At 42.2% G+C, this 288358-nt stretch overlaps 4 protein-coding genes and 2 pseudogenes across 10 annotated transcripts in view; 3 read left to right on the forward strand and 3 right to left on the reverse strand.

Moving 5' to 3' along the window:
* Positions 1-7238: 7238 nt before the first annotated feature.
* On the forward strand, positions 7239-78518 carry LARS1 (leucyl-tRNA synthetase 1). 2 transcript variants are annotated; one of them, XM_032336289.1, is made up of 32 exons: positions 7239-7417; positions 17784-17902; positions 20782-20869; positions 21232-21312; positions 23089-23226; positions 24033-24194; positions 24736-24848; positions 25873-25936; positions 28160-28227; positions 28326-28551; positions 31766-31853; positions 31932-32008; positions 34636-34689; positions 35460-35600; positions 37649-37726; positions 41373-41458; positions 41558-41623; positions 41726-41808; positions 42229-42367; positions 42912-43124; positions 45035-45092; positions 47247-47310; positions 57751-57934; positions 58979-59069; positions 60425-60565; positions 61577-61717; positions 61972-62082; positions 64751-64861; positions 68107-68211; positions 69717-69812; positions 73074-73206; positions 78127-78518. In XM_032336289.1, exons 1-32 carry the CDS (start codon positions 7412-7414, stop codon positions 78330-78332), a joined length of 3531 nt encoding a protein of 1176 aa, XP_032192180.1. In that variant the 5' UTR covers positions 7239-7411; the 3' UTR covers positions 78333-78518. The 2 variants fall into 2 exon arrangements, with proteins under 2 accessions (XP_032192180.1, XP_032192181.1); XM_032336290.1 differs by lacking the exons at positions 7239-7417; positions 20782-20869 and having other exon boundaries at positions 17795-17902.
* Positions 78519-87152: 8634 nt separating this feature from the next.
* Positions 87153-106942, forward strand: PLAC8L1 (PLAC8 like 1). Its single transcript, XM_032336298.1, has 4 exons — positions 87153-87351; positions 92020-92156; positions 105352-105488; positions 106693-106942. The coding sequence occupies exons 1-4, from the start codon at positions 87230-87232 to the stop codon at positions 106831-106833; spliced, it is 537 nt and encodes a 178-aa protein (XP_032192189.1). The 5' UTR covers positions 87153-87229; the 3' UTR covers positions 106834-106942.
* Positions 106943-108779: 1837 nt separating this feature from the next.
* Positions 108780-231687, reverse strand: SH3RF2 (SH3 domain containing ring finger 2). Of its 6 annotated transcripts, none has more exons than XR_004284017.1 (11): positions 231468-231680; positions 229834-230318; positions 177595-177864; positions 173902-173997; positions 167164-167487; positions 139726-139817; positions 138282-138452; positions 131322-131575; positions 127708-128066; positions 123597-124465; positions 108780-112406 (listed from the first exon to the last, which is right to left on the reverse strand). XR_004284017.1 is itself a non-coding variant. In XM_032336291.1 (11 exons), exons 2-10 carry the CDS (start codon positions 230209-230211, stop codon positions 124190-124192), a joined length of 2220 nt encoding a protein of 739 aa, XP_032192182.1. In that variant the 5' UTR covers positions 230212-230318; positions 231468-231681; the 3' UTR covers positions 108780-112406; positions 124157-124189. The 6 variants fall into 6 exon arrangements, 5 of the variants coding, with proteins under 5 accessions (XP_032192182.1, XP_032192186.1, XP_032192185.1 ...); XM_032336291.1 differs by having other exon boundaries at positions 124157-124465; positions 231468-231681; XM_032336295.1 differs by lacking the exon at positions 108780-112406 and having other exon boundaries at positions 124122-124465; positions 127708-127832; positions 131340-131575; positions 231468-231687.
* Positions 177872-179126, reverse strand: LOC116586399 (annotated as a pseudogene).
* A 9456-nt stretch (positions 231688-241143) lies between the features above and the next one.
* LOC116587216 lies at positions 241144-242223 on the reverse strand (annotated as a pseudogene).
* A 39513-nt stretch (positions 242224-281736) lies between these two features.
* Positions 281737-288358, forward strand: part of GRXCR2 (glutaredoxin and cysteine rich domain containing 2) — a 13656-nt gene continuing 7034 nt past the window's right edge. The window contains exons 1-2 of the mRNA XM_032336296.1: positions 281737-282072; positions 288315-288358. The exon at positions 288315-288358 is cut by the window's right edge and continues 184 nt beyond it. Of these exons, the coding sequence (XP_032192187.1) occupies positions 281737-282072; positions 288315-288358 (380 nt within the window). The remainder of the gene's footprint in view (positions 282073-288314) is intronic.

A 288358-nucleotide genomic window follows, 5' to 3' on the forward strand; every position in this document is an offset into this window, starting at 1 on the left:
ACACCTCACTTCCTTCCTCTGGTTATTTTCTATCACATAATTCTGTTTTATCTTCCTCGGAGCATTTTTCATAGTCTGAAATTTTTCATTTATTTATTTTCTCTACCTCATCCTAACTAAAATATAAATTTTCATTAAGTCAAGAATTTTGTCCTCCTTTTTCCTTAGCACTGAAAACAAACCTGATAGGTAATAAATGCTCAGTAAATATTTTTAAAATTTTTAAAAGATTTTATTTATTTATTTGACAGACAGAGACCACAAGTAGGCAGAGAGGCAGGAAGGGAAGCAGGCTCCCCACTGAGCAGAGAGCCCAATTTGGGGCTCGATCCCAGGGGATCCCAGGACCCTGGGATCTTGACCTGAGCTGAAAGCAGAGGCTTTAACCCACTGAGCCACCCACGCCCCCCTTGTTTAAAGATTTTTAAAATGTATTTGTTGGAAAGAGAGCATGCACAAGTGTGGGGAGCAGCAGGCAGAGGAAGAAGCAGGCTCCCTGCTGAGCAAGGACCCAATGTGGGACTCTATCTTAGGACCGTGGGATCATGACCTGACCCAAAGGCAGATGCCTAACCAACTGAGCCAGCCAGGTGTCCCAATCCTCAGTAAATATTAATAAATGACTAATACAACATTATAGCAATATTACCAAATAAGTACTATCCTAAAGGGGTCCAAGTGATTGGCCCAGGGTCACACAACAAGTTTAGGACAGAGGTGATAGAAGGGGTTCATGATTCAAAGCCAGGCAATCTAACACTAGAGCCTGCATTCTCAGATGCTATATGGAAGAATGTCTAGAAAGAGATACTGACTTCTGGCCACTAAGATGTTGAGAGCTTGACAAAAAAAAAAAAAAAAAAAAAAAAGCAGGCCTATGGTTGTGCCCCCAATTTACATAGTTCAGAGCAGTCCCATTTCATTGATACTGTAAAAATAGGGATCTTAAATGTCATAAATGTGCAAAACAAATTTTCAAAACATAGTCCTTCATGGGCACCTGGGTGGCTTAGTCGGCTAACCATCTGACTCTTGATTTCCACTTGGGTCATGATCTCCTATTCCTGAGATGATGCCCTGCATCAGGCTACTGATGGGCATAGAGTCTGCTTGAGATTCTCTCCCTCTGTCTCCATCTGCCCCTCACCCCCAACTCACTCATGTGCTCTCTTGCTCTCCTCAAAAAAAAAAAGTATATATATATAAATATATGTGGTCCTCAAAATTGGAATCTCATTAATTAATAATTGTTTGTATTTAGCTGTTCCTTTGCTTTTTCTTCTCCTTTTCTTTCTTCCTTTCCTCCTTCCTTCCTTTCATTCCTTAAGGAGCCCTAGGACTGCTCCACAATGATGATGGTAATGGTGGTGACAATTTGAGTAGGTAGGCTATTTAGGAACAACAAGCACTGTTTTGATGACTCAGGTGTCACGTTTCCCATACAAGCCCATGACACAGCTGGCAATGCTTTGTGGAATGTTGACAAGATGGCAGGCTGAAGCTTGTGGTTCCGGAGTCTGGAGTGGTATAGCACGAGGGAGTGATTGCTAATTCCTGAGAATTACAGGTATCACCACTTCAGGAGAAATCTAGGCAACAGAAGTTTCTAAAACTTTTAGTACCTATGAAGTGCAACTTCTCTAATTCGGGTACATTTGTCTTAATATCTAAGTCTCCCTAATTAACACGGCTACTTGTTCTTAGCTCATGTCAGTCAGATTTAGAATTTCCCTTTATTATTTCCTTTTGAGCTGCTATAACAAAATACCACAGGCTGGGTGTCTTATAAACAATAGAAGTTTATTTCTCATAGTTTCAGAAACTAGGTGTGAGATCAGGGTGCCAGCATGTCTGGTGAATGCCCTCTTCTGGGTCCTACATTTTTGTTTGTTTACTCACAAAGTGGAAGTAGGTGTTGAGCTTGTGGGCTCTCTTTTTGTTTGTTTTATTTTGTTCAGGTTCTTCTTTTTTTTTTTTTTTTAAGATTTTATTTATTTCTTTTAGACAAAGAGTGGAGAGAGGGGCAGAGAAAGAGGGAGAAGAAATCTCAAACAGATCCCATGACGAGCTTGGAGCCTGATGTGGGGCTTGATCCTAAGACCCTGAGACCATGACCTGAGCTGAAACCATGAGTCGGATGCTCAAGCAACAGAGCTACCCAGGCGCCCCTGGATTATCTTTTATAAGAGCACTAATCCCATTCATAAGGGCTCCATCCTCCCAAACTAAGCACTTCCCAAAGGCTCTACCTCTTAATACCTTCAGACTGGGCATTGGGATTTCAACATATAAAGTTTGAAGCAACCATTCAGACCCAGCACTGATCAAACTGGCTTCCAGTATTCTCCACTTCTCTTTCTTCCTTCCTTCCTTCTCTTTAGCTTAAAATCCTTGAACATTCACTTGCTATGAACCAGGCACTGGACTAATCAGTTTGCTTGGTATAGCTCATTTTATTCTCACAGCCAGCTCAAGAGGTAGGTATTATCATTATTCACATTTTACACATGAGGTTCCAGAGTCCCAGGGTTGAAGGAGCAGAGAGCTAGCATGAGACAGAGCCTCAATTTAGACCCAGGCATCTTAGTCCAAAGCCTTTGACCACAACCACCACACACTCTTCTTCTGCTGCCCATTCACTGTCAAAGGCTGCACACAGAGCAACTCCAGGATCAGCTAATCCCAGAAGTCCTAGACGGATTCTTCATTCTTCTCTTCATACTCATTGCTTTTATCATTACAAAAAAAAAAAGTCCATTCACCATTCAGAAAGTATAAAAATTAAGATAGAATACTAGTATAGAGGTTAAAAAAAGCTTTTTTTTTTTGAAAACCAATTTTTTTTAAAGATTTTTATTTGACAGAGAGAGTGAGATCACAAGTAGGCAGAGAGGCAGGCGGAGAGGGAGGGGAAGCAGGCTCCCTGCCGAGCAGATAGCCTGATGCGGGGCTCGATCCCAGGACCCTGAGATCATGACCTGAGCCGAAGGCAGAGGCTTAACCCTCTGAGCCACCCAGGCGCCCCTTGAAAACCATTTTTAACCAAAAAAAAAAAAAAAAAAAGAAAGATTTGAAAAATCATTTTAAAATTAAAATGTGTCTAATAGGCTAAGGAAGTAACTGTATTCATTGAATGCTGCACACCTGTAGAAGTATTAAAAGAAGTGCCCAGGGGTGCCTGGGTGGCTCAGTTGGTTAGGCGACTGCCTTTGGCTCGGGTCATGATCCCAGGGTCCTGGGATCAAACCCCATGTCGGGCTCCTTGATTGGCGGGGTGCCTGCTTCTCCCTCTCCCTCTGCCTGCTGCTCTGCCTGCTTGTGTTCTCTCTCACTCTCTGTCAAATAAATTAAAAAAAAAAAAAAAAAAAAAAAAAAAAGAAGTGCCCATAATTCCTTCCTCTGACTCTGTAATCTCAAGATAGGGAAGTCAGGTAAATATGCATGAAAAACAAACACAAAGAGACTCAGAGACAAGCTAAAGGTAATTATAGTTTTATGGATCTAAATTAAGATGTGGTGATTCAGTTGAATTTACTAGAGTGACTGGTGGGGTGAGTTTGGACAAAAAAGAAATCTAAAAGAAAAGCAAGAGGAAGCGAGTTCTGTTGTGGAGTTTTGAATAATGAGCAGATTGGTCTGACAGTTGGAGAAGGTGTATCATACAACTCTATAGTGATAAGTAGCTCAGTTAGGTTAGAGAAGAGATTAATATAGAGAACAAGTAAGCTTTTCTGTTTTTAATCAGACTAATGTGTATAGACCAATTTTCCTAAAATAATAATAAAATAGCTGACATCTTAAAGTTCTTACTATATGCCAGGTGTATACATATATATGTATATATGGTTTATTTACATATTATTATATGTATACATATTATATACATATTATTTCTGTAATCCTCATAGTGATCCTATGAGGTACTTATTTTTATGACCCTTGTTTAACAAAGTGGTTAATTGAATCACCTGAGGTCACCCAGCTAATAAAATGATGAACCTGGTCTGATTCAGAGCCTGAATTCTTTCCCACTATGCTACCTTTCTAAGTTTATTTATCTAGAAAGGGTATTCCATATGGCATAGCAAAGAATTGACAGTTCTCAATTAAAAAGCTGTATTACTAAGGTGTAAGAAATTCTTTCTCTAAATATCTTGAATCTATTTACCTTTCTCTACTTTGACTGCCATCACCATAATCTAAAATGTCTTCACCTCTTAGCTGGACAATTGCAGAAGCCTCCTTCTTCCACTTTTGCTTTCTTTCAATCCTTCTTCAGAATGAACTCTATAATACACGGGATCATGTCCCTTCCTTGCTTAAAACACTTCCATGGGCCTGCATCTCTCCGTTTGCTTCAATGTTTGCCTGTTCCGCTAGACTGCAATCGCTGTGAAGAAGGTGACTGCACCTGTCTTGTTCAAGTGTTGTCTTTCCAGGGGTGTCTGGCTGGTGCAGTTGGAGGAGCAAGCGACTCCTAATCTCAGGATAGTGGGTTCAAGCCCCATGCTGGGTGTAGAGATTACTTAATAAACTTTAAAAAAAGTAGTGCATCTCCAGCCCCTAGCATAGTGCCTTGTACATAGTAGAAGCTACATTTTTGTTGAATGAATGGAATCCAAATGACCCTTAAAAAAAAAAAAAAGAATATTATTCATTTACATAGGAAATGGGTTATTAGGGGATAGGAGATGGGGCATTTATTTTTTTTTTAAGATTATTTATTTATTTATTTGACAGAGAGAGATCACAAGTAGGCAGAAAGGCAAGCAGAGAGAGAGAGAGGAGGAAGCAGGCTCCCTGCCAAGCAGAGAACCCGATGCAGGACTCGATCCTAGGACCCTGAGATCATAACCTGAGCTGAAGGCAGAGGCTTAACCCACTGAGCCACCCAGGTTCCCCATGGGAATGGGACATTTAAATAAGGGATAGATTTTTCATAGTTTTTAATCGTGTAATGCCTGTTTATTTTCTTTGACGTCTCATGCCCTTTAGCCTGTAGGCTCCATAAGGACAGGAACCATGTCTGTCTTGTTCCCTACTGTATCCTAGCTCTACGTCAGGTTCACAGGAGGTAACCAATGAATATCTGTTATATTAATAATTTCAATTACCAGTGTGAATTGAAAGCTGATGAATCAAAGATGACAGTACTGGTAAAGGCAGAATTGGAACAGGAAATATAACCATAGTTATGGGAGTTGTGGAGGATGAGGATTCTTTTATTCATTCAATAAATGTTCATAAGGGCCCTACTATGTGCCAGGCCCTGCTAGGTAGCCTGCTGTCATATAGCTTCCAGTCTAGTGATAAATAAACACGCAGTTAAGGGCTGCCTGGGTGGCTCAGTGGGTTAATCCTCTGCCTTCAGCTCAGGTCATGATCTCAGGGTCCTGGGATCAAGTCCCGCATTGGGCTCTCTACTAGGCAGGGGGCCTGCTTCCTCCTCTCTCTCTCTTTCTCTCTCTCTCTCCTCATGATCTCTCTCTGTCAAATAAATAAAAATCTTAAAAAAAATAAACACGCAGTTAAAATTCAATGAGGGATGCTTCAGTGGCTCAGTCGGTTGAGTGTCCAACTCTTGATTTTTGCTTAGGTCAGGAACTCAGGGTGGTGAGATCAAGCCCTGCCTCAGCCCCAAGCTCAGCAGGGTGCTTCAGATTCTCTTTCTCTCCCTCTTCCTTTGCACCCCTCTTCTTCCCCCTGCGAGGTGCATGTGCTCCCTCTCTGTCTCTCAAATAAATACTTGTTTTTAAAAAAAATTCAGTGGAGAAACTTCCCAAGGGAAGGCAGGAAGTGTGTGCTTCAGGGAACATTTAGGAGGGGAGGACATTTAACCCAGACTTGGGCTGTCAGGAAGTATATGTCTAAATTGTTAGTAGCTAAAGTAAGAAGATATGATGGAGAAAAGTGATGGAGAGTACGTGTGAGTGTAAGAGCTCAGAGGCAAAAGAGTTACTGGTAGTTTCTCCATAGCCTGTTTCCTTGTTCACATCCTTTCATGCAAAAAATTTTATTTACTTTTTTGAAAGATTTTATTTATTTATTTTAGAGAGAGAAAGAACGCACATGCAGAGCAGGGGGGAGAGGCAGAGAGAGAGGGAGAAGAAGACTCCCTGCTGAGTTTGGAGCCCTATAAGGTACTCAGTCTCAGGACCCTAACATCATGACCTGAGCCAAAGGCAGACACTTAATGGACTGAGCCACCCAAGTGTCCCTCATGCAACAAATTTTATCAAGTCCATACCATGTCCCAGGCATTAAGCTATTATTAAACTTTTGTCTCATAATTAGTTGTTGAAAAATATAAATATACATATACATATATAATTTTAAAGTAATTAAATTTATTAAAGTTTTTATTTAAAATTTTTTTTTCTTTCCATTAGTCCTTTAGGAAGACACACTTCTGCGCTTGTTGCTGCACCTGCCCCTGGTAACGGCTTGTAAATGTTTTATAAATGTTTATTGAATTAATAAATAAATGCACGTGAGAGTACCTAATCTGACCTCAGAAAGTAAAAACTTTGGATCATTGCTTGTCAATTCCTCTTCCTATGGTGGAAATGTTCTACATCTGCGCTGTCCGATGATACCCTAACTACTAGCCACACGGACTATCCAGCACTTAAAAAGTGGCTAGTGCGATTAAAGAACTCAGTTTTAAATTTTACTGGATTTTAATTTAAACATGAATAACCACATGTAAGTCGTGAATATCGTATTGGACCCCTCAGTCTTAGATGCTAGTACAGTTGAATAGTGTGAACTTGGCACTGGAACTCGGTAGGTTTCAAGCTTCCGCGCTTAAAAACAGAGATTGTTAATAAATGGTTATAAAATGTCTGGATTCCGGGCCTTTGAATGCCACCGAGAGTAGTAAATATCTGTGCACAGTGGCAAGCCATAATTAGCATCTCAGTCACCGAAGACTAATAAACCTTGCATCCTGGCATCCGGACAGACATCCAACCTAGCGCCGCAGGTGAAAAGGTTGAAGGTCGGGGAACTCAACCTTAGTCGGGGCGCGCGCTCCGCAGCCTGCAATCCCGAACAGCCTCATGGACTTTGTAGTTCAACATGCCAGTGACATCACTACCTGTGTGTCACCACAGCGTGGTCGATTACGTCAATTTCCGGTAGCCTGTTGCTCTCTGGGAATTGTAGTCAATAGATGTCTGCTGGACTTGGGGTCTAGTGGTCTAGAAACTACAATTCCCGGCGGCCTCCGAGATGCACGACGCAGTAGTTCTCAGTGAGTGGGCGATTGCCTCATCAGGTGTTAAGTGTGTGCTTCAGTGCCGTGGGAGGCCTTTCTGCCCCCCAAACGGAAGGGAAAGGTGGTAATCTCTGCTTTGACAGGATCACCGAGGTCACTGTCGTGGGCTTGCAGAGTTGGCTGGGCGGTGCCATGGCGGTGAGTTCTGGCGGGAAGAGAGTCGGCTCAGCCCGGCGGTGGAACCCGGCTGAGCTGTCGGCTTTTTCCAGAAGCTAGGGGCTCCATGTGGTAGCCGTTGTTCTGAAGGGAAAAATCCTTCTCTGAAGAACGGGAATGCCTTGACCCCATGCTACCGATGTGGTTGTTGTGCGCATGTGCCTTTTCTTCCTAGCTGTTGAGCCAGGAACTGATGTCTTCAACTTTACATCCTACTTAATTTTCTGTGTGTTGATTTCACCGAAGTGTCTGAAACCTATTTGGAGAGAGAGGAGTAGGTAACCTTGTTCCTCCTTTTAACAAAAAATTACTGAGCGCTTCCCTGTAAAAGAGTCACAGATCTCTACATTCATGGTGTTTTCATGTGTGTGTGAGAGTTACGTACTAAAATACACTGTAAAATATGTCAGGTGCCCGTAAGTGCTATAGGAAAAAAAGAAAAAAACAACAACAACAGGAAGGGGGAGACCATGGAGTGTGAGGTGGGGTAGGGTTGTAGTTTTAAAAGGGGATCAAGAAACCCTTTCAAAAAGCCTTTGCATGGCAAAAAGGAGGTAAGGGAGCAAGCCAGGCAGCTATATGGAGGAAAAGATTCGCAGGCAGAAGCAACAGTATGAGTGAAAAGCTAACGGACTGAGCCACCTAGGTTCCCGGAATATGGACAACTCTTGAGGAATTTTATAAAGGAGAGCAGAGGAGTGGGGTAATAGGTGAAGGTCAAAAGGGGACTCCCCCCCTTTTTTAAAGGTGGAAGAAATTACACAATGCTTGTATGTTTATGGGAATTACCCTGTAGAAAGGAAAAATTGATGTGCTGTTCCAGAATAGAGTAGAGGGGTTGAGATCAGATGCATCAGTGGAGGGGTTAAGCAGGACTACACTCATCGGTGTAACAGGAAAGAAGACAGATTATATGGGTACACATGCATGTGGGTAAGCAGATGTGATGAGGAAGACTGAAAATTTTCTGTTCGCCTCTGTTTTCTCATTGAATTAGGAGGCAAGATTACCAGCTCCAAGTAAGGATGGGAGATGAAATGTTGGAGGCTTGAGAGAAAGGTTTGTTTGGGACATTGCTGTCAGTAGACCTTCCTGTGATGAAAAGTTCTGTATCTGCACTAATTTGGTAGCCACTAGCCACATGGTTCTTGAGCACTTGAAATGTGGCTGGTGCAACAGAAGGACTGAATTTTAATAAAACTTTAAAATTAAAAAGTTACATGTGACTAGTGGCTACTGTATTGGACAGTATACACATTAAAGTTTGAGAAGCATTAGTCTAGAAGGAGTTAGTAAGTTGATTTCAGAAAGTAGTATTGCTGGGCACACTTGACATTAGTGGACATGAATTTAAATTGAGGCCAGTCAGCATTGTTGAATTCTTATCTCCTGTCTCTTTCAGCTGCCTGCTTGAAGGAAAAGAGCAGGTGCCTAGGAGGGTTGGAATTTTGCCGTACAAGAATGGTAAAGAGAACAGTGAAGGAGTGATTATATAGATGGATTTAAGGGATGGAAATAAGGATTTGGGGTGGGAGGGAACTAAGGATTAGTGAAAAAAGGTCATGGTCAATAGGTCCTGTTGGGCTTGAAGAATTATTGGAGTTGGAATTCTAGCAGAGTTAAGACCAATAATGTCAATAAGTAACATTTCTTATGTGTCATGCTTTGTGTTTAGCATTTTTTTGGAATTGTCTCATTGAGTCTTCACACTAATCTACTTGAGTTAGGCACTCTTATTTGCAGTTTACAAATGAAGAAACCCAGGCTTAGGTTGCTTAATGAACGGGTCCAATTTCTCATAACTAGGGCATGATGAAAGTGGATTAGAACTCAAAGAGATTGACTCACTTCTCAGTCACTATGTTACCCTGCTTTTCAGGAAAAGATGTACCTTCTGAGTCCTGGTCCAGGGCTTTTTCTTCTGTAATGTGTTGCTTGATAACTCCCCACCAGCTCCACTCCCCGATGGTGATATCCTTAGCTAATGTGGAATTTGCAGGTTTTTCTTTTTTTTTTGGTGTTAATGGGAATGGCTTTTCAGTTTGAAAGATTTTAATACACTCTTCAAGTTTTATATATGGAAACTGGCAACATTTCTGGTAGATATGATTGTTTTACTTTATTCACTTCTTTTTATTTTTTTTAAAAGATTTTATTTATTTATTTGTCAGAGAGAGAGAGCGAGAGCGAGCACAGGCAGACAGAGTGGAAGGCAGAGTCAGAGGGAGAAGCAGGCTCCCTGCGGAGCAAGGAGCCCGATGTGGGACTCGATCCCAGGATGCTGGGATCATGACCTGAGCCGAAGGCAGCTGCTCAACCAACTGAGCCACCCAGGCGTCCCTATTCACTTATTTTTAAAAGATTTTTTTTAAAGATTTTTATTTATTTATTTGACAGTGATCACAAGTAGGCAAAGAGGCAGGCAGAGAGAGGGGGAAGTAGGCTCCCCACTGAACAAAGAGCCCGACGCGGGGCTTGATCCCAGGACCCCGAGGTCATGACTCGAGCTGAAGGCAGAGGCCTAACCCCCTGAGCCACCCAGGCGCTCCGACTTCATTCACTTCTTGTGCTCTGAAAATATTCAGGTTTTGCACTGTCATGATACGCGACGGACGTTAAAGTTTGTTTTATTGGAAGAATCCAATAAGAACTCCCTTTAGAAAGAATAAGTAGGACACCTGGGTGGCTCAGTGGGTTAAGCCGCTGCCTTCAGCCCAGGTCATGATCTCAGGGTCCTGGGATCGAGTTCCGCATCGGGCTCTCTGCTCAGCAAGGAGCCTGCTTCCCTCTCTCTCTCTCTGCCTACCTCTCCATCTACTTGTGATCTCTCTCTGTCAAATAAATAAATAAAATCTTTAAAAAAAAAAAGAATAAGTAGGGGCGCCTGGGTGGCTCAGTGGGTTAAAACCTCTGCCTTCGGCTCAGGTCGTGATCCCAGGGTCCTGGGATCGAGCCCCGCATCGGGCTCTCTGCTCCGCAGGGAGCCTGCTTCCTCCTCTCTCTCTGTCTGCCTCTCTGCCTAGTTTCTCTCTGTCAAATAAATAAAATAAAATAAAAAATTATATAAAAAAAAAGAATAAGTAATAATAAAAATAACAAAATGTACTGATTGCTTATTCTGTGCCATGCTTTAGTGTTTTACATAATTTTTCAACAAAACAACCCTGTAAAATAGGTGCTGTTATTATCCCCGTTTTACTGGTGTGGAAAATAAGGCTTCAGATCTACTCAGAGGAGGAATTAGAATTCATTTGATCCCATTCTGGAGCCCATTCTCTTAATCATCATGCTATCGTGCTACCCCCAGTTGTAAGCTAATTGGAAAATTTATTTTGCAAACCCTCCCACAAAGAAAGTTTTCTCTTTGGCAGTGGAAATCTTACCAATACTGAAGTGTGTAAGACAAAGAGCATGTGATAGCATGGATAGAATATTAGTTTTTATTTTAGAATTGAGTATATAAACACCAAACTATAATTTTCTTTATATCAGAATGGTATTTATTTTTTAGAACTTTTGATAGTTTTAACTCTTCTAATTATATATCAGACTTCTAGGGGGATCTGGGATTGCGATATAATAAATGTAATAGCCAACTTAAAAAAAATACTGTTTTTAAACTTGGCATCTGTAAAGTTTAAAGAGTGAACAAAACAGAGATAATAATAGTACTAACTATTCTATATACCCATCACCCAACTTCAATAATTGGCAATTCAGGGTCATCTTGTTTCTTATATCCCTCCCTTGTATCCTGTCCCTGCATCCCTCAGGATTTCATTTTAGGCGAGTTCCAGGCATCATATGTACATGTTTGACATATTTTAGTATAAGGTTTTTACATCAATACATAGTTTAGTTTTTTTTTTTTTAAGATTTTATATATTTATTTGACAGAGATCACAAGTAGGCAGAGAGGCAGGCAGAGAGAGAGGAAGGGAAGCAGGCTCCCCGCTGAGCAGAGAGCCTGACGGAAGGCTCCATCCCAGGACCCTGGGATCATGACCTGAGCCAAAGGCAGAGGCTTTAACCCACTGAGCCACCCAGGTGCCCCTTAGTTTTTTTTAATGTAATAATAAACTTTCCTTAAAACATAACCCCAATGCCATTTTCTTTCTTTCTTTCTTTTTTTTAAAAGATTTTATTTATTTATTTGACACAGAGAGAGAGAGAGATCACACGTACACAGAGAGGCAGGCAGAGAGAGGAGGAAGCAGGCTCCCTGCTGAGCAGAGAGCCCGACACGGGGCTTGATCCCAGGACCCCAAGATCATGACCTGAGCCGAAGGCAGAGGCTTAACCCACTGAGCCACCCAGGCGCCCTCCAATGCCATTTTCATACCTAATAAAAATCACATGATGTTTAGATGTCCCTCTCTCTTTTTCTTAAAAGATTTTATTTATTTATTTGACAGACAGAGGTCACAAGTAGGCAGAGAGGTAGGCAGAGAGAGAGGAAGGGAAGCAGGCTCCCTGTTGAGTAGAGAGCCCGATGTGGAGCTTGATCCCAGGACCCTGGGACCATGACCTGCACTGAAGGCAGAGGCTTTAACCCACTGAGCCACCCAGGCGGCCCTCCAGATGTCTCTTTGTGGTATTTGTTGACATTGTGCATTTATCCTGGTCCAGCACTATGCTAAGTTCTCATGCATATTAACTGTTTTAATCCTCATACTAACACTACAAAGTAGGCATAATTTTTATTCTCATTTTATAGATAGGTAGAAAAATGGAGGTTTAGAGAGTTAAATGGATTCGTTGAGGATTGAATAGATAGTAAGTGGTGGAGCTAGAAGATGTCCAGAGTCCCAGGAGAAAGCAGAAACAGAAGTCAGAAGATGAGAGTTTTTGTCCAGCTTGATTAATTGCTGACACCACGATCTCAGAGTTTCCGATTTATTATCTTTGAAATGATAGCTGTTGGTCTGCCCACCGCTTAGGATTGTTGTTAAGATAAAAAAAGTTAATGTTCATTGAAGTTTTAAGCTGCAGGATACTATGAATATAGGAAAGAGTTGTTACCTAGTTTAGAGATTCTTTACTGGGGGTGATTTTGTTCCCCTGAGAAAGTTTGGTCTGGAGACTGTTTGGATTGTCACAAGTGGTGGGTGTGCTGCTGGCATCTAGTGGCTAGAAGCCAGGAGTGCTTCTAAGAATCTTACAGTGCACAAGACAAAAACACAAAAAATTATTTAGCTTAAGCTGTCAGTAGTGCCAATGTTTAGAAACTGATCTTGGAAAGTAACCTTTTAACTAATTATTATAACCAATTGTTTAGTTAAATAGCCACTGAAGAAAGTAAGGCTCAGATTGATCAAGGAATTTCCCAAGGTTTTACAACAAATTGGTGCTGGGGCCAAAATCAGATTTCATTACAATTGGCTTTGATGTTTTGAGGAGCAACGTTTTTTCTGAGAAGCAGAAACTGCAAAGAAGAGTTTTTGTGTATTTAGTGTGCTCAAAACAATGAAAAGAAACATGTAGTTCTTTTTTTTTTTTTTTTTTTTTTTTAAGATTTTATTTATTTCTTTGACAGAGATCACCAGCAGGCAAAGAGGAAGGCAGAGAGAGAGAGGGAAGCAGGTTCCCTGCTGAGCAGAGAGCCCAATGTGGGGCTTGATCCCAGGACCCTGAGATCATGACCTGAGCCGAAGGCAGCGGCTTTAACCCACTGAGCCACCAGGCACCCCAGAAACATGTAGTTCTAAATAAAATTTGAGAAGACTGTTGTTTTCATGTTCTTCTTTAAAGTGGGTAACATGGTCATTTTTAAGGAAAAAATATTTGTCCTGTAACTTCTTTGTCTGTGGCATTGTACTTGGTGCTGAGGTGACCATGAAAGTTCTGGAAATTGCTGTCTGCTGTCAACTGGGTAAATGTCTTAGGAATCATTTGGTTGCATGCAGTGGAAGCCAACTCAGGTTGGTTAAAGAGGAATTTAGTAAAGATAGAGTAGGATTTCTTATCATTTATGACTGTAGGGTAGAAGGTACAACTAGGCTTCGCGAGCTAGGCTGTGTTGGTATAAAGGCAAGTATGTTAAAATTATATTTATAATAGTATATGTATTTTCTAAATACATATATTAAATATGTTAAAGTTTTATTAATATATTAATATTAACATTAATCTGAAATAATAAAAATAATATTAAATGTATTAAAGTTTCTTCAACCTTAAAGTTTACTTTTTATTTCTGATTTTAAAATAAATTAAAATATTTTTGTGAGTCCCTATAGCCTAGAGAGTTTCAGGAATTTGTCTGCGGTTCTATGGGAAACCTATAGACAAAGGGTTCTGTAGGCAACCTAGGCACTTTATTTACAGGTTAAGGCAACTGTTAGGAGTTATACAGGCTGTTTTTTTTTTTTTAATTTATAATTTTAAGATTATTTATTTATTTATTTATTTTTTAAAAGATTATTTATTTATTTATTTGACAGAGAGAGATCACAAGTAGGCAGAGAGGCAGGCAGAGAGAGAGAGAGAGAGGAGGAAGCAGGCTCCCCGCTGAGCAGAGAGCCCGATGCGGGACTCGATCCCAGGACCCTGAGATCATGACCTGAGCCGAAGGCAGCGGCTTAACCCACTGAGCCACCCAGGCGCCCTTTAAGATTTTATTTTTAAGTCATCTTTATACCCAACATAGGGCTTGAACTTCTGACCCCATGGTCAAGAGTCACATGCCCTACAGGCTGAGCCAGCCCACCACCCTAGAGTTAGCAGGCTGTTGTTGTAAGGGCTGGGTGGAATCTTCTGCCCAGAAGTCCTTTGCTGGAACATAGGTCCAATCTACCCAGTAATTAATATGGAAACAGAAGAGTACATTTAGCCACCTCTAATACACTACCTTAAATAAGACTGGGCATTTGTTATTGAGGAAGAAAGAGAAGGAACAGGTATTGGGTAGGTGATCTGCTGTCTCTGCCATAGCTTCTTTTCAAATGTTAGTCTTTGTATATTATTATTTAAAACAGGTTTGCATGTATAGAAGTAGAGAGACTTGTAACTTACAGGTTACTTATTAGGAGGAGGGTTTTGTAGTAAGAAGGAGCAAAGGAGCTGAGGGTCTGAATGAAGGTGGCTAGCCACAAAAATTGAAAGGAGTGAATAGATAAAGGCCCTTACTCTTTACTGGAAAAGGAAATAACCGTATGCAACCACACTTACTTCTGTGGAAATTCTTGGGAAAGAGTCCAAATTGCTTAGTACCTTGATTCACATGTGCACCTAGTTCCTAGTATGTTATTTTTTTTATGGCCATAATGTGCAAAAGCGGACAGTGTATTATTATTCACTTCTCTTTTAAAATTTAAATATTCAACAGGTATTTGTTGAGAACCTGTTGTAAGCTAAACCTTGAGGGTTTAATGAGATACAAGTTACTGGTCCCCAGCATGACCAAGCTTTAGTTGTACTGTGAGGAAGACAGATACCAGCACCACTGTGTGATTAGTGCCAGCATAGGGAAATATTGGTAGGTAGGAACATATTAAGAAGGGCATATCATGACCTCTTGGTGACCAGTGCAGGTGATTAGCTCGGACCTGAAGGATGAGAGCATCATAAAATGATTGATGAGGCATGAGGGCAGAGAAAATACTATGAACAGAGAGGCTCAGGTGAAGGAAGGAGCTTGGCACTTTTGGGAAAATGCAGATGCCTTGATGGGCCTGCAGTGGGGGAATAAGAGAAAGGGGAGGAGGGTGCGATCTGGCAGAGATTAGACAAGAAGGACCTGGAGTGCCAGATTTTACAGAATAGACTTTATCCTGACAGCTGCAGAGAATCTCTGAAAGGGAATTGACTTGATCAGATTTGTGTTTTGATAACATTTCCACTTACAGCAATTATGATTTGGTCAGGATTTATAGAAACAAAAAATTTCCTTGTCACTTTCATTTTCCTTTGGTTACTGGAGAAACTTGTTATTATGTTCCTGATATTTTTTTTTTAAGATTTTTTTTTTTTTTTTAATTAAACTCTACACCCAATGGAGGGCTTGAACTCACAACTCCCAAGATCAAGAGTTGCGTGCGCCACTGACTGAGCCAGCCAGGTACCCCCACGACTTTGCAAGTAGGGAATTCTTTCTCATTTCCTCTCTACCTTTGTAGCCGCGTCCGTCACCTCCTTATAAACTGACTTTGCATCTTTCTGTTGCTTGTCCTTGTCCTCTATATTAAACATGCTTAAAAAATAGTAAATCATTCTTTAGTTTAAAATGTAGGGACCTGGGGCACTTGGGTGGCTCAGTTGGTTAAGTGTCTGCCTTTGGCTCAGTTCATGATTCTGGGATCCTGGGATAGAGCCCCTCTATGGGGCTCCCTGCTCAGCAGGGAGCCTGCTTCCTCCTCTCCCTCTTCTGCTCCTCATTTGGGTATGCACTCTTTCTCTCTGTCAAATAAATAAATAAAATCTTTAAGAAAAAGTCAACAGTTTAAAAAAAAATGTAGCGAACTGAAAATAGTAAAACAGCTGACAACTTCATAGTAGATTTCTACTAAATTTTAATTTTAGTACTGTTAGTTATTTTTATTACATAATAGACAAAGTATATTTAAGATTGTTACTGGAGAAATAGTGTTAAGGTTGGGGTTTTTTTTGACTGCACAGAATTCCTTTTTGCAAAGTGCTCAAATTGTGTAACCATTTAGAAAACAACCAGGAATCCACCATATCTGCGATGTGACTAGAAAGCATTTTGTTTTTTAAGTCAACGCTACATCCAGTGTGGGGCTTGAATGCATGACCCCTAGATCGAGAGTCACATGCTTTACTGACTGAGCCAGCCAGATGCCCCACTTTTTTTTAAAGTAATTAAAATATATGTATAAATATATATTTAAGTAAGCTCTCTGTCCAGTGTGGGGCTTGAACTCACAACTCTAAGATCAAGAGTTGCATGCTCTACTGATTGAGCCAGCCAGGCACCCCATTGGGAAGCATTTTTTAAATTAAAAGGAGAGAGGGAGGCCCGATTAAAGGAGACTGAGTTGTAGGTGTTAAGAGACTTGGCAAGGTCACCTGTTGAGTAGGTTGTAAAAGTATGAGTAGAGTCCAGGGGCTCCTGGCTGGCCCCGTGAGTGGAGCATGTGACTCTTATCTCAGAGTTGTAAGTTTGAACTCCATGTTGGGTGTAGAGATTTTTTAAAGAGAAAACAAAACAAAACAAAACAAAAAAAACTTAAAAAAAAAAATATGAGTAGGGGCGCCTGGGTGGCTCAGTCATTAAGCGGCTGCCTTTGGGTCAGGTCATGATCCCAGGGTCCTGGGATTGAGCCCCGCATTGGGCTCTCTGTTCTTTGGGAAGCCTGCTTCTCCCTCTCCTACTACCCCTGCTTGTGTTCCCTCTCTTGCTGCCTCTATTAAAGAGATAAATAAAACCTCTAAATAAAAGTACGAGCAGAACCCAGATATTTTCTCTTTTGAAAATGCTGCAGACTCTGGAAATGTTAGCATATAAGAAGGGGAAGAAAACCTGATTTCACTCAAAGTAACTTTATGCCAGAAAATAAAATTTTAGAAACTTAAAGTAAGTTTCAAAACAGAATTAGATTTGTGGATGGTCCATTGGTATTCGGCTTTCACACTTGCCTGTTCTGTGAATGTTCATTCCACTCCAGCTTTGGCGTACTTGGTTTTAACAGCTAATTATTTGCCCCCAGAATCAAAACTGAGAAAGAAGCTCTAACCTTCCTTTTTTTCAGAAATAGGGTGATCATGCATGTGCTTTGCTTTCAGTTTCCGTTGAAACTGGGATGATGATACCAGTGTTGCTGTGTGGATTTGATATTAGTAGAGACATGCTTGCTATTCTCTGTTTCATTTTAACTTCACATTAATAGTCTATTAACCATTTGGAGAGAAGTTCTTCATCAGTTTCCTTGAGGAGGGAAAAAAAAAACATGTAGATGACTAATCCTCCCTTAGCATCTTCCCACTGGGTCTCAGCATCCTTCTTTGGTGGGCATAATTACAGCTTGCCAGTGTGTACTGCTCCATCCTGTACCTCTCTAAGTATTTATACATTTTAACTAAATAGGAGCAGTATCTGTTTGACAACCGACTCTGTTTTAGCATCTGATTTTTTGACTCTGTTTTAGTAATCCAATTTTTAAAGTGTTTCAGAGCTTTTTATATATATCAGTAATTCATTAACTATCCCTTTGTGGTTTAAAGTGGACAGATAGTGATAACCCTAATTTTTAATCATGTTTAAAATTCAAGATACCCATGGAAAAATTGCCTCTCAGTAAACAGCTCAGTTCTGTGTGAACCCACTTTTTTTTAAAGCAAGCCTGTCAAAGTATAGAGTGAATAATTCTTTCTCTTTTGTGTCCAACAGGAAAGAAAAGGAACAGCCAAAGTAGACTTTTTGAAGAAGATTGAGAAAGAAATCCAACAGAAATGGGATACTGAGAAAGTGTTTGAAGTCAATGCATCTAATGTAGAGAACCAGACTAGGTAAGTAATACTTTGTGAAGTTCTGCACCTGTGTATCCAAAACCATTGGCTGCAGAAACCACTTCGTGGAAAGGATAAGGCAGATTGTATTTATAATGTCTGAAACAGGCTGAAGGAGGTAACTTCTACGTATGCATTTGAAATGAGGATCCACTTTCCTTTGGAATTCTTTTTTTATTTTTTATTTTTTTTAAAGATTTTATTTATTTATTTGACAGACAGAGATCACAAGCAGGCAGAGAGAGAGAGAGAGGAGGAAACAGGCTCCCCGCTGAGCAGAGAGCCCGATGTGGGGCATGATCCCAGAACCCTGGAATCATGGCCTGAGCGGAAGGCAGAGGCCTCAACCCCCTGAGCCATGCAGGTGCCCCTAGAATTCTTTTTTTAAATTCATTTTTAATTTTTTTATTTTGAAAGTGAGCATGGGGCACGTGGTTGGTGCACTTGGTTACGTGTCCAACTCTTGATTTCAGTTCAGGTCATGATCTCAGGGTTGTGAAATTGAGCTCCACATTGGTCTCCCTCAGAGTCTGCTTGAGATCCTCTCTTTCCCTCTCTTCCTGCCCCTCCTTCTGTGCTTGTGCTCTCTCTCTCTCTCTCAAATGAATGAATGAATGAATGAATGAAATATATAGGAAAAAAAAAATAAAGTGAGCTCTATGCCCATTGTGGTACTTGAACTCACAACCTGGAGATCAAGTGTCCACATGCTCTATCAGTTGAGCCAGGCAGGTGCCCCTTCCCTAGAATTCTCTTTTTTTTTTAAAGATTTTATTTATTTACTTGATAGAGATCACAAGTAGGCAGAGAGGCAGGCAAAGAGAGGGGGAAGCAGGCTCCCCGCTGAGCAGAGAGCCTGATGCGGGGCTCGATCCCAAGACCCTGAGATCATGAACTGAGCTGAAGGCAGAGGCTTAACCCACTGAACCACCCAGGCGCCCTCCCACAGAATTCTTAAAGGACTTTTTCTACATAAAGTTTTTTTTTTCTTAACTTACATTTTTTTTGTTTAGACAAAGGAGAGTGTTTTCAAGTTTTGTCTTTGATGACTGATTCTGATAGTCATTCTATTAGAGATTCATATTCTAGTGATGATTATCTCCAGAAACACAAAGTATAAATTTTGAAGGGTTTCTGTATTTGAAGGTCTTAGTTCAAAAATACTGTATTGCCTTGATGTTAAGCATCAGTTTTAATACAGTCCACAGATAATGATTATGATATTGGGAAAAACAAAAATAACTGCTGCAAAACAGGACTGTAATAAATATATGCATCTTTTATAAGATGTATCTCAATTTCAGGTATGTTGAAATGTAGAAGAATGTCTTCTTACAATGAGAAAATACATTGACAACAATTAGAGTAGTAGCTAATCTTGAAAAGTTATTGTTTAGTATGCAACGAAATTAGGAAATATGCCATTTTTAACATATTATCATTTAATATTTTTAATCTGTTAAGATTAGCAATACTTTATCCTTATGTTGTAGATGAGGAGACTGAGGTACAGGGAGGCTAAGTAACCAATTCAAGGTTGCATAGCTATGCATTGATGGGATCTGGACTACTTTTCAGAACTTTCTAATTTTAAAGTGTATCCTCCTTGCTACCCAGCACGCTCTAGTGAATTTTTTCTTTTTCTTTTCTTTTTCCTTTTTTTTTTTTAAAGGAAATTAAGAGTGTTGTTGTAATGTAAAGTCTCTGATATTATTTAAGCTATTGTTTGAAGTTTTTGTTGGTTTTAGAATTTTGGACGATTTTAGGTAAGATACATATGTATCTTTTTTTTTTTTTTTTTTTTTTTCAAAGATTTTATTTATTTATTTGACAGAGAGAAATCACAAGTAGATGGAGAGGCAGGCAGAGAGAGAGAGAGAGAGGGAAGCAGGCTCCCTGCTGAGCAGAGAGCCCGATGCGGGACTCGATCCCAGGACCCTGAGATCGTGACCTGAGCCGAAGGCAGCGGCTTAACCCACTGAGCCACCCAGGCGCCCGATACATATGTATCTTGTAATACTGAGGGTATTTTACTATTTAAAAAATTTTTTTTATTTTTAAAAGATTTTATTTATTTATTTGACACACAGAGATCACAAGTAGGCAGAGAGGCAGGCAGAGAGAAGCGGGGGGTGGGGGGGGAGCAGGCTCCCCGCTGAGCAGATAACCCGATGTGGGGCTTGATCCCAGGGCCTTGGGATCATGGTCTGAGCTGAAAGCAGAGGCTTTAACCCACTGAGCCACCGGGGCACCCCAAGAGGGTATTTTATTTTACCTGACGGACTTTGACTTGCTTTATATATATGTCTAATGAAGGCAAATCTTGTCCAGTCCTAAAACATTAAATTAATCCAGTTTCCTAAGAGTTTTAAGATTATCTTCAGTAAATTATCTTTACTCAGCATTTTGGCTTAAGTTATACCTCCATTATTTGCTGCAAGGATATTTATTTCTTTAATATCTACCTGTAAATATATTATTCTTTCTAAATTAAAAGTGAGTTTCAATTTAAGAGGGCCTTTAATTTCCAGAGTTACATATTTAATTTAATTTAATTTTTAATTATTCTTTATCTTTGAAGATTATATTTATTTATTTGAGAGAGAGAGAAAAAGAGCAAGATCAGGGGAGAGGGGCAGAAGGAGAGGGAGGTCCAGACTCCTCACTGAGCAGGGGGCCCCATGAGGGGCTCGATCCATCCCAGGATCCCAGGATCATGATCAGATTCCAGGGCAGATGCATAACCACCACGTGCCTCTTAAATAATAAAATTTAAACAAGTTGTTTGTAGTTTGCATTCCCTTCACCCCCCTCTTCACTGTAAAAGGAACTTAACATTTTTTTCTCTGTACTTTGTTTTTTACATGATTGTTTCACAGCAAGGGCAAGTACTTTGTAACCTTCCCATATCCGTATATGAATGGGCGCCTTCATTTGGGACACACATTTTCTTTATCCAAATGTGAGGTAAAGTTTCATCTGTGTTTAATATAATGGGGTAGAAGGTCTTTGATAAATACTATTTTGAAGAAAATGGCGTATGTAGAATTTATTTCCTGTTAAGAGAACTTAGAATTCCTTAATTTTAAACATAATTTTAATATTTTACTGCTATTAAATATTCTTTAATTTGCATATGTGGTGTGTAATAAGTAATTCCTAGGATGGTGAGAAGACAAGAAAGGAATAGTGGGCGGAATTTTGGAATGACTTCCTTCTAAAGAAGGAGAGGAAGAGGAAAACTAGGCTGATAATCTTTGTGAAATGTCAACATTATGTATTTGTCTAGCATTTGAATTTGTAATTTAAATTTAGTTTGCTTTCTGTAGTTTGCAGTAGGATACCAGAGACTGAAAGGAAAAACTTGTCTGTTCCCCTTTGGTTTACACTGTACTGGAATGCCTATTAAGGTAAGATTGCTTTTGGGATTGGTTTCTACTCTTTTTAGCTTAAAGCAAATGTAATGTCCAATTTAAGAGCTTGAAATAGGATTTTCAAATACTTATGTATTTTATTGCAGTGTTTTTTGAAATGAGTTGAATTTACTATTGTGAAAATTAATTTTTAGAAGATGCTTGAAGAAGTGCATAGAAGACACACATTAAGGTCTAAGTGATTGCTAAGTAATTTTGATATCTCTGTTGGTGACTTTACGTATTAATATTTCAAGTTAGATTGTAACTATTAACAAGTAAAATAGCATGATATTTTATGCACTTGTGATATATAGCATATCAGCATCAAGTCATAGTTTTTTTTAATATGTCTCAGCTTTTGGTTTTGTCATATCATATTTTCATCATGTTTACAAAAGTCTTCATTTGTCATAAATGTGTATTAAATTTTAATTCTAAATAAAGATGGGGCCAGACAATTAGAGTTGAAAGGATTTCCGAAATGCAAGAGGGTTGGGAAATGTAACTGCCATTTCTTTTGCTTCTCCATCCTTTTATTTTGAAAAATGTCACACCTGCAGAAAAGATGCAAATGTTTGGAGAATGAACACCATATACTTTTCACACGTCGTTACCAACTCTTACCATTTGCCATAACTGCTTTAGTTCACACACATAATACGTGCACGCTTTTTTCTCTGTCTATAAACTCGCTGAAAGTAGGTTGCACCCATCATGTTGTGCCACCTCCAAGTACTTTAGTGTGTATCTTTGTCTCATTGTCCCATCCAAGAAATTTAACATTCATATAATATTACTATCTTCATCTAATCTCTAGTCAGATGTTTCTAGTTGTTTCAGAATGTTCTTTCTGGCAGTTTTTTACTTTGTGTGCTGTGGATCACACGTTGGATTTTGTTATCAGTTCTTCTTGGTTTCTTTTAGTTTGTCATGACATTGATATTGTTTGAGGGTTTAGGCCAGTTATTTTGTAGAATGCCCCATCATCTGAGTTTTCCGATTGTTTCTTCATGATGAGATTTGAATGAAATATTCTGACAAGAATACTATATTGGTGAGGTATAAATCTTCTGCTGTACTATATCGAAAGGCATATTTTGGCAGTTTGTATAACCTCGGATAAGCCCCTTCATCTCTCAGTGTGCATTTTCTAACTTATTTATTTTTTAATTTTTTATAAGATTTTGTTTATTTGTCAGAGAGAGAGAGGGAGCATGAGCAGGGGGAAGGGCAGAGAGAGAGGGGGAGAAGTAGGCTCCCTGCTGAGCAGGGAGCCCCAGGCAGGACTCGATCTCAGGACCCTGGAATCATGACCTGAACTGAAGGCAGAGACGTAACCGACTGAGCTGCCCAGGCATTCCGCATGTTTTCTAACTTAATGCCTCCTGTCTACCTTGGAGGCTTGAGATAATGATAGAAGATATAAGACAGTCATCTTTAAATTGAGAAATACTATTATTCATGTTATTCAAAATGATAACACTATATCTTATATATCTTGGTGCCTCTGATGCCTAACATACGGTATACTACATTGAGTACTTTGAACACTGAATAAATACTTGCTGAATAAATGAAGTAAAAATACTAATTTATAAATTAGTGAATTTTGCCACACATAAATTATATCATTTGAGTTTTCTGTAATGAGTCACATGTGTATAGATGTGTTGTAGAAAATCTCAGTCAATTGTAGTTAGCCAGAGAAGTACCAAAAAATTGTTTCAACCTTGAATGTTGAACTTCACTCTAATGTTGTGTTTGTTATAGGCATGTGCTGATAAGCTGAAAAGAGAAATAGAGCTTTATGGTTGCCCCCCTGATTTTCCAGATGAAGAAGAAGAAGAGGAAGAAATCAATGTTAAAATAGAAGATGTAATAATTAAGGATAAAGCTAAAGGAAAAAAGGTTTGGTGGTTAATGTATTTATTTTGGTTGAAATTTCAAACTTAAATTTAATTTATATTTGTATTCCCAGTACCTGACACATAACAAGTACTCAGTGATTTTAAAAAAGTAACAAAGCCAAAAATCTTTGATGGCCTTTTCCCCCTTTTTACTTTATTTTGAAGTAATTTAGATTTAGAGAAGGATTGCAAGGTAGAGCAGAGTTCCCTTATAATCTTCACCCAGTTCCCCTCCCCTTATTTAACCATGTATAGTCCTCAGAACTGAGATATTAACATTTGAACAATACTATTCACTAAACTACAAACTTTATTTGACTTACAACAGATTTTCATTGACATCCTTATTCTGTTTGCAGGTCCAGTCCAAGCTTCCATATTGCATTTACTAGTCATGTCTCCTTTGTATGTCTCCTTAATCTCTTCCATCTTTGGTTGCCTTTTTGATACTGGTAAATGTTAGAAAAAGACAAAACTCTTTGTTAGTAGCTTATTTGTAACTAAAAAATGATACATGTGGTATTAGAAAAAGGAAATTGAGATTGGTGCTGAGATCTTATCTTTGATGATAATTCTTTATGGTTCCAGTGATTTAATTATTTCTCATATCAGAGTTTTAGTTTGGACTGTAAAATTTGTAAAAACTGTACATCTAAATTCATTAGCATTCTGACATACCAACAGCATGTTTTGGAATGTAAAAAATTGCCAAATTAAATTATTCACTTAAAATTATTGCAGTCCTAGAATTTGCTAACCAATTGTTGGTTGATCTTGATGGGGTTTGCATTTACTGGTTATTTTCAGAGTAAAGCTGCTGCTAAAGCTGGATCTTCTAAATATCAGTGGGGCATTATGAAATCCCTTGGTTTGTCTGATGAAGAGATAGTCAAATTTTCTGAAGCAGAACATTGGCTTGATTATTTCCCACCACTGGCTATTCAGGATCTGAAGAGAATGGGTTTGAAGGTATGTCCATCACCCCCATAGTTTAAGAAAATGTGAAGAATACATTGTGTTGATGATTATATGAGACTTGGACCACCTCTTAATTTAGAATAATATATTCCACCTGTATTGCTCTAATGAGTTGGTACCATTATTGTTATGGACCTTGATGTAAGCAGTGAAGTACTTTAATATTTGTTGTACTGGAATATTTGTTAATAGCAATTAGTAGAAGGGAATTCCATTCAAAGAATATGAAGAAGCCGAAGTTTAGCTTATATATTTAGGAATACATAAAGGTATTATTTAAGTGTTCTTCCTTAATTTGTTGTAATCCCTATATGCTTATTATATGACTATGTGTGTTTCAAAATTGACAAATTAAACACAAGTTAATATAATTATATATTTAATAGAACCTGAAAGTTATTTTCTTTTTAATGTTTGATATAATCATAGGTTGGAACATAAAGAGCGAAAGAGTAAATAATTGGTTCATGGGAATTCTTATTCATAGAAACTCTATAAATTTCTCAAAAATTACCTTTTATCTTTTCTCTAGGTAGATTGGCGTCGTTCCTTCATCACCACTGATGTTAATCCTTACTACGATTCATTTGTCAGGTGGCAGTTTTTAACATTAAGAGAAAGAAGCAAAATAAAATTTGGGAAGCGGTAAGTTAGTTATCTTTTGATATAATAAAGCAAGAATTCTAATTCTTGCATTGTATTTCACTGCTTGATAGATAGCCTTCTTTTTCCTGTTATACATTTTTCCTTTTTGTTCTCATGTCTCAGTTGTTTCCCTTTTTGTCTTAACAGTATTTTAATGCCTTTGAGCTGCTTACTGTTATGACAAATAAAAACAGGGAGAATGGAAGTTTTGGCTTTTTAAAAAATATAATACCCAGTGTTCATTATATCACATGCCCTCCTTAATGTTCATTACCTAGTTACCCCATCCTTACACCCCTCTCCTCTCCAACAACCCTGTTTTTTTCCTGTGATTAAGAGTCTCCTATGGTTTATCTTCCTCTCAGAGTGTTGGCTTTTACGATCTCCCTAAAGATGCTGTTCAGTATTTCCAGCCACGTTCAAAAATAATTTTATTTATGTGTTAGTTTATCCTTTTTTTCTATAAATTGTTTTAAGATCCTTCCTTGATTCTGGGAATATCTGGGTGGCTCAGTTGGTTAAGCAGCTGCCTTCAGCTCAGGTCATGATCCCAGGGTCCTGGGATCGAGTTCCACATCAGGCTTCTTGCTCAGCGGGGAGCCTGCTTCTCTCTCTGTCTCTGCCTGCCACTCTGTCTGCCTGTGCTCGCTTGCTCTCTCTCTCTGACAAATAAATAAATAAATCTTTAAAAAAAAAAGATTCTTTCTTGATTATGTGGATTAATTAAAAGCTACTTGTATTTCATAATTGAGATTATATTTCATATAATGAAATATATGTTTCATACCACAAAGCCAAGTTTAGTGCATATTTTTCAGGGGTACCTTTGTTGAAGGCAGAAAAGTTTCATTAAATAACTAGGCTGGCAACTACTCATAAAAGCATAAATAATTGATACAGACATTTGTTCAGTTAGAAGTTTTAGTTAGAAGAAGTACTGAAAGATATTAGCAACAAAGGCAAATATGTTAGGGTAAAACTTGTATATTATAATAATATTTGTCACTTATTGTTTATTTTTTAGGTATACCATTTACTCTCCAAAAGACGGACAGCCTTGCATGGATCATGACAGACAAACTGGAGAGGTAATTATTTGTGACATAGAGTAGCTATTATAATAATTCATAATATAGTCATAGAGTTAACAGAGTAGATCAGAAACCTAAAAATAAATTTTTTTTTAAAAAGATTTTATTTATTTATTTATTTGGCAGACAGAGAGAGTTCGCAAGTAGTCAGAGAGGCAGGCAGAGAGGGAGGGGGAAGCAGGCTCCCCGGTGTGCAGAGAGCCCGACACAGGGCTCAATCCTAGGCCCCTGAGATCATGACCTGAGCCGAAGGTAGAGGCTTAACCCACTGAGCCACCCAGGCGCCCCAGAAACCCAAAAATAATTTTAAAATATTCCATTGCTGAGGTGTATTCTGGTGACTGTGAAGAGGGAGGCACAATGACACTGTAGGTGTCTGCATCTTGTGTACCGCCTTGTTACTCCAAGAGCGGTGCTAATGACTAGCTGCATATGCTTGTGATACAGAAGCACATTCTTTTTTTTTTTTTTAAAGATTTTATTTATTTATTTGTCAGAGCGAGAGTGAGCACAGGCAGACAGAGTGGCAGGAAGAGTCAGAGGGAGAAGCAGGCTCCCTGCGGAGCAAGGAGCCCGATATGGGACTCGATCCCGGGACGCTGGGATCATGACCTGAGCTGAAGGCAGCTGCTTAACCAACTGAGCCACCCAGAAGCACATTCTTGAGCCTTTCCCCCAAATTGCTGTTTCAGAAGGTCTGGGGTGGAGCCCAGAAATCTGTCTCTAATATGCTCTCAGTAAGATTCACGTGCAAACTAATGTTTGCGAAGCACTGCTTGGAGAATACGCTGTTCTAAGAGAGCATGGGGCAAGGTAATGAGATATGTGGCTAACTGATGTACACAGATTCCATTTATACTTGTTCTGATCATGTGCTTACTTGCCTCTTTCCAAAGTACTTGTAGCCATGCATATCAGGTCACTCTACATTCCTGTGGAACACATTGGTAGCATTATTCCTTGTAATACTTGAGTGAAGCCAGGGTGATTTACCTAAAGCTCTAGCACAGTGAATCAGTAACAGTGACAGAATCTGACCTTAGGATTCCCTATGCTGCATCTTCCTCTATTGCCATCTCTGAATGCGTTTGTAGTCTAGTGACTACTTTTCAAAGACAGCTCTCAATTATGATGCAACTTGTCTAATAGAAGTGAGAGTTGATCAGAATTTTGAATTTGGAAAACCCAGTTTACTGACTTTGTTAAGTTTTAATGTAGTCAACACCACAGCAATATCCTAAATTCCAATAGTATGTCATAGTTTTTCAAAGCATTTTCTTGTTCATTGTCTTATGTGTTCCTCAGGACAATCCCATGTGAGTCACAGGACAGTTATTTTACAGACGAAGAAATGAAGACTCAGAGAGATTGTGACTCCCTTGGGTGAAGCCATTAGTAATAGCCTCGGTTAGGTTTTGAATGCACATCATCTGAACCTCAGGTCCAGGGTATTTCTTTGATGCCTGCCTGCTCTTTGGGATTGTTTGATTACATATTCTGACTCCTATTTTGGTAAACACCATTTTGGGTGATTACTCTAAATTTTTCCCCTGTCTTCCATTCTTAAGTGAGCTCTTAGCCAATTGTGTTTTTACTTAGTAGTGTCTGGGCTTCCTTTACGGGTTCTAAGCTGGTGTGGGGTGGGAAGGTGGTCTTTCAAGTCCCTTTTTTTCCTCAAAGATTTTTATTTATTTGAGAGAAAGAGGATGAGCTGGAGGGGATTGCGATGCAGAGTGAGAGGGAGAAGCAGAGGGATCGTGACCTGAGCTGAAGGTAGTTGCTTAACTGACTGAGCCACCTAGACACCTCTTTCAAGTTACTTCTTTCACATTAGACCTTTATTTATTTTTTATTATATTTTAAAGATTTATTTATTCATTTGAGAGAGAGAGAGCACGAGCAGGGGGGAGAGGCAGAGGGACAAGCAGACTTCCACTGAGCCGGGAGCCCTACTGATGGGACTTAATCCCAGGATCCGGAGGTTATGACCTGAGCCGAAGGCAGACGCTTAATGATCTGAATCACCCAGGCGCCCCGACATTAGACTTCTGTGTGAATATAGTTATCTCCCCACTGGCAGTTTCCGCATTGGAAGAAAGAATTATTCTAACAATGTGAGAATCCATCTAAAAAAATTGACTCAGATCTCTCATGAAGATTAGTGGGTTTAATCCAAGTCTTTTTTTCCCTCTTAAATTTTTGTTTTGTTTATTTGTTTAGGGTGTGGGACCTCAGGAATATACTTTAATCAAGTTAAAAGTGCTTGATCCGTACCCATCCAAATTAAGGTAGGTTACCAAAAGTTATTGCTCTTTTTGAAATTACAGATAAATGTGATAGAATCTACAACATTTTTTTGCATAAATATATATTTTTTTCTCCTTAGTGGCCTGAAAGGGAAAAATATTTTCTTGGTCGCTGCTACTCTCAGACCTGAGACCATGTTTGGACAGACCAACTGTTGGGTTCGACCTGACATGAAGTACATTGGGTTTGAGACGGTGAATGGTGATATATTCATCTGCACCCAAAGAGCTGCCAGGAATATGTCATACCAGGGCTTTACCAAACACAATGGGGTGGTGCCTGTTGTTAAGGAATTAATGGGAGAGGTGAGTTGGGTAGGAGATTTTTTAATTTAGTGCTTAAACTTAGAGGAGAATTACAACTGTAACACTTGAGGGAAGGACATTGAAAAAAATCTTTTAAATTAAGGTACATATACAATGCAGTGTGTAAATTCTATATTTTGTATTTTGGTGCATTTTTATATGTGCATACACTCATGCAAGCACCACCCAAATCAAGATATAGAACAGTTCTAGTAGTCTAGAAAGTGCACTCTTGGCCATCTTGAGTCAGTACTCACCCCTCTCCTGCAAAGGTAACCACTGCTCTGATTTAAGACCAAAGATTAGTTGCTGTTCTCGAACTTTTCATTCAAGTATGGCATAGACAGACTTATATAATCTGTACTCTTTTGTGTCTGGCTTCTTTTGCTTGAATTAGGTCTTTGAGATTCATACATGTTGTGTGTAGGAGTGGTTTTGTTCTTTCTTAATACAGTGGAGTATTCATTGTGTGACCATAACTCCATAGCATTTTCAAGTCTTATGTTTCAGTTCAGTAAGTACCTGGTTGAAAAACACAGACTGTCCTCCCCCAAGCAATTTAATGGCTGCAGTAGAAGATGACTACCTGCATTCCTGGTGTAGAATTGCAGCCATTTTTTTCCTGAAGAATCTTGGTTGATAGTAACTAAATCTGGATGATTATGTAGCTTTTATCTTTATGGTTTATTTACTTATCAGTACTTCAGAGTATATTTTATTCCCTTTGGTAAATGCTGATCTTAGGTGTCTTAATAAATAACATTTATTTATTTATTCTTTTTTTTTTTTTTTAAAGATTTTATTTATTTATCAGAGAGAGAGGGAGAGAGAGCGAGCACAGGCAGACAGAATGGCAGGCAGAGGCTGAGGGAGAAGCAGGCTCCCTGCCAAGCACAGAGCCCAATGTGGGACTCGATCCCAGGACGCTGGGATCATGACCTGAGCCGAAGGCAGCTGCTTAACCAATTGAGCCACCCAGGCATCCCTATTTATTTATTCTTAAAGATTTTATTTATTTATTAAAGAGAAAGATCATGAGCAGGAGAGGCAGAGGGAGAAGGAGGGAGAGAGAATCCAAGCAGACTCTGGGCTGAGCACAGCCCAATGTGGGGCTCGATCTCATAACCCTGAGATCATGACCTGAACGAAAGCCCGAGTCAGATGCTTAACCAACTGAGCCACCCAGGCAGCCTGATACATAACATTTTAAAAGAAAAAGATGAGTAGAATACTACCTTAGTTCTTTTTTGAATAGACCTTTTATTTCTTGCATATTTTGTAAACCAACTTAATTTTGGACTGAATTGTTACACATTAGCAGGACTCAAAATTCAAAAGACAAAATAGAGAGTACATCACTGGTCACTCAGTTTCCCCTTCCATAGGCAGTCACTAAAATCACTGTTTTACATATCCTTCCAGAAAGATTTCACTTAGCTACAAGCAAATGCTTATGTATATATTCTTTTTTCCTCTTATTATTTATTTATTTATTTATTAAGATTTTATTTTTTATTTGACAGCGAGAGACTCAGTGAGAGAAGGAAGACAAGCAGGGCAAGTGGGAAAGGGAGAAGCAGGCTTCCCACTGAGCAGGGAGCCCGATGTGGGGCTTGATCCCAGGACCCTGGGATCACGTCCGGAGCCGAAGGCAGATGCTTAATGACTGAGCCACCCAGGCACCCTGATTTATTTATTTTAAAAAAGATTTTACTTACTCACTTGAGATTGAGAAAGAGCGCATGGGCACAAGCAGGGGGCCTGAGTGCAGAGCCTGACTCCCGGCTCAATTCCACTACCCTAACATCATGATCTGAGTCAAAATCAAAAGACAGATGCTTAACCAATTGAGACACTCGGGGGGCGCCTGGGTGGCTCAGTGGGTTAAGCCGCTGCCTTCGGCTCAGGTCATGATCTCAGGGTCCTGGGATCGAGTCCCACATCAGGATCTCTGCTCAGCAGGGAGCCTGCTTCCTCCTCTCTCTCTCTCTCTGCCTGCCTCTCTGCCTACTTGTGATCTCTCTCTGTCAAATAAATAAATAAAATCTTTAAAAAAAAAAAAATTGAAACACTTGGGCACCCCGCCCTCTTTTTCGTATACAAAAGGCAGTATACTTCATCACATCGTTCTTCGTCTTGCTTTCTTTTTTACTTAATTATGTCTTGGTATTTGCCTTAACAGCACAGAGCTTCCTTGTATCTTCTGTTTCACAGTTGCATGGTATTCCATTGTTTGGCTCTTTCACAGTTTATTTAGCCACTCTCTATAATGGATATTGCAGTAGGTTCCTGTCTTTTTCTGTGTAAGCAGTGCTGCTGCATCTCATTAGTTACTGATGTTTGAGTTCTGTCTGACACGTTTTTTGGAATTGTGTGAATAACACAGATTTTTTTCTGTTCCTAACACAGTTTCTTTGCATGTAAACTTGAGCAGATTCTGGAGTGTGTGGTATAATTAAAAAAATAGTTTACGATTAGTTACGATTAGTTACGACTGTCATGATATTTAGCCTTCATCCATGTGACTCTAAGTAGCTGCTTTATGAATACAGCAGATGGGTGGGAACTGTGTGAAACTGAGACAGTGCATTCCTTGGCTCAACAAGCAGCTGCAAGCTCTTTGTTGCCATTCTGAGAGTATGGGCTCAGTATTGTTGAATTTTTGGATTTTTTTTTTTTTTAAAGATTAACTGGTTATATTCTTTTTGTTAAATTGGTCTTCGTAATCATTGTTTTAAATGGATATACAGTATTTTATTTTGTTGCTATCTCATTTTGTTAAATGATTTTTCTCTTTTTTAAAGTTCTAGCTGTCTCTAGGTTTGCTGTTATAGTTAACTCAACATTGGGCAGGCTCAAAGAGAAAAAGTTATTTTTTTTCTCTGAGCTAAATTCCTAGGATTGGATTGCTGGGTCCAGGTTATGTGAACATTTTGTATCTCTTCCTATGGTTCTTGTATTGTTTTCCGCAAGGAATACACTGTCACAAACAATATATTAGTGTACTAATTTCCTGACAACCTTACCACACCACATTTAGGTATCATAATTATTTATAATGATTTATAGTCTAATATGTATAAAAAGGTGTTTTGTTCTACTTCATTTATTTTTGAATACTAGCTTCTCAGGGCTTAAAAATATTAATACTATTTGAAATTTTAATGGATAAAATACATTTTTTCACCTTTATGTTGATTTTTTTGTTCCATAGGAAATTCTTGGTGCATCACTTTCTGCACCTTTAGCATCTAATAAGGTGATCTATGTTCTTCCAATGCTCACCATCAAGGAAGATAAAGGTAAAGAGTTTCTTTCTTTCTAGATGTACTTTGGAAATTGCATTCTGGTTGTACTAATTCCACACTTTCTTATGTAAGGCACTGGTGTGGTCACAAGTGTTCCTTCTGACTCCCCTGATGATTTCGCTGCCCTCAGAGATCTGAAGAAAAAGCAAGTGAGTATCTGAGTTTTATGTTATTTCTTCTTAAATCATCTAATTAAGTACCACTGAACTATGAAATTAGGCTAAAAAGTTATCATGTATCTTTGAGCTATTATCTCAGCCTTGTTTCTTGATGTTTTTGTATTTTCCTTTGTTTTAAGTATAATATTTCATAGAATCTTGTTTTAAAAGACTTTTAGAGCACTTTTAGGTTTGCAGTAAAATTGAGAGGAAGGTGTAGAGATTTCCCATTTACTCCCTGCACATGCACATGCACAGGCTCCTCCATTGTCAAAATTTCCACCAGAGAGGTACCTTCATTACCATGATGAACCTGCATTGACACATCATAATACACTGAAGTCCATAGTTTACCTTAGGGATCACTCTTGGTGGTGTATATTCTTTGGGTTTGGACAACTGTATAATAACACAGATTTATCATTATAATATCAGAGAGTATTTTCATTGCCCTAAAAATCCCATGTGCTCTTTCTTTCTGTTCATCTTTCTCTCCTGTGACCTTTGGCAATCAATGATCTTTTCAGTGTCTCCACAGTTTTTACCTATTCTGGAATGTCATATAGTTAGAATCATACAGTATGTAGCCTTCTCAAGATTGGTTTCTTTCAACTACTCATGTGCATCTGAGGTTTCTCTATGTCTTTAATCTGCATTTTCCTGATGACATGATGTGGTCTTTTCATATGCTTATTTGCCAGCTATGTATCTTCTTTTGTTGAGGTGTGTCACAGTCTTTGGCTCATTCAAAAATCAGATATCTTTTTTAAGATTTTATTTATTCCTTTGAGAGAGAGCAAATACGCACGTGGGTGTGCACGCACGAGTGGGGGTGGGAGGGGCAGAGGGTGAGGGAGAACCACATTCTCCACTGAGCAGGGAGCCTGGTGTGGGGCTCCCTCCCAGAACTCTCGAGATCATGACCTGAGCCAAGGGCAGACAGGTGCTTAACTAGCTGAGTCACCCTGGCGACCCAGATTGTTTGTTTTCTTATTATTCAGTTTTGAGAATTCTTTGTATATTTTGGATAATAGTCCTTTATCAGATGTGTCTTTTGTAAATATTTTTTCCTGATATTTGGCTTGTCTTTTAATTTCTGAACCTGTCTTTTGCAGAGCAGTTTCGATTTTAATAATGTGCAGCTTATTATTTCTTTCATGGATTGTGTCTTTGATGTATCTGAAAAGGCACTACCGTACCTGTGGTCATTTAAGTTTTCACCTACATTATCTCATAGGAATTTTATAGTTTTGGTTTTACATCTAGGTCTGTGATCCATTTTGAGTTAATTTTTATGACAGTGTAAGGTCTGTGTCTAGATTCTTTTTTTTTTTTTTTTTTTTTGCATGTGAATGTCCAGTTCTTCAGTAACATTTGTTGAAAAGACTGTCTTTGAATTATTGTGTTGCCTTTGCTCCTTTGTCAAAGATCAGTTGCTTATATTTTTGGGGTCTGTTTCTGTCCTCTCTGTGTTGGTTCCACTGAACAATTTTCTCTTCTTTTGTTAGTACCACACTGTATTCATTATTATAACTTTATAGGAAGTCTTGAAGCCAGAAGCCAACTGTGTTCTTCAGTATTGATTTGATAATTTTTGGCCTTTTGCAAATTTTGAAATGAGTTTGTTGATACTCAAAATAACTTGATGGGATTTTGGTTGAGATTGCTTTGAATCTGTAGGTAAGTTGGGAAGAATTGACATCTTGACAATACTGAATCTTCCAGTCCATGAACATGACGTGTCTGTCCATTTTTTTAAAAATGTCTGTCCAGTTTTTTTATTCTGTTCACAGAGTTTCATAGTTTTTCTTACATAGATCTTATGTATGTGTTGTTACTTTTGTACCTAAGTATTTAATTTTGGGGGGTGCTAATGTTAATGATACTATGTTTTTAATTTTGAATTCCACTTGTTCATTCTTAATACATTCTTAGTATACTTTTGTGTAATTAACTGTGTATCCTGCAACCTTACTATAATTGTTGATTAGTTCCAGGAGTTTCTTCTCTTGATTTCTTTTGGCAAGGACATTCGGAATGATACTGAAAAGAAGCAGCGAGAGGGGACATCTTTGCTTCATACTTGATCTTAGTGGAAAAGCTTTGAGTTTCTCATCATTAAGTATGATAGGAGTTGTAGATTTTTTGTAGATAGTCTTTATGAAGTTCAGAAGGTCTGCATCTGTTCCTGTTTATTAGGAGTTTTTATCATGAATGGGTATTAGATTTTGTCGAAAGCTTTTTTTGCATCTCTTGGTAGGATCATGTGATTTTTCTTCTTTAATCTGTTTTGGTGGGTTTCATAAAACTTCAAAAAAAGTTTTCTGATATTCACATTTTCATTGCATCTTAGGGTATGAACCTCATTTTCATGTGTGTGTGTATGTGTGTGAATTTTTGCTTTTGACTCACTATTTATTCATTTAAGCCATTCATTCTAACTTAAACGGTTGAGTTTTTAAAAGTCATAGGTCTGTTCTTGAGATATTTGGTAAAATTAAAAATTCTCTGTATGGAGAGAAGAACAAATAATTAGACAAAGTTTTGGTTTTGGTTCTCTCAATGATTCTGCCAGTAAAGTGCTGATCATTGTGTTAATTTGCAAAATTTTTTTGTAGGCCTTACGAACAAAGTATGGAATTAGAGATGACATGGTCTTGCCATTTGAGCCGGTGAGTACATAGAAGATTCAGAATAGTTATACCCCTCTCTTTATCAGTGAAAAAAGAGCTAACATTTTCCTTGTAACAAAATTGTATAGTTGGTGAATATAAAAATGAGAAGGAATTTGCGTAAGAGTTTACTTATTTTAATTTGATATCTGCTGTGGCAGTTGGGAGTGAGAAAAAGACCAACCATAAGCATTTTCTTAGCACCTAGCACCTGTAATTCTGGAATAAATGACTTTCTTAGCATCACCAATTTTATAATCACTTATTTTGCTAGTTTGGCCAATTTTCAAGCTTCTAAAGACAAAATTTTTGCCATATTAGTCATGAATGGCTATGTTTTCATATTAATGCCTGGAGAACAAAAACATTTTAATCACTAGCAAATAACTTTCATGAAGAATCATAAACCAGCAATAAGACCATCCTTAAATTTAGTTGTTTACATCATTTTCCTAGTTTCAGAATTTATTATTTAGATAATTATATGCCCGTGTAGGGTTGTGAGCTGGAGAAGGTATGTTCGGTAGTGCAGGAAGGACAATTTGGGGCTTGGTGCAGAGAATTTGGGTAGTTCCTGTGGAGGAGAGTAGGAGGACAAATTCACATCTGGGTGTTAGTCACTGTGATTACCTGATGTGTGGTGCTTCTGTAGTGATATATAAAATCTGAAATGACTTCATTAGACCGTAGAGGCAAAAGGATTATGCCCCATGGGGCTGTTTTTGTGTTCATTCAGTGTGAATAAGTTCCTGACATGCTGTTCTTTGCAGGTGCCAATCATTGAAATTCCAGGTTTTGGAAATCTTTCTGCTGTAACCATTTGTGATGCTTTGAAAGTTCAAAGCCAGAATGACCGAGAAAAGCTTGCAGAAGCAAAGGAGAAGTTATATCTGAAAGGGTTTTATGATGGTGTAAGTAATAATCTTTAAGTTTTGCTCTGTAATTTTTTCAGTGATTTAGAAAAAAATAGAAAAATTCAATATGGTTTCAACTATATACTGATTTGAGAGAGATTTATATGAGACTGTGTTCTTCCGTTTCCAGATTTATTTTTTAAGTATTTAATTTATTTAAAGATTTTATTTATTTAATGAGAGAGAAAAAGAGCACAGGCATGGAGAGGGGAAGAGGGAGAAGGAGAAGCACGCTTCTGAGCAGGGAGCCCAGCAGGGGGATCGATCCCATAACCCTGGGAGCATGACCTAAGCCAAAGGCAGACATTTAATGACTGAGCCACCCAGGCGTCCCTCCAGATTCCTTTTTTTTTTTTTTTTTAATTTTATTTATTTATTTGACAGACAGAGATCACAAGTAGGCAGAGAGGCAGATAGAGAGAGAAAGGAGGAGGCAGGTTCCCTGCTGCGCAGAGAGCCCAACTTGGGGCTCGATCCCAGGATCCTGGGATCATGACCTGAGCTGAAGGCAGAGGCTTTAACCCACTGAGCCACCCAGGCGCCCCGATATTAAGTAATTTACCTGAAATCAACCAGATAGGTAGCCAGTGGCAGAACTGGTACTCACACTGGTCAGCTTGGCTCTAGGTTTTGTGCCTGCTTGCTTATTTATTTATTTATTTATTTGAGAAAGAGTGAGCTTGGGTGTATGCAAACTGGGTCAGCGGAGGAACAGAGGGAGAGGGAAAGAGTGAATCTTAAGCAAGCTCCACGCACAGCACAGGGCCTGAGGCAGGGCTCAGTCTTAAAACCCTGAGATCATGACCTGAGCTGAAATCAAGAGTCAGACATTCAACTGACTTAGCCACTCAGGTGCCCCTGGGATTTGTGCTCTTAACCATTGTACCATAATGATGAATTAGTATAATTTCATAATGATGAATTAAATAGATAAAAAGCATTTTGGCATGTTAGAGGGTTGGAAAGTCAAAAAAAGAACTTGTGTCTTTTCCATTTAAGATAGAAACTATTTCAGAGAGAAACAGGAGTCACATAGCTGGAGATCAGAATGCCACCTGGAAGGGGATTGTGTGGCTTAGATCTGTGACAACAATGGGCAAGCTAATACTTAGTCCTAGAATTGAATTTCCTCACTATGTAAAAGGCCGAGTTGAAAAACAGGCCTTCCATAAGGGCCAGGTTTGTGTGTGTGTGTGTGTGTGTGTGTTTTTAAAGATTTTATTTATTTGTTTGACAGAGAGACAGTGAGAGAGGGAACACAAGAGGGAGGAGTGTGAGAGGGAGAAGCAGGCTCCCCGCTAAGCAGGATCAAGCCAATGTGGGGCTCGATCCCAGGACCATGAGACCATGACCTGAACCGAAAGCAGGAGCTTAACGACTGTGCCACCCAGGTGTCCCAAGGGCCAGGTTTATCATATGGCGAAGCAAAGGAAAATGCTCGCTGGCAGCAGGCATAGTTGGAAACAAGTCTAGTTGGGGCTGAGCTGCATGTACTCAGTTCATTTTCCCAAAGCCTTCAGGAATGAGATGAGTGAGCCTATTGAAATTAGCTCCAAATGGAAATCTGAGAAGTGGGAAAGAAGTGAGGACTCCTTCCTAATCATGTTCCTGATAGCTATCCTACTTACACCAAAAGAAAAACAAGTATATTATAAATATTAGTTATCTAAGCTATAGCAGAATAAAAACTTAAGATTATAAGTGTGATAAATTTCATACTAAAAATATCTTGGTTGTGGGGCGCCTGGGTGGCTCAGTGGGTTAAGCTGCTGCCTTCGGCTCAGGTCATGATCTCAGGGTCCTGGGATCGAGACCCGCATCGGGTTCTCTGCTCCGCGGGGAGCCTGCTTCCTCCTCTCTCTCTCTCTGCCTGCCTCTCTGCCTACTTGTGATCTCTCTGTGTCAAATGAATAAATAAAATCTTTAAAAAAAAAAAATATCTTGGTTGTGGATGGAAGTAAATTTAGTTAGGAAAAGTTTGGAGGAAACACAAAGCAAATTTTAATCATATTCTCCCCCCCCCCCCCCACTTCTCATCCTTTTAGGTAATGCTGGTGGATGGATTTAAGGGACAGAAGGTCCAAGATGTAAAGAAGACTATTCAGAAAAACATGATTGACACTGTATGTGATAGGCTATCCTCTGAAGTCTGCTTTAGGAGAAAACCTTTCAGTTAATAGACTTCATGGTGTTAATTAGTACTGAGTTCTATAATAAAGCCTGGAGCTCTATTAAAAATAAATAATTTTATGGCAGGAAATAGGAGACTTATTTAGCAATTTGTTTAACTTGAACATCCCACCTGTAATGTTGATGGCATGTAGACCTATAAAGTTGGCACATGCAAAGCACAGAGAACTTAAAGATGTTTGCTGGCAGCGGCCATTTGAAATACTGATAGTTACAGTTCTCTTTGTGTAGTGCTTTACTTTTAACTTCATCCTTTTTCTTTCCCCTCTGTCTTCATTTTTTTGAAATGTCTTTTTCTGTTTAGCTACTTAATTTTTTTTTTAAGATTTTTTATTTATTTGACAGAGAGAGATCACAAGTAGACAGAGAGGCAGGCATAGAGAGTGAGAGTAGGAAGCAGGCTCCCCGCCGAGCAGAGAGCCCGATGTGGGGCTCGATCCCAGGACCTGAGATCATGACCCAAGCTGAAGGCAGGGGCTTAACCACTGAGCCACCCAGGCACCCCTAGCTACTTAATTTTTAAATTAAATTTTGATTTCTGACAGTTGTATATGGCCTTAGTACATAGTGACAGTGGTCTGTAAAGCTTATTAAAATAAAAAATATATAAAAAATAAAAAAATTTCTCTTCTTTGAACAGGCTTACTTTCAACTGTTTCAGTTGTTTCTTTTAAAAAAAGTTCTGTCTCTCTTAAAGATCTTTAATCTTAGTGCTAGCACAGTCATTTTTTAATTTTGTTTTTCAGTTTTAGGCATTAGCCATTGACTTCCTATTGTGGAAAATCAAGATTTAACTCTTCCTTCTACCTTGTGTCTTTCTTTCTAACCTCACTATTTGTATATACTCTTCTACTCCTATCTTCCTAGCCTGGGTATATTATAACTTTCATGAGAACAGTAGTCATTGTGTGCATTTTTGAGGCATCACTGATCTACAATGAAGTGTACAATGAGAACTTTTCTTCCCCAGCTTTTGTTTTCCCCTGGCTTTAGTAGTTGTCTTTTTTTTTTTTTTTTTTTTTTTAATTTCCTTCTTTTAAAATATAATGATCAGTACTCCATCCCCAGATTCTGGCCCGTTTATTTCTTCTCATAATACTTTTACACATCAGTACGCTGTTGGTTCCATCTTAGAGAAAGTTCTTCCAGAGCTGCCTTGCCTGTTTTAGTCAGGACTAGTTGCTTACTGTCTTGGTGGACAAATGTCATCTGGGAGATTTCTCCACTATTACTAAGAATTTCCTTTTTTTTTTTTTTTTTTTTTTTTAAAGTTGGAGGTCTTCTATTCTTGATCCCATCACTGCTGCTCTATTATTTACTTTCTCATTTTGTGAAGCTCTGCTTCTAGTGGCTTTCCTGAAAAAGCATACCTGGAAGGTAAATTTTTGTGAGCTTCCATATCTGAAATAGCTTTAGTCTGTCTTCATACTTGATTGCTTGGGGACAGGACTTTAGATTGAAAATAATTTTGCTTTAAAATTTTATGGGCATTACCCCAGGTGTTCTTTTTCAGTAATGCTGCTGAGAAGTCCAGGATCATTTTGGTAATAACTGATTTTTTTTGTGAATGACCTGTTTTTTCCCTTCTCTGGAAGCTTGTAGAATCTTCTTTTTCTTCTGGGTATTCTAAAATTTCATGACTTACCTTGGTGTAAGTCAATTTTTATTCCTTTTTTGAGTGCTTGGTGGATTCCTTCAGTTTGGAGACTTTTGTGGTTTAATTTTGGGAAAATTTCTTGACCTTTTCTTTGATTGTTTCATCTCTTCCTGTTCTTTATTTTCACTTTCTGAATTATTTTTGTTCAGATATTGGTTCTCTTAGATTTTGGAAGTCCTTTTCTTTCTGGCAGAGTCCCTCAACTTTTTCTTCCTTTAAGATTTTGTTTGTTAACTGTGGGGTTTTTTTTATCTGCTATTTGTGAGCATGTAGAACATGTTTTTTCTTAGTATGGAAAATTTCAGATTTATTAAAAGTGGAGAGTAGTATGATGAATTCCTATATACTATTATCCATCTTTGAGATTACCAACTCAGGGCCAGTATAAGAGCTTATTCTTGCTATCTGGTCCTTTTTTAGAGGTTGCTGTTCCTGTTTCATGGATGTGAAATCTTAATCTCTTATTTCCCTGAGAAAAGTTGTTGATATTTACGAGTGGGTATGAAAAGGTAATCAGAAGCATTTTGCATGTGAGTAGGACTTCACTGGGGAAGATCTGGAAGGGCTGTTTGGGGAAAAAAAATAGAAGGGCTGTTTGGCTTTTGGAGAAGCTTTTGTTAGCCTTGATGTTAATTAGAGCTTCTTGTATTTGTTGGATTCCTCCCAAAAGATTCTTCCAGTTTCTGGCTTAAAAGGTCTGAGCTAACTGAACATTCTGGGAGTTGAAAAGGTTGCTAGGGGCAATACCAATTCCCAATGTACTGACTTTCCAGTTAGTTCATCTATTTCCACTGTGATACCTGTGCCTTCAACTTTGTTTTTGGTTGAGTTATTCTCTCCTCCTCTCCAGAGAAGAAACCTTCATTGTTCTGCTGGCATAGGGAAGAGTTTCAAGTCTGTATAGTGTGGGATTAGAGTGTCTGGGGCTCTAACCTCTTCTTTAAAAACTTAAGTTAGTTCCCTTATTTTCAGCCTCATATTGCCTCCACTTCCAGCACCATCTTATACCACAAATTGTTGAGTTTTTTGGAGGTTCTGCAATGCAAATTGGATTGCTTTTCACCTTCTCTAGTGCTGGCTTAGGATTTAGCTAGCTTTCCTCAACCTGCTAATGCAGTTGTTCGTCCTGGTTTTTAGTTTCCAAAAGTTGGTTGATATTATTTCTTCTTCTGTTCTTTTGTATCTGTAAATTCATGCCACTGGAAAAAAGAAAAACCCTCCTTATTGTCATTTTGCTGGAATTTTGAGAGGTAGTAGAGTTAAATGTCTGTTTTTAATTTATCATCTTTAAAAAGTCCTCGCTATTTAACAGTATGAAGAATTAAATTAAAAACACAGAAAAACTAACCATTTTATGAATAATAATGTTGGATTTATTTTTTAAAATAGGCTTAAAGTTTGAGAACATAATACGTTAAGAGGTGCTTGTATTTGGTAAATAATTAAATTCATGGTTAGTTTACTAGTGAGCATTTTTCATGACACTATAAATCTTTAGCAGCAATATTTTCCATGTTTAATTTTTGTGCATCTTTTTTTTTAAAGCAGTGGTTCCATGCATTTAATTTCTTTTTTTTTTTTTACATTTTTATTCTAACAAGGATAAAAGGCTTCCATAGGCAATCTGACCTTCAAACCATAGAATTAGAAACTCTTGAACATCTTTTACATTCTACTGAAAAGGAATAATCTAATAATCTATAGGAAAGATGATCTGTTGACAAAGATGCTCACCTTTTCAAAAGCAAATGTGTAGAAAGAAAGGCCGATAACTTCTGTTGGGACAAGGGAAGACATAATGAAAATGTGGGGTTTTGGTTATTGGTATAACATTTTTTTTTTTGAAGTTGTTTTTATTATCGCTGAGGAATAGAGATTGACTTGACATAACACCTGATATATTTTTGTTTGCTTTTGTGTAGGGAGATGCATTTATTTACATGGAACCGGAGAAACAAGTTATGTCCAGATCCGCAGATGAATGTGTCGTGGCCCTGTGTGATCAGTGGTTAGCCTCTCTCATAGCAAGAAATTTCCTCCAGTCACTTTATTTATCCTTTTGACTTTTATTATTATTATTTTTTTAATCAATCTTTCCTCTCCCAAGGTACTTGGATTATGGAGAAGAGAACTGGAAAAAACAGACCTCTCAGTGCTTGAAGGGCCTGGAAACGTAAGAAAGAAAGGGGAAAAGTGATGAGGGAAGGGAGAGGAGATGAGAAACATGGAAGACAGTGAAAGTGAAGAAAGGCACTTTATCTTTTACTCTCTCCAGATTCTGTGAGGAGACCAGGAGGAATTTTGAAGCTACCTTAGGTTGGCTACAAGAGCATGCTTGCTCGAGAACTTACGGTTTAGGTAACGCATACTTCAAATTCTTCTGTTTGAATGACTTTGCCAATTACACGGCAAATTTACACTTTTACCTTGTCTCCCTCTTTTGTATTATTTTTTCTGAATTGGAAGTGAGAGGTTTCAGTTAGAGGGTGAGGGAAACTAGAATATGGTACCCTATCATCTGCCTGGTGGTAGAAATATGACCTCTCTAACCCAAATAGCTTTATGGATTTTTTTTTTTTTTTTTTTAAGAAAGTTTCCAGTGCTTCAGCTGTTTGGTTTTTTATGTACCAGTTTATTTTGTTAATTATACAAGCAAATTTAAGACCTTCTTAAAATAAAGAGCTTTGTAAATGCTATATGTCTTAAAAATGTGGATTCTCTAGATGACATGTCTCTTGAGTTCCTCATGCATTAATTTTTTTTCTTTTTATCTTGCAGGTACCCGTCTGCCCTGGGATGAGCAGTGGCTGATTGAATCGCTCTCTGATTCCACTATTTACATGGCATTTTACACAGTTGCGCACCTACTGCAAGGGGGGAACTTGCGTGGACAGGCAGAGTCTCCGCTGGGCATCAGGTGGGTAAATGGATGAGGCAAAGTAGTGTAGTTTGTTAGCAAGAGATAGAATCTTTTGATATACGCATTGAAAATTCTTTTTTTTTTTTTAATTTAGTTTTCATCAGAATTCCTTTAGCAGAGTTTTGTTACGATGTTTTTGTTTTTTTGCTGCTGCACTGAGAAAAAGTAATAAATAGCTCCTCTGTTATCGTTACTATTCTTTATTCTTATTGAAGTCTTTTTTTAAAAAATATTTTATTTATTTATTCGACAGAGATCACAAGTAGGCAGAGAGGCAGGCAGAGAGAGAGGAGGAAGCAGGCTCCCTGCGGAGCAGAGAGCCCGATGTGGGGCTCGATCCCAGGACCCTGGGATCATGACCTGAGCCAAAGCAGAGGCTTTAACCTGCTGAGCCACCCAGGTGCCCCCTTATTGAAGTTTTTTGTCATCATTTGTTAGTGTAGGTATATTAAGAGATTCCTATTTCATGATTAAGTGAATATTTTGATTTCTTCAAAGAAATAATCTGTATATTTTGTTGTTTGTTTTATTTTTAATACAGACCGCAACAGATGACCAAGGAGGTTTGGGATTATGTTTTCTTCAAGAAGGCTCCATTTCCCAAGACTCAGATTCCAAAGGAGAAATTAGATCAGTTAAAGCAGGAATTTGAGTTCTGGTATCCTGTGGATCTCCGAGTGTCTGGCAAGGATCTTGTTCCTAATCATCTTTCATATTACCTTTATAATCATGTGGCTATGTGGCCAGAACAAAGGTGAGTGCTAAAAAGGCTGCAGACTAAACTTATGTCTTATGATGTCAAATATTTAAGAAGTTACTCCGCAAGGCATAGTTAGGTTTGCCAGTTGCCGTCTTTTTCTTCTGTTGAACATATAAATGAAGCAGAAAGCACGCTTTCTCCTCTCTGTTACATCCAGAAATCCACATATTTACCTTGGGCTGACCAAAGCACATCACATTTCAGGTACTTTGACAGTCTTTCAGTACTTTACTTGACCTGTTTTGTGACTCTTTGACCTCTTACATGCAGAAATAAAGGTGGTTCAAGACAGAGCCTAGAATGTTAGAATTGGAAGGAAACATCCCTTTAGAGCTGAGAGCTGCAAGTTTACAACATTAGTTGGTAGTGATGTTCTTTTTTTTTTTTTCCCTTTGAGAGAGAGTGTGGAGAGTGTGGGAGAGGGAGAGGAAGTGAGAGAATGTTCAGCAGGCTCCACACTCAGCACAGAGACTGACACAAGGTTCAGTCCAGTGATCCTGAGATTATGGCCTGAGCCAAAACCAGGAGTCGGATGCTTAATTGACTGAGCCACCCAGGTGCCCCTGGTAGTGGTATTTTGAGTAGAGTCTGAATCTAAGTGTCATTTTTAATCCTGTATGCTCAAAAGTAATACTTCTATCATCTTTTCCTCTTGATCCAAATATGTCTCTGTGCCTTTCATTTAGTCTCTCAAGGTAGCCGAGGAAACAGACACCTCCCTCTGTTTAAATTTTATTTCCTATCACCAGAACAATCTCATGTGACTTCCTATATTTAGAATGAGATTGCATTTTCTTTCTCAAGAATAAGAGGAAGATTTTGAAGTAGAGGAATAAAATAAATCTTATGTTACCCAATTATTTTGTTGTTACTGTTTAAAATGTATTTTTGGAGAAATTGGATATCTCAGAAGTATTTTTGGGGAACATAGTTGAGTGTTCATCCCTTTGCATCAAGTTTTTGAACATGTATTAGATTTTATAAATTATAGGTAAGTAATAATGTCAAGTGCTTGTAAGTAATAATTATCAGTAACACCCGGCACTGTTCTAATCACTTATGACAACTCATTTCATTTTCATTACAACTTTTCCAGGACCTTCTATAATATCCTCGTTTTACAGACAAGGAACTTTATTGAGGCCTAGAGAGTTCATTGTAACTCAGTGCTGAGTTCCCCAGCAATGACATAGGGAGGATGCAAACCCTACAGCCTGTCTCCAGGACTCTTGTTCTCAACCACTATCCTCGCATAATCTCATTGCTAGAATGAATGAGTGGAACTTACATAGTTCAAAAATTCAAAGAGTTCATAAAAAAAAAAAAAAAGAAAAGGGAACTTTTACCCTTGCCCCCACATCACTCTGCTTCCCATAGGTAATCCCTGCCACTGCTTTCTTATGATTTCTTCTGGATGACATGTTTATGAATAAACTAGCATCAGATTATTTATTTATTTAAGGAGTCTCTACACTCAGTGTGGGCCTTGAACTCAAAATCCAAAGACCAAGAGTCACTTGCTTTTTGGACTGAGCTATCCAGGCACCCCATGTTTATTTATTTTTTAATTATGCAGAGATACCACACTGTGGACACTTTTATCCCCCATGTGATTGTATGCTTCTAAGATTTATTTATATCCACATATCTAGCCCTTTCCTATATTTTTAAAATACCTATTACATAGTATTTCAGTGTATGCCTGTACCATAGTTTATGTAACCAGTCCTTTATTAATGGGCACTTCTTATTTTCATTTGTTTCCTATTAAGAGCAGGACTCAGTACATTTGTACATTTGTCCTAGCAAACTGTTGTAAAGCTTTCAGCATTTACCTCAACTTCTTAAGCTTAGACTCGAACCTTAAAGTTTTATTTTCTGTCTTTAAACATTTACCTCTAAAGTGACAAATGGCCCACTGCTGTGAGAGCAAATGGACATCTCCTCCTCAACTCTGAGAAGGTAAGAAAATTTAAAATTATGCCGAGAACTTTGCAGATGTAGGAAGTTGTACATTTTAAAGAAATAGAGAGTGTAAAAATCAGTGTTAATCTTCCATTTAAAATGTTTAGGACTACCAGCATAAATTAGGGAGTAAGTGGAGTAAATAGTATTAACGGAGGGCAGGAACTGGGAAAACTTATCTGTTTTAACATTTGTAGTTAGAATGGTAGAAGGTGATACAATTCGTGACTGGAGTAGACAGAGGGAGATATAAGAAATATAAAAATCCGGGCTCTCGGTGGCTCAGTGGGTTAGGCCTCTGCCTTAGGCTCAGGTCATGATCTCAGGATACTGGGATCGAGTCTCGTGTAGGGCTCTCTGCTCAGCGGGGAGCCTGCTTCCCCTGTCTCTCTGCCTGCCTCTTTGCCTACTTGTGATCTCTCTCTGTGTGTCAAATAAATAAATAAAATCTTTAAAAAAGAAAAAAAAAGAAATATAAAAACCCTGCGTTGTGACCCTAGAATAACTTTCTCATTAAGTTGAGAAAATACTTGGTGGGATTTGTTTTCTACTGTGATCAGCCACTGAATTAAAATAATAGAATTTTGGAATTTGTAGGGTTCTTAACTGTTATTTAATGCTTCTTCCAGGCAGTATAACATATCTCTCTCTATACTACTACTGCTTCTGCTGTTGTTAAAACTACTAATATATATGATTTTTTTATAGGCTATATAAGACTTTATCTCATAAATCAGTGTCTTCAAACCCCGTGACAAAGCCCTTGCTTGCCCCTGTGATGCTTTTGTGCACATTGAAAAGGGTACCCCTCCTCACATAAACTAAAAATGGCCATGTTATTTATTTCTTAGTGAGAATATTCGTAGCAAGTTGATTTTGGTACAATTAGTGCATTTTGCTACAACTGATGGAATATTAATTGAAAAAGAGTATTCTTTGCTATAAATGTCTGTCATAATGAAAATAGGTGTTGATTTAAACAAATAGCAGGTGGTATGAATTGCAAAATGAAACATTTTTAACTGGTGCCCTGATGTTGAAAGGGAATATAGAAGTTCATTTAAAATAATCTCTGTATTAGACTGAAAAACAGCTCTTTGATTAGATGTGTGTTAGATCCACAAGGACTTTTGATTATCAAATTCATTTTTTACTTTGTAAGGCGAAGTAGAACTATATATGTATTTACATGTATGTATATATGTGTATAAATATAAATTGTGTTATAATGTGATATTTTCTTTGGTCTCAAAGTTGTCATACTATACATTGTACTATTTTTATTAGAACTATATACTTCATTGTGGTGTGATAGAAGACTAGATTATAACCTCTCTTTGGTATCAGCAAAGTTCTGTTAAAAACAACAAATGCTTTTTTTTTTTCCTTTAGATTTTATTTGAGAGATCAATGCCCAGAGAGGGAGCTAGAGGGAGCAAGAGAGCACAAGCAGGGAGAAAGGCAGAGGGAGATGGGGAGCAGGCTCCCTGCTGAGCAGGGAGCCAGCCCCATGTGGGACTTAATCCCAGGTCTCTGGGATCATGACCCAACCTGAAGGCAGATACTTAACTGCCTGAGCCACCAGATACCCCAAAGACAACAAATTCTTAAATAGTAAAAATTGGCAGGCTGTGCACAGTGTGTCCTTAAATGTGGTGCCCTCAGGTAGAGCACGACTTGAAACAACCACTTGTTTTAAATGACACTAGTTGAAGTTCCCTAAAACACCTAACTCTGACATCATATGCCAGTCCATTTGTTTCTGAATGATTCTAATTGCTCTAAAGCTCTTCTTTAAGACCCCTGAAATGTTCCAGAGATACAGTGGAATCATTATACATGTATAAACAAATTCCTAAGGGGCAGTATAATCTACTGGAAAGATTAGTGCATTTAATACCAGACTGGAGACCCTGTCCTAGCTCTGTCCCTGCCTAGCTGAGTGACCCAGACAAGTCACTATGTTAACTGGATTTCAGTGTCCAGCTCTGTAAAATTAGTGCAAGATACCTTTTCCTTTTTCTCTCTAATTTTTTTTTTTTTTGGTCTTTATCTGATTGTGGCTAACCTACTTACTTTGATTTGTCTGATTTGGTTTATTTTATTTATATATATTCTTAATAATATCTGATCATTGACTTTCTATTTCAGATGTCCAAGTCCACAGGCAACTTCCTTACTTTGACCCAAGCAATCGACAAATTTTCAGCCGATGGTGAGTATACTTTTTTATTATTGCTCATATATAGGGTCTGATTCTTTCCAGATTATAGAAGGCAAATTAAAATTACTATTTCAGTTTTATTGCACCTTCCTTTTGCTTTTTCCAGTACTTTAAAATACTCATGTTTTCTTTGTGTATAAGCAACGTAAGAATTGCCAATGTGATCTGTTTAGGAACACATTCAAGCTAACATTATTAGAGTCTTTTTAAAAAAGAAACTAACTGTAATTGCTATCTGGCTTGTTTCTAATTTCTTACTACTTATAAGGTTAAAGAGTTGGTTTGTAGAGATGTTGATTATGAAGCTTTTGCAAAGTATTTCCTTCATACATGATATACATATAGGTGACTTGAATCTGGAGCATTCTTTTTTTCAAGAAATATTTTCTCCTTGGCCGTAGTACTATTCCATTTCATCATTACTTTTTCAAGGGAGGAGATGCACTGTCTGACCTGTAGGAACCCTTGATTGTTTTGGTCCTTATGGCATGTCTTTTACTGATCCTGGCTAGCACAGTTTGAGGCCATGCTGAAGGGATTGGGAAAGAACTAACCTAACTAACCTTAAAAACAGTGTTTTGACTGGAAGCTGTAAGCCAAAAAGAACTACACACAAATACTGTAATAAGTAAAACTGTTTCTTACATGAGGTGTAGGTTAGCAATTCTGAAGCTAATTTTATGTTTTTACTGGGATTGAACAAATAAATCTATTGTAGATGAGAGCTCACTGTTAAAAAGATACAGATAATAAAGGGGGAATGCTAGACTGTACCCTATGGTGTTGGATTGGAATTGGCAATTTCCAAAGGTTTTAATTTTAAAAGATTTTATTTATTTATTTGTCAGAGACAGAGGGAGAGAGAGCGAGTGAGCACAGGCAGACAGGCAGGCAGAGGCAGAGGGAGAAGCAGGCTCCCTGCCGAGCAAGGACCCTGGGATCATGACCCGAGCCGAAGGCAGCTGCTCAACCAACTGAGCCACCCAGGCGTCCCAGGTTTTAATTTTATATATAGACAGAGTGATGTAAAAATAAATATAGATATGTGTGGTTGGTTAGTATACATGCGTACATATCCCTAGCCATGTCTGCCGAGGCGGCTTATGAGCAGTGACACACTAGTAACAGGGACACACCTGGCATTTAGATCTTGGTCTCCAATAAATGGAACTCAGGTGCCTGAGAGAAGTGATTGATTGGCGGGCTGGAGTAGGAAAAATACAAGATGAGCACGAAACATCTTAAGGTGCCAGAAAATAAGGAAGTGTTTCAGTAAGGATGAGGACATTTACAAGGACACAGATTTATTTAAGACAGAAGATCGTGGCACTATCAAATCATCCTAAAGAACCCAGAAATTTTTCTGAAGGCTAGCAGAACAAACTCCACAACTAAAGACAGAGAAGAGGCTATACTGAAGAAGGTAGGAAATGCCGAGGTACGGTTTGAGAAAGAAACAGGTCGCGGCCACTGAACCGTGCAGGGGTGGGGGGGGCAGGTGTGGAGTTAGGAGCCATCGCAAAAAAGGGCATATGACAAATTAGTTCACAAGAGAGTGCATGGAGAAAACAAATCCCCGTAGCAATTGGCTTGGAAATTGAGAGGGCCTGAATTTCATGAGTTCTTGAAACCAGTGGCGCTTAAAGCCTCGAGTTTTAAAGGTCACTGTGCTTGGTTCTAGGAGAGCTTGAAGGACATTGGGGCTGCTCTTGGAGAGAAGGCTGGCAAACATGGTGTAGACATACAGCATGGAAAATGATCTGAAGAGTGCCTGGAGCACACAGTAGGGAGGTTAGTTGCTCATCTCAGAGCATGTCACGGAGAGGCTGTGTTCATCGAGAGACCCCTCTAGGAACAAAGGAATTGGCAGGCGCCATTTCCCTTCCCAACCCCTTAGCATATGCGTAGGGCCCCCTGCTGGAAGCAGCACCGTGCTAACACTTGCCATCTAACTTGCTTACACCAAGTCCCACCCCTCCATGCTCTGGTAAAACCACTCCTCCCAGTTGTGCTTGCCTCAGTCCCAGCTTGGGTGGGCTCCCTTCCCCAGAAAACCAGCTCAAACCCCTGCCCACACTGTGTTTCTCAACCCAAGAGTTTGATGTGGCCTTGGTTCTGGCAGTGACATATCTCATTTCACAAGCAGGCCCCAGCACACCTAGTTAAAATGCCACCACTTTCAGGCCAGGGACAAATTGCTCACAACAAGCAAAGAGAGCCTTTGCAAATCACTGGTCTGAAGGATAAAGTGGCCGGGAAAAAACAGCATATGTAGCACATTGGAGACCGTCCTAGGAGTGCCAGGCCCTGGGGAATGGGATACTACACAGTAGGGCACTACAGATCCTCCTCATCATAAAGCCATCACCCTCAAGAACAGGAAACATAGCTGACTTTCCTAACATAGGCACAGAGATTTAGACAACATGAGAAGACAGAGAAACTTGTCCCAAATGAAAGAATAGGACAAAGCCACGGCTGGAGATCTAAGTGAAACAGATATAAGTCACATGCATGATAGAGAATTTGAAGCAGTGGTCATAAGGATACTCACTGGACTTGAGAAGAGAGTGGAGGATCTTCCCGAGACCGTTAACACATAAGGAATAACATAACAGAGAAAAAGGGCTCAATAGACAAAATGAGAAAGGTGCTTGATGGAATGAACAGCAGGTTGGAAGAAGCAGAAAAATGAGTTAATGGCCTAGAAGACAGAGTAATGGAAAGTAATTAAACTGAACAAAAGAGAAAAAAGAATTATGCAAAATGAGAATAGACTTAGAAAATTCCATGGCTCCATCAAACGTTAATAACATTTGTATTTTATTTTAAAGATTTTATTTATTTATTTGACAGACAGAGATCACAAGAAGGCAGAGAGGCAGGCAGAGAGAGGTGGGGGAAGCAGGCTCCCTGCTGAACAGAGCCTGATGTGGGGCTTGATCCCAGGACCCTGAGATCATGACCTGAGCCGAAGGCAGCAGCTTAACCCACTGAGCCACCCAGGCGCCCAATAATATTTGTATTTGTATTTTTTTATTTTTTATTTTTTTAAAGATTTTATTTATTTATTTGACAGAGAGAGATCACAAGTAGGCAGAGAGGCAGGCAGAGAGAGAGAGGAGGAAGCAGGCTCCCTGCTGAGCAGAGAGCCCGAGGCCGGACTCGATCCCAGGACCCTGAGATCATGACCTGAGCCGAAGGTAGCAGCTTAACCCACTGAGCCACCCAGGCGCCCAATATTTGTATTTTTAAATAAGAATGGCATAGGGCTTGAACTCACAGCCCTGAGATCAAGAGTTTCATACTCTACCAGCAGAGCCAGCCAGTTGCTCTTACAAGAGACTCATTTTAGACCTAAAGACACCTGCAGATTGAAAGTGAGAGGATGGAGAAACATATGTCATGCACATGGATGTTAAAGGAAAGCCAGAGTACCAATTCTTATATCGGACAAAATAGATTTTATTATTTTTTAATAGTTTTTTTTTTTTAAAGATTCCATTTATTTATTTGACAGAGATCACAAGTAGGTGGAGAGGTGGCAGAGAGAGAGAGGAGGAAGCAGGCTCCCTGCTGAGCAGAGAGCCTGATGCCGGACTCGATCCTATTACCTGGGATCATGACCTGAGCAGAAAGCAGAGGCCTTAACCCACTGAGCCACCCAGGCGCCCCCCCGGACAAAATAGATTTTAAAACAAAAACTGTAACAAGAGTTAAGAAGGATACATATAATAATATAATAAAGGGGACAGTCCAAGAAGAATATGTAAGAATTGTAAATATTTGTGCACCCAAATACATAAAACAGCTAGTAACAAACATAAAGGAACTGATTGATAATATGCTGTAATAGAGGACTTTCACACCCACCTATATAATGGACAAATCATCTAAACAGAAATTCAACAAGGAAACAATGGCTTTGAATGACACGCTGGAACAGTTGGATTTAATAGATATATTCAGAACATTTCTGTTCTAAAGCAGCACAATACACATTCTTTTCAAGTGTACATGGAATATTCTCCAGAATAGATCACATATTACTCCACAAAGAAAGCCTCCACAAATTTAAAACTATCGAAGTTGGGGTGCCTAGGTGGCTTAGTCCTTTAAGTGTTTGCCTTTGGCTGAGGTCAGGATCCCAGAGTCCTGGGGTCAAGCCCCACATCAGGCTTCCTGCTAGGCAGGAAGCTGCTTTTCCCTCTCTCATTCCCCCTGCTCATTTCCCTCTTTCGCTGTGTCTCTCTGTCAAATAAATAAATAAATAAATCTTATTTTTAAAAAAAAGATCAGATTCATACCATGCATTTTTTCTGACCACAATGCTATGAAACTACAAGTCAATTACAAGAAAAATCTGGAAAGACCACAAATACATGGAGGTTAAATAACATTCTACTAAACAGTGATATGTGTCAACCAGGAAATAGAAGAAATAAAAAAGTACATGGAGGGGTGCCTGGGTGGCTCAGTGGGTTAAGCCTTTGCCTTTCAGCTCAGGTCATGATCTCAGGGTCCTGGGATCGAGCCCTGCATCGGGATCTCTGCTCAGGAGGAAGCTTGTTTCCATCTCTCTCTCTCTGCCTGCCTCTCTGCCTACTTGTAATCCCTTTCTCTGTCAAATAAATAAATAAAATCTTAAAAAAAAAAAAAAGTTAAAAAGTACATGAAAACAATGGTTCAGAACTTTTGGGACACAGCAAAAGTGGTTCTAAGCAGGAAATTTATAGCAATACAGGCCTACCTCAAGAAGCAAGAAAAAGGGGTGCCTAGGTGGCTCAGTGTGTTAAAGCCTCTGCCTTCAGCTCAGGTCATGATCCTGGGGTCCTGGGATCATGCCCCACATCGGGCTCTCTGCTCAGCGGTAAGCCTGCTTCCCCCTTCTCACTCTGCCTGCCTCTCTACCTACTTGTGATCTCTCTCTGTCAAATTAATAAATAAAATCTTTAAAAAAAAAAAAAGAAGAAGAAGAAGCAAGAAAAATCTGGGGCGCCTGGGTGGTTCAGCCAGTTAAAGTGGCTGCCTTCAGCTCAGATCAGATCCGAGGGCCCTGGGATCAAGCCCCATGTTGTGCTTCCTGCTCAGCAGAGAGCCTGCTTCTTCCACTCTCTCTGCCTGCTGTTCTACATACTTGTTCTCTCTCTCTGTATCTCTCTGTCAAATAAATAAATAAAATCTTAAAAAGAAAAAAGCAGTGAGAAAAATCTCCCATAACCAAATTGACCTTACACCTAAAGGAGCTAGAAAAAGAATAACAAACAAAACCTAAAACCAGCAAAAGAAAGGAAAAAATAAATATTAGAATAGAAATTAATGATATAGAAACTAAAAAAAAACCAGTAGAACAGATAATGAAATCAGGAGCTCGTTCTTTGAGAAAAAAATCAATAAAATTGATGAACCTCTGTCAGACTCACCAAAAAAAGAGAAAAGGCCCAAGTAAAATCACAAATGAAAGAGGAAAAATAAGAACAAACACCAGAAACAATTAAAATATTATGAAAAACTGTATGCCAACAAATTGGATAACCTAAAGGAAATGGATAAATTCCTACAAACATATAACCCCCCAAACTGAAACAGGAAGAAATAGAATATTTGAATAGACTGATTACCATCAAAGAAATTGAATTCAGTAATCAAAAAACTCCCAACAAGCATTAAGTCCAGAACCAGGTGTCTTCATGGGTGAATTCTACCAAATATTGATTGACTGACTGATTGATTTTATTTTTAAGTGATCTCTGTACCCAGTGTGGAGCTCAAACTCAGAATCCTGAGATCAAGAGGCATAGGCTCCATTGGCTCAGCCAGCCAGGCGCCCCTCTACCAAACATTTAAAGAAGAGTTAATACCTATTCTTCTTACACTGTTCTGAAAAATAGAGAAGGCAGAACATCTTCCAAATTTATTCTATAAGGCCAACGTTAGTCTGATACCAAAACCAGATAAAAACACCACAAAAAAGAGAACGAAAGGCCAGTATCTCTTGGTGAATATAGATGCAAAAGTCCTCAACAAAATATTAGCAAACTGATTCCAACAATATAGTAAAAAGAAAACAAAACAAAAAACATTCACCATGGTCAAGTGGGGTTTATTCCTGGGTTTTTATTTACAAATCAATCAACATGATGTATCAGTAAGAGAAAGGGTAAGAACCATATGATTGTTTCAGTAGATGCAGAAAAAGCATTTGAAAAAAAGTATAACATCCATTCATGAAAAAAACTTTGAACAAAGGTTTAGAGGGAACATACCTCCACATAATAAAGGTCTTAAATTAAAAATCCACAACTGACATCATCCTTAATGGTGAGAAGCGGTAAGCCTGCTTCCCTGTAAGGTCAGAAATTATACAAGGATGTCCACTCTCACCACTTTCATTCAATAGAGTACTGGAAGTCCTAGCCACAGCAGTCACACAACTTGTAGATGACGTGGTACTGCATATAGACAACCTGAAAGACTCCACCAAGAAACTGGTAGAACTGATACACAGAGTAAAATCTCAGGATACAAAATATATGTACAGAAGTCTGTTGTGTTTCTGTATACCAGTAATGAACCAGCAGAAAGAGAAGTTAAGAAAACAATCTCATTTACAATTGCACCCAAAATAATAAGATACCTAGGAATAAACCTAACCAAAGAAGTAGAAGACATGTACTCTGAAAACTATAAAACATGGATGAAGGAAATTGAAGATCGCAGAAGGAAATGGAAAGATATTCCATGCTCATAGATTGGAAATCTACACATTTAGTGCATTGCCTATCAAAACACCAATAGCATTTTTCACAGAGCTAGAACAAGCAATCCTAAAGTTTCCATAGAGCCACAAAAGACCCCCCAAGTAGCCAAAACAACCTTGAAAGAAGCAAAGGTGGAGGCATCACAATTGTGGACTTCAAGTTCTATTACAGAGCTTACAGAGTAATCAAAAGATCATGGTACTGGCACAAAAATAAGTATCTAGATCGATGGAAAGAATAGAAAACCCAGAAATGAATGCAACATTATATGGTCATTTAATTTTCTACAAGGCAGGGCGCCTGGGTGGCTCAGTGGGTTAAAGCCTCTGCCTTTGGCTCAGGTCATGATCTCAGGGTCCTGGGATCAAGTCCCGCATCGGGCTCTCTGCTCAGCAGGGAGCCTGCTTCCTCCTCTCTCTCTGCCTGCCTATCTGCCTACTTGTGATCTGTCAAATAAATAAATAAATAAAAATCTTAAAAAAAATTTTTTTATTTCTACAAGGCAAGAAAGACTATCCAGTGAGAAAAAGATAGCCTCTTGAACAAATGGTGTTTGGAAAATTGAATAGCAGCATGCAAAAGAATGAAACTGGACCACTTTCTTACATCAGACACAAAAATAAATTCAAAATGGACTAAAGACCTAAATGTGAGATCTTGAATCATAAAAATCTTAGAAAAGAGCATAGGCAGTAATTTCTCTGACATTGGCCATAACAAATTTTTTCTAGATAGATTCCCCAAAGCAAGAGAAACAAAAATAAACTATTGGGACTACATAAAAATAAAAATAAAAAGCTTCTGCACAAAGAAGGAAACAATCCAGAAAACTAAATGGTAACCTACAGAATGGGACAAGATATTTGCTAATCATACCTAATAAAGGGTTAATATCCAAAATACATAAAGAACCTGTAGAACTCAACACCAGGAAACAAATAATCCAATTAGAAAATGGGCAAAAAATATGAACAGACATTGCTTCAAAGAAAACATTCAGATGGCCAACAGACACATGAAGAGCTGCTCACCATCACTCATCATCAGGGAAATGCAAATCAAAACAATGAGATATCACCTACACCTGTCAGAATGGCTAAAATCGAAAACACAAGGAACAACAGGTGTTGGTGAGGATGTGGAGAAAAAGAAACCCTTGTACACTGTTGGGAATGGAAAGTGGTGCAACCACTGTGGAAAACAGTATGGAGGGTCCTCAAAAATTAAAAATCGAACTACCATATGATCCAGTAATCACATTACTGGGTATTTACCCAAAAAACATAAAAACACTAAATTTGAAGGGATATATGCACCCCTATATTTATAGCAGCATTGTTTATAATAGCCAAGATATGGTAGCAGTCCAGGTGTCCATTGATTGATGAATGGATAAAGAAGATATATGTATACACACATGCACACTGGAATATTTTTCAGCCATAAAAAGAATGAAATCTTGCCATTTGCGACCATGTGGATAAAGCTAGAGAGTATAATACTAAGTGAAGTAAGTCTGAGAAAGACAAATTACCATATGATTTTATTCATGTGGAATTTAAGAAACAAAACAGATGACTGTATGACCGGGGAGGGGGCTGTGGAAAATGAGAGGGGAAAGAAGACATAAGAGACTCTTAACGATAGAGAACAAACTGATGGTTACCAGAGGGGAGTGGGTGAGGGGATGGGCAAAATAGATGATGTGGATTAAGGAATGTACTTGTTATGATGAGCACTCAGTGATTTAAAAAAAAAAAAGAAAGTACAGGAGCTAACTGGAAGGAGCTCTCAATTATCCAAGCTAGAACAATTTAAGGAATAAATGGTAGTGTTGGATTGTAACCCAGTGAATAGGTTGAATATTTGTGAGTTCATACTGATCTAAATAATAGTTGAATAAATGAATAAGTGGGGGTGTAAGGACAGCTTTTCCTTTCAGAAGAATTCATATTAATAAATGTATGAAGATTGACTGAAATACAAAATCACCATTAGGCAGAAATCACAAATAATTGTTACAGGCGAGATCTGCCAGTGGTTGCCAAAATCAATGGGTGTATGTTTCTGGAAGAAACAAGATGTTTGTATATTCTCAGAGTATTTCTGCCAAGACTTTTTTTTAATCACAAAAGGAAAAACTGTTCACAGTTGAGAAAACTTGACAGACTACCTAAGTGACGAAAGCTTGCAACACCAGTAATAAGTCCTATCGATGTCATGCACCTCCCTGATAGTGATGTCCTGAGAGGACACACAGCATCACTTTAGTGATATTCTTGCCGGAGGTTCATAGACTCAGTCTAATCATGAGAAAACATGAGACAAACCAAGTTTGGAGAAATTCTGTTAAATAACTGACTAGTACTCCTCAAAAATGTCAAGGTCATGAAAGACAAAGACTGAGGAGATTTGAGGAGACCAAGAAGATAAAATGATTAAATGTAAGGTAGTTTTCTGGATTGGATCCTGCAACAGAAATAGGAATTAGAAGAGAAACTGGTAAAATTTGAATAAGGTCTATAGTTTAGTTAATAGTATTGTACTAATGTTAGTTTCTGGTTTTGGAAACCATGGTTATGTAAGTTGTTAACATTAGAGAAGATTGTTAAATCATTTATGTCTATTTTCTTGCTGTCTCTGGACCTTTTCTTTAAGTATAAAATTATTTCAAGTAAAAACATGAAATGTTTTGAGCTTCTTGCGTATTGTAAAGCATATTTAATCCATCCGTAACTTAATGTTACATATTCTCATCTCCCCCTACTTTAGGCGCAGATGGTAGAAAGCAATACACTCTTCTGAACTTCTCCTTTATCACTTAACAGTTCATATTTGAGATCACTCCATATTGAAATGTAAAGAGTTTTCCACACTCCTTTGCCCTAATATAGTGTCCCTTTGTAAGGGTGTCTTGTACTTTAATTAGGCTTTTTTTTTTTCAATATTTTAGAATGGAAGATTTTGGTTACAAAAGTACAATTTTATTAGAAAACTTAGCAGTACCTGCTTTTAGAAAGAAGAAATTAAATATATTTTTGTATATGTAAGGCACCAGCGTGTTCTCTCATGCATTAAAATATTTTGCTGCCTCTAAATGAGGCTGAGATGTTGATAGGGATCTGTATTTCCAGTTTATCATTTTCTTACTCTCCTTCATTCAGGACCACTTTATCTCATTAACTCATCCAGTTGCCTGGAACAAACACATTTTGATGCTAAGTATATGCAAATCAATACATAGGTGATTCCCAGATTTGAACAACTCTGTGGATCCTACTTTTGGTGGCTCTTATTTTTGTTGTTGATCCATGGCAGTCCCGTAAAGCATCTGCTATTTCTTTTTTTTTTTAAAGATTTTACTTATTTATTTGACAGAGAGAGATCACACATAGACAGAGAGAGAGGAGGAAGCAGGCTCCCCGCTGAGCAGAGAGCCCGATGCGGGACTCGATCCCAGGACCCTGAGATCATGACCTGAGCCGAAGGCAGCGGCTTAACCCACTGAGCCACCCAGGCACCCGCATCTGCTATTTCTTAATTTTGATGTAGGTTTTGCAGTATACCTGGTTGGACACATTGTTGATAGTCACTAACCACATTTTAAAATCATCACTTGATCACCCTCTTCTTCTGCTTCTGCTTCTTTGTCCTCCTCCTCTTCCTCCAGGAATGCGTTTGGCTCTGGCTGATGCTGGTGACACTGTTGAAGATGCTAACTTCGTGGAAGCCATGGCCGATGCAGGGATCCTCCGTCTGTACACCTGGGTGGAGTGGGTGAAAGAAATGCTGGCCAACTGGGACAGCCTGAGAAGTGGGCCTGCCAGCACCTTCAATGACAGAGTTTTTGCCAGGTAATCTGTTGACTCCAGCCCATGGTACTTTAGAGTTGCCTAGTCCTCCTGCATTTTTAAGTTTTCTTTTTTCCTTTCCTCCTAAAATAAATTAGATGTTAATAATAGCTGCTATTCATTACAATTCATTTTATTTGTTCTAGGTACTCTGCTAAGCATTTTGCATCCATTATCTGATTTTAGCTTCACAGCTTATATGATAAAGCTATTATTCTCCCTATTTTATAGTTAAAGAAATTGAAGCTTAGAAAAATTAAATATTTTATTAAATGCCTCAAAGCTAGTAATTCCATTTGGGGGTTATGAATTTGCTTCTTTCTCCAAAGCCCTTGCTCATAGACACTTTACCTTGCTCTCCTGCATTAGAGGACAGAATGGTTAAATGAAAAATAGATTAGGAGAAAAACAGAAATGCCAGTTTTTTTTCTTTTAAAAAACACTTATCATCATCTTTGTATCAGGAGCCATCTTAAGAACTGCTGTTAAAAAAGATGAATGGGACTTGATCCTTTACTCTAGTTCAGCAGAAGAAATCACTCATTGAACCCATCGCAAGTGTAGTTATGGGGATGGAGGGAATTTACAGGAGATGGCATGTGCATTCTGGGTTTCTTGAAGAATAGATTTTTACAGGGAGAGGAGAAAGCCATGGAAAGATATGATATTTATTTGGGGTACAGTACATGAAGGGTAGAGTAGATCAGACACTTTGGGGCCAGATTAGGCTAAATTATGAAGGGCCTTTGGTAGCAAGAGAAATTTTTTTAAATATTCAATGTCACTTGTTTAAATGCAGCAAGTAAACTTGACCACCTTTGTTAAGCCGTTTTCATGTTGCATTTTGGGCTTCCTAGTAAAGTTTCCATCCAGAAATTTTTAGGCAAGAACATTGTTAACTGTTTTGTGGTTAAGTGGTTTTGTGGTTGAGCAGTCTTAAATGTTTCAGGTGTTCCTGTTTTACTGTTGACTAGTATATGTGGCAGTTTTTTATATCTTTGTGTACTTGCATTTAAACTCAGTAACCTTTTTTTCCCTATTCTATAGTGAGATGAATGCAGGAATTATAAAAACAGATCAAAATTATGAAAAGATGATGTTTAAAGAAGCTTTGAAAACAGGGTTTTTTGAGTTTCAGGTAGGCTCTTCTTTTAGTGGCTATAAAGTACATCAGTGTGGCTATGATGTATTTCACCCTTTTCCCCTCTGCTATAATGTTAATTTATCTAGAGTGGAGACTGAAAATATTGTCAAGCAGTTTTTAAATTATTCAGTGAATTGTGGTTTTAAATAATTTTCTTTGATTCTCTGTTGTATTTATTTAATATAAATCTTTTTGTTTCATAGTTCAGCTATGAGTCAGTAAAGAGGTTAAGTCTAAAAGTCAGCCACATTTTCCAGGAAAACATTTTTATTTTTTTAATTTTCAAAGATTTTATCCATTCATTTGACAGAGAGAGAACCCAAACGGGGAGCAGAAGGAAGAGGGAGAAGCAGGCTTCCCTCCTGAGCAGGGAGCCAGACACGGGGCTCTATCCAAGGACCCTGGGATCATGACTGAGCTGAAGGCAGATGCCTAATGGACTGAGCCACCCAGGTGCCCCCAGGAGAACATTTTTAAATTGATAAAAACATAAGACGAAATTGTAATTGATTACCCCTAGTTTGAAATCAAGCACTTTCTGATGTTTTCCACAAGGTGTCAGTGTTTCCTCGAGTTTGGCAGTTCAAGGGCTTAAAAAAAAATGTAGGTTTCCTCAATCAGTTTTGTAAAATATCACATTGGGATTTATGTAACTTGGTTTTCATAGATGTGGTTAAATAAGGATAAGTGCTGAACATAGCAATTGTCCTATTTATAGCCTTTTTCGATACTTAATATCTTTCTTATAGGCTGTTGAGGGTATCATCAGCCCTTAATACACAACTTCTATGTCTGTTAGAAAATGTCTTCTTGGGGCACCTGGGTGGCTGAGTGGGTTGAGCCTCTGCTTCTGGCTCAGGTCTTGATCTCAGGGTCCTGGGATAGAGCCCCGCATGGGGCTCTCCGCTCAGCAGGGAGCCTGCTTTCCCCACCCCTCTCTGCCTGCCTCTCTGCCGGCTTGTGATCTCTCTCTGTCAAATAAATAAAATCTTAAAAAAAAAAACAATACATTTTCTTGAGAGTCATTAATATAAAACCATAATATCCTTTAACAAGGATTGATATGCATTTAATTGCAAGTTGTTAAAAATGTGGAAAAACCGGGGGCCTGGCTAGCCCAGTTGTAGAGCTTTGACTCTTGATCTTGAGGTTGTAAGTTCAAGCCCCACATTGGGTGTAGAGATTACTTAAAAAAAATGAAGTAAAACCTTTATGAGAATTCATTATGGAATTTTGAAAGACTAAAAGCTTAAAAATGCATTAAAATAGAGGCACTGGATTTTTTTTCTTTTAATTTTATTTTAAAGAAGTATGGGGAGAAAAATGGCAAATAATTTCAAATCTTGCAGGCTGCGAAAGATAAATACCGTGAACTGGCCATAGAAGGGATGCACAGAGACCTTGTGTTCCGCTTTATTGAAGTTCAGACACTTCTTTTGGCTCCATTCTGTCCACACTTGTGTGAGCACATCTGGACACTCCTGGGAAAGGTACCTATATGTGGTTGAGATGTTGTGGGCTGTTTGATATGGCCTTATTAAATAAATACAATAATAATGTTACTTAAGAGGAAAAGACTGAAAACGATATTTCAGGAGTAATGTTGGATCCGTCATCTCCTAATTATTACAACAGGTTGTACTGAAACTACTCCTGTTTAGATGGACTTATCGAGTATGCGTATTTATATACACACATGGAAATATTTTAAAACCACGGGACTGCATTTTGTTTATCACCTAATTCTTTTTAGAAAATGTTAAAATACATTTGAATATATTTTAAAAATACATTTGATTTGAATACTATATAACTAAGACTGTTTTCCAACTGTTAAAAAGGTGAAAATATTGAGAGAGATATAAACGACTGTTAGGAGCAGCTTATAAACAAAGAGGGAAGTGTATATTTGCATATATTTTTGTTTTATATAAAATTTCTGGCATATGTAGGGCTTCATATTCAGGGATATTATATTAGCATCCTTACTGTGAGGATAAATGCAATTATTTCTCCTAGGGTTGCAGATAAACAGATTGGCTGGCTTAATAATTTCTTTTCATCTTTATTAGCCAGGCTCTGTTGTATTTTTTAACACATGAACACTGTAAAAATGTGCTTGTGATGCATATACCGAATGGTTATACTTTCAATACTGGATGTATTAAATAGGGTAAAAACCTGAGTGTATATAATTTATATAATAATGATTAAATTTAGGCAAATTAGCATTACATAATTTTCTTTGAAAGTGAGCATATGTGTGTGGGTATTAATATGCTTGTACAAATGGATGCTAATTAGGAATGTAGAGTCAGACTTCACAGCTTGAATTCTAGGGAACATTAGATCAGGGGCTGTGGAAGTGTGTTATGGGTAGTCAGGTTTGAACTCTGAGCACGCAATTACAGATGGTAGTCTTGGTATGGAACTGTAATCATGAACGATAAAATAGTTGCATGGCTTTGAGCCCACTGAACTTTTTTTTCTCCCCCTTAAAGCCTGACTCCATTATGAGTGCTTCATGGCCCCTGGCAGGTCCCGTGGATGAAGTCTTGATACGTTCCTCACAGTATCTCATGGAAGTAGCACATGACCTTAGATTGCGACTCAAGAACTATATGATGCCAGCTAAGGGGAAGGTGAAGGCATTTTTTTTTTTTTTTTTAAAGGCTGTTGCTTTAAAGTGATTAGTCAGGTAACATTTACTAGTAATGAAAATTAAGACAACTGTCATTCACATGTGTCGGGCTCTTTTCATCGCTAATGCAGTTTTGTAGGATGTGTATGCTTCTTAATGTTAAAGGCAATAGTGGTTTATACCAGGAGAGGGATCTTTCATTTTTGGTGTATACAAGAGTGATAAAATGTTTTTTCCCTTTCTTTTGCCCTGTAGAAGACTGACAAGCAGCCACCTCAGAAACCTTCACATTGCACCATCTACGTGGCAAAGAACTATCCTTCTTGGCAACATACCACCCTGTCAGTGCTGCGGAATCACTTTGAGGTGATGCTCGCAGCAGCCGTTCCGCCCGCGTTGTTGCTTGCTGCCTGTGCTCTTGTTGTTTTTAGGATGTTGGCAATGTCTTAGAGAAGGACACGGGCAACTTTGTGGGATTACTCTTAAACATGGAGTGTTTTTTTGTTAGCGGTGCTGGCTCTGAAATAGTTACTGTAAAAGTTGCCGTCTTTTTTATCATTTCTGAAACTTCCATACAAAAATATAGTGGATCTAGTCCCACGTAATTAAAAGGTGTGGGACTTTCTCATATGTGGTAAAAATCATGAAGCAAGAGAACTGAGTTTGCCTTCGGGTTTGTTCTGACTTAAACACTGGGATTCATGAAGCCTTCACCTCATTATGTTTCAAAAAATTGAAGCTTGACTTTTGAGTAATTTAAAACAAAATGGTCAGTTTAATAATTACCCATAGAAATGGAGAGCTCGGTGTTTTTGGCTTTGTCAGGTAAGTAGCTGTTAAATATGATTGTTGTGTTTAAAGGAAACACAATACTTAAGCATAGTTCTAAGTTTTCCTGAAGAAAAAAATCCATCTACCTTTTTCTTTCACATTCACAATATGGAAACAAAGTATATGTTGTAGAATTTTTGTTGGGGTTTTTAAGAGTTATTGATAGACACAAATTGTTAAGGTGCACTGACAGAAGAGGAGAGAGAAAAAAACCAAAAATTATGGACAAAGCATGAAGTGATAACTGAAGGGAAAATCCTTAGCTTTGATTTTTGAGGACTTTATTGAAATTTTCTTTCAAAAGTTTTCTTAGTTAATTAAAAAATACTCAGAAAAACTTCTACATTTGGAAATTTAATTGAAAGAGAAGAGTTAGTGTTTTTGTATTCCTTGTGAGCTTATTTTTATGGAAAGCTGCCTTCTCATTTGATTGTATATAATAGAAATAGAATTTAGAGGCACTTGTGTGCTCAGTTGGTTAAGTGTCTGCCTTCGACTTAGGTTGTGATCCCAGGGTCCTGGGATTGAGCCCTGTATCAGGCTCCCTGCTCAGTGGGAGCCTGCTTCTCCCTCCCTCTGCAGCTCCCCCTTCTCATGCTCTCTCTGTCTCTCAAATAAGTAAATTTTTTAAAAAAGGAAAGAAAGAAATAGAATTTAGTCCTTAGAATTGCTTACAGATTTTGACTTAATGGCAAGTGAAAAAGTAAAAGCCGCTTTTGTGGGTAGAAAAATGATGTCATGCCTTTGTGGGTTATATATCCGTAACAGCATTTTCAGGGAAGCAGTAGGAGAACCAAATATAGAATGTATGTCCCAGATATTTAAAAATGCATCTTTTATTAAAAACTGCTGTTCTTTTAGAAGTTATAGTTTTTTTTTTAGTAATTATTTATTAGATACATGGTTTCAAAGTAATATCATCTTTTGGCATTATTTGGAATGATCAGTGTTCTTTTAAATTTTTGTTTGTTTTCATTCAAAAGAACGGAAAGAAAGTTTATGATCATGGAGGATATTCTTAAGTTGTATGTGGCACCTTTTTGGTGATATAAGGGGAAGAAGGAGTGTTTCCTATGCTCTTCTCTCTTTCATATATATTTTCAAGCAGCACATTGATAAGTGGAGAAAATATTTTCCCAGTGTACTTTAGTAAAAGTTAGAATTAAAAGTAAACGTTGACTGAAGTCTTACTATACGTTACTTTTCATTTAGATTCATTCCCAATCTTTGGCTTCGATGCCACGCTTTTATAGGGAAAAAACAAGTCACCCAAAATTCTGAGGTCATTTGCTTCATTTTTCACTCTGTCAAAGGGGACAGTTGTGTTTGCAGAAATGAATTTAAATTCAGGCAGCATATTTGGGACTCTGTGCATATTAACGATACATGATACAGGCATTTATTTGTGGCTAGATAGAAGTGATACTATTTTTAACAGGTAGATAGCCAGCCAGAGACTCTTTTCCCCACATTTGTGGTAACAGTTTATAAGGAAGAGTGTTCAAAAGCAGACATTCTATAAATCTTGTATGATAGTTACACAGTTTCCATTTTGATATGACTAGTGAGTGTTTTTACAAGTTTGGAGACAAACAAGATCTCTATAAGACTATTTTGTTTTCTTACCCGACAAGATCTAATGTTATAATCCTAGAGGTGTTCTTAGTGTAAGAAAAAATTAAATATTCAACAAGATGCCCCATTTTCTCCTTTACCATAAAGAACATTTATCTTTTAACTTTAGGGCGCCTGGGTGGCTCAGTGGGTTAAGCCGCTGCCTTCGGCTCGGGTCATGATCTCGGGGTCCTGGGATCGAGTCCCGCATCGGGCTCTCTGCTCGACAGGGAGCCTGCCTCCTCCTCTCTCTCTCTCTCTCTCTCTGCCTGCCTCTCTGCCTACTTGTGATTTCTCTCTGTCAAATAAATAAATAAAATCTTAAAAAAAAAAAAAAAAAAGATTAAAAAAAAAAAAAAGAACATTTATCTTTTAACTTTAGAGGAAATGGGAGACTCCCTTCTGTATTACACGTTCACCTTTCACTTCCCTAGAATGCACGGGGCTGCTCTCTTTTCTACTGTTTTCTATTGGACTGGTCGAGGCCACCATTCTGTGTCTGGCCGACTTCCTATGGGCACATCTACTATTGTGTGTTATCTTTAAAATATTTTTCTCCACATTCTTCCCCAATGTTTTTTTTTTTTAGGCCAACAGTGGAAAATTGCCTGATAACAAAGTCATTGCTAGTGAACTGGGCAATTTGCCAGAGTTGAAGAAATACATGAAGAAAGTGATGCCGTTTGTTGCCATGATTAAGGTAAGCTATGGACTTCGTGCAGCTATTACTCTGCGAGTAATGATTAGATAGGATAGTGGAGGGAGGGGAAAACTTTGGATATAGTCTCTTCCAGGTAATCTGCTAAAAATAGTACTTTTCGATCACTAGCTGGGAGAAATGAGTGATCATTTTGGGGGTTTATTTGTAAAATTGCTGAGTATTTGGAAATATGCATTATGGAAGAAAAACTGATTTAGAATTGTTCACTAAATGAGTCTCTTTATGTTCTACCTTCTTTTCTGTTTGGCAGGGAGGCAAATTCTTTTGGCTTACATTGGGGTGTTTTTATTAGATCCTGGTACTGGAACGAAGATACTACATTTGTATAGGTTTAGCTTAACAGGATAAACATTGTTTATCGTGGTTGGACCAGAGTTTCTCAGCAGTGGTTCTATTGATATTGTGGGCCAGGAGTTCTCTGTGGGGGGAGGCTTCCCTGTGCGTTATAGGATGTTTAGCAGTGTTTTTGTCTTCTACCCACTAGATGCCCATAGAATGTCCTCCTCACCCCCTCAAGTTGTGACAACCAAAACTTCTTCAGTCATTCTTAAATTTCTCTGGGGACATAATCTGCTCCCACCCCCACCTCTCCCATTGAGAATCATTGCATTAGACTCAGCTTTCTTCATAGAAATAACAGATTTATTTGATTTCTTAGAGAAACAGAAAGAAGGCTATATGTTGCGTAAGAGCTCAAGCTCTGGGGTCAGACAAATCTTGTTCTAAATCCTTTTTGTCTGTCACTTCTTAGTTTTTAGACCCTCGACAACTCTCTTAAATTCTCTGGGTCACGTGGTTTTTCATCTGTATGAGGAAATTAATAGAACCTACATTTTAGGAGGGCTGTGAGAAGTAAATTAAATAATATATTTAACACACTTTAATAGTTTCCATCAAAGAATAGGCTCAGTAAATATTTTTTTAAAGTGTAAATTAGTGTCTTTTAGGCTTCTAGGAACATAGTTTTATGGTTTTTTTTTTTTTAAGATTTTATTTATTTATTTGACACAGAGAGAGATAATGAGAGAAGGAACACAAGCAAGGGGATTGGGAGAGGGAGAAGCAGGCTTCCCGCTGAGCAGGGAGCCTGAAGCTGGACTCCATCCCAGCACCCTGGGATCAAGAGCTGAGCTGAAGGCAGATGCTTGACAACTCAGCCGCCTAGTCACCCCATTAGTGGTTATTTAGATTCATTCTTGAATCTTCTGGTCTACAGATGCCTGCCTGATGATGACCAAAACTTCTAGCTCCCCACTGAGCAAATTGTATTCTTAGGAAAGCTTTTTTGTTCTCCTACATCAGAATCAACTCTCTGAGCCTTATGGTCTTTGAAGTTTCATAAATAATTTAGAATCTTGGATTGACCTACACCAATCAAGTTATAACACATTTGCCGATATCCTCGTAATTCATTGCTTCCCTACTTTAGCTAGTGCCATTGATCAGAATGCCAGATCTATTGTCAATATGTGGATTCAACAAAGTATTTCATTGTGGGTTTTTTTCCCCTGAAGATCTCTCTGAAGATCAGAGAGAGAGAGAGCAAGAGCGCTCACAAGCAGCGATGAGGGGCAGAAGGAGGAGCAGGCTCCTCACTGAGCAAGGAGCCTGATGTGGGACTTGATCCTATGACCCTGGATCATGACCTGAGCCAAAGGCAGATGCTTAACCCACTGAGCCACCCAGGTGTCAAAAATATTTCATTTTTTATTGCAAAGGCAATTCAGTTTGATGATGTACTTTACAGATTCCAGTGAAACTGATTTGAAAAGTTCTGTAGTTAAATAACCAGGATTCAAGAATCGACTTTTAGAAAACTAGTGTTAGGGGGCCCCTTGGTGGCTCAGTGGGTTAAAGCCTCTGCCTTTGGCTCAGGTCATGATCCCAGGGTCCTGGGATCCAGCCCCGCATTGGACTCTCTGCTCAGCTGGGAGCCCGCTTCCTCCTCTCTTTCTGCCTGCCTCTCTGCCTACTTGTGATCTCTGTCTGTCAAATAAATAAATAAAATCTTTAAAAAAAAAAAATAAAGAAAATCAGTGTTAGAACTGGTTCACCAATAATATTTTCTTGTGTGTAATATTGGGTATGTGCTAGGCATATTAATGGTTTGAAACTTGCAAAGTGTTTTTTAAATCTGAGAATAAGAAAATGGCTCCTGGTACTTTTTCAAAGAAAAAGAAACAACTTGGACAGTAAATGAGAAGGGGGAATATTAGGAATCATGTGAGGTCACTTTCATATCAGTGCAGCACATTCTACGTAATTAACAATACTTGTACATGTGAACTTGGATCTTGAAGGTCACGTTTTGTTTGGCAAATACTTTGTTTCATGTTCAAGAAAATAAGAATAAGATGGGCGCCTGGGTGGCTCAGTGGGTTAAGCCGCTGCCTTCCGCTCAGGTCATGATCTCAGGGTCTTGGGATCGAGTCCCGCATCGGGCTCTCTGCTCAGCAGGGAGCCTGCTTCCCTCTCTCTCTCTCTCTGCCTGCCTCTCCATCTACTCGTGATTTCTCTCTGTCAAATAAATAAATAAATAAAATCTTTAAAAAAAAAAAAAAAAAAAAAAGAAAATAAGAATAAGAAATTGCTGTGAAGTGTGTAAACCTGGCGATTCACAGACTTGTACCCCTGGGGATAAAAATACATGTTTATAAAAAATAAAATATTAAAAAAAAAAAAAGAATAAGAAATTGTTTTTCATATGCCACAGGATTATCTCAGTACCCATAAGACTTAGAATTTTTTTTATTTGTAGAAATTTTTTTGTTTATTATTAATTCATTCTTTTCTGAACTAGCTTTAAAGATGTATTATTTTAGAAAATTAAAAAAAATTTTTTTTTTCTTTTTGGTTACCTGAAGAGATATTTCTGTATATTTGTTTAATTCCTTGTCAAAGTGAATTTTTTGGGTTTGCATATTAATTCATTCTAAATAAACAGTGACAAAATCATATTTCTTTTATAAATGAAAACCTTATTCTTCCAGTCTTTTCAGTGTTGCCTTAATCTTATCATACTTGAAGTGATAATTATTCTGAGCCAATAATTTCATTAACAAGCAAACACAGATAAGGGAAACCATGAGTCCAAGGCCTTTCCTTTAGCTGTTCAAATTTGAAGATTTTATCAATTGAGGGAAGAATGATTGCTTTGGAGGAAGTGGATTCTTTTCAAAATAACATTAATGTGATTTTTGTTTTTCAAAACTTTTGGCTATTAGGAAAATCTGGAGAAGATGGGACCTCGTGTTCTGGATTTGCAGTTAGAATTTGATGAGCAGGCAGTGCTGATGGAGAATATAGTCTACCTGACCAATTCCCTTGAGGTAAGACGGGCCAAAGATTTAGTTAACTATAGTAAATATAATCCAGTTCTTTCATTTTATAATAAAGCTTTTTGTAAATATCTTCTGTGTTTAGTACCTTTGCCAGATACACTTGTCAAAAATATTTTTAGAAGGAAACAGAAAGGGGGGTGGATAGAAGTTTCAGGAAGAAAAAATAGTGTGATCTTATTCCATTTATCAATCATTTTATACATAAAATACTAACTGTATGTGTCTATATTTTCCTCCCAGATTTCTCTTTTAAAAATATGAGGGGAGATCTTATATTCAAATACGTTAGACACCTCTCATGTTACGGAAGAATTGCTTCTTTTTTCTCCCTTCCCGTTTATACCTCAGATTTACAGAACTGACTTAATTAGAATCCTTTCTTCATATCTTATCATAGGTCCATGCCTGACGCTGTTTTGTTTTGTTTTAAAGTTAGTAATGTAATGAACACCCATGAATCTTCAACTCAAGAACTAAAAACATTACCGATAGCTTTGACTTATCTGGGGAGTTTCTCCTCATTCCATTTTTCTGCACCAGTCACTTCATATATAGATTCTAAAAATGCTATCTCTCAGCTTAGGGAGAAGGAAAGAGAATTTGCCCTAGGAAACTTTTAAAGGACTAAAAAAACCTGGTTCTTGTTATAATAACAAGACACTTAACTTAAAAAATGCAGGTTTAGATTTTGGATAAAGTTGTTCCATGAAATATGGTAATGGAAGAAAGTTATTTCTAAATAAGCATTTTATATCATATAATTATAAATGAGTTAAATAAATTATAGATATTGGTAGATACTTACTTTGTTTATATTTCTAAATGTTCATATATACTCCTGGAGGTCAAAAAAGTTTTCGAATTTTTTAACTGGGACAATGGGGACCCCTTATATTGAGCATCATCTTATAATCAGGCATATCCAATATGCTACATTTCTGAGTTTTTTCATTTATTAAGTGAAAGTCTTTTGTTAAAAAAAAAATTAAGCAGAAGTCCTTTATCCTCAAATGCTAAATTTCTGAACTTATTCAAGCAGAAGCCTTTTATGCTAATTCTTATTTTCTCTTATACCGATAGATGCCAGATTTCATTATAGAAAGTGGTAAACATGGCGATGTAAATAATACTGTGAGACATTTAAGATCAATGTTAATTAATTATAGATTTCATTTTATGTTTGTATTGAAAATAATAAAATTGCACAAACCATTTTCTTAAAACTTTTAATCAAAGAATTTATTTTTTGGTGGACATTTAAACGATTTAGTCTCTTGCTCTTCAAACAAGGTTTTGCTGTGGGAGCATTTGATCCTGAGTTTCAGAGTGCTCTCTCACTCCTGTCCTGTGCTTGGCTGGCTTTCTGAAGAGTGCGTAGACCATTTAGTGTTAAGTGAAGAACCTAGTTTTGCTCTTTGGGGAAATGAGGTGATGATTAATTTCAATCATATTAAGTGATACTAATGACTTTCATTTTCCCTCCTTCTGTTTAGCTAGAACACATAGAAGTCAAATTTGCCTCCGAAGCAGAAGATAAAATCAGGGAAGACTGCTGTCCTGGGAAACCACTTAATGTTTTTAGAACAGAAGTAAGTTGAAAGAATCTCACTGAATCATTGCACTTTATAGCTAGAAGAGACCTTAAATGTTATATTCAAGCCCATCATTTAAAGATGGAAGGAAGTGAGGTGCAGAGACATGAAGTCATTGCTTTGGTCTAGGCCACATAATTTGTTAGAATGAAGCTGGGTTTGAGCTCTTCCCTGGTTGGCACTCTGCTCACTTTACTTTGCTCTTAAGGCTGGCATCGGATGTTATTTGTGGGTTTAAAAAGAAAAATAATGATTGTCAAAACCTGATATTTTTAGCCTGTTTTTTCTTTTCAAATTTTAATTCCAGGGTAGTCAATTCATAGCATTGTATTAGTTTCAGGTATACAGTATAGTGATTCAACAATGCTATACATTACTCGCGGCTCATCGTGATAAATGGACTCTTAGTCCCCTTCACCTCTTTCAGCCATCCCCTCACCATGGGATCCATCAGTTTGTTGCACTGGCAACCATCAGTTTGTTCTCTACAGTTAAGAGTCTGTTTTTTGGTTTGTCTCTTTTCAATGTGTTCATTCATTTCTTAAATTCTACACATGAGCAAAAGCATATGGTATTTGTCTTTTTTTTTTAAACTGACCGACTTCACTTAGTTATACTCTTTAGATCCATCCATGTTGTTGCAAATGGCAAGATGACATTTTTTATGGCTGAGTAATATTCTGTTGTGTATATATACCACATCTTCTTTATCCATTCATCAGTTGATGGACACTTGGGCTGCTTCCGTAATTTGGCTATTGTAAATAATGCTGCAGTGAACTTAGGAGTGTGTATATCCTTTGGGTAAATATCCTGTAGTGGAATCACTGGATCATATGGTAATTTGATTTTAAACTTTTTGAGGAACTTCTGTACTGTTTTCTAGAATGGCTGCCATAGTTTGCATTCCCACCAATAGTGCACAAGGGTTCCTTTTTTGTCTATATCCTCACCAATACTTGTTTTCTTCTGTTGTTGATTTGAGCCATTCTCACAGGTGTGACATAGTTTCTTTTTGTGGTTTTTGATTTGCATTTCCCTGATGATAAGTGACGGTGAGCATCTTTTCATGTGTCTGTTGGCCGTCTGGATATTTTCTTTGGAAAAATGTCTATTCATGTCTTCCGCCCATTTTTGATCGATTATTTGTGTGTGTTTTTTTTTTTTTTTTAAGATTTTATTTATTTATTTGACAGACAGAGATCACAAGCAGGCAGAGAGGCAGGCAGAGAGAGAGAGAGGAGGAAGCAGGCTCCCCGCCGAGCAGAGAGCCCGATGTGGGACTCGATCCCAGGACCCTGAGATCATGACCTGAGCCGAAGGCAGAGGCTTAACCCTCTGAGCCACCCAGGCACCCCCGATTATTTGTGTTTTTAATTGTGCTAATTATTTCTATTGAGTCATATCAGTTCTTTATCTATTTTAGGTACTAACTCTTTATCAGATATGTCATTTGCAAGTATCGTCTCTCATTCCATAGGTTGCCTTTTAGTTTGGCTGACCGTTTCCGTCTCTGTAGAAGCTTTTTATTTTGATGTAGACCCAGTAGTTTCTTTTTGCTTTTGTTTCCCTTGCCTCAGGAGACATACCTAGAAAAATATTGTTACAGCTGATGTCAGAGAAATTACTGCTTCTACTCTTTTCAAGGATTTTTATGGTTTCAGGTCTCACATTTAGGTCCTTAATCCATTTTGAGTTTATTTTTATGTCAAAACCTGACTTTTATTAAAAAATAGAATGAAATATAAGACTTTTTTTTAAAGCAGTGAAGAGGAGCTTTCATACTTCAGATGAGTCTTGGTTTGATAATGTTATTCAAGACTTTTTGGCTCCTGGCATAAATCAGATTGATGAATCATCTTACACTTTACTAGAAATATTTTTTTCCCCTAATTTTTTTGGCCAGTATTGGTGAAGATAAGCAGGTTTTGGAGTTTTGGGAGATTCTCTTTCTTTAGTCTCAAAGAATCCGTTGCCCAATGGAGTGCAATTATAAGACTCCATAAAATGCCCTACTTTTCTTGAGAAGTGGAGGACTTATAAGTATCCTATTACTTTTGCTATATTTAATTGAAAATGCAACAAAGAGGAAAAGCCCATTTTTAAAGAATAAGGTAATCATGGTCATGAATATATGATGAATTTATCATTGTGTTATGAATACACTCATTAACATTAGAATATGGTGGCTTTTTAAAGTGCAGTCCTTTGGCTCATGGATAGGTACATGAAATAGAGTTCCCTATACAAATGTTTCTTTTCTTTTTTTTTTAAGATTAATTTATTTTAGGGAGTATGCACATATATGCATGTGCAAGTGGGGGTAGGGACAGAAGGAGAGAAGGTAAGGTCAGAGGAAGAGAAGTGGATTCTCCGCTGACCACAGAGCCTGACCTGGATCTCCATTCCACGACCCCGAGATCACAACCTGAGTTGAAATCAAGAGTCAGGTGCTTAACTGGATGAGCCACTGAAGTTCCCCACAGATATGTTTCTTTTGAACTACATATTCAAATGTTTTATTAATCTACTATGTCTTCAAGTCTTCCATAAGACTTAGTTGACTTTTTCCACTTAAAATAATGAGCAGGGTCTTTGACTATGTAGCTTATATAATGTAGGACGTAGTATGATATATAACTGAGTTTTTTTTTTTTAATTAATATATAATGTATTATTTGCTTCATGGGTACAGGTCTGTGAATCATCAGACTTACACATTTCACAGCACTCACCATAGCACATACTCTCCCCAGTGTCCATAACCCCACCACCCTCTCCCTCCCCCCCACCCCTCATATAACTGAGTTTAATCCTGCCCCTGCCTCTTACGGATTATGTGACCTTGAAGTACTTTTAAAATGTTTCTGGTTCTCAGGTTCTCATCTGTGAAAGGGGTTTTAAAGAGCTACCTTGCAGGATATAGGAATAATGTCTATAAAATGGTTAGTACAGTGCCTGGTACATAGTAGAAATTCAGTAAGTGATGGGAGTTGAAGAAGAGAAAATATAAATAATGTTGTTCTCCATCATTAGTACTGATGTATGTATTCAGAGTTGTTTTTATCTAACATTTGGTGTAAGCATGAGTTTTTGTACATTTTTTTTCTTTTATACTTGAGTATCCCTTGGTCTTGATTTTAGAATACCAGAATTAAATTTTTCATTGGGCATTAAAAATTTAGCAGAGATTTTCTCTCCCTCAGCAGTATTCAAGTTTGATTTCGTATAACAGTCGTTTTCTCTTTATTTTCCTAGCCTGGTGTGGCAGTTTCCCTAGTGAATCCCCAGCCATCCAATGGCCACTTCTCAACCAAAATTGAAATCAGGCAAGGAGATAACCGCGATTCTATCATCAGGCGTTTAATGAAAATGGACCGAGGAATCAAAGGTAAATGGTTTCCCTGAAATGCACATTTGGCAGTAGTTCGTGGATACGATGAGTTCTAAGCAGAGGGGAGAAAGAAGAGTAACTGGTCTGCTCAGGGACAGCAGTGTCATTTTGTGCAAAGAATATTGGACTCAGACTCAGGAAGCCTGTATTTTCTTTGGGACATTGTGGGTGTGTAGCTTGGTGATTTGGCCATGTCTCTTCAACTCTAAACTGATCTCTCTTTCAGTAAAATGAAGATGGTGGATTAGATATTTTTCTAAGTCTCCATCTAGCTTTCAAATTGTAACAAGCAATTCCTATCTCTTAGCAGTTTTTATACTGAAGGCACACATATACTTAATATTTTAAACTAACCTGCCTACTAGGTCTGTTCCTGGGGAAGGAAGAGAAACAGTAAAAACTCGTTGAGTGTCTGCCATGTATTAGCCATTTAATCCTTTAACTGCCCTAGAATGCAAAGGGTATTATCATCCCCCCCCTCTTTTTTTTTTTTTTTTTTAAGATTTTATTTATTTATTTGGCAGACAGAGATCACAAGTAGGCAGAGAGAGAGAGAGTGAGCAGGGGAAGCAGGCTTCCTGCTAAAGCAGAGAGCCTGAAGCAGGACTTGATCCCAGGACCCTGGGATCATGACCTGAGCTGAAAGCAGAGGCTTTAACCCACAGAGCCACCCAGGCGCCCCTTATCATTCCCTTTTACAGATGATGACACCGAGCTCAGAAAGACTAAATGACTAGGAGATTTCATTCAGGTAGTAAATCCTGGAGCTGGAGTTCAAAGTCAGGTCTTTTTGACTCCAAAGCTTGTATTCTTTCTTCTAAATGTGCTTCCAGGGGCGCCTGGGTGGCTCAGTTGTTAAACATCTACCTTCAGCTCAGGTTGTGATGCCAGGGTCCTGGGATTGAGCCCCAAATCGGGCTCCCTGCTCAGTGGGGAGCCCGCTTCTCCCTCTCCCATTCCCCCTGCTTGTATTCCCTCTCTTGCTATCTCTCTCTCTGTCAAATAAATAAAGAAAATCTTTTAAAAACAAACAAAAATAGTGCTTCCAGCTCAAATATGTAAATAATCTTAATTTCTTATCAAGATTAAGTCTAGCTCTTCCATGATTTGATTTAATATAATAATTTGTAGCTTCTTCTTCTTTTTTTTAATCACTCAGCCAGGTCTGTGGCTGAGCAGGGTGTGAAGGGAGTTAGTGTATCTCTATATTATATCTCTTCCAAATTATAAAGACAAATTAATCTTGAGATTCTCTGTTTTGCATTCTCTCTCTCTTCTTGATGGCAATCATGAGTTGATTGGGTCACATTCTATCAGTGTAGAAATTTTCTGAAAAGATTTTGAAATCTAAGACAGTGACCTAATTTATGGAACTATATTCAGGTCAGCAGTATTACATCAACAGAAGATTGAATATAGCTCTTTGGAATTCATTCTACAGGTAATTTTTGCTCTCTTGAGGTCATTCATGCATCTTCTGTTGACATTTCTTGAGAGACCCTCAGTATAGCATATTTCGGTATATATATAGGGACTCCTGTGTAAGTACTAAGGCCTTGGGAAGCTGCAAAATACTGTTTATTCATTAAGACGCTGTATCTGATGCTGTGTACAATAAGGGAGATACAGATAAAGTTAATAGCACAGAGAAAGGTGAGATTATTTCCAGCTATGGTGATCAGGAATGAAGCACAGAGAAAATGACTGTTTGGATGAAACCTTGGAAATTAGACCTGGGAGGGAGAAGGGGACGGGCATGTCAGCAGGAGGGATGCTCTTGTGTTTTTCTATGTAGCAGCAGCATATTAGGGCTAGGGATTTTTCATTTGTAAACATTTTTTTAAATTGCGGTAAAATACATATAACATGAAATTAACCATTTTAGTCCTTCTTAAGGGTACAGTACACTGGCATCAAGTACATTTACATTGTTGTACAGCCATCACAATTATTCACCATCCCACAATGAAACCCTATGCCCATTAAATAACACCTCCCCATTCTCCCTTCCTCTAGTCCTGGTAGCCCCTGCATGTTGTACTTTCTGTCTCCTTATATTTGACTATTTTAAGTACCTTGTATAAGTAGAATCATGAAATAGTGAATAAGTGGCTTATTTTGCTTAGCAAAATGTCGAGGTTCATCCACATTGTCATAGACCTACATCATATGCCATCCTTAGAACTTAGAGGCCACAGAAAGCAGAACTTGAAAACTTTGAAATATGAATGTACAGGAAGCCGTTTTGTGGCCTTCCATTTGGCTGTTTTATACTGCATGTGTTCGGTCCTGAGAAGATTTTGTAATAGGAAGAACTCTTATCTTTGAAGAACATTATGGTGGCTTTTATTTATTTATTTTAAAGATTTTATTTATTTATTTGACACAGAGAGAGATCACAAGTAGGCAGAGAGAGGGGGGGAGGCAGGCTCTCTGCCGAGCAGAGAGCCCAGTGTGGGGCTCAGTCCCAGGACCCTGAGATCATGACCTGAGTCAAAGGCAGAGACTTAACCTTCTGAACCACCCAGGCGCCCCCTATAGTGGCTTTTAAAGAAAATAGATAGTTCTGTGGACTCACTGGGTAGGATTATTATGGAGTTGTAGCATGTGAGAGGATGTTTTCCTAGATTGGAAATTGTATTTTGTAATGTTACAACTGCCTCCCTTTTAAATATGCTCAGATCCAGGACCGATGAGGTTCTTCGGAATTGTACTGAAGTGTGTTTTCTGTATCTTGTCTTTTTTCACTGAGCCTCTGGCATAATTCTTACATCCTTTGTCATACTAGCTGTGAATAATATTATCGTAAAGTACTTTAAGTTTGATGTTCATAGCCGCTGTGAATTTTCAAAAATGGATAGAAATGTTAGGATGGGATTTGAAATTGATATTCCTTCAAGTATCTGCAGAAGAGCTCTAACCTTGAGACTTCTCCAAAGCTCTCAGGATGCTTTGATATCTAAGGGGGCTGAGTATATTGAGTGTATGAGATGGGAAGAGAGTGAAATTCAATAACGTATTTCTCAAGTCTATTTGCTGCAATAGCCAGTAAGTTGTCCAATTAGTGCCAATTGCATTGAAGGTGATTATGATCTAGGTCCAGGAGGAACTGGAGTGAAACCATCATTTCTCTCCACAAAGACCACTGAGCAACTATTTGATGATAATGACTTTAAATCACTCCCAGCCTGTGCCACATATGAACTGATAACATGGAGGTGAAAGGCTGCATGTCACAGTATCAATCCCTGGGGACTTTCAGTCACTCTCATCTTTTCTCTAAGTGCCTTAATTCTTGTGTAGTTGCAGTCTTAAATTTCTACATATCCAGGGATGAGAGAGGTCTGCAGTAAGAAAAGAGTAAAATACTAAGAAAGCTCTAAGAAATATTGGCAGTAATGAGCTACATGGTGAAACATCAAAGCAAATATGTTTTGTCACTTAGATGGCTGATTGAGTATTAAGTGTTCTTTGAAATAGTTTGATTCAGAATTGCTGGGAATGATGAGAGAGGTCTGTTTCAGAGAGGAAGGGGGGGAGAGAGAGAGAGAAGGATAGAGAAGGAGAATGAGAGAGGGAGGGGTGGGGGGTGCAGCTCTGCAGTAAAGGCCTCCTGCATAAAATCTGCTGGCAGAACTTCTCACTGCTTCCGTAGCAAAATATTTAGTATCACCAGTGTGCATGTTGAAATGTAATAGCTGTTAAAATGAATTGTATTCTCTCCCCGAAATAAGACTCTTCAACAGGGTTTGCCTTCCTGGTCGTCTCAGTAATTATTCCGTAAGCTTCAATATCCCTACGCTAAACTTGCAATCTTTCGGTCTTTGTTTCCCAAAGAGAATATAATGCCTGGATAACTTGTACTCCTGGCATAGCCACCAGCTGCATTAATGTCTGCTTTTATCTCTTATCCCTCTCATGCTAAGCTTTATACTCTTAAGGCAGCATGAGGGAGTGTAGCTCACGGACCACCTAGCAATCTGCTTTAGAAAGGGCTGGGAACTAATTCAGGAAATAACTTCTATTTCTGCGGATCTGGTTAAGTATAACTAGCCATGCTACACTCAGAATGAGATTTAAACCCAGAATCAGAATTGGTAGTCATTTACGATGTTTTTCTACCATATAAAATAAAAGCATTTGATGTCAGGGTGTCTCAGAATTGCTGAAATAAATAAATATTTTTTTAGGCTCAGTTGTTGGCAGGATTGTCGGATCATAAATTTGTTCAAGGGACAAGTGCTTTCTTTGCCAGGAGCCATCTTATCAGCTTGCACAAGAGCAGATCAGGAAAATCTCAAGCAGGGCAGGGTTGGAGCTCATCCAGAAGCTCAAAACCCAGAAAGCTGCGCCCTTTCCCCCGTCCTTCTCCATCTTCTTGTCTCGCATCAGCTTGGTAATACAAACACTTTTCACCCTTGGAGCAAAACAAGGAACTGGTAATGCTATTTCTTAGAGTAGTAATTCTTTCTCTAGAAGTCTCTTTTGAAAAGAGCTACCACTCTTGCAGTTTTAATATATCCCAGGAACCAAGATAAGAAAGAGAAAGAAGTTTTAGACTTACTGATATTTTGAAAAGTGGTTAATTGAAGTGTATAAAAAATGATTTGAGAAACCATACAGGATAGTGTTCAAAAACATACTCAGTCTTTCCTCTTGGTTTATCATTCAAGGTGATGTGTTACACAGAATCATTGTCTCTGAATCTTTGATGTGGGTAGAAGCCACAGGAGGAAGATTTGCTAGATACAGCTGTGCTTTCTGAGATTGAGCCTTATTTAATAATCTCCTGAAAATATCTTTAATAAACATCCAGTGTGTTTAAAGCTTGAATTGTCAGGCTCAGGCTTGGGTTTGAGGCAGTGACTGTAATTAAATGCTCATATTGATCTTTTTTTTTTTTTTTTCTTGCTATAGACCTTTCTAAAGTGAAGCTGATGAGATTTGATGATCCACTGTTGGGGCCTCGGCGAGTTCCTGTCCTAGGAAAAGAGCACACTGGGAAGACCCCCATTTCTGAGCATGCTGTTTTCCATGTGGACCTTATGAGCAAGAAAATTCATCTCACTGAAAATGGGCTAGGGGCAGATATTGGTGATACAATTGTCTATCTGGTTCATTAAACTCATGCAGATTGGAGATACATCCTGGTTTCTGGGGATGTGACTATTCTGTGTCTACAGATTGGCTATAAGAACTGTAGGCTGGACTTTAATAGATTTCATTTCTAACCATCAAATTCTGTAATCATAGTTACACCAGGTCATCTTGGATTCCTGAACCTAATAAAAAAATTTTTTTTTTTCATTCTTGGGACTTCTGAGAGAAGTAGTTTATACCATAGTTGTTTTTTTGTTTTGTTTTGTTTGTTTTTGTTTTTTATAACCAGTGGTATTTCCCAGAAGCTTCTAATCTTTCAGATTAACACAAAAAATGTCACTGTGTTTCTTTCCCAGGTGTACTTTATACTACTTATGAAGGCTAAGGATCATTTAACAACTTTTTATATTATACCATTATGGAGTTGGTTGTATTTCTTTTTTTAAAAAGAAAAACTGAATTAGACAGCTAGTTTTACTTTTTAAAGAACAGAACTCTCATGATGATTTAAGAAAATACATGAGAATATTTTGGCATAACAAGTATTTTGTATAAACAACAAATAGGTCTTACATTTATAAGAATTCTTTTAGCCTTTTTTTTTTTTAAGATTTTTTTTTATTTATCTGACAGAGAAAGAGATAACAGGTAGGCAGAGAGGCAGACAGAGAGAGAGGGGGAAGCAGGCTCCCCGATGAGCAGAGAGCCCGATGTGGGGCTTGATTCCAGGACCCTGAGATCATGACCTGAGCCAAGGCAGAGGCTTAACCCACTAAGCCACCCAGGTGCCCCTTTTAGCTTTAATATATTCAATTAACCACCACTAATATTTTTTAGGGCTAGTATCAATAGTTTATAAGCAGTTTATAATGATTTACGCTAAATTTAGGCATTTTAAAAGAGGATCCCCCCCCCCCGAAATCTGCATTTGTCAGATTTGTCTCAAGTCCATTTATGTTTAAAGATCACGTTCACTGTATTGCAGATTTATTGTTTCACTCCTGCTGGAATGTCTTTTGATATTATCTGTACCATTATGCATCATAGGAAAAATATTAGGTATTGACTGACACTAGAGAAAAACATTTCCATTTCTTTAAGGGTTCAATATGGGCAAAGACTGGGGCATCTTGGTGGCTCAGGTTAAGATCTGACTTTTGATTTTGGCTCAGGTCATGATCTCAGGGTGGTGAGATTGAGACTGCATTGCCTCCTGTGCTCACCGGGGAGTCTGCTTGAGAGTCTCTCCCTCTGTCTCTCCCCACCACTCTAATGTGCACTTGCACTCTCTCTCAAGCAAACAAATCTCAAAAAAAAACACAAAAAACAAAAAACAATATGGACAAAGACCAATACTGATAACCGTAAGTAACCTGAGTTCTGATTTTTAGGTTAGGTCAAGAGATTTTACTGAGCTTTATTTTGTAACAGTTTGACATTACTGGCCACACTGAATGCTTTATCATAGGTTCATTGAAGTAAGTCATTTAATGTTAGAACTGAAAGATCCCTTAGAGGTCAAGTGCAAGTCATCATTTATCTGGTAAGGACTGGCATAGCATAGCCGGTAAGGGTACATGCTCTGAAGTCAGACTAGCTAGCTTAGATTTTCACTTCTTCCACTTGCTACTTAGGTGATCTTGGCCAATTACTCAACCTCCGTTTCTTTATCTGTAAAATGGAAGTAATAATGTGTCTATCTATTTTCTAGGCTTACCACGAGATGTTTAGTTGAAACATTCTAGGAAAATCATATATATAACATAGTACCTGGCAAGTGGTAGGTCTTCAGTAGGTGTTACTGATTAATAATAATAACGATAATAATAAATTAGTAAACCCAGGATATATTGGCTTAAGATTATTATAAGCTATAGTTATGTCTTCTGTGTTGGTTTCCATGGGGCCACCATTTTGTTGCTTGCCCTCTAGATTCTTCTGCTGCTCCCTCTGCCTTAGTTATTCCCTAAATCAGATAATCTTTTCTAGTGCCTAAATACAAACTCACTTATGTTTAACTTTGGTAAATTAAACTATATGTGTGTGGGAAAAAAAAAAAAAAACGAAAAACAAGGATGGAAAATAATTTTAATATTGTGGATGATTATGCCTATTTATTAGATGAGCCTATGAACCTCTCTGCTGCTTTGGATTAAATGTGAGTTGGGATTTATAGATCCTCTGTTCTTGCAGGCTCAGTTCATTGGCGTCCCTTGCTGGGCTGAATATGTTTCTTGTGTTTAAAGATACATAAATTTTGTACAAGGAAGCCTATAAGTGTAAGCCCATTGCTTCATCTGGTGCTCAGCTGAAGAAACAGCAGTTTGATGAATTGCTGAAGAAAAAACAGGCTGCGTTGGGCTTACTGCATTGATAGGAGATTGGTATCTTCCTAAGGGATTTTAATTCTTTAGTTGTGAGATACATACACACACAAAAAGTGAGTAACAAGAAATATATAAACTCAGAATATAAAAAAATATATAAAAATTAAACTAACAAAAGTATTAGCAGCAACAAAACAATTTATTAACAGAGCAAAACCTATGTAATTGCCATTCGGTCAAAGAACAGCACAATGCCAGCACCTCAGACGCCTACCTTGTGCCTCCTCCCATAAAGACAAGCTTGTGTTCCAGTCAGTATACAGTTTTCATATACTTTTTTTAAATTGACATCTTCTTAAATTTTTTTTAATTTAAATTCAATTAACATACTGTCAGATCTTTTTTTTTTTTTTAAGCTAACTTGTTCTATGATAATCTGAAAAGAATGTTTATTCTGTTGTTGTAATGTGCTGTATATGTCCTTTAGGTCATAGTTGTAGACTGAACTGTTCAAATCTGTATCCTACTGTTTTATTTTGTTTTCTTGCTTTGTTTTTGAGAAACTAAAATCTCCCAAGATCATGGATTTACTTACTCTTAGAGTTCAGACAGCTTTTTGTTTTATACAGTTTAATGCTGTTTTATTAGGTGCATATAAATTTAAATTCTGTTACCTTCCTGGTAAATTGAACTTTTTCTAGTTGGGAAGTGTTCCTCTATTTTTAGAAATGTTTTTGCCTAAAGGCTATAATACTAATACAATATCAGTTTTCTTTTGGTTAGTGTTCATGGGGAATATCTTTCTCTATCCTTTTACTTTTAACTTTCTGTAGCTTTATTTTATTTTAACATTTTGACAAATTTTAAACCTGTGGAAAAGTTAGAAGAATTGGCCAATGAGCATCCATACACCTATCACCTAGGTTTATCAATTGCTAACTTTTGCCACCTTTGTTTCCTCTCTCTACACATTTTTTAAAATAAACTTTTTATTTTGGAATACCTTTAGATTTATAGAAAAGTTGTATTTACTGTACAGAGAATTCTTGTATACCTCCTTGACGGTTTCCCCCCATGTTAACAGACTTCTTATATAGCCTTGGGTCAGTTGTTAGAACTAAACAATTAACACTGGTATTTTACTGTAACTAAATTATAGGCTTCATTTGGATTTCACCAATTTCTGCATGGTGTCATTTTACATTTAGAATATACTTTTAAAAAATTCTGAACCATTTCATAGTAAGTTGCACACACCATGACACTTCACCTTTTAATACTTTAGCATGTAATTCCTAAGATCTAGGAGATTCTCCTGTATAATCACTATACCTGTGTGTGTGTGTGTGTGTATACATATTTGGCTCAAGAAATTTAACATGATGCAGTAATATTAGGTAACAAGCTTTCCTAATAAAAATGAAGTAATAAAATTTCCCTAATAACTCATTATTTTTTTAACTCTTTAGGATCTAATCAAAGATCAAGCATTACATTTTGTGGTCATGTCTCTTGCCTTCTTCACATTAAGACAATTTCTGAGCTTTCTTTTCTTTTTTTGATATTTCCTGACAGTAACATTTTTGAAGACTCCATGGCATTTGTTAGTAGTTTGCCTCACAATCTGGATTTGTCTATTTTCTCATTATTAGATTCAGATTTAAAATTCTTGGCAAGCCTGGCTACGTGGGTGGTGTTTCCCATTATAACACATCAGGATTGAGATACTGATACATTGTTAGTGTGTTCCCATCACTGGTTAAAGTAGTATCTTCAGATTTCCCCATTGGGAAGGTACTTTTTCCCTTTTATAATTAATAAGGTAATTATTTTGAGACTTTGAATATCCTGTTTACCTATAAACTTTTATGAAATGGCAGCCTTCATTCATCATCTTTCTGCCATTTATTATTACATTGGTAGTTATAAGAAGGTGATTTCTTAATTTTGTAATTTCTTTTACATTTATTAGATCTAGTTCTGTAAAGAAGAGGTTTCCCTTTTGCTTTCAATTTTTTCTTTCATCGTTTTCAAATCACTGTGGACCGATGGGATTCTTTTTTTGTTTTTTTCATACATACTGTAATCTCAATAAATGTACTCATTTGGTCTGTTGGTTACTTCAGAATAATCAACCCAGGAGTAGTATTAACAACAGATCCTCTAAGTAAAGTTCAGGTCTTTTTGAATAAGTAAAATACACAGTTCAAAAGTCAAAACTTGATTCGTGTAGAGAATTTTTTCTTTCTTGCATAATATTCCCTTCCCTGCTCTATAACAAACATTCTCATTAGTTTCTTTCCTGTGTTTTTTTTCCCCCCAAATAAGCAAATATATATGTGTACTTTTAAAAAATTCAAGTATAGTTAACATACAATGTTACACTAGTTTTAGGGGTACAACATGTGATTGAGCAAGTCTATGTGCTCACAAGTGTAGCTACTGTCAGTCACCATACAACGCTATTACAGGCCCACTGACTGTGTTCCCTGTGCTGTACCTTTCATCCCTGTGACTGTTCCATAACCGGAAGCCTGTATCTCCTGCTCCGCTTCACCCATTTGTCCATCACGGCACCCTCTGCCTTCTGGCAACCATCAACTAGTCCTTTCTGTGTATGTACTTTAATTTCTCTTTTTCTCATACAAAAAGTAGCACGTTATATATAATTACTTTACACATTGTTTTTTAAAGTTAACATAGCTTGGATATTTTTTCACCTTAGTGTATAGAGATCTTTCCTTCTCCTCCCTTCCCCCTTCTGTCTCCTCTTTTCTCCCTGCTTTGTGTCATACTGTTGTAAAAGTGTACCACAATTTATTCAACTAGTCTCCTATGGATGGGCAGTGGGATTGTTTCTGAGCTTTTGCTATTTTATAGACTTAGTATAGGATTATGTAGTGTGTAACTTTGAGTATGTGGTTTTATATTTGTGGTGTTGTCTCTTTTTTTTTTTTTAAGATTTTATTTTAAAGTAATCTCTACACCCAACGTGGGCTTGAAGTCACAACCCTGAGATTAAGGGTCACTTGCTTCCCCGACTGAGCCAGCCAGGCACCCCTGTGGAGGTGTATCTTAACAGTAAATTTCTAGCAGTAGCCTTGTAGGTCCGAGGGTAAATGAACACGTAATTTTGTTAGCCTATAATCTGGGCAAAAATGCATTTGGGGCAGAGGGTAGAGCAGGTATAAAGGCTCTGAGCCGAGGACATGTAGCTGGGGTGCTGATGGAATTGCATAGAGGCCACCTGAAGAAGCAGAGATGAGAAGCGGCCTTGCTGAAGATGCTGTGTACTCTTGGCAGAGCTAAACTAGAGCCCTGGTCTCCATACTTCCGGTTCATTGCAACACACTTTTAAAAAAGGTTTTTTGTTTTTGGTTTGGTTTTTAAATTTTATTTATTTATTTGTCAGAGAGAGAGAGAGAACAAGCTCATAAGCAGGCAGACGCAGAGAGAGAAGCAGACTACTCCGCCACAAGCAAGGAGCCCGATGCGGGACTCGATCCCAGGACCCTGGGATCATGACCTGAGCCGAAGGCAGTGGCTTAACCAACTGAGCCACCCAGGCGTCCCATGTTTTTTTTTTTTTTTTTTTTTCTAAAAAAAAAAAAAATGCCGTGTGTGGAGCCCAACATAGGGCTTGAACCCACGACCCCGAGATCAAGACCTGGAGCTGAGATCAAGCATCAGACACCTAATGGACTGAACCACCTGGGGGCCCAGCAACCCACTTACTAAACAAAGAATGCATACACGCAAAACAGGAATGTGGAATGTGTTTGACCAAGGTGTTGTCAGGGCTCTGAGGGAGGGAGAAGTTGATAAGGAGCAGAGGGAAGAGATGAGGCAGAGCCCAGAGGATTGTTAGGACTGAAGTAACAGTTGAAGCGGAGCAGTCTACCTTCCCAACTCTTAGAAGTCAGTGTGGATCGGGCTTGGAAGTGAAAACAGGTGTGTGCTTGTTTGGGGAGATAATGCCAGGAATGGAATGCTGATCTGGGAGAAAGGAGGGGATAACTGGAAGCAGGTTAAGTAAATCAGGCCTTACAAAGATTCTCAGATTCCAGGATGAAATTTGAAGTGGATTTGTCTGCAGAGTCACTGCAGATTTTTGGTGTGGTAGTATCGGTTTGTGTCTTCTCTAGTTTGTGGTCATTGTGTCCAACTCTTTCTATCTTGAGAAAGTCATTCATTTAGTTGTTCTAATGACTACTTGGTGGAGATCAACGTGCCTGGCTCTGGTGGGGTCTCAGTGTTAGCTGGAATTCTGTTACACGGTTTCCTGTCTTTGCTGTTTTTGGACACAACTTCATCTCTCTATTGGAAAATACTCAGATGCCACCCAAGACTTGTAGGATCGATTAAGTTTTCTCCTTGCCCACTGTTAGGCTTATAGCCTGATTGGTTATAAGGTGGGAACCCCTCCTCTCACTTCCAGAAAGCAAAACAACAGGCAAGGACATGATCTGTGTTCCTAAGGGCTTAGGAGTGTGATAGGGGACTAGTTCCTGCGTTTTTACTCTGGAGGACTAAGCCGTCATTTGTTCTTCCGTCCCTCATTGTCCTTATCCGGGGGTTCAGTCTAGAGCTGTGCAGTAGTTTAGCCACTAAGCACATGGGTCTAGAGCACTTGAGAGATGGTGAGTCTGAGTTGAGGTGTGCTGTTTGAAAGTGTAGAACATACCTTCAGTTTCAAAGACTTAGTGTGACAGAGAGAATATAAAATATCTCAGTTAATAATACTCTCTTCTATTGATTACATGCTGAAATAATGCTTTGAATAAATTATGTTAAAATAATTAAAATTAACTTCATCCTTTTTTACCTTTTAAGAACATGAAATTTAAAATTGCATCCGTGGCTTGCATTTTATTTCTATTGGACAGTGGTCTAGAAACTTGATGAAATTATGATTAAACATTATTTCATGTTGTGTTGTACTAAGAGGTACATAATATGAGTTTGTCCCACTCTTAATGATACTAGATTTGGCATTTTCCAAAACTATTTTAGGAATACATTTTGATCACTTTCAGAACTTTCCATTATAAAGGGGTGTTTGTGTGTAAATATATATATATATTTTTTTTTTAAGGTATTTTTTTTGAAATCACTTCCAGAGTTTTTGTTGTAACGATATGTTAAAAAAAAAAAAACACTCAGAACTTACTATTTAAAGATAGATTTTGAGTATTTCTGGAACTCTCCAGAGCTAAGATACATTTTTTTCTTTTGCAGTGAGAAATCTGTGGAGTGATATTTTGGCACCTTGAGAACTTCCTGTTTCCATTCTTTTTTACCTAATGGTTTTAGTGCCCCTTCAAGATCCCTTCCTGAATAAATTATGTTGGATGCTATTCAATATGGTGATTTTTAAATGCTATTATTTCTTTTTCATACAGTTGTCATTCTTCTATAAAGAAGAACGTTCCTTTTTCTTCTTTCTCTTTTTCATTTTATTTTTAGGTGAAAGAGCTATGTGCCTACAGCTTAGTTCATACAATAGACGTTTGATTAGAAAAGTTAAGTACAAATGCAATTTTGAAATATGGAGTCAGCTTACATGGACAATGGTTATCTACTCCTTAAATGAACCGTATTGTAAATCATTTTTTTGCAAAGCTTAGTAATCACCTGTTCATCTCTGTTATCCTACAAACTTGAATTTTCATGTATAGCACATTGTTCAACAAGTTACTAACTCCTTATTCTGTTACATACACCGTGTTATGCACTTAGAGTTGGAATGGTAAGTGGAAGAAACATGACTGTCCTTCATGTAGGAGGCATCCTTCTGGATGAGGAGACAGACTTGCCCAGAACCCAGTGAGTGAAGGCAATTAGGAAGATGTATCTGAAGAATCTTGATTTGGAAGGCATTATAAAGGCTTTTCCTCACAAACCTGCTCAAATAAATGCTTTGAAATTCAGAACCCTCAGCAGTTACTCTCTGTGGGTCTGATGTGAAGACTATGTAGCAGAGTTGGCAGGTCCCTGCTGTTGTCTTTCTCATGTAACCCTGAATTATGATTGTAGATGTCTTCCCTCAATTCCAATCTTTTCCTCAAGTTTTTTTCCTCTCTGGACATTTCCCCAGCATTGCTGAGGTCCACAGCTGCATAAGGCATGTCCTAGAGACGTACTTTATTTATTTATTTATTTATTTATTTAAAGATTTTATTTATTTATTTGAGAGAGAAACAGTGAGAGAGAGCATGAGCGAGGAGAAGGTCAGAGAGCGAAGCAGACTCCCCATGGAGCTGGGAGCCCGATGTGGGACTCGATCCCGGGACTCCGGGATCATGACCTGAGCCGAAGGCAGTCGTCCAACCAACTGAGCCACCCAGGCGTCCCCTAGAGACGTACTTTAGAAACTCCTAATAGCCTGACATAGACACGAACAGTTAGATGTGTACACGTCTTTAAAGAAATAAGATGTCTGTCAGTTACAGTGTTGTGACCTCAGGTTCCAGAATATGAACGCAACATTCTTTAGAAGAGACGCTTCACTTTGGATTGAATCTAAGTCCAGAATCAGTCAACTTCTTGTCAAAGGGAGAAGGAGAACCTCCGAGACAGGAAAGCGCCTCGCTATGAACTGGTTTGGAAATTACTTCTCTAAATTTCCTGAGGATGCTTCCTTACTCAGCCTACACTCACCTCTGTTGCTTTCACTCATCTCTTCTGAAGATGAACATTTTCTTTCTAGTGTGAGGTAGAGAGTTGGGTGATTTTTTTCTTTTTCTTTTTGGGTAGCATATCAAATCTCTTTCTGTGTCTCTGTCTAAAAATCAGTCTCTTCTTAGGAGGAGCCAAGAGAAGAAAACTGGGCTTGGGAAGAAAGTAGTTGCTATCATTTTCCACGGGTACTTGAAAAGGGGCAACTGATTAGTTCCTTCAGGCCCTGCTTGGCCAGCGAAAAGAGAAGGGCTGGCTTGGGTGAAAGTTATTCTTAACTTTCAGCGTTGAACCTTGACCAAGTAAAACTTGACTACTGGGGGCTGCCAGTAATTTCTAGTCCTTTGAAATCAAAACTCCAGAGCTTTGGCTTCAGTTAAGTTTGAATTAATCAAGGAAGCCTGGGTGGGAGGCCGAATGAATGCTTTTTAGTATTGCAAGTTTCATCAAGGAAGAAGGTGACAGGAACAATGCCCACCGTGCCCGCCGCGCCCCCCCCCCCGCCCCCTCCCCCCCCCCCCCTCGCAGGGTGAAGCACCAGACAAGTGGGTACACAGGGTGGGGAATGTGCTTAGCAGCAGCAAGAAGAGGACCACAGAGTGAGGTCAGAAAGCGGGGAGAGTGTGCATCTCCATCTTCCAACACTGGGCCTCTTGCCTTGTGCTTTGAGTCAGCCTCCTGCTTCCCATCAGCTGAAGCCTCCCTCTGTCGCTTATCTCTTAGGGTGACTAAACTTTGTGGTTTACCTTGGCATGTCCTGAGTTGAGCCCTGGAAGTTCTCCCTCCTGGGAAAACCCTTAGTCCTGGGAAAGCTGGATGATGGGTCCCTGGGATCGAAGTTTTAGGTATTGGGGCAGCCCGTGTGACCCCTGAGAAACTTCCTGAGAGCACCTGCCTCCATTCTCTGTTTCTTGGGAAAGGGTACAGAAGGCCCCAGGGCAGTGCAGGATCATGAAGTTAGAATAACTGTAGCCTCCACCCACTGCAAGCCTCCTGTGTGCCCGGAGTGTGATCCTCATTGGTCCTCAAGACCACTGCAGAGGGAGGATATTTGCAATCCAGTTTTATGGGAGAGAGACCAGAGCTGAAGGCAGTGATGTGTTTCCCAAGGTCAGACAAGTAGAAGGCCACATTTGAATTTTAGCATGCCTGGGCCTAAAATCTGTCCTCCATTCAATGAAGAACTTGCTGAATCTGATGGCAAATGGGTGGTGTGGAGGGATGCAAGAAGTTTGAGGCTCCTCTCTGCTTTTCTTTTATGTATTTTTATTTATTTATTTAAGATTTTATTTATTTATTTATTTATTTGACAGACAGAGATCACAAGTAGGCAGAGAGGCAGGCAGAGAGAGGAAGGGAAGCAGACTCCCCGCTGAGCAGATAACCCGATGTGGGGCTCAATCCCAGGACCCTGGGATCATGACCTGAGCCGAAGGCAGAGGCTTTAACCCACTGAGCCCCCCAGGTGCCTCTACTCTCTGCTTTTATTTCTTCTCTCCACACCTGAGAAGTGTAACTTTGCTAGAGAAGGAAACACTAAGATCCCATAATTTATAACTAGATTTGAGGAGGACTCAAAGATAACAGAAGAGATATGGACATTTAGTTTTGGTCTAGTTCACCAAATAGCCTGCCAGGTGTCAGGTTGTGTGCTGGATTCTGGGGTTACGGGGTCAGGGGTGCAGGCAAGCAGCTTGTGCTCACTGACCCCAAGGAACAGAGGAAATAAGACAGGCATAAAGGTGGTTTCTTCACCAGTTTGAAATCTTCATAGCTGTCTTTGTTCGCTCTGAGCTTCCATAACACAGTGTCATAGACTGGGTGGTCTCGTGAACTGAAATTTATTTTCTCACCATTCAGGAGGCTGGAAGTACAAGATCAAGGTGCCCGCATGGTCAGGTTCTGGTGAGGGCTCTGCACCTGGCTTGCAGCCTTCTTGCTGGGTGCTTAACGTGGCCTTTTTACATGGCCGTTTTATCAGCCCAGTCTCCCACCCCTATTCCTCACTTCACTGTAATCACGTCCTCAAAGCACTGTCTCCAAATACAGTCACACTGGGGGCTGGGGCTTCAACATAGACTTGGTGGGGACACAGTTCAGTCCGTACCATGGGCCCCAACCCACAGTGTAACAAACATATGTAAGTGTACCCATACCACACGTTATATCCATACTTTTTCTGCTATACAATAAGTGAAAGGATTTTTATAATTTTGCTTTTAAAATTATTTGGCTCTCCGCAATTAGTTCATTTTATGATTGGCTCTTGTTTCTCAGCAATCATTCGTACTTGGGATTTTTTTGCAAAATGAGAATTCTAAATTGTTTTTAAATGTAGTAAAATATTTGTGAATTTGTGAATTTGACAGTTAATGAGGTTGGCATAATGCTAGACTTCAGTGTTTAGTTGAGCATTAACTAATTTTGGATTCTGTCTTATAGTTTTTGTATTTTGGAGCCAGTAATTTTTCCTAGGCCTCAGATAGTGTTGCAGGCTCTTGAAAAGCTCGTTAGCTTACCAGCCTTGTCTCTAAATGCCTAAAGGATGAAAGGGTTGGGGCTATTTATAGCTCCACTTTGCACTTCCAGACAGGTAGCTCCTGACCTTGAACTCCCAGCTGGTGTCTCCTTGGCACCGAAGACCCACTATCTTCCACCCGCCCTCTTCCCCACCAGCCTTCCTCCTACTCTGTGTTCTCCGCCATCTTTCTCATGTTGACATCCCCACCCACCCGATGGGAGACTCAGAGGCCGGTGTGGTCATTTGTGGCCCCCACATCCACCTGTGCCAGCTTTCAGGCAGGCTGGTGTCAGGATGACAGCTTCGGTATTGCTGGCGATGTGGTTAGAAATCTCGATTTCTGTACCTCTTGTCTGGAGACCTGCGCTCTTGGCTCCGGGTGAGGCTTGGGCATTTGTTTTGTTAACAAGCTAATGTGTTTGTTAAAGGCCCATCAGGTTTGGGAGGGCGTGGATGCGGGCAGTGTTAGTGGAAGGAAAGAGAGATGTGGACCTTAATAACAAGAACGATGCACCCCCATTGGATTTACTGCCCTGATTTAGAGGTTCTCAAAGGGCCCTCTGCTGTTTCCAAGATGCCCTCAGGGTGTTGCCTTAAGGGTGCTCAGGAGTGTTCCTCTCTGCCCTCCAGGCCATGTGTCACAGGTGCTGAGCCTTGGCGACTAGTCCCGTAACAGCAGCTGTTACAGGAAGAATTTCTGCTGTCTCTTGTTTATTTTGTCTCCCGTGTGAGGCAGGCTCGCTCTTTCATTCTTCACAGCCCACCAGAGACAGGTACAGACTGTTAATGAGGCTTGCTGAGAGGGAAGCAGGAAGTAGAATAATTACTACCCTGTACAGGCTCACGCTCATTCTGGGGTGGTCCCTCGACCATCCTCTCAATCTGCCCCTTCCAGAAGGCTAGGTACAGCTTACCCTTCACTGTGGGACTACCCCAGGTATCTCCATGGTAGGAGCTGGGGCAAAACCAGCTTTGGGGCCCAGAAAGAGAAGGGAGTTCTTCCACTTCGCTTTTGAAGGCTATCCCCTCGGCCCATATTTTCTTTCTTTTTCTTTTTCTTTTTTTAAAATTTTTAATGATTTTATTTATTTATTTGAGAGAGAGAGAGAGAGAGAGCATGAGAGGAGAGAGATCAGCGGGAGAAGCAGACTCCCTGCCGAGTAGGGAGTCTGATGTGGGACTTGATCCCAGGACTCCAGGATCATGACCTGAGCCGAAAGCAGTCGCTCAACCAACTGAGCCACCCAGGCGCCCCTCGGCCCGTATTTTCTACTTGAGAATGGTGACGTGGACTATCTCTTCCCTTCAGGGAAAACTAGTCCAAAGTTGTATTTGGTGGGCCCCCAGGATAATCATATAGTACTTTGACATGAGGACATCTTCTGGGGGCACCTGGGTGGTTCAGCGTGTTAAGCATCTGACTCTGGGTTTCAGCTCAGGTCATGATCTCAGGGTCCTGGGATCCAGCCCCGTCAGGTTCCACACTCAGTGAGGAGTCTGCTTGAGATTCTGTCTCTCCCTCTCCCTCTGCCCTTCTCCCACCAAAATAAGTAAATAATCTTTAAACAAACAGAAAAAGACATCTTCTGAAGTCTTGATTGTTTGTTTAAATAACTGCATGTACAATTTCTCTGGCCTCGTCCCAATTTCCATGCCCAAGCCCTATTAGTTTCTTCAATGAAGGCTCGAAACCCCTGGGTACAGCCTCACTCAAGGCACCTTGTTACATACACTCAGACACAGCAAACTAATTATTTGTCCTTCATTAAACCCAATAATCCTGTGAGGTCATCTTTTTTTAATCTTACTTCCAAACAAACAGAAACAGAGACGTTAAGCGACAGCTGAGGTCAAGCTGCCAGCAAGTGACATGCTGATGTCTGAACTGAGTCCTCTTGGTTCCAAATTTGTGGATTTAACTATTACAAAATACTAAGGAAGTAGGCTGGACCTTAAGGGTGAATGACAGGGTCTGGAATAATCATGCCATTACCAGAGAGAGGGCTAAGTCAGGGCAGAAGTTGGGCGGGGGGAGGGCAGATGGTGAGGAGGTTGGGCTACGAATTAAGAGCCACTCAGCATCTGTGTCCCTTTCTCCTTTTTATTACCCCGTTTTGGCTTAATGGTTATCTTTCTGAACCATCCCCTTTGTTTTCAAGTTAATCACTGTTTTTGACTCTCCAGGAGCCATGCGCCAGCCCAGGCTGTGGTGAAGCAGCCTGACCGGGGAGGCCCTGGCAGAACCACCATCGCAGCGATCGTCCAGACTGGGGGAGACTGGAGCACGGGCCTCTTCAGTGTCTGCCGAGACAGGAAAATCTGTATGTGTTCCCTCTTCACTCAAGCCCTTGACTATTTTCTTTCCCAAGTCATCCCTGGCTGCAGGAGCTACGTCAGGCACAAGGACAGAAATATAATGGCTTTAGAATAAGTGGACCAATCTTCTAGCGGCTCACGTGCACTCCTTGGCAGGAAAAAATCTTGCTTTTCAGGGATGTGGATGCTTTTATAGAATAAGTGGTAACTTCAAAGATTTTTTAAATGACGAACTCCACTGTTGGCAAAGATGCATGAAATGGGCTGCCCCATCTGCTGCTGGTAGGAGGAGACGTTGATATAACCTTCCTGCCGGATGGCTTAGCAATACGTATGACAAGAACCTCAAGTGTTATATAGCTTTGGCCCAGTCATTACATTTTTAGGCATTTAGTCTAAGGAGGTAAATCACGTGCAAAGATTTAGCAGTGTTAAATTCTGCAGCATTGGTTCTTGTGGCAACAATCTGGAATGACCTGAGATGTTTGATGGGGCACGCACACAATGAGTTATTATACAGCCATGAAAAGTCACATTGTAGAATAACAGTCAATGGGATGAAAGATGTTTTGGTACATTTTTAAGTTAAAGAAACTAAGCACATTAGACACCATTTTTTGGGGGGGAATATTTAAAAAAAATATCTGGAAGGATACAAATACAAATGTTTATGACATCCTCCAGATGGTAGGCTAATGAGTAATTTTATTTTCTTTTTGCTTCTCTCTTTCTAGTTTTCTAGGAGGAAGATGCACTACTCTTTTAAGAACAGAAATAATCACAAAAAGCCCCCTATGTTGACTGAAATATTTTCAGATACTATTTTAGCTCTAGAGAGGTACCAATAACACTCTCCTAGCTGTATGATTGTCCCCTGGGAATGAAGTTCAAAGCACATCGATTCCATTTTTATCTTAGGATATTCTGACTCATCTCTGGTACCATGTCAAAAGCTTTCCTGCCTTTGCCCTAGGGAGCATCTAGGCCACAAGACTTTCTTGGGGATGCGGTGTGGCTGTGGGGAGGTCACTGTTAGATATGCATTTGTCACTAACACTCAAAATCCAGCAGACCCCGGGTCTATTATTTTTGAAGAATATGGCTTTCTCTGCCCTTTGCTGGTTTTTGGAAAGATCTGGATTCATTCCTAACACCTCATAGTATTGATCAGAGACCCATCTGAGCCGTTACATGGTCCTAGTCCCTACTCAGCTGACAGTCTTGCTGAGGCTAAAGCTCTCCCACCAAGTTTTGGTGTTCTGGTCCTCTACGCTTGAGCCCCTCACTGTTTGCCTGGGCCCCATAAAGAAGAGATTGCCTCATAGAAAACCTTACCCTCCATTCCTGTCCATCTGCCCATCTGACACAGAGCTCAACAGGTTTCTTCCTGCCGCTGCTACCCATGTGGACTTCTTCTTTTTTTTTTTTTTTTAAGATTTTTTTTTTTTTTTAATTTGACAGAGATCACAAGTCAGCAGAGAGGCAGGCAGAGAGAGAGGAAGGGAAGCAGGCTCCCTGCCAAGCAGAGAGCCCGATGTGAGGCTTGATCCCAGGACCCTAGGATCACGACCCGAGCCGAAGGCAGAGGCTTTAACACACTGAGCCACCCAGGCACCCTCCCATGTAGACTTCTGATCAGATAATGACGGCAGCCATTCTCTGATTCTCTCAGCTTCTTCCTTGTTCTCTTCCAGATACTTCGACTTTGGTTGTCCCCTGTACTGAGGTCCAGAGAAGGCAGAATAGCCATGTGGAGATGTGGAGATCTAGCATCAGATTAGGAAGCAGACATTTTCCTTTCGTAGTTTGTAGTTGGGTGTTGGGGAGTCATCAGTACATTTTCAAGTATGGCAAAGCCTAGAATACAGTGTAGTGATGAGGAGAATATGTTTGTATCAGATGAGACCTTGCCTTGTATCTTAGCTTGCCTCTTACTGGCTGATTGACCTCAAACAAATTCTCTGGGTCTTCACTTTGCCCCCTCTAAAGGGAGGATAATAAAAGTGCTCACCTCAAGGGTTGTTGTTAAGATAAAACGTAATACCTAGAGACAAACCATAAGAGACTCTTTTTTTTTTTTTAAGATTTTATTTTATTTATTTGACAGACAGAGATCACAAGTAGGCAGAGAGGCAGGCAGAGAGAGAGAGAGGAAGAAGCAGGCTCTCCGCTGAGCAGAGAGTCCGACGCGGGGCTCGATCCCAGGACTCTGGGATCATGACCTGAGCTGAAGGCAGAGGCTTTAACCCACTGAGCCACCCAGGCGCCCCCATAAGAGACTCTTAATCTCACAAAATAAACTGAGGGTTGCCTGGGGTAGGGGGTTAAGGAGAGGGTGGTTGGGTTATGGACACTGGGGAGGGTATGTGCTATGGTGAGTGCTGTGAATTGTGTAAGCCTGATGATTCACAGACCTGTACCCCTGGGGCTAATAATACATTATATGTTAATTTTTAAAAAAGAATACAAAAAAAAAAACCCAAAACAAAAACGTAATACCTAGAACCCATTCTTAACACTGGCTTAGAACTTGACTGGATCAATTTTTTTGGTTGCATGCTCTACTGGATTGAATAGTCCTTTCAAAGTTCATGGCCACCTGTACGTTCTGAATGTGACCTTATTTGGAAATAGGGTTTCTGCTGTGTAGTCAAGTTTAACAAGAGGTTCTGCTACATTAGGGTAGATCCTAATCCAATGGCTGGTGTTTCTCATAAGAAACAGAAAATTTAAGTACAAACACTTAAGAAGAGAAGCCATGGGAAAACAGAAGCAGAGATTAGAATAACGCCTTCATAAGCCAAAGAATGCTAGGGATTGCCAGCATCCACCAAAAGCTTGGAGAGAGGCATGGAAGAGAATTTTCCTCAGAACTTCTGGAAGGAACGAACCCTGCTAACATCTTAAGTTCATACTTCTAGCCTCCAGAATTCTCCATTGAGAAAATGATTTCTTTTCTTTTTTTAAGCTTTTATTTAAATTCCAGTTACCAACATATATTGGAATATTAGTTTCAGGTGTACAATTTAGTGGTTTCACACGTCCATATCACAGCTGGTGCTCATCACAACGAGCATCCTCCTTAAACCCCATCACCTGTTTCACCCATTCCCCCCTCCCCTCTGGTACTTGTCAGTTTGTGAGAAAATAATTTCTATCACGTAAAGATGCCCAGTTTATGGTATTTGTTATGGCAGCTCTAGGAAACTAATACACAAATAAACATTGGATTTCATTTGGAGGCGTTGGGGTAGCTCAGAGAATCAAAAAATCAACTGAAAACTAAGCTCAGAAAGGACAAGCTGTATTTTTATACCGTATTTATTTAAAGATTTTATTTATTTATTTGACAGAGATCACAAGTAGGCAGAGAGGCAGGCAGAGAGAGAGGAGGAAGCAGGCTCCCCACTGAGCAGAGAGCCCGATACAGGGCTCAATCCCAGGACCCTGAGATCATGACCTGAGCCGAAGGCAGAGGCTCAGCCCCCTGAGCCACCCAGGGGCCCCTGGGACAAGCTGCATTATCAGAAGCTAGTTGATACTCTGATCAACTGCAAACATTTTTGTCATTTTGTTTTTCCTTCTGAGAATTGATGGAGCAGATGGAGTCCATTTTGCCAGGCTTAGGTCATTCCAAAGGACAGTCCTATCAGCATTGCCCCCAGTAGTGAAGAGATATTTTTCCCAAATTACTGTTGGGGTGCTGTTATCAGGAAATGCCTAACAAATACAGAATAATGCCCCTAGTGAATCTGAGATATATTATTGTTACTATTGTTAAGAGCCAAGAGTAGAGTCAGGAGGCATAGACGTGCTGCTGCACAGTGACTTCTACTCCATCCCAAGGGCACCGAAAAAGTTGGCTAAAGAAACAACCATCCTCACCACGCCCCTGCCTCAAATGCTGCTTCACCATTCAGCTTTGTCCCCCAGCCCCGTCAATGTGAATACCGACCGCACTTGGCTTTCTGAGATTCCCTGCTGGCCCGTTTCAGAGCCCATTCTGGGGACAAGGTGAGAAGGGAGGATGTGTGGAGAAATAGAACATTCTTTTTTTTTTTTTTTTTAAGATTTTATTTATTTATTTGACAGACAGAGATCACAAGTAGGCAGAGAGTCAGGCAGAGAGAGAGGAGGAAGCAGGCTCCGTGCTGAGCAGAGAGCCTGACGCAGGGCTCGATCCCAGGACCCTGAATGATGACCTGAGCCGAAGGCAGAGGCTTTAACACACTGAGCCACCCAGGCATCCTGAAATAGAACATTCTTTACATTTTGGCACGATCTGTGGAGAAGGGGCCATGGATACCCAGTACAAGATGATCTGGAATGTTCTGTGTCCTGGTTGTTATTCCCTGGATGGACCTCCATTTTATGACTGCTCATAGTGTCTCAAAGCTGACTGTCTCCGAAGAAAATTTAGAGGTGATGTGCTTTAAACGCTCATTCTCCACACTGTCATCAACCCGGGACACGAGTGGAGTATGAGTGCTCTGGAGCCTGGGCTGCTTTTGTTTAAAAGGGCTGCTTTATCCACAGAATTTCTGTAAAAAAAATTTTTTTTTAAGATTTTATTTATTTGAAAGACAGAGATCACAAGTAGGCAGAGAGGCAGGCAGAGAGAGAGAGGGGAAGCAGGCTCCCCGCTGAGCAGAGAGCCTGATGCGGGGCTCGATCCCAGGACCCTGAGATCATGACCTGAGCCGAAGGCAGAGGCTTTAACCCACTGAGCCACCCAGGCGCCCTATCCACAGAATTTCAATTCAAGCGGACCACTGTGTAAATAGTTGTGACAAACGGGAACAAAAAAGGAGAGCCGCTTTCCGTGACTTTTTCCACGCCAGAGTCCCATCCTGGGACAGCCTTCCATTACATGTTGAGAATTACTGCTATAATTTTTCATCCACTAAATAAAGGGTATGTCAAGAACAGCAGTGATTTTCTTTTTTTTCTTTTTTGACATTTTGCTTTGTCATTTTATTGCAATTACATTTTAAATTTATTTTTATTTATTTTAAAGATTTTATAAATATTTTAAAGATTTATAAATAAAAGTTTTTATGTATTTATTTGAGAGGGAGTGAGCGAGAGAGAGCACAAACAGTGAGGGGGCAGAGGGAGAAGCAGGCTCCCCGCTGAGCAGGAAGCCCAATGTGAGGCTCATTTCCAGAGCCCCGAGATCATGACCTGAGCCTGCCTCCCCTTCCCTCCTGGGCACTTTTATCTGCATTCACTGTGCGCTAGGGTTGGCAAATGGATATTTCTGAGTTCTTTGGAGATGGGTTTGCTGCAACTCAGGTGTGAAAATAAAGCCACAGGGAAGTAAGTGGCTGCTAAATGTTGTCCAGGGTGAGAGGCGAGATAGCCCCGCTTCGGGAATGTTTGTGATGTTGCCCCAGAGAAGGTTTATGTGGCGGGTTTAATGCACGTTGGTTTGTAACTCAATAGTTACTGAGTTCCTATGCATGTGCCACACAGGTGATGGGTGTTACAGTCGTAATAGTAAGACAGAGAGGGTTTCAGAAAGGAGATAGACATTAAGCAAATGAATCCACAAACAATAATAGCAGTTGTGGTAAGTGCCCTGAAGGAAAGAAAGAGGGTGTTATGGAAGGAAACTATAGGGGAGTGGGGTCAGAGATGGCCTCTTTGAGAAACCACCTTAAAGCTGATACGGAAAGCTGGGAGGAAACGACGCTCAAACCACCTCCTTGTGGAGGGCACCTAAGCACGTGGGGGTGAAGAGCTTGGTGGGACTAGTACTTACCAGATGCCCAAGATGTAGAATGAAGTGGGCCAGGATTCTCTCTGGTTTTCTGGAAGAGGAAGGCTTGAAAAGGCCTCTGATGGAGGTCTGTGTCCCTGAACTCTATCTTGGGTACAGTGTACCTCTCTAGAAGGAGGCACCACTGCTTCTTGCTCACCCCTGCCGTGGCCAGCAGGGTGCCTGGTCCGCAGGAGGCGCTGAAAAACATTTGCTGAACAACCCATCAGTGAATGAATTTGAACCTATATTCTCACTGGATTCTTTCTTACTTGCTTTCATTGAAAGAATCATAAGTCTTCTGAGTTGGAAGGGTTACTGGGGTCACTGGTCTGGCCCTTCACCTGCTTGTCAAAACCTGGCAAGGTTTTGACAGCTGTGGCTTTCTGAGCATTTCTAGGAAGGAGGGCTTTTCTCCTTGGGAGTCAGCTTTGTGCTTAAAAAAAGAAAAGAAGGAAAAAGAAAAAAAAGGTCCCTGGGTGGTTCAGTCAGTTAAGCGTCTGCCTTGGGCTCGGGTCATAATCCTAGGTATGGAGCCTGGCAATGGGCTCCCTGCTGTGTGGGGAGTCTCTTTCTCCCTCTCCTCTGCTGCTCTCCCTGCTTGTGCAAGCTTCCTGTCAAATAAATAAATAAAATCTTTTTAAAAAAGAGATTTTGTAAAGTTTAGCATGCACACGATGCAAAATTAAAAAGTACCTACCCCTTTGATACATTTGCTGCCTGTCCACCTAGTTTCCCCAGAGATGACAACTCTTACCTGAGTCCACATACAGACTGTATGCTTGTGAAGGTGTACAATAATTTTGAAGCAAAGGAGATTATTCTTTCTATTATAACAGTATTGTGGAGTCATCATAAAAAGGAAAAATACGGAGACTTATGAAAAAACAAAAATCAGTATCCTGTAATCCCAGCTGTTGGAGATAATCATTGTTGATATTCTATTACCTCTTCTTCCAGATTCTTTGCTGTAGGTGGATTTATGTAATTTCCACAAATAGTAGAACTATAAACACACGCTGTTCTGCACCAAATATCTTACATTACTGCATAGGTTCCATTTTATGAGTGTACCGTAATTTATTTATCCAGAAATCCATTGGAGCACCGTAATGTGGTTTCCAGACTTCTTGCCGTTCAAACTCCCACTCCCTGAATGTCTTCGTACAGACGGCACTTTGCGTGTGTGTAAGTTTACCTGTTGGACAATTGCTGAGGAATAAATCTGTTGGTTAAATAGTAGGTACCATTTTAAATCTTGATAGACGCTGCCAAGTGGATCTCCATTTGGAAGTTGTACTAACTTACAAACCCACCCACAATGTATGGGGGTGCCCCATTTCTTTCTTGACCATCTCTTACTGTTCAGTGGTTCTGCCTTTTTGTAATAATTGATTTATTTTTTTATTTTTTTATTTTTATTTTTATTTTTTTTTAAAGATTTATTTATTTATTTATTTGACAGAGAGACATCACAAGTAGGCAGAGAGGCAGGCAGAGAGAGAGAGAGGAGGAAGCAGGCTCCCCGCTGAGCAGAGAGCCCGATGCGGGACTCGATCCCAGGACCCTGAGATCATGACCTGAGCCGAAGGCAGCGGCTTAACCCACTGAGCCACCCAGGCGCCCAGTAATAATTGATTTAAACCGTGCCTCGCTGCAGTTTCTACCCCCCTTTTCTACTTCTGCTCTCTGGGGGCTTTGCACTCTGGTTCTGTGTAGGCTTTTTCTTTCTCAACTCCCCTGTGAGTGAGAGGGGTGAATAATAAATCACTTTCATGCATGATGGTGGAGCCCATCTCAGAGGATAGGCCAAGAACACTGAGGGAGTGGGTGCTCATATAACCGCCAGGCCTATGGGTGCCATGTAAGAGGAAGAGGCTGAATTTCTGGCTCAAATCCTTTTGAGCCTGAGGCCCTAAAAACAAACAAATAAAATACAATAATATATATTTGCATATATGTATATACACAAATAACACAGGTATATGTTCACCTTGTAAGAAATGAAACATTACAGAAAAGGAAATCATGAATGTTCTTTTTTATTAAATCACTTTGGAGGGTTTCCTTCCAGATCTTTTTTTCCATGTTTACGTATGGAGCCATTAGAAGTATATACTACTCTTTTGTAACTCTTTAAACAAACCATAAATAGTGTTATGCTGTATGTATCATTATGCAATTTGATTTTTTTAAGGATTTAAAAGAAAATTTATTTATTTGAGAGAGTGAGAGTAGGAGTGGGAGGGGCAGAGAAACAGGGAAAGAGAATCTCCAGCGGACTCCTTGCTGAGCATGGAACCTGATGTGGGGCTCGATCTCATGACCCTGAGATCACAACCTGAGCAGAAACCAAGAGTTGGCCACCCAACTGACTTTGCCACCCAGGTGCCCCTTAAGGTTTTATTTATTTACTTATTTGAGAAATGGGGGCAGGACCAGGGGAGGGGCTGAGGGAGAGAAGCTCCAGCAGACTCTGTGCTGAACGTGGAGCCCAATGCAGGGCTTGATCTCATGACCTGAGGTCATGATCTGAGCCAAAATCAAGAGTCAGAAACTTTACTGAGTCACCAAAGCGCCCTTGCAATCTGATTTTTTTTTTTTAAAGATTTTTTTATTTATTTGTCAGAGAGAGATACAGAGCGCAAGCACAAGTAGACAGAGTGGTAGGCTAGAGGCAGAGGGAGAAGCAGGCTCCCTGCCGAGCAAGGAGCCCGATGTGGGACTCGATCCCAGGACGCTGGGATCATGACCTGAGCCGAAGGCAGCCGCTTAACCAACTGAGCCACCCAGGCGTCCCCTGATTTTTTTTTTTTTTTTTAAACTCAAAATATGTCTTAGAGATTTGATTCTCTTGGTACTTAATCTTTCACTGCATTCTTCTTCTTCCTCATCTTTTTCTTCTTCTTTTTTTTTTTTAGATTTTATTTATTTGTCAAAGAGAGCAGAAGCGTGAGTAGCAGCAGGCAGAGGGAGAGGGAGAAGCAGGATCTCCACTAAGCAGAGAGCCTGATGAGGGGCTCGAACCCAGGACGCTGGGATTGTGCCCTGAGCTGAGACCTTTTTTTTTTTTTTAAGTTAACATATAATGTATTATTTGCTTCGGGGGTACAGGTCTGTGAATCATCAGTCTTGCACTATTCACAGCACTCACCGTAGCACGTACCCTCCCCAGTGTCCATCACTCAGCCACTCTATCCCTTACCCCCTACCTCCCAGCAGCCCTCAGTTTGTTTTCTGAGATTAAGAGCATCTTATGCTTTGTATCCTTCCCCAGTTCCATTTTATTTCATTTTTCCCTCCCTTCCCCCCAGAACTCCCCCACTCTAACTCTCAAATTCCTCATATTGGAGATATCATATGATAACTGTCTTTCTCTTATTGACTTATTTCGCTCAGCACAATACCCTCTAGTTCCATCCATGTCATTGCAAATGTGAGCTGAGATGTTTAACCAACAGAGCCACCCAGGTGCCCCTCTTTCGCTACATTCTTAATTATTCCATAGTATGATTTATACCATCATGGCTTATTTATGCTTTCATCTATTAGTGCACACTGAAGTTTTAAATTTCAAGCTACAAATAATTCTAGCGTGGACATCCCTGTACTGCTTCTTACTCTAGGGTAGATGCTCACATGCGGAATTACTAGATCCTAGTGTACTTAAAGTTTTACTAGATTCACCCAAGTTGCTTTCAAAAGAACTGTGTAGCAATTTCTCTCTGGTTTCCCCACAATGTAAATATTGAAAAACTTGGCATGCTTCTGGGGTTTCTGAAGGTCTCAATATGCATTTCCCTGATTACTAATGGCTGGCTTTTCACGGTTGCTATTGACCATTTGTGTTTCCTTTTTGGTCAATTACCTGTTCATGTCCTACCTCCATTTTCTTCTTTTGCTTAATCCTTTATATATTGATTAGTAGGAGTTAGTAACTATGCTGTAAAAATTTCTCCTAGAGACTCTTTAATACAGCATTCCATGGTCCCGCTTTTGCCCATTCCTCTTGAGGTATGAGCCAGGAGTTTTTAATCTCACTCACTCCACCATCTAGAACTGCAATATCTGATGAAAAGGAACTTTCCTAAAGTTGCATGATGTGAGAGCGTCACACAGGAATAAATACAAATTAGTGGTAGTTCCATCTTGGAACACACATTCACAACCATTGTAACGTAAATACATAAAACATGAGAACATACAGGATTGTATGTAGTAGTTAAGACTTTGGGTTCGGGGCCAGACTACCTGAGTTCAAATCTGGCCTCTTCTCCTTTCTAATAAACGTATCCCTCTGGCTGTCAGTTTATTATCCGTTAAAATGAACACAATAAGAATATCTGGATTATAGGATTGTTGTGAGAATTAAGTGAGTTGATGAATACAATATATTTTTAGCAGGGATTGGTACATGGTGAACTCTAATGTTAGCTATTACATTAATAAGAATTCAAATTTCATGTGATATGTTTTTTAAATCCTGTCCCAAGGTAACTGAATATGTGCTTTGGTGTGTTGCCTTCAGCATCTAGTAACTACATCCTAATGAAAGCTTAGATAACATGGTTATCTGATGGAAATGATTAAAAATAAAAATAACAGCATGTATTTTTTAAAAAGACATACCAGTCGTAAAGCTGAGATGCAGGAGTTCCAATGCAAAAAGCAACATTTTTACAGTATACATACTGAGGATGGTGGGCATTTTTACAGTATACATACTGAGGATGGTGGGCATTTTTACAGTATACATACTGAGGATGGTGGGCATTTCTCCTTGCCAGCGATAGTGGTGCAGCTCAGGCGATTGTGTAAACACAATTTATGATTTACTTAGCTTGTCAGCTTTATAATTATGCAGTTTTTGATTAATTTTTTATTTGCAGGCATTTGCACTATTTCATCATCCATGCCTTAAATGAGAGTTGATTGGTTGTTTTTTCCTGTGCCATGATTTTCATGTCTCCTAATTCAGGGTTGCCTGCACTAGGACCCCTATAAACTCGCAGGAAGTTGACTGGGCCATGTGTCCTCTGAGCTGTTCATCCCAGTGGTCGGTGCAGGTGGGGGGGGGGCCTTCTGATCCGGCTGGGAGTAATGATTTTTTTTTTTAAAGTGTGGGGCAAAACATCTCAGACTCATTCAAGGCTGAATTCAGAATTTGCTTTGGGGCAAGGGATGCCTACAATATGTGATTTAGTGGATTATCTCACAGCTCCTGAATGGATGGAATAGATGTTCTGGTCTTCAAAGATAGGTTGCTCCTTGTCCTCCTCCCCTCAGAGTCTTCACTCTCTGTATGCATGTGTGCTACCTCAGCCCCTCAGAGCCAGGGTGAAGTCCACAATCCTGGAACATCTTTCCGAGCTTCTAAATACAACAGCATTCCTCGCATTTCACTTTTTTGTCATTGAATCTGGGAGTGGGACTTCGCATGCCCCACTGTTTGGGGAGGGAGGGAAGGACAGGTAACAGAGACAAGCCCTTGGCAGGAACTTCTTGTGTTAGTGACACTGGTATGTGAGTGAGCCTTTTTGTCAGGTGCACTTAAAAGGTTGGGATCATAACCACTTCAAACTCACGAAAATGGCTAATGTCAGAAGGACCGACAGTAGCCAGGGCTGGTCAGGACGAGGAACAACTAGAACTCTCATCTGTTGCTTGTGGGATTGTTCAGTAGTGCAAATATTTTGAAGAACTCTTTATATCTTGTCAAGTTCAACATAAATCTACCTCATGACCTAGCAATGCCACTTCCAGGAATCCACCTATAGGGAATGAAAATATATGTCCGCATGAAGGCCTGTCCAGGAGTGTTTGCAGTACATATTCACAATAGCAGAGGATGGACTAGCCAGCGAGAGTCTGGAGAAGCGGTCTGCGCAACAGTTGTGTGTTGGATACTACTCAGCGCCAATGAAGAATGTACTACAGACTAGCATAACAGCAAAGGTGAACCTCAGGGAACATGAATAAAAGAAGGTGGATATAACAATAAAAATGGTTCCCTGTATATGAAGTCCAAGAGGAGGCAAAACTTATCAACGGGAAGAGAAATCAGAGCAGTGGTTGCCTCTGGAGTGGGGATGGCAGGGCTGGGATTGCTGGGAAGGGGCACAAGGGAACCCTGAGGGCAGTGTTCTACTTGTTACTTGGGTGAGAACGTGATTGTTACAAGTCACCCAACATAACATTTAGGGTCTGTTCATTTTCTTGTATATAAATTATGTCTGAATACCATTTATTGCATACATGCATTAAAGGTCATGGTTAGCTTTTTGGTGTTTGTTTATTTTGCTGTTTTATAGTCCTAATTATTTGTGTTCTCCGAGGTCATCCTCATTTGCGATGCTATATGATATAGCATCTTAACTGTATATAAAGAAGTCTTAATCTGCAGTCTGTTGATAGCTTTCAGTGGATCCTTGTACCCCACAAAATTGAACGCAAAATTTTGCATGTCTGTGTCTTTTTCTTTTCCCTTGAGGAGTGACTTCATAGCTATCACCATATCCTCAAAAGGGTCTGCGACCCAAAACACATTTATTTATTTATTTATTTTTAAAGATTTTATTTATTTGTCAGAGAGAATACACACAAGCAGGCAGAGAGGCAGGCAGAGAGAGAGAGAGGAGGAAGCAAGCTCCCTGCCAAGCAAGGAGCCCGATGCGGGACTCGATCCCAGGACCCCAGGATCATGACCTGAGCTGAAGGCAGTGGCTTAACGAACTGAGCCACCCAGGCATCCCCAAAACATATTTAAAACAGAACCTCTGCATTAGATGGTTCATGCAGGATGTGTAGGAAACAGTATCAGGAGTTAAAGATCAATGAATAAATAAATGACACACTGTTTCCAGTTGATGTTCAAGGAACCAAGCCTCTAATAGTTTACAGATTAAAACTGGCAGATGTCAGTGGCTCCATGAAACTAGCAAAAATGAGAGTAACCTTCTGGCCGGGGAAATAGAATACAGTCCTGATGAGAATAGCAGGCAGAATCAGCACACCATAAAAGAGCTTTCAATCACATTTACAGAGAAAGACGCCTGCTATTCACAAGTATCATATACTGGGTCTATTTTAAATATTGAAAATAGATGAACATATTAGAAGCAACAGCTAAGATTCAACTGTAAAAAATTATTTAATGCTCTTCTCTTGACAGGAAAAAACAATTACCATAGTGAACGCTAACAGAATTGTATCAGGTGCAGCTTTGCCAGTGTTTAACAAAAGACAATTTTGATGTGGCTCAGTTATGGCAATTTTCATCCACTGAGTTTTGACAATTGGTTATTCATTCTCAGTCCCTGATTGCAGGGAGACAGTGCAGCATTCAATGGATGGCATCAGGTTGTAAATGCTCTTCGAGACGTGAAGTTGTTCTGAGCACATCTAAGAACCGTGGCTTGCTTTTATGTGGTTATTGACAGGTTTCTGTGGTCTGTTTTGTCCAATGTGCCTTGAGTGTGACATCGCCAGGCATCATGGAGAGTGCCTTTGTTGGCCATTGTTACCCGGGTCCACCTTTGCACTGAGAATTGGCACCAGAGAGAGACATAAAATACGGGTAAGTATGTTTGAACCGGTATGTGAACTTGGATCTATATAAGAACCTAAATGTCTTTCAAAGCTGTGGTTTAAAAAAAAAAAAAAAAAAAAAGTCTGAGTGAGAATGCTTAAAAAACACCACACTTAGCAAAGAGTTTGGGAAAGGAAAGGGAAGAAATTTCTGACTTCATTCATATGGACTAAAATGGACAGGATGAAAGGTATCTCAAAGGGGGTACCTATGCTGATGATAGGTCAATGGGCCGCTTCTGTTTCTCTCTCTCTTACTGCATCAAGAGAAGATGACAGGTAGAATGGCACCAAATTTGGAGGATTTACTTGGGATGGTCTAAGTGAAAATGAAGTATATGGGGCATATGCAGAATTCACTTTGAGGATTCCCTGGGGATTCTTCAAAGAGCCAGTGTCACTTTCTAGGGCAGCTGAGCCTAGGTACAACGAGAGACTGAGCACAGAAAGTCATACATATCAGGATGTGGACAGTTAAAAAAGACATCTCCTTATATATTCAAATGGAATGATCCCTAAAATATATTTCAATATATTGGTTCAATATATTGAATATTGAATTGAATTGAATATATTCAAATTCAATTTGAATTCAATTGAATTGAATATATATTCAAAAATATATTTTATTCAATATATTGAATAAAAGGTAAAGGACACAGAAGTACACAACTATTCACATATAAGGACTATATATGTACTTGTGCAGACATAGAATTTATCTGGAAGTGTACATAAAAACCTGCCAACAACAGCTGCCCCCAGATAAGTTAAGTGGGTAGCTGGGGACAGCTGTGGAAGAGGGATATACTTTTTACTTCCTGTGCCGCCTTACTGCGAGAATGTTGGACCATAGGCATTTATTACCCACTCCAAGGAAAGAAATAAAGTAATTCGAAGTATTAAGTCCTAATAGGAAAAAAAAAAAAAAAAAGATGCTGACAGAGAAACCAGTGGTTTCAAGTGTGAAGTCTGTGTCAGAAGCCCTAAGTGAGGCAAGGTCTTTGAGCTGCAAGGATTGATAAGCGGTTGAGCTGCTTGGCCCTTGGGAGTCCTGGTGGAGCCGTGTTCCCGGGTGTCCCTGTAGGGTATTGACTTGGTGGAACTCGGAAGCAGCGGACGGGATAGGCTCCTGGGGGATGGCACGGAGCCTGAGTGACTGCTCCAGGACAGAGGCATGGGTCTCACCCTAGGGCACCCTGTGTGAGGACTGGCTCGCCGTGCACTGCTGTTGGCCCTTCTCCATCTGTCAGGTGGCCCGGGAGCTCAAGATGAGGGCCTCCCGACTCTATGAAATCTACACGGCTCCTTCAACCAAGGACAACCTTATCTGACAGAGCTAGAAAAGTCCTCCTCCTTACTCGCTCCCCAAGCCCCTCCTAGAAGAGAGATTGTTCTTAAGTTTTCATGGAAATAGTATGAAAATAAATGATTTCTCCGCTATTGTCTTTACTCTTGTTCGTTCTTCACACACACCTTCGATGAAGTCTCTCTGGCATTCCAGCCTCGCCATGTAAGGCGGTTCTAGAGATGAGCTTGTGCCTTCCACACCTGCCTAGAGTTGGAGAAGGGTGCATTCCCCCCATCTTCCTACCACCATCCTTTCCTGGGAAGCTTTCTTCCCTACCCCCTTTTGCCCACAGAGCCAGTAGTGGGGCAGGAAACGGTCGATCTTAGTTAGCACCTGGACTGGACACGAAGCGTCACTAAATCAGAGAGGCACGGTCCTTCCCTTGTCCTGACTCTTTCAGTCTGCACCGCACGAAGGAGGCGGTCCCGGGTGGCTGCAGGTCTTGAACACCTCTCCGACACTGGCCGATCTTGGCCCCGAGCTTGAAGCCCTAGGTGGGCAGGGGAATTGTGTCCGACCCCCGCCTGCGCCGAAGCGATACGCTGAAGTCCTAACTCCTGGCGTCTGCGAATGTGGCCTTACGTGGAAATAGGGTCTTGCTGACGTAATTAAGACAAAGTCATTAGGGTGGGCCCTAATCCAGTGTGACTGCTGTCCTCACGAAAAGGGGAGAAGAGACACAAAGATAGACACACAGAGGGAAGACAGCCGTGTGAAGACAGGTACAGAGATCGGAGAAATGCAGCCACCGAGGCAGGCCTGGGTGACCAGAAGCTGGAAGAGGCAAGGGAGGAGCCTCCGCTGGAGGTCTTAGAGGGAGCCTCGCCCTGCCCACATCTAGGTTTTGGACTGGGAGCCTCCAGAACCGGGATAGATTGAGTTTCAATTGCTATAAGCCAGCCAGTTTGCGGCACTCAGTTACCACTGTCCTGGGAAGCGGGTCCAGCCGCCGTCAGCCCCGGGAATGCAACACTCTTGATTTTGTTCAGGCAGCAGCACAGAACAGGGCTGAGGAGCCTGGGTCCTGAAGCCCGGACCACCTCTTGCATTTGCAGAGTGTGTAACTGTGGGCGAATGTTCTGATGCCTCTGTGCCTCTATTTCTTCATCTGTAAAAGGATGATGCTGACCTCAGAGAGCTGTGAGGATTCTCAGAAGTCAAGACTCTTAGCCCACTGCCTGGCAAGTAGCAAGGACTCAGTAAATAGGAGTTGTTATAACTCTTTAACTGCTACTTTATGTTCACAGCAATTTATGTTAGTTTCCCATTTATACCTGGGATGTAAAGTTCTCAAATTTTAGATTAAAATGGAATCTATTCAAATAATGTTAAGTAAATAACAGTGTGGGTGGTTGGTAGGTGTGGCAACATTGTGAAGGTGGGGAAATCCGTTTTATTGGCTACCTGTGTATGCCAGGCACTGTTCAAAGTGCTCTACGTGTTTTAAGACATCTAATCCTTTCACTCCTCAAGAAGATGCTACTTTCGCTCCTTTTTCCAGAAAAAAAAAAAAGGACCCGAGCCACAGAGTAGCTAAGTGGTTTGGCCATGGCCACATAGCTGTGAGGTGACAGGCAGTAAGGTGCTTGAGGCTATGCTCTTAACCTCTGCACTAATGAGCAAGCGGAGAAGGCTTCTGGCCAAGAGGTCTTCCTGGGCCCTCGTGGTCATCCAAGCTGGGAGTTTGCTCTCCAGAGCTGAACCCAGCCTGGGGAACGCTGAGAGGTTGTGGCGGCCATCCCCACAGATCCTTAGCCATTCCTGTCTGACAAAATGATTTCTCTCCTCCTGCCCCTCCCTGTTGGACAGTCCTGAGCAGCTGCCAGGAACCAACGTCCTTTGGGAAAATCAAGTGCTCCATGTTTCTATTTAATCTGTGATAACATGTTCCCCCTCCAAGCCGGCTACTGAAAAAAACCAGGCCCGAGGGACAACTAAACCGGTTTTATTGTTCCATGCTAACACATACATCGGGCTTCACAAGCTTCCAGCTGGGAACAGTACGCAGTTCTGACAGAGGGGACTTGGGTAATGCCTCCACTTTGGCATGATGGGCCCTTCCCTGTGTGGAGAGCAGACGGTGCTGCGGGCCCTGGTCTCTGGCGTGGGCCTCCTGTGCTGGTGGGAGCTGCAGGAGGACCTGTCCAGCAAGGCGACTCCTGTTTCCCTTGAATTCTTCTCTTTAGTCTGGCTGGTAAAAAGCAAACTCATTAGAGCCACAAACCCAAACAAAACTCTGGGCTCCAAAAAGCAGTGGTTCTACCACGGAACCATGGAACAGAAAAGAGACATATGATGTGGACAGTTCTTTGAAAGCTGATGGTGGAGAGTGGTCCCAAAGCAAGGCAGCTTAAGGCCCTGACTTCTGGTTTCCTCCACATGTCAAGTGGAGGAAAAAGGGACCCCAAAATACATGCTTTCTTCCCAGGAGAAAAGTGAACCAACACCCAATATTGACGTAAGAGACAACTCTGGTATTAAAGTTCCCTTTCCTCAGACTTGCAAAGAGCTGTCATTGGTACAAATCCGAGGGTTTCCCAACACTGAAGTCATGTTCTATGTATTTTTCTTTTCACTAGAAAATTTCTTTTGGTTTTCCAAGATGCAAAGTGTGGAACAAATTTCTGATGTCTCCCTGTGGGCAAACAACATGAACACACAAGCAACAGACATTTCAAAGTAATCCATACAGGTTGTTATAAATTATAAAACTAGAAAACACATAAAACCCCACCAAACTTCTTGCCTTTACAGTGGAATATACTAAGGAAATAAGCTGCCAGCCTTGGAACTTTCTAGTTTTTGGAACAAAGAGATGAAAACTTTCAAAGTCCTTTCGTGTTCCCTGCTCTATAAAATAATTTTTTATAAGTTTCTATATTTAATATACCTATGCTTTATTTATACAACAGTCCATAATGATTAAGATTTTACACCCTATTTTATAAACATCACTCACATACATATTACCTCATCAAGATTCTCTTTCGGTCTATTAAAAACACTGTACTTAAAAAAACAGGACCCAAGAGTCTATAGGTTCTCTGCTTGCATTTCAATGGGGGAGTGAATTTTTCTCCCCTTCCATTTTGTCTTTCTGCTTCTTCCCCTAAACGACACCTCCTCCCAGAGCCCCATGGAATAAGCAGCAGCAACAATTCCAGAGGATGAAACCCAGACTCTGTGGTTAGCAACTATCCTAGGGTATTCTAGGGTAAATCTCTGGGCTGACCTCATCCTGGCCATTCTAATTTGTCCTCACCCACTTCCCTGCTCGCCCACCACTTGCTGGCCCATGACTTGGTGGAATCTCTGTGGGGGAATCTCTGTGGTGGAACCGACAGTGCAAAGGTGGATCAGAAAACTTTAGGAAACAGGGAGAGAGGGGTGCTTTTCTCAAGCCTCTGTTCGGCTGGCAACAAACCAGATTCTTCATTTAATGTTTTAAAAAAATATTTTGGTCTATTGCCTAAAGCAGATTCTAAGTCTCCACGAAACCCTCCACTTGATAAGGCATGGAAAATTCCCGGAGACTTAAAAAACAGCAAGTGTACAAATTAGGAGTGGGGATTTCCTGATGCTGTGAACAAGAGACGAGGAAGAAAGAAAATGTGAGCAGCAGCAAAGCGGAATGAGAGGCCCTTGAACACAAGGCTGCAATGAGCTCATGTGGTCTGATGGGATCTGGGGACTCGAAGTTGTGGTCCACCCACCACCCCATTTTATACAACTTGCTTTTGTGTGGGCAGCCTGCCTGTCCCTCACCTTGCCAAGCATCATCTGTAAAAGTAAAATTCCTTCCACCTCTGACATTCAAATGACTTTTCTCTGGAAAATGAAGTCACGGAAACCTATTTATAGGTGTGCTGTACGGCCTCATGGTAGTAACAAGGAGATCCCGGAATCTGAAGGCAGCGTCTCTGAAGCCTTTGCTGCTGGGACAAAAGAGGAGCCAACCAAACCTGAACTCATCCCAGAGGAAAGGAAACAAACCTAAATCAGAGTAGTTAAGACAGAAGGGATGACAGACAATTGGCCACGCATCCCTGACCACGTGTGAGAGGCAGTGTCATCCCTGAATTCTCCTTTCTGCGGTCTCTCCATACCTCTTAGCTTCTCACTCACCACCTGGCAGATAAAGCCAATACTCTTGGCTCGTTGTTGCTTATTATCACTTTCCCCTGGGGTTAACTGAGAGGAGGCTGTGACTAAAAAGTCCCAGTGATTCACTTAATCAAGAGATGGGTGCTAGTCTGAGCCCTGCACGTCCAGCCTCACCCAGAAGAAAGCATTTTTGCAACCACCAAATATAGTCCTCACTCGGCTCATGGTCTGGCTCCTGCTTGCTCCTGCTTACAAGGCTTAAAAGACTGCAGGAAAGGCAGTTTCATGAGGAGGTTTCAGTGCAAAATTATAATCCTGAACTTTAAAACAACCAACGCATCCAAACATTGCTGTGTTCTTGTCCATTGTCTTTAATAATCAGGGCAGCGTGTGCTTTTAAAAATGAAATTCTCACTGATGTCTTAAGATGTGGAGATGATGAGAATATATTGGCTCGAAGAGTCTCAGGGAACTTCTGATTTGCATTGATCGGTACCGTGGCTCTCTCTGGTTGCCACAGATCATTTAAAATTTGTATTTGAGGGTAGGGGTGCCTGGCTGGCTCGGTTGGGAGAGCGTGTGACTCTTGATCTCGGGGTTGTGAGTTTGAGCCCCACGCTGGGTGTAAAATTTGTATTTTAGAGTTTTTAAAACCAGGCATAGAAGATCATCGAATGACTTGCCCTTTAAAATGACTTGTTTCTGAACAAAAAGAATACAATAGCCTCTCTGTAGTCTGTGGTAGCTCTCTTATTACATCATGGATTTTTCTTCTGAAATCCCTTATGTACCAAGTCCTCGTTTCTTTAATCAGTATGTCCTAACAGAAACCCTCTCGATCAGACAGTTTCAGGGGGGAAAGTTAGCATGGAATCGGATTGGAAAAGAACACAGATGTGATGGGCGGACTCAGGGTGCTTGGGTGGGAGTCAGGAGAGGGGGTGAAAGCTAGGGGCTTTGTGAAGAGGCACTGGCCTCTCTGGCTTGAATATCCAAAAGGAGAGTGTCAGGCCGCCACTGCTCCAAAGGTGAGCTGCGCAGCCTGGCCAGTCACAGAGCCAGAAGGAATGTGACGTTTGGTCTTTTCATTTGTCAGTGAGGTGCCAAGGTGTGAGAAACCGGCAAGATGAAGTTTGGCTCCGGCAAAAGGACAGAATAACAGGAGGGGTGGGAGTTTGCTGGCACCTGGAACAGCCCATGAGTCACACGCTGGTCCCTATCCTGGGTCACCACCCACAGATGCTCCAGTTGAGGACAGACGTGTTCCTTCTCCTACTGCCCTTCTGTCCCAGAGCCCGGCCTGCTGGTATGCCAGTGCCATCCCTGATGTCTGAGGACTATCACATGGTCCACAAACTCCCCACTGAGCAGTTTCCATCCAAGCAGATCATGTGTCCTCTTCTGTATCCCAGGTGTTCCTAGCTCCTTCTGGGAAGATGACCAAGGCAGGGTCTGCGAAGGTGAAAAAGATTTCAGATTCTATTCTGTGTGAGTGCACCCTGGAAAGAACTATAGTTCTTTAAAATTATCAAGTCTTTTGGACAGAAGCCTTCCTTTTCATTTCACAGAAGAGGTGTTCATCCTATTGGGAGGTACACGGCCTCTAGCTCCCTGCTCTTGGTGATGCTAACTGTGGTCTTTGGGTGAAGGTGGTTCTCTACTGGGCTTCTCTGCTCTCAAGTTGCTGTTTTCCCCTTTGTGAATCAGTGTCGTGAGAGGAAATACTCTGAGCTCTTCAAGCTTTCATCCACTGATTTTAATATCTACTGATGATTCTTGTATGAACCAAGTATGAGCCTAGTGGCTGCCAAATGGTAATTTAAAAAAATTCCATCACTCTTTCTACATTTAGTAGTTGGCACTCTAAGGAAAAGCTTTTCCTTATATTTATATAGCATGGACTCGGGGACTTCTATCTGATGCTAAAGATTATCTGTTACTGCCAAAAATGAGTGGGCTGAGTCTAATGATGGAGAAATATCAGACAAACCCCAATGGAGAGAGAGTCTACAAAATAAAAGGTCTATATTCTTCAAAATATGAAGGTCATGGAAGACAGTGAATCTTGAGGAACTGCTCCAGATTGAAAGAAATTAAAGAAAGATGGTAATTAAATGCATTATTTGGTCCTGAATGGGATCCTAGATAACACATTACATTTTTTTTTTTGTTTCCTGTGTAGGAAAAAGAGTAGACAACAGAAAACATCGGGTAATTAAATCAGACCTGTAGACTAGTTAACAGTTCTTTAAAAGTGTTACCTTCCTGGCTTTGGTCGTTGTATTGTGGTTATGTAAGAGCACATCTTGCTTGGGGGACAGGCTGAAATGTTTAGTGACAGATGGGCATTTGAGTTTCAGCTTATTCTCAAATGGTTCAGAAAAATTATATATATATATATAATTTACATTAAATATTTAGGTAATGTTAACTAATATATATTATATAAGACCATATATGAGGGGAAAAAAAAACTTGGTAAGATGTTAGTATCTAGGATATCTTGCTTTGAAGGGTATTTAGGAATTCTTTTGTACTATTTCAGCAGTATTTTTGTAAGCCTGAAATCCTTTCAAAAACAAAGTTAAAATCCATGAGTCCCCCAGAATTTCTCCAAGACCTCAAATACTCTACTTGGATGACCAAACTCAACGTGTATCCCCACTACCCCCATGTTTATAACCAGTGTTGTTCTTTCCCTGTCCGGCCTGCAGCCCCTTTTTTCTCCCCGAGGCTGAGAATGTTCAGAAGGAAGGACAGCAACAACTCGGGCTGCCCCTCACCAGGTAAGGGCAGGCGGTGTGAACACCCAGTCCAAGAGCTGGCTGCTCCCATGGCACTGTTGCTTGGCTCCGGGGCCCTCCTCAGTGCAAGTGAAATCCCAGCTGCTCACGCTGAAGGCGGGGCAGAAGGATGCCTAAAGGCTGATGAAAACTGGTCCAAGAGTGCTTAGCAAGACTTGCCTTCTAAAAGTCTCAGCCCCAGAGCCTGTCCATGAGCAAGTTCCCAAGGGAACCCAGTAAAACCGGAAGTAAGCAGAGAGGGAGCTGGCCATCTGTTGCCCAACTGCTTTTACCTGAGCCTGATTTATTTTCTCTCCGAGCACTCCTGGCTGATTTAATAGATCAGTTTTCTCTTTGGGGAAACTTCAGTGATGTTCACAGTCTCGTTCTTTGCAGGATGGCATGGGAACCCATCTTGCCAGCAATTCATGTGAAACACTGGGGTTTCCCCACACTCCCACTCTCCAAAGGCAGAGAGTCGGTCCTGAGAAGCCCTGAGTTTTCCAGCAGTCAGCTGAGTCTGGACTCAAAACTGAGCTTCCCCGAGCTCCCGGGGTCTGCAAATGCAGTGCAGCGTTTACTCATTTGCGGACGTGCTCCACTCGGCGCTATAGCAAGGAAGAGCTGTCTCCAGGTGGCTGTTTACGTTCAGCGGGCGAAGCAGGCACGGATACGACGTCTGTGATAACTGCGAAGCATTCTGCATCCCACCATGTCAGTAAGTTAGGATTTGCAATTATGCTCTCTTCCCTGTATACGACCCAACGTGGGCAGGAGTTCTCTGCTGCTGTTCATGACGTTTAGCCCTTAAAAGGGAAGCCACCGGTGTTGGATATACCCTGCTTCTCTTCCGTCTGCCGAAACTGGTGTTTGTGCTGGTCTTGGGCACGCGCCTTTGGAGCTGGGTTAATACCACTTGGGCCGAGAAAATGGCTTCTTTGATCTGCAGATCGGGCCTGGTGTCAGCAGCTGGGAGCGTGTCCCTCTGAGAGCAAAGGCAAGGTGGTTTGAGATGATGGCGTCTGGATCTCAAGGAAGTGGTGCTGGCTTGTTTGCTCTTTGAACTGCATTTATTGTGATGTAGCACTTCTGAGAGGGAGTGCAGAGGCAGGAAAGTAATAAGGAAGTGACTGCCAAGGGAAGGCTGGCTGCCACATTAATCTGGCCTTCCGGGTTGTGCTAAATGATGTAGAAAGAACTTCAAGATCAACTCACATTTCAGTAGGCACCCGGAAATCCCATCCATGATGGGAGGTGTGACTTTACCTATGGCTGGCCCACTGTAGTTGGGGGATGCAGCCCTTGTGAGTGCTGGGGCTACAGGCCAGGGGTTTTGGGATTAGGCAGGTAATAACTCTTTGTTTACTGGCTGCTCAGAAGACAAGTCTATCTGAAGTAGAAAAACCTGATGTCTGCAGGAAAGCTTTCATGTTTCCATTGTAAATGAGGTGGCGAGCAGTCAGCAGCCCAGACTGGAGTCAGACTGCCTGGGCTTATTTCCGAACTCTACCCGTTCCCAGCTGTGTGGCCCTGCGGAAGTTATTTACTTGCTCTGGGTCCGAGTTTCTTGATCCGTAAAAAGGGGATAGTAACAGTACTTTCTTTGCATGGTTGTGGTGAGACGTTTAAAGAAGTAAATATAAGACATAGGACAGTGTCTGGCACATAGAGGGGATCTGTAATTGTTGGCACAAAAGTATCATGATAAGTGGAGAGACGTCTTTAAGACTGTTTCTGTGGTCCTGCTTCTTGATTATCTCCAAGAATGGAAAACGCTACAGGTGGAGACAGATCATTAAATGGGCTTATTGTTACACTCACTGCTGCAGCTTCCTTTGCCTCAAAGACCTAAATCTCTGTTCTTTGTCTCTCTGTTCTCTGTCTCTCTCTCTTCTCTGTCTGATAATTTCACACACTAATCTGAAAATAAGGATAATAATAACTCTAGGGGCAGCTGGGTGGCTCAGATGGTCAAACGTCTGGCTTTAGCTCGGATCATGATCCTGGGGTTCTGGATTGAGCCCCTTGTTGGGCTTCCTGATCAGAGGGGGCCTCCTTCTCCCTCTCCCTCTGCCGCTCCCCCTGCTTGTCCTTACTCCATCAAATAAGTAAAATCTTAAAACAAGAGCAACACTTCAGATGGTTGCTGTGAGATGGTCTCTCTTATTCTCCCCATTATGTGGATGAGAAAATTGAGACTCAGAGAAGTGAAGTGACTTGCTCAAAGTCACATAGTGAGTCACCCCTGGGCTACAAGTGTTTCAGTTCTGTAGCCTGGACTCTTCCCTACTCTGCCAGAGGAAGCTTGGGGCTGGAGGCGGGGAGGAGAGAGGGAGGCAGGAGGCTCCCAAGCAACAGTGTTCTCAGAGGGAGTGAGTGAGCGCGTGCACATGGAAATTCAGTACGTATATCCTAATGATAATTAAGCAGATGACATACCTTGACATACCTTGACACAATTCCAAACAGACATCCTGACTGCTTTTAAAAAACGACAGATTGCTTTTTGCTTGTTGCACAGTCCTTGCTCAAAGAGCCGTGCGGGCCAGTCCCTTTGTTTTCCAGACAGGGAGTGGGGCTGGAGAAAAGGCAGTCATCTGCCTCTATGCATGTGGCATCTCCCCAGAGCTCCTCCTCCCTGGGCAAGGGCCCTTTTTGGCAGAACAAAGAGGATGAACCTATTCAATTGTTGGTTCAACACATATTTATCGTATGATCAAAAATGTTGGATAAATGAACGAATCCCCTTGACATTTGAGCTTGTTTCTGTTCGCCTGTGACACTGCCTTTCTGGTTCCTTCTCGATCTTCAGTCTCCGTGCACACGCCACCTCCTTGGAGAAACCGTTCCTGCTCACTCTCCCTAATGTGGCTCGTCCTCCTCAGCCATTCTTTGTCTGGTTGCTTTGCTTCCTTTCTAACACCTGTCATATGGAAGCCATCCTGCGTGTGTGTTGACCATTCACTCCCCTTTACGAAGGGAGGAACTGTCCTTGCGCAGTTCACTGCTGTATCCCAGGTCTATGGTACGAATGGTTTTGTCACACGCTTGGTGCTCAAGCAGTTTGTTGGGTGGAAATGAATGGATAAATGCGTGAGGTGACACTGATGTCCACCCAGGAGGAAAATATTCTGTGACTTTAAATGGGGGCAGGGTAAGAGCTAGGACGCTGGCCTGAAGCCCCTTGGTCATCAGGACGCGTCCAGCAGGAGAGGGACGCATTGGCACATGCATTTTCTGAATTACAAAGTGTGCCAAGGGCATGTAATTCTATTACCTGGCACCTAGGAGGAGGGATTTTCATTGAAATCCTGGCCAGCTGGAAGCATGTCTGTGTCAGTCCTATCTGCAAGGCAGAATGGACTTGCCGTCAGCACCGTCAGCCTTGAGAAGCTGCAAGTCCCCAAAGATGCCGCACCCGTATGCTCAGCAGCTGGGCTCCGGCACACCGACAAGCCTGCACCTCACGCCTCCAACAGGTGAGGGAGGGGACGAGGTGGGGGCAATCAGAAGAGGAAAGACTCATGGGCATTAGGATAATTGATACATTGAAAATAACGGTCATTAGTACCTCAACCGTGGGCCACTTCCCAGCTTATGTGAAAAGTGACGAGAACAAAATCTGAGACTTCTAGTCTTACAGAGCCAGCCCCACTGCTTGCGTACCATGACCTTAGATGAGTGAGGTGTCCTCTGAGCCTCAGTTGTTCGATCTAGTAACTAGGGGATCCTAACACTTAACTCATGGAATTGTTGTGAGGAATCCCTGGGAAACATGCCTGTGAGTAATCATGGTAGCTGATGCCACAGAGCGTTTTCTATGGGCCGGGCCCGGTGCTCATGACTTTACGTTTATTCCGTTTCCTCCCCACCGCACCACTCCAAGAACGACGACTACTACCTGCATCTTACAAGCCAGGGGACTAAAAGGCTGGGGAGATAAAGGACTTGCCCACAGTGGCACAGGGAAGAAACATAGAACCTGGATTTGAACTTGGGCTACCTGGCTGGTTGCGCTCTTCCCTCCCCGTAAGTTAGCGCCGTATCTGCATGGAGCACATGGCTGACGAATGGCAGCGAGTAAGTGTCTGTGCTACTCAGCGGTTCTGCAGCTCACCTGCCTTCGAGCCTCTGTCACGCCCGCAGACTTCTCCGGCAGCTATCACTTCTAGACTCCTTGCGCACACCAGCATCTGGCCTTCCTGCTCCCTTCACGTTCCCTCTGATCCTAAGAAGGGCTGAGGTGTTGTTGCCACTCTTCGGAGGAGTCAAGAAAGTCTCAGAGAGGGTAGTTGGTCCAAGGTCAGAGAGCCAAGAAGACCAGGATTTGAACCCAGGGACTTGTGATCCCAGAGCCCAGGTGCTTTCTCTCCACACGGCTAACAGCGTTTTTCCATGTTAACGTCTTTCAGGACATGTTTCTCCTCCCTGAAGCCCCCTGACAACGGAAACACTCATTGCTCTCCCCCCTTCTCATTTCTCTTCATATGACAGAGCTACATTTTTACAGTACTCTCTGGTTTTGAGTTGTGCTTCCATATGTTTATTGGTAATAACTACCATTTATTGAACTCTTTGACGTACCCACAACAATCGGAGCTGTACATGCATGATTTCACTTAATCCTGCCAAGAGCCCGATGAGGTGGAGGTTCTGATACCCATTTTACTGATGGGAAAACGTTTGGGCAGATGTTGTAACTTATCCAAGTTGGTTTCGTTATTTGCCAAAGGAAACTTAACTAGGGAGTGACAAAGCTGGGACAGAAACCCAGACGACTTGGTTCCAAAACCCTTTACCCGAGCTATTATTATTATATTGCTTCTGCACACCTTATAATGTTCTAGCGGATCGGGTACCCAGCTGGCGTAGCTATCCCCAAGTCCTTGCTGACCAGAACTTTAAAGTCTAGTCCTTTGTTGGAGGTCTCCATGACGAAGACGCCTTAGGCTCTCAGAATTGCCAACATCTAAAAAGAGCTTAAGCTTAAAAAAGGATTGAGCTCATAAATAGAATGTGCAGAACGGGATATTTGGAAACATGGTTCTGATATCTAAAATTCCCTTCCAACCGGTGCCGCCCCTTCTGAGCGACTGTTCTGCTCCTTGTCATGGAAGCTGATGCTATCTCACTAGAGCTATGACTGACATGTCCTCTTCAGGGAGTGAAGTTTTTTCCAGCTCTCTCCTTGACAGAGATGTAAAACATCTTCCCAAAGATTTGGGAGCGGGGAAGGGGAGGGTACCACCCTTTGACGGCGCTCCTGATTTGAATTCCTCCTTAGTTCTCCAGGTGGTTTTGTTGCCTCCTTACTTTCAGATGTCAACTTGCTTTTGCTTTCTTTGTGAAGGTCTGCTGAATGCCACCAGCTCTCACAGTCCTCTTGGGTGGTCCAGGGAGTCGCTGTGTTCATTGGGGAGGGCATAGGACGGCTCTGGCCTCCGGAATATATGTGACCTACAGCAGTCAAACTCTGATGTCATCCAGTCTCTCGGTCATGCTAGCACTGATTCTAATAGCATTAACTGAAGATTCACAAAATGACTTTTGCAGATGCCTTTTGCCTTTCTCCCCAGGTCTTGGCTAGCATCCTTTTTAGTCTTTAGCAGCTCTTGTCCATCCAGCAGTGACCCTATCTGCATAATTAGCTTGCATCTGTGGGTGTGTGTTTACCCCTGAAAGCTGTCGCCTTTGAACTTTGGATAAATACCGGCATGGAAGGCTGGAAGATGTTCTTGCTCTGAGTCCCCCTGTTCCCACAGAGAAGATGAAAGTGGAGGGTCATTTTGGAAATCATACACCCCATCTTCTGGGTCTCTGTTCTGTATCATTTGGAGTGAGAACAGGCAAAACCAGAAATAAATTCACGAAGAGGGAGAGATCTAGGGAATGCAAAATAATTATTGTGCTTTGAGGTCAATGATCCAGAACCACACTGCAAGCTTCGGTTCTTTTTCAAGTTGCTTGGTTGTGTCTGGCTGCCCTTGGAGCAGGGGTACATTTGCTTTTTGGATATCTCTGTAGAGAACACTCTCAGTTACCTTCCTTCCCACCACTACATCTTGATGACAGTTTTAATCTGGGTGGGCTGGCCCCTCTGAATTAAACCATCCTCTGACCCTGCCCCCACCTGCATTCCTGTGATTTCAGAAGCACATACCCAATTTGTGTATCCTCTCCAGCCTCAACCATGTTTTGTGTTAATAGTCGCAACAGAGGGACCCGGTGATTTAAGATTAAGGTCTGGGCTTAGAGTTCTGGATTCTAGTCCTTGTTGCCTTGGGCTGGTCATTTGATCTCTGAGCCTTAACTGTAATCTCTAAAACAGGATAATGCAAAACCTCTCCTCATAGGGTTGGATAGGATTAGATGGCATAATGCAAGTGAAGTTCTTGGTACATAGTAGGTGCTCAATAAATGGTGACAATTACTGCTGGATGGTGAGTCAGGGACAATTTTTTTTTTTTTTTTTAGTATTCTCCCTACGGTCTCAAACTGGTTGTGAAACCTTAAATAAGGCACTGACACATTCTGAGTCTCAGTTTCCTGATCTGTAGTCAGGGGACAAGAATAGCTTTTGCCTGCAGACTTCACAAGGTTCTTGGGAGACTTTCTAGCAGTGGCAGCCAGATCTGTTTTGGTTTCAGATTCTAAGGGGCTGCTTCTAGTTTCTGTAGTTGACTCCCCGGGGGGCAGGCAAGGCCCAGAGGAGAGCCGCCTGGAAAGCCGTGTACTCAAAAGTTTCAGGCACAGTCGCAAACCATATCTTACCTATTTGGGAGCAGCAAGGTTTCTCTAAGCAGCGGTACTGGGAAGGATATGTACAAAAATCCCTCTAAACTAGAACTTCTTAAAACCAGATATGCTCTACATCAAAACCTCAATTCCCAGCAAAGACTCAAAGCCTTAGAATCCCAGTGACAGAGGCCAGATGGGAGTTCAAATATTCAGCGGGTTTCTGTGGCCTCAGGTTGCGATAGCTGCTTTGACTGGTGTTTACTGAGCAGATCTATGAGCTGCACTGAAAATTCCATATGGTACATGTGCGGAAAACGTACAGGGGAATGGTAAGCATGGAGTTCACGATAGTGGTTATGAGGGAAGAGGGGGAGGGGAAGAAAGAATGAAATTGGATGAAGCACACAGCAGGCTTCAATGGAATGGATGATTACTTTTTAAAAAGCTAGATGATGGGGGCACCTGGGTGGCTCAGTGGGTTAAAGCCTCTGCCTTCGGCTCAGGTCATGGTCTCAGGGTCCTGGGATCGAGCCCCACATCAGGCTCTCTGCTCAGCAGGGAGCCTGCTCCCCCCCCCCCCACCGCCTGGTTCTCTGCCTACTTGTGATCTCTGTCAAATAAATTTTTTAAAAAATCTTAAAAAAAAAAAAGCAGCTAGATGGTAGGTATATGGTTATTTGTTTTATGATCATGTATATATGTATATATATATGATCTAATTTAATTTAAATAAGGGAGGAAGGCAGAAAGGAGCTCCCAGGTCCAGTAGAATTCCTAAGAAACCCCACTCTGAGAGGCCCATATGTGTTTTCTCTCTCCTGTGAACCACTGAGCCCCCCCAGTCTCTCATGGAGCCTGATCCAGAGTAGGTGAGGTATAACTGGTATTGGATGGATGGATGGACGGATGTGGAAGGCTCCTCAATGCCCCCCGCCCCCATCACCTTTGATCCCACCTTGGCTGCATTCTGTTTGTGGAAGTGACGGTCAGCAGGCAGAAAGCATTCCAGAGAACATTTTGTTTCTGCTCTGGTCTAGGACACAACACTATGGCCTGGCAAACAGATGGCTTGATCATTTAACATTGTTCTATTTCAAGCAATATGTCCTTGCAAGATTTATTCGCAGGGACACCGAGCTGCTGCTGCAAGGATCTTCGGAGTTAACTCTTCTAGTCTGCCTGCCCAACACTCTCCCCGAGTGACTGTCATTCATGGTCACCTGAGAGGTTGCTGGAAGTGCTCACACTCCCTATGCTCGGCCCAGGGCAGACCTGGGGTCTTTACCGTCCAGACGCAAACAAGAGGAGCACCCGTGGGAGCAGCTGCTGGCCCCAGCTTAGCCGAGCTCGCTCAGCACTTGCTGCCAGCAGACAGCCTTGATAGGACTTCCCTCTGCCGCCAGTCCCAGTGGTGCACATCCCAGGAAGGATGTCCAGGGGCTGGGAGGCTGGTCTGTGTGGGCAGAGGCGGGTGAGAGGGCGAGGATCATGCCTGCCAATCTTACTGAAACAAGCAACTTCCATACCTGCTTACTTGATGCTAGAGGAGCCGGGAAGCTAAGGGCATTGCTTGAACCTGTGAAAATGTTTGCTAAAGGAACACAGAGACCAGTGAGCAAGGAACTGTCCACCTTCTAAGTCCTCTCCTTTCCTAAGCCAAGGGCCCGATGAAAGTGATTATCAAGGGCTGGACAGTGGCTGGGACACGGGCTGGGAGAGCGCTGGGCTTAATAGCAGAGCTCTTCATCTCTGAGGGACCTCTCTGGGCCTCATTCTCTACTACAGGGTAATAGTCAAGATATTTAGCCATTGCCATGGCGCAGGCACTAGCCAGTGAGAACGAAGAAGAGCTTTACTGCTGAAGGTCTCAGCTGCACCGGGCCTGAGCTCTTAGGCTGCTGGAGGGTAGAGTGATGGGGAGAATGTGGAGAAAGGGCTGCGGGGAGGAGTGGGAGCTCCGAGCACTCACTGTTCGCCTATCACTACAGGCATTGTTCATATATTGGCACCCAGTGTGGCTACATTCCCGGCCTACTGTACGAGACGAGAAAGTTAGATTTGTTCTTAGACATCAGAATCACTTGGGGAGTATGCTGACAACACAGATGCCTAGATCCCATCTCAAGACAGTTGACCAGGGGCGCCTGGGTGGCTCAGTGGGTTTAAAGTCTCTGCCTTCGGCTCAGGTCATGATCCCAGGGTCCTGGGATCAAGCCCCACATCAGGCTCTCTGCTCTGCAGGGAGCCTGCTTCCTCCTCTCTCTCTCTCTCTCTCTCTCTCTCTTTCTCTCTGCCTACTTGTGATCTCTGTCTGTTCCATGTGGAAGGCAAGGACTGTGTCTCCATTACTCCCCTACAACCTGCTCGTCAGCCACAGTACTTAACACTAACCGGACCCGCTGCTACCGAGGCAGAGTCTAAATATTTGCGTGGCTGGTGGTGTCACGTATCTGCGCTCTGGGGGGTAGAGCAGAATGACTGACCTCACGGCTAAACTCACCGAGGGTGTTCTCCTGGCAAGTCGAGGATGCCTCCCTCTGGCCCCCCCTCGGCGGGGTCGCCTGGTTTTGCAGGCTCCATCCTTCAGGCCCCACTTGTCAGGAGTGTCAGAGCCACTCTCCCTTTCTGCTTCTTGCCTGACATTCCCCTCGGCCTCCCCCATCCGTGTCTTTCTCGCTCACACCCACTCCCCACACTCTCTACCGCCCTCTCCTGCTCCTCCCTTCCCTCCCCATCCTCCTTTGCCCCGTCTCTGTCCCGGCCGCTGTCCTCCGTGCAGTGTCCCCGCTCCGGCCTTGCACTAGCATCTTCCTGACCTCGCTGCCTTATACCATGGCCCAGTGAAACAGCTAGAGTGCCCCAAACCCAGAGACTTCAGAGGAAGTAAAGAAGTTTGTAATGCAAATGCAATATATGCCTAACCTCAACCCCCTACACGGCTGTCGTGAAGCATGCTGTGTTTCCCGGGGATGTCAGCCTGGAGCCAGGATGAATGAAATAGCCAGAGTTCCATGCAGCACCCTGTCCACAGCCCTGTGCTTCCTGCTCAGCTATCGTGTAGGACTGTACTTGGGAAAACAGATTCAGAAGTTGAAAGTATGATCATAGCTTTCTCTCTGACCTTCTTGTTTGGACCAAATCCAGGAAGCTGACTCCCTTTGGTTTTCGAGGATTCTCAGAATGATCAGATATCCATCTCACACCCTTCCCCAAATGTCCCCTTCACAGCCAGGATTAAGACTCAGTGGAGGGAACAACATGGCAGCCACTAGCAGCCAGTGTACAGGCCCCAGAAGCTGTTCGGATGCTTGTTGAGAACATGGTGATGAGGTCAAAGAAACAATGCCAACATTCCCACCATTGTGACACCCCTGGCTGAAGTCCCTTTTAGGGCATCGTAGAAATTCTACACAGAACACAGGGGATGAGGCTGCCCACTCCATTCAGGGAAAAGGGTGGGCAGGTCCGTCTCCCACTCCTGGGTCTGAGTAGTAGCCTTGCTGCCTCAAATTGTTATGTTTGCAAAGCCACATGCTTCATCTTCCTACCCAGGGCAGGACTCCCTGAGCCCACTTTTCCTTTCCCAGAGGTAACATGCGCAGAACAAGGACCCAGGCTTGAGTAGCCAAAGAATGGCAGGGCGCTATCAGTGGAGGCAGACTGTATTTAAAGGCAATTCACCTCTTTGGGGTCTGGGAAAAGCCACCCGTAGATTCATTTGCTGGGAAACACGGTCTGTGTGGCCGAAGCGGCGGACACTGGGGTCACGGTCTTGCCCAAACTTGACTTCCTTCGGAGGTCTGTCTGCTGTCCGGAATGGCAGCCGCTTCGGTGGGCGAATAGGATGTTCATCTCTGGGCCCGAGGGGGCTGCTTCTGGCTGGGAACCCTTCGGCGTGGTGGGCTGTTCAGGCTTTCCTGCGGTGGGATGGGAGGTGTACTGTTTGGCGGGAGGAGGGCTGTAGTTCTGAAATCTCACGGTTTTGACTTGCTGCAAGAGAAAGCAGAGCGGAGGGACCCAGGTGAGGTGGGAGCTGTGCTGGTTTCCCTGGGACTCGACTCCTGCTGTTTCTCAACGCTTGTTCCTCCTTAAAATGCCTCATTTCTGTGCTCATTCAGTAAATACTTGTGTCCACTATGAGGGTCTACTCTGCATCGTGCTGTGGTGGTAGAGGTGGCAGATGTTAGGGGAGGTATGGAGCCCTCTCACACTGCAGCTGGGATGGGGTGGCCACGGAAGGCTTCCTGGAGGCAGAGCTATGTAAACTGAGAGCTGAAGAATGATGAGAAATTACCTAAGAGAAACAGGAGAGGCAACCCCTTGAGCAAAGGGCTGAGGCAAGAAGCTGTGGTCCCTTCCAGAAAGCCTTTCCTTCCAGAGGTTTGCCTTTCCTCTGTCCTCTCCAGCTGCCAGTAAGGCCTTTCTCAGGGCCCACGCCTTCTTTGGGGTACCCTTCACTCCCCCTGCTGACTCCAACTCCTAAGTTTCCTAACGGCCTTATATCCATGGAGCAGAGTTAGCAACCTGGACACCTGCTGGCTGACTTTTGTCTGCAGAATGTTTGAGAGTTTGATTTAGGGGCCAACACATAAAATGGGGTGATGGTATTTAAAAATTCGAATTCCATATGTCTCTCTTTTTTAAAAAATTTATTTATTTTCAGCATAACAGTATCATTTTTTCACCACACCCAGTGCTCCATGCAATCCGTGCCCTCTATAATACCCACCACCTGGTACCCTGACCTCCCACCCCCCCCCGCCACTTCAAACCCCTCAGACTGATTTTCAGAGTCCATAGTCTCTCACGATTCACCTCCCCTTCCAATTTACCCCAACCCCCTTCTCCTCTCTAACTCCCCATGTCCTCCATGCTATTGTTATGCTCCACAAATAAGTGAAACCATATGATAATTGACTCTCTCTGCTTGACTTATTTCACTCAGCATAATCTCTTCCAGTCCCGTCCATGTTGCTACAAAAGTTGGGTATTTGATATGTCTCTTAAAAAATCAAAGATCGAATACCCAACTTTTGTAGCAACATGGACGGGACTGGAAGAGATTATGCTGAGTGAAATAAGTCAAGCAGAGAGAGTCAATTGTCATATCGTTTCACTTATTTGTGGAGCATGGAGGACATGGGGAGTTCGATATGTCTCTTAAAAAATCAAAGATCTGGGGCGCCTGGGTGGCTCAGTGGGTTAAGCCGCTGCCTTCGGCTCAGGTCGTGATCTCAGGGTCCTGGGATCGAGCCCCGCGTCGGGCTCTCTGCTCAGCAGGGAGCCTGCTTCCCTCTCTCTCTCTGCCTGCCTCTCTGCCTACTTGTGATTTCTCTCTGTCAAATAAATAAATAAAATCTTTAAAAAAAAAAAATCAAAGATCTGGTGCACTGAGGCCTGTCTCCTATATGGACAGTATCTGCCTGGAGCTGACTAGCAGGCCCCATATCCATGGGAGCCCCGGTCTCCTGTGGCCCAAGCCCCTTCTCTTCCTCCCTGTTTCACCTCTCCATGCCTGTTCCGTCTCTATCTTGCACCCACAGGTATTTGCTCTAGCACATCCCTGATTTAATGCTTCTCAGGGTTTTCTGCTACTGCTTAGGAATAATTTGTTTTCCATGAAATCGGGCCTAGTGTCCCCCACTGAGAATGCAAGTTTCTTCATACTTTTGACCCCCACCATATCTTGCAGAGGTCTGAGCACTTCTTAAATGCTGATAGTTTGAGGGCCGTATCAAACAGCCTGGCGTAAAGGGCAACTGGAGCCTGGAAAATGGAATTATTCAGATACTAAAATTCTGAAAAGGAGCTCCCAACATTCACATCAGTCAACACTAACTTTTTCCAAATGCCTTTCCTTACAAGCTGACAGCTTAGCATGAAGAGCACGAGTTTTTCTATGAGATCTGGAATCTACCCCAGACACCCCCATGTGTCAGCTGTATGCCTTTGAGTAACATCCTCTAACTCTTTAACCCTCCATGTCTTCATTTTAAAATGAGGATGACGGGGGTGCCTGGGTGGCTCAGTGGGTTAAGCCTCTGCCTTCGGCTCAGGTCATGATCTCAGGGTCCTGGGATCGAGCCCCACATCGGGCTCTCTGCTCCGTGGGGAGCCTGCTTCCTCCTCTCTCTCTGTCTGCCTCTCTGCCTACTTGTGATCTCTGGCTGTCAAATAAATAAATAAAAATATTAAAAAGAATAAAAAAATAAAAGGAGGATGACGATAATAATACCTATTACAGAGGGTTGTTGAGAATAATATCTACTACAGAGGGTTACTGTCAGGATTAAAGGAGATGAGACACGTCAAGTCCTCAGCACAGGGCCTATTAGGTTGTTAGCATGCAGTAAATGCTTAACAAAGAGAAGGAGACCAAATCCTCTTTCCTTTTGGAGGGGAATGGGGAATGGTGCTGGTTTTGTGGTGATGGTGATGACAGTGGTGATAGCCAATAAACTAAAAGGTAACAATCACCTAATTTTCTCACTGTCACTTCCTGTATCTCACTGTCCCTCCCGACTCAAGGATATTCTATTGAGAGATACAAAAACTCCTGTCTCTAGTGGGAAAAGCCCTCGACTAGAAGTTAAAAGATCTGACCCTCTGTCATAAAGGTCACAGTCAAAGTTAGTTGTTGGGAGTCATGATAATTTGCTGTGACCTTGATGAATCACTTGAATTCCCCGGTGTCTCCGGTGCCTCTTCCATACCACGAACGCCTGTGTGAGCACTTAACACGTCTCCTCTTGTTTCATCTCCACACCTAGCCTGTGAGGTGGTTCCTATTCTCAACTGCTATTTCACAGATTAGGCAAAAAGAGTCTTGGAAAGATGCCGTGTTTTGGCCAAGTCACCAGATAGCAAGCAGCTGACCTGGAATTCAAATCAAGATGTGTCTGATGCCAAAGCCGTGTTTTTTCCAACTCATCTGTGGGCCTCGAAAGGACTATGGAAGAAATATTCGGGAAACATAAAGGAGATCCAGTAGGACATTCTGCAGAGGGTACAAGGGGGCTGAGGGGCTGTGCCTGTGTGTGTGTGGGGGTGTTACTGTGTGAGGATTGTTTTGAGGCTGCGATTTTGATTCCTTGTCTGCTAAAACAGAATTCAGGAGTTGGGACGCTGTGAAAAGTTAGGGCTATAACCTATATATCCTTATATATCCCTATATATATCCCTATATATAGGTTATATAAGCCCCCCACCCCCTTATGTCACTTCACTCCTACCTTTTCGGTGCCATTTCTTGGGTTTTCTGGTTTCACCAGGATCGATGGTGGGGCAGACGCAGGTGGTTTAGGTAGAGGCTCACTCTTGATGGGGATTTCCTTGCCTTCCATGATGAGGGAACTGGCTGCAGAGCGGATCCTGGTGTCACTGCCCCTGCTGACGCATGTGAGGGCAGGCTCCCCAGTGGGAGTGGGCTTAGGTCCCACTTCTGCCACCACCGTTGAGGGGGAGGAGGGGACCCCCTGCGGCTGGTAGAACTGGAACTGCTGAGGCCGTACGACCATGGTGGGATTGCGTCTGAGGGAGCCCACCACAAGGGCGGGGATCCCTGACTGGACGGGTCTCTGTAGGGATCCATCTGAGGAATGACATGACACAGATATCAGCATCAGGGGCCGCTGACAGCAGGTTGGGTTGGGGTTGTGTAAGCCAAGTGTCCTGATATCCCAGAATAGCTAAGTGCTCTCCCCATTTGAGTGTGCTCACATTCTCTCAGGGTCTTTCAAAGGTGACCTTATTCTTTTTTTAGTGCTGTTGGCTGATGCTGGCAGGAAGTAACTAGCTCGCCCAGTGTTGGGTGGTGGTGGGGGAGGGGGGGCACCGTCAGAAGGTACATTACTTCCATTTGCCGCCTCTCTCCCTCACACACACGCACACACATGCACTCCCACTCTCTCACTTCAGGCCTAGCGGTTGGAAAGTGAAGAAGACAAACCTAAAGAGACAGCTTCACAGTGAGAAGCAACAGGGGCATGCAAACCAAAGAGGAAATGGAAGACAGAGACAGCAAAAAAGGGACAGAAAGAGTCAGTCAATTGGAAGGGATGTGAGGGAGACAGGGAAGCAGAGAGGATAGGAGGGGCCTCTGACCAGCTACCTGAAGCAGCTGTAGGCATGTGGTAGTGGGATGGCTTCTGTTGGGGTGGGGGGTGCAGGGAGGAAGGGTAAGTAGAATTCAGGGAGGGTGTGTGCAGGCAAATGTTGACACCACACAGAAGCAAATTCGGAAAGGTCTGGGCTGTGTGTGGATGAGCTTTACAAAGTCCCACGACAAGATGTTCTGGAATCAGACTTACTCCCAGGAAGCCTGGGACAAATCAGCCCCATCCCCTTCTGGCGTCTCAGCCCCTCAGATGTAAACCGGAGGTGACAGCAGGGTCTCATGGGGCTGCTGGGAGGCTTACATCATATGATGTGTGCAGGGTGTTACCACAGTGCCTAGAACATAATTAATGCCTCATGCTTGTTAGCTCTCGTTATTTTTGGGTAAACGATAACAAGCCCTAAAAATGCAAAGTCCAGGAGTGTGATTTTATCCCTTCCTTGAGTTTTATTTTGTTTTGTTTCGTGAACTGAGATGTTCCTCCCTCAGTAACAGGAAGTCATTCCTTTCCCGCATATTCTCTGGAAGACCGGAGACCTCCATCCCTTGGGCATATGCCTGCATGTGACCAGGGAACAATCAGGACTTTAGTGCACTCTGGGAGTGGGACGACAGGAGGCACATCCCTGAGTAGTATTGCCGTCTGCTTCTCCATAAGGGTCTCCCAGCATTTAGGTCAGACTTAAATGCTGTGAGCATTTAGGTTAGACCCAGCATCCGGTCAGAGATGTGAGTCCTTTGTGATAGCCTGTGGACACGTGTATGAATTAGAGTCATCTGTGTCCAGCACAGAGGGTCTGAGCCAAGGCCATGTTCTACATAGTGACTCTTTGTCAGGCAGGATGTGAACATGAAAAGCAGAACGCTCACTCAACGCAGCCAGTGCTCTCAGCTGCGGTGAGCAAGCCGGGCGCCATTTACACAAGTCTGCCCTTTCAATGTAGACATTTATTTTTCCACTGACAGCCCTATGAGGCGCACAGTCAATTCTCCTGTCATTTCTCTTTGCTGTGGGGAGACTGATAGCTTGACCAGCCTCACCTTGGGAAAGGAGAGACAGAAAGCCTCCCAGACCTGAGAAAGTCAAAGCAGCCCTGGGCACACATGTCCTTAGGCTCCTGGAAATGTGTGAAAAATGGGGTTTATGCCTCATCTATTTATCTTGTTGGCTCCTGATTTCCAAGAGATTGAGTGCTTTCTTATGATATGTGCATACAAGGCAAGCAGTCAAAACTCCAAGCCAGTCAAGATCTCTGCCAAGACAGAGGAGGAGTGTCTGAAGGGAAATGTGAGCAACTGCCAGCAGGGCACAATTCCTGTGTCCACCTCCTAAGTGGTCTAGACCGAGTGTGAACAAGTCAACACTGTGTCAGTTCACACAATGGATGGACCAAAGTTGACCTGTGTCGTCGTCGTAGCAATAATGGTACTGAGATGATGATCATCTTATACAAACAGGATTTCCCGAGACTCACTGTGTGACAGGGACCGTGCCATCAGTCTTATATGAATTATTTGATTAAATCCGCACGATAACCCTGATGAGGTAGGTACTATTTTTATTTCCATTTTACAAATGGGAAAACTGAAGACTGAAGAGGTCCAGTCACTTGCCCAAGGCTTCTGTGGTGGGATTATTGAGTATGGGTTTGTGGGGGGGAGGGGGGACCCCGGAGGAAGGGCAGGAGAGGGGGAGAAGGAGGTATGTGGTAGAGGTGGCAGAGTGGGAACAGTGGTCAAGCAGGTGGTCAGATGAAAGCACTGGGAGAGGGTGGGGCTGAGACATTTGTTTTAATTTTCTTGGCACGCTCTGCTGGGTGGCATACTGTCCCACATGTTACCTTCTTGCTCTGACTCGTCATCCTGCACTTTCATATTTAATCATCTTTTTCTTTTGAGATAGCCAGAGAGATTGCAGAGCCCAGTTTAAATCGGAGGATGTAGAGTAAATCAAATTTACTTTGTGTGGTTCATGATCTTCCAGAAAGATATGCAAATTACAGAACCTTCATGTTTTGTAGAACAATGGGTTTCAAACACTTTTTAAAATCCCTGAAAATGAAGTCTTCTGCAGAAGTTCAAAATATTGACAGAGAAAAATATTGCCATGTGAGCAATGTGCATGTTTTACAGGGAAAAATAAAAAGTGCAGAACAGCGCAGCAGGTATGAGTAGAAGCTACTATTTATGTACATGGAAGAGCACTTGGGACAGGGGTGAAGGGTCGGAGGGCTTATTTTTATACAATATATATATTTTTAAACCTTGTCTGTGTATATTAGTTAAATAAGAAAGCAAGATTTAGGGGCTTTGAGAATTGGCTCCTTCATCCTCTTTGCCTCCTCCCCTCCTCAACCCCCACCCCCGTCCCTCCCATGTTTCCCTTTTGGCACCCTGAGGGGTTCCCTGGAACATCATTTGAGAAGCATGATCCAGCAAGGACTTTGCTTGTTCTGTCTTAGCTAGAGCCAGTCTCCACCTTGGCTGTGTTCTAGTTCTATGTTGGCACTCAGGGCCGCTATCATCCCAGCCATTCAGTACACAGGTGGGGAGTGACCCAGGGCAGTGACCTTAAGTCGGTCTGGCTTCTTCCAGTAACACCAGTCATTATTTGGGAATGAAAAACTCCCTTTACAGAGGCTTGTTTTCTAGCCAAGATCTTGTTTTTGCAAAAGGCGCTCTGCCTACCCCAGAGTCCAGTCCCCCCCTCACTTAGCTCTAGACACGTACCTCTCTGCCACCACTTACTCTTTCTCATGCTGCTCCGCCCGGATTTCCGAAGAGAGCCCTGTCCGACAGTCCCCGGGCTGGCCGTGCTCCTCACAGGGCTGACTATGGCGGTGGGCACAAAGACGGACTTGAAGGGCCGGTTCTGCCGGGGATCACCTTCTGAAATGCTGCCTTGGGAGGACACAGAGGAGTTGGATAATGTCCATGTGGTGTAGAGACCAGGACTCCGAGAATCTGGAAAACTAGATGTCTTTCTGGTTGGTGCAAGCATTTCGAAAAGAAGAAATAAAGAAAATGCTCAGTCAAGAGTCCTATTTCAAAAACCTCTCAGCTCTCAACCATATACCGAATGTGGCCTCTCTCCAACCTCTTCTGACCCCTAAATACTCCCTTTATCAACCACACAGGCTTAACTATGTTAGGCCTCACCTCCTACAGCTGGGTCTCCATGTGGGAGTGCTGGGGCCAGGGCCAGGGTCTCACATTGAGGCCCTGATGGAATAGGCAGACTTGAATTTTGTCCTTCTCCACTCCAGCTCTGACCACTCCTGACCCCATGAGTTCAGAGCAGAAGATCTAGTATGTGTTCAACTTTGTAGTTCTGATTTCTTCTTTATTTACTTGACAGTTTGGGGGTGTGGCTGGAGAGCAGAGGGAGAAGGATAAGCAGACTCTGCACTGAGGGAAGAACCCAACATGGGGTTCGATCCCATGATCCTGAGATCATGACCTGAGCAGAACCAAGAGTCGGATGCTTAACCAACTGAGCCAGCCAGGTGCCCCACAGTTCTGATTTCTTATTCGTTCAGTGACTTTCCCACTGGGTGCTAAACTCCTTGAAGGCAGAGATTTTATATGACTCATTTTATATCCTCTGTGTTCTGCAGACATTGCTTATTAACAAATGTTTGTTGAATGGCTTGCATGATGCTTTCGGCACTGATGCCAGTCATTTGGGCTGACACATGTTGAGCACTTACTGTACGCTGGGCATCGGGCAGTGCTTTGCCCACATTAGCCCTTGGTTCTTCACAACAGCCATCTGAGGTAGGTACTATTAGTGCCATTATTTTCTAGGTGAGAAAATGGAGACTTCTAGTTACTTGGCCAAGTAGCTACTAGACCTGAGATCTGAACCCACTGGCCCTTTGCTCTACCACTGAACGGTACCACTGTCTACCACTGAGCACGCCCCGTCCTGGCTGCTTGGAGCCTTCACTGTTTAGGTAGCAAGGAAAACCCTGCATCTTGCTTGAAAGCAACAATCTAAAGCTGGGGGTAGGCCCTACACTTGCTTTCTGAAGAGCCTAACTTCTCAGCCTTGGGCTCTGAGTTTGAAGAATAGTATTCTTCAAACAGCAATCTTTGTCAACTGTTTCCTACTTGGTACTCCCTGAACCCCATGGGGAATGGCTCTCATTTTACACGCCCTTCCTGCCCTTTTATGAATCCTACTCCAAGATCACAGCCCCTACTGAGTAGCCCATGGATCAGCTTGTCATTCAGTGGGTGAAATAACCTGTGAACTCCCCGGGAATGACCGACTCGCCCACAGTCCTGGCTCAGAGGTGCCCTGCCTGGTGGCCTTCCCGTTAATGTCCGAAGCTTTCTCTTTGGGGAACTTCCCCTTATTTCTCCTCCTCCTCTTCTCCCTTCCTTTTGCCTAAAAAACTGATACGGAGCCTAACAATGAGCCAGCCAGTTGTACGAAGATAGGTGAGGAGTCCTTCAGCAGGCCATTCTGCCCATGAAACAGATGCAGCCAGATGCCCGGGAATGGTGCTTGCAGTGAGGGGCCTCCTACCCACGGCCAAAACCCTGCCTCAGGTCCCTGGGGACGTGGTCAGTGAAGGGAATGGGCTGCCCGCCAGTTAGAGCTCAGACTATATTCTGGAGCTGAGGGCTGAGCAGTGGAGAAAAATCCCCAGAACTGGCCTCCATGGCAAAGGGCTGAATCTGCCTGTCTTTTGAATGGAGGCCTCAAGATGCTGGATCTTGTAAAATGGGCAAGCAGTAGGAAAGACAGTTTCCAGAACTGTTCCCAGCAGCAGCAGCAGCAGGTACAGCAACGAGGATAGAACACGGTTAATTAGGCCCAAGCCAGCCTTGGCCCACAAGTCTCTCCTTTGAATGACTGTTTACAGACCAAGCTACGACCTCATTTTTCTGAGCCCAGCACTAGGCCAGAGTCCAGAAACTCCTACATCCCAAGTTCCCCATCCCACACTGAATCCCTCTGTCTTTTGGCAAAAAGCTCAGCACTTGGCCAGCTCTTTCTTCTAATATCAAAGTACTTTGCGAACATATAGTAATAGCCCCCATGATACCTCAGACCTGCAAACATTCTGATCCTTGTTTCCCAGAAAGACTCTCTGAGTTTAGCGGGGAGGAGTGTATGTTGCCTCTGACTTGCTCCACTGTGCTGCTTTGAGTGTGCGGGTCTGTGCCCCTCTCGTCTCTGTGATAGGAGCCTGTAAGAGCTCAGCCCATATTCAGAGAAGCATTCCAAACAGCAGCTCTGCTGTGCTAACCACTAGCAGCAGCCTCCTGGTAAGGCGGCAGCTTGCGCCTTGGCCATCGTTGTAGAGTTCTGTGTGGACTGGTAAGAGAAATGAGGGTAGGCCCCTGTGTTGCTTTTCTCCATCCATAAGGCACCAGGAGGGCATATGTGTGTGGTGAAGGCTGCAAGAAAGAAACACCCTGGCTACTGGGCAGAAGGGAATGTGTTGGGAGGACGGGAGGGGCAGAGAGTCCACTGAAACCAGATCCGAGGGAGGCTGCCGAGAGCCCCGCAGCAGGCATCTGAGGCAGGTGTTCTGATCAGATGGTGCTGCTCGGGGTCTTGTCATGGATGGTCTTCACCTACACCCATGTTCTTTCCTCTCTGGTTCAAGGTTCTAAGCCCCAAGAGGGAACATCAGATTGGCTGAGCCTGTTCCTCAGCTGGGGTGATAGAGGGAAGGGGCGGGAGGGGAGAAGGAGGAAGAGCAGCAGGAGGAGGAGGAGGAGGGGGAGTTGGGTTTCCTGAGCCTCTGAAAAGGGAGGGACTTCTGCCTCCACCAAGAATATGCATGGAGGAGGAAACCCCAAAGATGTTGATGCTATTAGGAAGGGGTTTGGGTGGAAACTTGATTGACATTCTGCACAGCCTGAGCCAATGGCTGCCTGCAGAATCTCAGGAAGTATGTCATGGTGGCAGACACTTAGTTGTGATCAATCTGGCTAGACAGGTGGGTGGAGAGAGGGCCAGAGCTCTGGACAGCACAGCAGTCTCTTCCCCTCTCAGTAATTAAAAGGCTCACTTGCTGAATTTGAAGTGAAAACCCATCCATTTTGGTCAGCTCTAGTCTTTCTATAATTAGTCCCCAAACTATATTCTTTAATGAATATAAGGAATAAGGCTAATAAGAGCAAATAAGGGGGGTACCTCACACTTTAGAATGCTGGCTCTTCTAGGGTTAACCCTAACCTTAACCAAGGGGGCTGGCGGCAGTGAGAAGCATCACTGCAAACAGAGAAACAAAGATGGGGGGAAAGCCTTACACATATACAGAGCCAAGGAGCAGAAAGGGGCCTTGTCCATGCAATTCAATCCCTTAGTCCTAACACAACCTGCCAAAAATTGCGGAGACTGAGTTGACAAAGGACAACATCATTCAGCCCTGAGAGGCAGAAGGAGCTAAACCTCCCACAATGGAAAGGGTGGTCACAGACAAGGGTGAGCTGCTTCTAGGTAGACAAATTGGGTATATGTCACCCATGTCTAAGATCAGTGATGACGGGACCTTTCTTTGCATCAGGGGGCCGTCAAGGAGAACTTCACTCTAGAAAGCACTGATCCTCTGTCACCTAAGAGCCCTCCAGAGAATATACTCTGGCTGGGACTTGCTCGTCTTAGAAATGCTGGTTCTCTAGAAGCAAACACACCCTTCCATGTAAGTAGCACCTCTGTACACACATGTTCAGGATTCTATGAACTCGAGATGGGAGACAGACTCAATGGCAACCTACGGCTGACATTTCATCCACTGTCTGACATGCTGCCGCCATCTTGGAGCAGGCAAGTCTAGATGTTCAGGACTTACCTAAGGACATAATATATGTACCTAGGAGAAAAGCCAAGGAGGAGGGAAAGGGAAGCTGGAGTCTTGGAATCCACTGGAATGGAATCCTACATGCATTCTAGTTATGGTAACTATTTGTTCAGCTTCTCCTAGGATAGTCTCAGTTTACACCTGCTTTCCTGGTGTATTAAAAGTGTGTGTGTCTCTCTTTTTTTTCTTAAATGTGTCCTAGTTTGGGTGACAAATTATATGGTCACTGTGATTCTAAAGGATTTTTTTTCCAGTAGAATTACCAGGACTTTGGGCTAAGGCCTGATACATAAGCAAACCCCCACTATAGTAGTAGACATGGTAGTAGACATGGTCATGGAGGAAACAGTCTTAAGTTAGGGTAGGTATCCTCCTTGCTCTTCATTGGCTCCTCTAGGCCATCCCCCCCTCCACCGCGTCAGCTTTGCTTGGTAGTACCAGACTCTATCACCTGCCACTCTACCTTGTCACCCTTTCCTCTCTCAACCTCTCCCCTCATTTCAGGAAGATTTTAGTTTCTGGCTCACCATCATTCTCTCCAATGCAACTGATCCTACCGTGATGATTTCATCTAGTCCCATCTCAACCCCAGACCTCCTTCCTTAAAATGCTGGGCTTATGTACTCAACCATTTGCCAACACCTCTACTGGGATTACTAACAGGAATCTAAGACTTAATCTGCTGCCGCCTGAGCTTCTGCTCACCCCCCGCCCCCCCCACCTCTCAGAACCAGTTCCTCTCAGTTTTCCGGAATATCTCAATAAAAGGCAACTCCATTTTCCAGTTACTCAGGGCAAAAAAGTGAGGACTCACCTTGACTCCTCTATTCTTTCCCACCCAATATTTCATTTGTCAGAAAATCCTGCTATGACTACCTTCAAAGTGCTGCTATGACTACCTTCAAAGTGTACCCAGAATTTAACCACTTCTCCCTACCTCCATGGCTGACACCTTGGTTCAACTCACCCTCACCTTTCCCCCACAATATTATAATATCCTTTTAATTAGTCTCTGTGCTTCCATGTTTCCTTTCTATAGTTTACTCTCAAGCCAGCAACTAGAGGGATTCTGCTTAAAATATAAGTTAGATCATGTCACTTTTATGCTCAAAACCCTGTGACCGCATGAAAGCCGAATTCCTCATTATGACTTTGGAAATTCTAGATGATCTGGCCCACCTGTTGACCTCATCTCCTGCTAACGTCCCTCTCACTAGTTCGGATCCAGTCCTACTGGCCTTCAGATCAGGCATACTCCTACTTCGGGGCAATTGTCCTAGCTATTCCCGTGGTGTGGAATATACCTGCCTCATTTTCTTCCTTCTTCCTTCTCAGTAAGGCCATTCCTGACCAACATATTAAAATTTTAATCACCACCTCCATCCCCACCACAAATTCTATCCTGCTTTTCTGATTTTTCTTCTTAGCCCTTACCGTTAACACACCGTATATGTTACTTATATATCTTGTTTATTGTATGTCTGTCCCAGTAGAATGTAAGCTCCAGTGGGCAGAGATTTTGTGTATTTTGTTCACTGGTGTTTCTCCAGTGCCTAGAAAGGTGCCTGACACATAGTTTGTGTTCATTAAATATTTGTTGAATGAATGAACTAAAGTATCAGTTAAAGACACACTTAGTTTGCCAATGGAGATTTTGTAACTCTCTAACAAATTCCAAGAACTTTCCATTGAAGGAAATGAATTCTCTTCCAACCTTCTGCTATGTGAAGAAATCATTTTATATAAACCTAGATCTAAGGAAACCCAGAGTTTCCCCATACTCTTCCAAGAAAGGGTCTCCCACCTTACCAGCCAACCTTATTGAAAAAAATCTGCGCCTTAGAAAGTGTAGCCTTTACTGAACCGAAACCTTCTAAGTTGCATCCACTGTGTTCACTGCCCCCTCAGGAAACAGATATCCTACCTACACAGCCTGTTATGGTCCCTCTGACCCTTGCCTTCTACAGTTTAACCCAAGTTTCTCTATCAGTTTCTCCTGTGGTATACTTTTCTATCTCCTCACCATCCTTGTTGCCCTCCTCCGGACACCGGGCCCCACCTACATGAAGGTCCCCCAAACTGGACATATGACTCCAGGTCTGACCCCCAGACAGTACAATGGGTTATCACTTTGCTCAGAGGTATGTCATAAAGCCAGCATTTGGTGCGTGGTGATGGCCTCACTGCCTTGTGACACGCTGTGCCCGGCCTGGCGTGGGGTGGAGGGAGGATGAGCCATGGGCGGTGCTGGGACCCAGCGCATCTGTAGTCATGGTCCGAGCAGCCAAAGCAGAAGTGTCAGGTGCGCCGGAGAACGGAAAAGGTTGGGAAGACCGTGAGGGGCTCAGACCTCTAGGGTAACCCGCCTGTGGCCTGGGGTGTGGATGGACAGGTGGTGGACTGAGTCACAGAAACTTGCCTACTGGCCTAGTGTCCGAGGAAGTTTCCCGAGATGCTCTGAGGGTCTTCTGATGGTTGCAGGTTCCCATTGTTCGATTCGATGTGAGTATCAAGGGGTGGGATGTGGATAGGATTTGGGGGGTTTATACAGTAGAAAACCTGAAATCCCGTTCTGGAGCTTAACTATGTATATTGCTTTCCTCATCTGGAAAATACTATCTACCTTATGAGAAGGACTCTTGGGCACAGGCAATGAGGTAAACGTTGAGAAAGTGCTTGTAAAATGTGAAGAGCTATAAAAAAGATAACTTGTTACTATTAAAGAAAATAAAGTGTTAGGGGGTTACTAGAGCTACTTCTTGGCCCACACTCTGAAGGAGCACTGAGTCCTTCATTGATGCAACCCACAGATGACTCCTGGGCTTGGTGACCCGACCTCTGTTGCCTGAGAACAGAAGGGACACACCTGAAAATGGGGATGACATAGTTGTTGGGGAAGATGCCGACCCTGCCAGTGACCAAGGAGACGCCCCTGAGCCAGCCGTCCGGGTACTTGCCCAGGACCCTGATGCCTTCTCCCTTCTGCAGGTCCAGCTCGTCCGGGCCATGGGCTGAGTAGGAGTGCAGGGCTACAAACCTGGGGAGACAGGGAACTGGTGAAGAAGGCGAGCGTGCCTGGTAGAGGGACATGGAACCAGGAGAGGGCAAAGGGAAACGGAACCTCAGGGACCCCGTCCCCTGCGTCAGCGATAACAAACTTCTTCTTCGGGATGGAAGTGTGATAGGGAAGCAGCCGTGGAGGGGCCCACATCCCTGCCCTCCCTGACTCCCGTGTCCTCCACAGAGTGCCACACGGCTGGGAATCACTAAGCTAGGCTACTGAAACATTTTGACTATGGGGAGGCTCGCCTAAGAAAGAGACAGGAGTTGGTGACCAGCAATTAGTGGCAGAGCCGGGTCTCAAACCTAGAAGTGACAGCTTTGCTCAGGGTGCTTTTTCATACCGCTCAGAATTACCACCCAAGAAAATGACTGTAGCCACAAATTAAGGGAAAGGAGAGGGCACAAGCCTCTCTGATCCACTCCCTCTCCTAAGAGTGAGAACACGTTTGACCCCCAGGAATGGCCCAAGGAGCTAGCTTAATATAGGCAGGGACATGGATGGGCATTGGGAATTAGAAGGTAGGAGGTGGTTTTGTTTGTGAGCACACAGTGGAATCCTGGCTGCACGGCGGGCTGGAGGGGAAAGGGCTTAGGATAATGCAAGATGTCCCTGGGATAGAGCAGTGACTTTCACTCTACAGTCTGCACAGGAGCCAGGCAACTAAATAACACCTATGTATGAGTCGGGAGGTGAAGACACTAGTGAGGCTGTGAAAGTGAGAACATCTGCCGAGTAAAAGCATTAAAAAGAAGCCACGTTGGCTTGCCAGATTCAGGTTAATAGAGTATGGTCTCAGGCTGGACATCAAGAATTCCTTCTAGACTCCAAGGGGTATGAGACACTGGAAGGTTTTATCAAAGGTGCTGGGGGGGGTGTTCTCATCCTCAAGGCTGTCCCCCTCTAAAATGCTGTATTTTCCGCTGATCCTAAAGCAGTATCTAATTATGACCCAACATTGTGAATCTAAAGGAAGTCAGTAGAAATTGCTCACTATCCAACCTCCCAGCAGTGTTTTCGTGTATACGCTTCTGGTATCTTTCTACTCTTATAAAATAATGAGCTAGGTAGACGGAGTTTGCCAGTGTGGGTTTTTCAGCATTATTTCCATTGAAGGATATGAAGGAAGGGGAGCTCTAGTCTCTCTGAATGGGCTGGTTTGGGAGTGGTGATGCTTGGCGGCATGGGGATGGCCAAGAGGACCCCTCCGGCCAGGACCTGGAGGTGAAGGGCTGAGCTTGTTACTCACATGTTTGCTGGGAGGTGTTGCTGGGAGCCAGGCACACTGACGATGGCTGTGGAATGTCCCAGGGAGGCAGGTACAGGGTGGTAAGCGCTGACCTACATAGACAGAAAAGACAGTCAAGCAGAACCGGTGAATACCACAAGCCAGGCCCACAGCAGAGCTGCTGCCGAAAGGCCTGACACAGCTGAAAACCAAGAGCCATGCCCAGTGCCACCCAGCGCACATCTTCGCTGTGGTTTGGGGCTGTGGGCTAGACTGGTTTATGGCCTGCCGGGGCTGCTTTCCAAAAGACTGCTTAGATATGGCAGAAGATGAAGACTCATCCAATTTCCAGCCAATGGGGCACTACCAGGCTCCTTGATCTCCCCCACTCCATCCCCCCCCACTTCTTCCCACCACCTCCCAGTACACTCAGCCGCTCTACGGAAACGTACTCTCAGAAGACATGATGGTTGCTAATGAGAACGTAACTCTGGCCAGGCACTTTTAAGTGCTTTCCAAGTACCAGCTAATTTAATCCTTACTAAAGGTACTATTATCATCCCTAATTTTGGATGAGAACGTCAGGGAAAGATCACCCAATTAGTAAGAAATCAAATTTTACTCCAAGGTAATCTAGGTCCTGAGCCCACACTCTTACTAGTGCACACACAGACACACCAGTTTATCCAGTGACTTACGGAAGGTGAATCTGAATAGAGTTCACTTTGCCAGGATGAAAGAGGGAGCGACAGTGCTAGACACACCCAGAAACTACCCTCTTGGCACCCTGCCTGTGTGACCTATGTCCTTGCTTGCTTCCTTCTTGGCACTTCTCACAGAGGTAACTGCCCCTGCTACCAAACTGTAAGTTCCACGAGGGCAGGGACTCGATCTTGTTCATCCTGGTCTTTTCTATGTGTTCAGTATGTACTTGTAGTTAAAGTACAACTAAATGAATAAGAAGGTATTCCTACTCAGTAGACCAAGGATTGATGTAATCTCAACCATCTCTATGTCACCCAGAGTAAATACGTTCAGTCTACCTTTGGTTAGCCCCCCTGAGGGTAACTATAGTATGTGTGCCTTTTTGGGACCATGCTTTTCAGGTACAACTCTTGTTTGTTTATGTGTGTTTGGGCAAGAAGGAAAGCATTATTGAGTGTACGTGTCTCTGGTTCTGCATGGATGTTTGTTCACAACCCATGACAACTGTACGCACTTGTGTGACAGCACTAGTCTGTTGTGTGTCTGACTGCGTTCACACATGTGAGTCTGAGGGTGGATATGCATGTGTACTGTGTGTGACTATACCTGTGATTGTAAATGTCTGTGTGGGAGTCTATGTGTATGTGCATGAGCTCCAGAGGTATGCACCAGCATGCATGACTTGGTAGTTTTATGTGTATCCTTTGTTGACGATTGTCTAAATATATGTGTGCTATGTATGTATGTTTGACAGTTTGAAGATACAGTTATAGGATGAGAAGAACATTTCAGTCAGATAAGAACAAGGGTTGGAGAGAACGTCTCATATAGTTGTTGGTGGGAAGGAATGTAATACAGTGTTACTCCTTTGGAAAACAGTCTGGTGGTTCCTCAAATGATTAAACAGAATTAGCATTAGACCCAGCAAGTCCACGTCTAGTACATACCCAGAAGACATGAAACTGTACCACATAAAAACTTATACATTGATGTTTAGAGCAGCATCGCTCACAATAGCCAAAAGGTGGAAATAACCCAAATGTCCATCGACCAATGAATGGATGTGGTGTATGCACAATGGAATATTATTCAGCCATAAAAGCAATGAAGTATTGATACATGTTAGAACATGGATAAACCGCAAAAACTTTATGCTAAGGGAAAAAATCCAGATACCAAAGATCATATTATATAATTCTACTTACATAAAATATCTAGCATAGACAAAATCTATAGAGACAGAGAGTAGATGAGGGTTGGGGACAAGAAGGGTTATGGGGGTGGTAGTTAATGAGTACACAGTTTCTTCTGGAGGTGACGAACTGTTGTAAAGTTGTGGTAATGGTTGTACATATCCATGAATATATTAAAAAACACTAAATTGTGCACTTTAAAATGGCTAAATTGTACGGCAGGTGAAGTATATCTAAGTAAACTCTTTAAAAAATTCCATAGTTACTCCTATCCAGCGCTAATACTGCGTAAAGTGCTCTGAGCTTTGCAATCAAATACTGTCACACCAGTTCTCTTAAACAGAGAAGACAAGTTGCCAGCTTTGGGCTAGGCTGCTCCTTCCCTGTGACAAGGCAAGATAAATCCCTGCTGGGCTTGGGAGATGTGCCAAGGGAGAGCCTTGTTATGCGAACAATTAATCTTGTGTTCTTGGAGATGGCTGGACCACTGATTAATAAGCAGGATGCACTTCACTTCACACCCATGACTTTCAAGTGTTGTGTTTGAGTAAAAAGCCCTTCTATCTGTAAACATGATTAATCATTTAGGGAGGAGGAAGATGCCAGAATGCAAAGCCATCCCTCCATGACTTTTTACTTCCCTAAGTCTTCATCCGGGGGGTGGGGGGGTTCTTCCTTTTTGGAACTCTAAACCTAGGCAGGACTGAGATCAGCGGGCTTGTGATGGTATGCTTTCTGATATGGAATGGGAACTGAGGCCAGATTCTCAGGTTTTGAGGTGTCCTGGCGGAGAAGGGAGAGCATGTGAGGACAAGGAGGAAAGAGGCAAAGGAGAAGGGAGGGAAGGGGAGATCATGGACAACTCTGGGGGCAGGGGTGTGTTTCTCAAGAACTGGGACAGGGACCCCGTGGGAGAAAGAAGTAGAGCCAGAAGGCTAGAGAAGGAAGGAAGAAAGAAGAAAAGGCAGATGAAAAAATACCAGAAAAACTCTTACCACCCATTAAGGCAGGAAACCACCCAATCTAAAAATGTATAAAGACGCCACAAAAGAAGATATATGGAGTAGCCAAGAAGGACTTGAAAAGATGCTCAACATCAGCAATTATGAGGAAAATGTGAGGTAAAACTACCATGAGATACGACTATACACCTATGAGAATGTCTAGAATTAAAAAACTGACTATGGGACGCCTGGGTGGCTCAGTTGGTTAAGCGGCTGCCTTTGGCTCAGGTCATGATCCCAGCGTCCTGGGATGGAGTCCCACATCGGGCTCCTTGCTTGGCAGGGAGCCTGCTTCTCCCTCTGCCTCTGCCTGCCATTCTGTCTGCCTGTGCTCTCTCTCTCTGTCTCTCCCTGACAAATAAATAAATAAAATCTTAAAAAAAAAAAATAAAAAGACTGACTATACCAAGTGTTGGTGAGAATGTGGAGCAGCTTTAACTCATATACTGCTGGTGGGAATGTAAAATGGCGCCACCGCATTGGAAAACAAGTTGGCCATTTGTTATAAAGTTAAATATACACTTATCATACTACTCAGCAATCCTACTCACAAGTAGTTATCAAAGTAAAATGAAAACATATGTCTGTACAAAGATTTGTACTTAAATATTCTCAGTGACTTTATTCATTTTAGCCCCAGACTGGAAACAACCCAATGCTAATCAACTGGTAAAAGAACGAACTGTGTTACAATCACAATGGAATATTCCTGGGCCACGCATGCAATGGCGTGGGTAAATCTTAATATCATCTTAAGTAAAAGAAGCAGGACACATAAGACTACATATGACATTCTTAAGAATGCCCAAATTATAGTCACAGAAAATGGAGCGCTGCCAGAGGTCAGAGGTGAGGGGAGAGGACTGACTGCAAAGGGAAACGAGAAAACTTTCTGGGGTGATCAAACTGTGTTGTATTTTGATTTTGGTAATCATCACATGCCTTTATACCTTTGCCAAAAGTCACTGAACTGTATCCTTAAAATAGTTGAACTTTATTGTATGTGACTATAGCTTGATAAAGCTGATAAAACGTAAGACAAATATTATCTAGTTGGCAGGAAAATTCAAGCAGCCTGAGCTTGATCCAGCCTAAGCCCTGGGGCTGGTCAGAGGAGGGGACAGGGGTGCTCAGCTTATTGATGAACAGCTAGCAAGTGACCCTCATGGCAGAGGGCCACCTGAATAGGAGAGAAATCAAGAATGGAAACCTAGGGATCAGACACAATCTCAATAAGGTCCAAAGAAAAATGAATGAATGAATGAATGAATGAACAAACGAACGAATGAACAAATGAAGTGACAAAAGACAACATAAAAAGGGAGAAGAGAGAAACTGGCTAGGAAGGAGGACAGAGAGAATAAGACAGAAATGAAGGTCCCACCAGGTAAATTATGACAACCAGGCAGATGACCAGCTTCTGAGGAGGCAAGTGTGTCCCTGTCACAAGACTGAGTGACCAGGCCGCTGTGGGGTGGTTGCCTGGGGTCAGTTGTGACCTCAGGTCCCTATGCCACAGGGGACCTGAGGCCGGACGTGAGGTCTTCCAGCAACTGGGGCTTCCTGACATAGCGTTTGTGGGCTTGAGCAGGGTCAGACAGAGGGTGCATATTTGAGGGTGGGGTGGATATTTCAGCTACAATCTAAAAACATTTTTTTCCTTTTTTTGAAGGAAATGACTCATTTAGAAGAAGCCTTTATCAGTAGCAGAAGAATGCATAGCTGTGTGTTTCTGGGCTTTTCTGGGTCTTGAGGTGTTACATGAGGGAGGAAGCAGGCATGGAGTCCGGCACAGAGCTCCTGCAACATACTGTGGGCCCGGTGTCTGTACCAGCGGCCACACGAGGTGCGCAGAACGTGGCTCCATCTCAGGAGTCTGGAGCGCAGGTCTAGCTTAGTATTCAGGCGTGTGCTTCTAGCATTTGCCAGGGTTTGTGACTGGGGCAAGTGACACAATTCTGTGGGTCATCCATGTTCTCATCTGTAAAATGGGAGCAACAATGGCAGCTGTCTCAGAGTTGTTATGAGGATTAACAAAAGTAATCCATATAAATTATTGAGCACAGTGTAAGAGCTCAACAAATGCCACTTATTTCAATCAGGAAGGAGATTAGCTGCTGTGGGGGTGGGGATCAGATGGGTGGAGCATTGATCTCCTTTTATGCGACAGCTCTGCAGGTTTGAACTGAAAGCAGGACCCAGGCATGTGGTGGGGGGATGGGAAGAAGCAACCAGAAGAATTTCTGGAGAAGAATGTCCTCAACTCTCCAAAATGTCTGTTTGCTGTCCTCCTCCAGCCCACACTGCGGTGCTCAGCTCTTTCCTGTAGGGCTCACGCCTTTCGGTAACTTAGGGGGCATGGGGTGACTGTCTTCCTCAAGAGCAGGAACTACTTTGGAGCCCGTTGTATCCTGCATCTCTGTATGCCTAGGAGCTAACAAGGGCTTCAAACCCACGGAATTCACCCAGGGTTAGGAGAAGGCTGCATTTTAGAGACAGAAAATTAGGTATTATATGACAGTGTCTGTACCCACCACTATGGATAATCTGGAGTTGACTATCCAAATTTATAAAGTTAAAAACTCATTCCCTTGTATAGATTAAAAGAGTCTTAAAGAGCTGCACTCAGCAGTTGCAATGTGTGGACCCTATTTGGTCCTAGCACTGAGGTTAATGCAACAAACAAGGCAGAGAAATCCATAATTCTATGAGCATGAGGTGTGCTGGGGTGGGGTGGGGTTCAAGGAGGTCTGGGTGCTTCCAGGAGAACCCTGCTTTGAGCTCCAAGAGGTATCTCACTCTCATGCTGTGAAATTCCAGTGCTAACTTCTACACCATCCTCATGGTCATTCTCTCCCAATGAGGGGAGAATGACCAATGAGGAAACGGAGATAAGAAGTTTACATGATTCTGTGGTCAGATCGGTGGTCAGGTGGGCACTGGAAGCAAGAACCCCAGAGTCAGAGCCCTTTCTGTAGGACACCAATGTTAACATTTTTTTAAAAAAGATTTATTTATGTAGTTGAGAGAGAGAGAGAGAGAGAGAGAGAGATAGACCATGAGAGGGAGGGAGAGAAAATCTCAAGCAGACTCTTTACTGAGTGTGGAGCTCAAGGTGGGGCTTGCTCTCATGACCCTGAGATCATGACCTGAGCTGAAACCAAGAGTCGGACACTTCACCAACTGCGCCACTCAGGCGCCCCAACACTTACCATTTCTGTATTTCAATATGGCTAAAGGTGTCCTATACAGGTGGTAGGAAAAAACCCTCCTGCCATAATCAGCGTTCTGTTTACATGCTCACAGATAGGTTACGTTCATGATGACTACCATCCGGTCCAGTGCCGCATGTAATATGGAACAGATCTGAAGGCTGGCAGAATAGTGTTATTTTTTATTTTTCCTCTTCCTTCTCTGGCAGAACCAAGGTCCCAACAGAATCAGGGCCCCTTCTGCCAGACTGCTCTTCCTTTCCATCTCAGTCTCTGTCAGAGCCAGCTCAGCCTGATGAGCAAGGAGTGGGCTCCCAGTGCTGTTTATTTGTCCTGTGAGTAAAAACACTGTCTGAGAAAGAGAACTCATTTATGAGTTGGCAGCAGGTCCCTTTAGGTGTACCTCAAAACAAAACAAAACAAAACAAAAAAACAACAAACCCAACTTCTCAAGTACAGATAGGTCAGCAAAGTACCCGTGAAGACTACTGAGTTTATGTCTCCTAGGTAGTCATCAAAGCCTCGAATATTCCCTGTGATCTGGCTCCTGCTTCACCTTCCTACGTTCCCCCTCACTTCCTCACCTCCTCAGCCTTGGGTCTTTTCTCAGCTCTCTGAGCAGGTCACACTCACTTTCTGCCTCCCCTGATCTTTGCAGACCCCCCAGCCTCAATCTCTGCTCTGCTATTTTCCTTTGTTAGGGAAATTTTAAATGATAAATATATTCTGCATACAAAGAAGTATATATAATTTTATGTATCACTGAAAGACTAATAAAACTAACACCTGTATACAGACCATCCAGCGTAAGAGACAATAAAAATAGAAACTGAATACTGTACTGAGAGACCTCCTGCATATTCCTCCATAATCAGATCCCTGTCCCCCGCCCCCCATAACTACAGTGCTGAAATGGGTGTTCATCATTCCAGGGCTTTTCGACGTCATTTTACCACTGCAGCGTACGTCCCTAAACAACATGTTGTTTGAATTTGCCTGTTTTTGAACATGGTATGAATGGGATTCACGCTGAGCATATTCTGAGAGTTGCACCTTTGGCTCAATACTACGTGTTTTTCACTGCCCGTGCGTATTTCACTGCATGCGTATACCAGCATTTAGCCATCCTATCATTTATGTGTCATTTGGGTGATTTTCAGTTTGCAGCTGTTATGAACGAAGTTGTTATGATCAATCTTGTATATTTCCCTTGTGCCCCGCCCCCGCGCAAGAGCTCCTCCACGATACAAACCGACAAGTAGAATTGATGGGCCATAGGGCATGAGCCTGCTCAGTTTTATTAGGTAATAACAAATTGTTTCCCAGTGTGGCTGTAACAATTTACACTTCCACCAGCAGCTAATGGCAATTCCTGTTACCCCATAATCTCGCCAGCATGTGGTAATGCCCAGCTTTTTAATACCTGCCTATGGTGGGTGTGAAATGGTACCTCATTGTGGTTTCAAATTAATTTCTCTAAGTACTAATGAGCTTGAGTTTCTTTTCAGATGTGTATGGGCCATTCTTGAGTCTTGTATGAAATGTCTGTTCATGCTCTTTGTCTATTTTTTCTCCTCAGGTTATTTATCATTTTCTTAAGTTATGGAGTTCTAATATTTTGGACATGAATCCTTTGTAACTTGCATGTTTACAGTGTTTTAGGGTAAACTGAAGTTCTTTTTTTTTTTTTTTTTTAATAGGCAGAGAGGCAGGCAGAGAGAGAGAAAGGAGGAAGCAGACTCCCTGCAGAGCAGAGAGCCCGACCTGGGACTCGATCCCAGGACCCTGGGATCATGACCTGAGCCGAAGGCAGAGGCTTTAACCCACTGAGCCACCCAGGCACCCCGCAGGCAGGTTTTCATACCAAAGCAGAATCTGATGGGGTGCATACTATTAGGGCTTGTTTAAAGGCCAGGTTTTATCCAAACCTTAATTATAACCCTTGCCTTCTTTGTCATAACAGTCCACTTGGGAAGTAACTGCATGGCAATAATTATAATTAAATCCTCTCACTGGGCTTTATTAAGGGCCATAAAAATGTTAACAACTAAAGTTCCTCTTAAGTTTTCTGGCATTTATTCACAGAAGATGCTTTGTTGTGCATCTACTAAAGCACCAAGTGCCAGGCTAGGTCTTAAGGCTTGGTGACCAAGGCCAGTGCTCACCACGATGATGTAGACTGTATGTGTAAGAAATCTGTCTGTCCAGGGTGCCTGGGTGGCTCTGTGGGTTAAATCCTCTGCCTTCGGCTCAGGTCATGATCCCAGGGTCCTGGGATCGAGCCCCGCATGAGGCTCTCTGCTCAGCAGGGAGCCTGCTTTCTCCCATCTCTCTGCCTGCTTGTGATCTCTATCTGATAAATAAATAAAATCTTAAAAAAAAAAAAAAGCAATCTGTCCGTCCTATACCAGGGTCCTGCCCTCACATTTGCCAGACAAGAGCATCCCATAGGAGAGCAGTGTCAGAATATTTAGAAATTTAGAAATACCATACTCACTTCTCATAGACTGCACGAAGTTCTCAGGAAGTATCTTTCTACAGTGAAGGGGGAAGGGTTCCTTCCTTCTTTCTGAGTTCCTTCCTGAGCTACGGAAAATAGACCCACAGAGAGAACTGGATGGGGAGAGCAGCAGACCAAAATCAGTCAGGAGGTAAGACAGCATAATTATGAGGGACTCGGGGTCTGCATTCAGATTTTCCCAGGTATATCTCCCCACTTTGTTACTCTTTCACCGAGTAAACCTGGGCAAGCTATCGAACCTGTGTGTTCCTGAATTCCTTCACCTGGTTTAGGTGAAGTCTGGTAGCTTTTTCTTTAAGGACTTGACAATTTTTATGGGTCTGACTTTGGGGGAGATATCTGGAAGGCAACTTGAAGTAGGACTGCGAATCAATTATAAAAATCCCTTCTAAAGAATTTAGTGAGCCCAGAAATCATTGGACAATGTCAAATTCACTTGGCATCTGGTGAAAGTTCACTTCTTGACATTTGTTTGTTGTCTTTTAACATTTTTTAACTTTCTCAAAGGATATCACTGCAACCACGATGGACATTTTAATTTTCCTTTTTATTTTTAAAGATTTATTTATTTGAGAGACCGAGTGCTTGCTTATGAGTGGGGGGAGGGGCAGAAGAAGAGCGGGTCAGAGAGAATCTTAAGCAGGCTTCCTGCTGAGCACAGAGCCAGACACGGGGCTCCATCTTATGATTCTGAGATCATGACCTGAGCTGAAATCAAGAGTCAGACGCTTAACCAACTGAGCCACCCAGACACCCCTTAGTGGCATTTTTAAAAAGAGAAAAAAGGTAATTGCTAACTGCTCTACCACGTTATCAAAGCAGTTGTCTTTACTTACCTTAGGGTAAGTAAGTCCCCTCAATAAATGAAGGATTTAGGATCTTAGAAAATGTAGGATCTGGAGCCCTCACAGACTGATAGCTTTTTCTGGTGGCAAGTCTGCCTTTCTCATCCACATGCTGTCAGAGGAGACACTTGAAAAAACACCCTGGGTGGAGGCTAAGTCCTCTAATGTGGTTGGTCATGTAACAATTTTTCCTTCTCATGGGATGGACAGGATGTGGCCGCAGAATCCTTTCTAAAGACAGGCTCAGGGATGTGCAGTGAGTGAGAAGCACTTGTGACATTTCCCAAGCCAGTGCTTCAGGCCCCCTTCTGGAGAGCATGCTGGTTGTCTTTGTGATTCTCTAGAAACTGGGAGAAGCTTGTCCTCTCCTGTCTCAAATTAGATTTAAATAGTTTTGATTGGCTGCCACCACAGACCACCCTCCCTGCCCAGAAAGGCCAGCCTGTGGTACTCAAGAGGCTGAATGCCCTTCGAGCGAGCACTCTGCCGTCTTCTCCTGTCTTCTCCCTTCGAGGAGTGAACCACACACACCAGGGCCCCAGGCTGTTTGTACAACTGATGCATCTCTGCTTCCCGAGCAGGGCACTTGACAGCAAACAGAGAGTAAAGCCTTTCAGGTGTCATGATACCTGCTAAAAAGGGATGAAGACGCAGACTTGCTTTCAGGATGGAATCCCCAATTTTGGCCTGTCCTTAGAACAACTGTGAAAGTATTATTTGTAACCCCAGGCTTTAGAACAATACCTCAGCACTCAGTAAAGGCGGCTGGTGTCTAAACCCTCCGGGGAAGCTGTGAAGAGACTGTCCTCCCAGTTCTCTCTTCCGCTGGGTGAAGAGTTTGCTAACACCAAACCATCAAGGTATATTTTTGGGAGAAGTTTTCCTTCTTGTTCTTGACCTTCCCTAGATGTTTCCTAACTCAGCCTCTTCTCCCAACAATGGTTTTCCACAAAGGGCGGGGGGGTCATTTCTCTCAAGAGAAGGCTATATGCCATGCCTGTGGATTTTGACTAGCAGGCCTCCATTCACATCTGGAGAGCAACAGTTTGGGAATGCGTGGTGCCTTCCACTCCCAGGTGTTCTGAGTGTCCGATCCCTAGGTGAGGCAACATGAGCATGAGGTCAAAAAGAAGGCACAGTCCCTGCCCTTGTGGGGTGTATAATCTCATGGAGGTACAATGGGGAATACCCAACCAGATTTTGGAAATCACACCACCATAAGGGCTAGTCTTTAGAGAATGCTTGGTAGGGCCGCCCATTCCCACGCACTCTGTTCTCTCATACAATCTTCACAACACACCAAAAGGCTAAATTCTGTTATTATCATTGCCATTCCCATTTTACAGATGAGAAAGTCAAGGGAAAAATGTACTAAAGTAAGGGGCCAAGGCCACAGAGGCAGCAAGGAGGCTGAGCGGAGATTCTAACCTAAAAATCCTGATCTTGGGGGCACCTGCCTGGCTCAGTCAGAAGAGCATGTGACTCTTGATCTCGGGGTTTTGAGTTCAGGCCCCCATGTTGGGTGTAGAGATTAGTTATATAAATTAACTTAACAAAAATAAAATTAAATTAAAGTAAAAATCCTGACTTGAGAGCTGGCACTCTTAAGAGCTCCTTTCAGCACACAAGGCAGTGTGCGTATTTTGGAGGTTGGACCAAGTGGCGCTGGTGGTAAAGGCAGGAGAGTTCTCAGGGTGCAGGAGTCAGCGAGCCTTGGAACCCTCAGAAAAGCCCTCCTTAGCTCCCTGTACCTCATTTGCCAGGCTGAGCCAGGAAGGGTTTTTGTGTGGTTTCTGGGAACTCTGCAAAGACGTCTGAGAAGAGATTCCCCAGCCATGGAGGCTTCATGGCATACTTCTCTGACTTTCATGAGATGCAAGGCAGCAGAATGCCAGGCTGGGTTTCATCTCTGACAGGAGAGGACTGATCACACCGGGACACTCACACATGAGGCTCAGATGGCCACTGGCCAAAACAATGATGTCACCACACCCAGTGTCACTTTACCCCATCACAGACCAGATAAAATGGCTGTCCCTTATGTAATAATTACACTTTTTTTTTTTTTTTAAGCGCTGTGGCTTACTTGGGTTCATACTAACCATGTGACTCTTGAACAATCTGAAGGCCCCTCCCCTTGGCTTTATAACCGTAGTATGGGGGAGCTGGAAAGGACCATGAAGATAATCTCCTTTCATCACTGAGCCTTAGAGAGGGGAAATGGTGTGCCAGGCAGTGGGACAGTTAGTTCAGGCCCACCACTGGGAGAGGGGATTATGTCTCGGTAGCGGGTTCAAGTGGTCGGTTTACTTGTTTTCCACACGGTGTTTCACTCTTTTCAACCAAGTGTGATTTCCATGTGCCTGTCTCTGTCCTCATGGAGCTTACCTTCTAGCGGGGGAACAGGTAAAGCAACAAAAACACAGGCAACAAAAAGCAAGAAAGCAGACAAGGTATGCACTACAGAGGAAACAGAGTAACTGTGGGGACCTGATTTAGATAGGCTGCTTTCGATTCCACATTTTCCTCCCTGGCTAGGATGACCTTGGGCACGAACTTCACCCCAAACCAACATGTTGCCCGTCCCTTGCACCCGGAATTGTGCCTCTGGGATAGGTCCTACTCGCCTGTAGCACATGGAAGAGATGGGGCTGAGGATGCATCAGGGAAAGCGTGTTTTTTCCATATATGGGAGGGAAGCCACAGTCTCAGACACATGGCTGTCTGGCTCCAAGCCCAAGGGTGCAGGTGTTTTTGTCCTTCTGACAGAAGCCCCAGACGCTCAAGCACGAAAGTGTGGGCACACCCTCAGCAAGGAAGGGCATCGATGAAGTTCAAAATCCCATGGCTGGCAGGGCGTAAGCCAGCAAGGCAAAGTGCCGAGATCAGCAGAACATGGCAGTGACGCCTGTATCCTCTCTATGTGGCGTTTGTAGAGACCCTGTAGCCTGCACTCACTGGCTCACTCATAGATCCTTCCTTCCTACATTCACTTATATTCTTATTTCTTTGTTTAATCTCTCATTTTTAGAAGAATTCCCTCAGTCATACACTCATTTAGGTCTTCTTTCCTCCAGCCCCTCCAGCATTTAATCATTCATTAATTCAGACATTTATTTATTTGGTCTCTTGTTTACATTTATTGACTCTTACGCACTGGCACACACACATTTGCTGGGTTTCACTCGCTTCCTCTCTCACACATTCTACAAATATTTACCAAACACATCGCATGTCAAGTTCAACTGGACTTAACCCGGGGGGGTTAGAGGGAACGAGGTACCCTGCCCTTATGGAGTAATTGGCCATAAGGCAGCTTTTAGGTAAATTCCAGAACAAGGCGTGAAGTGACAGATGTGTGTCTAGAGGTACAGATCAGTTACTGTAGGGGTTCAGGTGGTGCCCTCTCAGGGACCCTTCTCCCTGCGGCACCAGAGACAACCAGATACACATGGTCTCACAAAGGCATTAAAGACCTCAGAAGCTGCTAGACCAGTGGGGATTTGCCTTTTAGTGAAGGAAAGTGGGAGCAGGGCTTTAGCCCAGGGGTCAGTAAACATTCTCTGGTGAAGGGTCAGATAGTAAATACTTAAGGCTTTGTGGGTCTCTGTCACAGTTGCTCAGTGCTGCCACAAAGTATAAAGAGCACAGCTGTGTGCCAACAACACTTCAGTTTGGGACACTGAAAATGGAATTTCGTAGAATTTTTACATGTCACGGAGCATAATCCTGTTGATTCCCCCCATTTAAAACTATAAATACTAGGGCATCTGTCTGGCTCCGTTGTTGGAGCGTTTGACTCTTATCTTGGGGTTGCGGGTTTGAGCCCCATGTTGGGTGTAGAGATTACTTAAAAAATAAAATCTTAACAAAAAAATAAAACTGTACATAGCATTCTTAGATTATGGGTTGTACAAAACCAGGCTATGGGCTGCATTGGAACTGTGGGCTGTAGCTGGCCGATCTAATGAGTGGACAATGGCTGGGTGCCAGGTGGTGCAAATGGCTTGGAGTGGATAGTCCTTCTCCCCATGGCTGCCTTCTCTCCTTATGTAGAGCGATGAGAGCCCAGGAGGCACATCACCCTGGGTAGAGGGAATGTGACTTTGAAAATAAAGGATAGGCATTCTCTGACCTTGTTAATGTCCTGCGCACTTGAAACAGATGCAGGAGAAGGACTGAAACAATGAGCTCTCTCCCTGACCCAGTATGTGCTAGTTGACATGTTTAGGGTTTGCCTCTTAGTGCTTGCCTCGGACTTGGCACGTAAGAGAGACTCAGGAAATCTTTGATGAATGAATGCCTGGCCATGTGGCAGACACGCCATGCTCGTGAACAGGACCACGAAGGCAGTGAGCCTCCTGTAGTCGGTGCCAGCTCAGGTCAAGACAAAAGTCGTGGGGAAGGGCCTAAGAGCTCAGTTAGGGAGCCTGATTGGAGCCTAGCTGGTGGGAATGATTTGTTCAAGTTTTTGACACTGCACCCTGTGTCCCTGTGTCCTCAGGGCTGCCCCAAACTTAGCCATGAGAAAGCACATCTTCCCTAGCCGAGGTGTCTGGAAACAGACAAACCGATGCTTGCAATATTCTTTGCATAAGTTAGCAGGTTTCATTATGCATCTAGTTGTGCAATTTTCCACCAGGGCTTGTTTTGGAGTGGGAAGAGAGGATGAAGGATGGATATTGTATCTCCCAAAGTTTGTGCTTTGAAATATAATTTTTTTTTTCTCTAAAAGAAAATGGCCTATTACCTGGTAAGTTACACCCCCCGCCTTTTTTTTTTTTTCAAGAACACTGTTCCTCATCAAAAATAAAATTCATGAAGCATGAAAGAAGGCTTTCAGTAGGGCCCATACCTTGCCTTTCCATGGGAATCATCCAAAAATATGCCCCTTCTATAGAAATTTTCACCTATGAAGACTTGTTTTTGTTTTTCAGCTCATGCCTTGAGAAATGATATAGCACAGTTGCTTATTTGCAGAATAAAACCAGATGTACCCTTAGCTTAGCGTCGTCTCCAGATAATGCCAGAGAGGAAGACAGAATCACTGACTCGGATTATGGGCTTGTACATGGATGGCAAACTCATGGCACATTTCCTATTCCTGGTCCATAGCAGATACTGATACTGCTAATCAGTACCATCCCTCTTCCCAGCCGAGTCTGATTCCTGCCCCAGAATCACTTCTAAACTAAGTCAGCATGCGAGAAGCCCCACTCTAGCTGCCTGGGTGGGCAAAGAGCATGGGTTCGGAGGAGAGTCAGACCCAGCTTCTGACTGAACCCTGCAATGTGACTGCTGAGTAACTCCGAATTCGTTCCTTAGCCTCTCTGAGTCTCAGTTCTTCCATCTAAAATGGAAATAATAACATCTCTTTACAATACCCAGAGGCCAAGATGTATGTGAAGACCCTGGCACCACGTCTGGCACCTGCTCACCACACCGTAAAATTAGCTTCTCTCCTTTTCAGTTGAGCAGCCTGGCCAGGGGACCTGTTCCAACAGTCTACTCAATATACAGATCTCTTCCATTGCTCCAGCCAGGGACACCTTGCTCTCTTTGCACATTCCAGCGACGACACTGCCATGTCTACCCATCCCACGTTTGGCAAGTTCCAGATTTCTCCAAGGCCCTTATATTCTTGGCATGTGCTTGGAAAGAGGGGTCTGCCGTGGTGACCCAGAAAGGGCATTTGCCTCACATACATCTGATGTTAGCTGTCATTTACTGTGTACTGACTCTATGCCAGGTCCCAGGCTGTGTCCTTTACCGCACTTGCTGCCAACTAGGGATGATCTCAACCCTGGGGAACATTTGACAATGTCTGGAGATGTTCTAATGGCCACAGCTGAGTGGTGGGCGCTGCTGGCACCCAGCAGGTAGAGAATAGGCGCGCTGCTCCACACCTGACAATGCACAGGTGCCCCCACAGCAGGGAATTACCTGGTCCCAAATGCCCACCGTGCTGAGGCCGAGAACTCCGTCTGTGACTACCTCACTCAGTGCTCTAACAGTTCTATGTGAAAGGAGCTGATAGTTTCACCACTTTAAGATGAAGAAACTTGAGGCGTTGCAATGTTGAGCCACATGGCCAACGTCATTGTGCCCTGAAGGGACATTGGTGCCTCATGTTGCTCTCCGCTGTCCAACTGCTGCCCTGCACACCTCACTTTCTCATGTGCTTCTACTGTATTTTGCTGGTTCTACGAGGGGGGTGAGAGCTCGAGGGAGCACGCCTGCACATGTGTTGGCCCCTGCCTCTGGCATCCAGAGCTAAACAGTCTGTGCTTGGATGTCCGAGGTGCAAGCCTGGCTGCTCCTCCTTTCACCTGGACAGGGCTGGGCCTCCCGAGGGCCTCACCTGCCAGGATTAATTGGGTGAAGTGATGATGTCAAGTTTAAGTTCTCGCTGGAGAAATGCTGAATCAAAGAAGCAAGCAGAGCGGCAGGGTTAATTAGAGAACCTGCTGTGGTCACCAGAAACCAGAGAGGCTTCTCTCCAGAGGACCTCAGGGAGCTTGGGCTGGGCAGGGAGCCGAGGAGTACGGGTGTGGCCACACACCAGGAGTGCTGGCATTTGCTGCGCTGACTTCTGGAGAAGAAACTGGGCTTTGAGTACCCAGAGAGGTGCTCGTGGGGCTTCACTTCACCTGTTTGGTTTTTAGTGATCTCCATGCCCACTAGGGGGCTTGAACTCATGACTCCGAGATCAAGAGTCACACCCTCTATTGGCTGAGCCAGCCACGCGCCCTGCTTCACCTGCTATTTTAACCCGCTGCCTCTGTCATCCTTTACTTCACTTTCTCAGGGGGCTTTCTCTGACCTCGCAGAGGAGGGGGCCCTCCCTCACAACCCCCCTTCGTTTCCCATCCTGAACTCACAGCACTTCACACACCGCAGTCTTGTAATCAAGTATGTGTCTACTTGGTTCCCCGCTTGTCTTCCCCGATAGCTTGCAGTTCATAAGAACAGGGACCATGTCTGTCTTGTTCACTGTGTCTCGCGTGCCTGTGCACGGGAGGCACCCAGAAATTCCTTGTTGGCTGCTTCCACTGATGGGCTGTGAGCAGCTTGGGCAACAGCCCAGGTGAGGACGGGGCTCACAGAAGAAGCTAAAAGGTATGTGCGGAAGACGGCAGAGAGAGGGCCCTGCCTCAGTCTCACTCTGATCTCTTTTGTCCAGAGCCTTTCTTCCTGGTGTCATTTTTGCTTTCCTTCCCATGGGTTCCCTTTGGGATAACAGGGTCAGAACTGAGTATGTCCCAGGGGCCCCCTAGATATAAGCCAAAAGTCACTCCCTTCCCCTCTTCTGAAATAGTCACTGCTTATCAAGGGAGCAAAGGGCCTTCTGGAAGCCTCTGGGCTGCGAGGAAGGCTCCAACAGATCATCCTCTGAAGTACGCGGCTTCTCAGTGAAGCCTGGGGGTGGGAGATGGTTATAGCTTCCTGACTTGACCCAGCATTAATAACAGAGTGAACATTTATTGAGTTATTTGCCACCGCCAAACCCTGGCCAGTATCTCAATTACATGTACTGCCTTGTCTTCTCCTCATGGCAGTCTTGTGAGGTTAGAAAAAATTACCATGAGTTCCATTTCACGAATGGAACAACTGAGGCCCAGAGAGATTACGTAATTTGCCCGATGTTATACTGCTCAGTAAGAGGCAGAGCGAGAGTTTCATCCCGGATCTGGAGGTCCCCAAAGCCCACATTTTCTCACCATAGTGCCTGTGCCGAGAAATATTGCTAGAAAGCTCTGCCTCTGAGAAGTCCACCTGACACCTGCTGGGGCTGAGAAAACTTTTGCAATGGGTAGAAAGGATGCGGGTCTCTTGTGTGACGGCGGGCTGGAGCACGGGGTGGGATCACAACGATGACCGTCATGAACTAAATACAGGGACAGGTTTTCATGGTGTTATCTAGCTTCCGAATGTACTCTCAACGAATTAAACAACATAATACTCTGCCAGATGAGTTTTATTATTCCATCGAGAAAACAAGGAAGCTGGGGTCTGAAGAGGCAAAAATGCTTTACCCAAGGCCAAGCAGCGACTGGGTGGGAGCACTTAGATCAGATTCTCTGTGGCCTAACTGGTCTGTGATGGTTCATGCAGCAATGATGGCACCTGTCTTATGCTAATAATCGCTACGGCCACCTGGGACCGTAGGACCCAAGCACGAGACATTAAATGATAAATCATAAGTACTCCTAATTCTGTCATAAATTGCAATTATTTCACTTGTTTTTTTTTTTTTTTTGAAGACCTTGATAGAAGCATACTTTTCTGCCAGTTCTTTTATGTATAAAATGAGACAAGATCACCCCAAATCTGCTAGTAGTTGTGAAAAATATACCTTAGGAAATTCAGTTCAAGAGGGCCATCTAAATTTTTGAGTATGTCTAGCTCATTGCCTGCTTTAAGTCAGGGGTTCTCCTCAGTCACACAAATGATGATATATTCTCAGAGCTCTGCTTGGAGCAAAGAAGGTAGTAGCAATGGCTATAGGGAGCAGCAATGACTCTGCATGGAAGGACCTATGCATTTTGCAGATGAGGACACCAAGGCTCAATGGGGTAAAGTATTCAGTTCAATGTCACTTAGGTATTAGATGGCAAAGCTATGACATGAAGCTTTGGCTGACTCAAAGCCTTCTTGTTAAAACTAAGCTGCCTTCCTCTACAAGGAAGAATAGAAACCAAACCCAAACCCAACAGCAATAGGTTCCATAGGCTCCTTCAGCATTTTCAGTATTTGTTTTCTCACAGTCTACGTTTTGGGACTCATGAAATCCTTCATGTTCTGATTTATGTTCTGTTCCTCTTCTGGACCCAGGAGTATAAACCCAAGTTCAGGAAAATAAAAGCAACACTCATTCCTATATTAACCGTCTCTTTTCCAGGCTGAACAGATCTAGGTCTTTTCTCCTGGTCTTAGCCCAGGGGTGGGAGGCAGACCTCAGGAGGGGCAGAAGGGTGAGACGGCGGCTGAGGCTGGCCTGAAGGCAGTGATAAGGATGTAAACAAGAAGACTGGCACAGGCAGGCAGGGGGCGATTAGCCCAGCTGGCAGTGGCCAGTGGAAAAAGGGTAGTAGCAGTTCAGTGACGGCAACACGCCAAGAGAGAAGGTGGTGAGAAATGAGTCCTGTCTTTGAGCTACGGAAACTCCCAGGAACAAACAAGGGAGAGAGAAAGAGACAAAGAGAGAGAAATAGAGAGAGACAGAAGGGATAGAGTGGTTGAGGCATGAACTTTGGATTGCTCAATATATGCTGAGCGCCTATGGAAATCTGTGAAAAAATGTAGGTACTCACAGTATAGCATCTTACACACATTCAGCCCTTAGAAAGAAGTAGTCAGTCTTGTAGAAGAACTGAAGCTTAAAACAATTTAGGAAGAATGAAAGATTTGGAATGTCACCATATGCAACCCCAAATGAATGTTCATGAATGGCACCTCAAATCATTAGGTGAAATGCTGATGGGAAATCAATTTTAATGCAAAATGAGACATTCTTTTTACATGTAAATGAATGAATTTGGACCCCTACCTCACAGCATATACAAAAATTAACTCCAAATGCATCATATCTAAAGGTAAGCCTAGAAAACTCTCAGATAAAAATGCAAGGTCAATCCTAGGGAACCTGGATTAGGCAATGGAGTCTTAGCAATGACACCAAAAGTATAAGCAATGAAGGAAAAGAACAGATGAAATGGACATCATCGTTAATTAAAACTTTTATGCTTCAAAGGATGCCGCCAGGAACACAGAAAGGCAGCCAACAAATAGGAAAATGTTTTGCAAGTCTTATATCTGATAAGCGACATGCACCTGGCATATATGTATGTAAGTACAGAATTCTTAAACTCAGTAGTAAGATAAATGACCCAATTAAAAGATAGAGCAAAGAATATGAATAGACAGTTCTCTGAAGAATACGCACACCCAATAAACACGCGAACAGATGCTTAGCCATCAAGGAAATGCAAATCAAAACCACAACGGATACCACCTCACACCTATTAAGATGGCTATAATAAAAAAGACATAACACAACAAGTGCTGGTGAAGACGTGGAGAAATTGGAACCCTCATAAACCGCTGGTGAGAATATAAAATGGTGCAATCATTTGGGAAAATAGTTGGCAGTTCCTCAAACAGTTAGACATAAAGTTACCATATGATCTAGTAATTCCACTCCTAGTTATGAACTGTATGATACCACGTGCCCACACAAAAACCTGTACACAAATGTCCACAGCAGGATTATCTATAATACTAAAAAGTGGAAAAAAACCAAAACAAAACCAGATGTCCATCAACTGATGAATAGCTGAACAAAATGTGGTGTATCCACACGATATTCTACACAATGGAAAGTTGTCAACCATAAAAAGGAATGACGTATTGATACCTGCTACAACACAGGAGCTTTGAAACATAATGCCAAGTGAAAGACCAAATACTGAGTGATTCTGCTGATATAAAATGAGCAGAATAGGCAAATGTAGAGACAGAAAGTGAGTGAGAGTTGTCTGTGGCTGAGCTGGGGGGTGGAGGGAAATGGGGGACTAAGGGGTGAGAGCTAAGAGGTGTGGGGTTTCTTTTTGGAACAATGAAAATGTTTTAAATTATGGTAACAGATGCACAACTCTATGAATATATTATTAAAAGCCAATGAATTGTGCACTTAAACAAAACAAGACAAAACCCCCAAAAGAGAAGCACTTAGCACAAGCTATGAGGTATTCTTGCCAAAGTCAAGCCTGAAGCTGGTTAAGCCTCTAGACCTAAATACCAGTTTACAGAAAGTATGGGGGAGAGAGGAATGTGTTGAACACCGTGACAAAGATGCCACTGGCAATACCCAGAACGCAAAAACCCAGTAAGACAAACTATGTGGCTTCTTTAACATATGTCTAAGGATAAAACAAGGAGAGAGAGGGAACTTGTGGAATAAAAGAAATCTAAGAGATGTATCAACCCAATGCAAAGTGTTTACTTCATTTGGATGCCATTTAAACAAATCAACTTAAAAATACCTGTAAGGCAAATATGGACATTTGAACAGTGGCTGAATATTTAATGTTTTTAAGAGATCACTGCCCACACACATGATTTAACAAGCACTGGGTCTTATACAAGACAGATGAACTCTACCTCTGAAACTAATAATACACTATATGTTAATTAATTGAATTTAAATTAAAAAAAGGAAACACTGCCCATTTTCTAATGTGTGATAACAGCATCCTGGTGATGTTAAGCTCTTAGATAAAAATACTAAAATTTGTAAAGGGATACTGAGATATGTGGTGGATGAAATGACAGGACATCTGAGCTTTGCTTCAAAATAACCCATTGTGAGTGGGGCTAAAACTGAAATCAGACTGGCCCGTGAGTGGATAATCACTGAGACTTGGTGTTGTGTACCCAAGGCTTCATTATATTCTTCTTTCTACTTTTTACACGTTTATAATTTCCATTATAACCTGTACAGCGTAGTGATTGAAGAGAAATCGAGCAACTGACATCTAAGAAATTCCAGTACCCGCTTTACCTCTTTTGATTTCCCCAACGATCTTCTGAGGTAGAGGTACTCACATGCCTAATGGAACCCTAAGCTCAGAGTGGCTACTGACTTACCTGAAGTCTCACCACTGAGATAAGGAAGGGGTGTGTGGCCAGAGGGATTTCTCCTGTATGAAACACCTTCTCTAGGCTGCTTGTGATGGTTCTCAACTTGGGGGGATCTGGCGTTGCAGCAGGAGGCAGAGGCACTGTGGTCCCACACTGCGCCCTTTCTTGCAGGCGTCCACCAGGGAACTCCTGCTCAGGCCTGACTGGTAATTTATGGGAACAGTTTAAGGGGCTGTGTCCAGCCAGGGGTACATGCTTGAAAACTTAACAAACACATTTCAAGCACCTGTCAGGGTCCACAGAAGGCACTTTGGGGCAGATGAAGGTGACATGGAACAAAACGGTTTGTGCAGACAGCTATCCACGGAATGGAGCCTTCCCACTTTTCTAGCCACAACTCTTTGGGACCACCCCAGTCAGTTCAAGAGTGCTCTGATATCGGGGGGAGGGGGACGGGGAGAGGGTGGTTGGGTTATGGACATTGGGGAGGGTATGTGTTATGGTGAGTCTGTGAAGTGTGTAAGCCTGATGATTCACAGACCTATACCCGTGGGGCTAATAATACATTATATGTTAATAAAAAAATTTAATAAAATCGGGGTGAAAATAAAAAAAGTGCTCTGATATCTTCATTTATGAGAAGGATTTGCTGAGTGAAAATTGGAAAGATGGAAAATTTATACTGGAAGATATTAACATAAGACTATAAGCATAGGATAGATCTATTTCTGTAAATTACTTTAGAAGGAGGGTTAGCTAGAATCTTAAGCATAAATTAGCACTGAGACTCTAAAGGAAAGAAATTACCCTTCTTTTTCCTTGAAGATTTTATTTATTTGAGAGCGAGAGCGAGAGCGAGAGAGAAAGCAAGAGCAGGGGGAGAGGGAGAAGCAGACTCCCTGCTAAGCAGGGAGCCTCACATGGGGCTTGGTCCCAGAACCCCGAGATCATGGCCTTGAGCCGAAGGCCGAGGCTCAACCAACTGAGCCACCCCAGGTGCCCCAGGAAAAAAATTATCTTAATACTGAGTAACAACCATCTCTCACGGCAGTCCTGAGTACCAAAAAGTCAGTCTGAGAAACTCCCATGAAACAGAAAAAGGGAAAGGATCTGGACTTAGAGCTCAAACTCTTAAAAGTTACTTTATTCAGATATAGGATCCAAATATAGGATTGAAAGGAAAGTCAGTCTTACAGACTTCCCCCAAGGTCCGTGACAGCTCATCTTCCTAGGAGCCCAGGAAGGATGCTTGGACTTGTCACTGTCATCCTAAAATGGGATGGAGGCAGCATGGGGGAGGGAACCACATTCCTACCCTGACTTCAGGGCCCTGCCGTTTTCCTCTCTGTCTTATCTCTTCTGTTTTCTGGGTAATCAGAAGAAGGGACAGGGACTGGTAATTATTTTAAAAAGTCAGAGGTCTCTGACTTTGTTTTTAATTCTTGCAGCAAAATGTGTTATTAGAAACCTTTACTGGGGTTTGGAAAGTCAACAGTAACGTAAATGAACAAAACACCATCCCCGCCCTGAAGAAGTATGCATTCTTGGTGAGCATGGTGATAAGATGTATGTGTGGTATTGACAGTGCCAAGCAAGTTATAACTCGAGTATAAACAATATGCTGTGAACACAGGGGAGATATTAATTCTGCCAGGAGAACTGGCAAGAAATTCCTTGAAGGAAATGGTAATGCGTAAGGGCCTTTGGGATGTGGATATGATAGTAACAGGTGAATGCACCAAAAATAAATTCCTAGAGAAATAGCCTTTAATTTAATCAACAAACATTTGTTCTTTGCCTGTAAAAATGCAGGCAGTATGCCGGGTATAAGGACAAAAAGCAGAGAGGTGGCCTGGGGTATACATACTGTGCTTCAAAGTGTCAAGTAAATCACTACAACTTTTGTGTGTGTGCACGCTGGTGTGTGTGTCTGTGCATGCACATGCATACATTTGCATGTGGGTGTGTGTGTGTGTACGCCGTGGGTATGGGGGTCTGGGAGTGCTGGAAGGGGGATTGTAGCCAGATCATGGAGGGTCTAGAATGCCTTAACTTATTTAGGGGAGAGAGCACAGGTCTGCCCTCAAATCCTGGCTCTGTTTCTCACTTTGAGACTTGAGGCAAGTTACTTCATCTTTCTGTCCCCCACGTTTTCCTATTTGATAAAATGGGTGTACCAGTGCCTACTCTAAACAGCTGTGGGGCAAGTCAGCATGTCTGCAAATCATCATTATGGTTTCTGGCGTTTAGGGGCTACTCAATAAGCGGCAGGTATTAATTACTTCTTCTGTGGTCTGTAGGGACTGACGAGCAGTTTGGGTAAGAAAAATGGCTGAAATGGATTTGGGTTTTCAAGAAGTTGTGATAGAGGCCGTGACTGGAAGAATGGGTGGGGGTGAAGGGGTGGGTGGGGTGAGGTGTGGTGACTGAGCCTGATGTCTGGGACACCAGGGTGGAGGCTGAAGCGATGGTCTAGGCAAGAGCTGCGGACCCGGATGAAGGCACTGGGATGGAACGGACAGAAGTTATGCAACTACTCAGGTGGCAAAAGGAGCTTGCTGACTGACTGGATGTAAGAGGTGAGGGAAGGAGAAAACTCTGGAATGATGGCAGGCTTTCTAGTTGTCCAGCAGCTCCACTAACCGGGATGTGTGGTACAGAAAGAGTGGCAGGCTGAAGGAGAGGGGGTGGGGGACAGGTAGTGGGGTGTGGGGCAGGGGAGGACGTGGAGGGTGTACTGAAGGACCAGAAAAGAAGAGTGCCTCATTGTTCTGTGAGTGCGGGAGAAACGGGGCAAGCAGCCTCCACATCGTGAACAAGTGAATTGCAGAATCTCTAGGGTGGGCCTGGCTTCCACTGGCTTCCACTGCTGAAGGATTTCTTCCTAACTGGCATCTGGTGCAGTTGACTTTCTCTTTCTAAGGCATCCCTTCTCATTGCAGACTTAGAGATCATCTTCAGAACTCTCCCAAAGGCCAACTCCATGGGTTCCAATCCCCCACTTAACCTGCTCCATCACAGTTTCCCAGAGAACCCACTCAGCCTCTCCAGGTCTAATCCTGAATTGTTTTCAAGGATAGCTGTATTTCGTGCATAGTTCATCTGTGAGGTCATTTCCTGACCTTCTAGCCAAATGTGTCAAGTGGTTTCCCACCGGTGAGAAGACACAACAACAACAGGAAAACAAAATTCCTTGCTCTGGCCTCTGTTTTCATACACTTCTGTGAACATAAAACCGGTAGCACTTACCACATATGGAAGATAACCCATCAGACAATATGAGAAAAATGTTCAGTGTTATTCAGTTCAGAGATGGGCAACAGCTTTGCCTCAAGCCCTGGTCCTCAGGCCATGCTCTTTCCTCCTTCCAGAGACAGATTATTAGCAAACGTCTGCACCAAACTGGGAGCTTCCTAATATCATCCAGGGGCTTGGGGAAAATTGGAAAGGGAACAGCTTTCTCGGTCTGTAGGTCTGTGTTATTAAACTCTGCGTCTCTGAACTGCTAAAGCCAATGTCGGTGCCAGGAGGCTCTTGTCCCATGTCAGGAAGCCCTAACCCCACTATAGTTAGTCATTCATTTTTTGTGTTCCCACTAGATTGGGAGTTCCTGGACAGCAAGGGCTTACTAGTGGTGCCTACAGCAGCCTACACAGTTGATAATTCATAAAGGAACAAAGTGATAGTAAATGAAAACAATTAGGTGTGAAAGACTCAAGGCAAATTCTTTACTGGAGAATGTGGTGGGTGGGGAAGATAATGCTGGAGGGCCTGGGAGTCTAAGGGAAGTCTGGTGAAGGGTCTGAGCGGAGGGAGGCTACAGACATCCAAGCTGAACTACACTAACATCCTAATAGCGTTGCCTGATGACTTCTCTGTTGATGGCATAGTGTAGTGACAAGAGTGTATGTTCGAGAATCAGACAATTCTAGGGTTAATCCAGACTCTCACTGTTTACTAATTACATGGACTGTGACCATACCATTTGGGGGGGAGGACTTAATTACCTTGCTGTAAAGTGTTGATAGTATCTCCCCTACAAAGGCTCTTATCACCTTTTAGGATAGAGAGCAGGACTTAGGAGACCAGCAGCAAATAAAAGACTTTGCTGTCAGAGGATATCATCCTATTTCTCCATCCATCAATCATATTAGTCTCAGTAAGTGGCCAGGAATATTGCTGCTGTTCTTGTTGTTTTGGTAGTAGAATCCCCAGTACTCACTATGGTTACTAGCAAAATGTAAGCACTCCACAGATGTTTATTGGTTGAAAGAGTTACACTGACCTGTCTGAGCTTTCTAGAAGAAACCAGTCCTCTTCCAGTCTTCCCTGCCTGAGGATCTGTCACTAGCATCGGCCCAGATTTTTAACTCAAATGTCTTGATTCCTTGATTTGGAGTGCCTACTAGGGACTAGGCACTGTGCAGGGTGGTGGGATGGGGAAGGTAGAGGGGAAAGCTTGAAAGGATTTAGAGAAAAAAGCAAAAGAACTTGTCATTTGCTCAAATTTTTTTACCCTTCTTTAGATGTAGCTTATTAAGTGAAGTCTTTTAAGAGTGTTTTTGACAACACCCGGGCAAACATGTAGAAATACTTACAATCCACAGCCATCTGAAATGAGAAAGGCTATCAATACTGTGCATAGATTCCCTGGGACTAGCATATGCAAATGCCCTACTTTGGAAGTCTCACCATCTGTGAAAACTAGAAAAAAATACTATTTATTTTATCTTTTTTATTAAAACATTTTTTGTGGGGGGGATACTATTTATTTTCAATCCTACTAGGATTCTCCACGCTGGTCCAACCTCTCTGTAGATGAGGCAAATGACTGGAAAGAAGAATTATAAAGGCACATGAAAAGTGACTCTTGGCTCACTCTTTTGGGAAACCAACTTAAGAGCTGAGTGAGCTTGCTTGTATCTATTGAGTGTGGGCTGTACTTCCTATATCCAGCTCTCTCTATAAAAAATGGTTTCAGAAAAATTCAGTTAGTCTTTGGCTTAATTATAAGTCACTGGGCCCCTCATTTTAGTGTGTGTGTGTGTGTGCGCAAGCGTGCGGGTGTTGCACGTGTGTGTATCTGTGGTGGGGGGAGAACTTTGGGCACAAAGCATGTGTGTACTTGTAAAAAAGCATCTGGAATGTGTGTGTAGGAAGGGAACTTTTTGGTTCTTTACGTCAGGAGAGAGTACGTGGAGGGGAAGATGTACGTGTGTGTGTCTGTGCGCATGTGTGTGCGTGTATGTGTGTGTGTGTCTGTGAGTGAGTGAGTGTATGTCGCGCAGCCGGTGGGCGGAAGCACATGAGCAGTCAGCCTCTTCGAGATCCAGACAGTGGTGTACGACAGAAAATGTCACAGACAGAGATTGTTTTTGTTTCAGACCAGCACACGGGTCTTTGAGAAGCCCTTGACTTTCTCCTCCTCCTCGTCTTGTTAAAAAGGGATTAGAGTCCAATTAAGTCCTTTAATCCCAAGGTAGAGATTCATGTTTTAAAACAAGATTTACAGCTTCAAAAAAACACATCAGTGCAAGTTGAAGTTTGTCCTTTCAAGTTGCCACCTGCATCGTTCCAAAGAGTGTTTTCAGCAGAATCCCCAACATGTAGTTGTTCTTAATTACCTTGCCTCCTACCTCCAGTCCTTCATCTTTCCAAGTACCCTTCAACCTAAATAGCCACATGCTGTTAAAAGTACTTCTGCTTCTGGGCTGCCACACTCTCCACTCCCTTCAGTTGGCAATTCAGTGTTTGGGCTTAGTAATAATAGTAGGAAGAGCTAGTGCTCATCGGGTGTTTCGTAACGTGCCAGGCATTGTGCTAAGCACTCCACGTATTATCTTGTTTTCACTTTGCACTGGGCCCTGCGGATTATGTAGCCAGTCCTGAAAACACCTAGTAACCCACAGTTTCCCTTTCTCTTTTCCTTCCTTTCCACATGATGTCACAGGACAGAAAAGTCAATCTCTAACCATGATGCCAAAACCCTTTCGGGAAAACGGGTGCCATTTTTTGGAGGGAAGTTCTTTAAGGGACAGGAACCATGTTGTGGCTTTTGGTATGGGAAAGCAAAGTATCTGTGAGGATCTGGAAAGTTGTTTGACTCCTCTTGGCCTCAGTTTTCCCACCTGTAAATTGGGGATAACTCAAGAGGCCCTTTCAAGGACAACAGGAGATCACGCGTCTGCAGCTCTGACACGTAATACACACGGCAGTAGTTACTATTAATGCATTATGGATGCTCGGCAGGTACTAAATATCCAGTATTGCTTGTGACACGGTGTGCGTGACCCGCCTAATACCAATATGCCCTGATCCCAATGGTGTGTTTCCTACCTGCCCCACAGAGCTGGGAGGAAGGTCTGCTTTCTCCATGTGCTGGGTGATCACAGAGGGGTTGCTGGAGCTGATGAGCACAGGGGTGCTGATCTCCACCATATGGCGCCCCGAGGGAGAATGAACCATCCTGTTGAGAGTGTTCAAGGCTGTTGTGATGGAGAACTGTCCAGGCCCCTTCCTCCTGGACCCAGGGCTCCTTCGCAGGGTGGGTGTGTTGGCTGCTTTGCCACGGGAGGATGAGGGCACCAGGGACAGGCTCTTTGTGCGGCCTGACTGCCGGCCTTTGTTCTTCTCTAGGAGGTGTCTTGCAGTGAGATTGGGCTGGAAACACAGAAAGTCCATGACAAGTTAGCTTCCTGATCTAGTGTGAGCAGCTAAGTCCTACCCAGGTTAGTCTGACACGAGTTCAGATGCCACAGTCATCTTTGGTCAACTTCCATCTTTTAGCGATACGTCCCAGTTACTCTGCTGTATCAGTACACCCTGACGACTCCCTTGCAAAGCACGTATTGCTTTTATTCTTTACTGTGGTCTGTGGGAGTTAAAAATAAGCCATGATACTCTTCGCCGACGGGGAGCAGTCTTCCTTCTCCCATTTCTCCCAGGCACACCCCTACCCTTTTCCTCTTTGAGCCTCTCCCGAACGCCCCTGGGTGGGCTGCGGCCCCTGTGCTTTCCCACTGGGGCACTTTACACACTGCCCTGCAATCACTTCCCTTCCATTCCCACCCCCTACGCCCTGACTGGTAGCTACCTGAGGGCAGTCCATCTCTATTCTACTCCCCAGACGTGCACAGTGAGTGTCTGTGCAATCATGTGTATGTGAAAGTTGCTCAGGTTTATATATTTGAGAAGCATCTGCACCAGAATGTCAATCTGTCCGGAACTTTGAATCTTTAAGCTAAGACCAGCTTTCACTACTTCCTTTGAACACTTTCATCTCCCCACCATTCTTTCCTATTCCATATGTCTTAGTCCATGATAAGCTGGTAAATCAGGAAAAGAGAAGAGGAAAGAAAAAGAAAAGAATGAGCCCTATTTCGTAGAGTTTACTAATTTCTATGGTATAAATATCTATCAGTGGTTTACAAGTAGCTAGCAAAATTCCTGAAAATAAAAAAGCCAGCTCTTGCAATCTAGTCCTAGCTCTGGGACAACCACCAACTGTGCTGTATTTTGAGCTCAGTTCCTTCGGAAGGCTGAAATACGCTGACCAAATTGCCCCCCAAAGCCATAAGTCTCATTCTAATGTAGAGATTCAACTATAAAAGTAAAAGGGAATTTGCCCATTTAAGAACTTCTTATGACAATGGGCAAAGGACTAAAATAGCCAATATCGAAAGTTTTAAAGATTTCTTTTTTTTTTTTTTTTTTTTTTTTTTTTTTTTTTAATTTTTGGTCAGAGAGAGAGGGAGCATAGGCAGGCAGAGTGGCAGGCAGAGGCAGTGGGAGAAGCAGGCTTCCCGATGAGCAAGGAGCCCAATGTGGGACTTGATCCCAGGATGCTGGGATCGTGATCCAAGCCAAAGGCAGCCACTTGGCTGACTGAGTCACCCAGGTGTCCCACCAATAATGAAAATTTTAAAGAGGAGGTAGTTCCTACCTCAAGAAGCTTGTAATATTGTGAAAGAGAAAATCATCAGGTAGGGAAGTGGCATTATTATGTCTACTTTACAGATGAGAGAGCTGTGGACAAGAAGGGGTGATCTATAAATGGCACAGCCAGTAAACAACAAAACAAGAGAATATCAGATAGAAGTAAGAGCTTTGTGGGATGCCTAGGTGGCTCGATTGGTTAAGTGGTTGCCTTCGGCTCAGGTCATGGTCCCAGTGTCCTAGGATCGAGTCCCACATCAGGCTTCTTGCTCCATGGGGAGCCCGCCTTCGATATATAAATAAAATCTTAAAAAAAAAAAAGAAAGAAAGAAAGAAAGAAAGAAAGAAAGAAAGAAAGGCGGGCTTTGGAGTGATAGAGAGTGGCAGGGGGAGGTGCCTACTGGTGGGGGGGGTGTCAAGGAAATCCCACTGAGGAGATGACATTACCAGGACACAGATGACACGAAGGAACTAGCCATGTGAATATGGGGGTAAGAATATTCCAGACAGAGGGATCATATCCTAATGGAAAGATCCTAAGGATGTAAAAAACAGTCTATCTGAGAAAAAGTCAGGAAAGAAACCAAAGTTGGAACAGAGCGAGTGAGGAGCAGGTAGTCAAAGAGACAGGCAAGAGCTGGGTCCCAGAGGTCCTAGGAGGCTCAAGTTTATTCTAAGTGTAATAGGAAGCCTCTGGCAGGATTAGATAGAGGAATGACATGATCTGATTAATGCTTTTAAAAGCTCATGTTACGGTTTGGCAGTTTCTTAACCAAGTTAAACCCACACTTAGCATCTGACCCAGCCAGCCCACTCCCACGTAATTACTGAAGAGCCATGAAAACTTAGGCCCACTCAGAAATTGGTATGCAAATGTTTATAGTACTTTACTCATAGCTGCTAATAACTGGAAATAACTGCATTGTCTTTGAACTGGTGCACGGACAAACAAACCCTGGCACATCCATACAGTAGATCATGGCTCGTCAATAGAGAGGGACAAGCTGCGGATCTACCTAACAACACGGATGAGTCCAGAATGCTCTGTGCTAAGTGAAAGAAGCCAGACTCAGAGGTTACATTCCGTATGATTCCACTGATAGGACATTCTGGAAAAGGGAAATTACAGGAGCAGGAATGAGATCAGCACTGCCAGCAGTTGGGAGTCAGGGAAGAGGCTGGCTACAGAGAGTCTGCATGCTGTTGTAATTTGGGGGGAGGTGTTGAGACTACTCTATTATCTTGATGGTGGTGTATGTATTTACCAAAATTTGTAGAAGTGGACACCAAAAAGAGTAAATTCTACCGTATGCAAATAAAAAGAAACACATAAAAGCTCATTCTGGATGTTATTTGGAAGTGCCAGCCCATAAGTAGGGAGACCAGCTAGGAAGTTCTGGAAATTGTCTAGGCAAGCTCTGACGGCAGTCTGGAAGAGGGGACAAGGTCTTACGTTCCCTAGAGCACTGATCCCTCCATTGTTCACCCGGTAAGAGGACAATATATATTCTCTGAGTTGAATGAGTAAAATTCTTTATGGTCATTCACAGGTACAATGAAATAGGCTGATTTTTTTTCTTTTTCTTTTTTTTTTTCCCCTCTACCTAATTGTTCTGTCCCCAGGTGAGCAACACCTTCATTGTTTTCATCAGAAACATTGACAAAGGGCTCAGTGTGACTCTTGGTCTGCCCTGTGCTCTGCCAACATGATTAATAGCTCAGTTGAGGGAGGACTGCACAGCTCTTAAATTTGTATCCACTCATTTGAAACAATATCCTTGAGGTTCATTGGGCTGAGCAAGGTTCACATAACCCAGGCAGGGCTCACTGGAGAAGTCCTGACAGGAATGGGTCTAAGCTCAGCATTTGTTTTACCACCTTTTTATCCAGGTGCTCTTCAATAAATCAAATGATACATTAACAAGAAAAATCCTGTTTGTGCAGAAAACAACAACAACAACAACCCCCCCAAAAACCCACGTCACTCTTACAAGAAAGCTTTCCTTCTTTCCTACTGCTTTGCTTGGCACTAGTAATTCAAAACTTACTTAAAGAGTTCTCAGCAGGGCGCCTGGGTGGCTCAGTGGGTTGAGCCGCTGCCTTCGGCTCAGGTCATGATCTCAGGGTCCTGGGATCGAGTCCCGCATCGGGTTCTCTGCTCCGCGGGGAGCCTGCTTCCTCCTCTCTCTCTCTGCCTGCCTCTCTGCCTACTTGTGATCTCTCTGTGTCAAATGAATAAATAAAATCTTTAAAAAAAAAAAAAAAAGAGTTCTCAGCAAGTGCTAGTCTTAATGAAATGACTGGAGTCAAAATTTAAGTACTGCTTTAAAAAGCTCAATTAAGATTTCAAGTAATTTTTGAAAATCAGGTTCCCAGATTAGAGCAACCACTTGATTATCCTTTTCCCCTCCTCGCAATTAGGAGAACAAATGAAGCAATGGCTAGTTTGATGATAATCTTGAGGGTTCTTGTAATCGCTAATTTTAGAGGTGAAGTAGTGGGGAGAATGTCCAAATGAATAATCATTAAATGTAGAAGTTTTGGGAAAAAGGATATCAGAGATGGGTAATAAAACCAATGGTCCTTTCCCCCCCCAGAGCTATGGAGAAGCATCTTGAAATAATGCAGGGGACCGTGCAAACTCTAAAATGCAAAAATTGAGCCATCTCCTATGTATCCAGCTAGGTATTAACTGTAGCTGATCTCTGTCCTTGGAGACTTAACCACTGTCTCCCCATGTTAACTATTAACTGTCCCTCTTTAGCATATGCTACTTGACCCAGCAAATGCCTCCACTGCTAACCTAAGCAGATATAAAGCAGAAAGTGAGGCACACATTCTTGACCAGTTCTTTTGCCCTGTTCCTCACTTCGCTCAACATTCAAGTCCTGTGGATCTACCTCCTAAACGGTGTTTGAATCCATCCACTTATTTCCCATCTCCTGGTCCAACCCACTGTCGTCTTGTAACTGGGCCATGCACACACTGGCCTCCTAACTGGTATTTCTGCTTTTTCTGCTCTCCTCTTCAAATTATTCTTCCCACTGTAGCCAGAAGAACAGTCTTTAATAAACCCACGTCTGATAGACTTCCTGGGTCCCTTAAAATCTTTCCATGGTGTCTACTGACTTCTGGATCAAGTCCAAACTTTTTATGATACAGCAGAGATCATGATATTTACTAGACAGTCCTTGTGCTCCCAGGTACTTCTCAGCTACCTTGAAGACAGATGGGGCTAGGGGAACTAGCTAATATTTTTTTTACATAGTACTTGTTCTGTGTTAGTCTAGCCTGTGCAGTATAAGGAACACAGCCATTAGGTATTTAGAGAAGACAGAGACAACTGAGTGGTCAGTTAGTGGTGAAATTTTATGGAAGAAGCCAAGCTTCTAGTTGAGCCTTGTAACCCGAGTGAGATTTGAACAGGTGGAGATAATTGGGTGTGTGTGCCTCAGCAAGAGGAAAAGCACTGATAATGAGAATATTGTTTACTAGAGACCGTAAGAAGACCAGCCTCTCGGGACTCATCCTCTTTCCTTCCCTTCCATTTTTCATCCCTTCGATATTAACTGAGTGGAAAGAGTTGTGGAGAACCTTGCAAGCTGGATAGTGTTCTGGGCACACACCATTTGCTTCAGAACCTGTTTTGGCTCTTAAGAATGAAAGAACTGGTCGCCTGTATCCTCAATTATGCCTTTGTCTGTTTTCACCCAACCTTCCTAGAGGGTGGAAAGCATGCCTCTAACTGCATTTGTAGCTCCCCACTGCTTACTTTTAATATATATATATATATATATATATATATATATATATATATATATATTTAAGATTTTATTTATTTATTTGACAGAGAGAAATCACAAGTACACTGAGAGGCAGACAGAGAGAGAGAGAGAAGGAAGCAGGTTCCCTGCTGAGCAGAGAGCCCGATGCGGGACTCGATCCCAGGACCCTGAGATCACGACCTGAGCCGAAGGCAGCGGCTTAACCCACTGAGCCACCCAGGCGCCCCCCCACTGCTTACTTTTAATGCTTTGTGCCTGGTAAGCATCCAGTTAATGCGTTTAAACAATGGAACCTCTTTTAAATTTGTAATGACCTGCCTCAAGCCAGGGTGAGGCTGGAGGACACAGAGGTTAGGAACTCCAGGTTACAGTATTACATTTGAGAAGCAGGTGGACGGAGTCTAGCATGTGCTCTTCCTTTGTTTTCTTTTTAAAGTAGCTTTAAAAAGCCCAGAAAGAATATATCAATATGATCCTATCAGAAGATTTATAGGATACAAATTACGGAAGAATAGGAAAATTATCTAGAATTTCACTATCTCGTGATCACCAGTGTTAATATTTTAGTACAGATTCTTTCAGGCCTCTATTTATATACACACACACATATTTATAAACCTAGTTTCATACAGTTCCATTTATTTATTGTGATAAAAAGCACATGACATAAATTTACCCTAATAACTTTTATTAATTATTTTTTTTATTTTTCTAATAACCGTTTTAAAGTATATGATTCAGTAGTGTTGAATATAATTCATATTGTTGTGAAACAGATCTTCAGGACTTTCTGATCTCCTAATCCAAAACTCCATACCCATTAAACTTAGTTTACTTACCAAGAAATCATAAGCCTCTTTCCATAATACCAAATACTTAATGATATTGAATATTCTTCTTTAACATTATTTTTCATGGGTATTTATCTTTTCATCACCATAATTTTTAACAATGAAATCCTTATTGCCAGATACTTAGATGATTTCTGTCTTTTCACCATTACACACAAGGCTATGGTGAATACTCTGTACTTCTACCTTTGCATACTTGTTTGAACGTTTCTTTACAATAAATTCTCAGATGTGGAATTGCTGAATCAAAGGAGATGGAGGTTTTAATGTTACTGATACAGGTTTATTTGAGTGTGAGCATGAGAAATCGCACAATTTATACTCCTATCAGCAGAATAAAAAGTCCCCAGAACTGGGTGGTACCTTCTGGCATCTTTTCTTTGGAGACCTTAGTTAACTTCTAGAATAAGCCTCCTGTCAAAAAGCCATTTTTGTCAGGCATCCCTGTGGCGCATGTGTATTTTGGTGAGTGTGCATCTGATGCAGACTTGATATTCACGTACCTCTACGAACAAGATCGGGAAGATGCCCACTTGATCTCCTAACTTGCCTTCTGCCCAGTTCTCATCCACTCGGCTGATCACAGTGATGATATCATCCTGAAAGAGACAAAGTCTCAAGGTCAGCATCTGCTCTTGGTTTTCAGATGGTGAAAGCTTTCACTGGAGACTAGCGTGGAATCCCAGATGGTGTCAAGTGTAAGAAATGTAACTCTTTCATAATTTATTGATAAAATCTTCCTCTATAAAGGGCAGCATTTGAATCACCAAGACTGCAAGAGGAGTAGAAATAATTTGGAGGACCAGTGGAATCCAAAAGAAAATTTGGAAATGTTTCTAAATTTCAATCACCAGCAGAATCTGGACTTTAGTTTATATTAATCTGATGCAAAAATCAATATGGGAGCCATAGGGAGATAGTTTTTTAGCTTAGCAAAAGGAAGAATAAATTTCATTCTAATTTTGAAGACTTTTCAGAACCTATTGAACTTTAGAAAAATTTTTTTATTTTTAAGTAATGTTTACATCCAACATAGGGCTCGGGTTCACAACCCTGAGATCAAGAGTTGCATGTTCCATGGACTGAGCCAGCCAGGTGCCCCATTCAATTTTTAATGTATCAAATGTTAAGGTGGCTTTTTTATTCAAAACTTTCTTATTATAAAAGATTACATGTAGGGACACCTGGGTGGCTCAGTGGGTTAAGCCTTTGCCTTCAGCTCAGGTCATGATTTCAGGGTCCTAGAATTGAGCCCCGTGTCAGGCTCTCTACTTGGTGGAAAGCCTGCTTCCCCTTTTCCCTCTGCCTGCCTCTCTGCCTGCTTGTGATCTCTCTCTGTCAAAAATTTAAAAATCTTAAAAAAAAAAAAGATTACATGTAGATTTCTAGACATATGAGAAAATATAGTAAACAAAACAAGTAATTCTACCACAATATAGATACAGCCATTGTTAACACCCCCCCACCCCAGATTCTTCTCTATGAAGATAAAACATATATACATATAAATACACTGATTCCTAAAAACTCTGCTGGAAACAAACACACATACAATAAAGTTCATAAAGTTTGGATGTAAAGGTTGATGAATGTTAACACCCATTATATTCATGAAACCCCATCCGGATCAAGAGATACAGAACATTTCCAGTACCCACAAGCCTCCTTTGTGCCCTTACCCATCATCTAGCAAGCGGTACCCACTGTTCTGACTCCTAGTATATGCGTATGTATACATTCATTTGCCTATATATAGCGTATATATTTATATATATATAAATATATATTTATATTTCATACAAAAGAAGTCCTAGAGGACACACTGATTTTTCACTGTATACCATATCAGGAATGCCTTTCCACTTCCATATCTGTTCGTCAGTCCAAAACTGAATATCTATCTACCAGTCGCTCTCAAGTTCTGATTCATGTCTCTCAGGAATTTAGATAAATCCAAATCTGAGTTCCTTATTGCATTATACCTTTTCTTAGCTTTCTCTACCCCATCACAACTTACAACGACACATTTATAGGTTATAACATTTTTAAGGCTTGTCTACCCCAACAGACTATAAACTCCATGTGTTCAGGGCCTCTGTCTGCTCTGCTCATTTCTGTGTTCCCAGCACCCAATACAGTGGTTCCCATTTAGTAATCATTCAGTAAATATTTCTCAATGAATTGTCCATGCATGAATAAGTGAATGTGTGAGTAAACTGTACAATCTAGGGGCATCTGGGTAGCTCAGTTGGTTAGTAACTGCCTTCAGCTCAGGTCATGATTCTGGGATCCTGGTGTCCTGGGATCGAGCCCCATGTTGGGCTCCTTGCTCAGCAGGGAGCCCGCCCTTTCCCTCTACCTGCTGCTCTGCCTACTTGTGCTCTCTCTCTCTCTCTCTGTAAATAAATAAATAAAATTTATTAAAAAAATTGTACAATCTACTAAGATAGAAAACCCTAGGACAAGAGCACTTTTGGGAGGAAAGATCTTGGGTTTATTTTGGACTTGCTGAGTTTAGGAAGACCATGAAATTTCCTAGTGTAGTCGCAGCCTTCCAAAGCTTCCAGAAGATCAAACCCTCTCTTCTGTTTCCTTTGTCATAATTTCCCATTCATCTGTCTGTTCCTTCCACTAGTCTGCCAGCTCTGTGAGGTAGGGACAATGGTACATCATTTCATCCCTAGTGGGCAGCTTGGCACATGGATGGGCTCAGTGAATGAATGGGCAGGTGGAGTTAAGTTTTTACAAATTTTGCAAATTCCCAGAGAGCGGCAAAAACATAAATAATGATTCCTGCCTCTGCCTTCTTCCAGTGGTGTCTCCAGAGCTCAGTGCTTAATGCCTGGCACAAAGTAAATACTCAGTAAATATCTCTGGGATTAAACTGCCCTTCCTCTAAGTGTCACTGAAGCACAGACATTGCAGTTTGGGTCATGGAATGACCTTCCTTAGGGGACTCACTCTGAGGTGCCAAGACAATAATGATCAATATTTCAAAATATGGAGGACAGTGATGTTATCTAGCTTGAGGCAATGTGAAATAAATCTCCTTTCTGATGGTGGTAGAATAAAAATCTTTTACAAAATAGAAGACCTTTCCTAAGCTACTGTACCAGAGCCACTTCTAGTACTTGATGCACTTATTGCAAGCAGCAAAGAGTGAAAATCACCCTAACTTTGGCCTCTCTGAGGGAATTTAAATGTTTAAGGAATAATAAATACAGAATACAGAGAATTAAAGTAGTCCAGACTTTAGTAAAACTGTTGTTACTTGCACACGGTGAGGAATTATCCTCACCTCATATTATATGAGGAATTAAAAAAAAAAAAGAGGCAAGAAAATATTAGGGTAATTAATATGCTTGGAAAATATTATCTTGTAAGAGGTTATTTATATATAAAGATATGATTATCTTACTGTGTGTTTGGAGGGCTTTGAATACAATGTTTATAATAAAATAGAATGTTGTAAAGAGTGAAATGAGAGCCTCAGAAGTTGGCCACCAAGAATGCCTTACAGATACATAAAGAGGTAAGAGCTGTATTTTGCCCAGCACATTGTCAAAATGTATTTGTAAATTTTTGTCTGCTTATCTGTCTCTCCCCCTAGTCTGCCTGAGGGCAGGAACTGTGACTTTTTCATACTGCATCCCCAGTGCCTGCAAAGAAGTACTCAAGAATGACTATAGGATGAATGATGGGGCGCCTGAGTGGCTCAGTGGGTTAAAGCCTCTGCCTTCGACTCAGGTCATGATCCCAGAGTCCTGGGATCAAGCCCCCCGCATGGGGCTCTCTGCTCAGTGGGGAGCCTGCTTCCTCCTCTCTCTCTCTGCCTGCCTCTCTGCCTACTTGTGATCTCTGTCAATGACATAAAATCTTTAAAATAAAAAAAAAGAATGACTATAGAATGAGTGAATGAGTGAATACTTACTTTCATCATTGCAAGAGGTAAGGCTTAAGGATTTCCATCAAATTCTCATTTAATTTCTCTGGCAACTTCCATTTAGTTTTGAATTACACACACACACACACACACACACACACAACACTACATACATGTGCACACATATCTACATATAAACATGCATGTGAAAATATGTATACTTTTTAAAGATCAGCAAGTATTATACAACTCCAGGTTCTGCCACAGTCTCTCTGTAGTCTTTCGTGATCTCCATGGGTGCCCAGAATCTTACCTTGAGGAAGGTCAGGCAGTCCTGGTTCTCACTCCTGTCTTTGTCTCGTAGGTCAAAGTTGTAGAGAGCTCGGCAGAGTGGGGGTGGCTGGGGCAGCTGCTTGATGACTTCCACGGAGCCGGCTGGGAAGATCCCGCTGACTCCATTGATCTCCCCCTGGTACCATTTCTCATCCAGCTGCCTCCGGAGAAGGATGACATCTCCCTTATTAAACTTCAGGTCACCAGGATTCTGCCCTCGGTAGTTACATAAGGCCTTTGCTCGTGGCACCTGCAGTGGCACAGACCAATGAAATGTATCCTTAGCTCACAGGCAAGGGGGACAGAAGGAATAACAGTAAAACTGACCACGGAGCACTTCCCATGTGTTAAGTGCTGGATGTGGATCATCTTCTTGAACCTTTGAGATAGACATTCTTATTACCTCCTCTTCTAAGTAGGGCCACTGAGGCACAGAGGAGGTTAGTACCTTGCCTATGGTGACCCAGCTGGGAAAGCAAAGATACAGGGTCTGAACTCAGGCTACAGGATTTCAGAGTCCCTGTTCTTTTTTCTTTTCTTTTCTTTCTTTTTTTTTTTTCTTATTAATACTGTGTGTATTTGTCATCCCTCTGTCAAACCCTGAGTCAACCACTTTCTGCAGGCTGCCTGGGGAGGTATAGGGAAAGGAACATATAGGGCAGATGAGACACTGGAGGAAAACCTAAGGGAGGTGGAGACAGTTCCTTCACATGGTGAGGAGGATGAGAAAGGCCACCAGCAGGCAAAAGAGCCCTGTGGCCTCTGAGAGAGCAAAGCCCAGAACAGCACAGGAGAAGAGCTGTTGCTTCAGAGAGGGATTCCTGCCATAAGCAATGATGAGGCTCCCAAACAGTCCCAAAGTCAGCTCCAGCGCCAGCCACCCACCCCCATGGCAGCCCTAGCCCCAATGAACTTGGCTGCTGTGTTGATGTCACTTGCAATGGCACTGGTTGGGAAGCTGTGGCTAGGAATGAGTGAGGTCAGGGGACGTGGGGCTGTCAAGCTGCTGAGGGTCTTATAAGTGTCTCCAGGGGTTTTAGCACCACTGTAGCTGGTGACCAGCTCAACGCTGAGAGGTACTCCTTACCAAGAAGTGGGTGGAGACGAACTTTGTAGCGGTGTACATTTTCAGGGGATGAGGGGCTGTTGGCAGAAGAGCTGCTCCCAGCGCAGAGAAGACAGAGAGGGGCGGGGGCCAGAGTCCCTGTTATTAATCACTATGCAGGGAACAGGATTTTGGACTTCCACAACTGTGTGGACTTGAGTGAGTCAGTGACTCTTTTGGGGGCCTGAATACTGATTGGGAATTCTGGCTCTACCTCTTTCCTTTCATGTGACCGTAGTCACGTCATTTAATCTGTCATAAATCATATCTATTTATAAAATGGCGTAATAACAGAATATGTACTTCATTAGGGTAGTCATGAAGACTAGATATTTATAATGCATTTTCTAAAGATTTTATTTATTTGAGAGAGAAAGAGAGAAGTAGAGAACACCAGCAGGGAGCGGGGGGCAGAGGGAGAGGAAGAAGCAAGCTCTCTGATGAGCGGGGAGCCTGATGCAGGGCTTGATCTCAGGACCCTGGGATTATGACAAGAGTCGAAGGCAGATGTTTAACCAACTGAGCCACCCAGGTGCCCTAAATATTTATAATGCATTTAGCATATTGCTTGATACATAGTATGGGCCCATTAAATGGCATCTCTTACAGGATGGCTATAATAAGGAAAGGCTAATGATATCAGTTCTACCTATTCCTCAGTGTTGATGGGAAGTAAATTGAGGTGAAAAGTCCCTGAAAATACAAAGTACTATAGGAGGGGCATCTGGATGGCTCAGTTGGAGAAGCATGCAACTCTTGATCCCGGGGTTATGAGTTCAAGCCCACACTGTGTGTAGAGGTTACTAAAATAAAAAATATATATATAAGTAAGGTAATTTAAAAAAAAAGAAAGTGCTATATGGCAGTGATGCAACATAATTTGTCTTCAGCCGCCTCCAAAAAGTGTAAATGTTATTAGAGTGTTTGGATCATTAGGAAGCACTGAGACAAAGAATTAGTCAGAAATCAATCATTGCTTTTTTAAAAAATCAGCTAAAGAACTGTCATTTGTTAGTTGTCTCTCTAAATAATTGTTTCAGTAAAGTGCATTTTTTTTTTTTCTAATTGGAACTGGTTTCTACACGCAGAAACAGCCTCACGTTGGTTTTGCTTGAAGTCAGGAGTGGCAGACTGCAAGTTCTTTTTTTTTTTTTTAGGATTTTATTTATTTATTTGACAGACAGAGATCACAAGTAGGCAGAGAGGCAGGCAGTGGGGGGGGGGGGGGCGGGTGGGAAGCAGCTCCCTGCTGAGCAGAGAGTCTGATGTGGGGCTTGATCCCAGGACTCTGGGATCATTACCTGAGCCGGAGGCAGAGGCTTTAACGTACTGAGCCACCCAGGGACCCCAGACTGTAAGTTCTAGTAACTTACGTTTATTAGCCCTTCATGTTACCTGGGATTGTATTGTATTTTGTGCTTCCCTCCGCAGTGGGGGAAAGTAGCCCCCTCTCTCAGGGGCAATCTTGCTATGCATAAGGGGATGTAAGCAGGCAGTATTTCAGTTCTCCGGGAACCTTCTGAGTCTGCAATGTTCATTTGAAAAGGAATTTCAAGCATTTCAGAGGTAGAGACAAGACCTGAGCAGTCCCTTGCTGATGGGATGTTAGAGCAGTGTTTTTTTTCCCCGCTAGACCCTGGACACAGTAAGGAGAGCCCAGGGAGATAGAAAACCAACAGGAACGCAGCTCATCCTTGGGAAACTAGTGGACAAATGAGTGAAGACGTGTGCACTAGAAGGTTTAGCACAGTGCTGTGGATATTATAAATGGAATTGGTTGAATAAATTATGGAAAACCCTGTAGCCATTAAAATTGATGATGTGGATCTATAATTAATAACAGTGACAATTACTCATGATATGTACTAAGTATAATAGAAGAGGTTAAAAACAGTTGTTTTTTTGTTATAAATAAAAACTAGGCTTTCATTGTAAATACCTATGTATATTTTTACCTGGGATGGCTATATCAGCATTTTTTTTAAAGATTTTATTTATTTATTCGACAAACAGAGATCACAAGTAGGCAGAGAGGCAGGCAGAGGGAGAGGGAGCAGACTCCCTACTGAGCAGAAGCCCGATGTGGGGCTTGATCCCATCACGACCTAAGCCGAAGGCAGAGGCTTTAAAACCTTCTGAGCTACCCAGGCACCCCTATATCAGCATTTTCAGAGTGGTTATTGCTAAGTGTTGATACTTTTGAATATTAAAAAAAATGGCTTCCCTAAGTGCTTAGCCATATTTTCTGACTCTTCTACAATGAAATAATTATATTGTCTATTAAAATTGGACAGTAGGGGAGTGCTTGGCTAGCTCAGTCAGTAGACCATCCAACTCTTGATCTCTGGGGCATGAGTTTGAGCCCCAAGTTGGGTGTGCAAAACTACTTTAAAATTTTTGAAAAAAAGTGGACAGTAGAAAGAAAATGAATGAAACTGGGGAATGAGAAGTGAAAGATATGGAAGCAATTTAAGAAGAAAATAAGCCAAGCTGAGTAGGATCACCAACCAACCATGCAACTACCTTCTTGGAGAAGTTTCTTATCTGAGAAATAATCAAGTAGAAGCTGAAGAATGACCTGAATCTGTTAAACTCCTAGTTTAATAGTTTTCCCCCTCCTTCCAGTTTTCCATTGTAATAGAAATCACATTTTTGGGGGGTTACATGGCCATGCAGAACACTTGTCACATTTGGAATTGTGCCTCCCCCAGGCAGCTAAGTTTTTGGCTAGTGGGGTATAAGCAACTTTTAGGACATGTCGTCCCGGAGAGACTGATTTTCTCTTTCCTTTCCTGCATTTTGCTATGTGGAATGCAGACATGATTGCTGGAGCTTTAGCTGCCATACTGAACAATGAGGATGAAGGTCACAGGGAAAGAGGGAAGGAAGTTAGTAGTCTGGATTGCAGAGCTGCCAGACAATTCCTGGACTACTTTGACTTCTAGACTTTTGTCTGGAACCTAAATAAATATCCACCTTGCCTAAGGCATGGTTATTTTGCATTTGTAAAAGGAAGGAAGAATGAAAAAAATTAAGGAAAGAAAAACACTGAAGCCCCCTTAACTTTGCATAATAATGACAGTATCAATAGCTAGTCTTAGTGAGTGTTCCTTCCCATAGGTCAGGCATTATGCTAGGTACTCCACAATAGACCTTATTTAATCTCATGACAAACTGTGATTAGAAAACTGAAAGTAGACTGCGGCGGGTTTAGAATTTGAGGTGGGATTTGTCTATCCTGAGGAGCTGAAGCTCTTAAACACTCAGCCAGTGTTTTTCAAATTCAAGTCTGTGGTTGACCTATATCAGAATCCTTGGAGATGTCCAAAATGCAGATTCCTGGACCTCATTTCTAAACCTCTTTTACCAGAATCTCTTGGTTGTATTTTTACCAAGCTCCCTTAGCATCCAAGTTTGATGTCCCTGGTCTGAGTTACATCTTATTCTAACTAAAATGAGAGCAATAGAGTTTCACTGTAGGCTTTGTGAATGGCTAATCTGCCTTTTTTCTCTCTTTTCTGGAAGACATTCCAGTGCAAGTGGCAGGGTATTTTAATGACTACTAAGCAAGTATATTAAAACTGAAAATGCATACAGTACTTAAATCTCTGTGTAGATGCATGAACTCTGAAACCCTGAGACAGTACTAAGTGCTTGACCTTCTTTGTCTTTCTCCCATCTCCCCTCAGTAGAGCTAAGTATTGTGGAAGCATATGGTCAATCCACTTTTAACACCTTCTTTCTCTTCAGTGTGCCCTGGTATTCTCAGCTCTACATTCATACTTACAGGAACCACTGGCTTCCTGTTGTAAACTGAGTTGGGCAGGGTCAGGTGCAGAGAGAGGGGGAGAGAATCTGAAGAGAGGAAGGCAATTAACATTTATTGTGGTACTGATGGGCCACAGAAATTTGTCTCCTATTATAGCTTTACTTCAATTTCTATATATTATGTCATTCATATGATCTCAACATCCTCTAAAGCAGGTGGCATCACCCCGTTGTATTGAGGAAGAAACAAAAGTTCTGAGATGTTCAACGTTATCATGCAAGGTCACACAGCCAATGTGTGGCATCCCCGAGACTGACTTGGCTCTTCTGACTTGACCTCTAGGCCTGGTGCTCCGCTCAGCCTCATTCTCTTTTATCCAGCTGAAGTCACCAAGTATGTTTTTCCATCATAAAACTCATTTGGGGCTCTGTTTCAAAATCAAAATCTGAATAGAGTGTGAATGCAATTTGCTTGCTGCTGGAAGCATTAGCATGAATTATTGAACTCTAGGGCCCTCACATAAAAGTTAAGCACCTGAAGAGACTCAGCTGGTTGATTCTATCTGGTTCTCAACTGTTCTCTCAGGGGAAAATGACTCTGACTTCCACATCACCTATCACCTGTGACATTGTTAGCAACAGCTTTTATCACTCACAATTGTTTTCTGTCTCTATAGGTGTACGTGCGAGGGGGGAATGGGGATAAAGTGGGTGTGGAGGTCTCAAAGCTGGGTCATTCCCAAACTCTTTTTCCTGGTGTTTTTCTGAAAGCCAGAGAATCCAATGAAAGCCTGTATGTGCCTAAAGAGCTTTCCTTTTCTATAATTCAGAAGGCTCAAGACTTCTATGTCTATTCATTTGTCACCACAGTAGGGTCTGAAAGCCACAAGGGCCATGCTTTTGATGAAGGGATAATGCAAGAGACATGGGAACGAGGTCATGCAGAGACATTAGCAGCAATAGCATTTTGTAGTAATGAACGTTTGTAGTGAACTTCTGGCAAGCGTTCCCTCTCTGACGAACCACATGTTTTCTCTCCATTTTCTGATAGGCCTGTCATTCACTCCAGTCATACCACACACACAGGGGTTTGTAGCCCAGGTTAGCCAGGGGACCCAAATGCCTCTCACATAGTGCTTTGTGCAGTGCAGTCAACTGCCTCCTACAGAGCTAACTGGAATGTTCTCTGAGGTTTGATATATAAACGCTCTCTTGAATCATAAGCCTTGAGGAGGTAAGCCTTGGACTACTACTGGTGGTATTTCCCAACCTATAGACACATCTTCCTGAATGAAGCTGCAGAAGGCAGAGGAAAGATATATAGATAGATAAGAGAACTAGAAAGATAAAAGCCTTGATAATAAAATTTCAATGCCAAGATGCAGATGTGCTTGAAGGCTACTTCATTAAATAAGACCGTATCTGCAATGTTTTGTTTATTACTTAAACTACTTCAGAGTTATTTTCTGACACTTGAATAAGTCCTGACTAGCACATAGTAAGAACCTGGAAACAACAAGACTACCTAACAACAAAATCTCCAAAGAGTAGAATCCAGAAACAGCAGGAGGTATAGCTGCCAATGAGCTCTGAGCTTACTTCCAATTTGAAAATAAGGAGGCATGTGGACTGATAACAGCGTAGGAGAAAAGGAGCCCAAGTGGAACAGAACCACTGCAGTATAAAGGAAAAGGCCAAGCAGGGATGAGAACTTCATTTATTACCATGTAATGAGCTCTTCACCATGACTAGTGACACTTCCCACTGCTTTAGAAAGGATCTGGCCTGGTTCTCTCTACTCCTGGCATCAGGAGGGGCCAAAATCAACATGCTGAGCTAACTGCTTCCCTCCCTGAGCTGATCATGAGATCGCCCATCTCTAGAGAATGGAGCCAAGAAAAAAACACCCTAGCCTTTGGCTCAAGTTACTATGCACTAGGCTATGAATTCTCTTTGGAGAGTTCAGGATGTGTGTCTAAAGCTCCTCTGTATCTGTTTCTGAGACCTGAAGACTAGACGGTGTTTGATAAATGCTTAAAGAATGAATGAATTGATCGAGAAATATCCAGAAATTGCCATTCCTGGAGGAGAGGGATACATTCAAGGTTAATAAATATAACTGATAACAATAATTTGAAAGTAGGTTTATTGGCATAAGCTGGAAAATAAAAAAGAGTTTTGGCGATATTTTCCAAATTGTCCTGATTTTTAATAATTTGGTCCTACACACATTCGAAAAAATGTTCCATATTCAAGTTCAGGAAACATTGAGTTAAGCAAAATCACATAGGTTTCTTTGCTGACTGGCTTCTCAGGAGCTTTATCTGCAATGTGGTTTTGTATTTGCATCTGGACCATTTTGCAGGATTAGCAGAACAGGCTTGGGGAATGCTGGGTAAGATAAGTGGATTTTATCCTACTGGTGAGACAAAGGATCAACTAACTGTCCTAGATCCTAACTTCCTACTCGCTGCTTAGCCAATTGGGCCATGCTGCCTTTCTCCCTTGCCATGATAATCCTTTTGGAACAGATTTGGGGCAATGGAGTGTACATTAGAAAGTGCTGGCTGGCCCTTGTGCACACATTTTGTCTTCTCTGGTGAGAAGGAAGAACGCCCCCCCCCCCCCCACTGTTCAATAGGATCATGACCATCTGCTCGTTGGGGGCTTGAGACCACCAGAGGTTCACAGCATTATGCTCTTCCTCAATGGAAATCCCTGAATCTGGACATTTACATTTGAGGCCAGGTTTATGAGATACTCTGTGTGAATTTCTTTTCTTCAGAGAGAGTTTTACTTGTTTAAGGGAGATACAAGGGTGTAACAGAACACAGATGTTAGCATCAAGGAGGATGTTTGCATTCGGGCATTTGTAACTTTGACCAAATCACTTGGCCTTCATGATCCTTAACTCAGGTCATCCACAAACTGGGACCAGCATCCGACCTCTCTGTGCATTACCCTCAGCAAGTCTGGGTTATTCAGATGCTCCCTGTTCCAATGAAAGGTTTGTCAGCTGACCTGGGAGATAATCTCTAAGCCCTTGGAATATCCTGCCTGTTCAGAGACTTGGTTTACTTGGGGCTTTGGGGCATACCAGAGAGTCTAAGCTAACAATGTGATTTACGGTGGGCAGCTTGAGTCACGTAGTAGAACCTTGACCTCTCAAGGAGTTGGATGGAGACTAAAGTCAACCACATGCCTACCTGACTGACCTCCAATAAAAACCCTGGATATCAGGTCTTGGGTGAGTGTTCTCCGTTGGCACTACTTCATGAGTGCTGTCATGTATTGTTGCTGAGTCAAATAAATGTTCTGTATAACCCCTCTGGGAGAGAACAACTGAAAGCCTGTGACTGGTCTTTTCTGGACTTTGCCTTATATGTTTTTTTTCTGATTCTGACTTTAATTTGTGTCCTTTCACTGTAAAAAGTTGTAACTGTGAGTATAACACATTTGCTGAGTTCTGTGAGCCTTTCCACTGAATCACTGAATCTGAGGGGGGGTCTTGGGGACCTATGAACCACACTTCCTCATGGTATGCTGGGAGGACTAATGAGATACATCACAGAGTACTTGTAGAATGGTTGGCAAATAATACGTGTTCAATAAATAAGGATGCTTCGAGATTTTGCCCAAAGGAGTCAAGAGGAGATGAATTCACTGTTCCATCTTCTGGCCTCACTTTTCCAGCCCTACTTGTCATTCATTCATTTTTTCAATAAATACACCTTGGAGGGTGAGCTATGCCAGGCATTGCCTAGTTGTGGAAACCAAGATTAAACTTATAACTACATATAAATTAAAATTTGCAGTAAGTGTTACGAAGGAAAAGAATAGGATGATGAAGCCTGGGAAAGAAACCAATATAAGGAAGGTTCTTACTATTGGCCCTATGTCTACATCTAAAACTTTATTCTGTTTGGCGACTTTTGTCATGTATGTCTCTATGTATCACCTTCCCTCAGTCTTTTGTCTCAGACTTCTCTTCTTCCAGTCCTAGATAGAGAGGTGAGACACCACAGCTTTGCATTATACTTAATTATCAATCTCCTGCCACTTTTAATCGGTGGGCATGGCATTCCTGCCTTCCTCTCTTAATCAAATATCAGTCAAGTACCCAGGATATGGCATGCTTCTTTGCCTTGGTTCCTCCTGCCTCCTTCCTTGGTTATCAAGACTCTCATAGCAGGGAATAAGTGAAAGAAGCAGGATTTATACGGTGGCGGGGCGGGGGGGGGGGCAGAGAAAGAACCATTCACTGTCCTCAGCCCCTTTTTAGGGTCACCCTTAGCATGCTTTCATTTTTTCTTGCAAACATTTCTCTGATGTTGCTTTGGGGTGATCTCATTCCCCTATCACAGGAGGTAATTCCAGACATGTTCATAGCCATATCCCTGGCTGCTAACACAAGCTAGTTCTTAATGAATAGCCTGGGACTGCTTTTGAAATGGGCTGGGTGCCAGGTCCCAGAGCTGTTCAATGGGATAGCACTGAATTCCCCAGGGAACCGAAGTGTTTCCATCGTCATCTCTTCTGCTGGGAGGGCAAAGGCACCTGTGAGGGAGGGCCGGAGGAGCATGGGAGCCTCAGGGATAAGGGCAGGAACTTGCTCACTCATCCCAGGAGGTGACTCTGCTCCCTTCCATTATCCTCATTTCCAGAGCGAGCCTTTCCAGTAGGTGTGGCACCTGGTGAATGAATCTCTTTCCACATGGTTTGAGAGCCTGAGCCAAATCCCACATGCAGTGGGAGAAAGGATGAGTCCAATAACTCTCCCACCACCACCACCACCACCACCGCCACCTTCCCTGGCTAAGGGAAAAAAGAAAAAAAGCTTGGCTACATGTACACTGAGTTTCTCCCTCACAATTCTTCTCTCTTTCACACCCATGTGAAGATTTCTGCCGCTGAAGGAGGAATGTCTAGGGGCAGTATGATCCAGGCAAACAGCGGACATTTCTGATAACCAGGCCATGCCGTTGGGGGAGGTATATGACTTCAACATCCGTGTCCAAGAGTGATGCCCTGAGACTCTCTGAGCCTCACTTTCTTCAGTGTCAAAGCAAAGATGGTAATTCTTACCATTCCTTCCTACTCTAAACACAACAGAGGCTGAGGTGAAGGTCCAAGAATACCTCCAGAAAGAAAGATAACGGAAGAGACAAAACCAAATGAATGAAATGTATGTAACGGTTTGCTATCTGGGCCCTGGATAACAGGGGCTTGATGATACTACTGTTCTCTCGGTGTTTGTGTACGTCGTCCTCCTTAGAATGGCCAGTGGAGTATAGGTGCCTCTAGCAGGCCATTGTGGTAAGGCATGAAGCAACTGTGAGTGACTCCATAACCTTGGGGAAAATGCCTTTGAAGAGGACTACAAAGGTGGCTGAGCTCATCTTCTCCTGTTAAAATTTACATCTTGAATTCCAACAGTTTGCTTAACTCCTTTCAATCCTTTAAAACTTGCATGTTGTGTATGTGCATATTTATACCTATTTGCACTTTAATTTGTTGATACCACAGGAAAAACTCTGCATGACCCTTGCTGGAAACAGCAAGCTCTGGGAAGTTAAAATTCTTTTCTTTCAGTTCCACCGTCCTTGAAGCCAAGATGTTCATCATAAGGACCTTCTGTGAAGCTACAGTTTGTCTGCCTCTGTAAAATGAAAATTTAGAGCACTCCTCTCATTTATACCAAATGGGACAGATATGACCTTGGAGAAGAGTACCTGCCTGCCTATAGAGCTGGTCCCCATGTTAGGAGTGAGTGATGCTAAAGACCCACATGCCATCTGTCCCACTGGGCACAGGGTGACTTAAGTACAAAGCCTGAATCTAGGAAAACCTTCTAAAAGTCCCCGAGAAATGGAAAATGTCTGATGATTAAGCTATAGAAGTATTCCAGAAACTATTTGCAATCATTTTTCACTCTAAGATAGAGTCAGTCATCCTCCTAGGAATACAAGATACTGGGGCACCTGGGTGGGTGGCTCAGCTGGTGGAGTGTCTGACTCCCGGTTTGAGCTCAGGTCATGATCTCAGAGTTGTGAGATTGAGTCCTGTTTTAGGCTCTGCACTGGGCATGGAACCTGCTTGAGATTCTCTCTCCCTGCCCCCCCAAAAGGAATACAAGATACTGCAAATTATGTGAACAGTTTTTTTTTTTTTCTTCCATAAGTCATTCCCAGATAGGTGCCAGTATGTTTGCCACTGCCTCTCTGGCTTCAGAAAGTCTTTACTATCTCCCAGCCCCCAAAGCTGAGTTGGGTCTCCCCTCCAGACTTGAACTCAGTAGCAGTAGGGCCTATGGCTTATTCATCTTTATACCCCTAACAGTTGGCAAAGTGGTGCCATTCCACGCATTCATTCAACAAAAATGTACTGACATTCCTATAATAAGAGAGGCGCAATCTCTGTCTTTATGGGACTTACATTCTAGCAGCACCTAGGAAGCTCAACAAGTATTTGTTGAATGTATGAATGGATGAATGAATGAATGAATCAAGGAATATTACACCACACCGTGCCATTTGAACTGAACTCCAACTTGGATATTTTGCCTTCTCTGGTGCTGGCATAAATTTCTAACATGCCCAGCTGGTTATTTCTCCAGGATTGGGAGCATGCAAGCATGCTAAACACTGATATCCACAGATAAGTATAGTATTTTCCTAGGTCACCCTTTATAAAACCCCATTATTTCAAATGTGCTTTAAGCTATCTCCAAGAGCCCAGTTTTTCCAATGGACACCTGCCTTAAAGACTACTACTGTTGAAGACTCTGTTTTTCCCACATGTCCTCTTCACCAAGTGTATAATCTCCACTGCAGGCAGCCATGATGAGTGACAAAAAATGCCAGCTGGCAGGTCCAGGAAAGGGAGCATAAGGGAGCAAGGAGATATCTTTTTCCGCCTATTCAGAACATTGAAATCCAATTTACTGCTGGCCACATGAGCCAAAGAAAGCAGCTCTTAGCAGCTGTTGATCTGAGAGGCTCCAATCTCATTTCCGAGCCCTGGCTGTCACTGACACTCCTTGGGCACCTCTGGGAGTGGGTTGGCATGGAGGAGAGGCTCTCCTGTTTTCTTCCCTAAGGGCTGGCTTTGGGTAGGCCTGTTTTCACGTGTTAGAAAAAGTGGTTAAGAGTCACTCTCCAAAAATCTTTGTTGTTGTGGCTGGACATTCCTTGATAATTGCTGCCCAATTATTACTCATTTCATGACTTTCACCCTCACTTAGTGGTGTGCTGATAAATCAGCTTTCAAAAACAAACAAACAAACAAACAAACAAACAAATGGCTCTGATTTGCAGTGTTTGCCAGTTTTCATGGTGTAAATACTCCTACCTTGGCTACCGAACTGACATCACTGACATCACTGACTTGGAAGCTGGGAAGACATAAGACATGTGCACTATGGTCTTTTGTGAACCACCATGTAGCTTGTTCTAACACCACTACCCAGCTCCCTAATTCACACATACTCCAGAGCTAAAATTGGTCCAGACTAGAACCATTGTCTTTCTACAACTGGGAATTTAGAATAGAGTTTGGAAAATACTTTTGCAATCTGCTAGACCATTGGGCTCTACTCACAGCATTGCATAGTGAGTACTATGCCTGTTTGGTGGAGAAGAAACCGAGGCATAGGAAGAAAAAACTTGCCCCAGCTTATACCATGGGATTTACTTAGTTCTTATCTCTGTACTTTTCTTTTTTTAAGTCTTATTTTAATTACATTTAGTTAACATACAGTGTTATATTAGTTTTTGGTGTACAATATAGTGATTGAAGACTTTCATAATCACCTGGTGCTCATCACGACAAGCGTACTCCTTAATCCCATCACCTGTTTCCCCCATTCTCCTCTCCCACCCTCCACCCCCCGCCATTAACCCATCAGTTTGTTCTCTATACATAAGAGTCCATTTCTCGCTCTGACTCTCTTGCTCTTATGTTTTCGCTCTGCTTGATTGTTATGTTTCTTTAATTCTATGTATAAGTGAAATCATATGGTATTTGTCTTTCTCTAACTTATGCCACTTAGCATTATACTCTAGCTCCATCTGTGACATTGCAAATGGCAAGCTTTCATTCCTTTTTATGACTGAATAATATTCCATTGTATATATATATGGCACATCTTTTTTTTTTTCATTCGTCAACCGATGGGCTCTCTACTCTTGACTCTGGCCATTCTCTTCTCATACTTCCTGCTCCAGTCAAACCATACATCTTTGTGTCCTGTCAGTGCCCCATGCATACCCGCCTGCTAAGTTCTTCCCAGAGTATTCTTTCTGCACTCCACTCTTTCTTTCTGTCCAACTGCTACTTGTCTTCTAGGTCTCAGCTTAAACATATGTCCTTCCACATCCATGTTCGGCTCAGGGATCTCTCCCATGTGCTTTTTATCTCCATCCTGTCATCTGTCAGATGGTATTAAAGTACTGATCTGTCTTCTGGACCAGACTGTAAATTTTGTGAGGGCAGAAACCTCAATCTAGCTCACCACTGATCCTAGTGCTGAGCACAGTGTCTGGCTCTATGAGGGTTTCTAGAATGAAGGAATCCATGAAGGATGGTCTCCTCACCCTCCCTGACTGCTCTGTTTTCTATACTATCTCCTAGCAAAGCATCCATGTCCTCATAGCTTGGTTAAGGTTTTATCAGGAATCTGTGGAGGTTCCTGCTAAAATGCCCAGCCAGCCAGCCAGCCAGCCAGAATTCTCCATTATTGGCTGTAGCTGCTCACATCCCCTACATCCTTATGGCCCCTCTGGACTTTGCAAAATGTCACAGAAGCTAGGTGAGGAACCTGTTTGGTATACTATGAAACACACTCATTAGCCACATGCCAAGACAAAGACACAGTCAGAAAGAAGGCTCCTGCCAGAAGCACCCACACCTCTGAGAAAAGAGAAATATTTAGGAATATTCTGGAACCAGTGTGTCCTATAATAATTGCAGGACTGAGTCCTATGGATTTGCGTTGATTCCCTCAATTTTCCTCTGAGAAGGCAGAACAGGATCAGGGTCGCTTACATGCTGGGGAGCTGCTGACCTTTGGCACCTCAAAAGCTCTTACATACCTGAGGTACTCATTACAAACATCTAATCATCTTCTGAAAACATAGGCAGCTGCCACTTAAAACAGGCGGAGTAGAGTCTGGCACCTCTTAGCTACTTCCCTTGTATTACCTGAGACTGCCTAGTAATACAGACTTCTGGGTGTTCATCTTTGCTCTTAAATCTATATGAGAAAAAAATAATTTAACAGTCATCAGAGGATCCACTGATGCCACTAGAAGCATTTTGTCTAACACAAGTTTCTGTGATGATGGAAACAGGCTATTCTGTACTAACACAGTAGCCACTAGCTAAATGTGGTTACTGAACACTGGCTGTGTGGCTAATGTGACTAGAAAACTGGACTTGAGGTTTTACTTAATTTTAATCCATTTAAAGTTAAAGTTAAATGGCCACACGTGGCTTGTGGCTTCTCTACTGGACAGCATAGCTCTAGATCTAATTATCAACTACAGGAAATACAAAGGGCTGAAGAGCATAGTAAATGATGCCACAGGGATATAATAAGAAAAATTCACAAAATGGGAAACTACTAGACAAATGACCCAATTCCTCTTATATATGAGAAGGAAAAAAGAGGAAGTGCGTGTGTGTGTGTGTGTGTGTGTGTGTGTGTGTGTGTGTTTGAAACCTAGAGTTTAAAAGAGACTTTAAAGGCACATCAACCAAATGCAACATGTGGACCTTGGTGGATCTTGACTCGAGCAAACCAATTATTAAAAAATGAAACACCTCGGTAAATTTGGAAAACCGACCTGATATTTGACAATATCAAGGACTTTTTAGATGTGATAATGGTAGTCAGGCTATGTTTAAAAAAAATTGTGTCTTTACCTTTTAAAGGTGTCTATTGAGTTGTTTATAGATGAAAGAACCTGACTCTGTCTCACTTGAACATAGCAGGGGGAGAAGGTGAGTGAGGTTCAGGTGAACTAAGATTGGCCTCATGATGGCTGTGGAAGACACATGATGGTTACACAGTGGTTCATTACTATTGATTTCTCTACTTTTTATGTTTAGAAATTTTCATAATAAAAAGTTTTAAAAAATCATCTGAGGAATGTGAGTGTCACTGAGAATATGGACAGACACTTCCCTTCTTGAATGTTGCCAGCTTAAAATTTCACATGGAGAATGCAATTTGGGTTCATTCATCAAGATTTAACGTGTATTTTCTTTTTGATTCAGGAATTAGAGTTTTAGAAATTTCTCCTACAGTTATATGCAGGAGTCTATGTAGAAGATGGTAATGTGCAGGATAGTTTAGGCAAATGGCAGTGTGTTCCTACTGCGGAACCCTAAGCATATTTAAGAGAATGAGATCTATCAGCATGGACTTTTGTCAGAAAGATGTCCATGCTGTATTCTTAGGTTAAAAGAAAAGCAAACTGTAAAAAAACAAAAAGACCAAACGCATTATTATTACCCAATAAGGAACGACATATTGTATGTACACATATATTGGTATACAAGTACAGATAAAGTCTGGAAAAAACATATACCAAATTGATCTGGGGAGGGGAGGAGAAGCTTACAACTCCATGAAAAGGAGTCTGAGTTGCTGTATTATCTATAGGCGCTCATCCTGTTTTATGAGCAATCAACAGCTAACTGTCCCAGGAGGCAAACTAGCTGTTATTCTCTGAATGCTGTGATTCCCCCACATTGATATGTTCAAATCCTAACCCCTCAAAGATAATGATCTTAGGGGGCGGGGACTTAGGGAGCTGCTTAGGTCATGGGGATGGAGGCTTTATGAATGGGATTAGGGCTTTTACAAGAGAGACTCCACAGAGACGCCTCGCCCTTCCATCTGTGAGGACACAGTGAGAAGACACCGTTTTTAAGCCGAGAAGAAGAGGGCTCTCACCAGAACTCAATCCTGCTGGTGCCTTGATCTTAAACTTCCCAGCATTCGTAACTGTGAGAAGTACACTGCTGCTGTTTAGAAGCCACCTAGTCTGTGGTATTTGTTATAGTAGCCCAAATGAACGGAGACACTGGCTCTTCCAGAAGAAACTGAATGTGGCTTCTGTGGCTGAGAAGTTATACTTAGTATGAACTCTTGATCCCTCCTTCCAACGTGGAGGGGCATTTAGGAAGTTCATGTCTGTCATAATAGCTACAGGTGACAGGGTGACACTCTGTGCCAATCACTGTGCTGAGAAGTCAATGCACAAGCCTTTCCTTCACAGGCTCTGGAATCCCACTCAGACTCTCCCCCTTGCTAGCTGGCTGTGTGACGGCAGACTAGCTACTTCAGTTCTTTCTGATACACAATGTTAGGAATAACAGCAGCTATCTCATGGGTGTGAGAATTCAAGGAGATAATGCTTACTAAGTGCCTGGCATACAGAAGTGCTCAAGAAAAACCACTCTCACTATTCTTTCACTTCAACGTTCCAACAATCCTATGGGGTAAATACAAGAAGTTACCAATATGACAGACGAGGAAACTGAGTCTCAGAGACAGTGGTGGGCTGATACCAGCTCATATGGGTAGAGCTAACGGCTCGATTTTCGTGAATTTTTCAAGTTGGCTGGCCATCATGTGGGTAGCCTGAAATTAGGCAAGATGGGAGTATTCACACCATGGCAATGGGCAAACACGACATTTCCCACAGACAGCGGCTTGTTGAACACTTGCCAGCACGCTGCTGCTTAGAGCAGTCAAATAACTCGTCGCAGGCTCCATGGCTGGTGAGTGTTGGAGCCTGAATTTAAAACGTGCTCTGCTCAACTCCAAACCAAAGGGTTTCATGTTTAGATAGTCATTGTTGGAATCTGTAAAAGTTAGGACTCTCACCCGGACAAAAGCTAAGCAGGATAATGTTCTTCAACATCCTGTCCCCAGAAGTGGTTCTAAAATTTAAGGGTGTGTGAGATTCACCTAGAGATCTTGTTGCAACATGGGTCGCTAGGCCTTACCCCCAGAATTAGTTTTTTTGGGGGTGGGTTTCAATAACTTGCATTTCCAACCAGTTTCCAGGTGGGGCCCATACTGCCGGTCAGGAACCCTACTTGAAGAACTACTGTCTAGTACAAAATCTGAGGCCTTCTGCTGCACATCTTGCCAGAAGCTTATTAGGACCGTGGCTTTATCAATTCTCTGATCTAAAGATGAGAGGATTTAGAAAGGAGTTCTAGGCCTTGAGCTTTCCACAGGAGACCGTTTTGGTAAGATATTTGTGCTCCCAGCAGTATGAGCACAGGAAAACAGGAACCAAAGCTTGGTGCCTCCCTCTCCAGTTGGCCCCCATTTAGCTCTGGCCTGTATCCCAGGAGCCTGAGCCGCTCCCCACACACAGCAGGAGGCAAATGAAAAAAGAAACATTTCAAAGTCTATCTTTAAAGCCTGGCAGAAAGCTGCCCTATAATTACATGAAGTGAACTAGTTACAACTTCTCTCGTATTGATGTAGGATTATTAAGAGATTGCTCACACAGTCCTGTGGAGTTCAACTAATGAATTTAGAAATTTTTTTTAAAACCCCTCATCTCTTCGAACTACCTCCAGCCTCCGAAATATTATAGAAAACAAAACCAGGAAGGAAAATGAGGTAAACCCTGAATTACTGTTCCTGATCAGAATATGACTGCTGCTTTTAGAAGCGCCACTTTCCCATTCTAGTCTTCAAACGTAAGTTTCTCACTTATTGTAAACCCTTAGATGGGTGAGAAAGTAGGAAGACAAAGGAGGTCCATATACAAATGGACCTGTGGGGAGGGTAGGTGCTATGGTGAGTGCTGTGAAATGTCTAAGACTGATGAATCACAGACCTCTACCCCTGAAACAAATAATACATTATATGTCAATAAAAATAATTTAAAAATAAAACAGGGGGGAAAAAACGGACCTATGGCCATCGTTTCAAAGGAATCTAGAGAAGCTAGGAAGGGGATTGGCTATCCCAAGTTTGTACAGATTTAACTTCTTCTCCCTACAGCAATGTTCCAGGAACACATCCAGCCAATGGTGTATGCAAGGAATTAAATGAGGCCAGTGGACCTTGGTGGACCACTACTATAATCCTGGGTTTGGGAGATAAGAGAGGCACTCTTGGCTTAAATTGTACTGCCGGTTTATATCATTTGGGCTTACTTTGTTTGAAGAAATAAGGGACTATGATTCCAGGAATATTCAGGAATATGAATTCTTGTAGACAATTGCAATCCCATTTCTTTCTTTTTTTTTTTTTTAAGAGAGGTAGAGTATGTGAGTGAGTGGTGGGGGGAAGGAGAAAAAGAGGGAGAAGGAGACAGAGAATCTTAAACAGGCTCCAGACCCAGCAGGGAACCTGAGAGGGGACTCAGTCTCACAACCCTGAGATCACGACCTGGGCCAAAATCAAGAATCAGACGCTTAACTGACTGAGCTACCCAGGCGCCCCACAATCCCGTATTAAATCTTACCCATCTCTGTAGCCCCCAATTCCCGAGTACCACTTTCCCAGTTTAGCGATCAATAAAATCATAATTAGAGATCACAATGAGAGATAGACTCAACCCAGAACGACAGATTGTAACTGGGGGAAGAAGGGCTTTCAAGCCAGAGCGATCTGCATTCAAATCCCATCTCAATCTACTATCAGCGTGATCTTAAGCCATTCCCGGGGTCAGTTAGTCAACAAAATTTACTGAGTGCCTCTGTGCACGGACACTGTTTTAGACAATGGGACTATGTCAGCGAATAAGGCAGTCAGAATTTGTCCTCAAGGTGTATGTAATTTTAGAACTTACCTCAAGCTGCTCTCAGGAAGGCCATTGATAGGATAAGAGTCGGAATACCTGGGTTCAAATTCTGTCTCTACCACTATCTAGCTATGTCATTTAAGCAATGAATGGTAATAGGACCAGCTGCATGAGGATGGTGGCAAGACTTCCACTACGCATCTGTGCATGACTTTGTGTATCTCTGGAAAGGACAGCTCTTTGGACAGATGAGTCATGTGCACATCCTTGGCTGGGCACCTTGGACAAATACACATAAAACCTCTAGAACAGTGACTAGCACAGAGTAAGTGTTCAGTAAACAGTAGCTTTTTTATTGTAGGTGCGTAATGAGAATATAACGTAAGCAAGATACGGACAGTATATAGTTGATGTTCAATAGCTGTTAGTTCTCTTCCTCTTAGTCCATGGAGAAATAGTAAACATAGGTCACAACAAAGGGTAGATGATAGGCAACCATTAGCGCCTTGTCTCTCCTTCTGCATGTGCAGGAAATAATCTGAACTTTAAAAAAAAAAAAAAAAAAAAGAATAAAAAAAAGTAAAGAGCCCCAGGGTGGCAATCAGAAGACTTGGGTTCTTGCCCCAGCTTACCCATCACTTGGTGCCTCTAATTGGCCAGCCAACCTTCATCAAACTTCATTTCTCTCAAGTGTAAATGAGATGAGGGTGTGGGTTGGCCTAGGTCATGTGCTGGTTGTTATCACATGAATGTATTTCATTGTAACAAGTCCTTACTTTGCCTAGTGTGTGCATAGACATATAGGGGTATGAGCCAGACTCGGGCGAGTGGTGAGTGGGTGAGCAAGTCTTAGAGGGATTTTCTGTTCCAACGTGCTTGATTATAAAGCACTAATTGAGATGACAGGACTTGCCCAGGATCACATAGTGGGGTCAGCTCTGGATGGCCTCAAATGACCTTTAACTTAAGAGAACCATGGGGAGCACAAGCTAGAGAGCCCGGGGTAAAGCAGATGGCTTGGACATGTGAGATTCTGTTTCATGTTCTAGGCATGCTTAGGCCAACTGGGTGACAGTGGCTTTATCACTTCTGGCTAATTTGGTCTAAGATCCCATCCAGCTCAGATATTCTATCAGTCAATGAGTAATAGCTTCTATTTCTCATCGACTTTGCCAGTTAGAACAAGACTATTCAAATTCCCATTCAGGCACATGAAAGAGGCATTCTTTCTCTCAATTTGGGGAAAGCAAAGTGGTTTCTAAGCAGTTGGTGACTTTGGCCCTTCCGCAAGAGCATTTCAGAAAATCCCTTTTTTGTTTTCCTTCCTTAACGCTATTTGTCTGTAAAACAGCTAATAAAAATCACCACTTATTAAATGTTTGCTGTGGGTCAGGAACTGGGCTGAAATATACTTAGATTGAATATCTCGTTCAATCCTTACAACCAGCCCATGAGGCAGGTATTACTATTATTTTATAGGCGAAGGAATTTGAAATTCAGAGAGGCAGAGTAACCTGCTGGCGGTCACACAGCTGATAAGTAGGTGATGGAGTCTGAGGATCAACCCTGGCCTCTTTCTTCTGCAGTGTCCTGCATGTATTAACGAGCCCTTGCCCCGTGGCCTTACATGAGTGGCTTCTCTGTTGTAGTTGCTTAATATTCTAGGTCAATTAATGTTCCAAATATTTACTAAAAATCCACCATGTGCAAAGGAAGGCTCCTGACTGGTGCATATGTGATCTGTTACTATGTTATTGGAGCTGCATAATTATGTATTTATGGACGCTGTTCATGGCAGCATTTTTAAAAAGTCAGTACCATTTATTCCTTATTGAGTGCCTGTGTAAGTTACATTTATCGGTCAAAGAGTCCGTGCAGGATCTCGTGGTAGCCTCACAATAGTCTAGGAGATTGGTCCTTTTGTTTTCACCACCTCCGGAGAAGGGATGTGAGGCACAGAGCAGGGACTGGTGTTCAGCCCCCAGCTGGCAAGTGGCAGGGCGAGGCACTGTCCCAGGTGAGAAGGCATGTCTTCTATTTCCTCTGACTGCCCCGAAAGTGTCCAGTGCTCTGCATAAGGTCTGAACTTAATATAAGCGTATGGCTTGATTAGACTCTGGCAGGGTTGACTGTGAACCGCAGGATGGGTGGTTTTCCTCCTCTTGTCCCCGGCAGGTGGGAACCAGCTGGAGGGCTTTGTCAAGTCAAATAGTGCAGGTGGCTGGGGTGGGGGGCTGGGAATCACCTATCTGCCTGCCCCGAAATGGTGCAAGAGGGATCCAATTTCTAAACCCTTCCTTTCCCCCACACGGCTGTGAGTCACCTTGTGTCGCATGAGGAGGGTTCCCGCTGTGTCTGCATCTGCTGCCCCCTTTAAGACACTAAGAGGTGAGCCAGGGGCGTACCCTGTTCAGCCCTTCTTCTGAAAGTCAGTGTTGGAAAATCACTCGTTTCAGAGGGCTTGATGACTGGATGCGGAGCAGCACTTCTAGAGCCATCTAGTTAAAGTGGCTATTGGGAAACTGAGCTCCAGTGTCAGTTGGGAAGGACGGAGTGTCCAGGAATAGAATGGGACATCGCAAATGAGCCGTGAAAAACAAGCCCAGGCCCCGCTCAGCCGCCTGGGCCCAGATGTGCTCCCGCAGACATTTGGCAGAACATGGGTATAGATGCTGCCTGGATAAGCCGGGCGTCTCCAAGGTCCTGGGTACAGCTTGGCTGTAGTGTTTAGCTTTAGATTCTGAAAAACTCCGGTGGGACAGCAAAGGGTGCAGAAGCTTGAGACTCATCTAGAGCCCCACTGGCTTCAACTCAAGAGAATATTTTTCTAATTGACTGCTTCCTGCTGAAACTGAGCACAGTATTGTAGACCTACAGGTTTCCTTGTTGATTGCCAACTCTTTTAGGAACAAATTTGCATTTATTTGGAAACTACGTTCTCTCTTATTTCTCCATTCTCTCTTGTCCCTTTTTTTTTTCTCTCCTCTCCTGCTCTCCTAAGTACGACATAGTAGTTACAAGCTCGGGCTGTGGAGCCTAAGAGAAATGAGTATGAATTCTGGCTCTCCTTTTTACAGTATGTGAACTCGAGAAACTTACTTCTCTGAACATTGGTTTTCTCTTTTGTAAAACAGGGATAAGAGAAAGGGTTCAGAGAAAGATTCAGTTAGAAAATCTACCTACCACACAGGGTTCAGAGAAAGATTCAGTTAGAAAATGCACAAAGGGGCGCCTGGGTGGCTCAGTGGGTTAAGCCACTGCCTTCGGCTCAGGTCATGATCTCAGGGTCCTGGGATCGAGTCCCGCATCGGGCTCTCTGCTCAGCAGGGGCCTGCTTCCCTTCCTTTCTCTCTGCCTGCCTCTCTGCCTACTTGTGATCTCTCTCTGTCAAATAAATAAATAAAATTCTTTAAAAAAAAAAAAAAGAAAAAAGAAAATGCACAAAGATAAATGGCACAGTACTGAGTTACATAATACATAGGTAATAAATATTACATAAACATAGATATATTTTTCTTCTCCTTCCATTTTCTTTTCTTCTCCTTTGCTCTCTTCTTTCCTTTCCTTATCCATCTGTGGCAGATTGCAAGGTGATCCCATGATCCCCCACATGAATGGGGTGCTCATGCCTTTGTGTAATATCCTTCCCTTGAGTGACTTATTTCTAAGACAACATGGCAAAGGTGATAAGAAGTGACTATACAACTCTCCCATCTTGTTACAGATTCTGTCTTTTGCTGGCCGTGTTAATAGGTCCACACGGCAAGGAGCTGGATAGTCACTGTTTAGGAGCTGAAGGCAGTATCTGGCCAACAGCCAGCAAGAAGCCTGGGCCCTTATTCTTAGAGCCAAAGGAAATGAATTCTGACAACTTCAGTGAGCTTGGAAGTGGATCCTTCCTCAGTCAAACCTCCAGATGAGAACCCAGGCCTGGATGACCCATTGGTTGCAAAGGATCCAGCTGGTTTTGCTGGGAGTGCTGACTTGCTGAAATGGTGAGGTAAGTGTATATTTTTATGCCTCTAAGTTGTGGGAATTTGTTAGCACAGAAATATGTATTCTTCTGCAATTATTTCTCTCTTTACTACTTCACACCCTTCATAATTGCTATGTATTACGTCTTAAGTAGAAAATGTACTAGAACCACATCCATATATATGGACGGACCTCGCTGAAATATTTAGGATAAGACAATTTTGTCTTAAGATCAAAAGCAAAGACAAACAAACCAAAAACAAAGAACAAATTCAATTGGATTGAAAGGGCTCAAGTATTCTTAGAGAAAGACCTAAAGAAGCTGCGCTTACGTTTATGGCATAATAAAAGTAGCAACTCTTTCCTTCTATATGGCTCTGCGGAGATTTCAGCAACTTCTCATCTTTCCTAAAATGATGCACCTATTTTTGGACGTTTCAACAACTACTACATACAGAATGAAAAGTTTGAAAGAGACTCAAAAGACTTATTTTAGAGAGAATCTCAGTTGCTTTCAGATCCACTGTCTTTCTTGGATGGTGTGGAAGATAATGTTGGAAATGTCTAATTCCTAAATGATCTTATTACTTGTTTTGCTCAGATTCTTTTTTCTTTTCTTTCTTTTTTTTTTTTTTTTTGAGAGAGAGAGCACAAGCAGGGGGAGTGGCAGGGAGAGGGAGAAGCAGACTTCTCACTGAACAAAGATCCTGAAGCAGGACTTAATTCCAGGACCCTGGGATCATGACCTGAGCTGAAGGCACGTGCTTAACTGACTGAGCCACCCAGTTATCCCCTTTGCTCAAAATTCTTTAGCAGTCTCTCAATTGCCTCCAAGACAGAGTTGTTACTCCTTAGCATGGCTTAAAGGCTATTGTTAACTTCTTTGGCTTCATTGGTCCTCTCTCTTCTTCTGAATGTTCTGACTTTTCTCACTTCAGAACCTTTGCACATGCTGTTTGTTCCTCTGCTCTCACCCATCTTTCAGGTGCCAGCCGAGATGTCATTCATTCCAAAAAGGCTTTCTTGACTTCTAAGCACAAGTCAGCTGCCTCCCCATGTGGCCTTTTACTTGTCAAATCGCAGTCCTTATTACAATGTCTCTCACTCCAGCAGACCATGAGATCCTTAAGGGCAGGGTTCTGACTTGGTACCTCTTATACCCCACATGCCTAACTGTGTGCCTGGCAATACAAATAAAGCAGCACACAGGACAAAGTCCCACCCCTGTAGAGCTCAAACTCCAACTCTACTTTGGCCTGACTTACCCTCAGCATCCCTCTACTAAGTAGACCAAGTGACTTCCAGGATGCCAGCCCATGAGTGGTAAAGATGATAGATGCAGCCTCTGTATATCCTGGGAAGGTACAAATAATGTAGGAGCAATTGCAGAGAAGATGACTTTCTCTGGGGTGATGTGGCCTGTAGATATTGGTGCTTCCTGTGACACTCGCTCCCTGACGCTCCAGTTGGGAGAGGACTTCAGTCCATTGCCCCTCCAATGGCTCTGGGTGGTCACTATTGATTGCCATGGAATGGCACCTGGGAGACTTATTTACAGGGAGCAGGTCAAGTATTATGGTGGGCAGTGGTGGTGGGGGCTCTGCATCCTTCTAATGCCTTGCTTCTGTACTCCCTCCTTTAGGAGGCAGCAAACCAATTTGTCCTGAAGAGTGGAAACAGAGCCTCTGCTATTCTTTTTTCTTTTTTTTTTAATTAGAGAGAGAGAGAGAGATCGAGAGATCACAAGTAGGCAGAGAGGCAGGCAGAGAGAGGGGGAAGCAGCCTCCCCACTGAGCAGAGAGCCTGATGCAGGGCTTGATCCCAGGACCCTGAGATCATGACCTGAGCCGAAGGCAGAGCCTCAACCCACTGAGCCATTTAGGCGCCCTGAGCCTCTGCTATTCTGATGGGATGCCCTCTCCACCTACTACACATAGTTAAAAACATGACCGTTCTTTTTTCTTTTCTTTCTTTCACCTCTCTCTTTCTTTCTCCCTCCTTCCCTCTTCTTGTTTATTATTAGGTTTATTTTTTTTCCAGATGGACTGATACAAGATTAAGTTAAACAACATTCTCAGGGTCATCAGATAATGAGCGGTACAGTAAGGACTTGAATGAAATCTATCTGGTTCTCAATCCAAAATAATACAGTCTGTAAAGACAGATCTTTTCCACTCCTCCCTGAGTCACCTTGGACCTGTGTCCTCCTCTTTAAAATGAGAATGATACCACATCAACCTCATCCACCTAACTAAATGAGCTAGTCCATATACAATGCTCAGAGCTCAGTAAATATTTAAAATTGTTAGCTGTTATCATTACTACTTCTTGACTATTCCAAACCTCATGTTTCATCTTGAGTCTTCACCTTCAGGATTGATCTTAGTCTGGCCGTTCCAGAGTTGATGGTCTTGTTATCGACACTCTGCGGGGGTCAGCTAGGACCATGCAATTTGAGCTCACCTTAACACCTAGCACATAGCTGGCCACAGCAGGCCTTGCAGACAGACAGAACGACTGAACTTCCTTCCTTCTGATTTTGGCTTGGATGCCTTCTATTCCTGCTTGGCTTCCCTTGCCCTAGAAAACAACACAGTACTGAGGAATAAGCACAGGCTCTAGGGACATCTGCCAGCTAAGAGACTTGGGAAAAATAACCTACCTCTTCTAAGCTCGACTTTCTACACCAGTCAAGTGGAAATAATAACCCCCACCTTGTACGGTCACTGGGAAGGTGAAATGACATATGCGAGGAGAACTGCCTGTGCTGATCCTTTCCCCTCTTCCCTCAACCATCTCCTGCGACTAAGCAGTCACCTTCCGATGCCTGGATCCAGGGTGAAGGAGAGAAGCAGACTATTGTTTATTGGCTTGTTGCTTCATTTACTTACAAACCAATAAAGCCTGCTCATCAGCTTTTGGCAGGTAGGAAAAGTTTCCAAGCCCAAGGGCTCGGTTTGTAGATGGAACAAATATGGCTTCTTGCAGAGCTGTCAAGTTCAGACGCAGCCATGCAGGTAATATTCATACATTGTGTAGGGCTGGATTTCCAAGATCTTACAAGAGAAAACAGCCCAGGTGTAGGGAGAACCAGCCCAATGCAGAGGAAACCTCAAAGGTAGAGACTAAGTTTAGAAATCTTTGGAACCATGTTCCCATTAATATTCCTTATGACGCAAAAATGACTCAAAGTTTCATAAAGAGGTTGCTTTCCCCCCTTCTTTTCAAACACTCTGAGAAGAGTATGGAGATTAAAATTGTATTGTAATCATGTCAGTAAAAACTGCATGTTCATTAACTATTAGAACATCTTCTGATATACACCACATCTATAAAGTTCACTTCTCTCTCTCTTTTTTTTTTTTTAAAGATTTTATTTATTTATTTGACAGAGATCACAAGTAGGCAGAGAGGCAGGCAGAGAGAGAGGGGGAAGCAGGCTCCCTTCTGAGCAGAGAGCGTGATGTGGGGCTTGATCCCAGGATTCTAAGATCATGACCTGAGCCAAAGGCAGAGGCTTAACCCACTGAGCCACCCAGGTGCCCCAAGTTCACTTCCCTCTTTAAAAAAAAATACTCAAAGCTCTGAGCTCATATAGTTTCCAGTGGGCTGGGAAAATTGAAAGGATATTTGTCTTTTTTATATATTTATCTTTTCAGTTTACTAGGGGAAGCTGGGGCCCAGTCAATACCCAGTAGGAAAGGAAAGCAGATATAGCACTGTGGTCAAAAGTACTAGTTTGGGTCCAGGTTTTTACCAAGTACCAGTGCCAGCTCTTACCGGCAGCAGGAATCTGGACAACCAAAGCCACTGAATGTTCCTGAATCTCAGTTTCCTAGAATCTAAAATGCAGTGATGATGGTATATCTGCCAAAGGTTTCTGTGAGGATTAAATGGTTTAATGCATGTAAAGCCAGTATGAGTAAGGGTGTGGTCACAATGAGCCATTATTATTATTATATGGTAATATGAAGAGATTTCTTTGGCACCCAAATCTCTTCTTTCTTGGTCAAGTGGAAAATGTTCAGATTACAGTGGGTGGGGAGAGAATAAGAGACTATGTGCTCATGCCATGCAATGCCACTGCACAACCTTGGTCATCCAGAATTCTAGGAAACACACACCCATGTTAGACTGTACAGGGACACCCCAGCCTGACATACTTGGTCTACTTTGCTGATTCATGCTTGGGGTCCCCCTTATTCTAGCCTGCTTTGCCCTCTCACTTCGGTAGCTGTTTCATCCATAGGGGGAGAATCAGAAGGTACTGGATTCTGCCCTTTGTGCCTTTTCTATCACCACTCGGTGACATAGGGGAACCTGGAGTCTGCCTACCCCAATATGGCCACAGTGAAGATCTTCGGTTTCTCCCCTCCCTTTCTTCATCTCCTCCCACTTCCCGCCAATTCCCCTTTGAATTCCCATCGCACTGTCAGCCCTACTTGATGGTGACATTCAACTCTGAGTGTTTTTCTCTAATGTTCCCATAAATAAGCCTTTCTTCTATCAGAATTTTAAATTCAAAGGCACCAGTTCTGCCTTCTACATCTTCATAACCTTCATGGGGTCTAGCCCTCACTGTGATTCTTTTCACATTGTAAATTTTTAATAAACACTTGATGGCTTGATTTATTTTCTTGGAGATATATATATATATACACAAGCACAAATATTTACATTTATATGTATATATATATATACACACAACACATATATGTATGTATACAATATGTATGTGTATATGTATATGTATATATTTATATACCCTTACTAACGAATCCTTGAAATCAAGTACATTCTAGCCTGGGTGGGTTATTTGGCTAGACCTGAGAAGCAAATTCAGGTATCTGTATGTTACTTCAAACAGTACTTTAAAATATGTGTCATTAAAATGTAAAAGAGAAACGTATCTTCTCTATAAACAAATCTAGGGACTCCTGGGTGGCTCAGTTCGTTAAGTGTCTATCTTTGGCTCAGGTCATGATCCCTGAGTCCTGGGATGGAGCCCCGCATCAGGCTGGCTGCTCAGCAGAGAGTCGGTTTCTCTCTCTCTCTCTCTTCCCCTCTCTCCCACTTGTGTGCGCTCGCTCTCTCTCTCTGTCTCGTTATATCATTAGGAAAAAAAAAAAAAAAGAAATCTAGGCACTATAAAATGTATAAAGAAAACATAGCTCCCCCTTTTCTCTCTCCTCATTCCTACTTCCTGGTCAAGACAACTTCTATCTGCAGTCTGATGTATAAGCTTCTAGATTTTCCCTACCCAATACGGTAGCCACTAGCTACACGTGAGTATAAAGCACTTAAAATGTGCCTAGTCAAATTATAATGTGCTGTAAGTATAAAATACACACTGGATTTAAGAAACTTAGTATGAAAAAAGAATGTAAAATATCTTCAATAACTTTTATTTCGATTTATATGTTGAAATGAAAGTATTTTGATATACTGGGCCAAATAAAAATACATACATATATATATATTTTATTTTAGAGAGAGAGAGAGAGCGTACACATGCAGAGGGTAGGGGCAGAGGGAGAGGGAGAAAAAGTCTTAAGAAGATTCTGTGCTCAGCACAGGGTCCAGGATGGGGCTAGATCTCATGACCCTGAGACCATGGCCTGAGCTGAAACCAAGAGTCGGATGCTTAATGGGGTGTGCCACTGAAGTTCTCCCCCCCAAAAATATTTTTAAGATACATTTCACCGTTCTCTTGACTTATATAATGTGGCTACTAAAAATTTTAAATTACCTATTAGCTCACATGACATTTATACTGGAAAATGATGTTCCAGATTTATTGCTGTGCATATATAGACTTGCATATATGCACAAACACATACAAAACATAATTTTTAACAAAAAAGCACATATAAATATGTTTGGCAAGTTGCTTTTTTTCATTTTGCGATACTTTATGGGCATGTTTTATTAGCATACGTAGAGTTTCCTTGCTTTTAAAAATGGGTATAATATTCTTTATATATATATATATATATTTGTTTATTTAATTAATGAGGTTTGGTGTTGTTTCCATTGTTTTATTTTTTTAACGATTATTTTGTTTACTTATGTGTGTGAGAGAGAGAGGAGCAAGCAGGGGGAGGAGCAGAGGGAGAGGGACAAGCAGACTCTATGCTGAGCACAGAGCCCAACACAGGGCTCAATCCCATGACCTGAGATTGTGACCTGAGCTAAAATCAAGAGCAGGACGCTCAACTGACTGAGGCATCCAGGCACCCCTCCAAGTGTTTTCTTTTATAAACAATGATGCAGTGTTTAAGAATCTGTGCAAGAATACTGTTAAGCGCTATGTTAGTATTTCCCAAGTGAGATTATTAAATTAGTAAGTACACACATCTTAAATTTTGATAGATTAGGCCAAATTTTATCATTTTGGAGGGTCATAGACAATCTGAGGAAGGCTGTGGGCTTTCTCCTCAGGAAATATCAGAGAGGCAAACATTCATACTGTTTTTTATAGAGTGTCAGGAATTCATGGATTCCCGGAAATCGAAGTTAAAAGGTACATTTCTAGGGAAATAATCCACCATAAATTAAGCTTCCAAATGTCCTCATTGTTGACTACGAGAGAGAGAGAGAGAGAGAGAGAGAGAGAGAGAGCCACAAAGTTGTCTGCAGATAATTCTACATAGTGCTCAAGACTCTGCATCTGGCATTAGACCGATCTGAATTCAAACCTTCCTTTACCACTTATAATCTCTGTAACCACAGGAACATTCCATGAACTCAATGGGGGTCAGCTTCTTCCTCCACAAAGCAGTGGAATAATGCCTATCTATGGGGTCTGGCACTTGGCAGGTACTAAACAAATATTACTCTGTTTTTGGCACTTCTGCTGAATGATTTGATCTTGTGGCATCTTCGTTCCTCTGACAGAGCCAACAGACTGCTGTCAGTGCCCAACCGCTGGTCAGTGACTAACTTGGGCATAAGTCTTCAAAGGGCAAATTCAGAGAGTCAACAGATACCAAGCCGAGTCTCCAAGGTGGATCTCAAATATGTCACTTCTCTCTACCTCACTTCCACTACCACCTCCTTTGGCCATGTTCTCCTAATAGGTCTTCCTGTTGCCACTTTGCCTTCGCCCAATGGTTCTCACCAAGGCAGCCAGAATGATCTTTAGAAAATGTAAACTGTATTATGCTGTTTTCATCTAAAACACCAGTGGCTTCCCATTGTCCTTAAAATCTGACTGGGTCCCTGCCTCCCCCTTCTCTCCCCTATGACTCCTTTCTCCTTCTTTCCAAGGCCTCTGTCTTTTCCTCTAGCAGTTCATTCTGCCCTCCTCAGGACTTTTGCACAAGCCATTTCCTTTGTCTCAAATACCCTTGCCCACCTCTTCAGTTGGCTCATTCTGACTTACCCTTTACTTTCTCAGAAAGTACCTTTTTTGGTCTCTGATACTCATTTTAATTATGTCTCCCTCTTCAAATATCACCCAAAATATCCCTCCTCACGAGGAAGCCACAGCTTTCAAGGATTTTTCTTGTTAGGACCAACTGCACTTTAAGTCACACCTTAAAATTATGCAATTATTTGTGTGTTTCACTACCTAACACTAGACTGAATGCTCCATAAGAGGAAACTGCATGTACACTTTTCTCCACTGTGTCTCCCCCTGAGCCTGGCAATCTGTCTGCCATATGGTGGTGGCTGATAAATAAATATTTGTTGAAAGGATGAATGATACTTAGAGTATTTCATGTAAATACTGACGGTATTAGTTCTTTTCAGCTTTAAAAACCCCACAATGCACAGTCTAATGCTCTTGGGGAAAAAGGCAATGTTTGTTAAAATGATTACAGTTGAAATTCAACCTTTTCTTCTCTTAATTTAACAGAAGACTGCCATCACTCTTGTCCAAAATGATGATGGCCTGGGGTCTCCAGGTGGCTCAGCTGAGCCGTCTGCCTTCGGCTCAGATCATGATCCCGGGGTTCTGGGATCAAGCCCCACAATGGGTTCCCTCCTCAGTGGGGAGTCTGCTTCTCCCTCTGCCCAATGCCCTGCCCATGCTCTCTCTTTCTCAAATGAATAAATAAAATCTTTTTAAAAATGATGATGGCTCTAGGTAGTAAAATGAAGATGGCTCAGAACAGTTTTTCAGTGATTTTTAACACAGTGTGTCAACTGACTATTGACTGTGGGGCTAATCTAGCCCCAAATGAACAAGTGAGCACACATCAGTTTTCACTTGATGACTACTTACGGAATCAGACATGGCCTGAGGGTAAACACCACCGACAAAACTGGGTAGTGCCATTTCTCGGAGAAAAACTGACAACTACAAATAGCTGAGCTAGGGTTCTTGCACTTTTGGCTTTCTGAACAGCTCTGTCAGAAAGAACAAGTCCTCCAAACTGAGTCTACTATTTCACGTTAACTATCCTCAGAACACACAAGAGAATGTTTTTCAACGGGAGCATTTTGCATGAAAACTAAGCGGAGCCCTGAGGTGGATCACTGAAGGATCCACAGCCCAAAGGGACAAGGGCACGTTTCCACAGTCTGCTTACTTCTTTCTCTGTGAACAGAACTTAACTAGAACTGTAGTTTTTTGGATGTTCTGGTGATACGGAGATGCTGCAGCACAAAACCCAAAACACGTAGTGAGAACTCCAAGGAAGCCGAGAGCTGGGGAGGTGAGCGACAGGGTTGAGGATCACCTGACCACATTTAATCCAGCCCCCCGTCTTCAGGAAACCTAGGAAGAAGTTACAAGGGATGGTAGGAGGGGTTCTGGTACTTAATCAGCCTGAGAGGAGGGTACGTTTTTCATTACATTATTCATTCATTCATTACAAATTCTCTTCGGCAGAAATTTAAATGTATTATGTACTATCTGTCTCAGGGTGGTTATGACCCCTTGTATTGTTACGCTCTTGGTTGCTCACTCAGCTCATCTTAATGCCTTCATTCTTTGGAGCTCTTCCTTACTGGTGTAAGGGGAAGGTTCATGCCAGCCTCTCAGCTGTAATGACACAGTCATTCATGTATCCATCTATCCATCCATCCATGCATCCAGTGTTTATTATGTGCAAGACATAGAGAAAGGAAGAGTTGAATATTGCAGACTCCTTGCCCGCTAGGAACTGAGTCATGGAGGAGAAAGAGACAAGGAATACTCAGCCTCTTTTCTTCCTCCTTCTCTTGCCCCCCAAGTCTGTTTCTTTTTAAAGTATTTTCTGAGTTTTAATCTGGTGGTGCGGGGGGCAGCAGGCCTAAGGCAAAACCATGCGCATATAACATGCATATTATAAATACACATAAAGGCGGGGCAAGGTAGTGCCAGATGGGTCGGGATACAGGAGCAGAAGAGGGAGACAGAATCTCATGGGGACCAACAGAGAAGATTTTCCAAAGAGGCAGCATTTGAACAGGACCTTAAAAAGTTTGAGCACGATTTTGATAGGTTGATTTGTGCGGTGGTGAAAAGACTAGATGGAAAACGATAGGGTTCAGGGAAATAATAATGTGTTGGGGGGTACTCTGAATTTACCTCCCTTTTGCTTTTAACTGCTGTGCATGAAAGTTAATAATCCTAAAAACATACCCAGGATTTAAATGTGTTCTTACTGAGACATTTGTCTGTACAGACTCTCTTCCTCTTGTGAACCACCTCGCCTTTATTCCCTAGTAATTCTGCTCAGTCCCTGTGTTGCCAGAAGGTGGACACTGTCCTGCCCTCTGGCTTCAAGGTTGGCTGCAGGACCTTGTCCTGACCAATCAGAGTATTCTTTCTATCCTCTTCACTGTAATTGCTCAGAAAGACACATGGGAACCAAGGTAAGCTAACTGGAGTCTTCCTGGTAGAGCTGCCATGGAAAAAGATACCCTCCATTTCTCTAAGGTTAAGAACTTTAAGAATGATGAGACTTTGCCTGCAATATTTTCCTCCTGGAAAGAACTTCCCTGAGAATAAAGAAAGCAGTAGCAGGCAGAGGTGAGAGAGAGAGAGAGAGAATTCTGATCACTGTGAACTCATATATCCCACCATGCCTGAGATCCATTCATTAGATCTCCATGAAACCACCAATCCTCCAGTCACCCTCTCCCATTTTTTTTTTCAAATTAGTTTGGCAAGCAATTTTGCAAATCACAACTGAAAAAGTCCTCACATAGAGAGCTGATAAACTGTGTTGATGCAAAGGAAATTTCCTTGGATACACTGGTCTAAACAGTATCAATAAAAATCAACATCAGGTTAAAACATCTGGTTTGGCCAACTTCATTTTCTTGCTGAACCAACAGCTGCAGTCAGCAACTTCAGTTAAAAAAGACAACACCGGGGCACCTGGGTGGCTCAGTGGGTTAAGCCTCTGCCTTTGGCTCAGGTCATGATCTCAGGGTCCTGGGATCGAGCCCCGCATCGGGCTCTCTGCTCAGCCCCAACGCCTCCACCCACTCCCAACGCCTGCATCTCTGCCTACTTGTGATCTCCCTCTGTCAAATAAATAAATAAAATCTTAAAAAAAAGAAAAAAAAAAAAAGACACCATCACTGTGGTTACAGTACATGCCCCAAACTGGATGCCCAGACTTTTTTTTTTTTTAGACCACAGCTAAAAAAAATCCTTTTAACCATTCATCACAATGATTATTTTCTATATTTTATGTATTTCAGTCCTTTCATTCCAAAGAATCTTGCAGTAGTTCCCTATCTGCGCCTAGAATACTGAATGTTACTCCATCCACTATGGCCATATTCTCTCTCTGTGACTCTCTCCCTTCCCCCAGGCCAGAAAGAGGCAGGAGTCGTCTTGAAATGAGTCAAAGAATGCGCTTTCCAGAGAAATGAGTAAACTCTTCAACTCAACACGTCCTTAATTTTACTACCAAATTAGGGAGACGGTCACAAATGACATCTAAAGATGACCCCCTCAGGATTTTTCCCCACTACAAACTCTTTTGTTAAAAAAGAAAAGAAAAGGATGTTTGCAGGAGAGCAACGGCTCCAAAAAAATCCTCTTGTCTTCAAAAATGATACCAGTTTGCCCTCTTCATTTTATCTCCCCCCGGCAACTTCGCAAGAGTCAGGCTGGGTGGTGTTCACCCTAGGAGTATGTGTTAGCAAAGCTAATTTCAGCATCTGTATAAAAATTTCCATCAGCTTCTTGCTGCTATCAAATATCACACTACCTGTGAAAGCTCTTTGAGGGATTGCATTTTAACTTTCTGCCCTGTTTTCAATGAAACTGAGAATTGTATTTGCCATCTGCCTTGCCTACTGGGTTCCTTTTGATCCTGCTTGTTGACCCTGCTATGTACCTCTAAGTGCCAATGGCAATTTTACATCCTGTTAATATTCTTCCTAGGTAAGAATCTCATTTTCTATTTCAGCAGACTTCCATTGGTAAAACTGCCAGACTTCCATTTATCAGAAGTACTATGTCCCTTCCCCTTAGTCCGAGGAAGAAATTAGACAGCCATAAAAGTTAGACCACGTGAGGTAGGTCAGCGTGGCCATCTTAAACAAAAGCTCAGGGAACACATCTTTCGGATGGAGGGAAATGAAGAGGACACATGATTCCATCTTAGCCTTGTCAGGATCAGACACAAAGGAGCCTTAGGATTTAGAATCAGGCCTTACTTTTCAAAGTTTCTGGGTCCTTTCAGTCTGACAGGTACGTATGGAACTAAGTGGTGCAAAGACTTTCCTTCTTTCCTGGAGTTGTGGAGACGGAATAGTGTAAATCTGAGCTGTTGTAGTGTTTCTTACGGTATATACTCAGGATTCTTTCAAATGCCCTGCATCTGAACCCCCTTTCCATGCTTGGGAACTCACCTACATTATACATCTTGGTGGGGGACAGGAAGTACCTCAAAATGAACAAGTTCAGACGCCAGCTTTATCAGGATGGCCTGCAGTCAGGGATTAGGTCTTGTCAACTGGAGAGACCTGACTTGAATTTCAGACTGGGAGCAAGTGACACAAAGAGGTAGACTCTTTGTGTCTACCAAGGTAGACTTGCCTCCACTTGGTGGGAAGAGGGCAGAGTTTGCTAACGCTAGGGTGACCTCCAGTTGCAGCAGTAGGAGGAGGGGCCAGAGCAAGGTGGCCTCAAATCAGGCTCTGCAGCCCTCCTAGGAGTTCTGGGAACTACCTTGCATCTTTTTTTTTTTTTTTTTTTTTAAATGAATCCTGTCTCTTCAATCTTGTTTTTGCAGTAGATTCTATTGTTTGTAACTAAGAACCCAGGAGGATGCACCTTCTTCGACACGCATCATGGAAAATGTCATTTGCATTCGGAGTGAATGATGCCAATATATAGAAAAAAGTGGAGTCAAGACACGGGAAAGTGATCTTACAGGACAATCTGGGTCTTTAAGAGGCCCCGAGGTTGCCGCTCTTGGAGCTGACAAAGTCCCACTTTTGTCTAGGGTAGCCTGAGGTGGGTTTCTGTGACTTGAAATTGAAAGAGTTCTGCAAACACAGATGATAGCAAATTAATATTATATATGGGAGCAAATTAATATTATTATATATATATATAATATTATAAGTTAATATTATATATATATGACTCAAACATAGTCATCTCCTGTGACCCAGGAATCATTTTTCTATTCTTCGGAAATAATTTAAAATGTTGAAAAGCAACACCAAAATCGCTGGAGTGAGGCCAATGGCTGCCTACAAAAGTGCTTTTGGATAACAATATCCACGATGTTGGAAGCAGTTGTGGCTAATTCCATGCTTAGCGTTTTCAGACCTTTCGCTCTTCATTTGAAACATGGTTTCATTGCCACTTAGTTTTAGTCTATGTCTCTCCGTTTAGCTCCTCCCTGTGCTGTCCTCTGAGTCTTTGGAAACTGCCTTTTGAGGCTCAAAATTGGCATAAACTGTGAGACTGTGTAAATGGTTATTTGCCTCTCAGACCAAATTGCAGTTGGGCGCCGCAGGTCTGAAAGTGCCCTGAAGAGGCCACGTTGCAAAACACTACACGTGATCTGAATGTGTTCATGCTTCTAAAAATATTCTTTACCCCGAAATCTGCTTTGGAGGCCTCTGACCGAAGCCCAGCAAACTAATTACAATGGTCTGCGGAAGATGCAAGGTTCTTTGGCGACACACCAACCGCTCAGACTGAGATTCAGGAGACCTGAAGTTTGGTCCGTGTTGTCTATTCACTGTGGCCTTGGAAAGCCTGTTCTCGCTAAGTCTTAGACTCCATGTATGTGGAAGACATTGGGTGAGATGTTTTTTATAGCCCTTTGTGGCTCTCAGCACCTATGCTTTATGATTCCTTATAAGGTAGCAGTTTTCAAAAAAGCCTGAGATGAACTCAGTTTAGGAGTGCCTTTACGCAGTACCCAGAGTCATGGGAGGAATTTGCCTGGATGCGTTCCCCTTTGAAGGAACCTGTCCCAGAGTCCTCAGAATCAAGTCTCCTGAACCAAGGCTGGGAGCCTGATTTGGCCCCATTTTTTCTCCCAGCTGGAGGCACATGGGGAGGTGCGCTGAAATGATGCTGGGACATCTTACTGAACCAGCTTTACAGCCTACCGTTTAATCTCAAGACCAAGCACTGGAAGTAGGTATTATGTGACTTTACTAGGAAGGAAACTGAGGTCCAGAAAGTCATAATAATAGTCAACAAGTGAGAAGGCTGGGATTCAAACCCATGGTTTTTGGTTTTAATGCCTGTGATTTTTTAAAAAAATATTTTTATTTATATATTTGACAGACAGATCACAAGTAGTCAGAGAGGCAGGCAGAGAGAGAGAGGAGGAAGCAGGCTCCCCGCTGAGCAGAGAGGCCGACGCGGGGCTTGATTCCAGAACCCTGAGACCATGACCTGAGCCGAAGGCAGAGGCCTTAAACCACTGAGCCACCCAGGCGCCCCTGTAATTTTTCTTTTTCTTTTCTTTTATTTATTTTTTATTTATTTATTTTTAAAAAAGATTTTATTTATTTATTTATTTGAAAGGCAGAGATCACAAGGAGGCAGAGAGGCAGGCAGAGAGAGAGAGAGAGGGAAGCAGGCTCCCTGTTGAGCAGAGAACCCGATGTGGGACTCGATCCCAGGACTCTGAGATCATGACCTGAGCCGAAGGCAGCGGCTTAACCCACTGAGCCACCCAGGCGCCCTGATTTTTCTTTTTAAAGATTTTTATTTATTTATTGGCGAGAGAGAGATATCAAGAGAGAGCAGGAGTGGGGGACGGGGAGAGGGAGAAACAGACTCCCCGATGAGCAGGAAGCTCAACACAGGGCTTGATCCCGGGACCCTGGGATCATGACCTAAGCTAAAGGCAGATGCCCAACCAACTGAGCCACCCAGGCATCCCTAATGCCTGTGATTTTCCCTCTGCTTCACAGACATCCTGCAAGTGAATACTATTGAAGCAAACAGTGACATACACATTCAGAGAGAGTGACATGTGGCTAAATCCCACCTCTCGGTTTTAATGCTACAACAGAGCTCCTTAAGAGCACTTTGGCCAAATCCATCTTTGTCTCTTATTCTTGGTGTGACCTTCAGCAAGTTAATCTTCCCAAACCTGAGTCTTCCCACCTGTAAAATGGGGAGGAAGGTAATCCTCACACAGAGGTTGCAAGAGTTAAATGGAAGTGCTTAGCACAGTGAAGGTGAGTGACACAGAAAGAAACCAAACTGCAGCAGATTCTCCTGTTTCTGCTTCCAGATTTGCTCACATATCCATCCACTTATCTCTATCACTGTCACCATCTCAGTCCAGGCGCCCCAGACAGAAGCCTAGAATTGATCTTCTATTTCCATCCTTGTCCCCCAGATATTAACTTCCCACACAGGAGCCAAAGTATATATTAAACTGGGTATCAGGTCAGCTCTCATCTTGGATCTTTCTCATTAGAAGTAGGATCCAATCTCCCTTCATCACCATGGCACCTTGATCCCTCTAGACCTTCCCCTGCAGCCGTTTTTCATACTGCTCACCTTACTGCTCCCCACCAACTCTCCCCCACTCCCCACAGCCCTTTGGGTCTCTAGTCAGTTCCCCAGATTCTAAGCGCCCTCTGCCCTCTGGGCACAGGACTCAGGATGTTCTCCAGAGCTGCAATCCAGTTCTCTGCTCAATGGGCTTCCTCTCATCCTTCAGGTCTCGGCAAAAATGCCTCCACTTAGCAAGGTGTTCTCGGACTACTCTGGTCAGAAACCTTCCCTTTTACCCTCTATTTCAAACCTTTGTGTAGAGTTAGTTTACACAGCAAATTTATCATAATTTGTGATTTTGGTAATTCAGTGTGTACGCGTAATGCAGATGGTACTCAACCCACCTTTTTTCAGATACTTTTACCATTTCAGTGCAATCCAGCCTGACTTCCAATAGTGGGCTCCTACAATTTTAGGAAGCCTCCCCTGAGCTTCTAGAATCTACTTCACTCCTTGGGACATCTCTTAACCAATGACTGACAGGCATATGGGTATAAATACCCAAGATCTTTCACCTCTTGGCCAGGATAATTCTGAGCTACTTTCCAGAGCTTTCCTAAAGGATGAAGTTCCAGTCACCCCCTGTGGTAACCAGCTTCATAACACACCTTGACTAGCCACCATCCCTCCTTTGTATAAATCTTTGTATATCTCCACTCTCCTGCCAATGTCATTACACCTCCCAAATCATCTGTAGGCACTCAATCTTCATGACAGGGTCTGATTCTGGGGTACCAACTAAGACCATGGAGTTCTTGGTTCTTTTCATCTTTCCTGGGAGAGTGTACATTATATGTCTATCTTGTTTATGGTCATACTGTAGTGCCTTGTTTAGTATCTGGCACCTTGCAAACACTCAGTATATGTTTAGGTCATGACTGCATACCAGGGGTATTATTACTACAGTGCAGAATATCTTCATTTTATTGAGTTTATGCCAGCAGCCTACCATACACCCACAGAAATGTTAAATGTGCCCTCCAAAACTTAGAGCCAAAGAAAAGGTATGTTCTCTGGTGTTTGCAAGAATAACGTTCCTGTTAAAGTGTTGCTTTAGCAATGCTTGTTATACCTAGAGATTCTTCACTGGGAAGAGATCCCAAGACAGATTCTCTAGGAGTCTGGCAATTCTTCCTGAAGCCACCCGAAACCCAGTGTATAAATACTTCAGAGATCTCTCAGAGGACAAAACTCTGTTATGCTTATTTGTGCATGGTTTAAACAGAAAGCAAGTGGACGCTGGACCGGGTGCTCTCAGTGAAATAAGATGAATACCAATGCAGAGAGACTGGCAACTATAATAGGGAAGAATAACAAAAATCATTCACATGTGTTCAGCAGGCATTCACGGACCGGTCCTTGAGTGTGTCATGTGTAGTATCTCATTTAATCCTCAGAGCCAACATATGTGGCAGGTAATGTTACTCCATTCTCAGAGGGAGAGATCAGGGCTCAGAGAGATTAAATGACTTGCGTAAGGTCTCACAGCTAACAAGAGGTAGAACTGGGATTTCTAATCAACTACTACGACTTCACATTCCTGCTCTTTTTCTTCAATCTCACCCCCTGGGTTAAGAATATTGAAAAACCAGCTCACTAGATGAACTAAGTGAAGTATTTCAGCCTGAAGAAGATAAGAAATAAGAATAAAATGCACCTCTTCTAGCTGCCTTCACCAACCTGTAGTCACTCATGGAAAGAAAGGACAAGTATGTTTTGTTGGCTCAGTTTCAGGAAGACGTTTCTAATACTGTTGTCAGAGGTGGAGGGAACAGAGTGTGTTCAGGCACAGAAGACTCCCCCATGCTGGAGATTTAAATGCACCAGTTCTGTGGCAAGTCTGAGAGGGCTGAAGTGCAGGAGAGGTGGATGGCTGGCTTGGAGGACATTTAAGATCTCTTTTAGACATGTCACTCTAGAATACAAAGGAATTAGAAGCCTCACTCAATCCCTGCACATATGGTTGGTCTTATGTAGTTCTGGAGTGACAAGATTTACAAAGGTTACATGACCTGAGAGAAATTTACAAATGCCACATTAATACATTAAAGAAGGTATATGCTGTTTATACTCTTTGCATAAGAGAGGCAGAGCTAGTGTTGCTGCAAGGTTAACCAGCATAATGTCAAGAGTGGTCAAGAATGTGGGCTTGGAGTCAGTCTACATGAGTAACTTTGGGCAAACTACTCAGTATTCTTGAACCTCCGTTTCCTTGACTGTAAAACAGTGTTGCTCTGCGGATTTGAAATTTTGCAGATGAAGTATTTAGCACAGCCCCTTGAAGACTCTAAGGCCCCATAACTGGTGGTACCTATTTTTCCAGAAACTTTTATTTCTGAAAAACGTAAATCCAAATTCTTGTGCATCATACTCTGTAAAATACGAAAAGGACAAGTTTTACATTTGAGATGCTAGAATCTGGAGGTTCAGAGAATCTGGGACTTTTCCTGTAACTGCAGTAGCTGTGAACATCTATTAAGGACTCAGATACATTTCATGTCACATGGCTGGTTTTTCCGCTAAGGTAGGATTAGAAGCTGACTTTCCTGAATTTCAGGCTCTTTTTGTCCCCACCTATAATGGACCACTTTGCCTGTCCAGATGACAGGTTTCCAAGAGGAATGGAACCTAAATATTTTGTTCTGACTCTGTTTACATTTCTAGGCAAAGGAGAGCAGTTCTGGATCAGAGCTTGTTCTAACTCCTGATAACGTTATCTCCCCAAATTCTGGCCCTTGTGGACTTGGCCCCTTGATTATTTTGCTTCCCTTTCCTCTTTTCCCTCCCTGGTTTCTGTTACCCCAGTGTAGATCATAGATGCAAACTTTTCTGCCTTTCTCTTCTCTAACCTCCTCTTTTCTCTGACTCCATTCCTCCTGTCTCGTTTCCCTAATCATCTAAACTCATTGTTACTACTTAAAACCTTAAGTTTCTGACCAAGTGGCACCCAGTCAAGACACAGCATTTCATTAACATGGAACTGAGCTGGCCACAGATGACATTATACTCTGGAAGCTTATCAGCAACATTAGAATGGTACTCTTGGTGCCAACAGTTCCCACCCAGCAATGGTAGTTAGTGCAGTGCTCCGTGAAACTCCAAGGGAACCACCATGCTTGTCTTGGTCCCCTGGACTGATCTGGTTAAGAGCCCAGTCCTTGGAAGCAGGTAGACCTGGTTCACATCCTGGTTCTGACACTTCCTAGCCACTTTTCTAAAGTGAGAAAATATCACAGACCTCCACGTGTTATTTGGAGGATTTAAGGAAAACCATGGCTATCTCGCACAGTGTCTGGCACCCGATATGAATGAACCATGTCATGGCCGTTGGCTACGGTGCTGACTGGTCACCACGTCCTCGTCCTGTCTGGCTTCTCTCCTTCCTGGTCCCTCCCTCCTTGCCCAAGCAATCAGGACAAACATTGCACAGGATGAGGTCTACTTGCTTCGCTGGGCCTTGGCATAACCATTAGAATGGGGAAGATAGGAAACCCAGAACATGTCTCAACTGCAAAATTTAACAACAATGAAAATGAAATCCTAGTGTTTCAGAACCTTCAGAAAAGAAGAAGATGGGAAATGTCCTTCCTGTTCAAAGGCAGGCTTCTGTGTCCCAGGTCTTTCTGTGATCTCTCAGGAGGAAGAGAACGTGGCCATCTCCCTCCATTCTTCACTCACTCTATTCCCCCTGCCTTCAAGCATGGAGACAGTCCACATGGATTTCCCTCATGTATGGGAATTTACCACTCCAAGGAGAAATTTGAAATTCAGAAGATGGTCCTTCCTGCTTCTCCAGAGAGCCAGGAAGGGAGTTTTCTCTTCTGCCCCTCCTTTTCTCACCTTCCCTGTTAATCAAGCAGAAGTCCCAAATGAGATTGACGGCAGCCTTGCTTTTCTCAGATCCATGCAGCTTGGTGGTATCAGCAACACCCCTCCTGAACACAGCTCTGCAGAGTTCTATTCTTGCCCCATGCCCACTGATTCTGCTGCATTGCCTTGGCAACAAATTAAAATACTTCTATGTGTGCATCGATATCATCCCTCATTCTGCAGATCCAGGGCACCCTGCTCAGAGGGTTGTGGCATGTCAGGCAGTTGGTGCCCTCTCTGGCTCCATTCTGGTCTGACTTCTTTTTTCACCTCCCAATTACCTCTGAATCCCCTGTAAGCACCTACGTGCCATTCCTAACACACCTGGCTTGACGTCAAGAAACACCCTTGTCAACAAGACAGGGGCTGGAAGGGATCCTGGGAACAAAATGGCTGGTATATCCCCTTTCCCTCTAGCCTCAGGGGAAGACATCAGGAGCTCCTGAGCCATGAAGCTGCTGAGTCTAACTGCAGCTTCTTACAACAAGGCAAGCAGCACGCGTTCAGTCATTAAATATTTACTGAAAGCTGTTTGCATTTCAGCCAGTCTGCTAGGGACAGAGGAGACAAGATACCTCCTTAACCTTATGGAGCTTATAGTTCAGCGGCAGAGAGAAGTGACTGGAAAATGCTATACCGTCTGATGCGTGCTGTGGAAGCCAGAGAGCTGGGGCCTCTGGGAACTTGAGGAGGAACCTATGGCCAGATTAGGACTTTGAAAGAGGGCTGACTTCCCAGAGGAGTGAAGGTTACACTGAGACCTAAGCATGGGCTGCAGTGGCCACGTGGGCCAGGTTCCTGACTGGTGGAGAGTTTCATTCTCGCCTGGCTGAACCCCTGGTTCTGGGCTGGGGTGATCTGTTTGAGGCACCCCAGGAGTATATGCCTTGATTCTTCTGCTCTCTAGGCTAAAGTTTTCCCATGAGCCTCTCAAGGGAGAGTAACAGTGAATAGTCCAAGTTCTCTCATCTCTTCTCTTGGCTTTCCATGCTACACATGTGCACAGTGGCTGAAAGGTACAGGGTCCAAAACCAGCAGCATCAGGACTATGGTGTCAGGACTCACCACCCAAAGTATGTGCCTCTCAGTTATTCTGAGGATTGCAATCCTCTGTATCACAGGTTTCTGTGAATGCCTGGGTGATTAGGAATCAGACCATCTGCAACCTCCTTAACTGCCCCAAACACAGATAGAAGATGCTATAAATTTTTATCTGTAACAGTTTTCTCATATGTTATCTCATTTGAACATAAACTGAGCACAAATCTCTTACATGAAGGTAGAGGCAATAGGAGCACCCATCTCAGGGGCCTGTAGAAAGTATGAAGTGAGACTCCGCTAAGTAAAAGTGCTTCACCCAGTGTCTGGCCCACAGTGAGTCCTTCAAGATTTATTAACTGCAACATAATTTTTAGTTCACATGGCTCTCTCGAAAGACCGTAAGCTCTTTGAGAGCAAGGATCATATGTTACTTATTTTTGTTTGACATTGGAGCCCAGAAAATGGTCTTCATAAAAAGCATTCTAACATATCTGTTGAATGAATGGGAAGTAACAGCAACCATGCCTCACATTCACTGTCACTGGGCTTACTGTGTGTCATGTCCCGTGCTAAGAACATTATAAGAAGTATCTCGATTTATCCTCTGAAGGAGGCCCTGATCGCTGTTACTCCATGTCTACAACGTGGTAAAACAGCAGTCCAAATGCAGTAAGTGTGCTGATACTTTAGAAGGGAGTGCAAGCGGACAGTTAGCCTTTACTAGGAGCTTACTTTGTCCAGACCTTGGCTAAGCACTTTACAGGTATCAATTTGTTAAATCTTCCCAATAACCCGAGGAGGTGAGCTTTCTGTTTCCATTTTATATAGCAATAATGCTCAGAGTCGCTTAGTAACTTACCCAAAAGCACAGGCGGTACATGAGTTGAGAGCCATTGTTTTGAATCACAACATACTTATTTACTTAGTTTATTGGAAGACTAAGCTCAGAAGCAGCAGAAAATCAGAATATATATTTTAAAAACAATACTAAAATGCCTTTTCCTTCTTATTCAGAAAGAAGTTTGAAAACACACACGCACACACACACACACGTACTTAGGGCAATGGAGTTATTACTTAATGGGTACAGTTTCAGTATAGAATGCTGAAAAAGTTCTGGAGATGAACAGTGGTGATGGTTGCACACCACCGTAAGTGAATTAATGCCCCTGAACTGCACACCTAAAATGACTGAAGTGGTAAATCCGTATATTTTATAATATATGTGTGATGTCGATTTGACAGTGCCAAAGGTACAGGGCCATGTTCCTACTTGAATGCTGTCTTCCCTTCCTACTGGAGGCCAGGTCAATTCAGCTAACAACTCTAGCAGCAAATTCTTTCACAGCATCTTTATTTTTGTCATTGGTAGCCCTGTGACTAAGTGTCAATTAACTCAAGATAATGTTTCTCCCAAGATCAAAGGAGCACACAAAATTTTTGGTATCTGATGCAAAGTTTAGCCATACATGGAGTGGCATTTCCTATGCTTGGAGGGTTAGTGATTCCTGAGCTAAGTGGTTTTGAACTTGGCCCACTGTGTCTTTCAGGGAGTGCTGTCACCCAGAAAGGTATTAGTAAGGTGATTCACATCTAGAAGATTTCAGTCACTGCATGACTTTACACCAAAAATAACGTGCTGCTCATTCCTCCCATAGCTCTCTAATGGCTTGATTCATGAAGAGTTCATTCTTGCATCATCAAGAGTTATTCCATGATTCCATGAGGTCAACCACAGACATGAAGGTATTCATTTATTTATTCATTCATTTATAAAATATTTGGGGGTTCCTAATATGGGCCAGGCTGTGGGCTGGGTGCTCTGAGCACTGTACTGAGAAACCAAAAAAGTTGCTTATTCCTCTTGGGCTTAGATAAAAGACTGGAGAAATGACAGAGATCAGAGGCGAACTCAGCTAATAATTGAGTCCTCGAGTCTGAGGCCAGGAGCATCTGTGGTATGAGGTTGCACCGGTGTGGGCTTTCAAGACGGAGCCTGGTACGGAGCAGGTGCTTTGAAGATTTCCGTTGAACGCCCTGGCTTCTGAGCTGGGGTCTGGAGCTGTATCCCCTGGGGCTGACACACAGACCCAAGTTGCAGGAACCTGCCCATGACAAAGGGACTTTTCTTTCCCTGCCTGTGCTCTACCACCTACTTTGTACACACTGGCTGCCATTCCTATCTGCTAGGGTTACTGGGTATCCCAGCCATTTCAATGGGGGAAAATGGCTGTGTCTGCCAGAAGGTGGACACGGCTCCTCACTTGCCCAGTAAGCTCAGCCAGCCACTTTAGCAGTGTTTGGCTGCACTGAATCCCTTAGGCAGATACAGCCCATGGGCCATGAGATGACACAGAACCAGTGTGGTTGTGGAGAGACTTTACCATACAGAGTACCCAACATGTGTCTTTCCAGTGGTGGTGAGGCTAGGTATCCAGTTACCTGGTCTCTACTGCGTCTGTTTCCTTCTCCCTCTCCTCCAACTCTGATTCTACTCCAGCTATTCCTGTCCTGTCTTACCTAGCACCCACGTGCCCAGAACAGATGCTGCCTTTTCACCCCCTGACCATGTCTTTCCTGATCATTAAAACACCTGTTTTTTTCTAGGAAATTTCTTTTGGTTGGCCAAGTTTCATTTCTCTCAAAATGAATCACCTCACTGACATTTTAGTAAATGTCATTTATTAATCATCATTTTAATAAATCATCATTTCTTGAGTCTAAGACTTCCCTGTCTTAATTGACCTTACTGAGTTATAATTTGTAGAGGAAAAAAATGCAACTATTCTTAAGTGTACAGTTTGATAAATTTAGACAAACCTATACACCATCACATAAAACATTTGCATTATCCCTCACCAAATAACTATGTGGTTTGCCATTTGTAGAATTTTATATAAATGGAATCAGACAATACGTAAGCTACCCCTTTCTTTATATCTTAACGTTTCTAAAATTGGATGTATCTTACAGCGAATATCAAACATGGTACTATTTCCTTTTTCCCTTAAGTGCTATAAAGAAAATTGTAACACATCTTCTAATGGTTTGACAGCGCCAAAGGTACAGGGTCATGTTCCTACTTGAAATGCTGCCTTCCCTTCCTACTGGAGCCAGGTCTAATGGGTAATATCTCTGAGTCAGGGGTGTGTGTGTGTCTGTGTGTGTGTGTGTGTGTGTGTGTGTATCACACACATTTATATATATATGTATATATATATATCCACTTATGTGTATATATATATGTGTGTGTGTGTTATTGACTAGTTGGTTTTGCCACTAGAAAGTAAGCACTGGAAAGGTGAAAATCCTAACTTTGCTGTCTTCCCCTAGTGCTTACACAGCTGGACACTGGTAGGAGCTAAAGAAACACTACAGAAGGTGGTGACAGTGAGTTTCAATTCCAAAAATATCTTCTAATAGCAAGAACTTGCCTGAAACTCTTCTTGGAATGAGTCCGTAGTTTCTAATTACAACACAGTTTCTCTTTGTGGGCTCAGCTGCCTTTGCATTAGTAGGAGACATTTTCCCAAATTTGTCGCATGTACAATTAATACTATTCAAGGTATTAATAAAAGGGAGGAGAGGGGCATGCCACTGTCAAAGAAATGTGGGAAACATTTCTTATTATAGTTTATCACTTAGAGATTCCTACTTCATCAGCATGCTAAAAGTTCTGACAAGTGCTGCTGCAAAGAAAAAAAGTTTAGTTCTCTTCTTGTGTGTGTGAAGGTTTTATTTATTTATTTGAGGGAGAAAGTGAGAAAAAGAGAAAATGAGTTGGGGGTGGGGGAGAGCAGGAAAAGGAAAAGCAGACTCCTTCTTCGCTTGAGCAGGGAGCCCAATGCAGAGCTCAATCCCAGAACCCTGGGATCAAGACCTGAGCCGAAGGCCGATGCTTAACTGACTGAGCCACCCAGGTGCCCCTGTTTAGCTCTGTTTTAAGCTTGAGTTTGTTTGACCCTGATCGTGAAAGAACATCCATCTGTAGCGTGTAGATCACGCCTTGTGAAAGACTGCTCTAATATGTATGCATGATTTAAGAAAGAAATGAGAAAGAAAATGAGAAGGAAAGTGAGGAGAGCTGTATCTGAACGGGGCCCAGCTCAGCCCAAAGTTATGCAGTGGCGTCTGCAACAGGAGAGATGAAGATGCTTTTTGTGAGTAAAATGACTGAACAAACGTTCTACCTCCCGCTCGCATCATCTCTCTATCCTGTGAAGGGCCGTATGGGCAGGCAACCTTTCCTAAGAGGAAAGGAAAACAACACAAAAATATGTGTTGGCTAATCCCTTGGGTGACCTGCCCTGAGTGGTAGGTAATTGAGGTTGCGTTGGGAGAGACCGCCGCCCCACCCCTCTGCCTTGGCCACCCTCTGGGAGCGGAGCTGCTGTGCGTGTCCCACCCTTCGCCAGACAGCTTTAACTGATGAGAAAACTGAAACAGGTAATAGGATCGCTCGTTAAAACACAGAGGAACGCACCTGCAGAAACTACCCTGGCCATTCAAATGATGGCCAAGTCCTCAAAAACAGTACTGACCCAGTCCGCGAAGAGATGAAAAGAAATCAGACTGGGCCAGGTGATATCAGGCAGAGACTATAAGATGTGTACAAGAGCTCTCTTCCCATCTCAAAAAATATTTTAAACATCAGACAGTAAAACAGACTCTTTTTTTCTTTCCTGGTATACATGCCTGTGAATTTTAACAGATACCTGGACTCCTATAACCACCACCATTGTCTGGGTACAGAACAGTTGCCTCACTGAAGAAAACTCCCTCATGACCCTTTCTGGTCACATTGTCTCTCGAAACACCATAGTCTCCAGCAACCACTCAGAACCATTATTTTCTATCACTATAGTCTTGTCTTTTTAAAACTCCCCTTCCTTTCCCTATCCCCTCTGCTTCATTTTTAAATGGAAGTCTCTGGATGTTTATGTGAGGCGGAACTCCAAATCCCATGCCAGCAGACTCTCTCCTCTACTGTTACTATTTTGTTATTTTCTGTTGCTAACATTTATCAGCATCTGTGATGTGCCAGGCATCTGTACTCATTTTACATACATTATCTCATTTTAATCTTACAATAGGCTCATGATAGATGCACACCATTATTATCTCCATTATACAAACACGGAAACTGGGGGTAAGAGAGGTTAAGTGACCTGCCTAAAGCAAATTGAATCCCAGCACAAACCCAGCTCTATCTGATGACATATCCCTAACATTATGGTAAATAATAAAAGGGAATGGATTGTAACTAGGAAAGATGTACACAGAGAGAGGCTGGGGGCAGAGCCAATTTGGCACCATATGGTTTTTAAAAAGATGCACCAACCATCTGGGTCTCCTGACTTCTCCACCTTAGCTCCTGCTTTATGTCTTCCTCCACCTGTCGCATGCGGTCCTTGCTGACCCAGGTGGCCTCTGCTTGCTGTTTTCAGAGGCTTGGGTTAGTTTTAGTCTCCTTGCCAATTTTGCAGAAAGCACTGTCTCTGTCACAGGACACAGCAGCTGAGACCCAGAGAAGAAGCTGGATACCTTCTGGTTTCTACTTAGCTCAATTCCCTTGTGTGTTTTCTGACCTGATTTCCCCCCCTCAGGTGCTTGCAACACCAGCTAAAGAAGTTTCTAGGACACAGCCACCTGGTCTGTGCGCTGGAGGTGGCAGGTGTGTTCTCGCTGAGCTGGGGCAAGCGAGACAGAAATGTGTGTGGTTGGCATGATGTGTAACAAAGAAGAGAGAAAGTCCGGCCCTACAAGACCTGGGGCAGAGACATTTGTGCTGGGGATAGAGAGGCAGGAGACAGGCAACTAGAGAAGTTACGGAAGAATCAGAGATGCTGGGAATGGAAAGTTCTTCACCTACATGAGGTGTTCGTTTGAGCTTGTTATTTGGGGAGAGAAGCCTGCTAGCGAGTTTTCTCCTGGAATCAGTTCCTAGCTCCTTCAGGGTCTTGGAAGTGGGCTGCTAAGCCAGTGCAAGTTGGGAAGAATCACACATCTGAATCACAGCCATGGGTCATGTGGAGAAAATTCAAACAGGCCAGAAATCAGGATACCAGGGACCATCTTTGGATGGCACTCTATTAACAAGCGGGTGAAAGAGGACGCGCAATTTAGAGCAAAAAGTCCTGAGTCACTTCAATAACAATACCAGCTAACATTTGCCGAGCATGAGCCGTCCCGTGCTAAGAGCTAATTGACATGAATCACCTCATTTATTTCTCCCAGCAACCCTCTGAAGTAGGCGCTGCTATTATCTTCAATTCACAGATGGGGAATTGAGGCCCTGAGGTTCAAGGGACTCACCCAAAGTATACAACTGTCGAGCAGCAGCAGGAGGATTTGAATTCTTATATTTTTCAAATCTAAGCTTGCAAGTTTCACTGCTTTCCTGCCTGTCTTAATTCAGAAATATTTCTAAAAATTCACACAGTAAGGAGGAAGAGAGATCAGCTATTCAGGAGGCTGTAATCTTCTCGAAGGCATGCAAAGTTCCTTCTGCCTAACTGCTGTGAGGGAAGCAGTAAGAACTGGTAGGGTTTGCGTGGCGGGAGGCTGTCCAAGGGTCTGTTGATCTCACCTGTTGGTCTGAAATAACCGCATGCTGTAGGAACCGACAGCCATGCCTCAGGTTTTCTTTTTACCCAGTAGGCTTGGGAGGGTTTTGGACAGGTAGGCACAATGGACTGTTTTTTTCTCTCTTTGGCTGGCACCAGGAAGTGGGACTATTGGATCCATCTGGCATGCCGACTGGCACGAGAAAGCACCAGGCCTCTCTGAGCCAACAGAAAATCCCGACGAGCTCGTCTATTAGACGAGCCTGGGTGAGCAGAACAGACTTTGGGCTTCACGAACTCCCAGACAGGGAGGGAAGGGAACTCTTAGAGAATGTCAGGTTAACACCGTGGCCCCTGGAAGAGGTGTTTTACAAAATGGTACCCTGAGACAACAGGTTATTTATGCCCTCTTCAGGGAGTACTTTATACTTAGTATTATCCTGGGCTGGACTCGTCCCAGACTGAAGTTCAGTAATAATACCCATTTCACCGTCCTGCCAAGTGCTATCACTCCTTCTGTGTCTTGTGGAATTCCTCATGCACGGCAGGGCACAATAAACAGTCAATAATAATGTTTACTATGATAATGATCTTCCAAATGCCTTTCATCTAAGGATCTCAACGTGCTATGTAAACACTAATTAGTTAAGCCTCACAATGGCTCTCTGTTTTTACAATATATTTTCCGATTTTATAGAATTTTAAATTGAGACCCAGCAAACTTAAGTGGCTTGTCCAAAGTCATACAGCAGGTTTAAATTAATGATAATGATGATACTCTGCATTTACAGGGCATGTGTTTTCGAAGGCACTGAGAGTGTGTTGCAAAGATAATTTTCACACTGTCCTGGAGGAAGGTAGGGAGCAAGTATTACCAGGGGCTGACTGAACTAGGTAACCTGAGGAGGCAGAGAGGGCGAGGATCTGACCGAGGATGCCAGGGCCTCCTCTGCCTCTCAGGACAGTGCGGCATCCCAGACAAGACTCAGTTCTCTTCACTGAGGGAGGCATGCCTGCTTGTGCCCTCACAGGAAAGACAGCTACATTCTTGGAAGCAGAGACAGGCTGCAGAATGACAACCATATTTACATCCAGGAACAGGTCTGTTCACAGCCCCATTGAGAGAGGCGAAAGGGATGAGAGGAGCCACTTCAAGTAAGGAAGGATGGCTAAGAAAACGAAGGCAACGGGGGTGGCTGGGGGAGGCTGCCAGCTCTGCTCTCTTGCAGAGTATCTTCACTAAGGCAGGGCCCGCCTGAAAGCAGCAGCCGCCCACAGCCTGCTTCTGGGCTGCTGCCTCCCGACAAGGACTTGTTCCAGTGCGGCTCAGATGATGGGCACGACCCCGTCACTGGCACCTTTGTCTGATATTACAAGTCCTTGTGAAAGAGTTCCAGGGACATGCAGTATCTTACCGGCTGTCTCTTACATATCACCACCTCTCAGTCCCACAGTTCCCTATGCCAGGAGGGGCCTGGAATCTTCTACGGTTCAAAAACTTGGCAGCCCTGGATACCTCTGTGGCTACCTTTTCTTAACACAGCCACATCAAAAAAGATAAAAACCTGAACAAAAACATTCCAAGAGGTTAGGGACTTGCCTCCTCCTAGTTTAGCAACACTTTCTTAGCTGTGAAGATACTCCACCAGGAGCCAAGTCAGACCTTGCTGGGTGGGGGAGGGGTGGTTGCTGTGTCTTAGAAATTCAAAGGAGGATTTGCTGACCTCCATGGAGCCCCATTCTCTACAAACAAGGCACTTGAGAGAAGTTTGCTGCCTACCCACACCCTGTCTTTTTCAGGCCTGTGGATTCTGATTGATGAGTAGTCCTTGGGCTAACAGGAAGCCTGAAAGAAAGAAGGATGCCAAGCCCTTTTCTGGAATGTGGTCACACAGAGGAGCACAATACAATGGCAATAAAAAGTCTGCAGTGAAGAAATCACACCAATGCCCCTTTCTTCCCGCTCTCGTTTTCCACCATTGCCACATTCCCCTACTGCAAGGGCAGCTTAGAGATGCACTGAACAGAAGGAGGGGGTGAGCTGTTGAAAGGAACATTTTACAAGTGTCCTGACAGCACATCATAAGCCGATTCTCCTGTGCGGGAAGGAATCCGCGATGACCCTTCCACCCGCTGTTACTCTTCACAACAGAGCTGAGGGACTCTGCCGTTCGCTTTAAAGCGCTTCGCTTTAGGTACGACTTCACAGAAGCCAGCCTTGACTCTCTAAGTGTGCCGGCCACCCAGGTCACGGCTTTCTGTGTCTACTTTGACACAATGACTCCTGGGCTTACAGTGTGCATAATCCCACAGGGCTCACAAGGACTGCGTCCTCCTCTTGAGATGTGCCCTTAACACAGTTTCCCACAAAAGGCTCGCCGCCACGTCAGATGGAGACCTTCCCTCCGGAGCCCTGTGCACGGCTGGCCAGAGCGATTTGCACTATCCAAACACCAAACACACGACTAGGATCTCCCATGCGCCACTCCTGGGCCCTTGCGGTCATGGCAGCCGCTGAGGAGCATTTTAAGTACGTTTGATTCATTTTGTAAAGGAAGACATCTGCAGGGCTGCTGTATACACGTGTTGTACTTCACAGCCCAGCCTTCCGATCAAGCAGTCCACCCACAGATACGGGTTCCTCCTGCACAGTCTTCGGGCGTTCAAGTTATCTTGATAGCTTCCCGAATGCATCATGAACGAGCACTGTCATACTAGCACTTTAGGACTTGGGGTGGGAAGATGGGGTTGGGTAAAATTGAAACAAAACCTGACATTTAACTTCTCAAAGATCTCAAAAGCAAAAGGCAGCTGGATTTGTTTTTCTTTCTTTTCCCCTCCTCCGTATATTTCCCATGCACTGCTTTGGATGCAAACAGCAGAAGTGAAAGATGAAAAATAATCACAAAGGCTTTCTTTGTGCTACTACCTTCTAGACAAGAAGCAGGAGGAGCCTCGGAGACTTGAACAATTCTAAGAATTCCTGGGTGGATGAGACAGGCTCAGGATTCCACCAGGTTTTGGTAAAATGATCACTGCCCACAGAAACTTATCTCTGGGGAATCAGTGGCGGCACTCTTTGAAACCTAACTACAGGAAGATAATCCCTAGCTGCTGGTATACATAAATCCAACCTCTAAATGGACATGATATGAACAAATAAGATCTTTCTTACCCCATCCATGTGGATTCTGATATTAGGCACCAGGCGGAAAGGGCTGGACTGCAGACCTCTGGGGTTAGTCCTGCTTTTCCTGCTGTCCTGTGGGGTCAGCATGCTGGGCCTGCGGAAGGAGCCCCCTCTTCCCAAGCTCTGCCCCGAGCGCACACCATCCAGAAGACGCACGAGCAGCAGGTTGGCTGGCAGTGCCTCGATGCTGCAAAACACCAGGGTCCGGCATTCGGGGCACCTCAGCTCCTTGTGGGCCTTGAAAATCCTCTGGAGACATGGTTTGCAGAAGGTGTGCTGGCACGGGAGGACTTTGGCTGTGACATCGAGCTTTTCAAAGCACACGGGGCACTCCAGAAGATCAAGTAACGTCAGATCATCCATTTTATTTTAAAACTCCAGTCCTGACCTGGAGGGGGAAAGTCCGCATTGTAGGGCGAGCTGGGCCAGGGAGGTAAATCCCTGTCTCTTGGGAGCGTCAGAATTCTTGCCTGTTTGAATGAGAAAGGAAGAGAGGAAAAGAATGTGACTGCTCCGGGAGGTATATCCCACCTACAAGGAGGCAGTGTCTCATAAGACAGTCTGCAAGTTACTTTGTTCCAGCACCCAAGTTTCAAATGACTCATTCTGATTCAGTGCTAGCAGGTAGAAGGCTCAACTCCTGCCTGCTGGATCTCGGAGGGAGCATTCAGCACAGTGACTGACGACTTACTCACTGCTTTTCTTTGTGCAAGCAAGAGCAGTGATAAGAGTGGCCAGTTGAAGTGGCATATGTGCTCCTTTCTCCCACCTAGGGCTGGGAAGGAGCTCCCGTTCCCTGCCAGACAATTGGTTTCGGTTCTCAAATCAAGGCCTCCTCAGAATGCGACTTCTATGAAGCTATCTAGGCCTTCTTCCCTTAGGTTTATCTGTTATCTCCAGCACAAGCAGACAAATTTACATTGATATGTTTATCTGAATCTCATGCAGATGGAGAATTATTTCCTTCACTATACATCCTCCCCCATTATGTTGTTCTAGCAATGTTCAAGAAAAATATCTATGAGAAACCTATTTTCAAAAATTGTTTGCCTTAACTACATGCCAGGATGCTTGGAAGCTTTTTCCTCTCCCTTCTCTCCCTCCCTCCCTCTCCCCTGCCTTTTCTTCCCTGATTATTCTAGCCTCCAAGACAATATTCCTCCCACAAGATGAAGTCACACGGCCTGTTTAGTTACTTTGACAAGTGTTCTCAGTTTCACCTGAAGGAGACAGGAATGCTGGATTGCGGTCACAACCTGCAAAAATCAAGATGGAGCAGTGTATACAGGTGTGTGTGTGTGTTTGTGCCTGCTGCTGTACCTGCGTGTGCTCATGAGTGTATGTGTGTGGTCTGAAAACATCCTTATTCCAGAAACCATTTCCTCTTAGACGTCTGGAAAGAAGTCTCCAGTTGAGAGAAGTCTCCTGGGAAGAGGTCATTTGTCCCTCACAAGCGCCAAAATTGTGCACAGCAGCCTGGAAGGTTTGGCGGGAGGGTGGGGGGCCCCACCAGTCAGCAAAGAGAACCTGACACACCAGGATGAGAGATGGCACCTTGCCTTCCTGAGACAACTCTCCAAAGACGTTAGCTCTGGGGAGACGTGCGGGGGGCCACTAACCTTGAGCTTGTAACCCCAGCTGAGTTCAGCTCAGCGCGATCTTCTGCTTGGCCAGGCTCCCTCCAACTCGCTGCCTTTTCCCCAGGAGCCGCCGCTGCTGCTGCTGCGCTTTAAAAACTTTAACAACTCTGAGTCTTACTCATTTCAAGGATCGCCTTACTCAGCCCTGTTAACGCTTTCGCTGCCTGACAGTCGGCAGCACTTTTCTCTTGAGTTCACTCTCTGCTACTGATCTTCCCTTCATGTAACTGAGTTGATTTCTGGGAAAAGATTATAAGGGACAAGATGTAAGCCAACCCTTAAGGCTAAATATTTACAGTTTATATTTTCACTTTTCTCATTTTGTCTCCTTTCCCAGAAGTTGAAACATGCTCAGTTATAAACATGCCAAGGTGACTGTGTTTATTTTAAACCTTTATAAGGATTTGCTGAAAAGGTCAAACATATTAACGGTAGCTATAACAAAGATAAGCCAGCCACCTAAAAAGTACTGCTCCTTAAAAACATAGTTCTTATTTGAATTTGTAGATTTGAGACAGAGTTTTGTGATCTCTTTGCTCAAACTCTTTAAGTTTAAAAAAAAAAAGTCATATCATGGTAGCACATATACATTTTTGAAAAATCAAAGCACAGAAGGGCTTTGAAAAAGGAATGGTTCCAGCCTCTCTCCCTGCCTGGTGCCTACTGGAATCTTTTTATAGCCCCAATAATGCTAACACTTTTATGTCTTGATTTATCAATAATACATTTCATGTAAAGTTACATAGGTATTCAATAAAGTAAATAATCATGATACTATTACTTAACCCCAGAGTAGCTCTTATCTGTGCCAAGCGCTGTTCTACTTTACTTACACACTAACTCATTTAATCCTTTTAGCAAGCTGGTAATACACTGCATTCTTCTTTATCCTCAGTTGCTGAGGAAACTGAGACCCAGGGAGGTCAAATAACTTACTCCAGGAGTCACAGCTAGCAAGAGACAAGTGTTCTGTGCTCTGCATTACCGTGTCTTATGGTGATACAGCTTTAAGGGGAGGAGAGACGGTTGAAGGGTGGTAAACCTCATCAGGGATGGCAGGAAGTCAAAAGATAATGACCCAAGCTGACCAATCAACTTCTTTTGCAAATGAGGCAGCTAGGCTCAGAGAGATCTAGAGATTCCCAGTAAATTAGGGGCAGAACTGGGACTAGAAATTGGTGTTCTTTTTTTACTGTATCTTCTCTCTCAACTTAAGGATGACGATTCTTTATGATGCAGAAAGTACTTTGCTACCACTCCATGGGAAAATCTTAAGAGGGGATCAAGAGGCCCCAGAACAGATGGTGGTGAGTGACATGTTTTACAAAGTTCTTCCATGTTATTTCTGAGAAAGCAAAGATGCATGGAGTTCACAACAGGGGAGAGCTTTGGGATGGAGCAGAGGAAGTTATCTGTCCTCTGAGCAGAGACCTGATTTGAATACATGTCAATTTCGGAAACCATTTTCAACTCTTTTTTTCTCTCTCTTTTATGAAAGGTTTTTGGGGCTTTAGCAACATCAAATCCACTCTGTTGCCTGTCTCCTTCAATTAATGTCTACTTTTATAAATTCTGTGCTCATAAGGAAGCCTCCTGTAGTCTGAAGCCCTTTGTTGTCCCTTACGCTTTTTCCCACTTGGTAAAGCTGAGCCCTCTCCTCTGTGAGCTGCCCTGCAGTCCCCTCAACCTCTAGAAAGTTCTGCTCCAGTGCCAGAACTCTTGCTGCAGGGGTGGGCAACATTCTCTCTCCTCCCCACTCTTGTTCTTAAACACACTCTGCCTCCCTTAGATGCCCAAATCTGCACCACATGCACACACACACATGCTTGCATAAAGACAAACACACACATAACCTTAAGAGTAATATTTATGAAGCACTTGCTGTATGCCACAGACCAGTGCTAAGATTTTAATAGATTATCTCATTAAATCCTCCCAACCACCCAATAAGGTAGGTGGCATAACTTTCCTAGGATTACAAAGCTTCTGATCTGAACCTGGGTTGGCCCAGTCCCAGGGCCTGTGTTCCTTTCCATTATTGCTTCCCACATAATAAAGTCAGGTACATGCCATAAATATACCCATATATCTTTATTGTATAAATCCATACACATTTATACATATGTCCTTATGTACACACCAGTTGATCTCAGAGCCAACCTAAAAGAAGAAGACAGAAACTGCCCAGTCTCATGCACCTTCATGCCATAGCTCAGCCAGTGGTCTCAAGCAGCTTCAAACCCTCCCATCCCTGACAAAACTCAAAAACCCAGTTCCCATTCCAGGAAGGCAGCATAGATCCAGCAGGCTGCTCTGCACTATGTATCTGGCAGTTGAAGATTCAGCAGAATAGAAAAGTGATGGTAGCATCTTAGAATCTTAAGCACTCGTGAAAGACAAAGTTTACACTGAGCAGGAGTGGTCTTTTAACACCTCCTAATTCACACCCTGTAGGTGGTCCCCAACACCACCCACACCTGAAGTTAGTCTTGGTAGAAACTTTTGAAGCTTTTGAAAAAAAGGGGGAGTTTTAAATGGGGATTTCATCCTGGCTTACCCAAATGCTACCTTGGCGTCAAATCAGATGAACAGGTAGTCCTCAAAAATAAACAAAGAGTTGAACTATGCATGCCTTGCCAGACTCCAGGCTCAGTCCACCACCTCCACCCCTCCCACCTCATCAACGCTCTTGTTTATATTACGTACTGGTATGTAATGATTACAGACTGTACTTTTTCCATACCTGTGTGATGTTTGAGTTTCTGCTGCTTGTATTTACCAGTATATCTCCATTTATGTAAGACAAAAAAGAAAACAAAACACACACCCAACAAAAACTTAAATCTGATGATATTGTTCCCCTTTTCACAACTCTTCAGTAGGTTCCTGTTGACCTTAGATAAAACCCAAATCCCTTTTCTGATTTACCAGGCCCAACAGAATCTGGCTCCTACCTACCTCTTCTGCCTCAACTTACTGCACATCACCCCTTCACCCACCCACACCAGTCCCACTGGCTTTTTCTCTTGACTCAGGACAGCTTGTTTTTCTACCAGAATGTATTTGTTCATGCTCTTCTTTCTGTCTGCAACATTTTCCAGTTATATTCTTCCTCCTCTCTTCCTACTCTCCCCCACCCTTTGCTTTTTTTTTTTTTAACCTCCCACCCTCGCAAATTTTAGTTTAAATGCCACTTCCTCAGGGAAGCCTCCCTTGACTCTTATGAATAAAAAGTTTATCATCCTAAACTTATCCTTCATAGCAGTTATCACAACCATAATTCAGTAATTATGTTATAATGATTTAATGCCTGATTCCCCAAACAGACAAGCTCCAAGAAAAGCAAGGCACTTACGTGTCTTGTCACTGCTCTTTCCCTTAAACCTAACCCAGTGACTGGCATGTGGTTGATGTTTAATAAGTGCTTTTGAATGGTTTACTAATGAATGAATGATGTTCTTAAAAAACTGTGTCTGGGCATAAGTACACCAAACTGTTTTTTGTTTTTTTGAGTAGACCCCATGCCCATCGTGGGACCTGAACTCACAACCCTGAGATCAAGAGTCCCGTGCTCTGAGAACTGAGCCAGCCAGGTCCCTTCCCCCCACCCCCTCCCATCCCGGGGGCAACAAACTGTTGATAATGTTTTTACCTTGGATACCTCTTGGGTGCTACTTCAAAGGTAGCACTCATCTCCTTAGGCTAAATTTAGCTCATTAGCCTCATTTCCTAGGCTAAATTTCTTAGAAATTTTGCCAGATTCAGGTGTACACTACGTGGTGGTATCTTTCCTCGGGACCCTGCCATGTATCTCTTGCCCCCTGCCCTATAGCTTCTCTAATGTTGCAATACGGGATAATAGTGGGAGCTTGCTTCAGTCATATGAGCCTGGCCCACAACTGTGGATTCTTGACTAATGGGAAATCTATGGAAATACACTTCCTCCTTTCATCTTTTGGGGTAGGCAGTCCTGAGATTTCATAAGGTTCCTCATAAGGTTCTGTGGGATGAGTACCATTTAGCTATTGAGTGGCAAATGTAGCAATGTATCCTCATTGTTTCTTCCTTATTCTCTGAATCATTCCTCCATCCTTCACCCTTGCTCGCACATAAATTACCTTTAAGCAAGCAAGCAAGCCTTTGTTTCAGGCTCACATAGTTTCAAATTTAAAATTGGGTCACAAAACAAGTGTGCAATTTTTGTCAATCAAATTTACCTGCATTTTGGAATTATAATTTTAGAATTGTGCTATTTGTTTTGACGGTCTCTTAACACTTTGGTGGTCTCAGGATCTTTGCCCTAAAGCTGATCATTTGTAAAGTAATCCATAAATCCACCAAAGGGGTTAAAGTAATTGGAAATCTAAAGCATTGTAGCATGAAGACTTTCGTGACCATTACTGGACTCTTGTTGGCAGAAGCCAAGTTTTATACTCCTTTGCTCTCTTTCCTCAGTACCTAGCATAGATTTGGAAATGTTTTAAATACTTAAGTGAAACTTCACTTTAATGTTTCCCAGATGCTAAATTTGCTTCTCTGATTTGTTTTCTAATGATACTGGAAAACCTTTGGAATATTCAAGGAGAGGAATGATTGGAGGAAAGTGGAAAACTTTCCAATAGTGGAAAAATGAAGAAGGGTGGAATGGCAGGGGTTGAATGTCTATGAGACATTCTTTCCTTCTTTGAAAGATGCAGGTCTGAAATGAAGTTGACTGTGAAATTTCCTCTCCTATCAGAAAGATGTCTGTAGGTGAAGAGTGTACTTTAGGGTATGCAATCACTAGTATAAATAAAGTACTAGAAGTACCTTCGGGTATGCAATCACTAGACCCACAGTAAAGTGACCCAAACTCCTAGCAAGGATAACTCCACCCCGCATTTTCTAGAAATGACTTATGGTTCTTAAGTTTAATGAGAAACCAGTACTCAAGTGCATGTTTTTAAACTCCAATAGGCCTGATTTGAATCTCAGCTCTGCCAGAGGATGGAAAACTTGGGCAAATTCCTTATGTATAAAATGAGGTTACTAATAGGACCTATTTCATTGATTTGTTCTGAGGAGTTAATAAAATGCATATAGTAAATGCTTAATAGATGTAGGATCCTTCTTATGTTTCTTCTTTCTAGCAAGCAGATCCCATAAGAGAACCAAGAGCTATCTTCTCTAACCCAAACTAAAGCCAAAGAAGAACATAGTAGACCATATGATTGGTCGGTTCTTTATGGACCAAGATGCTTTAACGCAACGTATCCGTAACTTCAGTCATTTGCATCCTATCTTCATGCTACTTGCCATAGACATGCACGGAGACTTTCTCCTTGACGTAATCAGAACTTTCTCATTGTACAAGCCTGTGATAACCATTTTGTATTCCCAGGTTTTGGGAAACCCTGTTCTAGTTTGTCATAAAGGAATTAAAATGACTGTAAAGAACCTAAAGAAGGGCAGAACCCTACCATTTCCTGTGCCTTAAATGGTGGTTCACCACCTGTGCATCTATGTGAGGGGCTTTTACTTGGATTTCCTCCTCTTCATTTTCAACAGAAGACAATAATCTACTAAACATAGTTTTATTCTTTACAAGATTAGAAAGAAATTCTAAAGGCAGTTGTGCAAGGAGAGAAAGTAGGAAGGAAGATGCTTCTTACCATTCTATTAATAATAAAAACATAATTCAGCTTAAAAAATAGTTCAGCTGGTCAAATCCAAGTAGAGTCTGTAGTAACTTCTTGTATTGTACAAATGTCAATTTCCTAGTGTTTATACTGTAATATATATAAGATGTTGGGGGAAGCTGGTTGTAGGATGTAAGAGACTTCTCTGTACCATTTTTGCAACTGCTTGTGTTTATAATTATTTCAAAATAAAAAGTTAAAAAAAAGAAAGGCAGAAAAGAAAACCAGTAAAAACTATATATTCAAAACCTTGCAAATATATCCATACTCTCTGGCCCTGAAATATTACTTCCAGAAATTTATACTAATGTGATAGATTTATACCCGACCATGTTCCTCATATAATTACTTATAATAGTAAAATGTTAAAAAATTCTTAATGTTCAACAACAGAGTAGGTAAATAAACAGTGATATAGATGGATAGATAGATAGATAGATATGCACACACACACACTCACACACACACACATTCTATACAACTATCAAAAATGATAGTGGAGATGTATATTTAATGACATGAAGGATATTCACAATTAACCTATACAGAAACTTACAAGGCGTATGAGCCCAAGTTATTTAATAATAATACAAAGTATTTAATACTATTGAGACTAGAAGAATATATGCCAAAATGTCAGCAACAGTTAATTTCTGGCCTCTGGACTTATTCGGTTGATTTTATTTAATTTTTTTCATTTTGCTCATGTGTTTTTGTAATTTTTTTTTTTTTTTTTTTACAATGGACATGTTACTGGTATAAAAATTTCAAAGATAAAGAAGATGGCTTAAATCACTATAGATTTACTAAAACGTTTACAATGGGGGAGTTAAATCCTGTAACACTAAGACCCTATACATTACCATTGATAAGATAGCCATTTAAAAAGAAAAACAAATTACAAAGCTCCGAAACTGCTGTACATAGATGTTAATCCACACCAGATACTGTGCCTTACAAAAGAAAAGGGCTGTGATCACTTCACTCCTAACCAGTCTTCCTTCTCTTCCTTTACTGTTTCCTTTCTGATGAAATCAGTAAATGTTTTGATTCAAAACCATGAGCAGGTTGCAACCTTAATTCTTATTAAACTCAGGGCAAGTCTGTGCAAAAGCTGACGGTTTGCCTAGGCTATTGCATAACCACAATCTTATACTTTTGATCACAGGTGGGAAAGTTGCAAAACTCAGTAATTCCCTAAATACCCTGATTAGTCCTAGCTGTCTCTTAATAGGTAGGTCTTCTAGGGTATGAAATACACGAGAAGCAAATGTCTCCCCCTACCCGTTTTTTTTTAAGAATTAGAATTATTTTCCTATAACTTGCTATAAACATTTGTCAAATCAATTAGACATTTCTTGGGCCCTGTAATGGTGCTAATTATACATTAATTATATAATATTATGTTATTTACTCATTGGGCCTTATAAATTATATCTCTCTTCTACATAATCTCTGCTCCCTAGTGCAGGAACCATTCCTGTAGTGTTCATTTGTGCCTGACACCAGTAAGTGCTTAATAAATATTTGCTGAGTGAGGAGGATGACTCACTTGTGTTTGGAATTCTTACCGCATTCCTAGGGAGAAAGCTTGGGAATGCTTTGGAAACTCACCTCTATCACTAACAGTTCTGTGACCCTGAGTACTCAACAGCTTAAGCCTATCCATAAAAGTGCTATCAGTAATATATACTTCCCAGGTTTGCTGTAAGGAATAAACTTCCTAATACATGTTGGTAGCACTTTGAATAGTGTCTGCTGCATACAATCCAGTCCACAGCATCTGAATTCCTCTCTTTTGTTCTACCTGTGATTTATCTCTTTCTGCAGTTGTTTCTAACTTATTCTAATGGTTAAGAGCATACATTCTGGAGTCATAAGGTCTGTGCCATCTTATTAAACAAGAGTGTGACCTTCAGCAAGTTGATTAAACACTCTATACTTGATTTTCTCACCTGGAAAACAGCGATGGTCGTAATACCACTGGCTGCATAGGATTATTGTGAGCAGAGTGAGAAAATGCTCATAAAATGCTTCAAAGAGTGTGACAGAGAATAAGTGCTCAGTAAAGGTCAGCTATTAGTCTCTTACCAGGCCTCTTATTATCTAGCATGTTGCATCTAAAGTATAGTTTAAAACTGAGCCCAACTCCTGGTGTGTTTCCCTGAAGGAGTTATTCATTCCGACTTGGCCATGACATGACTGTCAACTCACAGAACAGCTGCCCAGAGGCTTATTTGGTCGTGGGCACTGCAGCACCCTGTAGAACTTTAGGAGGGGGTGGGGTTGGCTATTATGTTGGAATAAATAATAACAATTAACATTATTTTGTGCCAGATTCTGTGCAAGGAACTATAACCCTATTATCACTCTCATCTTAATAGATGAGGAGACAGAGGTATAGAGAGTGGTTATGCTTTGCCCCAGCCAGTATTTGGGGAAGTCAGGCCTTATGCCCAGGGAGTCTGCACTGTTAACCATCAAGTCATCCCATTTGCTGCATTTATCATTAAAAAAAAAGAGGCTAATTTAATCAATACTTCATTGCACTTTTGATTGGAAATTTTTATCTTTATTTCCACACAGGAGAGCCCAAGCCTTGGAAACATAAGTCGCCTTCACAGAGTAACATCAGGTTAATCTATTAAAAACAGAAAGGGAAATAAACCTGAAACACAAAAGGAGGGAATATAGGTGGCAGCTCCTTTTTAGACAATAAAAATGCCAAAAAACTAAAAACTCATGAACACATTTGGATAAAAAAATCCTTTGGTTCTTAATAAGAATTGAAGAATGTCATAAATATAACCAGACTTGTTACTTCATTTTGTTTTTCATGCCCAGTTTGTAATTCATGCACTGAATTAACTTTTCAGCTAGAATTCTAAATATATTTATCCTGCTAGGTCCATTTGCAATATCATCTTTATAGCCATTAGCTAGGGATAGGAGTACTGGAGTATAAAGTATGGTAGACAGTTCATCTCTTGATGCTAGTCTCCCAAGTTCAACCACTCCTTGTCCCTTGCTTGGGACTAAAAAAAAGGCTTAGATTCTAAACCTACTGCCCCATTCTGGCATTATCTATAGAAATTTTAAATATGTGTTCCTTTTACTTAATAATATCCCATTTAGAATTTTATTCAAGAGAAATGCCCACAAAATATGCAAAGATATAAACAAGGGTATTTACTGTTCTGTTGCTTGTAACTGAAGATAAATGGATCTAACTGAAATATCCAGCAGGATAGGACTTGTTATATGTATCATAATATAGTCACACAGTGAAATAAATAGGTAGAGTTGTATACACTGACATGGACATAATGGAAAAGAAGACTGTAGGCAGTGTTCATAACACTCATAATGTTACAGAAGGGCTTTGTAAGGACTGACATCAATGACTGCAAACTCAGATGCGTAAGGGGGCCAGACTGGTTTTAGAAATGGGTCAGGTAGGGACTGTGACAACCTTGAGAACACACCCTACATGAAAGTAACTGATTAGCTTCAGCTAATCTTTGCTAATGAGTTGGCAGATCTTTGGATTTTGCCTGATAACCTATAAATCATAGTGCTTTTCATGCTACTTTGTGACACTCTATTTACTTCTCAGCCATCTTGAAAGCTCCATGAAAATATTTCAGTTACATGAACCTCCTGATTTTTACTTTGGGGCAACCACTAGAAATATTTTAAAAATATATATATTGTAAGTGGTCATCTGTGAACTGGATTTGTCTTGCAGTCTCACTGCCTATCAACCTCTAAAATATTCTTACAACGGTTATCTTTGGCGAATCATATTTTGGGACAATATCACAGTATGGTCTTCCCTGTACTATCTATACATTGCTTTATATTTGAGGGTGTTTTTCTTTGTTTGCCCATGGCAAGAACCAGTTTACTGGTCCAGGTGAGGGGCAAGGGATCTATACAATGAGTGAGGGCTCAGGCCTCCCCAGTGACTTAGAAATTCATTCCTCCACCAGCTTCCGCAGGTAGGCCTTGTACTGGTGGAGGGAAGGGAGAGTGGGTGGCTGTTGGAAACGTGCAGGTCGACAGTGATCTCTAGTAAGGAGGCATCCCCTAATAGGGCTGTATCTAACAGAGCCCTTGAGCCACGTGGGAACAACCTTAAGCATCATAAGCCTCTCGATCCACAGCTGGCACTGGGATCATGACTCCCCCACCAAGAAACAGAGGGTGTAGCTTGGGGTGCTTCCTTCAGTGAAGACCATCATATATGCCAGGAAAGGGTCCTGGTCAAACATGCCTCCTTTCCTGATACTGGAGACCTGCCGTTGACGGGTGACCACTGCCAGGAAGTAGCTTCAGGCTCACAGCCCAGTAGATCTGGCACTGCCCCAACCTTTGGGCCTAGAGAACTGATCTACCCTCTAGAGAACTAGCTTCTCCTCCCTACCCAGCCTGCCTTAAGGCAGCTCACCACAAGCCTCAGGTAGCTGGTCATGGCCTTGTCAAGGGTACTCCTAGCCTACCAGTCTTATTAGCTGCCCAGGCCCCGTGCTATCCCCTGCTGCTGACCCCACCAGCCATGGATCCCTAAAGCAGAAGACAATCAGCTGGAAGACCTGGCAGTCCTGGGAAAAGGTGGTGAAAGGTGGAACCTTGAACTTCCACTCTGAGCAACTGCACCAGCGACCTGGAGGGAGAGACTGAGATGTGTATGGGGGTCCACAGTCCTGGTCCCAGCCCCTCCCAGTCTCCCGCTGGCACTCACCTTCCTCTGGCACCAACAGCCGCCTCAACGGGTTTTCAGCAGGGTCTGAGTTTGAGCAGAAAGCAGAGATGCCCAAGCAGGGGCTCGGAAAGAACGGAGAGGGATGCTCAGGGGCCACAACGAGGCTTGAGGACCCCCGACCTGGGAATGGGGCCAAGACCATGTCACTCAGTCACTCCTCCAGAATGTGCTCCGGGTATCAGGTACGGCTCTGCCCTTGTTGTCAGGAAAGGTATTCAGCTCAGAAAGTCCTCAACTCCTAAGGTGACAAATCTGTAGATGCTACACACAGGTCGCGGGGATCCTTGGTGGGTCCTCGGCTAAGCGCTACACTCACTTCCGGTGGGCGGACCGGAAATACCCCTTCCGGGTCAGCGGGTCAGAGTGCCGGCAGGGGCGGGTCTTGGCCTAGGTCTGGAAGGGTCATCTTTTTGCCAGGGACCCTGCTGCCGGCGGTGTGTCCAAGACCTGAGGATGAGGAGTGCGTGCGGCCCTGGTCCCACTCCCAGGCCAGGTAGGATCCCAGACCTTCCTGCACACGGGCGTCGGGGTGGGGGTGGGGCACAGCCCACTCACCCCCCCAGACCCGGGTACAAAGACTGAAAACGCATTTACGCTGGCGTTAATGCTAAGAAGTTCTGAACCAAAGTGAGTTTCCAGATTAGTTCAGACAAGAACCAGTTCCAGGAGTTGCCTGTCTTTGGTTTTGTCACTGATCTCAAGAATCTTGAATTTGGTGGATACCCCTGGGCTTATCTAGATACATCTAGATCATGATAACGGGCTTAATCTAGATAATGTTTTGGACTAGGGCCTTGAGATATTTCTGACCCTGTTGGACTAGATGAGTCTCGGGGAGTGGAAACATAATCTTAAAGATATAGGGAGAGAATAATCATATCTCTCCTGGTGTATCTGGAGCTTCTGGGAAAATGCATAAGGATCATCATTCATTAATTTACACATTCACTTGTTCATTCAACAAAGATGTTTGGAGTGTTTACTATGTGCCTGCTTGGTATTGGGCCACTGGAACCTTCACTGGAGCTTGCATCTTGGAAGGTGATACCAAAGTAAATAGATGATCACAAAATAGGGTGAGAAGTAATGTGATGAGGGTCAGCACACAAACCTGTGGGAGACGGCCCTGGAAATTGGGGACACTTCTCTGAAGAGGTGGCACCTGGCCTGAGGGGGGAATTCCAGGCAGAGAGACCCACAGGTGTGAGGGCCTGAAGGCAGGAGAGAACCTGGGACCTTCTGGGAACAATCTGTATTCCCTATAGCTTGAGCACTGTGTTTGGGGCAGGGCATGTCAGGCTTCAGGGCTGGAGTGTGGGCAGCCCCCTGATCACAAGGGCTTGATGAAGTAGTCTGGGTTGCCTGGGCTCCATCCTGAAAGCAGCTGAGAGCCATGTGCAGGTTTTAGGCTACAAAGGTTTTGGAACTGTTTTATCTATTTATGTCAAATATTTTCACCCAGAGTTTTCATTTTATGTTTCCTCGATTTTATGAACCAAGGGGGAAATACTGTATATTTAAGTGAAAAGGGAAAGTAACTTTCTGTTTCTCAAAAACAAAAGGCCTTTAAGGGTACCTAGCTGATTTAGTTAGGAGAGCATGTGACTCTTGATCTCTGGGTGGTGAGTTCCAGCCCCACTTTGGGTGCAGAGATTACTTAAAGATAAATGAACTTAAAAAACAAACAAACAAACCTCTACGGAATGATGGCTGAGAAACTGTAGTTTCTAAATTTTATATGTTCCTGTGCTCTTAGATTTTTAGAGACATTTCATGACATGGCATACAGAGTCTGCAAGTTAATTAAGCCATCAGCTTAGAAGGTTGCTGGTAGATTCTACGCCAGTTTCGAGGGTGTGTATGTATTCTGTATGCTGGTTAAAAACATCCATAACATTATGATAATCCTCCCTGAATATCGCTAGGGTTTCAACTGGTATTTCATCTCATTCTTGGAGTCCTTGCCCATGAAGGGCCTTGCTTCCCTGGAAAGGTAGGTGAATGTGCAATTAATAGGAAGAGCAGAAACATGTTCAGTTTAGTGAGAACCTGACTTCCCTGTCTCAGAAGGTGAAAGGAAAAAGTCTGTGGTTTTGTGAGCAGAAGACGGGAGGGGAGGAGCAGCCGGGATGATTGATGACGCTGTGAAAGTCACACAATTGCTGTCAAGGTGGTTTTTCACCCCTGGAGCAGGGTGATCTCATTTACTGCTGCATATGTATTCAGCCTTGGTTTTCTGGTCTCCTAGCCATGAGGACGCGTGTGAATATGCTGAATGTGTATGTGTGCTCCCGGAAGGCTGGGAGGATTTTAGAGACCGACTAAGCGGGATTCAGATTCTGCTCTGCACCTTGCTTTGTGACAGCCTGGCATAGTTGCTTACTATCTGATCTGATCAGATTTCAGGATGCTCACCTGGCATGGGCTTTGGTGAGAATTAAATGAGATGAGATATTTATGTATCGTGACTGGCACATAACTGCTATTCCATAGATGTTAATTTTTTTTCCCAGCCCTGGACTGAAGCTTCCTTTAATTGGTTTCCAGGGGACTAGCCATTTGTCTCCTTGACTCCCTGTCATGCTTCCTTTTCACGGGTAGGGAAGCATATGTAGGGTAGCAGAATGACCTGCGTTACAGTCCTTGTGTCACTACTCACTTTGGGCAGGCGGCACAGTACTTTTGAGACTCAGATTCCTTCTCTATAAAATGGGAACAGTAATGCTCAATATTCCCATACCTTCTACAGTGTTTGTGAGGACTCTGTAAAGTAAGGCAGGGCTCTCAAACTTTAGAATGCGCCAGAATCATTCGTTTAAAACTTGTTAAAACAGATTGCAGGCCTCTGTCGTCCTCAGGGGTTCTGATTCAGTAAGTCTGGGGTGGGGCCTGAAAATTTGCATTTCAAACCCAATTCCTAGGCCACACTTGGAGAACAGTGCCTGGCACACACTGAACACCAGATGGATGTGAGCTACTATCATCCGTTGTCTTGTGGGGCAGGGGCAATATGATAGACACCGCAAGCTGGCTAGAATTCTAATTTTAGGGTCCTTACTTTGGCTATGTGAAATAATTACTTAATTTTCAATTTATGTAGAACTGATAAAAGTAGGGAGGAGGGCAGCTCCTGGGTGGCTCAGTCGGTTAAACATGCGACTCTTGATCTCGGCTTAGGTCAGAGTAGTGAGATCAGCCCTATGTTGTGCTAGGCACTCAGCATGGAATCTGCTTGTCCCTCTCCCTCTACCCTCTCCCCCCCAATAAATAAATGAATAAAATCTTAAAAAAAAAAAAAGTAGCGAGGAGGAGAAATTTAGTGTTTTAGAGGGTAAGAGTTTACAAGTCATTTCTGCTAAGGGCATCTATATGACCCAGACCACAGGAATGAGGGGCCCAGACTGACCCAGATCCCACTGGCAGTTTTATCAGTCTGGTCCCCTTGAGGCATGACAGGCTCAAAAACCAAATTTCTGAGATATTCTCCTATTGCTTTCTACTAGGTGTTGAGGACATGTTTGGGGAAAACTGGGGAAAATGACAGGAGACTTCCACATGCCAGAATCTCCAAAGAGATTTTTTTTATAGAAAGTCTCATCATCCCCAGGGTTTTTAAGTATGTCAAAGAAGGATCTTTCCACTGAGGAAATCATAGGCCCTGACTCTTTTATTTTAGAAGGTGGATGGCAAAGATAAGGGGCACGGTGACACCTCTGCCACCTAATGAGCAGTCTGAATTACAGATCTAAAATTAACAGCTTCTCCTCCTCCCTCCCACCCACCCACCCAATACTTAAACTCTCCTTTATCATTGCTTCTCAGAGCACTTGAAATGCAAGAAATTCGAAATGCTACCTGGATCCACAAACCTTACAAACGGCCAGGCCTGGGGCTGAGTGTTGAATTAGGGTTCAGAGTCTAGGTTCTGCAGTCAGGTAGATGGGGCGCATCTCCTGATTTTGTAGCTTGGAGTATGACCTCATCAAGTGACCATCTGAACTCCATTTTCTTATCTAAGTTGAAGGCAGTAATAGTACTCATTTCAAAGGGTGCTTATGAGGGATAATTAGGTAAGCATGTGAGGACTCAGGGAATGACAGCTGTTGTTTCTGTGGTGGTGGGGGGTTGCTTTTAAGAGTTCTGGGCTGGCACCACTCCTGCATGACCTCCCCGAGCTGTCTCTTTTACAGAATTCTCCAGCAAGTTTCGATTGATTTGTGGGACCTAGATTCTCAGCTTTTCCCAATTTCTTTATATAGCTTTGGACTATGAGAGAAGGGAGGAGCCCTCTGCATGGGGCCTGGGCAAAAAAATGGGGTCACAGGGACCGTGGAAGATATTATGAGGAATCCCACCCTGCCTGACTCCAAGAACTTCTCACCCCCTGTGAGGCAGGAGTTAGAGCCGTGAGCTGAAGGATCTCTTCTCACCTGGTGATGTGGGACACTCAGTGGCTCAGAGGCCAAGGTAACAGAAGGTAGACTTCGGTCCAGGGGTACAGTGAGGATCTAAGAGACCCCAAGTCTGTTAGCCTTCCCAAGAGGCTACATCCTGGGCCGCACAGCAGTGCTTTAATGCAGGCCACAGTGTTCATGGGATGACAAGGGTGGGTGGGTAGTAGATACTAATGTACATGAGGGGATTGTTCCTGGGGTTTTCCCTGTTGATGAGGAGAAGTCCCTAAATAATGGCAGTGACAGGGGCTGTGGTTGCACAGGTGGCAGCAGGTGAGGCAGGGGACTTGGAGTGATACAGCTGAAACATGCTGCCCAGTGCTGGCCTCATGGTAAGCTTCCAGGAACCGGTCACTATTATTAGCTGTTCCCTGATAATCTGACCTCTTCCTGGTGCCCGAGGGACTGGGCAGTCTCTGCTGTGAGCATCAGAGATAGGAGAGCTCTCAGCCCCTCCTTCCTTGGAGCTCTTTGAAGAAGAATGCAGTGTGGGATGTTAACTCTATTTCAAGTTTATTTTCTCCATCGCATGTATGATGTATCTACTTTTGAGAGGAAAGAGTACCTTCACCTTAGTGGCCAGGAAGTAGCGATGATCTTGGCTGGCTTTGAGGAGCACTAGATTGGAATCCGAAGACCTGGGTTCAGGTCCCAGCTCAGTTACCCTTGAGATGTGAGGCCATGGGGGAAAGGGAAAAGAGAGAGAGAAAGAGAGAGAGAGGGGGAGGGAAACAAGCCATAAGAGACTCTTAAGGATAGAGAACAAACTGGGGGTTGATGGAGGGAGGTGGACAGGGGATGGGCTAGATGAGGGATGGCCATTGGGGAGGGCGGTTGCGATGATGAGCAGTGGGGCTCAGTTGTAAGTGATGAGTTGCTGAATTCTACTCCTGAAACCAATACTACACGACATGTTAAGTAAGTAGAATTTAAATAAAATCTTGACACAGTAATAAAAAGAAATGTGAGGCCCCAGGCCAATTATTTAACTTTCTCATTTGTAAATGGGGACAAAACTTCCTGTCTTACCAACAGATAATAAACAGAAATGTTTTGTGAACTGTTAAGCTCTGTTAAGGGAATTAAGCAAAATGGTTTTGGCATGGCTGATGATGAAGTCCTCTAGATCTACTGGCATTCAGCAAGGGGATGATCTTTTATTCCAACATGAAGACTAATGAGGGAGTTGAGGCATGGAGCCAGGTGAGGGACACAGAGGTACTTTGGGATATCCCTGGGTGTTCACTGCCTACTCCTGAGGCTGGTTCACAGGACATGAGTCCCGTAATCTTACCAGAAGGCATCACTGGGCCAAACCTGAGGGTGCGACAGGTGCCCCTCCCTCTCTACTGCTATCATTGTTTATTGCTACCTAACTTCCAGGCTGGGAACTTCTAGGCTTTTAGCACGGGGCCTGCCATACAGTGGGGATTCCATGAGGGTTCACAGAATGATTCAATGTGTATGTGAGTGAAAGAATGTGTTTTCTTTTTTTTGGATCATGGTCCTTGACTATTTTTTGCACATTTACTCTCATTCTCACACCTCTTCTCTTTCTAAAATACCTTCAAAGCAGTCCACAAACCAGAACATGGAAACAGCGACACTTGGGGCTAAAAAAACCAGGAATACCTGAGAAAGAACAATATGAATTATTCCTTCTTGAGCCATTTGTGCCTTGGGGGTCAACTTTGGGAAGAAAGGAGACTCAGGAATTAGTTGCCAGTGATGGGATGTGATGGGGCAACAGGCAAAATCTGTGCAGAATCAGTCTGTCTTGACACAACAGTACCGTTCCTTAACTTAAAGGTGACTAACATAACACCACACACACGAGAGAGAGAGAGAGAGAGAGAGAGAGAGAGAGACGTGAACTTTTCTAGCCCTGGGAATAATTGCTTTCTCAAAAAAGACAAGGAACTTACAAAATAAATCTGGTGATGGCTCCCCTTGTTATTAGGGTTGAAACGGGTGATCTGTGTGTTTTCTCAGGGCTTCAATGATTCTATGCCAGGAAACAGCTTAATTACTTGCCAGGCTCCTTTGTTGCTCCCATAACCTGTTAGGAGTGGTAACAACAATGACATCGATGAGGAGAGTGCCCTTTCTGTTAGACCTTGCTCTGTACCTCCCCATGCTTACTTTGACTCATTTTTCACAACAACCCTATAAGGTCGGTTGTAACCTCCATCCCATTTTACGGCTGAGGAAACTGAGGTTCAAGGGGTTAAGTAATTTCCCCAAGGTAACGCAGTCACTCACCTTCATTTGAACTATGTTTAAATCCTGATAGTTAACATCCACGCCCTTCTCCAACCCCTGAACAGCCTCCTTCAAAAAATGTAAGGTCATCTCTGATGTATTTTCCAAGCAGTTCAAATGAAACCCTTCAAAATACAGATTGTGTGTATTTCCTGGACAAGAAATCCTCCCCCCTCCCCAAACCCTCCTTCAGGAGTTTTTTTCATATACTCCTTACCCTTCCAGGGTTCAGCCTGGAGCCTGGGGGAGAAAATGGGACAAGAGAACAATAAAACAAAAGACCCCAAGGATTCTAATGAATCATGATTGAAATGCACTTTCCCAGCTACACAAAATGTCAGTCTGGTTCTCTTTGTTCTAAAAGTTCTGCTTTCACAAAGCATCAATTTCCCCTAATAATAAGCCTTTTTATTCTTCATCTAATGATGCAGCCTGGACTTGAGAATTCTTATGATCTCTATTGCTCATCCAGGATGACAGACGGCACAGACAATGAATTTCTCACTTCCCTCCTTTACCTTTTGCATCATACATGATTTCCCCCGGGCAAGCAGTGTCCCCCTATTTCCTGAGCAGTATCCCCCCATTTCCTCTACTGTGTCACTCTCACCCAGCCATACACAGCTCCTTGAATTCTCCATATAGCATCATCAGTTCTCTGTGAATGAACTCATCTTTCTTTTTCTACACCCCCCCCCCCCAGTGACTCTTCTGTCAGCCGAGTGTGCTATGGGCACTTCCCTATGGCAGGGACAGTATTTTTGACTGGTTGTATGTTTGAAGTAACATTTATTATACGTGAGATGTGTTCCAGACACACTCTGAGAGTTTGAACAGATGACCTCATTTGCTGCTCACGACATTCTGATGAGGTGGGTTCTGTTAGTGAACCCACTGTACAGAGGAGGAAGCTGAGGGACAAGATGTCCAAAGACAAAGCCCTCTAAATGTCTAGATTCTAGAGCCTCTCTTAACCAGTGGATTGGCTTGAGGTTGTCTGGAAACTTCTATGTGAAAGTTGGACAGTGTTGAGAGTAATACCTGGATTTTGAAGTTTTTAGTCCAAAGGACTCTAGAGAACCAAGGTGGACATAACCTTGGAAGGGTCAAGCTACGCAATAACTACTATAGGGTTTACAGAACTGCGACAGACCATATGAGATTACCGAAAAAGGACACAAAGCGGGGCACAGGAATGGTAGTGGGAAATGCCCCTGCTCTTTCTTGCCTCTACCTGTCCCAACCTACAAGACCTTCTCCCAGTCATCTGCATTGTCCCTTCACTTCTCTCTCATTGTGGCCATCCAAAGATTGGTAGTGGGCCCTTAGGACATCAGTTCTCAGAGTTTTAAATAGGTCAGTGTCACTCAGAGAGCTTCTCTAAAGTGCAGATTCTGGACATTTTGATTTAAGAGGCCTTGAGACAGGGACTCAACTGTTTTTCATTCTTAACTAAGCACCTCGGAATATCCTCATGCAAGAAGCTTCCAAGCCACTATTTAAAGTAACCACTGCTTCTCGGATTACAGCATTAGGAAAAGGAAGCAAGAAGCCTATTTTTCAGTGGCCTAGCTTTGCCTTGAGCACAGTCTCGCGGATGGCTGTGAGCAGAACTCATCTCGTGACCCCAGCACCACTTGGTTGTTGTTGCCCTTGGCTTTTACCTCTGCTGCTGGGGAGGAGGCAGCTGAGTAGCTCTTCGTCTGGATCTGCTGTGCTTATTATAGGAGCTCAGTAGTATTTGTTATTATTTTTTAAATCTTGACTAGAATCAAGATTTCTATCTTCTGGTCTGAGATCTCCTACCAGGAGGTTTTCTAACCTTTGAATCCCTATTTAGACCTACTGAAATGATCAAGAAAGAGTAGGGAAGAGATACTGTGCTCAAGAAAGACGGCTGCTTGTTTAGGTGTGGACACAACTGAAGTTGCCTCAAAACCCATTTCCTCTGATTAAATTACCTGGAAATCTCACCTCTCGCAGGAGGCTTTTTTTCCCAAGAAGAGGAGTGGCCACCCTTCCCATCCCAGATATGATCTCCTGCCAGGCACTCCCAACTGTTGTGCTCATTTTGCACCCGACACATCAGTGTCTCGTTGCCTGTAATCACCATCTCCATCGGGTTAGCAATAAATCTCTGAACAGGTTCTGCAATTCATTATGTGGCTTTTCTCAGTCCCTAGCATGCTTCTAAAACCAGGACTCTTCTGATGTCTGCATAGGACTATAGGCTCGAGCAGGTCAGGAGATCTCTCTCTTGAGAGGCTAGCATAGTGCCTGAAATACGCAAGGTGTTCGGTGAATGTTTGTTGATTAAGTGATTATAATTTTATAAATCCACAGGTTTGGTTGTTATTTTTCTATGCTTTTTCTTCAAAAAAAAATTTTAGTTAACATACAGTGTAATGTTGGATTTAGGACTAGAATTCAGTGATTCATCATTTACATATAACACCCGATGGTCAACAGGACAAGTGCCCTCCTTAATAACCATCTACCCCATCCTCCACCCACCTCCCCAGTCACCCTTCAGTTTGTTCTCTTATTGTTAAGAATCTCTTATGGTTTGTTTTCTTCCCTCTCTCTTTTTCCCCTCTTTCTCGTAAGTTCATCTGTTTTATTTTTTTCTCTGACTTATTTCACTTAACATAATACACTCTAGCTCCACCCACATCAGTGCAAATAGCTAGATTTCATTCTTTTTGATGATTGAATAATATTCCTCTGTGTGTGTGTGTGTGTGTGTGTGTGTGTGTGTGTGTATACACACCATATCTTCATTTTCCATTCCTCAGTTGATGAACATGTGGCCTCTTTCCATGGTTTGGCTATTGTTGGTAATGGTGGTATAAACATCAGGGAGTGTGTACCCCTTCAAATCTGTATTTTTATGTCCTGTGGGTAAATACCTAGTAGTGCAATTGCTGGATTGTAGAGTAGTTCTATTTTTAACTTTTGAGGAACCTCCATACCATTTTCCAGAGTGGCTGCACCAGTTTGCATTCCCACATAGGTTTTTGGGTTTTTTGTTTGTTTGTTTGTTTGTTTGTTTTTTGAGGCCACTGTCCCTAGATGAGACTCTGTGGGGCTGGATAGGTATATGTCCACATAAAGTGTCATTCTTCTCAGATAAAAATGAGAACATTTAAAGTATTGTTTTAGTTTTGTCTTAAAGCTAAATTTATTCAGTATAGAAATAATGCCTATTCTGAGCCTGTGTTCTTCCTAATTTGGAGGTATTAAAATTATCATTATTTTGTGAGGTGACAGTAAGAGATGTGACTATATTGAGTAAACTGACTCCCACCTGGTTTTTTTGAGGAGGCTCCTACATCCCTTGCCTAGATGACTTGCCTCAGTGACTCCAGGTAACTCCAGAAGCAGCCTGCCTGAGCCCGCTCTTCCCCCTTATCTATTGTGACAAACCAGGGAAGCAGATTCTGGCTTTTGCTAGCTTGAGGTATTTCCTCAAATACAGAAAGAATATTTAAAAGATGATGGGTCTAAATGCAGTGTACTCTTCTCAGTTGGATCCTGGAACAGAAAAAGAGTACTGGTCGAAAAACTATTAAAATTCAAGAACAAAGTGGTGGGGCGCCTGAGTGGCTCAGTGGGTAAAGCCTCTGCTTTCAGCTCAGGTTATGGTCTCAGGGTCCTGGGATCGAGCCCCACGTCGGGCTCTCTGCTTAGTGGGGAGCCTGATTCTTCCCCTCTCTCTCTGCCTGCCTCTCTGCCTACTTGTGATCTCTGTCTGTCAAATAAATAAATAAAATCTTTAAAAAAGAATGTTTTTTTTTTTTTAAGGATTTTATTTATTTATTTGACAGAGAGAGAGATCACAAATAGGCAGAGAGACAGACAGAGAGAGAGATGAGGAGAAGCAGGCTCCCTGCTGAGCAGAGAGCCCAATGCGGGACTCGATCCCAGGCCCCTGGGATCATGACCTGAGCCGAAGGCAGAGGCTTAACCCACTGAGCCACCCAGGCGCCCCTAAAAAAGAATGTTTAAACAAAGTTTGTAGTTTAATTGATGGCAGTCCGCCAGTATAAATGTCTTCATTGTGCTGGCTGTATCACGGTTATGTAAGATGTTAACAGGAGAAACTGGGTGAAGAGTATAAGAAGTCTTTGTACTATTTTTGTAAGTTTTCTAAGAATTTAAAATTATTCCAAAATAAAAGGTTTATTTACAAAATAAAGAGAGAGAGAGGGAGACATGCTCACAGTCTTGGGTGGTGAACAATTCAGTTGACCAGAGTTACCTTTTAAAAATGTAAATCAGAGCACAACAGTATCTTTCTTAAACTCTTTCAGTGGCTTCCCATTGCTCTATGGATAAAATCCCAAGTCTGTACCAGGCCCTTGGGAATTGGCCCTGCTTATTTCTCCTCCCTCATCTCCTCTCTGTCTACTCTTTGACCACTTTATTCTACTCATGCTGGCCTTCCTCCAGTTTCTTGATGAGGCCGGCTTGTCCCCACTTTAGGCCTTTGCCCTGGCTTCTGCCTTGGATGCTCTTCCTCCAGGTCTTCACATGGCTGGCTTGTCTTGATAGTTGGGTGCCTTTGCTGCCCACCCACTATAAAGTAGCTTCCCTGCCTATCCTCTCCTTCATTTAATTCTGCTCTGTGTACTTCACAACACTTAACACCATCTGTCAAATTATTTAAATGATTTATTTGCTTCTTACTTGTTTACTGTCTTCTCCTCCCCCTGGGATATCAGAGGTTTATTGTTCATCACTATATCTTGTCACCTAGAGCAATGTCTGGCACATAACAGAAGTTCTGGAATTACTTGCCAAATGAACAAATGAAGGGGCATTTCATCTACGAAGCCTTCCTGACTCCTGGTCAGGGGTAAGAACCCTTGGTTCAGCTTCCATGGCCTCTGGCACTTCTCTTCCCCGTAGCTCTTGCCCCACTGGGTTGTAACTGTCCACTGACCTATTTGTCTCCTTTACTAGGCCCTGAGCTCTGGTGGGTAGAATGATGTTACTCACTTTCTTACTTTTAGAGAGGTCATAATGCCTGAGACAACACTGACACCCAACAGTGGCAAAACTCATTAGGGCCCCTGGCTCGGACACTTGCTGACCAACTTTGGGAGTCAGAAGTGAACCCTATTTTATTATTGATTTATGTATTTATTTATTTTTGGGAGAGAGGTGGGGGAAAGGGCAAAGGGAGAGAGATAATTTTGAGCAGGCTCTACCCTCAGCACGGAGCCTGATGTGGGGCTTGATCTCACAACCCTGAGTTCACCACATGAACTAAAATCAAGAGTCAGATGCTTAACTGACTGAGCCACACAGGCACTCCAGAAGTGAACCCTTTTAGACAAGACCAGTCCCTGATCACTTCACTTATCTTTGTGTTGTCAGGGCCTTGCATTGGAATAACAGTCTATGCATTTTAAATAAGTAAAGGAGAGAATGGGACAAAATAGGCTGGTTATGGGATTGGAGGGAGAGTTCAGAAATGGACTTTGAAATTTAGTCAATATCTAAGTACTGCCCAGAGTGTACTCTCAAGGGGGGAGTGAATTGGCTGTCTCAACATTTGTTCTGTCTTCCTATCTCCTATCTATTTCCTTATGTCTCTTGTCAGTCACATTTTCTCCAGGTAGAGTTTTTCTTGACCATAATGTCTTCATCTCATTTCCATCTCCCTTTCCTCCTACCTTCTTTCTGTTACTAAGCCAGGTCTTTTCCAAACTGTAAACCCACAGTGGCTACTTTGGCTTCCCTAGCAACCTCACTCAGCGATCACCACAATGTGCAGGGGACACCCATGGAAAGAAACAACCTCTTCCCCTGATGAAGTGTCAGCCTTCCATATTTCTCTGATTTAAGCAAGAAATGCCAGAGAACCTTGGAAAAAATGTATAACTTGGAGCTAGACTGAATGGCTTTCGAAGCCCTTTCTTAGACATATAGCCAATAGACAGATGAAAAGATGCTGAACATCGCTTATCATCAGGGAAATGCAAATCAAAACCACAGTAAGATGTCATCTTATATTTGTCAAATGGCTATAATCAAAAACACAAGAAATAACAGATATTGGCAAAGATATGGAGAAAAAGGAGCCCTCATGCATGCCCTATTGGTGGGAATGCAATCTGGTGCAACCACTGTGGAAAACAGTATAGAGTTTCCTTTAAAAAAAATTGCAAGTAGAATTATTGTGTGATCCAGTAATTCCACTACTGGGTATTTACCCAAAGAAAACAAAAACACTAATTCAAAAAGGTAGTTGCACCCCTATGTTTATTGCATTATTATTTACAGTAGCCAAATTACAGCAGCTTAAGTGTCCACTGACAGATGAGGGATAAAAAACATATTACACACACACATACACACACACTGGAATGTTATTTGGCCACAAAGAGAATGAAATCTTGCCATTTGCAACAACTTGCATGGGTAGACTCAGAGTGTATAATGCTAAGTGAGTAAGTCAGAGCAAGACAAATACCAGATGATTTCATTCATATATGGAATTTAAGAAACAAATGAACCAAAAAATAAAAAAAAAGGATAGAAGAAAACAAACTCTTAAATACAGAGAACACAGTGGTAATTACCAGAAGGGAGGTGGGTGGGCAGATAGGTGAAACAGATAAAGGGGAGTAAGCATATACTTATCTTGATGAGCACTCAGAAATGTCTGGAATTTTGAATCATTATATTGTACACGTGAAACCAATATAACACTGTTAATTATACTTCAATAAAAAAAAAAAAACAAGCCGTTTTGTAGTAAGTGAGTGATTTAGGGCAGGAAGTTTAATCTCACAGAGCCTTGGTTTCCTCATCCACAGAATGGGAATATGGCTGTTGATGGACACATGCATGTACATGCATACACCCCCCGCCCCCCATGCCACACACGTATCACTTGGCTTACCTTCTTGTCCTTTCAATATTAGCTTAAATCTTACCTGCTTTCTCTAGTAGATGCCTTGGTCTCAGCATGGCACTTCTTAAAATTTATAATGAATTGATTTTTATGTATTTCATGTCATTTCCCCCATGAAAGTATAGATAAGAAGTATAGTTATCATCAGCACTGTACATAAGGCTTTGCAACAGAGGTTAGAATAGAGATGGTAAATTATTATGTCATTATTAATCCACTGTTTTGTATGGGCAGTGGAGAGATTATTGCCAAGAAGGAAAATGCACATCTCTAGGCAACAAGATCCTCTTTGTGTGGTTAATGGAGAGAACAGATTCACAAAGATCAAGCCGTGGTCTGGGGATGCTGACCAAGAAGATCTTATCTTCCAATGAGAGCATGTGTTTCAGTAGCTGTCAGTTTATCATCAGCCCCTGAGTTTGAGAAGATAAAGTTTCTTGGATGTCTCTTGCCCTCCAGTCTGCTTGTGTAGCTTCGATTTATTTTAGTAATGAATTCAGTTGGCATTTTCCCTCTGGATCCCTGTTATTAAAACAAACTTGACAGAGACTCTGCTTGCAGGTACAGCAGCGTAGGAATGAAATGAACTCCTATGTACAATATGAGTCTCAATATTGGTTCAGCCTTGGTATGACACTTAGAATGAGTGAGAGCAGTGGGAATCTCATTAATCCTCACAATTTAGCACCAGCCTCCAGGAGACGAGAAAATCTTGTCTGATTGTAGTGTCCTGTTAGCCTTGTAAATTCACAGGAAAGGGCAATAAAAGGAGCAGGAGTATTTTTCCCAACTCTTTGGTCATTTGCTCATGAATCTAAGACAGAAGACTAACTGAAAAGGATTTATACATAAAATGAAATTGTAGTGAGAAGACTCAGATAGGTGGAAAGAATTGTTATCAGTTATTCATTCATCTTTCATTTACTGAGCATCTACTATGTGCTTGGCACTATTTCAGGCACTACGCATGGAAACCTTAAGAAGCCATTCAAAATCCTTGCCCCAAAGGAGCTTACATTCTGGTAGGAAGAGATAGACAACAACCAAATGAGGAAGTTAATTCGTAACTTCTGTAAAGAAAATAAATCAGGGTGATGTCAATAGGACTCTCAGATGGGAGTAGTGGGAACTTTTAGGTTAATAGGGAAAAATTCTCTGGAAATGTGACATGGGAATGAAAAATGGATTTTTGGATGGAAGCAGCTATAGAGATAGAAGTTAATAGCATGCCTGCTAAGGAACAGAATGGGAGGAAGCCTTGTGCCTGAAATGAGTTCCACATTAGGGAGAAAAAAACCCCCACAATCCTTTCCAAATGCTAAAATACAAATAATTATACTTCCCCATTCTTAACTACTTATTAGTGATGTTTATTACTAAACACCAACGTAATCCTGGACACGTTATTCATTCACTCTTATCTGACAGCTATTACATGACAGTCTTAATGTCTGTACACCTCCATGGCCTTCTTACATTCATACATGATAGCAATAAAGGCTAGTAACTATTGAGTTCTTATTGTGTGCTGGGCACTGTGTTAAAGTGCTTCACCTATAATATAGCATTTACTCTTCTGGATAACTTAATAAAATAAGAAGTGCTATAATCTCTGTTTTGCAGATGAGGAAACTGAGTGCAGAAATGGTGAGTAGTTTGCTTGCAGTCATTCAGAGTTGGGATTTGAACCCATGCTCTTTTTTTTTTTTTTTTAAGATTTTATTTATTTATTTAAGAGACAGAGATCACAAATAGGCAGAGAGATAGGCAGAGGGAGAGGAGGAAGCAGGCTTCCTGCTGAGCAGAGAGCGGGATGCGGGGCTTGATCCCAGGATCCTGGGATCACGACCCACTGAGCCATCTAGGTGCCCCCATGCTCTTTTCTTCCAAATCTCTCAGCCTCACCCTGGATATCCTCTTGATGTGGAAGCCTTACAACAGTGCCCATCGGGTGCCTAGCCCAGTGTTTGCAAGTGATAGCTCTCAGTGCTTCCAGTTCCATTGTTACTACGCACATTGTCTTTCTTCCATTTTACAACAGAATGATTGATTTTAGACCCTGCATTTTAGAACATGCCTTTCAGAAGTCAGGGATTTCCCATAGAGCTGGAGCTGGAAGCCAGATCTTCTCATTCCTAATCCCTAGGTCTTTTCTCTGTAGTGTGCCTCCCCGGAGTTTTTGCTTATTATAATTAAGCCTATTTTGAAAGGAACCCTCAGAAATACACACTGAATTTGCTTTAGTAGATCCAGCTGTTTGCAAAACAATAGGTTCAATTTTCTTCTTTAATACTGCTTCTATTAACATTTAAAAGATCCCTCCATATTCATTGTTCCTATTTTAAGCTGAAAAATCATCAGAGCATTTCAGTATTCATCAGCTGATAAAACCCACTAGGTTTCTGAACTGACACCTACTCTGCCACCTGTTGCCCAGGCGCTACTCTCTGTGCCTGTCTTGCTCCTCCTTGTGTACGGTCCCAGGAATTTCAGGTTTCCCTGAGACTTCTCTGCTAGGAAAGTTCGTTCCTGGTAAGAAAGTTTGTTTCTCGTTTTTGGCATGTGGTCATTCATATTCTCTTGGATTTTTAGACTGAAATTTTAAACTTGAAATATTTTCTTCAAAAAAATATTCTTGGATAGGATTGTTGGAATATAGAATCTACCTCTGAGGCTTGAAGAAAACACATCTGAGCTCTCTGCCTTGCCAGGCAATTACAGTTATAAATGGAAAGAGGACATGACAGAGGAAAAGTAAGGCAGAAGGGGTGTCTCTCCCCTTGTTATCCATGAGGCTAAAGCTTCTTCTGACCTATCTTTGAGATTGGTGCTGATGTATATACCTCCAAATCAGATATTGTCTTTGGACTTGAGACGTCTTCTCCATGTCTACACTTAGAAGTTAAACAGGCAACTCAGATTTAATGTGATGAAGACAGACTCCTGACTTGCATCCCCAGACTTGCTCTTCTCTGAGTATCCCCATATCTATTAATAGCAAATCTGTGCTCAAGTAAAAATATTGGCGTCTTCTCCACTTTTCCTTCTCTTTTATGACTCTGTGTCCAATTCATCAGCAACACCTGTTGGCCTTCACCTTCAAAATAGATTCAGAAGCTGCCCATGTTTTACCACCTTCACAGCTGCCACCAGGGACCAAGCTACCATCCTCTTTCCTGATTTCTGTGGTCTCTTAACTGGCCTTTTGCTTTCACTCATGCCCTCCTTCTTCATACTTGGTGTGATAGCCACAGGGATCCTTTTAAATCTGCATTGGTGTATCCCCCACCTTTGCTCAAAACACTCCAATGGCTTCCTGTCTCTTAGAATGGAAAGTTAATGGGCGCCTGGTTGGCTTAGCTGGTTAAGCATCTGCCTTCAACTCAGATCATGATTCTAGAGTCCTGGGATCCAGCCCTGTGTTGGGCTCTCCACTGAGCCAGGAGTCTGTTTCTCCCTCTCCTTCTGTGATCTCCCTCACTTTCACTCTCTCTCAAATAAATAAATAAAATCTTTAAAAGAAAAAAAAGGAACGAAAGTTAAATCCTTTAAATGGCCTATGAAGCCCTCCAGGATCCTGCCTATCCCCATTATAATTACAATCTTGTCTAATCTACCCCCTCATCCATTCCAGAATGTAAGTTCTATGAGGGAGGAATATTTGTCTGATTTTTCACTCTATTTCCGGTGCCAACAATAGATCCTGGCACAAAGTAGGCACTTGAGCATATTTTTCAAATGAATGAATGAATGAATGACGGTTAAGAGATGACTGTAGTGCCCAACTCTATTAAGTCAGGAATCATTTCATTACAAACAGAAAATCAATTCAAATTGAATGTGGTTGGATCACTTCTAATGTAATTGGAAGTTCAGGGATGCATTACTTTTAGGGTAGCTCTATGCAGGAACTCAAATGAAGCCATTGGTCATTGATACCCTTTGTCCATTGTCTCTTTTTCTTCCCTTTTAGTTTCATACTCAGATAGGCTTTCTTGGTCACTATAAACTTCAGCTACATAATACTACATTAATAATCCCAATGGGGACAAGTCCAGGAGACAATCTTATTGGCCCAGGTTGAATCTGATGCCTCTTTCTGAACTGGTCACTGTGATCCAGGGTGATGAAATGCTTCCATTGGCCAAGCTGATTCATCTAATCACCCCTTGAGTAGAATATGAGAGTAGGGGTATCAGGCCCACCAGTACTCCATAGATTGAGAGAGAGGGAGGGCTGTTCTGTAAAAGAAGTACAGTTATCATTGTCAGGTTCATCCTGCATTCATCCATCCATACACATACATGATACTTTGGTATGTCCCAGCCTTTGTTCATTTAGTGACTACTCTCCTGTATGCCTTCTACCTTCTCTGTGCATATAAAGGCCAACACATTCTTAATGGCTCAGGTTAAGTACCATATTTTCTTTTTTTTAAAGATTTATTTATTTGACAGACAGAGGTCACAAGTAGGCAGAGAGGCAGGCAGAGAGAGAGGGGGAAGCAGGCTACCCACTGAGCAGAGAGCCCTATGTGGGGCTCAATCCCAGGACCCCGGGATCACAACCTGAGCCGAAGGCAGAGGCTTTAACCCACTGAGCCACCCAGGTGCCCCAAGTACCATATTTTCTAAAATGTCCTCATTTTTCTCTCTAATCCCCATGTGGCTCAAAATGATTTATTCCTTTCATCCCTCTCCATAGTACTTTATTTATTCTTCTCTTAAGGCAACTTTTTTTTTTTTTTTTTGCCTTGGGTGAATGTTATATTGTACATACCTATATTCCCTATTGGACTCTAAAATCTTTGAGAGCTTGGACATGTTTTTCCCCCTACACAGCCAGCCAGTTATAGTAATACTCTACACCTAAGAAGTATCTAAGAACTGTTTGTGAAATGAATGAACAACAAACTGAATTGAATTAAACTTTCAGTTTGTCATTTTTCATCATCACCATGATATGTTTATTTGAATAGCACATCTATTTGTAGAGTATGTTTGGATTTATAAAATATTCTGAGGACTTTCATCTTACTTACTTTTCATAATGGTATTCTGAACTGGATATCATCTCTGTTTTAAGAATAAAGATGCTGAATCTCAGGCAGGGAACTTTTTGGTCATGTAGTGGTAAGGACAAGAATTCAATGTAGGGCTTTTAAAAAATTGTTTTAACTGCTGATGGGAATGCAAGCTGGTGCAGCCACTCTGGAAAACAGTATGGAGTGCCTCCAAAAGTTAGAGATAGAATTACCCTATGACCCAGCAATTGCACTACTAGGTATTTATCCAAAGGATATAAAAATAGTGATTCGAAGGGGCACATGCGCCCCAATGCTTATAGCAGCAATGTCCACAATAGCCAAACTATGGAAAGAACCTAGATGTCCAATGGCAGATGAAGAGATAGAGAAATGTGGTATGTGTATATGTGTATATATGTGTGTGTGTATATTATATGTATGTATATGTATGTGTGTGTATATACATATATAAATAAAGGGAAGGAAGAATAAAGTAAGATAAAAACAGACGTAGGCAAACTGTAGAGGCTCTTAACCACAGGAAGCAAACTGAGGGTGGCTGGAGGGGAAGGATTTAAGGGATGGGGTAGCTGGGTGATGGGCATTAAGGAGGACATGAGAAGTGATGAGCACTGGGTGTTATATGCAACTGATAAATTACTAAATTCTATCCTTGAAACTTAATAATATGCTATATGTTAACTAAATTGAATTTAAATAAAAAAATTTTTAAATTGTGCCAAGATTTGTTTATTTTTAATTGAAGTATGGTTGACATTAGTTTCAGGGGTACAACATAGTGATTTGGCAATTATATACATTATGAAATACTAAATGCAAGTGCAATCACCATACAAGTTTATTATAATATATATAATATAATATTCCCTATGCTGCACTTTTCATGAATTTAGATCTTTTAACTCTGTATTAATCATGAAAGACTAGTGAGTCTTTTGGCAACAAGTGGCAGTGACTCGAACCAGTGTAACTAGAAAAGGAAATTTATTGGTTAATTGGTGACCCCCCCAAAGAATTATGTGTTTTAGTATTCATGTTTTTGTATCGGGCCATCCCTCCGTGACCAGGCTTGGATGTGTGGTGGGACTTTAGCAAGCATGATGTAAACAGAAGCTTGATTAGTTGCTGGCAAATTGGAACTTGTCTGCTTAGAATGGCCCTTTTGGAACACAGCTGGCATGCCCTAAGAAGCCCAGGCCAGGGTGCTTAGATGGCTCAGTGGGTTAAAGCCTCTGCTTTCGGCTCAGGTCATGATCCCAAGGTCCTGGATCGAGTCCCGCATCGGGCTCTCTGCTCAGCAGGGAGCCTGCTTCCCTCTCCCTCTCTCTCTGCCTGCCTCTCTGCCTACTTGGGATCTGTGTCTGTCAAATAAATAAATAAAGTCTTTTTTAAAAAAAAAAGCCCAGGCCACATGGACAGACCATGGGGAAGGAGTGAGATGCTCAGTCAGCAGTCACAGGGGTGCCTTCAGCTTCAACCTGGCACCAGCAACCAGCATAGGTGAGCATGCCAGGCGTGATTCTGGATGCTCCAGCTCAGTCCAGCCTCCCCATGACTATAAGCCATAGTTACAGAACCATGACAGAATAAAGTGGTTGTCATTTAAAGGTATTAAGTTTCAGGGCATTTTGGTCTTCAGCAATAGGTAACAGAAAGAATGACGTGAGTATCTTTGAGTTCACCTGCTTAACCTTAAACAAATCACTGTGGCCAGAGTGGTGGGGTCTTGTACCTCTTGCAAGGACCACATGGAACAGGGGGAGGAGATGCTCAAAAATCCTTCCGCCATTGGGAAACTGTGCAGAACAGACAAAAATTGTAGCTACCAGAGCCAGGTAGAGCCTGGGAAAAGCCAGTATAGCTCCCCAGGGTGTCAGGCAAGAATCAGAGATTGTCAGAGTTAGCAAGTTCAAGTCCAGCTGTTTCATTTTACAAATAGTGCAGTTAAGGCCCAAAGACCATTTCCAGGGTCAAGATCCATCAGTTGTCAGGCCAGAACCACAATGTCCTGGCTCCTACTCTAGGTTTCCTTCTTTTACCCTGTTTGCTCAGCAGTGATGGTTCTTGGAGTAGGGTGATTGTGGGATTTATGTGTGTGAGTGTGTTTTTGTTTCTGGGAGTTTGACCTGTGTGGGATAGAGGGGTCTTGGGCTGGGTGGGGGTGGGGGGATTGATGTAATCCTCCCAGAGTTCTGTTTTCAGCACCTAACGCCCCTCTGGGTAGAGACCCACATTCACATACAAATCAGCTCCCTGTGTTTGGAGTTAGTCAGACCTAACTCAGCTCCAGCCACTCGTGCTCTTTGGCCTTTGACACGATTGTTAAACTAAGCAGCCCAGGACACATCTCTGAAGTGTTGTAGAAATTTTCATTGGGGAAGAATACTTACTGGCAACATTTGAGATCTTAGGCTTCATGTAATGCTCTGCTTGATGAGAATTTGTAGCTCTTTAGACAATTTAAGAGCAATTTTTGTGAAATTTCCCAGGACATTTTGTTTCCTCAGGCAAAAAATGGCTTTTGCTGCATGAACAACAGTTGCGCATCTACTCCAGAGAGAGGCAATCAACTGTAGCTTCTGACAAATCAATAAATATGGGTAGGAAACCAGATTCTTCATGTTCGCTATATCCACCATTCTCTTCCTTCCCGTCTTGTCATCACTGCTAGAGAGAGAGTTGTAGGATGTTCATTCTGAGAGAGAATTTAGAGTTTATTTAGGCAACTGACATTTTTAGAGATGAAGAAATCGAAACCAGAGAGTGCCAAGGGCTTATACCAGCCACACAGTAATTCCATGGATTGAGTTGGGATAAGAGTTCTCATCTTTTGACTCTAAGGCAAACCTCCCGTGGCCCTGAAATCTTTCATTGCCTTCAGGGATAGCTCTAACACTGGGTAGGGAGGAGGTTTTAAGGAAGGGGGAGATAGGGAGGGTGCTGAATGTCAAAGGAAACTGATTTATAACGGTGGGACATCAAGGAGTGACCAGAGTGCTCTAGATTTCACCAGTAGAGACTCTGGACTCGACTGCCAGTCTTTAGCCACAAATGATACCTGGATCTAAAATCCTTAAGAGCTTGCTTTCTCTTTTTTATTTTTATTTTTATTTTTTTTAAAGATTTTTAAAAATTTATTTGACAGACAGAGATTCCAAGTAGGCAGAGAAGCAGGCAGAGAGAGAGGAGGAAGCAGGCTCCCTGCTAGGCAGAGAGCCCAATATGGGGCTTGATCCCAGGACCCTGGGATCATGACCTGAGCTGAAGGCAAAAGCTTAAACCACTGAGCCATCCAGGCGCCCCTGCTTTCTCTTTAAAAAGAAATTGAAGTATATTTAGTATACAGTATTATATTTAATCTGTAAGAGATTTTTATATTCATAAGTCCCTCTAGAAAATTAGTCAGGCCATGTCTCATTTTCTCAGGGTCCTTACCCACTTGTCTGAGATTCAGAGAGGTTAAGCAATTTGTCCAAGATCACACAACGAGATGGAGTTAACTCTAAAGCCTGTGTCATTTGCATTATCCTGCACTGCCTTTTTGAGGGCTAGGCATAATCTTTACTGTAAAGGGAATTGCTTGTGCTAGGAAAAAAAAATCACAGGAATAATATAGGAGCTTATTTGTATTTAAATGATGCATAGTATAGCTCCTTGAGGATGTGAGCTCCCGGATCAGACAATCCAGGTAGAGTCTAAGTTCCATCACTTACTGTGTGATCACGTGGGACCATCCAGTCCCTCCAAGGAATATTTTAATATAATGGAGTTATATACACATATGTGTTTGTATACGTGTGCCTGTTTTATAATAATTTCATTTTGTTTAAAAAACACCAAAGCGGGGCATCTGGGTGGCTCACTTGGTTAAGCTTCTGCCTTTGACTCAGCTTATCTGAGGGTCGAGGGGTCCAGCGCAGCGTTGGGCTCCCTGCTCAGCGGGGGTGTGCTTCTCCCTCTGCCTGTAGCTCCCCCTGCTTGTACTCTCTCTCTGTGTGTCAAATAATGAATACAATCTTAAAAAAGAAAAAATAAAAACACACCAAAGCCATCTTTTTGTATTTGAGCACATATGTATATAAATGCATAAAATGTTGGGAAGGCCATATGCTAGACTTACAGTGATAGTTACTTATTTTAGAAGAGCAAAGCAGACCCTTTGTTTTATTATTTATACCTCACTAATTTTTAAATTTTATCCTGCAAGAGGCTGTTTTCATGCATCCCCTGTGTTAAGTTTTTGTATAGATTTTCTAAGTTGTTGTAAATTTTGAAAAAAATATATATGTGCAGAAAATATGGCACTCTTGTTATATTTTCCTAGATCAATTAAACCAAAACAAGTTACCAGCAGAGAGGTCCGAAGCCGGTGGGGAGTGTCTCTGACCAGCCACTCATTCTTGTCCACTTGACCTGATTTTTACCCCCAAGACCCACATCTAGTACTTTCCCTTAAAGACCGCAAATGGCTTGGGAGCAGAGCCATAGTTGTGTGGTCACTTCCATAGCCTTATCTCCTAGAATCACAGGACTTTCAATCTTGGCGGTGCAAAATACCCATTTCTTCCATTGAAGCAGCGCTTTCCTGACCCACATTGTTTCCTCCTGGGTTCATGGGTGCAGCCTCAGTTCGCTTCCCTTCCTGCAGGTGGCAGTCCTCATCGGTTGGAACCAGCCAGACTTCCTGGAGCAGTGATTGTCAGGCCCCTGCTTTCACTAACACTTGTTTCCTGACAGCCCTTTACTGTTCTGGAATGAAACTAGTCGATTAAGTAATCCACCTACAAATAGGATTTCAAAAAACCAACACAACACCCTTGTTCTTAAAAAACCTTGAGTATAAATAGGAAGAATGGGAAAGTAATTGATAAGGAAATGCTATGTATTGTCATAGCAAATGCTTGGGTGTGATTTCCCTAGGAGATGTGATGAAGTGTCAGATACTCTGCCTTTGCCTAGGACCCCTGGGAATGCGACAGCTCCGCTTGTTGTCTGAGGGAGGACCAGCCTTTCAGTCTGTGAAGTGATTTTCTAAAATGGTAGACTATGCTTGGCAGAGCTCTAATTAAAATAAGGTACAAACTTCCCTTAGTTTATATGAATTTTTGATCCCCCAAAATGTATTGTGTATTAAAGCCGAGCTCCCCACTCACACCAACAAACACACAAACAAACAGTTCTAGATTCAGATGATTATCAACAGGTGTTTTACCCATGTGAGCTGCTGGGGTGTGGGACAGTTTTCTTTTGGCCAGGACTGCCCTTCATATTGCAGAATGTTCTGAATCCCCAGCCTCCCACCCACTAAATATCTGTGATGTTTATTCACTGTGAGTGCAGTACAAGGAAATAAATGTTTCCATCCATTTCCAGAATGCCCCTAAGGGGGCACTCCTGGTCCCCTTAAGAACTGCGGCACTAGCTGTGCTACCTAATAGGGTAGCTGCAAGTCACATGTTTCTCTTGAGTCCTGAAATGGGGCTAGTGTGACTAAGGAACGAAGCTTTTAATTTAATTTAATTTATGCAGCTTAAAACTAATGCTTGATTCAGTTACTGGGAAACTTTTAAGTATGATTAGACTAGCTTGGTTGGGGGGAATCTACTTGTCTACTGTAAATTTCCTGAAATCTGAATACAGATCAAATATTTCTAATAGAAAGTTAGAGGAGTAATTGGGATGCTCTGAGTGTAAAATATTAGGAGGATCTGAAGATTTAATAAGCCAAAAGAATATAGACTATGTTCTGAACAGCCATTCTTATAGATTATGGGTGTGAACGATAGAAGTTTAGATTTCTTGAATTTGAGGTTATTAAAATGAATTTTTTTTTTTTTTACTCTTAATGTTGCTGCTGGAAAACTTAGAACTACATATGCGGATCACATTAAATTTCTGTTGGAAAGTGTTGGGATAGAGAAAAGTCAGGGCCATTTTGCTGCCTCTGAGATCCCTTCTTGCTTTTTGTCCGGTAGCAATGCATAATGAGTCAGAAGTGAGAGAGGAGTTAGAAATACTAGTACCTTATTCTCTAGCTGGCAAACGAGGGGCTGCAGAGACAGGGTCTTTGCAGTGGTAGTATAACCCCAAGTGATTATTATTTTTTAATGAAGACCCAGATTTTGGCTTGTGGTTTCTGGCAGGGTTGATGTTGTTCCACTACACGTACCCTCCATTTGGTCCTCTGGGAGCCTTCCCTTGACGTTCTGACGTGGGGGTTTTGGCCCGCGATGCAAAGCCTGGTGCCAGCTCTACTCAGAGGCAATGAGGAAAAAGCATTTCAAAGTACACCGAAGATGGCCTATCGCTCCCTTCCAGGGATTTACAGATAATACAGGTGGTTAAATTTCAAAGCACACTGTGGGGTCTCCTCTGAGGCAAACCTAGAGCAGCCACCACATGGGCAGCTCCATTCCATTCCAGCCACAGAGAGGCCTCGGTTATCATATATGCAGAAGTCTGTTAAGCGTTTTAGATTACGACTACACTAGATAAAATAATTTTCTGTTCCACTTTTAAGGAACTGACTTCTTTCCCCTCCAGTGGTCAGTTTGGTGAGGTGAGAGAAGCCAAAATGCTGGTGAGGTGAGAGAAGCCAAAAGCTTGCACTTCAGGATCAGACTGAGCTGAGAATAACAACTGTCAGATTTCATGGCTGTGGAACTGTGGACAGATAACCTAACCTCTCTGAGCTTCAGTTTCCAGTATTCCTATCTGAAATACCTCTTTCATATATAGTAAACACTCAGTAAGCAGTATCTGTTGTTCACTATAAAGAAGTGAGAGTGGGAGATGAGAATTTTTAAGTAGAAAAGCATCTTAGGACAGCACCTCCGAGACTATATTCCTCAGAACACTGGTCCCATGAAGTAGAATTCCAACAAGAAAGAGTTTTGTGGCCACTACATTTTGGAAATGGTATATATCTCTCAGTAGAGACTGATAAAGTACATTAGCATAGTTAACATTCTGAGAGGTCCTGCAGTAAAGCAATCAGTTTAGCTTGGCTGAACCCAGCCTCTCCTAAACTTATTTTATTAGGTTTTTTGTTCCCCTCCAAGGAATAACTGTTAGTTCTGTGAAGCATACTTCGGGAAATAATGGCATAAGAGAAAATGTCTGACTTCATCGGAACTTCTTGATCCTGCACTTTGGATGCAGGACGTGGATGCAATCTTTGTCAGATTGTCCTGCGACGTGGGGGGTTGGGTGGGACAAATGGGACAAGCCATCAGACTCTATCCCATGTCACCCAGGTTCATAATGAAAAAAACCATCCCTGAGGGAGCTTAGACCATCTTAGGGGGAAAAATGGTGATGTGACATACAGTCGCTTGAAGCATTGCCTTGAAAATTTTTATTTTGGTTGGTGGTGGAGCAGAGGGAACTATAAGCTAGATATAAAGTCCCATGAACACTCACAGTTCTCTGCAAATGACCAATAGCTATCATAATATGCCATAACAGTATTTCAGAAGAGTTTCAAAATGCCAGACTGGGGTTTAAATACACACACACACACACACACACATACTCTGAGTAGTTATGTAGGAACAGATTTAAAGGATATGTTTAATTTATAAGTGCTACTCTGATTAGAAATGATAGATGTGGAAAGATTGCTAAAGGATAATGTTCATACTCAATTTGCAATAATTACACATGTCTTTCATCAAGACACATATCTAATGTAATCTCCCAAATCCCAAAGTACACATAAAAATAAAGTCCGGTAAATGACATCAGACAGGAGAGGATAAAAATTATACTTCTAGGAAGACTCAGAATACACTGGGGTCTAAATCAGAATGGATAGAAGTAGACCTAGATATTTTTGAGTATTTTTGTAAGAGCATTATTGCCCCCTTTTTATTTTAAATCAGTGTTAGAGTAATACAATAAGCAACCACCAAGAATTGTAGACATTTTTTCAATTTTGTTTCACTTCACATACATGCATTGTATATTTAAATATAAATAACATACTTGGGGATAAACTTGTTCACAATAAACTGCAGACATTGTGACACCTCTCCTTAAATATTTCAACATATGTCTCTTACAAAAAGGACATTTTCCCACATAATCACATGGCATTATTCTGCCAACAATTCTCTAGTTACATGTGATATCAACTCTAGAGTCAGATTTCTTAAGGAACAATCATGGTTCATATATTGCATTTGGTTATATCTCCTTAAATCTAGAATAATCCTCTCATCCCAACATTTTTCCCAGTATATTTATTTTGTGGTGAGACTAGTAATCTTGTAGGATGTCCCACATACATGGCTTTGTTATCTCTTGGGGTCATTTGGCTCATTCTTCTATTTCCTGTGCTTCTTGGAAACTAAAAGCTAGGTTGAAATTCAGGATTAGTAAACTTTTAACTATACCTGATCAGTTGGGTAATTATTTATTCCCATTTTCCTTCTGAACCACTGTAATCCTAAATAGTGCCTTACACCATCAAGAATGTCCTGGTTTGGGACACCTCATCAGCAAATGAAGCATCACATTATGAGGCACAGAATATTAGTCTGCCCTGCCAGTAGGAATACCAAGTCTAATCACTTGGTTAGGTCTCCATCACTTAGCTTTTAAGAAGTAATGATCCCCATTATAAGATTGTAAATTGATTGATTTTATTATGTAAGTCATGTTTCCTTTCAATAACCAATCAAAGTTTTCTGCCAAATGGGCACAATCCTGAGTAAATGATTCTACCTTAAATTGGACTTCAAGTCACTCCTTCTTATATTAATATGTTATGGAAATACACTTTTTATTAAAAAAATTTTCTATTGTTTGAATTCAACTAGAGGGAAGATGGCAGAAGGTTGAAGATTTAGTTTTCTCCAGCCGTTTGCATGAAGTCGTCTGTATTTTAAGAGCCCTAACCAAAGTCAGCTCTCCCGGGTCTCTCTCTTTGGTGCCTGGTTGAGAGAGGGAGGTAAATTTCACATTGTTCTTTCTTTCCAAATTTGGATCGGTGGAAAGAAAAAAAAGTTACCAATTTTTTTCTCTCCAGGGATAGCTTTTGCCTCTTGTTTTTCTCATTTTGTGTCCTGAGAACTTAACTTGGCAACTGTCAGGTTGTAGCTCCCAGAAATATGGTTGGTGTGATCAACAGAAATATGGTTGTACTCTTTTTAGAGCTAGGGTCCTACTGACTTTTTCCTGCTCTCAGGGAAACTGTCTCAGTCTCTCTTTTGGTTATCTTTGCCAGTGGCTCTGGCTTTTCGGGAGGGTAGTTTCTTTTGCACACTTTTTGGGGAGGGACCCCTTTTGTGTCAATGGAATTGTTAAATACTGCAGGGAATATTTACTCTTTGTTTTGGCTAAAACCTGACAAGATATTTGAAAGATATTTTGTTGTTGTCATTGTTTTTAAGTAGTTCTGTGGTCAGAATTTCAGAGGTTGGCCAAATCAAAGCTGATACTCAGAGCCTGATAGAAACTTTTTTTTTTTTTTTTTAAGATTTTATTTATTTATTTGATAGAGATTACAAGTAGACAGAGAAGCAGACAGAGAGAGAGGGAAAGCAGGCTCCCTGCTGAGTAGTGAACCCAATATGGGGCTCGATCCCAGGACCCAGGGATCATGGCCTGAGCCAAAGGCAGAGGCTTTAACCTACTGAGCCACCGAGTCACCCCTGATAGGAACTTTTTTTTTTTTTAATTTATTTTCAGCATAACAGTATTCATTGTTTTTGCACCACACCCAGTGCTCTATGCAATCTGTGCCCTCTCCAATACCCACCACCTGGTTCCCCCAACCTCATACCCCCCCCGCCCCTTCAAAACCCTCAGATTGTTTTTCAGAGTCCATAGTCTCTCATGGTTCACCTGCCCTTCCAATTTCCCTCAATTCCCTTCTCCTTTCCATCTCCCCTTGTCCTCCATGCTATTTGTTATGCTCCACAAATAAGTGAAACCATATGATAATTGACTCTCTCTGCTTGACTTATTTCACTCAGCATAATCTCTTCCAGTCCCGTCCATGTTGCTACAAAAGTTGGGTATTCATCCTTTCTGATGGAGGCATTATACTCCATAGTGTGTATGGACCACATCTTCCTTATCCATTCATCCTTTGAAGGACATCTTGGTTCTTTCCACAGTTTGATGACCATGGCCATCGCTGCTATAAACATTGGGGGTACAGATGGCCCTTCTTTTCACGACATCCGTATCTTTGGGTTAAATACCCAGTAGTGCAATTACAGGGTCATAGGGAAGCTCAATTTTTAATTTCTTGAGGAATCTCCACACTGTTCTCCAATGGCTGCACCAACTTGCATTCCCACCAACAGTGTAAGAGGGTTCCCCTTTCTCCACATCCTCTCCAACACATGTTGTTTCCTGTCTTGCTAATTTTGGCCATTATAAGTGGTGTAAGGTGGTATCTCAATGTGGTTTTAATTTGAATCTCCCTGATGGCTAGTGATGATGAACATTTTTTCATGTGTCTGATAGCCATTTGTATGTCTTGATTGGAGAAGTGTCTGTTCATATCTTCTGCCCATTTTTTGAAAGGATTATCTGTTTTGTGTGTGTTGAGTTTGAGAAGTTCTTTATAGATCCTGGATATCAACCTTTTGTCTGTACTGTCATTTGCAAATATCTTCTCCCATTCCGTGGGTTGCCTCTTTGTTTTCTTCACTGTTTCCTTTGCTGTGCAGAAGCTTTGGATTTTGATGAAGTCCCAAAAGTTCATTTTGGCTTTTGTTTCTTTTGCCTTTGGAGACATATCTTGAAAGAAGTTGCCGTGGCTGATATTGAAGAGGTTACTGCCTATATTCTCCTCTAGGATTCTGATGGATTCCTGTCTCACGTTGAGGTCTTTTATCAATTTTGGGTTTATCTTTGTGTACGGTATAAGAGAATGGTTGAGTTTCATTCTTCTACATATAGCTGTCCAGTTTTCTCAGCACCATTTATTGAAGAGACTGTCTTTTTTCCACCGTATATTTTTTCCTGTTTTGTCGAAGATTATTTGACCATAAAGTTGAGGGTCCATCTCTGGGCTCTCTACTCTGTTCCACTGGTCTGTGTGTCTGTTTTTATGCCAGTACCATGCTGTCTAGGGGATCACAGCTTTGTAGTGTAGCTTGAAATCAGGTAACGTGATACCCCCAGTTTTACTTTTGTTTTTCAACATTTCCTTAGCGATTCGGGGTCTCTTCTGATTCCATACAAATTTTTGGATTATTTGCTCCGGCTTTTTGAAAAATACCAGTGGAATTTTGATCAGAATGGCATTAAAAGTATAGATTGCTCTAGGCAGTATAGACATTTTAACAATGTTTATTCTTCCGATCCAAGAGCATGGAATGGTCTTCCATCTTTTTGTGTCTTCTTCAATTTCTTTCATGAGTGTTCTGTAGTTCCTCAAGTACAGATCCTTTACCTCTTTGGTTAGGTTTATTCCCAGGTATCTTATGGAGATCAAAGAAGAACTGAAACAATTCATGGAAACCAATGAGAATGAAGACACTTCGGTCCAAAACCTATGGGATACAGCAAAGGGGGTCTTAAGGGGGAAATACATAGCCATCCAAGCCTCTCTCAAAAAAATGGAAAAATCAGAACATACCAGCTGTCTCTACACCTTAAAGAACTGGAGAATCAACAACAAATCAAACAAACTCCACACATAAGAAGGGAAATAATTAAGATTAGAGCTGAGATCAATGAGGTAGAAACCAGAGACAGTAGAACGTATCAATGAAACTAGAAGCTGGTTTTTTGAAAGAATCAATAAGATCAATAAACCATTGGCCACACTAATCCAAAAGAAGAGAGAGAAAGCCCAAATTAATAAAATTATGCGTGAAAAGGGAGAGATCACAACTAACACCAAGGAAGTAGAAACAATCATCAGACGTTATTATCAATAGTTATATGCCAATAAGCTAAGCAACCTAGATGAAATGGATGCATTCCTGGAAAACTATAAACTCCCAAAATTGAACTAGGAAGATATTGACAACCTGAATAGACCGATATCTAGTAACGAGATTGAAGCAGTGATCAAAAAGCTCCCAAAAAACAAGAGCCCAGGACTTGATGGGTTCCCTGGGGAATTCTACCAAACTTTCAAAGAAGAAATAACACCTATTCTCCTGAAGCTGTTTCAAAAAATTGAAGCAGAAGGAAAATTTCCAGACTCTTTCAATGAAGCCAGCATTACCTTGATCCCCAAACCAGGCAAAGACCCTACCAAAAAGGAGAATTTCAGACCAATATCACTGATGAATATGGATGCCAGGATTCTCAACAAGATCCTAGCAAACAGGATCCAACAGCACATTAAAAAGATTATCCACCATGACCAGGTGGGATTCATTCCTCGGCTACAAGGGTGGTTCAACATTTGCAAATCAATCAATGTGATAGAACAAATTAATAAGAGAAAAGAGAAGAACCACATGGTCCTCTCAATTGATGCAGAAAAAGCATTTGACAGAATCCAGCATCCATTCCTGATTAAAATGCTTCAAAGGATAGGGATAGAAGGAACATTCCTGAACTTCATAAAATCTATGAAAGACCCACAGCAAATATCATCCTCAATGGGAAAAAGCTTGCAGTCTTCCCACTGAGATCAGGAACACAACAAGGATGCCCACTCTCACCACTCTTGTTCAACGTAGTATTAGAAGTCCTAGCAACAGCAATCAGACAACAAAGAGAAATAAAAGTTATCCAAATTGGCAATGAAGAAGTCAAACTCTCTCTTTACAGATGACATGATTCTTTATATGGAAAACCCAAAAGACTCCACCCCCAAAACTACTAGAACTCATACAACAATTCAGCAACGTGGCAGGATATAAAGTCAATGTACAGAAATCAGTGGCTTATACACTAACAATGAAAATACAGAAAGGGAAATTAGAGAATCGATTCCATTTACTATAGCACCAAGAACCATAAGATACCTGATAGCAACTTTTTAAAAGACCTTCTCCCTTAAGCTAAAATGCAACTGTGTATCCAGGGAGGAAGCACAACATTCTGAAGCCATTATGGGAGGAGTTACTAAAACATTCTAAAGAAACACAGCTCTAAATCTAGAACAGGGGAATCTTTTGATTTCTATCCTAGGTGAAGATCTGCCTGATAAAAAGCAGCAAATTGAGGATAAGGTAGTCAGATGGCTGGGTCAGCCTCTTGAAGTGATGCAGGTTGCAACCCAATTCTTCGAGGAGTCAAGAACAACTGTATTTATCTTATAAATTGAGTCATTACAAGAACAGAAATTTGGCTCCAGAAGACAAAACCCACCTGTCCTTTTTATTAACACCAGAACCTCCCCTATTTATCTCAAAGTCTTGCAGATATTGTAGAAGATACGGATTTAGGAGGAAAAAACCCCTCCATTCTTGAAGAAACTTAAATCCTTTCCTTTGCCTTTGGGTTGTAAATGTTTTACCTATCTCCTCTAGGAACTCAGAGTCCTCTCTTGAAATGCGAACTTCAGGCAGGTAAATCTGATCAGGAGGGGAAAAAAAGACAGTAATTTGGAAATTAGGTGAATAAAAAATCTTAAAAGTCTTTTTCACAAATACTAGTAAAGTTCTAGCCACCCAAGAGATAAAACCTTTACTTATTCTATCTGCTAGAGACACAGTTTGCACCCAGCTGTTCTTAAACTAGTGAATTTTGCGTGATCGTATCTGTCTTATGGCTAATGTTTTAAAATGAAAGCTGTAAGATCTCTGCATCTGTTTGTATGCTTATGTATGTTTATGTATGTATGTTACAGATGTGTGATATTTTTGTACCTCTGGATGGTATTGCTCTAATTTGTAAAGAACTCTATTTAAATGGCTTAAAGACAGACATTTATATTAATCAAGTATACTCTCAAAAATATTGAAACTAACACAGATTTTTTTTCAAGTTCATGTGGTATAGGATAATCTTTGGTATATAAAAGTTTAAGCTGGTTGGTTTAATTAAAACAAATGTCTTTAGAATTAGCAGCATCAATTATAATCTTTTTTATTCTACCTAGGTTTACTAAAAGTCAACTAAACTTACGTTAACTTTGTTATAGAATCTGTCAGTAAGAAGGATAACTTAAAGTGACAGCTATTGAATGTCTCATGAAATTTTCATGAGTAAGCATAATTGTTAAGAACAAGTAAATTAAAAAGGTCTAAGTAAGATAAAAGCTTATAAACTCTTCAACAACAATTACGCTTTATGGTATGCCACTTAAAAATAGTTTCCAGAATCTTTTTGGTAACTTAAAACTTTAAAGATAGAGTGAGATAAATTAAATGATGACTATTAATTGAATATCTAGATCATTCCCAAATAAGATAAAGGACTGAAAAATTAATTATTGAACATAGGGTTATCCACTTTGGCTTCCTTTTAAAGATATTTAGGTCTTTTGGTAAAAATGTTTTGTGCCACACTAAAAATTTGCCTGAGGAAACATGTACTTCTAAAAATTATGAGAAGGATTTTAAATTTGCAGATGCACAGAGTAGTAGCATGACAGACAATCCAGAATTACTCATTTCTTCCTTTTCACTAGGAATAAAGGATTCTAAAGTTTAAGAATTATAATTAATACATGTAATTAAAACCACTTAGAAATTATAGGGTAAAAGGAAACAGCTGTGTATGAAAAGTAGGTAGGGAAAGTAGAATGACCAGTGATTCCAGAATGAGAAAGAGAAAAACATAGGCCAAAACCTAAATGAATATAAAAAGAGTTTTCTTTAGAAGGTTTGTGGAAAGGAATCTTGGAAAAGGAATTTTGTATGTGCTTAAGCTGATTAAAATGGGAATAGATTTCTTTAAGTTTTTGTTGTTGCTGTTTTTTTAAGATTTTATTTATTTATTTGACAGATCACAAGTAGGCAGAGCGGCAGGCAGAGAAAGAGAGAGGAATAGAAGCAGGCTTCCTGCTGAGCAGAGAGCTGACTCGGGGCTCCATCCCAGGACCCTGGGACCATGACCCGAGCCGAAGGCAGAGGCTTTAATCCACTGAGCCACCCTGGCACCCCTTTCTTTAAGTTTTTAAAGAATGAGCTTCTGTATCAAAAGTACAGTGCTATATCTATCTATCTATCTATTTATGTGTGTATATATATATATACACTTTTTTTTTCCTTTTTGGGTAATCAACCTGAAAAGCAAAGAGTTTGTGTTTTATCAAAATAACGTAATGTTTCCTCACCTTTTTTTTTTTTTTTAAAAGATTTTTTTTTTTTTTTTCTGAGAGAGAAAGATCACAAAAGAAAGCATGAGCATGGAGGTAAGAGAGAAACAGGCTCTCTGCTGAGCAGGGAGCCCAGTCCTGGGACCCTGGGATCATGACCTGAGCTGCAGGCAGACGCTTAACAGACTGAGCCACCCGGGAGCCCCTCTTCACTTGTTTTGATCAGATTGTTGATTACATAAGAAAACCCGGTGTTCTTGGGGTGCCTGGGTGGCTCAGTCATGATTGAGCTCAGGTCATGATACCAGGGTCCTGGGATCCAGCTCCATGTTGGGCTCCCTGAGCAGCAGAGGAGTCTCCTTCTCCCTCTCCTTCTGCCCCTGCTCCTGTGCTCTCTCTCTAGGTCACTCTCTCTCTCAATAAAATAAATAAAATAAAATAAAGGAAAAAAAGGTCAATTTTTCTCAATATTAAAAAATCTAAGTTTTGTTCACAACTATGTAACCTTCTGTATTGGTCTTTAAACTCTTCTGTGGTTAAATCTACAATTTAGTGTTTCATAACGATTTGAGATCCTGTTTAGTCAGATGTTCACACCTTTTGACATTTTGACAGTTTCCCCAAATCAAATTGCAAATGCAGCCTTTTTGACCTTACAGTAACTTTGAGATGTCCCAGAGGATTGTTAGAAGCTCTCTCATCTTGTTAAAGAGAGATGTTAAACTAATTAGGGTTATCTGGTCTGTTAAATTATGTGGAAGCACTGTCAAATAAGTGATGATAAACCTTCTTAGGTTATATGTATATGAATGTCTGTTACTAATATCTGTATTCCAGAAATTGTTGTTAGAAATTTGTCAGTCGGGCGCCTGGGTGGCTCAGTGGGTTGGGCCACTGCCTTCGGCTCAGGTCATGATCTCAGGGTCCTGGGATCGAGTCCCGCATCGGGCTCTCTGCTCAGCGGGGAGCCTGCTTCCCTCTCTCTCTCTCTCTGCCTGCCTCTCCATCTACTTGTGATTTCTCTCTGTCAAATAAATAAATAAAATCTTTAAAAAAAAAAAAAAGAAATTTGTCAGTATTTTCATATCGTCCAACTATTAGCCTAAATTATTGTGTGCAACAGAAATAACTACATTTCCTTATCAGATGAACTCTGGTCAGATCTATTACCATGGCTGTTTGGTTAAGTCTTTTTGTCATTTACAGACAATTACTACTTTACTCTGATGTTTTTGCAAAGGTGCTTCATCTTCAGAAAGATTCATAGAAAGGACTCTGATAAGTACTCTTGAATATAGGTTTCTGATCACTTTAAGATTATAAAACTGAACTGGGAAAGAATTCCCAGAACTAAAGGAAAAACTGAATTCAAGTGGAACAAAAATTAATAACATGGAATTGAATGAATTGATGAAGATGATTGTAATTTTTTTTTACAACTGTTTCTTTGAAACACTGCTGCTTCCTTAGTTTTGTTTTCTTCCAGATTTAAGGAAAGCCTTTTCTCTTTTCTCTTAAGCTATCTGTGACTTATAGTAATTTTGTAAAGTATACCTTTGTAAACAGAAATGAAACATTTACTTTTTCTTCCTATCTGATCCCTCCTGAATTCAGAAATTTTTCGAGTATTCTTATTTTCATGGCAATATAGGTATTTGCATAAGTTCAATAGAATCTGTTCTCCTTATAGCAGGACACAATTGTAAACATTGGTTATATTACCAATGCTTTGACTGGAATATCATGTTTGAGAATATGTATATAGTCAAATAAAACTAGACATGGGCTCCCTGCTCAGCAGGGAATCTGCTTGTCCCTCTCTCTCTCCCTCTGCTTCCCTCCCCCAACTTGTGCTCTCTCTCTCTCCCTCCTTTCAAATAAATAAATAAAATCTTAAAAAAAAGAAAAACGAAAAACAAGTATGACCAGATAGTTTGAAGAAGCTAAGGTTGACTTCATGCAACCAATAAAAGCCCCTTGGATAAACTAGCCCGATACCTTGCTTCAGGGTTCTCTGTCAACTTACCAAGTGGGTAATGGAGGTTTCCTGGCAGGTCCTCAGAAACCCTCAGGATACCTTCAAAAGGGAGAATTCATGCAGATCTGTAGGAATGTCAGATGAAGTCTGATGGTGAGTTCTTGGCTTGGTTTCTTAGTCTGGAGAGGATTTTAACAGTCCAGTCTAAAAGTCATTATGAAAAGGTTCAGCAAAGAAGATTTAAAAAGAGCCTATCTCGTTGATCACTATGCTTGCTGCACTTATGTGAATAATCAGGCCAAATCTAATGAGACTAGACTTGCGTTGCAAACAAATTAGTCTTACTGTGATGATCTTTGATAGAGATGAGGGTGATCACAGAGGAAAAACATTTTGTTTTTAGGATATTCTACACAAATGTGTAGACATCAGATTCTAATCCTGTTTATTGTCCTGAGGGTTTTGTTATATACCTATAAGCTGAAATGGATCTTGAATTCTAGTGCCTATAACTGTCCATACTAAAGTTTCCAATTTTCTCTCATTCCTCTGATTTGGAATCACTGAGAAGAAAGACTGCCTTAACCCTTTCTTGGAAGAGACTATACCAGGTCCTCCTCGCTACCATATGTACGTCAAACTTCAGGAATTTGAATCTTGGATCCATATCTCCCAGTTAAAAAGACTTAAGACTCTTGGAATTGCACATCTGCTAGAGATCTAAAATTAAAACTGACTAGGGAGGTTACTCCTCAGAAGCAGATGGCATCTCGAGTGGACAGCTCTTCCAAGTTCACAGATGAAGATCTTCATCTCCAGCATCCTTTTGCTTTTTTGGTATTTGTTTTTCTGTTAATGTACAGGAGGGTAGTGCTTCTTAATTCTGGCAACTCTCACTGAATGTACCAGTAAGGCCATAGCTGCACAGTAAAAGTCCCTTGACTTTCCCGCGAAGGTGGTTTTAGATAATACAATTGCTTTAGATTACTTACTGGCTGAACAAAGAAGAGTCTGTGCCATAGCAAATAACTCCTGCTGTACTGAATCGATACTTCTGGTATTGTAGCAAATATAAGAAACAACTAAGTATGCTGCCTGGGGAAATAGGTTGATGCCCTTTTAGGTGCATTTTTAAAATTTGTTTGATACCAACTGGCATGGTTCATGGGTGACCTGGCTAATGAGTATATTTAAGTTTCTTAGTGTTACTCTCCAATAATAGTCTCCCTTGTGTGGTTTCACTGCCCTTGGAGAAACAAACAAGACGAACAATGAGAGCAACACAAAGACGATTCTTCCATGGGTCTGATGTCATTCCCTATGAGTTCCATAACAAGACAAGAGTGACTTAGTATTGATGGTGACTGAGAATCACACTAATACCAGGCGTTTGGTCAATCTTTTGAGTATCAGAGGATGACCAAAATGGGGGAACTGTTAAATTAATTAAACAAGGAGGCCTTTAAACTGATGTGGCTCTAATGCTGTGCCAGCCTGTATAATCCATATCACCCAAAATCTAAGCCCATACACACCTCATGGTTATGAAGTCAAAACACTCAGGGCAGCCGGTCACTAATAGCCAGTCAATAGTTTCCTGACTTTGTTTCTGCCTTTTCTCTATAAAAGTCTTTCCCTCTGTGCTCCTGTTGGCGGAGTACTCTTGAACACTTCTGATTTGGTGTTGCTTGATTCAAATCAATTTTTTCCTCAAATACTATAAGATAATGATATTCGTTCTGTACACTGGAGTAAATGAATGAGGCTAATGTAGTCGGGGATGGCCACCTGGAAGCCTGGGCCCTAGCTGGTTGTCCTGAGGGCAGAAGGAGCCATGTGTCAGCCTCCTATAATGCATTCAAGGTACATCAGGGCCAGCTCTGCACCCTAGGAATCCTAGAAGAATGTATATTCTGATGTTATGATGAGCCCATCTTTCTTTTAAAAAAATGCAATGTGTGTGTGTGTGTGTGTGTGTGTGTGTAACCTATTCCTTATGTTGATTATGTAGGAACTTGTAATTGTGAAACCGCTCCTTAGTGGAAATACAAATGTTTTTCTTGACCACTTTCTGATCCTACCTGTTCTCCATAAAATATGTTCAACCCTATTCCAAAAGTTTGATTTATTTGATTTTTCTTACCTGGAGTCAATTCATTCAGCAGTTATTAACTGAGTTATTTTATGCAGGTACTTCGATAAGCAATGGGGATAGAGAAATGGTAAAGGCAGTTTCTGAGTCTAAAGTGTTTACAGTTTAGTGGAGGGAAACGCAGGAATGGTCAGAGAAAGCAAGAAGTGCTTAATGGTCGTTGATCCAAAGTTCGATGGCCTTTGACTTGGGGCAAGTGGGAAGACTTCCCAGAAGCAGTGACATTTGAGGTGTATCTTGGAGGAGGAGTGAAGGCTTGACATTTCGGTCAGGAAACACAGCATTGGATAAGAGACAGAAACCTGTGGTTGTAAGAAACAGGTGAGCTTGTTACTGTGCCTGGAATACCAGTTTCAGGCAGCACCTAGAAGAGTGACAGAGGATGAGGGTGGAAATGATGGTACGGTTAGTTTTGGGGAACTTTGCCTGCTGCACAGAAGGGCTAGGACTTTTTATGAAGGAGATTGACATCTGCAGTTTTTTAAAACATGCCTCTGGCTTCACTGTGGAGAATGGTTGGAGGGGGAGGTCATGAGGAGATTGTTGCAATCTTGAAAGCAGAAGTGATGAGGGCTTGACCTGGGGTCAGGTTGGTGGGGGTAGATGAAAGAAGGCAGTGGTCATAGAATCCATAGCTATGGCAGTAAGAGTACAAGACAAGTCAGTCTGGGCAATGGAGTGAGTAATGGAATCATTAACAAAAAACAGGGAGAAAGGCTCAACCCCACCATTTCAGCTCTTCAAATCCAATGTCTCCTTTTAGACTTTACTCATGTGCCCATTCCTTTTCAAGCCTTTTTGCATCCTTGTTTCCTTAGGGACCACTCTCTCCCCAGAATACATATTCTGGGAGTCAGTTTGCTGCAAGCAGGAGGCTGTTACTTCGTATGTGTTAGGTGTGTTTCCTGAACCAGACTGCAGGACTGTCATTCACAAGCCCCACATCTCCTATTTCAGTGATGCTCATCCCAGCAGCTAGTGCACCCTGTCAGACCTTTACTCAATTGTCTACAGTAGGCAGCGGGGCCTCGTGCTGCACTTGCAAATAAAATCTTATCTATAAAGTATAGAGGAAATGTAGCCTTTCTGATTCATACAGAGGTGGAGGCCTTGAATCCAGGATCCGTGGTTCCCTCCTATCTAGGGCTCCGGGAAACACGGTTTGAAAACTTTTGGCTTAATGGACTGGCTGTGGGTTTGAGAGTTAGAGCTGAGTTCTAACCCCTGCTCTGTCTCTTACCCTAGCTGCAACAGAATAGACAAATGGAGCAACTGCTCTGAGTCTCACTGTCCCCCCTGTAAAGCAGGGCTCAGTATACTTCCAGTGTAGGCTTATTGTGAGGACCAAGTAAGGCGATGCATGCAAAAATCTGTGGCACCTGTTAAGTACTCACTAGGTCATTGTTGTTGTAAGAATAAAAAGAAGACATTTGCTAGCTGTTGGAGTAACTGAGCCTTATTGAGTTGATACTTGTTCAGTCTAAATAAATCTACGCTTGCTCAAGTTAGGAAAAACCAGTGTTGGGGGTGAAGTTATGGGGGAGTTTAGGATTCAAAGGGGACCCAATCTTGTCTTACACTGCGCTTCGTCCGCTCTGTAAACCCACAACTGGCTACGTTGGCATGAAGGTCTATCAATATTTAATGTGTGGGTGTCAGTTGCTGTAAACTGAGCACACCCCAGCATCAACTTGAATTAATTATATGCAAGAGGAGAGAAAATAAAATGCCTTTTCCTCAGAGCCCCAAATTTTACTGGCTACACTGAAGCCTGAAAACCACAGGGTGAAATTTCTACTGATGGAGGACCCTGAGAAGAAGCTGAACCAGAAGAGTGACGGCAAACCACGGAAAGTACGATTTAAAATCTCTTCCTCCTACAGTGGCAGAGTGTTGAAGCAGGTCTTTGAGGATGGGCAGGAATTAGAGTCGCCAAAGGAGGAATACCCTCACAGTTTTCTCCAAGAGTCCCTTGAACCAGTGGATGGTGTTTACGGGTCTGGGGAAGCCCCCAAGCCCCAACCATACTCCCCTAAGCTGACTGCTCAAAGGATCAGCGTGTTTAGAGAGGGCAATGCCTACAGTTTGGCGGGCAGCCAGCCTTTCTTCAATGATTACAAGGCGAATGACCATAAGGTTGGTATTGTGCATGGTGTATGAACTTTAAGGACTAAAACGTATATAGGAAAACACCTAACTGATTCAAATTTGTATCTTGCTCATGCTCCAGTACCAACCAGAGCTGTAGGTGCTCCAAATGGGACACTGCTATTGGAGTAATATTTCTGGGACAAAAATAGCATGCTTGCTGCCTCCTCATTGGAACTTGCAATGAGCATGTACAGTATTCAGTACCATCCAGGGTAGTAAATGGTAATTGGGCCATTGGCTGGGTTGTCTTGGTAAGTAAGTTAAATAGAGATGCAGTGGTTTTCAGCTTGCCAGACTGCGTTTTAGAAAATTATGTGACAACTGGTTGTTTTGTTTCCTGTTGACAACTGGTTGTTTTGTTTCCTGTTCGAAGGTGCTCATTTCACTCCGGCCAGTTACTCAGCTTGTGGTTTATCCATGTCTTACTTTATTTCCAATCCCCCTCCTGCTGCCTGCTTTTAAAAAATGTTTGTTTCTTTGTTTATTTTGCCTTTCCATTGCTCATTAGTGTGAACACTGACTGGTTGGAATCCTGGGAAGAAATGGCAAAAAGCATGTCAAACAGAGGAAATGTTACTTGGGGAAGAAGTTTGAGCTAATAGTTCAATTGAAATGTGTATTTTATCTCTTAATTTCAGTTCTCTTCCCCAGTACCATGCATAATGAAAAGCCCCTACATGATTTTCTTTGAAGCTAGAAGAACTTGGGAAATAGTCACTGATTTCTAAAAATGAAAAGGAGATGTGTATATGGCTACCATTGGAACCATGAATGCCTTTTTTTCTTTTATATTAAATACAGTTATATAATGTGCCAGGTTATTAATGAATAGTACACCAGGATATGCTCTCATCTTTAAAGTGTGAAATTCAGATAATTACTCTCTAATCATTTTTATTGTTAGTTTCCTAAGGGAACAGATAATTCGTCTATATAGACAAATGCACTGGCCTTTCTGACATTGGTAAAAGTGTAATTATGGGAGTCCACATTTATCAAGAGATAATACCAGGTTTCCTTTTGATTATAAAAGGGGCCAGAGTGAACATGTTAGTGGAGCGACTTATGCATTACAAAGCAGTTTCACATAGTCTGTCCTTGGGTCTTTACCGCAGCCTGGAGGAGAAAGGCAAACTGTGGTCATTCCCATTTTGCAGGTAAGGAAAACCAAGTGCCAAGTTATTAAGGGATCCACCCAGTATTAGAGAGTCATTAGGTGCAAAGTCAGAATAAGGACCCAGATCTTCTGGTTCCTCATGCTTTTGGTTGTGTGTGATGTTCCTTTTTATTCTCTAAAATTATTCTTTTTATTCCAATTCTATTCTCACCATTAATATTATTGGTGATGTTAATAGTAATAGTTACCATTTACCAAGTGCTTATTATATCCTAGGTTCTTGGCTATCTCTTTTACTTACAGTATCTCTTCGAAACTAAATCTTACCTGTATGTTTAGACTTTACAAAGCTGTGGTATACAGACCTTGTGCAGGCTGTGGTAGATAATTTGGCCACCTGACCTTTATAAGTCCTGTGTCCAACTTGGGACTTATGTATATGTATGATTTGGTAAGGACTTATAAAACCAGACAACTGACTCTTCATAGCAGCACCACAACATTGTTTAAACACAGTACTCTGGAGACCGTGTTCAGAGTTTGATTCCTGCTTGATCAGGTTTCCTGTTTGATCCAGTTATCCTTGTTTCCTTTGCTGCCTGATCCAAATGCTACCTCCCAATCTTAGCCAATCTCTGGGTAAGAGGGGGTCAGGATGGATTCTTGCAGCTCCGCCCACTGAAACCAATTGTCAGTGTGGTATTTATGAAACTCAAGGAAATGAGAGCTGGAAAGCCATGATTTTTCAGTAGCAAATTCAACTATAAAATAAACCCTAGTAAATATTGGTTATGAAGCAACACTGGGTAGCAGTTAAACACAAGAATTATAAGTAAAGGCTCTAAATTTGAAGAGGTGTTTATACATCAGTGTTCATAGCAGCTTTATTCACAGTTGCTCACGAGTGGAGGCAACCCAGATGTCCATCGGTAGATGAACGGACAGATAAAATGTATATACACGCAGTTGAATATTACTCAGCCTGAAAAAGGAAGGCTATGCTGACACATGAAAGCACAGATGAAACTTGAAAACATTATGCTAAGTGAAATAAACCAGTCATAAAAAGATAATTATATGATTCCATCTATGTGAAGTGCCTAGAATAGTCAGATTTATAGAGACGGAAAATAGAGCAGTGGGAGCTTAATGGGGATACAGTTTCAGTTTGAGAAGATGAAGAAGTTCTGGGAGTGACTGGTGGTAAGGGCTCCACAACAGTGTGAACGTAATAATGCCACTGACCTGTACACTGAGAAGTGGTTAAAGTGGTAAATTTCATGTACTATGTATTTTACCACAGTAAAAATAACCATTTTTAAAAAGCAGGCGTGGGCACCTGGGTGGCTCAGTCAGTTAAGCTTCTGCCTTCGGTTCAGGTCTTGATCCTGGGATTGAGCCCTGCTTTGGGGACCCTGCTTGGAAGGGAGCCTGCTTCTTCTGCTCCCTCTGCCTTTCCACCCCTGCCTGTGCTCTCTCTTTCTCTCTCTCTCAGATAAATAAGTAAAATCTTAAAAAAAAAAAGGGCAGGGGCTCTTATGTCTTTTAAACCTGGGCTTGCTGTCCCCTTGCCTACTTACTGTGGGAGCTTGACAGACCACTTATTATTGCCGTGCTTCAATGTCATTTTCTATGAGATGAGAGTGAATAAAAGTATCTACTTATGAAGTTTGTTGTGGTGATTAAAAAAAGATTTTATGTAAGAAACACTCAGCATTGTGCCTGGAACATTGGATGTGCTTAGCAAGTAATCCCTACCTTTGTGATAATGACCAGGTTCTCATCAAAGAAATACTGAGTCTTTAAAAAAATTTTTTTTATATGATAGAGAAAGTAGTTATAAACAAATAAATATTTTAAAGAATTGAAACCATTTGAAGTTTATAAGTTTCATTTTAAAAAAATGGAAGGGAAGGAAGGGACATGGCATTTACTGAACACATCTTTTGTATATATGTCATTGCATTTTCAAGGCAATTCTTTGAGAATTTTACAAATTGGAAAAATAGCACATGGGTTTTGGTATCTTGCAAATCTTGCACAGAAAAATTGACCTCAGGCCTGCCTGCCTTCATAGCCTTTTGCATTTCTAGAACTCAGGAAGGCGTCCCTGTTGTTTAAGTGGAAAGGTTTCATGGTGCCCGAATAGGAGTCTCCAGGCACGTGGCCATGGATGTCAGAGCACTTATGAAGCTCAGTCACCCAGGTTGCCATTCTGGGCACTATGGAAGGAAATACAAAAATTCATGGCTTCGTCCTGGCCCTCTGTAATGCAAGAATATGTGTTCCTCATGGGCAACTGGTTGTCACCAGATAATGTGAATTTTAGTTACGCCTTGAGGGTTTCCTTAGACACAAGGAAGAACTTGGCTGTTGGGGTGACTGAAACATAAACACACCTTACAGGTGATTTGGGACCCCCCTCCTTTTAAGTACATTAAAAATGAATGTACTATCTTGGGTGTCTCAGATACAGACCAGCTTAGAGGCAGGAGGTTGGACCAGATGACCACAATTTTTTTTTCAGTAGGTTGAGAGTTTCACCTTGAAAAAACCAGTTCTACATGTGAAAAAAAGCTCCCTAGTAACTAAACCTCTTTGGCTATTAGTGGAAGTGGAAATGGAACCTTCTAAAAGTGCCACCATCTTTATCTTCTGATGTTCAGAAACTGATAGTCCAGAGTGTGAAACAGGAACCCAGTGTGCATCAAACAATAGGAAAGGGAAGCTGCCACACGATCCCTTGAAGAGAAGGAGAGAAAACAGGGCCAAGTAGGAAGCTCCTGACTTCATAAATAATGTGATAGAAAACTCTCTGTGTGTTCCAAGGAAGGGGATCCCAGTACTGAAGTCCTGTTTCAGCCAGGTTGCGACTGAATGTGTTATGGCTATATATAGGAGACTGCTTGATTGTGGCATCCCAGTGAATTTGGTTTCCACACTTTCGTAAATGCAGGCAGAGTATTTGGAGCCGACGTATTTAGCTGTGTAGCATGATTGTGCATGCAGTACTAATGAACAGTGTTAAGTACCAGCAACAGTAACAACCTTGCATAGTATCTTTAGCTTTGAAAACCCTGTTTTAGGGCGCCTGGGTGGCTCAGTGGGTTAAGCCGCTGCCTTCAGCTCAGGTCATGATCTCGGGGTCCTGGGATCGAGTCCCACATCGGGCTCTCTGCTCAGCAGGGAGCCTGCTTCCTCCTCTCTCTCTGCCTCTCTGCCTACTTGTGATCTCTGTCTGTCAAATAAATAAATAAAACCTTTAAAAAAAAAAGAAAACCCTGTTTTATATATTCTTCATTGTACTTCCACCCCTAGAGATTGATATAATTAGCTGCAGGGATGAGCATCAAAATATTGCACCCCAGGAACATTGCCCTGTCAGCACAGAAGCCAGCACAGCTTTGGAACGGGGTCTTGAGACCTGGGCTCCTAAACATTAACGGCTACATTACTGGGTTTGGGGATGGTAGAGGCTCCCTAAAGAGAGCTGAGGGCGACAGGAGGGCACACAGAAGTCGCAGGACAGCACCTGCTTACCACCCAGTATCCAAGTATTCCTGTTTTTTGTTTTGTTTTCTTGATAGTGTGTGCATGCATGAAGGGGGCGAGGGGCAGAGGAAAAGGGAGAAAGGATCTTAAGCAGACTCCAGTTTGGACACAGAATTCGACTCGGGGCTCCATCTTTCAACCCTGAGATCACGACCTGAACAGGGCTCAGCAGTTTGAACGCTCAACCAACTGAGCCTCCTACGTGCCCCAAGGCATTCCTGGTTTCATAATGATTTTGTCTGTGGTGATGCCTACCAGTTAGATGTCACCCCATTTGGAATGAGCAAAGTGAGGTTCTAAGAGGCCAGATGACTCTCCTGTATCTTACAATTGGTGAACAGCACTATTAAGATTGGTCTTGTTTGTTGCCAAGCTTTCTTATCTCTGGGTTCTTAGTTAAGTAATCCCCAAACATTTACTCCTCCATGCTTCTCTGCTGCATTGTAGTATTGCCTAAATTATTCCTCAGCAAATTACCAAGTCATACATAAAAAATGCACATAAAGGAACATAAGCTATTAGTAATGATGCTGCAGAAATATATTTATTGACCTAAAAAGATTAACGTATTATACAGATAATAAAAACATTACATATATAAGATCATTACATATATGTAAGATCACTTCTCTCTCTCTCTCTATATATATATATATGTATGTGTATATATATGATCATTGTATACATAGTGATCTTACAGGTTTTTTTGCGGGGAAATGCTTGTGAATAGTGCTGTATGGTTAAGAATATGGGCTTTAGGGGGAGGGCGGTTGGGAGAAGGGGGTGGGATTATGGACATTGGGGAGGGTATGTGCTTTGGTGAGTGCTGTGAAGTGTGTAAACCTGGTGATTCACAGACCTGTACCCCTGGGGATAAAAATATATGTTTATAAACAATAAAAAAAAATAAAAAAATAAAAGAATATGGGCTTTAGAGTTAGACTGGGGTTTGAATCCTAGCCACTGATAACCTTGGGAGGCTCTTAACCCCACTGTAACTCAGTCTCCTTATCTGTAAAATGTAGAAATCATAGGATCCACCTCAAGGGATGTTTGAGGAGAAAGTGAGGTAATGTTGTAAAATGCTTAGCATGGTGTCTGACACACAAAAAATGCTATCCACTAGAGTAAAATAATAATTCAGTAAATTTTATCTAATATTATCATTTATACATAAACATTTTGGAGAACTGTTTTGTTTTTTTTTTTAAAGCACTCTTCTGTGTTTATAAAACACCTGCTGTGCCCAGCTCTGCCTCAGCTACTGTGATATGTAATGGGAATAGAAACTTTGGCTCCGGCCCTGCGGAGTCTTGCAGCCCCGTCATAGGATTCGTTCAGCTATGGTCAGTTACCATCAACAGGGAGAAGGAAGCTGGTTTTCAGGGCTTTTAGAGAGAGCCAGCAAACCCAGGCACGGATTGTAGCTTTAGGGTCTTTTGGGATTCTAAGTGCTAGACAAGTTCTTTGTCCCGTTTCCCGGGATGTTGAACAGGTTCTGCAGCCCTCTATGTCGTGACTGCTGGTAAGTTGCCATGCTCATTCTCCATTTCTCTAGTCTCCACCTATTATAGATTTCGGAAAGATCATCATCTACACGAA

Source organism: Mustela erminea, chromosome 3, assembly GCF_009829155.1.
Source record: "Mustela erminea isolate mMusErm1 chromosome 3, mMusErm1.Pri, whole genome shotgun sequence".
Classification (NCBI taxonomy): Eukaryota; Metazoa; Chordata; class Mammalia; order Carnivora; family Mustelidae; genus Mustela; species Mustela erminea.

Bases quoted from the DNA above. Each gene is read 5' to 3' on its own strand.
- LARS1 (XM_032336289.1), top strand. The intron at 62,083-64,750 runs GTGATGCTCGCA...TTTTTTTTTTAG, and splicing joins TGCTGCGGAATCACTTTGAG to GCCAACAGTGGAAAATTGCC. The intron at 64,862-68,106 runs GTAAGCTATGGA...TTTGGCTATTAG, and splicing joins CGTTTGTTGCCATGATTAAG to GAAAATCTGGAGAAGATGGG.
- PLAC8L1 (XM_032336298.1), top strand. From the start codon at position 87,230: ATGAACTGGTTTGGAAATTACTTCTCTAAATTTCCTGAGGATGCTTCC. The intron at 92,157-105,351 runs GTATGTGTTCCC...GGTTATTGACAG, and splicing joins CTGCCGAGACAGGAAAATCT to GTTTCTGTGGTCTGTTTTGT. The intron at 105,489-106,692 runs GTAAGTATGTTT...GTCTCACCCTAG, and splicing joins GAGAGAGACATAAAATACGG to GGCACCCTGTGTGAGGACTG.
- SH3RF2 (XM_032336291.1), bottom strand. From the start codon at position 230,211: ATGGATGATCTGACGTTACTTGATCTTCTGGAGTGCCCCGTGTGCTTT. The intron at 177,865-229,833 runs GTAAGAAAGATC...GTGCCACTGCAG, and splicing joins TCAGAATCCACATGGATGGG to GTGCCACGAGCAAAGGCCTT. The intron at 167,488-173,901 runs GTACGTGAATAT...CTGTGTTTCCAG, and splicing joins TCCCGATCTTGTTCGTAGAG to CCCAATCTCACTGCAAGACA.